Source organism: Podarcis erhardii (assembly GCF_964252035.2).
Source record: "Podarcis erhardii genome assembly, chromosome: 7".
NCBI lineage: Eukaryota > Metazoa > Chordata > Lepidosauria > Squamata > Lacertidae > Podarcis > Podarcis erhardii.
In genome coordinates, this window is record NC_138511.1 from 57,410,716 (window position 1) to 57,694,110 (window position 283,395).

A 283,395-nucleotide genomic window follows, 5' to 3' on the forward strand; every position below is an offset into this window, starting at 1 on the left:
TAGGGGCGCGCGCGCGAGAAACCTTGCTAGCTAGAAAGGGTTTGGCATAGAACCAGATAGATCCATCAAAATCTAAATGTAGATTCGTGTGTTCATAAGGATCCAGAAACAGCAATGCTTTGAGACAAACGGGACCCGTCCCCTAACATGATGTTGTTTTAGTAGCACCTTAAAGACCAACTAAGTCAGTTCTTGGTATGAGCTTTCGTGTGCATGCACACTTCTTCAGATACACACTAAAGCTCATACCAAGAACTGACTTAGTTGGTCTTTAAGGTGCTACTGGAAGGAATTTGTTTTGTTTTGACTATGGCAGACCAACACGGCTACCTATCTGTAAATGATGTTGTTTTGTTAAGTGCTTCTGTTTAGTGTTTCAGCCAATCACGCCCTCTCTTGTGGCGGGGGCTCCATTGCAGTAAACCAACAGAGTCAATTTCCGTTTATTTAAAATCTACCACAGGTGGCACAGACCTGGATTCAATTACCATGCATGGCTTCAAGTCGTGGCGCTGTGGTCTAAACCACTGAGCCTCTTCGGCTTGTCAATCAAAAGGTTGGCAGTTCGAATCCCCACGACGGAGTGAGCTCCCGTTGCTCCTGCCAACCTAGCAGTTTGTAAGCACGCCAGCGCAAGTAGATAAATAGGTACCGCTGCGGTGCTAAGGTAAACAGAACTTCCGTGTGTTCTGGTTTCTGTCATGGTGTCCCATTGCACCAGACGCAGTTTAGTCATGCTTTGCCACATGACCTGGAAAGTTGTCTGTGGACAAACACAGGCTCCTTTGGCCTGAAAGCGAGATGAGTGCTGCAACCCCATAGTCACCTTTGACCGGACTTAACCCTTCATAGGTCCTTTGCCTTTTACCTTTTACATACCAGCACCTAGGGTGGGGATCTCCACCTGAAAGGAGTTTTGGTCTACTGTGTTTCAAGAAATTCCCAACATGTGTGTTTGAAGTGTTGGGTGTTTGAAGTGAGGTGTTTGAAGATGTGAACATGGATCAGAATCACAAAAAATCTTTATTTGCATCAGCCACTAGCCATAGCAATAAAATAAAAAACAGTGTATGGAAGATAGAAGTAAAAACTTAACTATACAAAATACATTCTGGAGGTTTACATCCATAATCAAATAATAGATCTTATTCTATTGGTCCCTGCTAAAAAAAATGCAGTTTTTGCTGTCACCTGGTCATCTTGATGCAATGATTGAGCAACCCGGTATGGGCATTAGTAGAGGGGAAACAACCTCAAACCTTTATAAAGAGTGCAAGCTAGAAGCACATGAGCCACTGACTCAATACTGCCATCTCCACATGGACATAACCATTTTCCCAGCAGAATTTTTTGAAATCAACCCTCAAGTACAGCAGAAGGCAGTATATTTAATCTTGTGTATGTGAAAGCACATCTGTATTTAGGAATTGTTAAATATTGCAAATAGGGTGCCAACGTATCAAAATGACTAGGTGGAAAATAATAATACCATAGACAAGATTTCTTTATTGTGGCCAGATTATTCTGTCACTTGATATCATATAGGCGCTGTCTAATTAAATTATTTGCTTTACTGAAGCCCAGTGTTCATAACTGTTGATAAACCAGAAAAGTAAAGCTTTTGGATGACAATTTTAGTCCAAGCGCTCTCATGACAATCTTGTGATACTAAGGGTAGTAGACCGGTGGGGTTTAAATTTAGCCAAAGCCAATAATTAAATGTCCTACACCAAATCTGTAATTCAGCAGAGGGGGATATTAGCTTCCAAGTGCAATGGAGCATTTGGAACACAGGATGGAACAGAAAAAAATTGCCTTAGGAACTTAGATTGAACAACTTCTGTAGATCTAAGGTGAGTGCCTGTCCAGATCTGAGTCCCATATAATAACTGTGCTGGGATTTAGCTTTAAACACTTCAAGGGCTGACAGTATGTGATTGCAACCTTTTGTATGGAAAAAGCTTTTCAGAATTTTAGCGCTTTGAGATGCTTTCTCCTTTGCATATTTCTGATGTGGATGCAAACGTGAATCTTAAGTCCTAGGACCTTCCAACATTTTTATGAACTGCTCTGAGACTGTCAATTGTACAGAAACAGAAAGCTCTACAGAACCTGGAACTTTCTCTTTGTTACAACAACTTTTGAAATATTGCCAACCTCCCTTGAGAACCTTACAAGGTATGGAGTCACCAAATGCCTTCCATGCATTTTGGGGGCATGCTATTATGTACTGATTTGCAACAGCAGCTGCTGGCAGCATCTCTCGAAGCTTGGAATACTAACATAAATTAATTCAACATGAACATAGAAATACTGAAGTATTATACTGTGTGACGGAACCTGTCGTCTTTGTAATACATCCTTGTTTTCTTTTGGTTTGGTTTTTGGGGTATACTGATATTTCTGAAGTGAACACTTGAATTTTCCTTTTGTCCTCAAATGTTCTTCTATTCTTGCTGAAATTTGAAAGACCAAAGTCTGCCCCCACACTATGCCTTTAAAGCACATTTGAAGCACATTCTTTCCCTTCAAAGAATTCTGGGTACTGTAGTACCCAGAGTTAGAGTTCACAAATTACAATACCCAGAATTCTTTGGGCAGAAGAATGTGCTTTGAGTGTGCTTTAAATGCACAGTGTGTACACAGCCTCTGTGTCTTCCTCCCACATGTCAGCATTCTGTACTCACCGAGCATGCTCAGTCCTCAATGTGCTGTTTTGAGCTCCTCTCCCTTTAGAGATTTATTTATTTAATACATTTCTGGTCCATATTTTCCTCCAAGCTGCTCAGGGTGGCATGCATAGAAAGGTCTCCCCCTGCTTTTTAAAATCTTCACAAGAATCACATGCCCCTGAGGTTCGCTGGCCAAGCCTTTCATGTAGCAAGGCCATGTCCTGTGGAACTCGCTGCCAGTAGACATTCTTATCCTAACTGTCTGCCTCAGAAAAAAGAAGATTGTAAGAAGAGCCTGTTGGATCAGGCCAATGTCCCATCTAGTCCAGCATCTTAGAATCATAGTTGGAAGAGACCCCTAGGATAATCTAGTCCAACCCCCTGCAATGCAGGAATATGCAGCTGCCCCATATGGGGATCGAACCTGCAACCTAGATGTTATCTAACCAACTGAGCAGTGGCCAAACAGATGCTCCAAAAAGAAGCCTATAAGCAGGACTCAAGCACAAGAGATTCCCAGCAACTGGTATTCAGAAGCATTGCTGCCTCCTCCTCCTTCTCCAAGTTGGTAGCACTCCAAGCTGCACCCATTTCCTGTTCCACCTCCTCCCCACCTTCATTCACCATAATCCCTGAGATCAGACAACTTTTGGTGCTTATGATGACTCAGTGCATTTGGTGGGGGAAGTGGAGAATTCACTCTCTACTTCCTGCAGAATCCCCTCATTGGTCCTTGCTTCACACACATTCCAGAGCTGAGCCATGGAGTTATATGCAAAGGCTCCAGGCACTAAAGGCCCAGCAAGAATTCAGCCCCAACTTCCTCATACTTTGGACCCGATTTATAGCAGAATTGTTGGAAATTCTGTGGCAGAGGTGGCCTTCTTTGGTGGGATATGTTTTTGAATATTCATTCCCCAGCTTTGTTTATATAGGGAAGGGATGGGGTAAACACACCCACAAGGCATTGAATGCCATTTCCTACAAATGACTATTAAAAGCCTCACACAAACCACATGCTGCATGGAATTTCCTTCCAATTCTCTGGTCTGATAAAACTATTAGGCAGAGGAATTGAGGTGCTATAGTAGACATGGGTTAGTCTTTGAAGAATTATACTGGGACAGGTTTGACAGGTCTTAACCATTGTCAAATGGCAGTTTATTATGGAGTCAGTGCTGCTCATGTCTGTGTCCATGCCCCATCAAAGAATCATAGAGTTCGAAGGGACCCCAAGAGTCATCAGTGCAACCCCTCCTAATGCAGGAATCATAGCTGGAGAATCCTTGACAGTTGGCCTCACAACCTCTGCTTAAAAACCTCCAGTGAAGGAGAGTCTACCACCTTCCGAGGGAGTCTGTTCTACGGTCAAACAGCTCTTACCATCAGAAAGGTCTTACTAAGGCTTAGTTAGAATCTCCCATAGCTTAAAACCAGCTCAGGACAATGGTCAACACATAAGATCTGAACCAATAAGGAATTTAGGATGAATCCAGCCTTAATCTTCTAAATCTTCTGTGCTATAAAATCCCCATATATCTTCATCAACATATCCTCATATCCCTTCACAAATCCCTCTTAATAATCCACGGCTGTTATTGAGGATTTAAGTAACTCTTTGGAGCAGGGATAGTCAACCCACTGGATGTTTTTGCATTACAACTCCCATCATCCTTGACCAGTGGCCATGCTGGCTGGGAGTAGTGGGATTTGCAGTCCAAATTATCCGGAAGGCACTATGTTGGCAACCTCTGCTTTCGAGATACCAGATAGGTTGGATCCAGACTCACAGCTCAATCCTAACCACATCAAGTTGAATGAATGAATTGAGTTTATTACGGTCATAGACCAGAGAAACATAAAACAACAATAGTTTACAAAGGGAATAATGGTGTCAATTTAAAAAATTGTAAAATTATACATAAAAAGCAACACATATGCACACACACACACACACACACACACACACACATATACACATTTATGCACTGCAATATATGTATAGGCTTAAAAGATAAGGGGGCTTGTCCAGGGGTCAAGTCTTTTACTTTTTTACAGCTAATGCCCTCCGCTTGATCGCAGCCGCGGAAAATTTGGCCACTTTCAGTGTTACTTCTGGGTTTTTATCTCCTAGTAGAATTTTCAGCCGCTGAAGTTCAGATCGAACCTGGAAATTTCTGAACGATGGGGGAGATAAACAGTGACCTAATATCCCCGTAAAGGTCGCAGTGTAGCAACACATGTGAAGCCGTTTCCACCTCTTTCAGACCACATGGGCAAACTCGTTCAACATAGGGTTTGCCCTCGTATCTGCCCTTTAGTAAGGCAGATGGCAGTACATCAAATCTGGTAAGGGTAAACGCCCGCCTGTATTTTGCGATTTGTAGATCCAGCAAATATGGTGTTAGATTAAACCCTTTTCCATAATCTTGGATAGCTGGATATTTATCTATCTTGCTCATATGATCCTGAAGCTCTACATCTCCTATTCGCTGGCTCACCATCCTTTTAGCCTTTTCAAAACCTGAGGCTATAAGTTCTTGTGAGGAAAGCCCCAGGCCCTTCAATTTTTCATAAAGTGACAATCTCCATTTAGACTGGAACGGGTCTAATAGAGTCAATGGAGCCACTCCCACTGGGAAAAATATGAGTTTTAGCCAGAGGTGAATCTTCAAGATCCATATCCTGGCATTAATAGAGAGTTGACCTACCTCCAGCCTAATGGCTGCGTTGGAAACGCAGGTAGGTAACCCTAGTAGGGAGCGGTAAAATTTAGTTTGTACAGATTCCAGGGACTTAAGTTTTTGACAATTAAATATCTGGGTGCCATACATCAGTTGTGGAAGTATTTTTGCGACAAAGACCTGGGAGGCAGCAGGAACATATTGACCTCCTTTTCTGTAGAAGAATCTTATGATAGCTCTAGAAGATCTTTGCGCATTTGCAATGGAATTCTTAATCTGATGGCACCAAGATCCCTTCTCGTCAAAGATTATTCCAAGGTATCTAAAAGATGTTACTTGCTCAATAGGTTGGTTATTAATTTTCCATTTATGTCGGAGTTTTCTCTTGGAGAACACCATAATTTTTGATTTAGTGTAATTTATTATTAGGTCTTCAGCTTCGCAATACTCTGTAAGAGCTCGTAAAAGTTTTCTTAGGCCCACACAAGAGAAGGAAATAAGTGCCGCATCATCTGCGTACAAAAGGACTGGAATTGGTATATTATTTAGGTTTGGGGGGTGAGTACTTGCTTCCTCCATCTTTCCGACTAAGGAGTTTATATAGAAATTAAATAGAATAGGGGCAAGAACACAGCCTTGCTTGACACCATGGAAACTTTGGATTTCCTTTGATAGGTTCCCATAACGGTCGCATCTAACACGGATCCGAGTATTTTCATGTAATCTACGGATAAGAAGCAAAAGACGTCTGTCGATGTTTGTGGCATTTAATTTTTCCCAAAGTCTGTGCCGGGGTATCAAATCGAAAGCTGATTTGAAGTCTATAAAGGCTACATAGAGGGAGCCTCCTTTCTTTGAGGTGTATTTCTCCACTAGATGTTGCAATACCAGTCCTTGGTCTAGAGTTGATCTATGTGCCCTGAAACCAGCCTGGGCTTCCTTAAGGATGTGCTCCCGTTCCAGCCAGTCCGCAAACTTTTCACGTAAGTGAGTTGCATAGAGTTTGCTGATGATGCTTAAGAGACTGATTGGTCTGTAATTGGCTGGATCAAGTTTACAGCCTTTCTTGAATATGGGAACGATGATTGCCAATCCCCAGTCCTCTGGTATTATTGCTGTTTGATCTATGCTGGTGAATAGGCTGGCAAGGACTGGGGCCCACCAGTCAATATTGGCTTTAAGAAGCTCAGGAGAGATATTATCTGCTCCCGGGGCTTTTCTGTGTTTGAGTGCCTGAATAAGCCTCCTGACCTCCGCAACCGACACCGGAGGCCACTCGTCACCTGCCTCACACTGTGTTAGTGGCTGTGTCAAAGGCAGAGCTGAATATGAAGATTGGAAAAATGCCTCCCAAGTCCCTGCAGGTATAGTATACTCCACTTCTGAGGAGGTAGATCGCACTCCATTTGCTACCATTCTCCAGAAGGTGGCCGAGTCTCTCTCTCTGGATGCATCTATTAGGCATTTCCATTCTCTTTTCTGTGCCTGGAGTTTTTTGTTTTTGATCAGGATTTTATAATTTCGTTTATCTTCAAACCAGACCGTGGGGAGTTGGGGTAAGTTGGCAGATCTATAATTCTTGTATTTTTTCAGTAAGTTTAGCTTCATGTCCTGACATTCTTGATCAAACCAGGGTTTGGAGTTTTTATATACTGAGGATTGCCTACTTGAGCTGTTCCTTTTTTCCTTCAGGGAACCACATCAAGTTAGAAATACATCCTATTGATTTTCATGGAGCTTACTTTTATGTAAGTGGGGTTAACATTGCAACCCTACTCATTTGTAGAGTAAACCCATTTAAGTCAAGGCAAATTAAGCTAATGATCTCTAATTTAAATTGATTTCAGTGGGTGTAATCTCAGCATAATTAAGTTGGACTCAAAATCTAGGACCTGATCCTTCATCAGCCATTACAGTAACACAAAGTAAATGAAGCCTAGACCAACGTGGAAGTTGGAGTATAAAAGTTTGTAGGTTCTGTTTTGTCAAGCTAAATTGAAAAATAACAGCATCTCACACAGGTGGCAAGTGACTGGGAAATCATCATCATCATCTTGGGCCAGACTCAGCTAAATAATTGTGTTAGCCTTCTAGAGCAATGGGGCTTTCCCCCTTTCTCCTCTTCCTGCATGCGCTGTGCACCCCTCAATTGGCTCTGGGGGTGGAACCCCCAGGACAGCACAGAGGGCAGGGGAGAGATTGTTCTGTCTAGCAAGGAGAAATATCTGTGCTGATGGAACAACTGCATTATTATGATGTTGGATTCCACCCTATTATTATATTAAGTCCCAGGACAGGTTACAACAATTTCAAATTAAAAACAGTTAAAACAAATGACAGTCATGGGAATTAGATGGGTCCTGAAAACACACATGGAGAAATGCTTTCTAGCATCTAATAAGCAAACTTAAGAGCTCAGGAAGATGCCTTCTGGTGAGTCAGGCCACTGGTCCATCTGGCTGGCCGGAGCTCTCTGGCTTTTGGACAAGGGTCTTTCCCAGCTCTAGCTAGAAATGCCAGGGATTGAACCTGGGACATTCTGCATTCCAATCTTGTGCTTTACCACTGAGTGGCATTCAAGTTCATTCATATTCCTCCCAGCCGGATTTCTTCCCAGAAGGACTAGTACCACTCCCCTGACTGATTCCTCTGTTCTCTGAAAAGCAAACAGATCCAACCCATTCAAGAGGCATTTTGGGGCATTGAGTCATGGCTCTGCTAAACATAATAGATAATGGCCTCAATCCAGATTTCTGAATCTCTATGACTAATGCCCCATGTACTGAATGTGCTGTAATATGTAATGATAGAGTGTTGCGGATTATCCAGAAAAATCCCCAAGAGCGGGAGAGGGCCCTAAATGCGGGAATAAAGCAGGAGTGCTCCTGTTTAGGGGTCCAGCAAACTAACAATGCCTTTCTCCAATACACTATAAGCTATAGGAGATCAAGATGCCTGACACTTCCAGACTCTCACTTCTTTTGAGTGGAATTCATAGCAGAAAATTCAGGTTGCACAACTGCAGCTGATTGGGAGGGAGGGGGGTCCTGGAGGCAGGTTGCATCTGCAGTAAATCGTCGAATCATAGAATTGTACAGTTGGAAGGGACCCAAGTGGCCATTTAGTCCAACTCCCTGCAATCACAGATAAAGTATCCCTTAATGATGGGAGACAAAGGGATGCAGGTGGCGCTGTGGGTTAAACCACAGGGCCTAGGACTTGCCTATCAGAAGGTTGGTGGTTTGAATCTCTGTGATGGGGTGAGCTCCCTTTGCTCGGTCCCTGCTCCTGCCCACCTAGCAGTTCGAAAGCACGTCAAAGTGCAAGTAGATAAATAGGTACCACTATGGTGGAAAGGTAAATGGCGTTTCCGTGCGCTGCTCTGGTTCGCAAGAAGCAGCTTAGTCATGCTGGCCACATGACCCGGAAGCTCCCTTGGCCAGTAAAGTGAGATGAGCACCGCAACCCCAGAGTCGGTCACGACTGGACCTAATGGTCAAGGGTCCCTTTACCTTTTTAATGATGGGAGACAGGACTAAAGGAAGAAGAAAAGGGGGAGAGGAAAGGGGGAGGCGTAACAAGGAAGGTCTAAGTGGGAAAGACTTTCAGAAAGTCTTCTTGTGGCAGTTGTCATAGCTTCCAGTGAACCATACCATTTCTGTGTCATGGTCAGAATCACAATTCAGTAGTACCTCGCTTAAGTATTTGTACTGTTTCAGAAGCTTGCAGTATTCAGACTAAATAAGGTGCAGAACATATACCACTCTTAATTGGCAGGGAGTTTAAAACATTGATTTAAAACAACGTTTAGCAGTAGTGATTTAGACCCTCACAGTTTCATTACTGCCAATTCTACTGCTTCTTACAGCATGTTTCATCCTAGAGTGTTAAAAGATTACTGAAGAGATTGAAAACCTTTCATCCAACACTGTTACAATTTTCTACCTTAAAATGTTAAATGCAGCTGTTGCCTAATATTTAGGAGTTCATTTCCCTTGTTCACTTTCCTCTTACTGACAAAGTATTGCCTCTTCTCCCTGTCCCCATCCATTTCCATGCACTGGTAGCATGTATGTTTGTTTGAATTTCTATCTTAATGTATTTCCAAGGCAGGTAGTTAAACCTGCACTCCTAAACCCACTCACCTGGGAATAAGTCACACTGAATGCAATAATATTTATTTCTGAGGAGACATGGCTTTGTATCCAAACTAGCACTATGTGCTACTTTAAATGTGTCTGTGGGAGGAGGTGGGGGAATGGGGTTAAGTATTTTGTGTTTTGTGTTTTTATCTTGTATTTTTATGCTGTAAACCACCCTGAGATCTTCAGGTGAAGGGTGGTATACAAATTTAATAAATAATAGAAGAAGAAGAAGAAGAAGAAGAAGAAGAAGAAGAAGAAGAAGAAGAAGAAGAAGAAGAAGTGGGAGGACTGGCGAGCAGAGCAAGCAGGGAGACACTGACACCCACCTACCCCATATACAAAGGTAGCTTTACTTATACCAACCATGGATTCTTCTAGCTCAATATTGTCTGCACTGGCTGGCAGCAACTGACCAGGCTTTCCCAGCCCTTCCTAGAGCTCTGGGGATTGGGCCAGGGACCTTTCCGGAGTCATCAAAAATCTGTGTATCTGAAGAAGTGTGCATGCACACGAAAGCTCATACCAAGAACTGACTTAGTTGGTCTTTAAGGTGCTACTGGAAGGAATTTGTTTTGTATCAAAAATCTTGTAATCTTCATATCAGCCATACAAGGGCAGAGCTAAAAGAAATGGTAGACATTAAAAGTGAGAAAGCCTTCATCATGGCCATTTAGTGGAAAAATTATAAATTACAGGGGACAGCAAAAACAGATGAAAAAAAATAAAGGTCAGCCACACAATTCAGAAAACACCAGACCACACATTTTCATTGGAACACGCCACTTCACAGTTCAAAGAAGCGGCAAGGGGGAAGTGAAGCTTAGCTCAGCACTGAGAATCCCAAATAAGAGCCAGACGATAGACTTCTTGGAGGAGAAATTCCTCAAAATGTGGGTAAGCCCACCCTAGCTCCCTGGCTCCTCTCACCGTTGCAGCTGATCAGGGATTAAAACCAAGCAAGGGGATGGGCCTGGATTACTAGTGGAGTTTAAGGCAGCCTTTCTGGTGTCCTCCATGGTGGCTGGGCCTGATGGGGATATGTAGGGGATATGGGGTCTCCAGATTCAGAGGAAGTCTGTGGCTGGGGAACATGGTAAATTCACGACTCCCCTCTAGCCACACCCTTCAAAAAGTCCCTTAAAAATTATTCTTTTGACCGATACATGTGTAATGGTGCCAACGAGTAAAAGTAGTTTTGTTGTACAATATTATGTTTGTAATCTATCTTAAACTCCCATGAAATCTAAGCAGTTGAAAGGGGGTATATAAATAGACTTTGTCTATATGGTGCCCTCCAGATGTTGTTGGACTCCATCTCACATCAGTCCCGGCCAGAACAGCCCAGGGATGATGGGAGTTGTAGTCCAACGGCCTCTCTGGAGGGCCACAGGTTCTCCATTTCTGCCTTGTATGGTTCTTATTCTAGGTGTTTGTTGTTTCTACTTTAATTTCATTTTTAAACTTCACAACGTGAGCTGTTTTATGTCCAAAGATAGGTGCAAGCTTTTCAAACAAACAGAAACACCGATGGGGACGACAATGACTTGAGCTTGTTAAAGTATTATGAATTCTCTATGCCACCCACCACTTTTACTATACATTTTAACATCCTGTTGCACAGTGTGGCTGGCTGAGTCATAACCACACTGGCAAAAACATCAAAAAGGTCAGCTTTCTCTTTCCTGGATTCTGCTAGGTGTGTCACCTGTTCAGCCAGAAACCCTTGACACCTGAGCTTCCTGTAAGCGGGGGCGGCTCAGCCATCGAGACAAACAAGGCAACGGTCACAAGCAACAACGGCTGTGCCTGCCCTGGCTCAAACTCGGTTGGTGGCTTCTACCCAAAGGTTTAGTGCAGGCATAAGCAAACTTCGGCCCTCCAGATGTTTTGGTCTACAATTCCCATCATCCCTGACCACTGGTCCTGTTAGCTTAGGGATCATGGGAGTTGTAGGCCAAAACATCTGGGGGACCAAAGTTTGCCTATGCCTGGTTTAGTGCTCTGATCACTGTGACACAAACAAAGACATTGATCCAACAGTGACATGCCCCCTGCAGCCCAATTATAAGGAAAAGGGATGGGCACAACTTAGTGCGACAAGCAGTTCTGGTCCTCAGATGGAGCAAGCAACCTTGCACTTCTGTGAGACGGCTGAACCAACCTTGTCTATTCTGAGTATGACTTACTGGCTTAGGCACTCTAAACACACTATATCTAAAGCAGTATCATTTTACTTTAAATAGTCATGGCTTCCCCAAAGGATTCTGGGAACTGTAGTTAGTTAAGGGGGGTGAAAGGTGTTAGGAGACCCTTATTCAGGCATGAGCAAACTCGGCCCCCCAGATGTTTTGAGACTACAATTCCCATTATCCCTGACCACTGGTCCTGTTAGCTAGGGATGATGGGAGTTGTAGTCCCAAAACATCTGGAGGGCCGGGTTTGCCTATGCCTGCCCTCATTCCTCTCACAGAGCTACAGTTCTCAGAGCTCCCTAGTAAGAACAGGGGTTGACTGTTGAGCCACACTGAGAATTACAGCTCTGAGTGGGGAAATAGGGGTTTTCCAACAGCTCTTAACAAGCTACAGTCACCAGGATTCCTTGGTGGGAGCCGTGACTGTTTAAAGTAGCACTATACTGCTTTAAATGCATAGTGCAGATGGTGCCACAAATGGATAACACCTATATTTTATTACAAAGGGAGTTCAAAGGGTCAAGCAAGGCATAGGGTGCTTATTACAACCTCTAAGCTTAAAAACTCCCACAGGAGGGCAGGGAAGAGAAAAGAAAAGAAAAGTAAAGTAAAAAGAAATATATTTTTAGCTGATTCCAAGTTAACAACTTCCCCACTGCCCCAGGCACTTTGTTTCGTTTTTTAAATAATTTTCATTAAAGATTTTCTTCATTGCAAAAGCACATGCATTGTCTCTTTCTTCAGGTTGTGTTTTCTACAGATCAGTTACATTTGTTGTGAGACGGTGTTATATGCCGCAGTGCTTTTTCTGGGGGTACGCAGGGGTACGCATACCCCTAAACATTTTGTTTGGCCTCATTGAGGGGCAGTATTTCAATATGAGTAGGAAAATGAGAATACCCCTAAACATTTTTTAGGGGGGAAAAGCACTGATATGCAATATAGGGTTGGAAACAAAAGGGGGGACAGGAGAGAGTGGGTGGGGTGGTAAAGCTTGTGTTCTTCTACTTAGTGTATGCGTGGGTTTTTGGGTCAGCATCACTTGGGTAGGTTCTCTTTCTATTCGCTTGTTATGTTTCCTTGGTGGGGAGACAGGTTGGGGTGGCCTAGAATGTGGTTGATTGTCTTTGGTTGGCTCCAGTAGGTTTTGTTTGTGGGTGGGGGGTTGTTGGGTTAAGTTAGCCATATTGAATTGTATGTTGCTAGTGGGTTCGTGTTGTTGTCTTGTTGGGCTGTGTATGTGAAGAAGAAGAAGAAGAAGAAGAAGAAGAAGAAGAAGAAGAAGAAGAAGAAGAGGAGTAGTTTGGATTTGATATCCCGCTTTATCACTACCCGAAGGAGTCTCAAAGCAGCTAACATTCTCCTTTCCCTTCCTCTCCCACAACAAACACTCTGTGAGGTGAGTGAGGCTGAGAGACTTCAGAGAAGTGTGACTAGCCCAAGGTCACCCAGCAGTTGCATGTGGAGGAGCGGATACGCGAACCTGGTTCACCAGATTACGAGTCCACTGCTCTTAACCACTACACCACGCCATAGTGAAGGCGTCCTCTTCTGTTTGTCCCCTTGTCAGTTTCAGTCTATTGGTTAGCTCTTCTAGTAAGGTTGTTTCCCATACTACTTGATACCAGTGGTCCATATTTACTCCTGACAGGTCCCTCCAGTGTCTGGCTATGATGTTTCTGGCTGCTGAGATTGGGTGGGTTATGAGTTCTTTATAGTGTGAGTGGCCATTGTTATCTTGGAAGATGTTCAGTAGGTTAAGTTCTGGGGTGATTTCTAGTACCTGTTTAGTTATTTTGCTGATTTCTTCTACGATGCTTGTTCTAAGTTCAGAACACATTGCCCAAGACGTCTTGCACATGCAAAGTCTCTGGAATTCTACAGAATCAGGAGAGAGAAAACACCCTTCTGCACTTCCTTCATCTCTCCCTGACTTGCTCATGGGTTGATCATTAGCTCTTTCAATAACAAAAACTATTTAAACCATGGCCAATCCTCTGTTGGCTGCCAGCCCAGACAATTAGAAAAAGCACGGTTTGCTTAAACCAGAAGCATCTGGTGGGCCATTGATGGGAATGGGAAACTGAATTGACTGGATCTCTCATCTGACCCAGCAGGGCTCACCTGAGATACTTAGACCATTCAAATGCCTACCTCAGGCCCTGCGTAAGAGGTTGGCATGATAAGAAGGGGAGCAGAAAAGGGACTGAATTCAAGCATGTCCTCTGCTTGTTCCATATACAGTGGTACCTCGGGTTACAGGCGCTTCAGGTTACAGACTCCGCTAACCCAGAAATAGTACCTTGAGTTAAGAACTTTGCTTCCGTATGAGAACAGAAATCGTGCTCTGGCGGCATGGCGGTAGCAGGAGCCCCCATCAGCTGAAGTGGTGCTTCAGGTTAAGAATGGACCTCCAGAACGAATTAAGTTCTTAACCCGAGGTACCACTGTGTGTGTGTGTGTGTGTGTATGACCACACACAAACACACACACTTATACCCCCAGGCCAGCTGTACTGTCAAGAAGATTCAGGTGGCCACATTGAGTGACTGATTTTGGTTGTCCTCATGAAACAGCAAAAAATGGTTACATTATTTAATTTTTTATTGTTGTTGCTTTACTGTCTGGGAACAAGGAGAGGCACTTGTGGGGTTTTCTGCTTGAGCAGCCTTCGGCGCTGTGTGCCTTGAGGCAAGGGGGTGGGTGAGTGTGTCTTTTAGTGCTCAGCCTCAGGCAGCAAAACGTCTTGGGACAGCCCTGCCCATCCAGCAGTGGAGCAAGCCGATCGGGAGCTTGGGGCAGCGCACATGCCCTGTGCCCAGGGGCAGGGTCAGCCAGTGCAGGACACTCTGCGGGGCCTCTGAGGAGTCTGCCCACCTCCTCCAACTCAGCTGCCCTACAGCTGAGGGGGAGGCGGTGGGCAGACCGTTTGGGGCAGACGCGTGGCTTGGGCATGCTGCAGGTCCTGTGGTGAGTGCCACGCTGCATTTTGTCACCCCGCTCAGTTGTGACACCCAGGGTGACCTGCCCCCACTGCACCCCCTTCCTCCACCCCTGTGCTCATCTGCCCTTCTCTTCCACGAAAAAGCTCCTGAAGTGACTCATGCAGAGATCAAAAACCTAAGAGGTGCATAAAGTCTCTGTGTGGTTAAACACAGCAGAATTTCAATTAAGAATTAATTTACACAAACACTCCAAAGAAGACAGAAAAAAACACCCTAACCTCAGCCTTCTCAGCAATCCTAAACCCGCTAACTACAGTGGGGAAGTCCACTTGAACACTGTGAGAATTGCACCAAGAAGATTCTTGCACTGTGGGGGTTAGACAAGATGACCCTCGTGGCCCCTTCCAACTCTGCATGATTCCATGATTCTAAGTCATCTTGCATGGGATTGTGCAGTGAAAGAGCAAGAGAATGCTATTACATCCGTGTCTTGTCTGTGAGTTCCCCATCGGTTGGTCCCTGTAGACAAGATGATGCTGGACTTAGGGGTGCTTCCGTGTTCTTGCTATTTTGGGATGAGATTCAGTCACATACTGGCAAATCCAGTTTGCGCAGTTAAAGCAGATCGGGAGTTCTTGCTCAACAACCGCCTGCCCAACCCTCAAAATCGAACTCTTTGTGATTAAGAAGAATAATAGGCAAATGGACTGGAAAGTATGGAATATTTACTTGGCGCAAGGTTGTCTGACACTTCCCTGCAAACCAACTGGAATGAATGCTCAAGAGTACCCAAGCCAGCTAATCTCCCCATGGACTAATCAAGATGAATGGGCCACAAACATGGCAGCGACCTAGATGGGCCTTTGGTCTGATGATGCAACAGGGCTCTGAACAGCACCACCCGCTAGTTGTCTGCCTGTCCTTGGAAAATGCCATTTGCTGAGTTTCCTCCTCCTGGCTGATCCCCCATAAGCCCAGTGCTCAGATTATACTGGGCATGAAGTGTCTTGTCGAGAGAAGTTACGTAATTGCCTCCTCAAATGGTAGACGAAAAGTGCCTAGAGAGAAGAATGAGAAGGGAATGGGTTGCATAACGCCCTGATAAACATTTCACCTGAAACAGAAGAAACCACAAACAGGAGAGGTGACGTTGTGGGGCGGGGGCTGGCGGGGACAGCCACTTTTGGCTCCTGCATCTCAGAGGTGTTTGGACCTGCACAGATAATCTGTGTATTTCGTGTTTGGAAGTAGAATGGCACATTTGTGGTAGTCTTAGCAGAATACTAATTCCACAAAGCGAGGGGGGTTGAAAAGTCAAACATACCAATGCTGCTGAAAACCTGATACTATGTGCACTGCATAACCAGAAGTAAACTTTCCTAACTTTCGTGCACAGTTCCTCAACCTTGTGTCCCCACATCTTCTTGGACACTAACCACCAATGGTCAGGGGTGATGGGAGTTGTGGGGACTCAAGGCTGAAGCACATGGGTTTAGTGGCTCCTTAGGGCAGTTGAGATGCCATCTGCCAAATCAAGTAGTAATGCTTTCCCTAGAGTGTACCATATCAGGCTGCAGCTGAAGAACTGCAATGACTGCAGCATCATTTTTATTTGGCACTTTGGGCCACCTCCCACAAGCAGAGGTGTCATGGTCTGGGGTCATGCAGGTGTTGAATCACAGAATCATAGAACTGTAGAGTTGGAAGGGATTTCAAGGGTCATCCAGTCCAACCCCCTGCCTTGCAAGAATATCAACTAAAGCATCCATGGCAGATTCAACCTCTGCTTAAAAACCTCCAATGAAGGAGAGTCCACAACCTCCTGGTTGACACTGACAAGGGACAGGGCCTTTTAAGTGTTGGTTCCCCAGTTGTGGCATGCTCTCCCTAGCAAGATGTGCCCATCTTCATCATTCTTAGCTTTCACAAGAACATAGAAAGCACTTTCACGAGAAATTAGAAAGCCACCTAGGTGTATCTGATGGCTGATGAATATTGTTCCTAGCAACCCTGAGGCCATTCGATGGAATAATGTTTTTAGCTGTAAACAGCTTTTAGAAAGGTCTCATTGTAATTGTTTTTGGAATGTTTTGACATCCTTTAGAATATGTTTTCTTTGTTTTTGAACCATGTGTCTGTTTGCTATCCTGGGTTTCATGTGAAGGAAGAGCAGGCTATAAATTCAATTGATCAATCAATATACCTTCCTTTCCCTGTAGAAACCTCTCATTGAGGATTGTGCCTTGTGGGTCTGAAATCAAAGAGACGCTTCTCTCACTCTCCCTTTTAATTGTCCTAGTTTTTGTGCTTTTAACAGGAACTTGACACACAGAAACATTTCGTAGATGCTGCTTTCTGTGGGGAGTGTGGTTTTTTGTGGCCTTTCTCCAGGCACAGATGCGACGGCTTTTTTTGGATGAAAAACCAACAACATCCAACTTGGAGTTTTGTCCAACAACATCCAACTTGGAGTTTTGTCTAGCTCACAAATTTCCTTTTTCACTAAACTGTCAAAGAATAGCCTTCAGTGGGAAAATCCCACGGAAAAATAATGGCTTGGCTGCACCTCACAACTATGACAGAACATTTGCAGGGGAAACTGGAAATTCTTGGCATAAATTCCTTGGCACACAGTCCAGTTCCTGCCAGCTTCCCATCTTGCTCCCTGCTAGATTGGTGAATCTGCCTGGTTTGTTTTTCTCTCTCTGCTCTTCACATTTCTACACCAGTTTGCATTTTTTTAAAAAAAGTCCTCATGAAAATTCATCAGCATTTTTGTGTGAATTCCTCCTACTATACCTGTTTGCATGCTCTTTTGCCTAATACTGTACACATGTTTCTGCAAAGCACTTCCTTCTAATATAATGGACTTTCTTTTTGTTATTTTCACTATTATGTGTGTTTTTGTGCTTTATCCTAGTACTGTATATGCATTTTTGTACATCAGTTGGCTGGAGAACTGCATTGCAAAATGGAGAGAAGTTTGAAATGTGAGGGATTGGTTCTAAAGCATATTGCTTTAGAAAGTTCAAATTTGGTAGGTTGGCCTTTAATTGCAAACTGGATCAAATTGCTCCCCAATCCCTAAATGCATACATGGAAGAAGCTGGTTTTTCAACTGGCCAAATGCACACACAAACATGCACATTGCCTGCCCTGCTACTGTGACTTTGGTCAAGATCAGCAAGTCAAGATGGGCTGCTTCCATGTGACACTGCCTGCCAGATATACTCCCACCCCCTCCTTGAATGTTCAGCTTTTATTTTAAAAATTAACTTTTCATACTTTTCAATAATGGCGAATTTTGTAGGTGTGGTGAAGAATGCAGAATGAGAAGTATGTAGGCCACATCCTACCCAGTTGCCCACTAAGCTGCACGATGCTCGGTCCATTTCTGGGGTCCCCTGGGCACCAGGAGTGTTTAACCCTCTTTTACCCAAGGGGCACAATGAGGGTTAGCCAACCTCCCAGGGTGGGGCATGGCAGCAACGGGTGTGGCCCAAATGACCAACACTCACTCGTGTGTGTGTGTGTACACTTACTATTCATACAACACATATTGAGAATCCTTACTCTTCACACAATTCAGTGTACCCACCTACCCACACAAACTTAGGTCATCTTCAGAGACTCTTCTCTAAGTTTCACAGCCACCTGGGACAGGGCTTTTTTGGTTGTGGCACCTGCTTTATAGAATGTCCCCACCCCTGCCACCGCCACCGCCACCGCCAAGATGCTCCCCTAGCACTTATCCCATTGTATTTTCAATGCCAGGCAAAAGGCTTTTAATATCCCCAGTTTTTTTTAACTTGAAATTGTGAGTCTTAGGTGAACTGGTTTCATCCTGTGTCATTTAGACTTCTTTCAGTATTCCTGCTTTTATTGGAGATCATTTCAGTTTTACTTTACATGCCACCCCAGAAATGTTTCTTACACTGAAGGGCAAGATATAAATGAATGAACTAAATGAGCAGTACAGTATAAACATTCTAAAGATACCTGCATTCATGCATTGGCCGAGTGGCAATAAACTCTTCTCTTCCCTAGCCCCCTCACCAGAAAACTTTGGGCTACAGGGCCTGAGCTGAAGGTTTTCATGGCATGATGACTTGCTAATTTATTTTTCATTGTTATTTGATTGCATTTATGAACTGCCCTTCCTCCAAAGGGAGACAAAGGTGAGATACAGTAAAAGATGAAATGATAAGATGCATAATTTGAAATAAAACACATGCAAATCACCATAAATGACTCTGAAATAACAAAATAATTGAAACACATACATCACTCACACCTCTTGGGCACTGCTGTTTTGTTGTTTTAATCCAGAGGTCGGGTTAAACTAAAGCATCTTCAACTGATGGTGGAATGTAAAAAGCAAGAGGGATGTCTGTAACTTCAGGAAGAGGCACCAAAATCAGGGTGTCACCACAGAGGAAGCCCTGTGGTGTGTTCCCAAAATATGAATCCCAGTGAGGACCACCAGCAAAGCCTCCACCACTCGCAGCAGATCTTAGGGATGAAGTCAGTCAGTATTGGAGCAGATCAAATCTTCAAACTTGCAAAGTAGCTATTGCATATCAAAAGACATAAACTCACAGCTGCAAGACTGCTTCAAAAGCTGCCAAGCCTAGGGAAAAAATGGCAGCACGAACGCTTGATTTGCTGCTGCTACAGCTCCTCAAAGGGCAAAATAAAATATCATAGGTGGTAATGAGCAGGGCCCTTTATGTGAAGGAGCAGAAAATCAGTCTCTAGTTCCTGTTGCGCTTAACTACTGCCCCTCTGTGGTCATTCCTATATTCTCAGTCGATGTCTCCGAAAAATTTGACACATCACTTGGGAAGACAGGCGAACTAATTAATACCAGTGTACTGGAAGAAACAAAGATCACCAGTGTCGAAGCAATGATTCTTCAACATCAACTTCGTTGGACTGGTCATGTTGTTTGGATGCCTGATTATTGTCTTCCAAAGCAACTTCTCTATTCCGAACTTAAAAATGGAAAGCGTAATGCTGGTGGCCAACAAAAGAGGTTTACAGACTGTCTCAAGGCAAATTTTTAAAAACGTAGTTTAAACAACAAGAATTGGGGAACACTTGCCTGCGAGAGCTCCAATTGGAGAATAGCCTTTACCAAAGGTGCCATGGGCTTTGAAGATGCTCGAACTCAGGATGCAAGGGAGAAACGTGCCAAGAGGAAGGCATGCTTGCCAAATCCACACCGTGATCAACTCTTGCCCGAAAACCAATGCCCCCACTGTGGAAGGACGTGTGGATCCAGAATTGGCCTCCACAGTCACTTACGGACTCATTGTTAAAAGCGTGTTTATGGAAGACAATCTTACTCGGCTACGAGTGATCGCCAAAGAAGAAGAGAAGATTCTCAGTGTTAGGTGCAGGTTCATTGAGAGACAAAAGACCTGTTCAATGAACATCCATCCAGATTTCTTTGCAGGGAGCCTAGATGACACTGGCTACGTATTAAGCATTCATTCTGATTTGTTTGTATGGAGACTGGACAACCCCATATCAAACAATTGTTACTTCACACTGTTCACTGCATCCCCCCCCTTCCTTATTGCAAAAAGTCCAGTTTGAATGGACAAGCAGGCAACACACAAGGCCAATGAATTGAATTTATTGTGGGGATTAAATTGGGGGGGCATGTACACTTCCATGAACTCTTTGGAGAAAAAGGTGGCATTAAAGGATAATAATAATAATAATAATAATAATAATAATAATAATAATAATATGATAATATAAATTATTCATTGGAGATGTTTTCATTTGATAATTAATAATTACCCCCTCCTTGCACATCAGCTTTACTCACCTTGATACTTTTTCAGGTGGGGCTTCCTCTCATTTGTGGTGGCAAATGAAAAGGTCAGCTGCTGTGTTCAAAGGATTTGCCTGCAAGCTGTCAGGGTCTCAGCCTCAGAGTCTGGCTACCAGTTTCAACAGGGCCAGTCTCTGCCAATCAGGACCATAACCAATATATCTCTGTGTGTCTTGCCCACTCACATTCCACTTTGGGCCCTTCCTGCACATTCTCCCAGGACGCAAAGAGCAGCACTTGAAATGTTTTGCACTTATAACTTTTAAACTAAAAAAAAAGTGTGTGGGGGGGGTCAAGTTATATCATCCCATTCCTTGAGCACTGTGGGGTGTGACAAACAGTTAGGACAGCCGACTGATACATCAAACTGATAGTACTTGTTTCTCGTGCCCCCAAAGTCAGCACAACCTACAAAATCCACACCGGAGCAGAGAAGCAAGTGCTTTCAGAATAAGGCCGAACAGCAGTTTATCGGGTTGGCTGCACCTGATCACAGCTTCTGATGCAGAAAGTGGTTGCCTGGATGAGATACTACGAAGCTGGGAAAGGGTCAGAAAAGGGCAACCACAATAATCAAGGGATTGGATAAAGGTTCCCTGTGGAAAAAAGATTACAACATCTGGGACTTCTTAGTTTAGAGAAAAGGCAAGGAGGTGACATGATAGAAAGATATAAAATCATGGTGTTGGAAAATTGCATAGGGATATGTTTTTCTTTCATATAATACTAGAGGTTGGGGGCCTCAATGAAGTTGAATGCTGGAAGATTCAGAAGGGCAGACAAAAGAAAGTACTGCACTTAACGCAGGGCATAGCTGAACTGTGGAACTCACTTCCACAAGATTGACAGCCACCAACTTGAATGGATTTAAAAATGGTCTGGCTGAGATGGCCATGTTCTGCTTCCACTGTCAGAGGCAGCATGCTGGGACTAACAAGTGGGGAAGCTTGCTGGTGCACTTGGGTCCCATTAATGGGCTCCCCATAATGGCACCTCCATTTGGCCACTGTGAGAACAGGATGCTGGACTAGATGTGCCCCCTTTGGCCTGATCCAGGCTCTTCTTGTGTTCCTATAGACACTTCAGTGAATTGGGAGGTGTAAATAAAGGAAGGTCAAAAGATCAAGTAAGAAAAGGAAGTGAAAGGATGGAACATTTCACTAAATGTTCTTTCTAAGTAAAGATGTTTCCCCCTTTTTTGAGGAGGAGGAAATACAAAGGTCAAAGAGTTTTTTCAGCTGCTTCAAGAGGAGCAGACTTTGGTCAGCTTGGTGACCTCCAGACACGTGGACCACAATGGCTGTTCCAGCTGGGGCCAAAAGAAATTGAAATCTAAATGATCTGGTGAAAGCTGCAGGAGAGGGTCGCTACAGGCATCTTGGAACAGGGAAACTATGGTCTGGGTCTTTTTGGAAGCTGTTAGGGCATGTTCTCTACAACTTCCACAGAGCTTGCTCCCAGGAGTGCTCTTTTACCCTCAAAGATCTGGAGTTAGAGTGAAGCAGAACCTACCCCCTGCAGCAAGGGTGTCACGGTCCGGTTCAAGGGCGATCAAAGTCCCGGCTGGGTACATCAGGACCGGGGGCAAGATGGCAGGGTGGGAGCAGGAACAGGAGTCCAGAAGCCAAGAGTCAGGAAGCCAAGAGTCTGAGGGTCAGAAAGCAAGGAGTCAAGAAGTCAAGGGTCTGAGGACCAAGAAGCAAGGGCTCAAGGAGCCAAACACAGCAAGGCAGGGAGCGTGTTGCTGTGGCAAAGAGCTGAAGGGAAATACTGACCTTATATCCCTTCCCGGCTCTTGCCACCAGGTGCTGTGAGTTACCAATCGGCCTCACCTGTGCGGCCGTGCCTTGCCTCTTCAGAAGAAACTTAGGAAGGCCCCAGTCCTGCAAAGTCCTATTGGTCACAGGGCCTGGCTCCTGCACGCACTCCTGACAAAGGGTGGGCAACCTGTGGCCCTCTGGATGTTGCAGGACTGCAGCTTCTCCTGCCCCTGCCAGTAGGGGCTGATGGGCATTATGAGTCCTGCAACATCTGGAGTGCCACAAGCTGAATGTTGGTGGGCTCAGGAGAGACATCAGAAAGTCCTTCTTCACACAGCACCGAGTTAAACTACAGGCTTTAAAGATGGCTTTCAAAGAGGATTCGACAAATTCGTGGAGGAGCAGGCTATCGATGGCTACTAGCCATGATGGCTCTTGCTCTTCCTCCCTCATCATCTGGCAACGCCTGCCTGCAGTCCTTCTGCATTTGGGCAGCTGAATGCCAGCTGGATGAGAGAAACTCTGCTTGGCACCCTGAGAGCCATTATCCAATGAGCACTCTCACCCAATCTGTTTTGACCAGACGAGATGCCCTCCTCTTAAGCCTATGTGTACATCCAGTCATGGAAAGAGCCAAGGGGAGAGAGGGATGCTCAGTGGGGCCTTTGTTCTTCTGTCAGTGGTCACAGCTTGGCAATGAGCCTGGGATGCAGCTGGTGGGCTGCCAAGGCCAGGACCCTGCCCCTCACCCACTAAATCAGTCTTCAGGCCACTGTGTCAGCTGGCTGGGGCTGATGGAAACTGTAGCCCGAAACCTCTGGAGGGCTGGCCAATAAAGAAATGCTCCTGTCCAGCCATCGGCACTCAATACTAAGGTTCTCTTTTATATTAGTTAACAGTAGGCAGAGCTTGTTGTTGTTTAGTCGTTTAGTCGTGTCTGACTCTTCGTGACCACATGGACCAGAACACACCAGGCACTTCTGTCTTCCACTGCCTCCCACAGTATGGTCAGACTCATGTTAGTAGCTTCAAGAACACTGTCCAACCATCTCGTCCTCTGTCGTCCCCTTCTCCTTGTGCCCTCCATCTTTCCCAACATCAGGGTCTTTTCCAGGGAGTCTTCTGTCAGGCAGAGCTACTGACAGCTATTAGCCATGAAATGGAGCCCCTTCTGGACACTGGGCAGCACGAGGGGTGAAAGTTGGCTGCTGCCTTCACACCCTCCTTGGGAGCTTCCCAGAGCCAACCCACTGACCACAGTAAGAAGCGGGATCAGGGCCAGATTGAGGTTTGATGGGGCCCTAAGCTACTGAAGGTAACGGGACCCTTTATATATCCAGCTGTCCTTTGTCAACAACAAATTGTCACTGCTTTTTGGGTTGAGTATATGCTATATGGTAATTTATGGACCTAATAGGTATCTAAATCCATTCACACATAACAAAATACAGTGGTACCTCGGGTTAAGTACTTAATTTGTTCCGGAGGTCCGTTCTTAACCTGAAACTGTTCTTAACCTGAAGCACCACTTTAGCTAATGGGGCCTCCTGCTGCTGCCGGAGCACAATTTCTGTTTTCATCCTGAAGCAAAGTTCTTAACCCGAGGTAATATTTCTGGGTTAGCAGAGTCTGTAACCTGAAGCGTATGTAACCTGAAGCGTATGTAACCTGAAGCGTATGTAACCCGAGGTACCACTGTATTTACTTACATCATAGGAGCCTACACAACATAAAACACTGTTTCTGTATGTAGACTTTATTTTGTTTTTTATCTTATATTTTGGAAATGTACATCCAGGTTTTTCCCCCTTTACATTTTTGGGGGCCCCCAAAAGAGTGGGGCCTTAAGCTATAGCTTGTTTAGCTTATACGTAGGTAAATGCAGCATTGAGTGGGATGCTGGAGGAGATAGGGCCCGTCCTGATCCAGTGGGGTTCGTCTTATGGAAATTAGGAAGCACTTTCCGACAGTTGTTCAAGAGTGGGACGGGCTCCCTCGGACGGTGATGGCCTTTCCTGCACCGGATGTTTTTCAAGCAGCTTCCCAACAGGAGTCAACATGCCCAAGAGCTGGGATAGAGACTGTGCATACTTGAGGAGGAAGCCCGCTTGGAATCAGAGGCTGCACAGAAACCGACTTGCAGCATTTCAGGGGCCCGATCCTCTCTGCTGCCCCCCTTTCCAGCGCCTGCCCGGGTTGGTGGTGGCTCGCTCCCCTCGCGCTTACAAAAGGGGGACGGCGATTCTGAAACCCCTTACCCCCTCTCTAGCCCCCTCCGCCTCTGGGAAACAGAGGACTCAGAGCGCAGCCAGCCAGCCAGGCCCCTTCCTGCGGGAATAAATCCTGCCTTGGATCTTGACAAAGGAAAGCGAGAAAAGGCAACAGGAAGGCACTATGAAAGGCAGTCCAACTGCGCCTGCGCAAGCCTGTGGGTAGCGGAGCAGTACGCGCACCAATCCTCTTTCGAAATCTCTTCCAGGGGAGGGAACGTGTTCCAGGCAGCTTGTCAGGATGGCCGAGCGGTCTAAGGCGCTGCGTTCAGGTCGCAGTCTCCCCTGGAGGCGTGGGTTCGAATCCCACTTCTGACAAAAAGCTCCAATTTTTTTTTCCTTTAAAAAAATCATTTTAATACGATTACTTACATTATTTAACCTCGTTGCCCCTGCAAACAAAGTCTGCCTTAAGTAAATCACAACGGAGATTCAGCAGCGTGGAGCCATGCTTAACTGTTCTCTAAACAGGAGGTGTTATTTGACTCTGAATTACCACCGCCCTGTGTAAACGTCCCCTCGATCTGAATTCTAACGCAGAGACTTTAAAATTCCTGGAACACAGGAAGGGAGCTATTTGTCTTTGACCACTTCCGACTTTTGTGCAGATAGTTGTAGGAGTGCAATGTTATTTTGCGAAGAAATGTGTAGGGGGGCAATATTATTTTGCAAAGAACTCTTGATGCAGAATTCCTGAATCTCTGATTCCTCTTAGCGCGCATCTTTTAAAGCCTCCATCACTCTCCATGTTTTAAAAGGGTGTGGAATTGAAAGTAGTGACCGCCCGCGTCAATCCCAGAGCTCGAGCTGTCTGGTATAGGGAAAGACCCTCCATCAGGAATGCAGATCCGAACTTGTTCAATACTTTAAACACCAATAATAATTTCGATTTACTTCACAGGGTTGTTGTGAGCACTGCCGCAAACAGCGGGTGGAAGCAGAAGTCTGCCCCCTAGTGGAAGGCACCGAGTAATGCTAGCAGAGGCACTGGAAAAGGAAACGCAGCAAGGCTGCTGATGGGATCTGATCATTGATTCACAGAATTGTAGAGTTGGAAGGAACAACGAGGGTCATTTCAACCCTCTGCATTGCAGGAGACTTCTGCCCAACGTGGGACTCGAACCTAGAACACTGAGATTAATAGTCTCATACTCTATCGGCTAAACTAACCCAGCAGAATTGGCAGATCAAGTCAGACAAATATCCATCATCAATCAGCTGGTAGCTGGAAGATGTCACTGCCCTGTCTATACAAAGTCAGCAATTTCGTTTAGATACTTCTTCTTCTTCTTCTTCTTCTTCTTCTTCTTCTTCTTCTTCTTCTATTGCATTTACATGTATATCCTCATCCCACAATTTTTAGTTGCTTTTATTGTCAATTTGTCAATTGCCTTGGGACTTATGAAAATGGTGCCGCATAAATTATTATTAATGTTATTCTAGTTGTTGAAATAAAATAATGTTTAATATCCTCATAACAACCCTATAAGACTGAGAAGCAGTGACTGACCAAGGTCACCCAGTGAGCTCCATGGCTGAGTCAGGATTTGAACCCTGGTCTCTCCAGTCCTAGGCTAACCACTGCACTGTATCGGCACTTATAGTAACTATTTTATCTGCTTTTCATTTGTTTGTTTTATTAATTTCAAATGTATTCTCATATCCTGCCCGATATCAGTTTAATATAGGGCTACGGCTGTAAGTATTTTAATTAATTAATTAATGTATGGCTGGAGTGGTATTTTAATGAATTAATAAAATAATAAAGGGGGGAAACATTGAACACCCTCTTCTCCATCCTTGATCAAATGCGAAGCACCCTCTGTACTTTCAAATTATAATAATAACAACTATAAAATCATCTAGTCACAGATCTCCTCTGCCCCCCAGGGAGGATTTGAAACCATTGTGAGCCTGGTCCAAATCCAGCATTCCAGGAATGGCCAAGCTGGGTATTATCTGCACCCCCAGTTTTATTTATTATTTATGTACTGTATTGTATTTATAGCCCAAGGAGCTCAAGGTGACATAAATGGTTCTTCTCCTCCTCATCATTTAATCTCCACAACAACCCTGTGAGGTAGGTTAGGCAGAGACGGAGCGACTGCCCTGCAAGGTCACCCAGTGAGCTTCATGGTCGAGCTGGGAGATTTGAACCCTGGTCTCTACCAGACCATAGTCAGACACTCTAACCATTACACCACACACTACAGCATTTTCTGGGGGCTTGGACCACACCCTAACTCTGTCACAAAGGGAAAGTATCTGAAGGTCTCTGAAGAAGTGTGCATGCACACAAAAGCTTATACAGTGGTACCTCGGGTTACAGACACTTCAGGTTACAAACTCTGCTAACCCAGAAATAGTACCTCAGGTTAAGAACTTTGCTTCAGGATGAGAACAGAAATCGCACGGCGGCAGCAGGAGGCCCCATTAGCTAAAGTGGTACTTCAGGTTAAGAACACTTTCAGGTTAAGAACGGACCTCCAGAACGAATTAAGTTCTTAACCCGAGGTACCACTGTACCAAGAACAAACTTGGTTGGTCTCTAAGGTGCTACTGGACAATTTTTTAAAATATTTCAACAAAGGGAAAGGCAAGGGTCAACAGGAGCCTTCCCCAACATGGTGCTAAGCTGACTGGGACTGGCTACCCCAAAACTTCTAGAGCAGGCACCCCCAAACTCAGCCCTTCAGGTGTTTTGGGACAACAACTCCCACCATCCCTAGCTAACAGGACCAGTGGTCAGGGATGATGGGACTTGTAGTCCCAAAACATCTAGAGGGCATCAGACTAGTGCAGTCTATCATCAGAAAAAGGCTCTGTTGTACTTTTAAAGGAGTGGGGGTTGCATAGTTTTCTGAGACCTGCCAAACCCGTTTGATCAGAGGCAACCTGGGACAAAGGAAATGTTTATGCATGCCGGACAGAGTGGTGTGTTTCTCAGGCCATTTTCTGCTCTGTTGAAAATTATTTGTCTCCAGCATGAAGCTCCAATGGTTTCGGTGTTCCCTGGGCAGAGCGTACTTTCCAGGCCTGCTTTGAGATTTGAGGGCTGGCACAAGCCAGCTTCCTTATGAGTGGAAGGGATAGACTCTGCTATAAGGGTGACACCACACCCACCATTTATGGGAACCTGTCTCAAAGTAGAAGTAGTAACAATTTTATTTGTAAGCCATAACAAAGAAAAAAAAAGACATCCACAACTTTGGCTCTTAATTTCCTGGGCAGTCAATGCAAATAGAGAAACGTAAGGTCACTTAATTTTCCTTGTCCAACCACAAAAAGCACAGCAGCTCACATGATGGAATAAAATAATCCCTGTGGCTACCCTCTGGCAGATATTGTTACTTGCTGCCATGGGCCAGGAGTCAGCTTCACCAGCCTGAAGGGGGAGAAGGTGGAATGACTCCACCTGCAGCTGATCAGCCTTCAAGGACACAGAGGAGAAGGCACTGATGAGAATCAGTTGGCTTCAGGCTTCTTAAGCAGAGCTTCCAGCAGTAGTCAGATGTGGGAAGCAATCCTTGTAGTTCCTGGTTCTGCCTTGCTCCTTCCTGCTCATCGTGAGCCTTGATCATTGGATTCCCTGACCCCTGAACTATCTGACCACATGGATTGGTGTTTGCCTGACCCTGACTTTGGATGCTGACTCTGCCTCCAGGTAAGTACACCTCAGAGACTCTTCTGGTTGGCTGGTCTTCCACTCCACTGAGCTCTGCATGTAGTTGCTCAGCTATGAGACTAGGACACTCACCACCCCAATCTCCAAGTGCTGAGAAAATCCAGAGGTTCCACTGCTTGACCAGAGTTTGATTTCCTTAGAATAAAGGTTGGTAGAGGCTATGGTATCTTTAGGACATGGGTAGGCAAACAAAGGCCCGGGGGCTGGATCCGGCCCAATCGCCTTCTAAATCTGGCCCACGGACGGTTCAGGAATCAGCATGTTTTTACATGAGTAGAATGTGTCCTTTTATTTATTTTTTAAAAGTATTTTTATTAAACAATTTTAACAGAACAAATTATCAATCAATATAACCAATTACATTCCCCCCTTTTTTTATTTCCCCCCCATCCAGTGGCGTAGCGTGGGGGTTGCAGGGGGGCCGGCCGCACCGGGCGCAACATCTGGGGGTTAGGGTTAGGGGGCGCAAATCCACTGGTTAGGGGGCGCAAATTACTTGCCTTGCCCCGGGTGCTGACAACCCACGCTACGCCACTGCCCCCATCCCTCTCTCTTCCACCCACTAAGGACTTCCCTCAGTTCCCCTCCCTGATTTGTTTGCACATATTATTCTCTGCATGTTGTAAAATTGTACATTTCATTGCCTTATCTGTCATATATTCTACTAATAAATTTGTGGGTGTTTATTCAAAACCTGCCAAGGAGTCCAAATCATTTTGTTGTTGTTTTAGATTAATGTTCCTTTTATTTAAAATGCATCTCTGGGTTATTTGTGGGGCATAGGAATCCATTCATTTCCCCCCCCCCAAAAAATAGTCCCCCCCCAAGGTCTGAGGGATAGTGGACCGGCCCCCTGCTGAAAAAGTTTGCTGACCCTTGCTTTAGGATATATGGTTTTCTTTACACATATACACAACCTGAGCGCAAGATAGTGGGGCTCACAGCATGAACGCCCCAACAGATCTTGCATCTCCATTAGTCTCATCTTTGGATGCAGCACAGAGCAAGCATGTCTCTGTCTCCAGCTGCCAGCCTGCTTCCAGCTCAGCTCACACACAACCTCTGGCTATTGTTCTCTTACCCAACAGCTAGGGGTGGGGGTGGGAAGGCCCATACATTAGCCTGGAAAGCACCAGTACTTGGTTGTAGCTCTTGCAGCCTGGCTTATTCTTTTGGGATGCTGATGAGGACACTGAAGTGGCCAGCTAAGATCATTGCCTTACAAAGGAACTTGACTGGAGGGCTTGAGCAGTAGGATGCAGCCCCCAGGCTGGAAAAGTTTAGCTACACCTGACTCTAGATCAGGGGTCTGCAACCTTTAAGACAAAAAGAGCCACTTGGACCCAGCAGGCGGGAAGGTGACGTCAGGGCAGTGCGTGACTAATGCGCGCACCACCCCCATGCGACGTCACAGCCAGTACAGCGCCCGCCACAGTGGGGAGTGTCAGGGCGCACAATGCGCCTCCTCCCCTCGCTAGTATCCACCCCGGAGCCGTGGCAAAGGTGTAAAAGAGCCACATGCGGCTCCGGAGCCGCGGGTTGCCGACCCCTGCTCTAGACGTTTCCTCAGTAAATCTCACTGAGTTCAGCAGGACGTGCTCTGCAGAAAGTGTGCTTAGGGTTCCATGCTTCCTTGCTCATGTTGCAGGTGGTTCTTCAGAAGCAGGGAAAAGGTCAAAGGTAAGGCACATGCATTTCTATGCTCCTTTCATGCCCTTCCTGCAGGTAGAGAGGGCTGGATTGACAACCAACACAAATACATGAATATTCTACTAAGGTGAACGTCATTATCAAAAAGAATGAAGGAGCAGGCATCCTTGGAAGGCTGGGTAGCTCAGTGGCTAGAACATCTGCCTTGCATGCAGAAGGTCTCAGGTTTGATCCTGGGCAACATCTCCAGGTAAGGCTGGGAATGTCTCTTGCCTGAAACCCTGGACAGCTGCTGCCAGTCAGTGTTGACAATACTAACCTAGATGGACCATCAGTTGGATCCATTACAGTGCAGCTTCCTATGTCAATAATTAACATAATTTGCCATCCAGGAGTAAGGCCCATGCGGTTAAAGGCATTTCCTCCTGAGTAAGGATCTCTGGGGACTCAGCTTCCTCCCTGCCCCCCCCCCCACTTTGCTATGTCAGGAGGAGAAAGGAGGCTTTTGAGGAGTGGCACAAAGTAAAGGTCCTTGGCAGAGAAAGAAAAGACAACCCCTGTGTTGAGTTGGGCCTTCCAACTCTACAATTAGACAATGATGCTGCGATTCACTGGAATTTTTAAAACTGAGGTGGGAAGGCCATCTGCCAGCATGGGAGCCAACTCCTTGGGGCTCACAAAATTCCGCATGAAGGGGCCGGGCACCCACAAATTTTGGTGCCAGGGCCATGCACACTGTATGGGACCCATGGCCCCGGGCACCCACGGTTGCGGGACCAAGTTGGCACTCCTGTCTGCCTGGGATTCTTTAGCTGTGCTTCCTGCGCTGCAGGGGGTTGGACTGGATGACCTTTGGGGATCCCTTCCAGCTATGCAATTCAATGATTCTACGAGTCTATGATAAGACCGACGTCCTGATGCCAAGGAAAGAATCCCCTGCTGAGAAAGCTGCGGTCTCCAAAGCTGCGGCGCAGGGCTTGTTCCAGGAAGGTGGCAACCCGAGGGCGGGAAAGGGTTAATCCGGCTGCCTGGCGGCGGCTGGGCTCGCCCTCCGGGGGCTTGGGCTCTCGGCGGCGGCGGCCCTGCCCTGCCTTGCCTGCCTCCTCCTCCTGCTGCTTGTGCTCGGCGGACGCGCCTTCCAGGCACCGGGACCAGCGTTCCGAGGCAGCCCCAGCAGCAGCAGCAGCCCGGCTCCCCGCTCCGCCGGCCCCTCTCGTGGCCCGATCCCCCTCCGGGGGGCGCCGACCGCAGCCTCAGGATGCCCGAGTTCCCGGCCAAAGTCAGCACCCGGACCAGCACCCCCGCCGGGGCTCAGGGCGGCGGGCTGCTGCGCTCCTCCTCGGTGGACCTCGAATTCCTCCGCTCCCTCTTCGGGGTCCTGATGATCGTGGAAATCGTGAGTCGACCTCCGCCCCAAGCTCTTTCCTTTTCCCATCCCTCCTCCCGGGTCCTGCGGCCGAGAGAGGCGTCTTCCGAGAAGAGGGTGTCTCTGAGCGCGTGCAGAGTGCCGTCCTAGCCTAGCGGCTCCGTAGCGGCCAGGCGCATCAGGCTAGGCTCTCTTTTCCTCGCTTGTTGGCGGGAGCGTTGGGCGGGGGGGGGGGTGTCCAAATCCGGCAGAACTGGCTCCCCACTTCTGAAAGGAGGGAAGTCATCTGATAAAAACCCTTACCGTCGAAAGAGGGCTTCCAGAAGTCCAGTTGAGCTGCCCAACCGCACTATTATGAGGACGGGGTGGGGTGGGACTTTTTCGCTTGTCTGTTTGTCCCCCCTGCAGCATAAGGGGTTGGGGAATTGGCGCTAGCTCAGCGGCAGAGCAGCTGCTTGGCATGCAGAAGGTCTTCAGCAGGTGGTTTTTAAGCAGAGGTTGGATTCCTTGGCTGTGCTGCATTGCTGCTGGTTGGACTAATGATTCTTGGGGGGGGGGTCCCTTCCATGTCCTATGATTGTGATTCCAAGGAGGGCTGGAAAAGACTCCCGGATGAAGCCCCCTCTCCAGGCTGGGGGTTTGTGGGTTGACCCCAGGGCAGAAGAATCGTGGGCAGCGTGGAGGGATGATAGCGAGATGCAGAATGAAGTCGGGCAGAGCAGCGTCAATTGCACCTGTTTGCTTTGCCCTCTTCTGCTTTGCACCAAGCAGCAAAGGGCTTGAAAACGGGGACTAGCACCTTGAGGTGGCCGACCTGTGCAGGGTGGCCCAGGGAGGTAGGACTGGTTCTTGCTCCAATGCAGATAATTTTACCTGCAAAAAATTGGAGGGTGAGTAGGGGTAACGGGCTTCCACATCAATGTTTTGGCGCTTGCTGTGAAAATACTTTGGGCCAGGAAAGGAAAGAGTGCTCCTAAGTACCGGTATGTACAGCATACCTTTTCGCCTGCGTAATTTTGGGCTACAGGTGGGAGAACTGAATTCTGGAGTTATCTCCTGTGTAACAATAACATCCCTGCCAAGTTCCCAGCCAAGAGATGGAGGAGAGCTTTCCGCTCCGCATATACAGTACTAGCGTCATCTCAGACTTTTTTGAATTCTAGGCTTTCCAAATGATTTCATTTTCTGTGCTCCCTTCTTCCAATAATAGCCATTGATTTCACAAGGGACTTTGCAGACACCTGCGCTCAGAGCTGTTGTGCACGCAGGTCTCTTGTTTGTGTGCAAACATTTCCACATTGTGGCTCTAAGCCAGCTCTTACCTTTACAGAGGAACAGAGTAGGACACCCGTGATTCCTGCATTGCAGGGGGTTGGACTAGATGACGCTTGCGGTCCCTTCTAACTCTGCAGTTCTATGATTCCATTGCTTCTGTTTTCTAACTATTTACTGTAAGCCCCTTGGAACAGGGTATCTCCTTCTTTGTAAAGTGCTATGCACATTGGCACTCTGTGTGTGTGCACACTAATAAACCATCTCCAGCCTCTCCTAAAACCACACACAGAAGATTCATTAAAACTAGCACAGACTCTATTGTTTGGGGGGCTGTGGGTGGGTCAAACACTGCTTTGGAATACCAGAGCTGGGTTTGGGGGAGGCGGGACAGGAGAGGCAACTTCTACACATTTTCAGGAGACTTCTGGTTCTGATAGAAGGTGACTGAGGGTTTATTCAATTCCCCCCCAAGTTTGTGGCTGACTGGCTGGCTGGCTGTCCCACAGAGTACCCAAATGGGAATGACTCCAGAAGAGGGACAAACTTTCCCCCAAACTTGTGTCATAAGAGGCAACCCACCCCACACTCTAAAAAAGTACGGTAGGTTTTTCTAACTGGTGTTGTCCTGATGTTTTGGACCAATATTTGCAGCCATAGCAGACGTGTAAAGCAAGAAGTGTTTCTAAGAATGTGCAAAGTACCTTTTCCTTGTTATGGAACTCCTTTCTGGTGGATATTCAACAGGCAACAACACTTTGGAAGACGTATTTTAATTGCAAACTGTCTTCTCAGAAGAATAACCGAATCCTGGCCACCATTTTTCTGGGGACAGCACAATGAGAGTGTGTCTGATTAGGATTCATGGGTGTAGCCAGGATTTTTGTGGGGGGTGGGCAGAACCTTAGTTAGCTATGCTATTTTTATTGATTTAGGGAGGGCTGCTCCCCCTCCCTGCCTCCTTTTGGCTACACCCATGTTAGGAATGTATTGCATATAACTTTTGTTTGTATATTCCTTTGAGGGTGGTTTTTTTTTTTTTAGTATGAAGCAATGTAAGAAATTTCCTAAATGAATAGAATGTCAGAATTGCCATCCTAAGCACCTGGAGGGCACCAGGTTGGGGAAGGCTGCTGGGTAGAATTTGTCTCCCCTTCCCCAGCTTCACAGGGCACAGATATGTGTCAGAAAAGGAGAGGTTCATTGGGGTGGGGGGGGGCAGGTAGGCAGGCAGGAAACCCAGCCAGATGGGCGGGGTATAAATAATAAAATCATCACCCACCCACCCACACAGCACAACACACCTCCAGTGCAGATCATGTAGGGTTTTCTACAGAAATCTATCCATCCATGTCTTGGAAGGTGATGGGGGTGGGGCAAAGCCTCTATTCATCACCCTCCAAAATGGCCTGAGAACAAAGGACTTAGATAGGATGTTTTGGTGTGGTTTGTTTTTGCAAAAGGGAAGCCTTGAAGAATTGTTTCTTCTGCCTCCTGTGGTTAAGGTGGTACTGTACCACCTCTGGACCCCCTAGCCTCATTCTCTTTTGAGAAACAGCATGGCTGCTGGCTAAGATACAAGAAGTTCCTGCTATTTGTGCTCTCTGGGAACAATTGGAAACATTTTTGTCCCAGCTGCAGTGTGTGTGATGTCAGTCTTTGTATTGTTTTTAAATTTACCTTTAATGGTTGGGGGGGGGGTTGTTGTGTTCCTTTAAAACCTATTTTGGTTGTTTTCCTTGCATTATTTTAAATTGCCTTGAAATTTGCAAGAGGAGATTCACAAATTAGTTCTGGGGTGTGTGTGTGTGTGTGTGTGTGTGTGTGTGTAGACCAGTCTTTGCCAGTCTGGCACCCATCCAGATGTTTTGGAGCCCACTCTCCTGACCGGGGCTGATGGGGCCTGTGGCCCCAAAGGGATGGAGAGCACAGGTAGGCAAAGGTGGATGTAGAGAGATTCAGCCTTAATGGGCTCTTTTCACACTTTAGCCACGCAGTCATAGCAAAAGTCAGGGGGATAAAGGGGTTGTTATTTCCTTTCCCCTCAATAAATTAACTATTGTCCACAGCTGGGTTGGAGAGTTGTAAAACATGCCTGTTGAGTTGGATTGCAGGGGGTTCGACTAGATGGCCCTTTGGCTCCCTTCCAACTCTACAATTCTATGAATTTGACTACAGAATAGGAGTATGTTCATTTCTTCCAGGCTGCTAAAAGGTGCGATTATATGTGTGCACCTAAGGTTCACTTGATTTCAGCATAGCGGCATCTACCTCTTGAGTGGAAAAGGGCAGTTGCCTGGTGTAAAGGTCTCTCCAGAAGCAGAGAGAAATAGAATTGTAGTATTGGAAGGGACCCCACGGGTCACCGAATCCTACGCCCTGCAGTGCAGGAATCACAGCGCAATAATCCCTGACAGATGGCCACCCAACCTCTGCTTACAAACCTCCAATGAAGGAGTATCTGCCCCCTTCTGAGGGAGTCAGTTTCCTTGTCAAATGGCTCTTACAGCCAGAAAGGTCTTCCTAATGTTGATTCAGAATCTCCTTTCTTGTAATTATCACAGCCTACAGAAATAACGCCAAGCCAAACCCTGTGGCAGCTAAGGTGAGGCGAAGGGTGGGAGGACAACAGTAGGTGGCGCCAGAGCTAGTAAGTGGTGGTGCCAACTAATTCTGGTTTGGTCTCTGCCTCCTCCCTGTTGAATTTGTTAATGGCAGCACTGAGTCAGAGGAGGAGGAAGCTGACGCCCTGTACCGCCTGCTGGGCTGTTCGTAATCCACCTTGCTCTTCCTCCTCCTGCTGCGCTAACTAGATCTGAGCCATGGTTTGGCTTAGCGTTGTGTCCAAACCCAGGCTGGTGCTTTGGTGTCTCTCTGCATGCAAGCCATGATCTGTGGGGAAGTTTTCTTCTTGGCTTGTTGCTTGTCGTTTGGCTGGGGGAGATGAACCATGAACCAGGGTTGGGATGTAACGCTAAACCATGGTACAACAGCGGGGGTGGAGTGGGGGTAATGAGGCAGCATTATTTTTGCTAAGTCCCCACACTCCTGTGTCTTCACACTTAGTCATCGTTTGTTGTTGTTGTTTAGTCGTTTAGTCATGTCCAACTCTTCGTGACCCCATGGACCAGAGCATGCCAGGCACTCCTGTCTTCCACTGCCTCCCGCAGTTTGGTCAAACTCATGTTGGTAGCTTTGAGAACACTGTCCAACCATCTCATCCTCTGTTGTCCCCTTCTCCTTGTGCCCTCTATCTTCCCCAACATCAGGGTCTTTTCCAGGGAGTCTTCTCTTCTCATGAGGTGGCCAAAGTATTGGAGCCTCAGCTTCACGATCTGTCCTTCCAGTGAGCACTCAAGGCTGATTTCCTTAAGAATGGATAGGTTTGATCTTCTTGTAGTCCATGGGACTCTCAAGAGTCTCCTCCAGCACCATAATTCAAAAAGTCATCATTTAGCTTCATATTATTTGCAAACTGGGTCTCTGGACTTTGCCCAGTTCAGTCACTGGAAATGTGCAATATTTGTACAGTTATGTAATTCCACGCTCTGGACTTCCTGATCCTACTGGGGTGGGAGGTATTTTAGATGGTGATGTGTGTTGTGCCACATTCTTGAAATAAGTGGAGCGTGTGCCCTTCTGCATTTTGCCCCCCTGCCCCCAGCTTGATCTGCTGACTTGGGCCCCAGACCTCTGCCCCCAAGTCCTGCCCTGGTGGCACCACCACAGAAGCTTGGGGACGGACAAAAGAACTTTTGTGGATGATTTTCTGACTTGGCAACCCACCTGCAGTAGCAGCAGCAGAGTCTGAGGTCAGTGCTCTGCAGAAAGCAGCACAGGCTGGGCTAACGAGGAGTTTGAGCAGACAGAGAAGAACAGTTTCTAACAAGAGCTGAAACTGTGGGTGCTGTTTCATAAGGCTCCATGAGTAGCTCGTTAAGGATCTTCTGCCTGTTCGATTCCCCCTCCCATTATTTTACTGAACTTTTAATGTGGAAAAAATGCAAGTTACATCAGGTGTGAACCAAAAGCATCTGCTTTTGGCTTTATGTATTAAAAAGAGTGGATAAAGCTATTGTTACAAAAGTTGGGTGCCACCCCCACTCTCTGCTGAGCAATAGCAAGTTTCCCAGGGTTCCAGGCATTCACCCATGATTAGTAGAAATGATGCAGCAGAGACTGTCATAGCTTTAAGAAATATAGTTTATTTACATCTTCAGCTTACATGGAGAGAATCCAGAACTTAAAGCATGGTCATTTCAAGATGGGCTTGTTGCTCACAGCAGTGCAACCCTGGAGTCAAACCTGGACATCTCCCAGCCAGCCTTCAGCCAGCCTCTTCCTTCTTTTTCCCAGCACACCTTGCTTAAGACACTCTTTTCCTGTCACTTTCCACCCAGTGACCCTGGCAACCTTCTGTCTGCCCAGCAGGAGTGCCAACTCCAGGGCACGTCCAGGGTCGTGGGTGCCATGCAATGTGCATGGCCCTGTAACCAAAATTTGAGTGCCTGGCACCCAGGAGAATTTGGTGGGTGCTCGGGCACCCGGGGTTCCAGGGAGTTGGCACTAATGCTGTCTAGACCCAGAATTCCTCTTTGATGGGGTGTCAACACCTGTTGTCATGTTAAAGCCTCTATCCCAGGTGAAGCTGTGGCTTGGAAAGGAACCTTAGCCTGTATTTTTCCACTGTCCTGCAATCTTCTCTTCAATACTCCAAATAAGCACCCAACTGCCACACCCCAGCCGGCAGCCCAACGATTTTGCATCTGGTCCCAGCTGTTGGGCCTCAGGGTCCTAGTGAAGAATAAGGTAGATCTGGCAAGGTGAAGGTCACGCCGCACCTATTGAGGAGGATACTTCTTCTGACTTCATGCTTCCTCAAAAAAATACCACCCAGGTTGGCCCTTAGAGGCATGTGGGGGGAGGAGTGGGGCTCTGGGGTAAGTTTGCGCCCCTTCAGATGCCCCTTTCATTATCTCCTAGTGGGAGTTTTTCAGAAGTTGTTCTTTCATGTTTACCTTTGCCGCTGCCTCTTCCTCCAAGGAACTCAGGAGAGCGCATGTGGCTGTTTCTCTCATCCCCATTTTATTTTCACAATAATTCTGTGGGGTTAAGGAGAGAGAGAGAAACCAAAGACTGACAAACTATCTCAAGAAGGTGAGCCTTCATAGTTGAGTGGTCTCTCAGATTTCTCTGATCATATTCCACAATATCACGTTGTTTTGTTTTAAGCATGTGCGTGGAATGTGTATGGTAAAAACACAACTCCAGGGGCTGAAGAACACGTCTTTCAGCTTAAGTTTGCTGTGGTTGCACACCACAGAGGCAGGCTCCATTATCCGGCCCTGTCCTTAATTCGTATTGTTACATGCACCCCACTCCCCAAGTAATGGGAGACTTCAGAGGTGCTAGTGCACACCTGTGTCTTCCCAGCTTCAGACAAGACTAGAAAAGACTGGCCTACTCTTCTCCTACCCCCAGAATGACATTGCCTCCAATCAGGTGAGGGAGGAAAGTCTGGCCCCTTCTTCTGGAAGCATCACTAGCCAGTAATTTCTATGACAACACACCTGTCCTGGGCCAACTCTTTAGTCATGTAAAAAGATGCTTAATGGACTTGGCTAGGGCCACTTAACAGACTGGTCTGACTCGTTCCTTCTATGTTTGAGGGTGGAATCCAAACATGACATCCATGCCATCACCCCAGTTCTATCATGCTATATTTCATTGCTAAGTCGCTCTCATTTTCCCTCCTCCTGAGCAGTTTCTGGGCGCTTTAATAGTTGTGTTTTTATAGTTAATAAGGGTGCCTTTTTATGTTGCGCCAAACCAAATGCCTGAAACAGTTGCCTCACTCTGTTCAATGATAGGACCAGCTCTGCATGGCACAGAACAGCAAACAGTGACATGGCAAAGGTGGGAGAAAACAGCTGGGATTCACCCATCTCTGCCCAAAGTGACAGTTGTAAAAATATTCATATCCCAAAGCCCTCCCCAACTGACCAGGCACCCAAGCTATCCTCCTCTCCTCTGCACAATGGAAACGGCTGGTATTAGCTGCCGTGCCCACAATTTGTTTTGTTTTTTGCTTCTTTGGAATGTATCCATGAAGGAAACAAAGGGAGCTGGATTAGTAGGTAGAGAGGAGGGGTGGGGGTGGGGAAGGAGGCAGTGAATGGAAATGTTCTGTGACACTTCCCCAATGTCATTGCATTATTGCCGTCTGGACTAGAGGGCAATGAAAGTGAGACAAAAAACAGGCAAACCAGAACATATATAGTTTCAGGGGCATGCACTAACTGGACATGCAGTACATCTGCCCCCAAACTTTTCCATATGTAAAAACTACTGAAAGCCTATGACCACCCTGATAGTATTATGGGTATGAATCTTCATAGAATCAGAGTTGTGAGAGACTCCTTGGGTAATCTAGCCCAACCCCCTGAGATGCAGGAATCACTGTTCAAGAATTCCTGACAAATGGCCATCCAACTTCTGTTTAAAAACCTCCAGGGAAGGGAGAGTCCACCACCTTCCAAAGGAGTCTGTTCCACTGTCAAATGGCTTTTATTGTCAGAAGGTTCTTCTTAATATTTAGTTAGAATCTTCTTTCTTGTTACTCGAATCCATCAGTTCAGGTCCTCCCCTCAGGAGGGGTGGAAAACAAGCTTGCACCATCTACCCAGGGACAGCCCTTCAGATATTTGAAGATGGCTATCATTTCTCCTCTCAGTCTCCTCTTCTCCAGGCTGAACATTCCCAAGTCCTTAAACTGATCCTCATAAGACTTGATTTCCAGAACCTGTATCATCTTGGTCACCCTCCTCTGCGCACACTGCAGCTTGTCAATAGTCTTCTTAAACCATGGAGTCCACAAATGGACACAGGACTGACCAAGGGTCTGACTAAGACAGAATAGAGTGGTACTATTACATACTTCCCTTGATCTGGACACTAGACTTCTGTTGATGCAGGTTATAATTGCATTATCCTTTACTGCTGCTGCACCATGCTTGTAGATATGATGCACACAACAGAGGATGCCTGAGGGGTCTCAAAGCCCAGCTGCCACTGCCCCGCCTGCAAGGCTGTGAGAGACCAATTACTTTCCTACTTGTTTGCAAACCTGGAGGGCTGAACAGGGCTTCGCCCAGCCAGAGATGGGGGGGGGGGCGGAGTTGATTGTGTTGTTCTTTAATGGCAGACTTACCTACTTTTAACTTTTCAAAACAGAGTGTGAACTAAAGTAGTCATCCTTTGAAATGTACACTTCTCTGAATTTTGAAGTGTAATTTCTCCAGCCATTTAATGTGCACAACGTGCATGTATTGATGACAATATTATAAAAAACACATTTTATTATGGGAAATTGCTTTGCACATATATTAGGATAAATTTGCACTAAGCTGTTGATGAATTTTCATGCGGACTTTCGTCCTGTCCTTTTTTTTTTTACACAAACTGATATGGACATTCAGAGAACTAAACTTCAGATAAAAAGAAGAAGAGAGAAGCTGAGAGAAACCAAAGTTGATTTATTGGCCCACCCCTGTCGTCCTCTCCTCCACACTTCGGTTTGCAGTCAGTCTGATGTGGGTCCTACAGAGTGCCTTGCCAGTGTCAGCCTTTCAATAGCCTTTTGTGCTGGATCGTGCATGGCTGTGCTTGATGCCCCAAGGAATGGGCAATCTGATAACTATCAAGCTGGATTTGAAAATAGCTTTATCCTTTTGCTAAAGTTAATAAAGCAGGACTAACGACGGAAGTCAGCGGCAGCCAGGCTGCTGCAGGCAATTGGCTGCCATGGGAATATCTCCTTTCTCCTCCCTCCTTGAAAGCAGAACCCCCTTCCCCTCACTTGCTATCAATTACATGACAAATTTGTGGCTGGCCACCTCTAGTCAAGCCCAGAGCAGAATTTCAGCTGTGCGTTCGGCCTCCTGTACCAACCGCAACATCATCATCAATATATTTCTTTTCTTAATAGCTATTGTGGAGGCAGGGAAGGAGAAGCCTGAAAGAGAAGGCATTGTCCAGACCAAAGCAACAGGAGAGAGCCAGAGTGTTTATGCCAGAGACAATGTCTCTTTGGCCACATAGCGCCTCTTTCATGGCCACCAGCAATGAAAGACTTTTGTGGAGTCACCGGCGGTAAATCAAGCCCCTGGCCAGCTGCTTTAACTGCATCATTCTCCTCCTCCTCTACCTCCTCCCTGTAAGAGGGATATTAATACTTTGGAGATGATGTGAGGTGTCCTCTTCCTTAACCTGATGCCTCCACTTTCTAAGCTACTTGCCTCCAGCTGGTGAACTTGATGTTCTCTTTGGGGGTGCAGAAACCAACCAGTCCCTGCAAGCTGGGAGTCTGCACAGCCATTTTTGACTTGTTAATCTTATTTATGGCAACGTTTTCAATGTGCATCTTTGCTTCTTGTTTTTTAATTTTCTCTATGGTTGCAAGTGCGTTGTGGGCAGAAAATTGCTTGCTTGTTTACTCTCCAGCAGCCAAGGGGCTGGATGACTTAGCCAAGGCGGCAGCAGGAGCAGACAGGAGCTGTGCCCCACTAGGCCCCAGAGCCAGGAAAGAGACAATGGGCAACAAGCCCCTAGGGAGGTATAACATTGCTTCCAGTGACTGAGCAGAAGCCAAGAGTGTGCCTGTGTAACCATGGACACAGACACCATGAGGCGGTTTGCAGGTGCCTGAAGTATATTGCATTGGCACTTGAGAGAGAATGAAGAGCTTGCGCCAAAGTTGCCAGGTGCCCTTATTCTGCACATCTGTGTCACTAGGAATAAATTCAGTGGAACTGTGTGCCACAGTGAAATGTACCATATTGCAGCAATGCCTGTTTGCCTTGGGAGTGCAGTAGTGTGGCGGGGTTGGAGCTTACCTACCGCCTCTTTCAGACGACATGCACCACAGTTTAAGAAGGGTATTGACAAGCTGAAAGGTGGGCAGAGGACGATGACTAGGATGAGCAAGAGTCTGGAAACCAAGCCTTATTTATGTAGAATGGCTTAGGGAGTTGGGCCTGGAGGAGATGGAGAGGTGAAATGATAGCTCTCTGCAAATATCTAAAGGGCTGTCACATGGAAGATGGAGCAAGTTGTTTTCTGCTGCTCCTGAAGGTAGGAACCGAACTGAGGAATTCAAATGACAAGAAAGGAGATTCTGACTAAAGATCGGACTAAAGAGACACTTTCTGACAGGAAAAGATGTCTGGCAGTGGAATGGACTCCCTCAGAAGCTGGTGGACTTTCACTGGAGGTTTTTAAGCAGAGCTTGGATGGTCACCTGTCATGGAAGCTTTAGCTGTGATTCCTGCATTGCAGGGGGTTGGACTAGATGGCCCTTGGGGTTCCTTCCAGCTCCGATTCTGCAAAATATCCTTCACTAGCAAAAGTTGTCAATGCCCTTTTTTCTGTTGTACAGGTGCTGGGATGCCTGGTGTGGGCCCTCATTGCAGACACATATTACCAACCGTACCCTTCCTACGGGTGGGTGATGTTTGTTGCTATCTTCTTCTGGCTGGTAACGGTCATCCTTTTTGGGATGTACCTCTTCCAACTTCAGGCGAAGCTCTACATGATTCCTTGGCCTATTGTGGTGAGTACCCAATACCCTTCTTCAGCCTGGGGCCCTTCACCCCAAGCCCCCCCCACTGTCCTCCAGATGGTTTGTGCTACAGCTTTCAGCTGTGCCTGCCTGAGGGCTGATGGGAACTGTAGATCAAACCACTACGAGGGCAGTGGGGGTGGCAGGAAGTCTGGCTTTTCCCGTTAAGTTCTGGAAGCCTAGCTGCCTCCCTATTAATCAATTTATTTATTTTTAATGTATGCACTGCTACATCATTAAAAAAATCAAAGCAGTTTGCAACAGTATATAGGTGACTCTCCGTTTATGCAATTTGGCTCATGTGCAAGCGTGTGTACACAAGGCCCCAGGAAATCAATCAATCAAAATGGCAGAAAGCCGTGTAAAGGGCAAAAATGGCTTTGTAAATTGACACAAAAGCTACTTGCCTCCAGCGGGTGAACTCAGCTTAAAACCTGGCTCAGTAGTAGACAGTGCAACTGTCTTAACCAGGGTGTCACATGTTGGCAGCTATGTGCGCCCATCAGCAGTCTGGCTGCCACATGCTGCCCCAGTTGGAGCTTTTGGGTGAGGCCCAGGGCAGCCCCCCATAGAGTGCATCGCAGTAAACCAGCCTCAGGGTTACCAACATATGAACTTTAGGGAGCACATACTTTAGAGAGCAGCCTTTGTGCCTCTCTTCTGCTGTTAATGCCTGATTGTAATTCGTGCAGCTATCGCAGGAAAGAGAAAAGGCATTTGTAAACCTTTTTTGCTCAGGATAGGTTCTGATGTTCACAGGACCAGCTGATCTAGTAGAATTAAATGATAGGTTTATTTCACCTTGTGTTTAAATGTAAGTATTGTTGGTTGTTGTTGTTGTTGTTTAAAAAAAATGCAAAATGGGCCTTAGGGAGGTGATGCAGAATTTGCAGCTTTCTAACAGCAGCAGGTGAAGATTGCCCCTGGCACCAGGGACATCAGCTTAGATGAGTCCTGCAGGAAACAGTTAAGTCTCCATTTCTGCAGCAATTCAGCAAGTCCCTTCTTCTCTTCTGTGGAAGAGCAAAGTGCCACCTCCCCATTCTGCCAGTCCAGAAGGCAGAGACAGGAAAGGAACAGTGCTCTCATTGTTACACTTTCATAACCAGTATGACTAGAATTCCTACAGCCATCTAAGCAGAAACTGTTGCCAAAATTCCAAAACTGAATGGGCGACTCTTGCAGTTGGTCCTGTGCAAATCAGCGAAGTGCGCACTTGTTTTGGCCACAGAACATCCTAGTCTAAGTGACCTTTATCAATCAGGAACAGATCCACGAAAGGGTCCCCTCCACATGAGAATTGCATGTGCTTTTTTCATCTACGATGAAGCCAGACATAAATATTAAGGCTGGTGCAACATGTTGACTGCTTCTAGCTTCACAGTTTGAACAGTACATACCACCAAATTGGAGGCTACTCTTGCTTGTCTGCCAGTGCTTCAAGAGGACTGCTTTGTCTTTTCTAAAATTAATTTTAATTACCGTAGTTAAAGGACCATTATTCACCTTGTTTTTTTAAAAAAAGAAAGTTGGTTTGCTTGCTATTTTAAAAAATACAGAACTGTTCAGGGGAATGTGCATTCGTGAGGTCGCAGGCGCTAGCCATTCAGTACTGATGACATTTGACTTCTGCTGCAAAGTTGCATAACCAGAGGATTTTTTTTTCTAGAGCTTGAAAAAAAATGTATGATTGCTGTACAGGGGAGAGGCTATAGCTCATTGGTGAAACACACACATTGCACGCAGGAGACCCAGGCTCAATTTCCATTTTCACATAAAAGAATCAAGTAGCAGGTGATAGAGAAAAGTCTCTACCTGATCCTGAGGAAAGCTGCTGCCATTCAGAGTAAAAATGAATGGTCTAGATCAGCCATCCCCAAACTTGGCCCTCCAGCTGTTTGGGACTACAATTCCCATCATCACCGACCACTGGTCTTGTTAGCTAGGGATGATGGGAGTTGTAGTCCCAAAAAGAGCTGGAGGGCTGAGTTTGGGGGTGCCTGGTCAAGATGGACCAATGGTCTAGCTCAGGTTTGTAACCAAGCACAGTAAAGCTGCTTCCAACCCATAACTAAAATTATTACATCTGTCTTTACCCAATAAATGTTACATCTGCCTTCTTCACCTAATAAACACTATTATTTGCCTAGTGTTATATATCTGAATCAGAACAATCCTCAGAATCCTTTTCACTAGGATAAGCAAAACTATTGTAATCCAATTCTAGGATTTGTATCCTAGAATTTTCACCAGTGTGCTAGTTTGTTTGCATTCTCCTTGAGCAAAGGATGCTGCAAGTAAAATCTCTTCATTCCTGGAGGAACGCTGATGGCAGTGACATGGCAGCAAACTCATGCACCTGGCTGCTTAGGAGGAAGACTGGGTGTGGGAGAGGCGATTGGAAACACATGCCCATTTTCATCTCCCGGAACAACCTTGTGCGGGGGAGAAAATGGGCATCTTATTGGCTAACACCTGTGAGATCATACAGGCTTCAGTTCCTGTAGCAGCTTTGCAACTTATTTAAAATGTCCGTGCGGAGTTTCTTTTTGTAAGATAAAAGGAAAAAGCACACATTAGAAAGATGCAGTCAGTCCCCACCTGAAGCATGAGGGCGAGAGGCAAGAGCAAGATTCAGCTTGTATGCATAAGGCAGGTCATGGCATCTGGGTCACCTGCAGTTGAACAATCTGCTGTGAGAATTGTCAAGAATGTTAGGAACATAGGGAGATGCTTTTCATTGAGTTGCAGCCCTTCCCCAATGTTCTGTAGGTCTTCGCCTTTAGACCTCATGGAATGTCCTCCAAAACTGTCTTCTTTTTCTTCCAGCTAGTGGTATTCAATGTTGCTGCGTCTGTCTTGTATGCAACAGCTTTCATCACAAGCGCGGCTTCTGTTGAGCCGTACTCCTGGCCGCACTCACCAGACTACAACAGAAGAGCCTCTGCCTCGGTGAGTTAACCCTTTGCACTTGCATCCCCGTTGCACTTGTTGCCGGGGGGCGGGGAGGGGGGAAGAAACGCCGTCATCTGGAATATGCGGTTTGCTGAATTTCGCAATCCAGCGAAGTTGAGTGCACAGAAACGCATATGCTAAGGTAAAGGGTGCCTAAGAGTGCACACGTTGGTGAAAACAACATACAAAATTTCTTTAGGGAAAACTGCTTTGCCAAAAAGATGGAATCGCATAGAAAAATGTGTAACTTACAGAAAAGTTGCACTAAAATGTTGAGTTTTCATGAGGACTTTTTGTTTAAAAGAACACAATGGTGTGAAAATGTGGAGAACTGAATGAGGGGGAAAGTGAGAATCTGAGAGAACCCAAAATTCACAGCTTCACCTATCCCTGCCCATCTGAATATGAAGGGAGCCTCCAGATGACTCTGAGCCCCCCCCCTTTTCCTTTTACCATACCTACATAGTTATATGACCCCAATTGCCCCCACAGTACTCAGCCCCCCCACCCCCTGCAATGCCATCTGTAAATATGTGGTGCTAGCTTGCTAGTACATCATTTTGTGTACTCATCCAGAGCTTGCAGTGCCAGCAATGAGGTAACGTTCAGTAACTGGGAATCCAGCTGAAACTACATAATGTGTTCTGTCCTCCCCCCTGGAGTAACTCAGCTCCTTAGTCCAGTGCCAGCCACCAGCATGACGGGTGATGTGTAATGCTGTGTTAACCAGTTTTGGCTAGGCAAGGGTACGCTGGCACACCACCCTCAATTTCCAGGTTATCACTTTGTACTGTGTTTTTACTGAAATCCACTGCAGGCTGCAGTGGACATATTTATGTTAAATCTATTTAGGACTGAGGTTTTAACAGTTCAGAGGGAGATCCTTCTTTGCATCTCACTTACTCCCTATTTTAGGGACGCGGGTGGCGCTGTGGGTTAAACCACAGGGCCTAGGACTTGCCGATCAGAAGGTCGGCGGTTCGAATCCCCGCGACGGGGTGAGCTCCCGTTGTCCGGTCCCTGCTCCTGCCAACCTAGCAGTTCGAAAGCACGTCAAAGTGCAAGTAGATAAATAGGTACCACTCCGGCGGGAAGGTAAACGGCATTTCCGTGCGCTGCTCTGGTTCGCCAGAAGCGGCTTAGTCATGCTGGCAACATGACCCAGAAGCTGTCTGAGGACAAACGCCGGCTCCCTTGGCCAATAAAGCGAGATGAGCGCCGCAACCCCAGAGTCGGTCACGACTGGACCTAATGGTCAGGGGTCCCTTTACCTTTACTCCCTATTTTAAGAACTCAAGGCCATGGGGTTCTTGAATGTTGTGATGAGTACTGACATACTCTTACGCCTTGGCTGGAAGCTACTTTTTCTTATATTATTAACAGCTACCAGAGTGGATGTTTTGAAAGGCTTCAGTGCTGAAACTCAGCTTCTGCATTTGGCCTTTGTCCATATGATCCAATAAATGCCCAGCAGATTTGTGCACAAGACCAGTTCCCATCTCCCCCTTTAAAATTGATACTCTAGCTGCCAGAAGAGGCAAGCTACTTTTAATTGAGATTTTAAGCAGAAAAGTGGATTGTCTCTACTGCAGGCAGTGGAGATCTTCACAGAAAATGTTGGGTTCATCAGCATTTTCCTACTGAAGCTTTTTTATTCCTCTTCAGCCAAAAAGGCTCCCAGAGGCTTACATAAACTCAGTAGAAACAACCACCACTGCAATCTTTGCCTGCACATTTACAATCTAATCATCATACGATGACTTGGGACCCAGGATGGACCTACAGCTTACTCACCTAAGCTCCTGGGACATTAATGCCCCCGTCTCCTGTCTTTTGCAGTTTTTTGCTTGCCTGGTGATGATTGGCTATGGGGTCAGTGCCTGCCTCAGCATTCGAGCCTGGAGGGGATATGGGAGTAACGCAGCAACCAGCCAAGCAACCATTTCTAATCACGCCTGAAAACTGTGGGCCATCAACACAACTTGACTGGGTGACAGTGGCTACTGGGGCCTTTGGGTGTTTGGTGTCTTCCCTCTGCCCCTTTCCCTTCCAGACCTAGTACTCTGAATGCTATTCCCAGTCCCAGCTTTAGCATGGCCTTTGCCAAGTACGCTGTATGTGTTTTTAACGCCATCTATAGCTGGTTAAAGCATCCCACCCCATACTTTTCACTAATTAGTATCCTCAGACTGGTCAAGGGCCAGCTGAATCAATGGAGCAAAGCCAGCAAGAGACAACCCAAGGGCTGGTGTTCTCTCTCTCTCTCTCTCTCTCTCTCTCTCTCTCTCTCTCTCTCTCTCACACACACACACACACACACACACACACACACACACACAGAGAGAGAGAGAGAGAGACGACTCGTGGCTTGCAGTGAGACAGCACAGGTAACACCCCATTTAGTAATCTCAGCATTTCATGCCACTTTTGACCCAATGCTACTGCAGGGACTGCCCTATACAAACAGAAATCAAGTGGTTGAAATTAAGGGGGAACCTGCCTTTCCGTACCTTGGCTGCATGTGATCTTATTGCTAAAGGCCACTGCATGTGGTGGCCATTCAAAGTTGCAGGGTCATATTAGTGCCGGCGATTTGACACTGCACAAGCCTGGTGCACACAGGTATTTGCCATCACTTGATGACCAGCAGCTGAATGTGTCAACTGACTACACTGAGCAAGCATCAGGTTCAAAGGGTCATCAAAGTGCTCTGAAGTGGGAAGATGGTCCACTGAGCCCCACTGTCATCAAGGGATGGACACACTCCTGTGAAGCAGCCCAGAGGATGCCCATCTCCAGGGACGGCCAAGCCAGCACGTCTCACCAAAAACTAAACCCACTAAAAAAGCAAACCCAGCAGCCTCCCTTTATGCCAGCCACTTTCAGCCATTATGTAAATAATGTATAATTATTAACCCAGTGTGTTCCATAGTAGCAAGGATGCTTCTGGTACAAGACCACAGGTATTTTATTTCTAAAAAAAGGTTTTGTTTTAAATAAAGTAAATAAATCTTTCACCTTTGTCAAATGAGGGCTTTCCAGCACCGAATTTGCTTGAAGAGGCACCTAATTCGTTTCCTTCAGTAGTACAAGTACATGGGGAATGGCTCTGCCTGTCTTTACTTGTTAAACACTTATTTAGTTGCCAGATATAGTCTAGACAATTCAGGAAGGCATGTGGGTGTCCTGTGTTGGACTGCATTATGCAAGCACAGCAGCCTGATAAACTCTTCCATTGTATGGCCAAGCAAAAAAGTTTCCAGTCCTTATGAAGTGGGGGCCAGAAGAAATTCCAAAAGGCAGAGTTGGACTTTGTGACCAAGAGTTCCAAGCACACCAGGTCCAGCTAGCTTTTCACCTTCTATTAGAGACTCTCTTTCTTTCTTCCTTGATGGATTTTCCAGGCAATCTCCCATCCAGAAAACTAGGCCTGGGCTTCCTTAACTTCCACAGCAAGCTCTCAATGCTCTGCAATAGGCACCAGGGCATCACCCTAACTGTTCCATGAGTTTGGAGTTATGATCATGCCCTCTTGCTTCTCCTCCCTCTACCTTACCCTTTAAGACAATGACAAGAGCCATTTCCAATGTCTACTGGAAGCAAAGAAGGAACAGGATGACTGCACCTTTGATAGCTGCGGAGAAAGGGGCATTTCACCATGGACAGCTTTGCTCTCCCCTGCAGCTACACCTACCAACATTCCTTCTGCCTTTGTTTATATGGTTGGGTAGATAGGTTTTATTTAAAAAATGAGAGTGTAGCTGCTACTTAAATCTCTGTCCTCCCTTCCACCCAGAAGCAACAGCATACAGACAAGACTGAGCAGTTATCTGAAAAATGACCAGGGGAACAGTCAAAAGGTGCAGTTACTTTGGAATCTAAACTATATATATACACACACACACACACACACAATCAGGTGTGCAATTTTGCTAAGGGTAATTAAATGTTACATTATTGGCCTTATTTCTGCTCCAGTAAATAGTATCGCATACTTGCTTCTCCCAGTGTCCCAGATTTACATACCCAGAGAGAATAATCATTTACTTGGTCGTTTAATCAAACACAAAACAATATAGTCTTAGTTTGCCAACAGCACACAAATTGATTCTTGGTATGAAGTGAACTTCAACAGGAGGCAGGCAAACTGTGAACACACCATTGAAAGAAATGCCAAAAGAAGCTCTTGATGAAAGGTGTTTCTCCATTGATTGCACATGTTTCCTTCAGAGGAGTCCTCCAAAGATTTATTAGACTATCCAATACTGTAACGACATATTCTAAAATTCCATTCAGTCTGTACCAAAAAAATCAATCCCATGCAGCTCAACGGTTTTGGGTGAGATTAAAAAATGAAAATTCATTTTCTTGTGTCTCTCCTCCAAGCAGTTCTGACAAGTTGGGCACTGAAAGGCAATGTCTTTGAAATGGCAAGAGAGAAACAAGAAACTTTGAATCTGATCCTGCATTCCAGTCCGTGTTACCCATTTGCTGACCAAGACTGGATTTTTAAAAGCAAACTGCACCAAGATAAATACTGTCATTAATATTGTCAACAGGCCTTGCCGTGACTGTTTGAAAATGCACTTCTTGCACATTTCAAATACCAACAATATTCAAAGTATAGGGACAAGATTATTCCTCGTTTACACACATGGGACCTTGCCAAAACAAGTTACAAAAAACATCCTTTACAATGCAGAGTTTGCTTCTGGATCTTGCCAATCAAGTTTCAGATCAGTGTACAGCCTAAACACATTATAGAACACAACCCTGAAAGGGAAAAGTATGTAAAAGAAAACACTGTGAAAGCAAAAGTTTGCTGATGTAAAGATACCACGTTACCCCCTTCTCAATCTCCCAAGATGTAGCTAAGCAAGTACTGTGCTGTACCATATGTCACCCAAAGCTGAAACATGTAAGATGTTTGTGATCAGCCTCATTACGAGAATCACTTACCCCTGCTTGGACAAAAAGGATCTGAAGCCTGAAAGGCTCCAATAGTAAATTTCCAGGGCTCAGCCAGCCATCCTGGCCTTTCTTCCATTATGTGACTTTGGAAGAAGCTTCAGAGTGACAGCAGCACATGGATGGTACATCCAAGTCCTTGAGCACTGAATTACCAACCAAGAGTAAAGGCGGACAACGTATGGAAAGTGGGACCAACTGGAATTTTTGGGTTTTGAATTCCCTGCTCCTGTTGCCTAGTCCTCCACAAGTCAAGATGGCAACAGCAGCTACACCTTTCTCAGCAAGAGTTCCACAGATCCATGTGGAGGTAAGGCAGAAACAGAGATGTTGTTGGGGCAAGCAGAGCAGATCCAACACTACTGGCACATATTACTAGCTGATGTCACTAAGCCAGGATGGAGGAAGGAAACCATCAGCATGAACCACACATGAGGCTTCCCAGGTGTCTAGCAAAGATGCAGACAGACAACGGCTCAGGCAATGTTATCCATGCTATTTTCTTTTTTTAACCTTGGTAAAACACAACACTTATGAAATCCCAAAGCTTGCAGGTATAATCAAGCCACTCGGGACACATTCACTCCACTTTAAAAGAGAGTTTAACTGTCATTGCTTTCCTGAAAGAAGCTTGGTAATTTTATTTTGGGGGTGGGGGGCTGTGATAAAAAAAACACCTGGTAGAGTCAGTCCTAGACTTCTCAGACCATTTCCTGAACTTCGCTGTGAGGGAAGTCATTATAGTTAAAACCAGCTTAACTAATTAATATTGCAGAACCTGGGGAACTTTAGCTCTTTGGTTTTTGTTTTTAAAGAACTGCAGCACCTCACAGAACTGTAATTCCCAAAGTTCCTTGAAAGCCATACAAGTTTGGATTTGGGTTTACAGTCCCCATCCCCCACGAAGACATTGCAGAAAGCTTTGTATGTGTTAGAGCACATACTGCTGGTAGTAATGAAACAGGGTGTGATTTTTTCTTAGGAGAGAGGTTACTTTGGAAATCCCAAGTTTTCTGGTTCCTTTTGCAGCTGAAGTGGGGGCCTTAAAAGAGTAACACCACTAAGTCTGCTGAATGGGAAAGGATACAAATTCACAATTACTAGAGAATTGACAAATAACAGTTTCATGCTATATATATATATATATATATTCACATCAAACACACACATGCTGCTGTCTAAAGTAAAAAATGTGGCATTCAGAACTACGCTAAACATGTTTCCCCCGATTTGTTGTGGTTGTGAACTTCAAAAAAGGTTGTGCTGTTAGAACCATCCCACGTTTGACACTCATTTTCCATCACTGCTGTCCAATGAAGAAGTGCTTGTTTTCCTTCCAAGAAATCAGCAGCCCTCAAACAGACCATGGCACTAACTGACCTCCATGGCATAAAGTCCCCTTTGGCTGGCACAGCAACAAATCCAAGTGCTAAGACAGGGCTGGAGTCACTGTTCATGTGGAAATGCCCAATTCAAATGAGCAGCTAAGACGAAAAATTGGCCTGCCAAGAGGGAATAAGGGTTGCACGCCTCAGCATCACACTAATCTCTTCTGCTGGCTTCTGCATTCAGGGCACCCCAGGTGGAGACAGCTCTCTTTTGGAGGCAAGAGCTAGTGTCGTAGATTGTTTGCGGAAGGCGACATGGAGGACTTGCTCAAGGGTGTCACCACGAATCCGCTGCTTAAGTCCAGGCCTCGGCCTTCTTTTTCCTAGAATGGAAATGCCAAAAATACTTCAGTTTGGTGGCATTTCTAAATGGCAGGCTTTCAGCCAGAAAAGGAAGCATGTTTGTAATGAAACACAGGGCTTTTATTTTCTGCAAGGCTGTGGGCAAGAAATTCCACATGGAATCTGGCACCTGCTGTGGAAACTGAGAATCGTAACTTTCATCATCAATAAGCAATGATTCCCCCCCCCCGAGCTTTTTTGTTGCTGACAGTAGCCATGGGTGAAGCCAGAGGAGACTGGGCAGGGTTTCTACTGATCTGGGCAAGTTCTGATCCTTGGTACAGCTGCCAGACCTCCTTTGACCATTACTCCATGCTACCTAGCCTCTATTGCCATGCCAAGTATCCTTAGTAATCCATGCACTCCAGTTGCCATCTTGCCCTCTGCCACTCTGGCCTTTGCAAACCCTCATGAGAACCAGGGGCACAGATAGCCATATATAAAAATTTACACACCATTTCCATACAAACATACACACATTATGTGTATATGCACACATTTTTCTTAGAGCAATATACACAATGTTCTCCCTTGTTGGGTTTCAGATTCTGTGCATCTGCAGTGAACACCCCCACTACCAAAATAAGTAAGAATTATTTTTGCAGCTGGCCTGGAATGTATTCTTTCCCTTACAATTTCTGCCTTAACCAACCTTTTGAAACTGGCCCCTTTGCTATTTCAAACCCTCCTTATCAAGACTAAATATTAAAAGATCAGTGTTTAAGATTTCACAATAATAACAGTTCTGAATTGTTAAATGCAACTGGTTTTGGGGTTTCACATGCGTTACATCAAACTGACTTGTTTTGGACCACAGGTTTCCAGTATTTTCCCAAAAAAATTTCTGGAGCGAAACTTGTGCAGTGGACACATATTTAACCACTGAGGTTCACTAAAAGCATTTTTAGACACCCCCCCCCAAAAAAAAACCCGTAAAAGAACTCCCATACCAACTTAAGACACCATTTTTGTTAATTTGCATAGCTATCAAGATTCATGTCTTATCAAACTGTCACTGAGCAACTTTTTGGGCACAATACTTTTAGTCTCAGTTTCCCCACTGATAAAAAAAGAACCACCACCCCAAGTTACATTTGAAAACCACTCTGCCCCATCCAGAGTGCTATAGTTTGGCCAAACTGAAAACCAGGGCCAAGCCTCTCTTCCTGAACTGAGGTCCTCTTTCTCACTCCCAGAATGCAGAAGCTGGGAAGGAGCCCCAATTACTTTGCATGCATAAAGCCCCAAAATCAGTTTTTCACTTCCTCAGTTAAAAGGCTCTTAGGAAGCAGAACTGGGAAAGTGATCTCTCTCTGCTCAATATGCCCAAGAGTCACTCCCAATTAAACCAACTTGCCTGGCCATTCAGTGTGCGCTTTCTGAGCTTTGAAGTACTTACAGCTCTGTAATCCAGGAACATTTCTTTAAATGCGAGGAAGTCAGTAAATGTGAGAAGCATGTCAAAAATATCCCCTGCAATTTCATCCTTGTGCTGCCTGTAAGTGAAGGATTTAGATTCATCATTAAAACAGCGAGACATTCTAGATTTTAAAAGGCATTGAGAAAAGATGCATTACAAAAGCTAAAGAGGAAAATGCCTATCAAAAAAAGTTGCATTTTCTCTTTAAATTAGCCACTTGCACAAAGTAATTTGTACTGAAAATAATGGGACTAAGGGGTGCTTCACACACTGTCACCAAGCAAGTACCTGTCTGATCATAATACATATACTGAGAAAGTGAAATGAGGGCTACACCCACCAAGGAAGGCAAATAACCACTACCAACACCACTAATAACAAGCCCATTAATTTATTAAAAATTATGCAATTATCCAAAGAAAATGTGGTTCAAAGTTGTACACATCTTAGATTTTAAGCTTAATCATTATTCTGTCTTGCATCAGGGGGTGCTTCTGTCATCGTCCCCCCCCCCCCTTTGAAAAAGCACAGATAGCAGCCCACAGAAATTTCTGCAGCTTCAAAATCTGAAGCGGGGTGGGAATGCTGTTGCTGCAATCACAGCCACTTCTGCCAACTGTATTCATGTTCAGCTGATTTACAGCTTTTCCTCAGCTGTGTGTGCCCAAGGGTGGTGATCAAGGGAATACTGGGCAAACAGGCTTTAAGCTGTTACTAAACAAAGGGATGGATCTGCTCGCTAAGCAGCAGAATATCCATTTAACATCAGTTTTCATTATGCAGCCCTCAGGAATGATCAACAATATGAAATCTTCAAGAAGGTTTCTATAAATGTCATGGGATTGCATGGGCCTTGATCTGCAAAGGAGGTTGGTATGGTTGTCACTGGCTAAGCATAGAACAGTCTTCTCTTTTCGTGGAAGTGACTTAATAGCCCATTGTTTACATTTGTGCATATCATGAACATTAGGGCCTCAGCGCATGACATATCTGAATGATGTACAGTGGTCTTCTTGCTGTTTTACATGGTATCTAAATGGGAAAAAGGGGGTAAGGTCTGGTGGGCACTCTTATTTCACAGCTGTACTGACATTATAGAGAGCTCCCTGCTCTGAGGACCACATGACTGCATTTCAGAGTAAGGACAGACCCTGGGGCAAGGAGTCTGCAGCAGAGCTTAAAATAGGTGGATTCACATCTGAGAGAAGATGCTCTCAAAATTCAAAGCCCAACCCTACTCAATAAGGAGCCTTAAGAACAAGTTAATGCAATGAAGATGAAAAAGAAATGGAAAGCAAAGGATCCAACTTACTGTAATGACAAGGTGAAGGCAGACATGCTGAAACCAGGAATCCTGTCCAAGAGCTTTTCTTCAATGTATTTTTCAACTAAGCATATCTGAAGTGAGAAGCACTGTATTATTATTTTCCAGCTGAGGATGACAGGGAGCAAATATTGTAGCTTACCATCTCACAAAGAGGTGTTTTGATCTAGACAGATCAGGTGCAGCTTACTAGACCTGTCAATGGCTGGACCACATTTTGGACCCAAATATGAGAGATGTTACAGGTAGCAACAGGATACAACCAGTTAAAATATGTAGAACTGAGTCTCTGCCTTGAGGAAGTAATTTGTTCTGTTCATTATCCTTAAGTTATAAGAACACTATGGGTCCTTACTCTGGGTAGACCCACCAAAATTACTATACGTCTGAAATCAATGAGCACGACTAATGATGGGAGTACCCTGACTAGCACTGGATATAACCTCCAAATTTCAGAACCCAACTAGAGACTTGCAAGCTACCATAAGGATCTTTCAGAAACCACATGTGCCTCAGCAGTAATCAGTGTTGCCAGCTTTTAAACCAGCTCTTGCAGCTGCCCTTAACAACCCTTTAATCTGCAACAATTATGAAAACTTTCACAAGAAGCTAAGCTGTTACAAAAGATGCCATGTTGGGACAGCAACCAGCCTGGGCCCCTCCCCTCCAGTCACTGAGCAAACTTTGTAGCAGGAAAACCTTCCTGGCACAGTGAACAACGTGATGGTACAGCCCAGAGAAGCACACTGGATGGCCAGCAGCACCCTTAAGCAACTTAGTGCCCTCCAGATGTTTTGGACTACAACTCACATCCATGCTGCCCAGGGCTTTTGGGAGTTATAGTTTAAAACAAACAAACAAACAGACAGTGAAGGGGCACCAGGTTGATGAAGGCTAGCCTTCAGCACCTGCACTGAGGTCTCAGGTCCCTCTGAGGGTGTGAGAGAAGCCTCAACATCCTGAAGCAGGGCTGCTCTCTCTTTCTTATGGTCCACAGATCACACTTGCTGCTGAAACACACAGAATCCAATTTCTTTCACAGGGTGGCAAATGTTCAAAAGACAAAGCCCACCATCATATGCAAGAGATAACGATCAAAACAGGACATATGCACTCACATATTCATTAAAAATAGGAGTGTAGATGAGCTTATTTTCCTCCGTATCATCAAACTCTTGGTAGTATTTGTCCATGAAGTTCCTTTGTATAAGCTGGAAGTCATCATCTGAAATCACAACACAGTTACATTCAGTCGAAAGACAGTGACTACATTCATTGGTGTGCTGTCCTCAGCTTGGGTCCAGTACATGGTGAACCTCATAGCTGCAACGACAGCACAGCTGCAGCTGACGGAGGCCCAATCCATGCAGTAGCTTCTCTATCTTGTTAGCTCGCTAAGCCTCTGGCAGGATGGAGAGTTTCTCTCACTGACACAAATAAGGCAGAGCCTGATTAAAAGACTTTTGGCAAGTTTCACCCAGGGAACAGAGCTGGATAGCGAACATATGAGGCAACATCAGTTCCCTGGAGAAGTCAGCATACACACAGTTCCAATCCTTCATCCAGAACCAATTAATCAGGCATAAATTTTGCCGCTGTAATTGCAACACGGCTGTCAAGCACTTCTCCATGAAAGGGATTGTTTGGTTGTTTCAAGCCACCTACTGGGCAGTACCTCAGGCACCACCGATTTATTGAGTGTTTCATTGAAAGGCAAGTATCTATCAACAAGTGTGGACCCACAATAAAACACTGTGGTGCATCCCCAGCCCTCAACAGGAGCTCTCATCATGGGGTCCAGCTGTTTAGAAGCAGGAACCTTGTTCAGAACTTGACGCAGTAGGTGGAGGCAAGAAAGGAAAAGCAGGCAGAATAAGAAGAAAAAATACATGAGAACTCTGCTTCCATGTCCTAGGTAAAGAATACAAGTTCCACCTTCAGCCAGGCACAAATGCCAACCACTGAACACTTTCCCACGTGCCGACACTGCACAAAGAGGAGAGTGGTGGGTATTTATTTATTAGTTCGCTATCTCTTCCTTTGGCACCTCAGAAGCCCTCAAAGCGACTTGCAAAATACATAAACAACAATATCATCTAGACCGACTTCCCCTCAACCTAGTGCTTTTTAGATAGTTCGTATCTCAGGTTGGGGAAGGTCTGGTCTAGACCATGATGTATTTGTATAAAAACCAGTGCCGACAAAATCCATCCCAGACACAGAACTGAAAATAATATCAAAACAATTCCTCTAAAATATTCCAGTGTATTCACAAATAACAATAAGAAGAGATGTCCCTTTTGAGCAGTGGTACCTTAAGAAAAACATACCCATTATTATATCTTCTAAATAGCCAACAACAGCATCAAACTCAGCATCCGACGGTGAAGAGCTAAAATGAGAGACAGCCAAGTTGCATTCAGGTTACTATGGAAGGTGAAATACACATAAACATAACAATCCAGGACACACAGAATAATGCTTAGTGCCTTTATGGCACACATGAGCATACAAAATACTTCCAGCACACATATTACTCAGTAATGTTTTCATCAGTCCTGTAAAGTGGAGGTACACTATCACCCCCCTGTTGCAGAGAATAACTTCAAACTAAGAGAAAGAACCATTTGCCTATGGCTATCTTAAGTGCATTTGCTGTCAAAGTGAGATTTCATACCAGAGACTTCCTGGCTTATAGCTTTAAGTCTCTAAGCTGCTGCAGTAATGGCTTTGTTCTACCTGAACTGAGTCGTCCTCCCCAGATTCCGCTACATTCAGAGAGAAGCTGTTGTTTATTCAAACACAAGTTACTCAAAGAATTATTTTATGGTGACATTCTTCTGCATTGCAGACAAGATTTAACCAAGGACAGTCACCCTGATGAGAAGCAGTTCCTTGCCTTGCCTCAGTCAAGTCTGATTTCAGACTCGGACTGGGTTCAACCTGTACCTTAGCCATGAAGAAACTAGGCAAGGTTTTGGATAAGGTATCATCCTTCAGTTTCTTCTCCCTCATCACTAAGTAGGAATAAGAGTGATGTGCCTAACAGCTGATGTTCTAATGCAGGGGTGGCCAACTCCCAAGAGACTGTGATCTACTCACGGAATTAAAAAATGGCAGTGATCGCAATTGTTGAACTTTTTTTATGGAGGAAAGCCCCGTTTTGGGGGAATTCAAAGCTAAGCTGTTGGCCATTTTTAGGGAGAAAGGGAAACAGCCACTCACCAACAGATCGCTGAGGAGACAAACAGCCTCACTGAGTAAACTCCGTCTTCCATTCTGCAGATCATGCAACAATGGAGGGTGGGGCTGGATTCTATTTTACCAACGCTAAGCAAAGGGACCCAGGAATTGACCGCGATCTACCAAAACCTCCTGGGGATCTACCAGTAGATCGCGATCAACCTGTTGGACATCCCTGTCCTAATGGAAGCAAGGAAGAGGCTGTTCCTAACCCAAGCCTGGTGGAGGAGACACTGTTACTACTTGCTGCCATCTAGCCACATACAGAAGGGATAACAGCAATCCCTCCAGATCAGAATATAGTTGTTTTTGCAATTCAAAAGCAGAATCGCTTTGGCTTGACTCAGGCATTATATTAAAAGTCAGGGTCCATAAAAGAGCTGGGGTTATCCACTGAACTTAACTGACAGGAAATTTGTAACAGACAAATAAATTACTTCTATATACAGCACTTAACTAAATCATCACACAATGCTTCATTAACTTGTGGAATTTACCACTTCAAGATGTGGTGATGGCCACTAGCTTAGATGACTTTTAAAAAGGAGGATGGAAATCAATTCCTGGGGTGAGCAACCTATGGCCCTACAGATTTGGCCAGGAAGGATGGAAGCTATAGTGTAAAAATATTTGGAAGGCATTGATCTATCATTGATCCATTACTGATCTATATCCATGAGAAAGAAAAATCTTTATGAGTCAGTCTTGATTGTAGTTTAAAAATTAACGCTGAAACCAACTATTAATAAAGTTAGAAAATAGCATTATCACCGAGCAATGTTCCCACCTTAAAAAGTACCAGAAATATTGCATCATAAGCTTTTGTGGACTAGAGAGCCTATTCTATCACCTAGGCTCAAGTCCACAAAAGCAAAGGCCATAAAAAAATCTATCTTCTCCTAACTGTTAAAACTTCCTATTGGCTTTAACATTTCAAATGAAGTTCTGTGGATTTGTTTTTTAAAAGGAAGTGCAGAAACAGAAATATACTTACATGGACACACCAAAGTTTTCTTCTTCTAAAGTTTCCATCGTGGCTTTGTCACCTGTTTTATAATGTAAACCTTTAAATACTTTAATCCTCAGGGTGTAATACTTGGCTGTCAGTCATCCTTTCTTCAATGTCAGGTCTCAAGCCCATCTGAAAATATTACACTACCCCCACATCTAGAAATAACCATTGATTATGACTTGCTTTCTATTTCCTGGAAAACAGTGGGCAACAAATGAACTATACATACAAGTAAGCAGCAGAATAGGTTTGCCTGAAACAAAAGCAACTTATCCCATTGCACTGGCGATTTGGTGGATCTGAAGGTATGGAATCCCAAGAGTTTGGATTTGGAAAGGGGCAGCAGAAATCCACAGAATTTATAGACTCACAAATACATTGTGGGTGCTGCTTATCACAACTAGGGTTTGCCAGACGTACAAGAAGTCTTGCATGTTTGCAATTACCAAGGGCCTCTGTTATATGGTCCAGGAGCTTTTGGTTTCTCTTGAATGTGAGGGGGGAAAGTTCTAGATCAGTCCACTCTCTGCTGTACTAGCTTTCCTGTTGCAGGGAGTTTTTTTGTTAATGAGAATTATTTTAAAAAATGTAATCCTCCAGCAGCAGTTGGGACAGTTCATTTTACTACCACCTAATTAGGGGATGACAGAGGACGAGAGGGTTGGACAGTGTTCTCGAAGCTACCAGCATAAGTTTGACCAAACTGTGGGAGGCAGTGGAAGACAGGAGTGCCTGGCGTGCTCTGGTCCATGGGGTCACGAAGAGTCGGACACGACTAAACGACTAAACAACAACAATTCTGCTGCATGCCCAGACCAAGCCGTAATCACCAGTACCCGGGAGACAGCTGGGTTCAAATCCCCCTCACTTGGCCATGAAGCTCACTGTGACCTTGGAGGCCACTTTCTCACTTCTGCCCAACCTACTTCACAAGGTTGTTGTGGAGCATAAAAGAGAACTACTTACATGCCACATTGAGCTTACTGGAGAAAAAAGTCGGATATAAATACAATCAATCAAAGAACCTGCTTCTGGGGTTCTGGTTTGCCATTGCGTGGGGCGGGGAGGACTGGGGCGCTACTGGACCCAAGGGCGGCCTGACCTGGCAGAGCTGTTCCAAGTTCCTAGCCAGGAGATAGAGCCTCCACATACTGACTCAGTCTACCTCTGAAGGCCAGGAGCTTACTGGGGGCGAGCCAGGACCCCCGGCCTACCTAGCAGGGCTCCTCTCAGGGCCACAGGGGACCCAGGAGTCCTAGTCAAGGCCACCCCCTTCCGCCTTGGCTCCTACCTGTCGTCCTCCAGGCAGTGCCAGCTCGTCACTCCGCAGACCGACGAGCGGGACGAAGGCTTCGGCCTCCCCCATAGAGTTCGCTGCAAACGCCGCCGTCGCTTCTTTCTTTATTCTTATTCCTCCTCCTCCTGCTGCTGCCTAGGAAACGGCCTCTTCCGGTAACGCACACCTATCTGACCAATCATTGGGAGGCTGAATGAACTGAGCCAGTCACAGGAAGCCAGGCGGGACTTCTCTTCCGACCAATAGGAAACGTAAAAGGAGAGAGCCAATCAGAGGAAGCGAGGGGGGGGTTCTCTGCCTTCCAGCCTCACCGACCACGTGGCGGTGCCCAGTTTGGCTGAGCCGAGCAAAGTAGCAGCAGCAGCAGCAGCAACTAAGATCCTTCCTGGAACTTGCTAAAGGGGACCCACTTAGTCCAGCATAATTTTTGCAGTGGCCGACCCACGCCTGTGGGGAGTCTCCAAGCAGGTTTTGAGCATATTAACCCTCTCACCCTCTTGTGGTTTCCTGCAGCTGGGATTCAGAAGGCATTGCTGCCTCTGACAGCGGCGGCAGAGCGTGCCATAGCCATTGTGCATAGTAGCCCCCTCCTCCGTTAATTTATTCAATCTTCTTTTAAAGGTATCGAGGTTGGTGGCCATCTTGCCTCCTGCTAAAGTTTCAGTGTTTAACTACGCGCCGAGTTTAAAAGTCGCCGATCTCGGTCCCTGTATCTGAAGTGTGTCTTCACACAGGCGGGCCTGTCTACCGGAGCAGGCTAAAGACTCCGCTTGCCCAGCATCCTGCTGTCAGTGGCCAAACCAGTGGATTCTTCTTTTGTTTATTGCAATTACATCCCAACTTTTTATCCCATGACATTTAATTCCCAACAACCCAGTGCGGTAGGTTAGACTGAGAGGCAGTGGCCACCCAGTGAGCTTCGTGGTTGACCAAACATGGGCAATGGTGTTGTATAATGAAGAATCCCTTCAGAAAGCAGTTTTCACATTGTGGGTGTATGTGTATACTATTTATCTTGCTTGAGATTATAATCTGTTGGGAGGGGGTCATCCTGACTAGATTCTTGTTTGCTTTCATGCTCTCCAGTGAAATGGGATGACACACGTCTCTTACATTGAAGGGCTTTCCTGCCTGTTTGCAAAACATTCACACCCACCCACCCATCTGTCAGGAGCCACATGCCAAGCTAGGACAGAAGCATAATAAACACGTCAGCTGACATTGTTGACTTAGTAGTTACAGACTGAGGACCCACAATAATATGCTTGTTACACAAGCATAACACAAAATCATGTGATTTTTATGGTAGGGTCAGCGAGGAAGGCTTGCTTTTAACACTTAACCATTAGATTGCTGTTGATCTCTGGTTGATTTGCTAATATGACAGCATCCTGACTTTAGTGCTTACTTGAATTGCAAGATAAAACTTTGCCACTCCCCTCCATTCCCCTGTGCAAAGGTATCCTTAAGAACAGGTGGAAATATCTCAAAATGACCCACCCTCAGCCCAGCAGCCCCCTACACACCCATTGTTCAAGGGGCACTGCCCAACTCTTCTTGGCACTAAGACCATAGCCAGGGCAAGTGGCAAGGAGCTGTATTGGTGCCCCCTGTCCCTTGTGTCCTTGGTAAGGGGCTGTATCAGTGCTTCTGAAGCCAGTGAGACAATGGACAAGAAACTCAAAGTTTGCTTTTTGTCTAATAATGTGACTGGGGAGGGGGTCCCACAGGGCTGCTGTGATGGCCCACACCAGCACCTGAATTACTCCACCAAGGCACCCAGAGGAGCCTCTGCACCTTGCCTCCTCTGCACCCAGAGGAGTGGAGCAGCAGCCCAGCTCTTAGCCAGAGTGGAGAGCTCTGAATTTGGTGCATAACCCCCCCGCCCCCTGCTACCTTTGACTACAGCCAACCTAATAAACCCCTGGGTGGGAGGTACAGCTTGTCTGGTACAGCAGGGAATTGTCACCCACCTATGGAACTGCCTATACATTGCACAGCATCTTTGTTTGGCAAGAAGAGTGAAAGGCAGCAACACATCCTCAAACACAAAGCAGTAGTATACTTTGCAGGCTTACGGTCCCAAGCCCCAGTAAGCCAGCAGAAGATGCACGACCATAAGATGTGATGAATGATCCACAGTGCTGGGGAAAGAGGCAACTAGAAGATTCATACACCTTCCTTGCCCTTTCAGGTGAGACCAGATCCTAAAGCCCTGAACTTTGTACAACCATCTTATCTCCTCTTCCAAGGATGACTATGAGGGTATCTCTGCAGGAACCACATTGGAGGCAGTGATTCTGAAAGGGCACCATTTTGCATCCTGCTAATGTGAGAAGAGGGAGAACAGAGGGCTTGGGCAGGGGTTAAGGAGAGTGGTCTTGAATCAGGGACATCAGTCCAAACAAAGCCTGTCAGGCCGGTAGCCCAATGAAGGGTTATCATGGGCAACAGCCCCCCCCCCAATACACCTGGAGGTACTTTCCTGGATTAATATTGAGATGAGAATGCTGGATCTGGATGCCGAGTGGCACTTGCCAAGACATGGAGGATACTTGGGTAAGGTATATAAGGAGCTGCCTTATGCCAGGCTAAACCATTGGTCCCTCTAACTCAGTATTGTCTACACTGAGTGGCGGCGGCTCCCTAGGTTTCAGACAGGTGACATATACCTTGAGATGTCAGGGATTGAGCCTGGAACCCTCTGAATGCAAAGCAGATGCTGTACTGCTAAGCTGTGGCTCTCCCCTAGGTGAAACCCTTTGCCTCTCAAAGGTTTCTACCAATCAAATTTACAAGATGCCATAGAAAGTCTTCAACAAGTTGATGCAAGAGCAAGTCCACTCTGCTGATGCATGCGCACCCAGTGTTCTTGAATTCCTACAGGTTAGACCAGGGCCTGGCCCCCAATGGACTCAAGCAGCAGGCACCATTCTGGGTAGTGTTATTGCAACACATGGAAGCTCCTTGCAGGCCAAACACTAAAAGGTTGCATGTTTCCTCCAAGAGGCTCTGCTCATCTTTCGCCTGGGTTCCAGAGCTGAACTTATCCTTGTTTTCAAGGCTGTTGTGGCCTCACCCTTCAAACCACTGCACTCCATCTACTGCCGAGAGCTCAGCAACAAAAGTGGGGAAACTCAGGGTCCTCTTGGTCTGGAAGGAACTCTCTATCTGCCACCTGGGCAATATGGTCCTATGACCCAACCCTGACTTCTTGCCTAAGGTGAACTCAATCTTCCACAGGGCTCAGGAAATTACGCTTCCTCACCTCATGGTCATGGTCCATCAGGAAAATACAGATCAGAACTTGGCATTTCCTGTCATAGCTTTTAAAACTCCTTGCAGGTTCAATAGTATATTGATACCTAATGAGAAGGGTTTCAGTTCAGGAAGGTGAAAGACCAAAACCCATCTGAGAAGACAGAACCACTTGCAAGGACCCCAGTCTATTAGCTGAAAGTTCAACTGAAGGTTCCTTTCTAAAGAAACACATTTAGGGGTACAAATTACTAATTGAAAACTGGGCAAGGCCATGGATAAGGCTATGTGGACTTGTCTGCCACTGAGTTGTCAGCTTTCAGTGACTACTGAAGAGCTACTGTTCACCCAGGTTTTGGGGTATCTGTGTTGCTACACTTTGTAAATAGGTGTTAGTAAACCGTCTATGTGCTCTCAGTTGACGTTACTGTTTTATTGTTTGTTTGAGCAAAGAATTGTAGAGCTGGAAGGGACCATGAGGATCATCTAGTCCGACCATGTGCAATGCAGGAATGGGGCCCGAACCCACAGCCCTGAGAAGAGTCTCAAGCTTGACCAACTGAGCTATCCCAGTTTATGGTTTTATTCATTGGTATTGTACCCAGCTTTGGAACTCCTTTATAAAGAAAAGCGGGTAGCAAATTTTAATAAAATAAATAATTGTTGCAACTGCTTTTTGTTTTTAATGAATCAAGAAAAGCTGGATTCAGCACTCTATAAATTAAGACGGGAAACTGAAGCCCCATCCTGAACCACTGGAAATGTGATTCAACAATGTCTAGACATCTTAAGAATTCAACAGACATTATTCACATACCCTTTCAAAGGTACCTTGCAACCATAACTAGAAACTTACTTTCTTTTAAGGCTGAGATTCTCACACAGCTGATTTCAGTGATTTTTCTGCACTTGCACAGAGGAACAATATGCACATTGCCCCATGAGCTTTTGGATATTGGTTTGTGCAACCCTAGTTTCACTGTGTGTTCCTCCTTCCCACATTTTGCCAAGTGGATAGGCATGAGCTTGGCAGACTAAGTTTGTTAGAGCCTATGTAAATGAAATGGTAGTTTAGTCAACCTAGGCTGACTTGCTATTCAAACAACATGTATTTCTTTCAAAACAATATTAACAGAGTTTCTCCACATTTTCTTTCCAGATCTTGAGTTCTATAGCTCAATACTTTCAAAACGTACAGAACTTGCAAGAACAAATACTGAATTTAAAAAGAGAGAGAGAGAGAAATCAATGGTACCTTTTAAAATACCCAGAATAACAAGCTATCTCCAGTCTGGCACTGTAGTTATAAGAATCCCTCCTGAAAAATCACTTCTTTTTTGACAACAATGTAGGTACTGAAATTGAAGGAACTAGAAACACTATGAATGAAAATGCAGTTTTCTGCAGTTTAAAAAAAAGGTGGTGGTAGTGGAAGAATCAATGTTCTTTGGAATCACAGAGTTATAAAAAAAAATTTGGATTCTTCTAGAATCTCAACACCTCCTTTACAAATCAGTTTCTTCATGTAGAATTCAAGTCTGAACATTTTCAGGTCAACAGTCCAAAATACAGAGGGTCTCTGACCAGCAGGAAGCTACATTGACCAAGAAATATTGGTGTTGTTTTTAAATATGTGACGGCTGCTGAAATAAAGGCTTTAGAAGACAGATATGCCCCCATTAGAGGAGATTATGAGCCTTATGTTTCCAGTGCAAAACTGTTGACATGTGATGGGCAAGTGGAAGGAGCAGCGGAAGAAAGGAAATGGGAAGAGTGGACAGGGGACAAACTTAAGAGGCAGACTCTCCAGCCACCTTGGTCGGAGACAAACCAACAGGTAGCTCAAGTCTCACCGCCAACTTTCATTTCTGCTAAAAGAACATTCCACAGCTCTGAGGCAGCAGGGCGACTTAACAGGTTTCCGTCTACTGTTCAGCGTGAAAGTGGGCCACAGTTGGGGCTCTCAGCTCGTGTGTGGCTCGGTCAGAGCTGCCTTTCTCCCTTCTAGCACTGAATGGAATGGATCAGAGGGAAGTTCACGAGATACAGTTCCCCACGTGTCATGAAATGTGAGCGATCTGTCGGACCCGAGTCTGTATTTCTTGTCGACACAAAGGGCAGGTCTCTAGTTGCAAGGCACACTCCATGCACAAGTCACTAAAAGAAGGACAACGATATAACATGGGTTACTAGGGCAACTTCTGTCCAGGCAATAGTATGCAAACATTTAAGTTACACAGAACTCTTCATCAGGAACAACAGAAATGTCTTTGCGCTTTTTAAAAAACAAACAAACAAACAAACAAACAAACAAACAAACAATTCATTTTTGTTGTGGGAATGGAGATGTATCCAAATAGCTTTTAATCCAGGTAGACCCACCAGATGTCAAAGAGAACAACTACTACCAGACTTTTAGAAGACATCTGAAAGCAACCCTGTTTAGGGAAGCTTTTAATGTTTGATGTATTATAGTATTTTAATATTTTTTGGGAAGCCGCCCAGAGCATGGATGCAACTTATGTCATGTAGTTCTCCACGGGAACACTGAATGGGCAGGTGGGTGTGTCACAACTCGCATGATTTGCCAATGCTAATTTTGTTGTGGACAGTTAATTGTACAGAGACAATGCACATATTCTAAGCAGTAAAATCCATCATCTTTGTTGCCTCAAGACTTATAGGGTTTATGTACACATGAAGCAGTGGGGGAATAAGGTGGGTAGTAGAATCTTGAGGGAGAAGCGTGGACAGTACCACGTCATACTGCAGGTATAGCAGCAGTAACAACAACAAAATCCCTGCAAGTAGAAACCTAGTACAGCAGGAAACAGGCTGATCTGGAACATCTCCTCCTTGCTGTGCTTGTTGTTCTTTGCAGGCTTCCCCTCTTGATGATGAAGAAAAAACAAAAGTGACATTCCTCACCTGCAGCCTGAACTGGCAGAATCCCTTCTACCACCTCATCCTACTACATATGCAGACCAGGTCTAACCTGGATTGCAAAGCTTTACACAATAGAAAATCATCATCAACAACAACAACAACAATAATAATGTTATAAATAATTAATAATAGTATTTTTAATTCACCTTTTAGAATATATAACCTGTATAGTCTTTTAAATGTGTTTGTGAGAGGGGGCGTTTATTGGTTTTTGTTTTATTGTATATTTTGTCTTCTCATTTTAAATTTTTATGTTGTGAACCGCCCTGTATACCTTGGATGAAGGGCAGTATAAAAATTTAATAAATAAATAAATAATCCCTCCAAGACCAATTACAGCTTATCATACTAGGGCATGTAAGACAGGGGAAGCTACAAAACCATGATAAAAGGAATAATTATCCACCATACCTGTGACCACATGGCCTGAGTTCTGTGTCTGCTATTTCATCGCAGCAAAGAGTGCAGCAATTCTCTCGAATGCTCACTTGTTTTAGCAAGGCCAGTCGTCTATGTCTGAAGAGGAAAAATCAGCAGGAGAAAAATACTATTTATATATTCAGTTCAAAGAAACAATTTCAAGGGATCCTGCTCATATCAAATGTATTTGACTAGGAACATGATCACCTTACATGACAATGAATCTCAGTTTAATATCTGTGAATTAGTATGTGCAGCAATGGAAACAACAACAAATTCAATTAACAATTCATTCAATTCTGTTAAGTAAGGCCACTGCAGAATTAATGCTCTGCATATCCACTAGTTTATCAAACAAGCACACAGATTTGATACTAAGCATGAAATTGGGCATCTGGAAGATCTAAACTTCTCATTTAAAGCTACCACCACTGGAAGAAGTTGTTACTCCTTATAGTTGGAAAGCTCCCCCTCCCAACTAGCCTTTCTCTCATTCCCCTGATAAACCAATCAACAAAACTTCAGATGTTATTCAAAAACCTGAATCACAGAAACTGGATAAATTGCACAGAACTAATCTAATCTATGAAAGTTGGCTTTTGTTTACATGATTCATTCTCATGGAATAATCTGCATCTAAGTTTGCCCTGGATACAACTCTCAGAATGACAGGTATCCAGCATTTCCCACATTACATTTTCAAGCTGCATTTTCTACAATCAACACACAAAACAGTCCCGAGGTTAAGTGGTTCTTCCATTGTGAAAGGCTGCAGTGTGTGAAACTACAGGCTTTTGATAAAACTTCACAATATATCTTTTATTTATCATATCCAGATGGGTCAAAACCTACAAAGAACAAGACTGTAATCTCGGCTTTCAGTTCCATGCACTGACAAGTAGACAATATTACCTTGGTAAAATGATTTTCTCTTCTGCTGTCAAGAAGGCATAGTCATTAAAGGTGCTAAATTTAGCTGATGGTGGATATTTGAAAGGTTTTGCTCCAAAGTTGAACTCACACTGTTGATAAGACATGAAACTAGCTGCAGGGAAGAAGCCAGACCTGCAAAGTTAAGGGAGAATATTATTAGAGCACCACCATGCAAACACACAGTGCCACTTTGTATTAGACTGAGAAATACCCATGACTTGTAGAATCATCCAGGTGTGCAGAACGGATTGGTCCAAGGTCACCCATTGAGCTTCATGGCCAAGTGGGGATTTGAAGCCTTGTCTCCAAGGTCCTAGTCCAACACACTAACCACTACACCATGCTGTCTTTACTACAAGTCATGGCTTGTTTTCTAGTTAGGGATAGGAAGGGCTGGCTAGCCCAAGTAGATAGGTTGCAGACTAAAGAACACCCCCTTTCCCAGGTTTGCTTGGATCCTTAACATGCCGCTTCAAACAGGCCCCTTGCATATCTGTTCCCTGCCTGCCTCCAATACCCAGCCTGAATTCCACTCTTTGCTCACTCAGATTTCCACTTCTTGGTCCGCTGAGTAATTTGCCTCTCAAACCTCTTTACATAACGACTCTGCTTATGAGCACACTGCTCACTCTGTCCCTACTCTTTCAACTATCCAGCTTCTGGGATTTACTCTAGTCTCCAGCATGGTCAATCCACCACTGCAGATTTGTCAACACATTCCTCCTGAGCAATTAGAATGTTTGTGGGCATTCTCCAAGGTTATAGCAGTTCAACAATGCTTGGGGGAAGGGAAGAGGTATAGTTTCAAACAGTCTATTATCAAATCATATCAATTCAGGGAAGCAATGTTCATCTTGTAATACACAGGACTGTGCTCCCCCTGAAGCAACAGGGTTAGACAGCTTGGGGAGGTTGCTTGAGATCCACAAGTTTGCTCCTGTGGCACCGAGTGGCTTTTATCAGCTTAGGCTGGTGGGCCTGCTGTACCTGGACAGAGATAGCAAAGCATCTATGAGCCATGTTCTGGCAATCTACAATTTAAGACTACTGTAACCCATTCCATGTAGCGCTGCCTTTGAAGACTTTTTGGAAACAATGCTGGAGCCAGAGTAGTGTAGTGGTAAGAGTACTAGACTAGGATGTGATTGACGAGTTTTCATATTCTATTTAGCCATGAAGCCCACTGGGCGACCTTGAGTCAGTCACTCTGTCTCAGCCTAACCTACCTCACAGTTGTTGTGATGATAAAATGGAGAGTGGGAGGTGTGTGTAAGCCACTACAAGCTCCTTAGAGGAAAGGTGGGATATAAAAGCAATAAGTAAATGCTAAGTTCTATTGACAGCAAGATTACTAACTGAAACTGGCATTACAATCGTATTATACAGGTGTTGCACAAGTTGAACTGGCATCCAGTCGTTGAGTCAACATGTTGGCTTTGACCTTTAAAGCTGTTTATGGCTTAATACCATGGTATATGAAGAGCCACCTGTCTCTGTATCTAATCTACCGTATTTTTCGCACCATAGGACGCACTTTTTCCCCTTCAAAAATGAAGGGGGAATGTGTGTGCGTCCTATGGAGCGAAGACAGCATAGCCCCGCGACCCTCTGCCGGCTGGAGAGGTGACGCGCGGCTATGGCAGGAGCCTCTATAGCCACGCGCCACCTCTCCAGCCGGGAGAGCGCACACGGGGCTAAAGAAGCCCCCCACGACCCTCTCCCGGCTGGAGAGGTGACATGCGGCTATGGCAGGAGCCTCTATAGCCGCGCGCCTTTGCGCTGCTCCCCGACCTGCTCTTTGGGGCTGCTGGTGGGCTTCCCCCCGCCAGCCCCAAAGAGCAGGTCGAAAGGAACCTGAAGCCTGGAGAGTGAGAGGGGTCGGTGCGCACTGACCCCTCTTGCTCTCCAGGCTTCCAAGGTAGCCGCCTGAAGGCGTCTGAACGCACCTTAAATGGCACCTTGTTTTAGAGGGGGAAAACAAGAGGGGGGAAATTCTCCCCCTCTCTGCACAGCACCTCCTGCCACTTCGCTGAAGGGGCGCTGGGCAGAGAGGGAGAGAATTTTTTTTTCTTGTTCTCCCCCCTCTAAAACAAGGTGCGTCCTATTGTCCAGTGCCTCCTATGGTGCGAAAAATACGGTATATGTTTTGTTGAGGGCCTTCCCCAGGTACCCCATATCTTAGGTGAGGCAGGTGCCTCCCAGAGAGAAAGTCTTCTCAATGGTGGTACCTCAGTTATGGAATGCTCTCTACAAAGAGGTCCATCTGGAACCCTATTCTGTTGTTCTTATGGTATCTGGCAAGTGTGGTTTTATGTTCCCCTGGCCTTTTTGACTTAATTTTATTGTTATCTGGGTCTTAAAAGCTTGCTATTAATTTTTCACTGCTTTCACAAGGGCCACATACTTACACAGCAGAAGAAAAGACTTGCTTCTCAGCAGGAAGCTGGTTCCCATTTAAATAAAAGATCATTTTCTTGTCTTGTAGGTCCAGCAAAAATCCTATTGTATCACCTGAAGTCATATATAAGAAAAAACACAGGGTTGTTGGAGATCTGTTTAACAACCCACCCCACAATAGTGACTTGGTATATGCAGTGGGTGGGGAACAACCTCTGCATGTGAGTAAACTTATACCAGTCCCTTTTCATATAATTGTAGAGTTAGAAGGTACACCAAGGGTCATCTAGTGCAACTGCCTGCAATGCAGGAATCACAGCTAAAGAATCCCTGACAGAGGGCCATCCAACCTCTGTTTAAATGCCTCCTCTCCTCCTTTATGTTGTCTTTAATCCTAAAACCTTGCAGAAAGTATTCAAAGGCCTGATGAGGATATAGCACTGATTTCTGCACACTGTGGTTTGCAAACTGAAAACCAACTTTGGGAATGGAGGTTTCTCCCTGACATGAATCCCATGTCACTTCCCTCAGTAGCTTTAACTATGGTTTACAGTTTACAATAACAATGGTTAAAAAAACCAAGTTCAATCTTAACCAGGGCTGGTAAACTGTCTTCAAACCATGGTTAAGAAGAGAACTCTGGTTAGCACCAAGTAGGGTTATAACACCTGTAACTCTAAACCATGAGTAGGCAAACTAAGGCCCAGGGGCCAGATCCGGCCCAACTGCCTTCTAAATCCGGCCTGTGGACGGTCTGGGAATCAGCTTGTTTTTACATGAGCAGTATGTGTGCTTTTATTTAAAATGCATCTCTGGGATATTTGTGGGGCATAAGAATTTGTTCATTTTTTCTCCAAAATATAATCTGGCCCCCCACAAGGTCTGAGGGACAGTGGACTGGCCCCCTGCTGAAAAAGTTTGCTGACCCCTGCTCTAAACTATGATTAAAGCTGTAGAGGGGAGAATTCACACAAGAGGGAAAAGAAGCAGACATTAGTATTTGAACTTTTCGTAAGTTTTAAACTATTGTTGCAACTTGTTACTGGGTTTAAAAAAATCTTTTTGTAAACTACTTTGAGTTTTTGTTTTGTAAACATTTTATGAAAGAAAAAATAAATATGTTCTGGAGGCTGACTCCTGATTTACAAACGCATTACATTTTGCAGGGAGCCAGCGTTACGCCTGCTCAGAATCATCTTCAGCATTTTCTCAAATTTAAGTAATTAGGAAGCTAGGTAAGAGTTTGTAACTGGAAGGAGGAAGGAAACTTTGTGCTCCTTTTCCCCCAAATGCAGGATGAATTGATGCTACATAGATTCCACATAATGCAGAGAAGATCAAGATGAACAGAAGCACATTAAAACATTGACCGCAGGAACTGGATGCACATCAGAAACAAAAGTAAACATGTTGTAAATATGCTCTGAAAAATGCAGTTGTGCCTTGAGTTTGCAGTGCAGGCACCAACATGTACATATCATGCTGCTCCTCTGCAGTCTTCACCCCAGATAGCATGTTGATCTCAATACTGGATGTGTAATTTGCATGACTGGCAGTGAGAGTAGCAATAAGAATGTCTGTGTGGGGTCTGTGGGGACATTTGAAGGGAGAGGGGACATTTGGTTTTTCCAGGAAAGGCTTCCTGTGCTTCTAGTTTACTGCTAAAGCACTGAGCTAAAAGCACAGGAAGCTGATGTACGGATATGTCCCGAAAGAATCACCTGGGAAAGAGACCCCTTGGATCCCTGAGCCATCTGTTCCATTGTCCAAAAATTCAATTTCAGTCATGATCCTTTCCTGGCTACACTTGTTTCTCCTTCAGTGGCATGGAAGGATCCCAACTTAGAACTAGTTCAGCGGAGTCCAACAACAAAAGCCTTTTCCTAGATTGCACCACTTCAGGTTATAGGTGGAGAACTGGACAGTTGAATGCTCCCCCCATACAAAACCATTCCTGCATGTAGTGAGGACTGAAAAAAGTGTGCAGCCTAGCTTTACCAATCTGACAGGAGACCTCATGCCTGGGAGGCCCAAATGTGACCCTCTTCCATGACACTCGGGACTCTGCAGGCCACACACATGTGCCAGCCATACCTTCTTTTCCCTAGGCCATGGCCCTCACTGGCTTTGTTCCATGCTCTCCTAGTGTTTCTGCCTAGCTGGAATGTGTCCTTGAACTCTGGTGAACCTTGGACTCTGGCCTGCCCGGATGGATGACAGAGAGAAGTGTGTGTGTAGAAGCTAGCCTACTGCACAAAGGTAGGCTCTGTCCACTTTTGCTTCTGGTCCCACCCACCAATGGCATGTGGCCCTCAGAAGGCTGCTGCGAAGGGATGAAAATGACTCTTCACTTACAGTGACCTATAATGGTAGGAGACAAAGTAGAAGGGATTCTAGGCTACTAAATTGGCAGATTTGCTCCCCTCTGGGGAGTGCTAGAACAATTTCCCAGCAAATGAAGACGACAACAGCAACAACTGCAACAAGATGGGTGGAGTACCTTCCTTCCAGCACGGGTGGGAATGTGGTTTACTTCTGGCATTATACCAGATCAGCTGCCGGCAGCCATCGTATGCACAGGAGTACTCATCGTCCCCGATACCGTAACCTTCCTTCAGGGAAGATAAAATACAGCATTTATTTTTCTTGAGACATGACAATACTTGTGGGAATCTTGTTTTTAAAGCTTCTCAACCATTTTGCATAGCTATGGGCACATGGGGGGTATCAATATGTTTTTTCTTAACAAGGGTGAGATCTGAATGCAGGTTGGAATATGTGGTCCACTGTTGGATTACACTGGGCACATTTATGCCCTCTTGCAAGTACAGACTCAGGGCTTCTCTCACCCAGAGTTGCTTCCTGCTGTGTGATCATACACTGGGTGAATTCCAGAAGGGGAAAGATCCATAGGCTATGGCTTCCTTGTTGTGTATAACTCTCTGACACTTTCTGAAATTGCAAAATCACCTTTAAAACCTAGTCAAAAGCTAAATTTGGTGCAAATGCAATGCTACAACTGAATTTATGCTGGATTTGTGCAGGAGAGAAGAGGAGGGAGCATGCAAACAGGTGGGATATTCTGGCTCTCCTGCTTAAGATTAAGAAAATCCCATCCACACCAGTCATTGCACCAAACACCAGTGCACATTTTGGCATCAAGGTGCTGTGCAATAACTGATAACTAAAATACAGTTAAATGTACAGTTGTACTGCTGGGGAAGGTGAAGAAAGGCTCTCATCTACCTTCTTCTCCAGCAATGCCAACTCTCCCCACCATATCAAGGTATTTGCACCTAACCCTATACAACATTTTTACTTCAATGAAACACTTTCCCTGTAATTGTATACTGCAACTTTTGCCAACCTGTGCTGATTGGGGCTGATGGGAGCTGCAGCCCAAAACATCTGGAGGGCCCATTTAAACCAAAAGTTGCGAGAAAAATCAGAATCTTCACATGGCTTCTGCAAAGATGTCAGTGTTGGAACCAAGTTAACATTTCCAAGCAGGTTAGTTCCACAAGTTTAGTGCCCCAGTGAAGGCCTTCTATCTGGTTCCCATCTGCCTCTCTTCCAAAGGTGAAAGGGACCCAGAAAAGAGACTCCAAGGCTGATCCAACTTAATGAGTAGGTTCCTATGGCAGAAAGTGGCACTTACATGATTGAGGAATTTGCTGTCTTTGGTAGCCCATCCTATCTGCATCACCCCAGAAGTAATGGCTGTGACTTCATAGTACCAAACTCCAGAATCCACACAGAAAGTACATCGAACGCTTTCAAAAGACGACGCATCACATCGGGCCTAATGAACAAACCAAAAGAAAAATAAATAAATGCTTGCCTTCCAAAAGACAACAGCTACCTGGCCCTAGCAGGAGGAATTTAAATCCTTGTAAGTTCTCAGCTCCATTTTGAGGCAGCAGGCTCATATTTCAGAAGAAACCGATTCTACATTTAATACAGAATAGGTAACTCACCTGCAGGGGTGAAGATGTGAGACTAAGTGCCCTGCAGGTGTGGTCTGAAAAAGCCTTGCTTTTGTTTTGTTGTTTTGTTCTGCAAACACAGACAGCTGAAAATTTATGTCTGGAGTCTGCTACAAAGTCAGGTGGAGCCTTGAGTGTGCTATGCACATGACTCTCTGGGAATTCAATGCTGCCTTGCAGGAGGGGCTCCTGCTTTCCCTCCCTTATGCTTTGTTTGCATATTTGCAAATAATGCAAACCAGTAATTATTTCTCAAATTGACAGCAAGTGATACAGGGTTGTGATATGTATATTCCAGATCCTGAATGCAGGCTTTGTAGTCCATTTTAATAAGTTCACCAGGATCACCAATAGCTACATTCTGAAACAGGATTTGTAAGTCTTACTGTATCCCCTTTGATCTCACAACCTTATTAATCATTGATTAAAACCTCTTGCTAAACTTCCTCTCTTTCTGCTATTTCAGCTAGGTTTATTAAAAAAAAAACACATATAAAAATGGCTTGGTTTGACTTACGGCCTATATTATTATCTCAAAGAGAGTGAAGCCTCTAGTGTCCTCTTTTCCAAAGGGAAATGAAACCCAAATAGTGCTATTCTGAAACTTCTTACTGTTTGGGGAAGTGTAGAAGACATAAAAATATGATGGAATTAAGCACCAAAACTTACCTCCAACCCACGTGGTGAAATCTTAAGGTATTCACTGACATCGTTACTATTCAGCATGGCATTTATGTTGGTCAAGTCAACTTTCTCGTATGTAAACTGCCTGCCTTCTTTCAAAACTGCAAAAATACATATTTAGAAGTTGTAACTGTAGTAGAAGTCCCAATATTGCAAAACATGGACCTGGCAATCAAATGTATCTGCTCACCTGATGCGACTCTTAGTGTTAGTTAACCAATTTGATCAAATGGTCTGGAATTTGACCGAGAAGGAAGCCCCCAATCAGGGAACACATTAGATACGTTACCAGTTAGAATAAAGTTAAATTTATACAAATAATAAATTAAATTGTCACTATATTTCATTCATTAAATGGAATTTTTGCTACACTTGTCAAAGATGGGATATTGAAATTCTCAGAACACTGAGGAGGAGTGATGGGCAGGAACTGGGAACTGTGGAAAATTATGTACCTCTTCTTCATTAAAGGGACTATCCGACAGACCACCCTCTAGTACAGGCATGTGAAAGTTTGGGTGCAAGGCCCAAATAAGGCTAGATCCAATTTGGCCTGAAAGGCAGTTTTCCTCGAACCATGCCCACCCTTTTCACATCTGATGTCGCTTATGATGTCAGCTGGGGAGCAGGTTGATATGCAGCTGCAAATGAACAATTGGGAGCCTCAAAGGGTGCTCCTGACTCTTCCCTGACAAGCGAGCCTTGCTATCTGCGCTGATCAATGGTGACAGCAAGCACTGGTGAAATTCCACATTGGGAACACTGTACTGTAGCCAATCCCTGCCCAAACTGGGGCTTGCTGCAAACACCAGTGAGCTGCTCAACACTTACAGCAAGCCCTGCTTACACACTACTTCAAAGAGCCTTTTTGCAAAGGCTCTGAAACAGCTCCTGCATTTTCCAAGCCTCTTCCTATTCCCCTTTTAAGCCCCTGCAATTGGGGGCTTAGAGAAAGAGACTTGTAAAAGGCCCTGCCCACCTGTCAAATTTGGCCTGCAAGTCAGATCCTGATTAGGGGCTGGCCTATGGAGTCAAAAATGATTTCCCACCCCTGATTTAGACCTTTAAAAGGTTATAACCAGGCCTTTAGATTGAACGCAGGAACTTACTGAAAGTCAGTGTAGCTCTTTCATGAGCACAAGTATTCAAATGTTACCTGTGACTTACTCCCACTAACAAGTGGGCTGCTGCATCAAAGCCAAATGAGTCCAAATTTTAAGGACTTTCCCCCCTTAAAGACATTCCTATTTTTAGACTTTGAACAGCAACCAAGCTTTTGCCAGAGACTAGATTCTAGACTCAAGGGAACTTGCAACCCAAAGAGAACACAATGGTGGCAGAAGCAGAAGCCTATAATCACCATGGATTTCTTTCATATATTACCCACAGCAATGTGGTTACTGCTGTCTTGTGGATGCTTCCATATCACTCCTGGTGGCCTCTGCAACTTCCACCCACGAGCTTAAGGTGAGTTGCATAACAGCACATTCAGGTCAACTTGTGAAGTGGGCCACAGTCTCCCACTACTTTTCTATAGGGATGGCTAAATTAAACTGATATAAAAAGTGTCTGGGCACAAGATTTTCACCAGTGCACTTCCTGCTGGAAGGAGGACAATGCAAGGCAGATGTTTGCTTGGAGCCATAAACTCTCCACAGCAAGTCACGACAAGTTACACCCATAATAATTGTACACCTCACTTAGCTCCCTCTGTGAAAATTGCTCTGACAGACTTGTCTGACCTCAAGGCTAAAATGTACAAAACTGCTACACTGTGAAGTGCAGGCAGAATCAGTTCTCTGAGTGTTCAAAGGTCCCCTAAAGGGTTAGGCAGCTACCCCAAGACATTTCCCAAATTTCCTCCACCTTTGAGTTATCCTGCCTCTGGGTTAAGTGACCCGAATTCAGTAGCAGTACATGCACATAACACTGCTGGTTTTATCAAGGAAGTTTTCACTTTCGGATTCTGAAAGCTACATTACACCATAGCAGTCAAAGTTTGCTTAAATACCAAATAAAACATTGCATTTTTGAATGCAGAGCATGTCACCAGCAACGCCCCCATCTCGCAGATAAATTCTTACTTACATAGATTGTCTAAACTCCACTGGGCACAGAATCCAACTTGGCGTTTTAAGTAGTCTGGATTATCTGTCCATTTCTCTAACAAGACTAGCTGGTCACTGATGCATGTTTCAGAAACTGTCATTTTATTTTCACCTAAAATGGTAACACAAAGTGATGATTGTCAAAAAACCTTCACCGGAAACAAAGCTTGTTCATGCTTAAACATATCATTTTCTAAGTATCCAAAAGCAGTATTAGTTTCTCTTCTCTCTTTCTCAAAGAGGAACCAGGCAACATTTAAGCAGTCAGTGGAACTTACGTCACTGGCCATGTGATGATTAGCTAAGCAAAGCACCTTTCCAAGCATCCAAGAGGGCCTTTGCAGACACCATTTCTCTTCCCTGCCCTCCTGACACCACACCCTTACTATCTGGCAGGGGTGGGTAACTTTTTCAGCCCAAGTAGGCAACATCCTACACACACTCACACCCCTCTCCATTCTCCACCCAGGCTTTATCAGAATTCAAAGATGCATCCCAGGCAAGCAAAAGCACTCAAGGAGGGTGGAAAGCAGGGCTGGAGAAAAGGGGTGTGGTCTGGGGAGAGGCCCGAGGGCTACATAGAGAGGCTTGGAGAACTGTATTTGGCCACCAGGCCTGAGGCTCCCCACCCCTACTTTATAGCGCTAAAGGGCTCTGTTTGAAGGCTAAACATGTTTTGATCTCCCTCTGCCCTTTGGTTGGGCATCACTTGGGCCTGTTCATCCATTAAAAACAAGGCAACTCTTGTCAGGATATTGGGACTGTAGGCAGCACCATGCACAGATATGCAAAACCACAGGCACAACTAAACAGTCCTGCCACACCACACAGTCATTTGGTGTTCTCTTTAGAGGAAGCTGCAACAGCAGACATGATGCCCAGCTGCTTCCAGGCAACTAAGAATACCCTCCAAATCTCAGGTGGAGCCTGAGAGCAGAGGAGGGAGAGCAGTTGTCAGGCTCTGAAGGTTCACAATAAAGAACTCCATAGCACTTGGAGCAAGCCTAAGCCATATTGTCAGTGCCACATGCATGCTTATGAACAAAGTGTGTGTATGGGGGGGGGGGGAGTCCAACACACAGACTACTAGGAACCATCTTGTGTTTTCCCCATAGATTTTGAGCTAACTCACTTACTTGTTTGTGCAAACTTTTCCAGGGCTATTAGTGCAAAAAGCATTACGGTTGGGTGGGACTGGAACTCCTAAGATAAACAAGAGAATTAAAGGATACAGTATTCCCTTAAACTGACCTCCGAAGACAACAAACTTTAGCCGATTTGTCAAATACAGGGAAAAACATTGCACTTTCAAGACAAAAGCATTCATGTCTTGTCATAAGAGGAACGGTCTAATTACAGGGCTTTTTTTAGAGACCCAAGCACCAAGACAAAGTCCTACGCAGAAGGAAGAAGGAAGCTGTTCTGGATTATGGAAATATCCATGGCTCAGCTCAGAGGATCGGAAAACAAGCCACTGACTCCCACAAACCGCCTCCTTCAATTTCAGGCTTCCTCTAACTGTAGTTTGCTGTAATGTTCAATTCTGGCAACTGTGGCTTGGAGGCTACTGCTGATCATGGACTGCTTGATTCAGGAATCTGAACAAACTATAACTAGAGGCCAAAGCACAGCAAGAAATGAGTGTGAGAGACTTGAGGAGAGTGGAGCTGATGCTGATGTATTGCTGATCTTCCAAACCATGGCTTGGAGGACTGTGGCATCTGAACCCGGGCCACAGAGGGGATGAAATTTCTAAGCAATTTCTTCTCACCTATTAAGTCTGGCAGGGGAGGCCATGTTCTACCTCCTATCATTTCTGTCAACACATTATAAAAAGCTTTCTTTTAACCTTTCAAAGCTTTCCAGACAAATCTGAGGCCTCCATTGTACTAAAGAACAATGTAATGATTTTACAATGTTGGTTTTAATTTAAGACTTTTTATACATTGCTTTTTTTCTTGAAAAACAGAAATAAGTTGCCTGTAAGTTTATAAATGCTCCTAAAGGGGCAAATCCACACCACCACCTACAGATGGTGGGATGGGAACATTACTCTTCACTGCTTGCCCAGAGGAAAAATTGTGCAGGTGAGCACATGACTCTTCGCCACATGAACAACTTCTGAAGCTGACTTGTGCCTTCTGATATGGGGGGCTTCTGCATTCAAGGCATGTGCTCTACCTCTCAGCAATGCCCCCTCCCCATTTCTATGCATCCCCTCAACACACACTCACTACTGAAAAAGGAGGATGGTGGCAGCAGCAGCAGCAATGATGAAGGCTTGACCCCATGTTGGGAGCTGTTTCCTCCCAAAACTTAACAGGATGAAATGCAAGGCCCTGATCCCTCTGATGTTCACACACACAAGACATAGCATTTAAAGAGGAACAACATTAGAGGAGAATTAAATTGTGATACTCACCAAGCTCTGCAGCAAGTATTCCAAGATCCCTTGGCTGAGTAAACCTACACTTGCAGGGCCTGCAAGAACACTAAAAATGAAACACGTGCATCGAAGCTGCTGCATTACGTTTTTTAAAAGTCAATTCCAAAGAGCTTAATGTACAACTCTGCCCTCCCTGATATCTTGTGCTCTATAGGCATAAGGCATTGTGCAAGAAAGAAAGAAATCAAGTATATTTAGTTTAGCTTTAAAAAAAAATTAAGCAGGAAAAGCCAATGTTTTTTTAAATACAGTAATATTGCATCTTAAGCACATGTAACTTGTGCAATTTTAACCAAAGGTGGCAAAGCCTACTCAGTGTGCTGGCTCCAGAAGGCAAGGGATGATTGTACAGGGGCAGTTCCAAGGGTTTGGATAAGCATACAATCATACTGTGCTTAAAAAGATCTCAGAAAGCTAGACTCCACAGATAAGTTCACAAGATGGCATGAGGGTAATATCCATCCCCTTGTTTTTAGTATTAACCTCCAGCAGTCAGCTGTATATTGGATGCAGGCAGGAGCCCACAAATTTTTGCTAGGTGTGACAGCCAAGTATTGTTCCTACTGGACACTTCCCAGACCCAGCTACACAAAGTATGTACACCCCTCTTGTATTTACTGCCCCTAGTTAAGGGGCATTCAAATGGAGGAGCAGAAGGTGTATTGCAACCTCCCTCCCACTGTAACCGATAACAGTAAGTGTGCATTCTATCAAAACAACACAGCCTGAAACTACTTTCAAAGAGGAACCCTTTGCTTTCTGGTGTTGCCAGCATTATTATTTTTTTAAAGATGTTGCCTACTGTAGAGGAATACATTGGAGACACCCTGCTGGGCATCATTGATGATCTGGAGACCACAGCTGTGGGTGCCTGGGTGCAGCTGAACAAAACATTTTAAAGACTCGTTGATTTCAATTAGGGAGTTAATGTTCTAAGCACTGCCCCAGGATATTGAGGGCGTACTCTTGATAATGATGGGAGTTACATGCAACGTATTTACACCAGATCACCTGTGGCCTGAGCAGAGAGACTGGAGGGGAGAATCTAGAGCAAAACAAAGCAGGGTGCCTGTTAATAACCCCCACAGTTACATAAAAACATTAAAAATCCTTCTTACCTGCAAGTTTTTCTGCCAAACAGCCTAGTACTGCTGTTGTGTTCCGGTGTTTGGCAGGATGACAGGCATCCTGGCAAGCAACAGCTCCACTTAAACTTAATATTTCCGTTAACTTCTGCAATGCATCCTAAACAAGACAAGTTAAAATGCTACTGAATAGTAGAACACTGAGAGACACAGTCCCTTCTCTTTATATCAGCTCCAGACAGAACCAGAGGATACTCCAGTTATCTCCACGGTACTTTGTAACCACTGGGGAACAAAACATGCGCTCTCTATTTTTGCATGTGCAAAACCTCTTGTTTAACAGCTTCTGTTAGAAAAACAGCAACTCGCATCCACAAAACTGCAAGGACTATCAAGACACTAAATTAGTAGTCACGGGTTTTTAAGAAGTTAGGAAATACTTCTTCCTTCTTAAAAAGTAATTCACTGTAAAACAATATATAGCTGCAATCCTAAAATCTCTCACTCTGGAGTTGTGCCACTGAAGCCTGTGGGATAAATCCAGCATAAGCTATTTAAGAACCTTGGCCAAAGCAAAGCACACCAGCCATTCTGCAAAGTGTTGTTTCCCTTCAACTCTTTCTTTAGTCATATGATGAGAGGAGACTCAATGAATCATATTTTTGGAAGGAGAGAGGGCCCAAGAGAAATCTTAAAAGTGCCTGGGTTTGGCAGTGTTTTTGGTCTTGTGGTACACTTATACAAAGTTGACTAAGCAATGCGCACTAGGGGGGGGAAAGAATTCTTACTGACTTCTCTAGTCATGTGATAGATATCCTAATGCATTTCATAGTTCATACAGAAAGATTTATGGGCACGAAGACTATATATTCAGTATCTTTACAAACTGGTGGAGCATACATGAATTCTGAAGGCATCAACAGCCTAATTCTCAGTTTGGACAAGCAATTAGCAGATTCAGATAACAGAGAGTTTATACAACTCTATGCATGTGTCTCTGTGTGCGCTCACCAGGACAAGCTTTCCATCCAATGACTTTCTGTTGTGTTTTGAAACTTTTGTTCAGGAAATTGTTGATGTGAAAACGACACATTGTAATATTGTTTCTTAAGATGTGCATTGTTAAAATTTTGGTCAGAATCAGTTCGACAGTAGGGGATGCTACATGCTGTTGTAATAAGGTTACCAAGTCTGCATGCATTTATTTTACTTACTTTCGTTGGCAATGGACACTCATCCAAAAGCAAAGTTATAACAGCTGGTCCCAAGGGATCTTCTAATGGAATAACTCTAATTAAGGATTGGACAACTTCCAGCCAGCCTTCATCTGTCAATCACAAAACAGAGGCAACTGTCTTAGACTGGTAACAATAGATGGAGACAATAATCATACACGAATCACAAGTATGATTTCAATAGTATTTTAACAATTCATCTGAACAACACATCACAGTTAACAAGCAGCTGCTAATCTAGACTGCAATAGCAGGACAAACTCAGCTCTTGGAGATAGGGCAAATATTCATAGCTCCAGGGATTAATGTTAGGACAAGTTCACACATGCATATTTCTTACTCAACTGCAATACCTAGTGATGACTCATAAGTACAATAAATAGTAATAGTAGTAGTAATATTAATAATAATACCACCACCAACACTGAGCATTAACACTTCTCAGTGAAGGCAAGTCACAAATTCAGCTGCATTTTGTAACATGATGCTTATGCACAATCAATGCCATGAGTTTCTACAGCATAGATATAAGGTGAGATTTTGCTCCCTCTCTGAAGTTCCTTTACTATGTCCCACTAAGTTAATGGGAGCCACTAATGACTGAACCAGATCCATTTCTGCATAACCTCCATCCCTTGGTATGAACAGTGATTTGTAACAGAATGTAGGAACTGGCTTCTATAGGTAATGATTAGTGAATTGGGAAGGATTCCCTGAATACTACGAGGTCTAATACATTATCTCTTGGAAAGCCAGCTCCAGAGTTATATTATAAGAGGCAAAAGATCAGAAACACACCACCCTTCCTTCTCAAACTATGGTTTAAGTTTAAGAAAGGCACACAGGAGATAGAGTGCAACAAAGGTAACACACTGCCTTTCCAAACTGGTTCCCAGCAGTCTCCTTCTCCAACAGCAGGACACAGAGAGGAATTTGTGAATAGGCTGTTATATTTCCTATCATTTATGTATAAAGAAGATAATCTATAACTTGCTAATGAAACAGGAAAATCTGAACTCTCACGTTTCTGTTCTTGAAGAACATTTTATTTGGTCAGTTAGTGACATTGTCTTACCCTGCCTCATTTTCTTCAAGTACCTCACCAAGGAAGAAGGGAAAAGTCAAAGTGACTGAGGCCTAAAGGTTGCATTGCAGAGCAAGGCATTATCAGAGCCACAATTGACATTACTCTCTAGATGCTTTTTTCATTTTCCACATGTACAGCACCAATTTAGAAGAATTACATGTAATAAAGTCCAAAGGACTTTGGACACTGAATTTAAAGGAGGGGAAATGTATCTCGAGTCCTTTTTAGCGATAAAGGGGTATAATTTTTTTATGAGGAAATAAAGGATGATAAACTGTTTGTGTCATGGAAATCCACTGCATCAGACATGAAATTGATCTGCCTCTAGCTGTTCCAAAAGCTACTCTCAAGTCTTCAGTTACATCTTTAGGAATTGTGCTCCTTAAAACCACAGCTGCATGAGCAGGTGTGGTATTTTAAGCAGCTCCAGAACCAAGGAATTCAGACATCTACAGTTGCTCCAGGCAAAAATGCTTAAAAGGTATAGTGGTCCGGAGCCAACTTCGCCCACCTGGTATGCTGAAAGGGGATGACAGGAACTTTAGCCCAAAATATCTGGAGGGCACTAGGTTGGTAAAAACTGGTCTAGAGATATCAACACACATTTGGGGACATTCTTCCCATATCCTGCAAGGTTCCTCAGTATTTAATTAACATTTTCCTTTTAATTTGGAAGCAAACTATTCCCCTAGTTACTCCAAGGCCTGTTTACTAGCTCAATGTAAAACCAAAATAAGCCTGTTAGCTTGAGCCTCGTGGCAGCTGGCAGGCTGATTTCGCAACAGCATACCTCATAAATTTAGCCAGATTAGACAGGTACACATATTAAGCTAATTACAAATTTACCAAGCTCATTGTCAAGTAGCAGTATTATTTAGGTAATCACTGTAAAATTGCCTCAACCCTTGGAAATAAACATGCAGTGCGACTCTTAAGCTTCTTTACAGAGCTAAACGGTTTCTTAGTAGATTGCAACTGGAGTGCCACAGTAGAGCAGGGAGGTACCTGTTTCAGCCATTTCATGCAAAGTCATCATTGAATAAGGAGGTTCCTGATCACTGGAAGAAAACACAAGACAAAAAGGTTACGTTAATCATTATCAAAGTTGGCACACTCATACCAGCTTACAATGAAGAGCAATGCAGAAGATCCATGAGTGTATAACAGCCAGCTAAGTTCCATGGTTCCTATCCAATGTTAATTTTATTCAGAGTAGAACCAATGAAATGACTGGACATGACTAACAGGTCCATGAAATTCAATAAGTCTATTCTGAGTAGAATCTGGTTGGATATAGTCTCATATCTATAATGAAGAAGAATAACTATCATATTTGTTTACTGAATAGGTTTTTATGCCACCCTTCCTCTAAGGAACTCAGAGGGGCATACATGGCCACCTGTTTATCTTCTTAACAACCTTGTGAGGCAGGTTAGGCTGAGAGCCAGTGATTGTCATGGTAACCCTGAGCCAAACTGTGGCTGATAAGGACTTTGAACCTTCTCTCTTCACTACTTCCCCATACTGGTGTAGCAGAAATGTTTCCTAGGCCACAGTCACATCATCAAGTGCAGAACCAGGGATCTACATGTACAGATGTGCCTGAAGGATATTTATCAGCCCTACAACAAACTGGAAGTAGAACTTTATCCAATGTGGGGAACACAATGGCTTTCTGGTGGTGCAGTCATCTAGAGTGAACGTGAAAACAAAGACCCTGACTTGGCATACAAAAACTCTTATTGCACGCAACAGGGCTTCTCTAGACAACTGCCATAATCAGCACCATACCCCAGGATTCAATGGCCAGAAACCTTCATTTGTATCATTAATTTAAGAGACTGTTGGAAGCCTTCCAGCAAAAGGCACTCCTTTGCCTATTAGAAGAAACAAGAAAGCTGATATGGAGGTTTGCCATTAAAACTAGAACCTGGCAGGCAAACATCTACTGGAACGAACAACATTCTTGGTCATGTGGTGGAAAATATAGAGGCCAAATGGACCTCCCAAGATGGGGAATTCCATTATCCATAGAAAAAGCCACATCCCAGCCAGCTGCATCTCAGCCACCCTTGGAAGAAGAAAAACAACCTCCCCAGCAAATCTAATGGAGCAGGCAGGTTGGTAAGGAAAGTGACTGAGCCCAAACCATTTAGGGATTTAAGCACACTGATTTCTGCCTGAAATAAACTGGCAACCAGTGCAATCAGCTGTTGTGAAAATTTGATGAGCATCCGCTCACACTCTCATTGCCTCAGAGGATACTGCAATAAGCCAAATTCTTAGGATAATGAGACAGTGTCAACACATTAATGTAGAATCTTTTCATTATTGCCACAGTTCCTAAAAGTATACCAAGTGCTTTTATGAAAGTATAAAAACACAGAGGTCCACACCCAAGGTCTAAAATATAAAAGGCAAGACCATTAAAGGTACAAGAGGGAAGAGGGGCAGAGCCCTCCATTCAGAACAGAAGACAGAGCACCTCTGGCTCAAGGCCAGCTGCTACACACCAAGTGTTAACGGAACGCAACATGAAAGGGAATGGAAGTTGTGGAGTGCTGAATGGCAGAGGGCATGGAAGGAAGCAACAGAACGCTTGCGATCCAATCTTGGGGGGTTGGGCTGGGGACGAGAATCACAAAACTATTTTCCACTTATAATGTGACCATTTGTGATTGACAATATGTTCTATCACAGGACTGAATTCCCACTGGCTAAGAATTCTACCGAGTGCTTTCCCTAGTAACTTGTTAGTAGACATGTCCCTTCCAGTGCCCAGGTGAGGGAGTAGAAACAGAGTTTGAGACTTAGCCTAGAGAGACCTGGGTTCAAAATCCTGCCCAGCCATTGAGCACACTGGGTAGCCTTGGGCCAGTTGATAACCCCTGGATGCTACTTTGAGCCCCTTAAAGGAAAAATAGGATCCAAGCAGGATGAATTTTTACTATTGCTAGAAAATTCCCCCAAACAGCCTACTCTTTTTGTAGAAAACTGTCTGTTAGTTTATTCAGGTCAGCAACCCCCTCCCAAGTTAAAGCAATACAATGTTTATAGCCAATAATGCTTGAACAAGATAGTCCTGAAAGCAACTGAACCCATCCCACTGCCCCACACTGTTGTATTCTGCGCAAGTGGGAGAGTCATTCATTTTGTTCTCAGCACAAGGCAGGTGAAAACAGACATCATTAACTTGAAAAAAGTGGCATAGGAGAAGCATTGTACTGCTGAGGTTCAATCCAAGTAAACTATAATGCTTGAGAAGAGAGGTGGAAATGCATTCCATTGTGCCCAGAAGCTTCTGTTTATTACATTTATACCCAGTCTTTCCCTCCACCACAAAACGCAAGGCTGTTCACAAAGGATTCCCAGGCAGTCTTGAAGTCAAACCCTAATCAGACCCAGACCCTCTTTGCTTCAACAAAGTGGGGGCATCACGTGCCTTCAGACTGTGGCCTAGGACAAACAGAAGCTCCAGTCTGTGCCAGAAAGGGCCTCAGACGCTTGGAGCTGGCAGGTAGCAAAGAATGAAGTGATTATTTAAGGAGTTATGAAAGAGCATTTTTGACAGCAGCTCAGATAATAAAGCAGGAAGGAAACTGTCAACACCCTTGTTGATGTTTAAGATACTACAAAGATAACTCAAACTGACAACGAATAATGCCAATTTTAATCAGGAAAGGAAGCATTAAGGACAATTTTGTTGGTGCTGTTGCTATGATATGTAGCAGTAGCTCCTCTGCCATTGGAAGGGTGTGATCATGTCTCTCTCCCTCCTCACATAAACTTTGCTTGCCTGGCATATTCCTTCCTTTGCCTGTCTGTAGCCCCCTGTCCCCAACCACTCCCAATGTGCTCATGGTTCAACAGGGTTTTTCAGATCCAATTCAAACATCACAAGCTGTGCCACCAGAGAACGCACCCAGGCATCACTTCTTTGAAAGTGGCTTTATTGCTTTACCCTACTCAAGAATCTTTAACCATTATGTAAACATTTGTAAGAATTGGCACAACACATATATCACCGGAGCAGCCCTGCTGGACCAGAGCAAGCCCAAATTCCTGTTACCCAAAGTGCTCAGCCAGATGCTTATGGAAAGTCCACAAGCAGGATAAGGGAATCAGTCATTTCTGGCTATTATTCCAAGCAATGGGCTTTATTTGATTCTGAAAGTATCATCCTGACTGGTAGCCCCTGGGAGCCTTATTATCTATTAATATTATTATTATTAACAATAATTAAATTTCTATACTGCTCTTCATGTCTATTCCTCCTTTAACTCCTTTCAATCTGGAGTTTTAGAAGGGGCAGACCAACAGACCACTCCAATACATGCTTCTGCAGAAGCAAGTCAACTCAAAGACAGGGGACAAGCACAAGTTGCTGCCCCCCACCTATCCACGAAGACATCTTCAACTGCTGAGTTAGGAAAGGGGTCAGAGGAAAGCTTCCCTAAATAACTGCCTCCTTAGCATGCGCTGCCGAATCTTACAATGCACTGCAAACACACAAAGGGAATTTGGTTGAAGGAAGTCAAACTGGCTAACAAATCCCAACAGCACTTACTAGCACTATCAGAGTGTCCCCTTCCGTCCCAAAGGAAACCTTTCTTCTGCCATCAAAGGTGGCAGAACTACCTCTGGCCTCCAAAGACCTTAGGCAGCATCTTGTATATTGCTTTTGTGTCTGTTGAAACTGTAGAAGTCTCAACATGACACAAAGACAGTTTGCCATTTGGCTCTCCTCCCACGACTGGTGTAGGCATATTGCAGTGGCTGCCACTCAACGGAATCAGGCAGTGTAAGGTTACAGGGCCGAGTAGGATTTCACTGAAACAAACTTTGGACGTCAAAATGAACTGCTGGAGGGGTATTCAAAAAGCGCAAGTGTTGCGAGGAGAAGCCAAGACGAATCTACTATCTTATTCATAGATTGTTCCTGAAACATCTGTAGACATTTCCAATTCCAAAATAAAGTTGTCCACTTTTATGCCACTGGAGGGGGACATTAGAGCAGTCTCCACAGATTGCAGCACAGCAATTTACAAGAGAAGGAAGGTACATCCATGGTAATATTTCTCTTCAGGAAGTACTTACTTGTCTACCAACGTCCGAATTACTGCTAGCGTGTCAAGTACTAATCCATCCACGTTATGTTTTTTCCTTCTTGGTTCATGTGGCCCCCGTCCCCGCCGGGGGGGCCTCACTGGGTCCCTCGGGTGGCTCCTGGAGTCCGATACAGGCACTCTGCTGTTCTCTGTCTGGCGACTTCTGGATTCTGCATTGTCTTCTACCCCACTGTCTTCCCGACAAACACAGGAGTTGCCCATGCTGCTAGCCCCCAAGGTTTGCAGCAAACAGGGAATGTGCTGTTCAAGGGTCAGCCGTAAACCTTGGAGAAGGCTCCTGCTCGCATAGAACACAACCAAAGCAACGACAATCATCTAGACAGTTTTAAAAGCAATGTTTTGGGGATCCTGAATTGCAGCTTTTGCATCATATGAGTCTGTAACAACTGGAATGGGCAGGGAATGGCTGGGTAAGTGTCTGACATCATCACTGAAGATACACATTGGTCATCCAAAAGGAGGCCTGGAGGGTAAGAAAAAATACAAGCCCATCAACTTGGATTGAAATTGTAAAATAATGTGACTAGCAAACAAGTTCCTTTGCAAGCAGGCAAACAATCCTAATTTCCCCTTTGGCATACCTTTGTGCCCTGCACCAGAAAGGGAACCTGTACCCTCCAGATGCTGGTGGACTCCCAACTCTCATCAGTCCCAGCCCAGTTCCCCAACCCTGCCTTAAACCAAACAGCTGATGCTACAAAGAGGGAAAACTTGCTTCTTATCCTCAAATCTGCTAAGGCGCCCAGTACTGCAATTCTGTCCCGTTCAGATACCCAGGGCTACAAAAATGCTAATCAACCGCAATTCCCTCCAATTTATCCCCACCCTGAAGCATTCTGACATGCTGTTCTCAAAGTAAACTGAAGCGGGAGAGGGAAATGCACGTATACACAGTTCCTGGGGGAGGCTCAAACTGCATCCAGATCCCCGCCATCCTAAAACAAATGATCAATGCAAGGTTTCTTGAGGCAGCCAGTAGTAAAGTCCTTCCCACTCCTTTGTGTGAGTCCAAAGCCAGCTGCAAGGGAGTTGGGTCACTGGGAAATGCAGGTAGAGTGTGCAGCCAGTATAGAGCTTGAAAAATATTTCTGTTTCTCCAGGAGCCAGCCTCAAGTTGAAAAAAAAGATCAGTTTACTAAGTGGTGGGCATTTAAAATAAAAATAAAAATCAAGGAGCCAGACACCTATGGATTTCAGCCTAGCCCTCCATATACCATGTTGCCTCTTCTACTATGCTTTATTTGAAAATAAGTGTATTCTGATATTCCAGCCAGCTTACCAAGAATAAAAATGTTATCTAACTATCAAAAAGCAGGGTAAAGAACCCCACACAATTCAAGTTGCCCAGTCAGTTTCCATTAGCATTATACCCTGAAACAAATGGCAACTTGTCAACTGATGGAGGAAATGGTACATAAAGGTCTATGAAGAATTATCTTGCTCTGAAGAGAGTGGAAACGACACCCACAGCCTAGTAAGCTGCCCAGGTCCAGCTGCCAGTGGTGGCCCCTCCCTCCTCTAACTGTCACCCAGGAAATCTTTGCAGAACCACCCACTCTGCAGCAGAGCAGAAAAGAAGTTACCATCACAGCTTCTTCTAAACAAACAGTTGTCTTTTGCATTGGTTGTTGTTGTTGTTTTAAAAAAATCAGTTCTTATTATTGTAATAATGTTTATATAAACTGCTTTGTGATGTCTGTCTGAAAACCAGCATAGAAATACCTTAAATAAGACCAGGACAGTGGAGGGAGGAGAGTGATGGGGATGGTGGAGGGCTCAGAACTTGCCTCCCAAAAGCAGGCCAGATGCTGGCACTGGCACTAAGTTGGCTGCCATATTTGGGTAACCATAAAGCTCTTCTGAGCACGGGGTGGCGAAAGGAGAAAGGAGGAAGAGATGTAACTTCATGACACATGGCCCTCCACAGTGAATGACTGGAATGCATCAACTGGCTTAATTTTAAAAAATGCAAGATGCTTGTAAATCTTTAAAAAACAACAACAGGGAAGAGTGATACTGAGAGCTGAACTTTCCATAAAGGTTGGTCCTTCCTTCCTTTAGACCAATTCACACCACTATATTGAGAGTGGCATAGCTGTAACTATCAAAATAACCTGCTTTTGTGAAACCACCACTTATAAAGGCTTAGTCATAATATGAAAACTACAATTTAATGGAACAAGGTACAATTTACCTGGATGATTATCAACCCAAAATCCTACCTGAACCAGCCCGAGTAAGGTGTAGGAAGTACTAATCTATGTGAAAACTCACATTTAGCCCAGTGATGACTAAAACCCAAGCTTTCCACAGGAAACTGTCTTATTCCAAGTCAGACCATTGGTCCATATAGCTCAGTATTGCTTACATTAACTGGCAGCAGCTCTTCACAATTTCTGATAAGATCTCGCCCAGCGATACCTGGAGATGCTGGGAAGTGAACCTGAGATCTTTTGCATGCCACAGCCCTGTTGACAATACACACGTGACAGCAGGTTCAACGCCTGTCTTGTTGTTTTGTCCACCTGTAAAGTTATTCTAATATCAAATTATTAAGGAATTACTGTGAGTGATTTGGACCTGGCAAATAAAATCTAAGACTCTTAGAATAACTTGTTTCTAAACGAGAATGAGAACTAATTTTTCACTTGTTGATTACAGTTAGAATTTCTACCACACTCTATTGGGAGAAAATAAGTGCTCTACTGATTAAATATAGAAAGTAAGTGATGTTATTCGTCATTATTAGTCATATTGATCCATCATACATGAGATATACCATTCTCGTGTATGACTGATATATATATATAATCACACAGCCTGAAAGTCAGTATATTTAGATCATCCAGCACATCAGTGAGTAAGGCAGAAGAAGGGGAGGAACTCAGTTTCACAGATTCCTAGAGGCTGAAGCATCAAGTCAATCATCTTGAAACGTCATAACTTACAACAACCCATGAAATGACTGTGCACCTAGGATTAAGGTACATTGATGCAAACCTATTTAAGTTGTTCCTCTGCCTTATTTTTTCCTAAACTGATACAGGCTATATAACAGCACGCATAATTTGGTTTCAAAGCACAATGTCCAAGTTTCTCTTAAAATCATGAGGAGCCAACCCATGGTGTAAAACCAGTGAATTAGCACAGTACTTGGGATGGAGACTCTCAACTAACAAGGGGGAGCTTATTACTCTCCTCAGTTTGCCAGTTTCCTGAAAAAGAAGTTCTACACATGCTGCAAAGACAAAGATAAGCTGCAAATGCGAAGTTAAGTAGCCCTTACAGAAAGTAAAACTGCTCTGTTGGGCACTCAATACATAAACAAGTTATCTGTGCACCAGCCATCTTACAGCTCACAGTAAACAGTCTATGTAACCCTCAGCTGCCACCCCACCTTTAATGCACTTTAGATATATACAGGTATAACAGCTAATTTCATTGAAGTCTGTATTTTTCCTATATTTTTCACTTAAGTATTTAAGTGAAAAATTTGGATCCCTTCCAGTCGGGATTCAGGCCTCATCATGGGACTGAAACTGCCTTGGTCGCACTGGTTGATGATCTCCGGCGGGCCAGGGACAAAGGTGAGAGCTGTTTCCTGGTTCTGCTGGATCTCTCAGCGGCGTTTGATACCATCGACCATAACATCCTCCTGGACCGTCTTGAGGGGCTGGGAGCTGGGGGCACTGTCATACAGTGGTTCCGCTCCTTCCTCCTGGGCCGTGTTCAGAAAGTGGTGGTGGGGAATGAGTGTTCAGACCCCTGGGCTCTCACTTGTGGGGTGCCTCAGGGTTCTGTCCTCTCCCCCATGCTTTTCAACATCTACATGCAGCCGCTGGGAGAGATCATCAGGGGGTTTGGGCTGGGTGTTCATCAGTATGCGGATGATACCCAGCTCTACCTCTCTTTCAAATCAGAACCAGTGAAGGCGGTGACAGTCCTGTGTGAGTGTCTGGAGGCGGTTGGAGGATGGATGGCGGCTAACAGATTGAGATTGAATCCTGACAAGACAGAAGTACTGTTTCTGGGGGACAGGAGGCGGGCAGGTGTGGAGGACTCCCTGGTCCTGAATGGGGTACCTGTGCCCCTGAAGGACCAGGTGTGCAGCCTGGGAGTCATTTTGGACTCACAGCTGTCCATGGAGGCACAAGTTAAATCCGTGTCCAGGGCAGCTGTGTACCAGCTCCATCTGGTACGCAGGCTGAGACCCTATCTGCCTGTGGACTGCCTCGCCAGAGTGGTGCATGCTCTGGTTATCTCCCGCTTGGACTACTGCAATGCACTCTACGTGGGGCTACCTTTGAAGGTGACCCGGAAACTACAACTAATCCAGAACGCAGCAGCCAGACTGGTGACAGGGAGCGGCCGCCGAGACCATATAACACCGGTCTTGAAAGACCTACATTGGCTCCCAGTACGTTTCCGAGCACAATTCAAAGTGTTGGTGCTGACCTTTAAAGCCCTAAACGGCCTCGGTCCAGTATACCTGAAGGAGCGTCTCCACCCCCATCGTTCTACCCGGACACTGAGGTAAAGCACCGAGGGCCTTCTGGCGGTTCCCTCACTGCGAGAAGTCAAGTTACAGGGAACCAGGCAGAGGGCCTTCTCGGTAGTGGCGCCCTCCCTGTGGAATGCCCTCCCACCAGATGTCAAAGAGAACAACAACTACCAGACTTTTAGAAGACATCTGAAGGCAGCCCTGTTTAGGGATGCTTTTAATGTTTGATGTATCATAGTATTTTAATATTCTTTTGGAAGCCGCCCAGAGTGGCTGGGGAGGCCCAGCCAGATGGGCGGGGTATAAATAATAATAATAATAAAAAAAAGTACATCAACCTATAAAAAACACTGCCAGCCAATTTCTAGCTTCTCGTTTGTTTAAGCTTTGTCTCACATATGCCACATACCCCTCTACCCCTAACAGAGACAGAACATTTCTGGCAATGTGGAAGCAATGAGTCAGTCCCTTGTGAAAAGACATGGGGAGCAGGGGGAGAAACTGAAGTGTATGCGACACCTTTCCTTATCAGCTCTCAACTTACTCTACTTCTGTAAGAGAACAAAATGCATAGCATGAAGTTCAACTACCTTGTCTGATCACCACAAGGATTTCTGTTTGCATAACATGACTTCCCCGCCTCCTCCCCCTCATGTGCTCTGTGCCTTTGCCAAATCTGCTCAGGAGTGTTAGGGGAAACCCTAGAACAGACTTAGGTGACACATAGTGGAAGGAGGGAGGCATAATGTTCTGTTGCGCAAGCAGAAATCCTTGCACTGATGGGACAAGGTAGTTAAACACCGTCCATCCAATGCATTTTGTTCATGTAGCGCTATGATGGATACAACCCAATATGTATCACTTACCACATAAAATTGTGCTGTTCTATATATTTATGAAATTTTGAAATATAGCAGCCTTAATTTTGCTCAAACAAATAATTTCCAAACCATCATCCAATAAAATTCACAGCCCTACAAAGTTGCAGTAACTTGCTGTATGCACAAACCAGTGTGTTAGTGGCCAAGAAATGCATTGGGAACCAAGGGTATCATTCATAGGTCTGGAAAGCATTGCACAATACAACTTAGAAAAACAACAACTTCCAAGCAAGGGTTTTTGGCCCTACTATCAGCAGGCCTTGCGTGGTCTGCCTGTCAGACAGTTCAGGAACTCCCTTCAAATAGCCAGCATGCTTTTGGTCACCTCTGCTTATCAGAGGAACACACACATTGGGAAGTGCTAATACAGTACTGATGAAAACTAGACTTGGCTACTGCTAGTTCTGTGAATCAAGGAAGCAGCACGAGGACTCCCAAATACCAGCCTCTTTCAGCTGCTCTCTGTTAACTACTACGGTACATGTATTTTTAGCAACATGTTTGCCAACTGATTGCATCAGACACAAATTCTTCCAGCAAGAGTTCTATTTTTGTGGGCTCCAGGCACAACACTAGAAATAAATACCTTTTGACACCTGATACTCTCCTTTTCTTAGCACGTACACACAACACACACACACAGAGAATGCCTACTATGAGCCAGCGTAACAAAATAAAGACTTAAAAGAACACTTGATTTTTCTACACAATACTTAATTTCTCAGAAACTCTAGGAATGAACTGCCACCCTTTGTGAAAAAAGCTGGTCTCCTCCCCCTATATTCCAATTCGTAATATTAAAAAGTGCATAAATCTAGCTTCTGCAAACACAGGGGTATACCACTTGCAACAGAATATGAAGCATGCAAATTTGGTTCCTTAATTTACTGAACAATTCTAACTGTAGAATGCACATTTCCCCTTCTGCACTGCCTGAAACAAAAAGCTGAACAGGCTTGCTCCACAGGCACTATTTCTATGGGAAGGTCTCCAATAAAAAGACATCCACGCTCGTAATTTTAACATGTTATCCAATGTAACGTACGACATCTATATGATCATCCCACCAAATTTTCCTGGTCCAAACAACTCAGCAGAAGAACTTGGCTGGAAATGGTTTTGAGCGCAGGCGCCTCTAGAGTAAGGAGGGAAGGAATCAATGATTCACAGCCTCAAGTGTTTCCTTACACTCAACCATAATCACCTCATTGTGGAAAAACCCTGCCCACTCTGAATTCTTGCCAAGAAGCCAAAGTTGAATACACGGATGACTTCAACCTTTCAGTTTCCAGTCTTAACTCAGTAATAGCTGGATTTTTCCCTCACCCATCGTAAATACATAAAACCCATAGCTCTAAGAGAATCAACTCACAAAAAGTTAACACAGAGATACTGTTTGCATTTCAAAGAGAGAGAAAATGTGGCTTGACTGTTTCTGCAAAGAAAACAAGAATGCCCATGTGCAAACTGGATTTTGGGTCTGGTTAAACCTCCCTATCATACTATGCCAGAAATTTCTTCGCATTCTGTTATTAAACTTCCCTGAATCAGAAAGAGCTTGGCAATTTTCTGAAGTGTAAAAATTACTGTTTAAAAACCAAACAGTAATATACAATTATAAGAACCTTATTTTTGGTTTTCTACGTGTAAATTTGCAATTGGCACCTGAGAAGTTTCTGTTTTGGAGACTCAATGGTCCCCATGTACAAGCTTCCCCAGACCCTCCATTTAAAACAAAAATTAGCCCTACTAACAAAACACCGACTATTCATTTGCTTTATGACCAAGAACGGTGCAGTCTAAATCTTATATTATATTTGGGGTTACTCTCTTCAAATCCTACTTCCTAGAAATGGGGCACATATGGTAAGCAAACATTGCAAATCATTTTTCATGTATGATTGACATCAGTTTTATCCACAATCCAAACTTAGGGTTTGCTGACGTGTAGGTCATAACTGCAGAGGTGTTTCTTAAATGGAGAAATATTTCTGCAGTGCTTGGCTTGGAAGTGGGAAGTACAAGTACAGCAAACACAATGCAAAGAAAGCTTGGCTATTTCTTCAACTTTGTTTTCTAAATGAAGTCAAATAAGCAAGAGAATTACAATCTCTAGTCTAGGGCATTAGAAAATTTTCTTATGCAAATCATTCCACATTACCAGGCACACATTAACATGAAACTGAGCTAAAAGGTTTAGAAGATTATAATTTCATTAAATCTCCTATGGAAGCCAATTCTCAAGTTTGGGTCACAATCATATGCCATACTTTTAAGAAAAGGTGGGGAAATTAATTAATTGATTGATTTAATTTCTTACCTAGTCTTCACCATAAGGTCTCAGGGAGAGTTAAAACAATATACTGGTAATATACAATTATAAAAATGGATAAAATTGCTATAATTATAAAACTAGTAAAACCATTTTTTAAAAAACAGGGCAGAATGATATAACTTCAACAAAAGAGGTGGGTCCCACAAAGCAGAATTAAAACTTCGGTTTAAGAGGTGAATCTTCACCTGTACAATAAATATTCCAGACACATTTCTGCAGGGAGGAAACTCCATAATTTAGGGCCTGCCACAGAGAGAGCCCTCTTCTGGACCTGCATTTCTGACCAGTGGAAGTATTCAAATAGTCTTCAAGGGATTCCACACACAGAGCACAATGCAATAGTCCAGTCTGAACAGTATCAGGGTGTAGAGTACACTGGTCGTCTCTCTCCAAAAGGGGCCATAGCTGGAAAAAAGGAACTTCAGGTCACCAAGGCTACCTAAACCTCCAGGGGCAGTAGTGGATCTAGGAGCACCGCCAAGCTATGAACCGGCTACTTCCAGGGGAGTGCAGCCGCATCCAGAACAGGTAATCTCCAACCTCCTAGACTCAGTAATTCAGAACACACAACATCTTTGTCGTCTCAGGATTCACCTTCAATTTACTGGTCCACATCTAGCCTCCAAGCACTGGTCTGTTATGGGTCATCACACACTTCTATGTATCTGAATGGTGCTGGAAAGTTGACTAGAAGGAAGTGATGCATTGGTGAAAAATAAGTTACCTCACTTATCCTCAATGTCGGCAGCTAATACAAAGGGGTAGAGCACACAATCTCCTGCACTGCACCAACTGCTAGGAGCTGAAACAGACCAGGAAAGAGAGTTCAGGTGATAGCCTCCTCAATGTAAGGGAGAGGTTCTAGCCAAGTGACTGACTCACTCGGGCAAAGGCTAGACTCACAAGGTACAGGCAACAGCCAAGGAGGCCAAGCTTCACCACTACAGCTTTGTTCAATGCTAATCCTGGTTGGGGCAGGAAGATGGATTTCCTACCCTTCCCCCTATTCATTTAATGTGTAGTAGCTCCACAGGCTACAAAACCAACTACAAAGTGTGAGCGTCATGGGTTATGAATCTATTTGCATACTGAACTGATCAATTGTGCCCACGCCAATGGACCACCCAGTCCCTATGGCAAAAATGCTTCTGTCTGAGCAATTGTTAAGTTCTTATTTATTCAAGTGATGGCAGGGGAAGCCCTAACGCTTCTGCCCCACAGTACTGTACAAAAATTATTGGTCAAATAACCAAACCAAACTGTGTGTTGGATTTAGTCAGACAAACTAGCAGGCATGACTAAAAAGTTGTTCCTGTGACTCAAGAGCATACAGACTGGAAACCTTATTTATACAAATATTGCTCATTTGGGCCTATATCCTGGACTCTCCCCACTGTACTACCAACCCCACCCCACTTTATTCATAACCATCAGCAGAGAGCATCCCTCAGACTAATTAACAAAGATGATGTTTTCCCATGATATATCACTATAGGTGAAAAGTGTGTTTGGAGCAAGGATGTGAATAGTTGAAGAATCCATGAGGAAGGATGCAGTGTCTCTCTGCATACTCTGTTCACACATCACACTTGAATGAGGGGGTTCCTGCCTACAAGGAACAGGACACCCAACGTGAGGGGCAGAAGGCAGGCTCTAGACAAACTAAGAACAAATCTCACTCAACTATTTTGTTTGGCGTAAGACAAACCACCATCCCAATTCAGATGACTTGCCAAGCCAAAACATGGCTTAGCTCACAGTAGCACTAGAGGCAGAGTACCCTGGGAACCCATGCATTGATGTGAAGCCATGGTTTAGCATGAAGCTTAACATCATGCGCAGAGTGAGGCACTATTCAAAACTCTGAGCAGCATGTGTTCCGTCTCATAAAATGTGGGAGCAGAACACAGTTCTGCCCCTACCATCTAGGCAGCCAGCCACTAATCTCCCTCAGAAATAGCCTTACTCATCTAAAGTATGAATTTCTAAACTCTTGATGATAGAAGTACATTTTTTTTACTGAGTTTAAAATGAAGAAACACACTTCGTCAAACTTCAAAAGGTTTAGAGCGTGCAAGAGTAAGAATTACACTACCTGTAGCCCAGCATATTCCTGCAAGAATTGTGCCTCTGGGCTTGCTTTTTGTCAGGCGGAAAACCCAGGGCACTGACTGGTGGAGGGATGCAACAGGCAACCTCTTCCTGCAATCCTTGGAGGTAGATAATTCTGTAGCATCAGAAATGGCTGAATGATCCAAACAAAGACAAGGCAGAATTACCCACCTCCATAGAAGATGGAAAAAAGAAAGCCAGAGGCCTCCCTTCAATGGATCATGCAGACTGCCTTCTGTGGGCGGGCACTCTGGGCTCTCAAAAAGGTTTCTATAATTATGAAAGAACACATACAATTTGGGAATTACTAATCTTAAAAGCAAGAGGAAATCAGCTGCTAGTCTCCCCTAGAAACTGCCTGGCTCATCACACAGCAGAACACTCACTCCAACCTGAAGTGCCTGTCGTCCTCCCTCATCCCTATTTTAGCAGACAACCTCCACATAGCTTACCAGTACCATCTTATCTCCACAGGAAGATTCTTGTCCTCAGGCTTTCTCATATGCCATTCCTCATTTCATTTCAAGTTTGCCCGAGTCCCCAGGAATCTCTTACTCATCGCCAGTACATTCCCAGGTCTCCAACCTACTATTTTAAACTCTAAGGAAATCTCATTTTCTAGACAAGACGTATTCAAGATTATATAGCAGGGATAGGGAACCTGTGGCCCTCCATATTATGGTGGCTGCCAACACCCATCAGCTCTAGCCAGCAAGGCAAATGGTTGGAGGACCACATACTCTCCCATCCTTGTTACACACTATGTTACCAATCCATGTATTCATTCATTCAAATTTAAAGTCACCATTCAACATGATTACAAACAAAACCCTCTATTTTAAAGCACTTCCAAAAGAATGCAACAAATTTAAAACCATAATTAAAACTTTTAAAATACAGCTCAGCAAGTGAACAAACAAACAAATCAATATTAGCAAAGAGGGTTAAGGGCTAGTAAAAGTCAAGCTATTTCCCTCTCCGTACTCAACACACTATTATGTTTGGCAACAGAAAAGTGGCCGGAGTAGTTATTCCTTGAGGAGCAACAATCAGCCTCACTCATTTAGCTGCACCTATCACTAGGACAGAGGAGTGGTGAAAGTGAGCTTAGTATTGTTTCATACTGGAGGAAGAAACTGAGAAGAAAATTGTAATCACCACAGATTTAAGCTTGGCCCAGCTCACCGACCATAATAAAGAGCAGGTCCATGTGGAATGTTGTTTATCTTCTTCCTACCAGCATGCAGAGGAACTATACCATGATCCCTGGTTTAGTATTACATAAAAAAAAGTTATCACTGTGATTTACTTTGCTCCAACAAAACATACCAAGCAAGCCAAGAACAAACCTTGGCTACAGATGGCGATTTGCTGTGAGTGAAACAAACCATGCAGCCTGGGTTCATGGTTTGCTTCTTCCACATGCATGAAAGGAGAAGTAAGCAGGTGTGCTGAACTAGCAAAGGGTAAGCCACAGCTACATCGTGCTGGAAGACATTGCTTCATACCCTCCCATGGCAGATACTACACATTCAAAGATTCTGGTTTCTTAAACCTCAGGCACAAAAAGGACACAGACCATTATCATTGCCTAAATAAGCAGCACCAATGTCCATTGCTACATCATTACAATGCTGCTACTTTAATGCTTTAGAGCATTCAAACCACTTCACATAATTTTTTCTTAGCAAAGCAAAGTAGGCAGTCCTTCACAAGGAGGAAACTGGGCAGCTCACAATCCTATACCACAGCAACCCAGAGGCAAGAAATGCTAGTATTAACACGGCTACTATGAAGCAGAACCCAGGTAAATGTGCTAGGATAAAGAGTATGAATGTGTATGCACTAGAAAGCCATATTTAACAGAAGGGAGTCTATTTGTAAGAAGAGATATTTTACCCTGTGTGTTATACCCTGCCCCCCAAAGACCAAATTTCAATGCATTCTTTGAAAGGGGACTCGCCCTCCCTCAAAACATTTATCTGGGTGCTGTTAAATAACAGCTGTGTCAATGCCAGCATTTCTAACCTTCTGGGCTGCTATCCTGGAGGTCTCTGAGCTGTCAAATGCTACCTGCCTACTGAGAGAAATGCATGCAAAGTGCCCTGAAGAGCTGCACTTAAAACAGTAGCTTTCGTCACTGTTATTAATGACATAATCATGATTACCGTTATCATCGCAAACGACACCTTAGAGGGTAGCACTGTGCTGCAGCAACACTATTTGTTAGTCTTTAAAGGTACCACAAGGCTCTTTTCTTTCTGCAACGGTCCAACACCACTACCCTTCAGAAAGCTGTTATGCTAATGTAAGCAATAACAACAATACTGTGTATTAACTGCATGCATGTGGGTTATCATGGAAGTCAGATGTGGCTCAACTTTCTTGGACTGAGGGACACATTCACCCTCGGCCAACCCTCTGAGGGCTGCATGGCAGTGGTGGGTGTGGCCACCCCACACTCTTAAGTGTGTGCACTCTTCACACACACAGCCACACCTCAGGTAATCCATACCAAACAACTGTCCATTTCTACACCCATCAATCTGACATCTAAGGAAAACTCTGAGGATTTGCAGGCAAACCAGGCTGAACCCACTTTAGTGCTGCATCTACTTTAGTTCCAGTTTTCTTTTTGCTGTCACCACCCAAATTAGTAAAATCTTGTGGGGATGGAAGGGAGAGAAAAAACTGCTGAGTGTGGTGGTGGTGGGGAGAGTAGATCAGGCCCCCAATCTGAGGGCTAGCCACCCATAATGCAAGCCATGTATTAGATACCAAAATGATGTAAGACCATGCATATATATGATATGTATACACACACTTGTGTCACTATCACCTGTGTATATATGTATATGCATACGTACATATGTGTGGATCAGTTATGCACATTTGTTATCATAGAGAGAGAGAGATTAAATAGATCACACACACACAAAGGCATTGTACACATGCAGGCTCCTTCCCACCCTCAGCCCCACTGCCAGGACTTTCATCATTGTCACAATTAATGAATTAAAGCTTGGGGCGGGTTACAGCTTTAAGACACTATTAAAAAAAATTTTTAAAGAGAAATTATCATCCCCCTGTGCGCTGGGCTTCTCCCCACTGGCCCATCCACCCGCAGGGCCCTTTCTTCGCTCCTACTTCAAGATCAGGATCAGGCCCTGCCCTCCCCCCGCCCCTCCACTTCCTCCCCCGGCCCCCTCCCCTCCTTCTCCTTCCCCGCCAGGCGCCCCTCCTCTCAACTCACCTCAGCCGCTCCACGCTGGCTGCCGCCTTCCATTCAGCCCGTCAAGGCCAGAGAAGAAGCGCCGTGCTGGCGGCGGGCAGTGGCGGGGCGGCCTCTTTGTGCCACCGCGCGCCTATTTCTCCTCAGCCAGCGGCGGGAAGGAAACGCGGCGGCGGCGGCGGAGCAAGAGGCCTCCGCGGACCCTCCCCGTTCCATGAGCGAGCGCGCCGCGGCTCCGCCCACCTCCCCGCCAGGCCGCCGCCGCTCCTCGCTCCGTATCCCCAAGGCAACTAGCCACGCCCCCTCCTCTTCGTCGCTTTCCACTCACGCGGCCCATTCTCAAATTGCTAGAAGCGAAGCTCCGCCCACGCCGCTCGGAAGGGAGGCTGGCCAATCCTAAACGCCCGCCTGTCCCTTCCCACCCCTATTATTTTTTTAACCAATCCAGTCGCAGACGCCGCTTTCAGGACTCGCTGGTTTGTTTGCGACGGAAGCCTCGGTTGGCTGGATCGATGGGTGAGGAAAAGGAACGCGGCGTCCGATTGGGTGACTCGGAGGCGGAAGAGGCGGGGAGACCGTGGGGGTAAAGGGGGCGGGGCTGTCATTGGTGCGGCCGGGACTCCGTCCACAAAGGTGGGCTCGGGAGGAAGAGGAAGGAAGGCCCCGCTGGAGGGGTCCATGGCGGAGAGGTGGGTGTCGCGGGCCGCCCTCCGGCTCTAGGAGGCCGTTGAGACTGGGGGGAGTGCGGGGATGGTAACTGGAATAGCGAAATTATTTATTAATAATGAATGATAATTAAAATAAGTTATTAACAAGATATTCTATCCTAGTAGTAGTAATAGTAGTAGTGCTGTTATTTATTTATTGCCCGCCACTCACCCTTAGGCCACAAGGCGGGTTACAGCGTTAAAACACAATTTAAAAGCAACTTATGGATGGACCCTCGTCCTTACAGTTTTCTTAAAATCGAATGTCTGGACCCACACAATGAGGATGAATATTATTGATATAATACCGAGGAAATGCTGTTGATAGCAATGCCATTGTTTATTAAAGCTACGACTGTACTTTAAAAATTTATTTAAAGCAATATATAAAATTTCTTTAAAAATAAGTTTTCTCAAGGTGGCCTCTAGTTAATGGGATATGCATTTAAGAAGCAACATCTGCAGTTATTTTCAACTTAAAAACAGGATTTAACTTTAAAGCCTTTTGCACTCCTGTAAAAAGTCATATTACTATTTCAGATGGGGAGTAGTTTAAAATCCAGCTTCTAATTTCAGTTAAAAGCAGATTGATATAAAAAGGTTTTTAAAGCTTGCAAGCAAGGAGTGTTACATATATAAGGCACCTTGTTTGTTTAAGAGGGAACGGTTGTGACATCTGTACCTTCCTCAGGTTGTGAACAGTAAGGGGGCAAGTAATTGCACTCATTGCAGTCTTTGTTTTTCTAACTGGAGGAACCTTTTTAAGTGTGAAGGAATTTGAGTGAAATAATTCACATTGATGAGAGGTATTTTAGCTAAGGGATCTGTAAGGAGCCAGTAGGCCAGCCTTTTCTCAGGTGCAAGCACTGGTTGACTTAAATCATGATTGGAGTCACCTGCTTGCTCAGAGCAGCTGCATCCTGACATTAAAAACTGCATGCTGGCTCAGCTTCTTCCTTTCATTACAAAGCTGTTTTATCCTGTGTGCAACACCTGCAAATCCATTGCTGAAACTCCAAGGTCTATGTAAGATAAAATAAATTCTGCACTGAAAAATAAATGATGTAAGCAGTGCTGTTTTGTTCAATATATGTGTAATTTAGCTCAGCTTCCATTTTCGCATAGTGGAGAATAAAATTCTATTGCTACTCATGGAAGTGAGAGGTGAAGGCCACTTTTTTAAAAGGGGGATTAGACAATTCAGTAGAAAACATGAGGTTTGTCAATAATGACAAGTCATGACTATACAGTGGTGCCTCGCAAGATGAAATTAATCCGTTCCGCGATTCTCTTCGTCTAGGGGTTTTTTCGTCTTGTGAAGCAAGCCCATTGATGGATTAGCGGATTAGCGCTATTAGCGGTCCAGCGGCTTTTAGCGATCAGCTGAGAGGCGGCTTATCAGCGGAACAGCTGATAAGCGGCTTAGCGGCTTAGGAAAGGGGGGGGGGAAGCGGGGAAAAACCCGCGGGAACTCGCAAGGTTTTTTCACCTTGCGAAGCAACCCCATAGAGAAATTCGTTTAGCGAAGCGCCTCCAAAACGGAAAACCCTTTTGTCTAGCGGGTTTTCCGTCTTGCGAGGCGTTCGTCTTGTGGGGCACCACTGTATACTGCTGCCAAGATTTGTGATGGGTGTGTCTCTCAACGGTTACTGGGGAGCAACAGCAGGAGATAGCATTTGTTCCAATATCCTGCTTATTGACTTTCCAGAGGCATCGTCGTGTTGGCCATTGTGGACGATGGGATGCTGGACTAGATATGACTTTAGTCTTATATTGCAAGGCTTTTTAATGCAATTCATATAATATGCATTAAAAAAAAACATGCCATGGAGATGGCTACTATGCAGACCCTGTAAGAGACTAAATGATATCTGTTTTTGACAAACATGTCGTCCTGTTTTGTTGCTGTGTACAGCAAATGGTGGAATTTTACAGGTGATAGCCCTGACTTTTCTGTTAAGAAGGAACTCCTGTTTCTGATTAATGGGGAAAGTGGGAGACTGAATTTAACATTTCAGTCCATAGAACAGAGAGGGAATGTATCAGGTCCTCTACAAAACTTTCCCCAGGTCACAATCTCTTTTCCATATCTATTAAAGGCAGCAGATGTCTGGAAACTTAGCAGCATTGTGGGGTCACTTCTTCCACAACCCATTTGTGGGAAATGCTCCACATGTCAAGTCCAAGTAGGAGACAGTACCACTTTAGTGCTTGCTATAGGGCATAAACTGCCTCCTTCCTGCAATTCATTGTGCTTTGCCTCTGGTCTTCTGAGGTAGGGGGAATTAGCGGTGGTACAGCATAGTAGATGTAGGCAGGGATATTGTAGGCATGCTTCTGACTCTAATTTATTTCTCACTGAGATGGTCTACACACAGTGTATTTAGACTGCACCATTGCAGGGTGGGAATTTGCCTTACTGAATACTTCTGTGTGAAATGCACCTCCCTCTAGAAAACTGTGTGTCAAGGAGATCTAGCCTAGCCTTCTACCTGAAAACTGGTTTCCTATATGCGTGGATTGGGTTAAGAATTATTTGCATGGCAGTGCACTGCATGGCCAGTTCTATGCCAGAGAGTTCAGTGTGTCTCTATATGTAGGGAATAGACACTGTCCTGCTCCTAACTCTCTTCTCTGCACAGGCTGCTCCACAATGGATGGAGGAGAAGGTAGTGCCGACCTCGTGATTAACAAAAGGTTTGTGTCTGAAGCGGAGATAGAAGAACGGCGCAAGCGAAGGCAGGAAGAATGGGAGAAGATTCGGAAACCTGAAGACCCTGAAGGTATTTGACTGTTGATTGGGGAATTGCTGAAGAGAGAGGTAGTAGGAGAGCTCAGACTACCGTTACAATACCAATCAATCCCTCAAAGCCTGCTCTACCTGAAACTCCTCCACATGAGAGATTGTTGGAAGTTATCCATATTCACTTTTTCCTATCTAGCCACAGGTAGCTTATCTGTTGCTGTAGGATATTTTACCTCTAGTGAAATGGGGCCCGAACATCCTTGGCTTCTGGGAAACAGACCTTTTTCAACAGCCTGTAGTACAGTGGTACCTTGGTTCTCAAACGCCTTGGTACTCAAACAACTTGGAACCCAAACACTGCAAACCTGGAAGTAAGTGTTCTGGTTTGCAAACCTTTTTCGGAAGCCAAACGTGCTCTGTTTTGAGTGTTACGCTTCTGATTTGAGTGCCACACTTCCGCTTTGAGTGTTACGCTGAGGTCTGCCTGTTTTTGCTATTTTGCGTTTTTGGGACTTTTTTGTTTTGTTTTTGGGACTGTGTGAAACCCAGTTCAACTACTAATTGATTGATTGTGTGACTGTAGTACAGTGGTACCTCGAAACACGAAAAACGCGCAAGACGAAAGAGTTTTCCGGTTTTTGAGGTGCTTCGCAAGACGAATTTCCCTATGGGCTTGCTTCGCAAGACGAAACGTCTTGCGAGTTCTTGCGAGTTTGTTTCCTTTTTCTTAAAGCCGCTAAGCCGTTAATAGCCGCTAAGCCGCTAATAGCCGTGCTTCGCAAGACGAAAAAACCGCAAGACGAAGAGACTCGCGGAACGGATTAATTTCGTCTTGCGAGGCACCACTGTACATTGTTTATTACTTTCATTATATGGATCAATGGTCTTGTTAGATAGTAAAATTCATGTTAAATTGCTGTTTTAGGGGTTGTTTTTAAAAGTCTGGAATGGATTAATCCATTTTGCATTACTTTCTATGGGAAAGTGTGCCTTGGTTTTTGAATGGACTTCTGGAACGGATTAAGTTTGAGAAGCAAGGTACCCCTGTAGAGGGGTACCTTGGGTTAAGAACTTAATTCATTCTGGAGGTTCATTCTTAACCTGAGGTACAACTTTAGCTAAAGTGGCCTGCCACGCCGCCACCACACTTTTCTGTTCTCATCCTGAAGCAAAATTGTTAACACGAGGTACTATTTCTGGGTTAGCGGAGTCTGTCACCTGAAGCTTGTACAAAAACAAATTGCAAGAGCTTCTAAGGACTTAGTGGGACAGAGTAGGATCAAACGGAGACTAAAGACTGTTTAGGCATGATTCAAACACTCAGTTGTTACTTTTTAGCACAGTAATGATGAGGAATGTGTTGCAATTTTTGAAGCATTTAATGTTATGTAAATATTAAAGGAACAGCTCTGTGAAGCAGGTCAGCACTATTTTATTAATGCAGTGGGGGTGGTGGAATGGGACATTGAAACTGGTTAAGAGGCATTTGCCTGAAGCAGGGATAGGGAGCCATAGGTTGCCTTTCCATCTGGCCTGACCCCTTCTCCAAGTTCCTCCCCTCCTCCTTTGGCTGAAGAGATCTGTTGCATTCCTGATTGGCAGGAGCATCAGAGCAATGGGGAGTGGTGGAAGTAGCACGGCTGCCCTCTCTTCTCCACCAATCAGATGGGTAGTATCAGGGAGGGGTGGTTGGGTTTACTTTCCCACTCCCTCATTCCAATGGCAATCTTGGACACTGCAATTTAATTTGAGGAAAAGTGTTGTAGCAATATGAGGTGGACCTTCACTGAGATTGCAGGGAAGGAAGGGGGAGTGGTGTTAGGTGGTGGTGGGTTTAGGTGGTGGTGGGTCCCACCTCCAGTGTATGCCCCTTCCTGGCTGCTTTTTGTTTAAGCTTCCATAGCCTAAAGCCACCAAGTGAGTTCATAGCAGATGTGAGATTTGAATCCAGGGTTCTTGCTCTGCTGTTCAGCTTCACAGTCACGTTACTGCAGCAGCTTGCTGGGGTGTTAGGGAGCAATGTTTTGGAGGTTCTGTGGTTAGAGCATCTATTTCACAAGCAGAAGGTCCCTGGTTCAACTTCTAGAGGCATTTCCACATAGGACTCACAACAGCCCCTTCTTGAAATCCTGGAGAGCAACAGCCAGTCAGTGTTGACAATATTGAGCTGATGGGCCAATGGTCTGATAGCTTCCTAGGCTTCTGTGCTAATAAGGAGGCAAAATCAGTTGGATATGCTGAGAGGGGCAGCCTTGCACAAAGCAATCTCTTGAAAACAGCAGAGCATAAGGGATGGAGAAGTGGCTGCATTTTGCTCCCCCTGTGATTCAGGAAAAGTTCATCAGGGCAAGTTCTTGTTGAGTATTTGTTCTTGGGGCAACATTTTGATTTGGAGAAGATACATTATTGTTACTCCCATTTGGGTTAAGCTTTTGTATTTATATTGTTGGCCTTGCTATGCATGAGTTGTTTAATCTGCATGCATATTTATACGATGTTTTTCTTACCCTTATTTGTATGATTACAGAAAATTTGTTATATCTTGTAATTGTTTGTGAGTTACTTTGCTGTATTTTATTGTATAAATTTTTCTGAAGTTGGAGCCACCTTGAGCATGGCTTACCATGAGAGTCAAACAAATAAACTGTTGATGAAACTATCAGCAAAGTCTGATAAACCTGGCTTGTAAAGAGCCACTTGCCTATTGCCTATAGTCAGAATCCCTTTCAGGTGACAAACAAATGGATCTTCACAGAAGTTGCTTCTCATTTCCTTTTAGTCCAAAAGCGGCTAGCAGGTAGCATCAAGGCTAGTAGACCTGGAATGTCTCTGAGATTATTGGCAAGGCTGTCAGAGACTGTACTGGGAGCAGGTTTTATTTCATAGTGGCCACCTGTACAACTTAGAATCATAGAATCATAGAGTTGGAAGAGACCACAAGGGCCATCGAGTCCAACCCCCTGCCAAGCAGGAAACACCATCAGAGCACTCCTGACATATGGTTGTCAAGCCTCTGCTTAAAGACCTCCAAAGAAGGAGATTCCACCACACTCCTTGGCAGCAAATTCCACTGTCGAACAGCTCTTACTGTCAGGAAGTTCTTCCTAAGGTTTAGGTGGAATCTTCTTTCTTGTAGTTTGGAGCCATTGCTCCGTGTCCGCTTCTCTGGAGCAGCAGAAAACAACCTTTCTCCCTCCTCTATGTGACATCCTTTTATATATTTTAACATGGCTATAACTTCTTTCTTCTCCATCTCCCAGAATGCCCCGAGGAGGTGTACGACCCCCGCTCGCTCTACGAAAGGCTCCAGGAGCAGAAGGACAAGAAGCAGCAGGAGTTTGAGGAGCAGTTCAAGTTCAGTAAGTTCCAGTAAGCATCTTTGTGAATCCTGACACAGGGGAGCCGCACTGAACGGCTTCAGTACTTTTTGTGAAAATCCTGTCCTGAGCAAAGCAGGCCCCTATATCTCTGAGCTCCTTGAAGAATTCTGAGAACATGACAATTTCTGGGGGACAAGGAGAAGGAACAGAAGCCTGTCTGCCAAAGTACTGGCAGAAGAGAGGATGTCCTGGTTCCCATAACATAGCTGAGCCATTGCTAGCATGGCTGCCTATCTCTGCACTTGTCTCTAGAGGCTAGAAGAGATCATGTGTTCCCAGCTCCAGAGTTTGGGGCAGAAAGACCTCCTGTTAAAGCACTGCAGTGCCATGTGGATCAGAATAGGAACATGCTGCAGAGGAAGGGCAAGATGGTGCTGGCTTTGCAGCTAAATGGCTTATTCAAGTCTGTTCTCCTGTCGCCTCCTCTTTCAGAAAACATGGTCAGAGGCCTAGACGAAGAGGAGACCAAGTTCCTCGATGAGGTTTCTCGGCAGCAAGCGCTAATAGAGAAGCAGCGGCGAGAAGAGGATCTCAAAGAGCTGAATGAGTACAGAATATCCTTTGCATTGAAGCACTTCCTATTGTAAAGTTGGAAGTAAGAAGGGGCAGGTGGCTTGTTTAGCACTCGGGTGCGGTTTGGGGTGTCGTGGCGATCTGAAGAGCTGGAGCTTAATTTCCACAGCCCATTTCATTTTTTTTACTAGAGCTGTATTCTCACTTTGCTATGGATGAATTTGAGAACAGAGCTTGTGGGTTTGTTATTCAGGATGTGTTAAACTTCAATAATTTGATCTGGCTGTGAATGAAAACAAGAGGACTCTTGGAGATGTGGCAGCAGGTTGGTGACTAGCACCACGGCCCCCACAACATTTGTTTTGGTGGTCTGCCATTATTTGGGGTCACCTGACCCCTCCACATCCCTTTTGTGAGTTTATTCACAGATCAGAAAGGAATCTTTTTGTGTTTGGCATCCAGGGAATGGGTAAGCATTGCTGGTGACCAGATTTGTAGACTTTTGGAACAGAATTTTTCATCTGGGCTTGAAGCTCTTGTGGCTCTGGTAGCTGGGCCGATTCTTCTAAGTGTGGATATCAGGGGTGGGCAGCCTCCAGGTGCTAGGGACTACAACTCCCATCATCCCTTGCCACTGGCTCTGCTGGCTTGGGCTGATATCCTGGGAGGCTCTAGGCCTTGCTGATCTGTGTGTTACCCTGTCCATAGTACTTTTCCCAGGCTCTGCTCCAGAGCCATCCCTCACACCACCCCTTTCTTCCATATCTTTCCCAGCACTCCCCTCCACATTTGAACCCATCAGTTTCTTCACTGAGCTTCTCTGGTCTTGACCTGGGAACCATCTCAGAAACTCAAATGTTGACTGCACTGCCTTACGCGGAGTGAAGCCAGTGACCCACCTAGCTCGGTATTCCCCACACTGGCAGACAGGGGCTTTCCAAGGCCTCAGCTGCAGGTCCTTCCCCAGCCCCACCTGGAAATGCTGGAAATTGAACCTTTCATATTGTGTGCTGCTAAGCATGAACTACCAGTTTGTAACTTTTACTGAGTTCTTTAATGGGTAAAGTTGGTCAGAGTGACTCATTCTGTGCTTGAATGGTGTGAATTTCACCCCAAGCCCTGTTGGAATAGGGTGGGGTTTGTGTGAGTGTTAATGCTCACCCACCCACCCACCTAATATTTCAAGAGGCATGTTTGGTATTTGAGGCTCTCCACCAGATGGTGACAGAGAGCTTCCTTTAGCAGTACTGTTGAGCATCTCAAAAAAACAACAAAGCCAGTAATATACATATTTTTAAAAATATAGATAGCATTAGCTTGTTTGGAGGGAGATTGTTATCTGCACTTTAAAAAAGCATACATTTTAAATGGAAAGTTGTATCCAACAAAGTTCTACTCAAAGTAAACATTGAAACTGGGAAGTGCAAGTTCTTAAAGTCCATTAACTTCAGTGGGTCTACTCTGAGTAGGACTCGGATTGGATGCATTGGCTGTCACATCTAGCGTGGCCCTATGTAAATGCGGGGAAGGTGCTTCAGGAATGTGACGGGGTGGTTAGATTTTTATCTGGGCAACTGAATGATGCCAATTACTATAAAATCCACTGGTGCTTAATGCATTTGATAACTGATTTTATTTGAGTAAATAATTACTCAAATAATTCAAATGATTAATTCACTGGTGTTCCTGATGGAAAGGTTTAGACTCCTGATGGAAAACAAATCCACAAAGATTGGTTTCCTTCTCCTCCTGTGCAGGTTTTAATAAGTGTACACACACTGCCTCTTCTAAGGTATTGGGGTTACTGGTACCCCTGCAGCCTGGCAGGACTGGGACTACAGGAGTCAATGTAAGGGCGAGTTTGGCTGCTCTGGATTTCCTGCACACCCGTCAGTCCTCAGATTCCACTTGATCCTTAACCTTTGAGTCCACAGCACTTTGTCAAAGGTGGGGGTCAGTGCTGACCTGAAGAAGGAAGCAGACAAGAAACTGCCAGCGAAATCAGCAGAAAACAAGAGCAAGTTCTCACAGGCAAAGCTGTTGGCTGGAGCTGTGAAACATCGGAGGTAAGTTCCCAGATGAATGAAGGGCCCTTGTTGATGGAAAGTAAACAAGCTAACCTTTTGAGGCTTAAAATTGACCATCGCAATGTGGGGTGTGAAGTGGGGTAGATTCTGGAGTTTAAAATCTCCCAGGCAGAAATATACCAGGCTTTCCCATCTGAATAGGAGATGTAAAGCCCATTGTTATTTTTTAAATTTACTGTATTTACTCGAATCTAATGCTCACCTTTTTTTGCCAATTTACATTGTGAAAATCAAGGTGTGCATAAGATTCTATGGCACATTTACATTTGCCAGCAAATGGTTTCAGGGTTTTGAAAATTGTGGTGTGCTTTAGATTCAGTGGCGCATTAGATTCAGTGGCGCAGGATAGAACATTCTTTATGTACGCTACAACAGCAGCAAGAATACTCATCGCAAAGTATTGGAAGACAGAAGATTTACCCACCGTTGAAGAATGGCAGATGAAAGTTAAAGACTATATGGGACTGGCAGAAATGACTGGCAGAATCCGAGACCAGGGAAAAGAGATGGCGGAAGAAGATTGGAAGAAATTTAAGGATTATCTTAAGAAATATTGTAAAATCATTGAATGGTAGAACGATGTTGATTTAGAAATTAAGGGGTTTTCAGCTGTAATGATTAGGTATTAAGAAAAGAAAGATTAAAAATTAAATAGAAATTAGGGGAAGGATTTGCTGAATTGAATTAATTAGAGAGTGGAATACAGGAAGGGGAGGTATGAGGAGGTCGGGAAAGTAAGTTTTATGAATATAAGGGATTGAAATTATACTTGTTATTGTATGTGTTTTGTATGTTTTGTATGTATTCTTTCTTTTTTCTTTTTTCCTCTTTTCTTGTTTTTTCTATTTTAGATAACTCTTTGAAAACTTTTATATTTGAAAAATGTATATATAATGATTTTATTGCATTAGCCATGCGGCCATAGCATAATATACATAGAAATAACAACATAAAATGGGGGTGGGGAGATAAAAGTGTATGTCGTCCTGGGCGAATACTTTGAGGGGAAAAAAATAGATTCAGTGGCGCATTAGACTCGAGTAAATATGATATTAGTGTTTTTTTGCCATCGCAACTCAGTGACCTACAGAACAACTTGCAGTGCCCCCCCCCCCGTGGTTCCAGTCCTCTTTTTTGACTTTGCATTGTTTCCTTTCAGTTCAGAAGGTGCCAACAGCGTGAAAAGACTGAAACTCGATCCGGATCCTGACCATGACAAAACTCCAGGTAGGTGTGTTTGCATGGTGGGTTACGCTACGCCTCGTATCGCCTGCTGTGCATTGGTCATGTTGCCTTCATGAACAGCTGATCAGTCAATTGGGGGGGGGGAGTGAAGGAAGGGATGCACATTGTTGCAGAATATTGGGCAAAACCCATGAGGCGGCTTTCCTGGGGAAAAGTGATATTGCAGTGAACCTAAGACGAGCCTGCTGGATCAGGCCAGTGGCCCATCCCGTTCAGCATCCCATTCTCACAGCGGCCAGCCAGATGCTTGTAAGCATTAGCACCTCTGACTGTGGAGTGCATATCACTTGTCTTCTCAAAGCAATGGTGATGTCATGAGCTGATAATTCAGTGACCTCTGTCCTAGAGCAATGGTCTTAAGCTGACAGGTTCAGGCTCGCAAGTGGATTGTGTCTGGACACCTCATGGGTAGCAGATGTATATGTATGTAAATGAAAGCTCAGCCCCATGTTGTGAGGGCTTGGGTTAAAGGGCATATATCTTCATGGGGCTATGACAAATTCAGAAGGCTCTCAGTGGCAACTGGTCATGATGGCTGGGAATCATCTCCAGTATCTGGGACACTCACTTCCCTCTGAACCTCAGTTGTGGGGGAATACAAGCAAGATAATGAAACTGCACCACTGTCCCGCTTGCTGGCTTCCCATCCACAGCTGGGTAGTAGCTATGGGAACAGGATGTTGGATTAACAGGGACTTTGGTCTGACCAGCAGGGCTCTTCTGTTCTGATGGGGGTCCTTGGTCTGTAATGTTTGAAGGTAACTGAAGGAAAGTAATGAAGCAGATCTGTAGCTGAAAGGCCAGCAGCATCAGCTTTGCTCACCGAGGCTGTATTCACATGGCCGTTTATTCTGCTTCCCTGTTAGTTTCATTGTGAAAGTGAGTGCCATAATTTAACTATACACTGTGAATAAGTGCTTTTTAAAATCTGTCCTGAAAACCTTTCCTCTGGCCACACTTTCCATGCCATGCATAACTTTATAAACTTCTATCATGCCGCCTCTTACTCACCTTTCCTCTAAACTAAGAAGTTCCAAAAGCCCTTCCCCATAGTGGAATCTCTACATCCCTGTGGTCGTTTTGGTTGCCCTTTTCTGAACCTTTTGAGGTGAGGAGACCAATACCATACACAGTATTCCAGATGTGGTCGCTCCATAGATTTGTATTGGCAGCTTTATTTTCCAATCTTCCTCTCCCAACCCCCCTCCACGGCTCTCTTCCAGAAAAGCCGCCCTGTGCTCCTCTGAGCAGTGGCTCCATGAGCGGCTCTGCCCTCCACTGTCCCTCGGCTGCCGTCTGCATTGGGATCCTGCCGGGCCTCGGGGCCTACTCTGGGAGCAGCGACTCAGAGTCCAGCTCGGACAGCGAAGGGACCATCAACTCCACCGGGAAGATCGTCTCCTCCGTGTTTCGGGGAAGCAACTTCTTTGATGCTCCGCTGTAGGTGTCTCCCCAGCCCCTTAGAAGCATGGGTAGGGATGCTCGTCATTTCTCTGTTTCCATCCCAACCATCCCCTAGTCTTGCAACTTCTGTTCTCCTGTCTCTTATTTTCCAGAGAATACCAAAATAATGTACTGAATCAGTCTTTGTGCGTGTCTCTCTTCATATCCCCTGTCCTTCTCTCCGCTCTAAGACTTGTGTTCAGTTTGGGAAGGGAGTACAGATTGGGGGAGACACACATCTTCAATATCCAGAAAATCCAGAAAAGCATCCATTGTACCAACAGCAACAAAAGACTTGAGGCTTCTGAGGTTTACAGATGAGGACAGGAAATTCCTTGTATTTTTAAAAAGATTCCATGAATGAAAAGGTTGTTTGCTGGGGGTGTGTTCCAAGTTGGTTTTACAAAGAAGCATTTTTAGGGTGTAGCTGTCTGGCAGGTGCTGACATATGGGTTGGTTGGTTGGCTGGCTCTCTCTCTTTAGTTTTTAAGTATTGGTTTTGTTGTGGGGAGAGTGCAAAATCGAGCAGATGGTAATGTGGATTGTCATGACACTGTAACGACGTTTTAGTGTTGCATCTGATTAAAGAACTCCTCAATGCATTATTATTTTTACCTTGGAGCTTGCCATCTCTATTCACTTCTTATGCCTTACTTAGCTGTTTTCTCTTCAGTGCAGGCTCCTGGCCAGGTGTATCTCAGGTGCCCAAATTCCTTGTCAAGCAGTATGTGTGTGGGCATCTTCAGGGCAGCCTTTGCCAACCTAGTGCCTGCCATATGCTTTCAACCACAGCTCACATCAGTGTTGGGAGCTGTAAGCCAGGGCACCAGGTTGGCAAAAGCACTTGAGCAAACTTGGAAGCTTGACTGTACTCAATTTCTGCAAATTGCATGTATTTTATGGGATACTGCAGGGTGTCAGCAACTTGAACCTAAGCCATCATTCAAGGAAATGATGGAGAATAGAATTAAAAGCTGCTACCTGCCAATGCTGTGTGCTTGGGCTTAGAAGCATGACTCTATCACACTTTATTTTCCCCACTACTTTTTCCTCACTGTTGCTATGAGCAGTTAAGAAAGTGAAGATTCTTCCTAAACACAGGATTATATAATATGGGAAGCTTGTGCTGTGGCAAATTTGAGATTCGGATATTGTGGATTTTTGTTATATACCACTTAAAATGACAGAGAGCAGAATGGTGTAGAGCCAGAGAGAAAGTGGAGGAGGAGGAAGCAAGCAGCAAAGCCCAGGAATGGTGTGAGATGAAGCAGAAGTTGCTTCCAGGAAGCAGGGAGGTTTGAAAAAATTAAGTGTGTGTATGTATATGCCTGTGTGTGCTAGGCACATACTGGCCACACTTGCCACTAGCATACACACACAAGGACTGGCCAAGAGGTTATTGGTCCTCGAGTTTGCCATCCCTGTTCTAGGCCACCGGCTACAGGTTCCTATTGCTGTCTCACCTGTCAAACCTGAGTTGCAGAGCTCCAAACCGACCACACCAGGGTTTCATGAAGCTGCAAAGAGTCCATGGTTGTTTATTAACCTGAGTATAACAAATATAACATGTACACAGTATAAAAATGAACATTGAGCATGAGAAGTATGACACATCCATGAACTGTCCACATTTCTTTGGGCAATGGGATATCAAGAACTTCACGGCTTGGAAAGTTCTGGGCGTAAAAATTTTCCTCTCATTCCACAAAAAAAAAAAAAAATCATACAAAGTACATTCAAATACTTAAAAGTTGATTCTCAGGGCTGGGAAGGGAAAATGTCCTGCATTGACAACAGTTTCCTTGGCCCAGGAATCTCAGGCCTGGTGGCTTCCCATGTTGCACTTTTGGGGTGGTCAGGGCTCTTTGTTGCGTCTCTTAAATTAAATCATCTTAAATCAAAAAGTACAAATTGTTTGAAACCACATAAGACATGCAACCGTCTGCCATTGACACGTTTGGGGCACATGCAGGCAAAGAACAGTTTGTAGGCCGGGCCCTAGGCAGGTTCTGAGTTGATGGGCGGCAAGTTCTGGTGCTTGAAATACTGTACCACTTGTTGCGGCAGCTCCGCCAGGACAGCTTTGGCCAGGGTTTCCTTCGGTGCCTGAAAGAAGAAAGCCAGTGCAGTTCAAGCTTCTCCACCATGAAATAAAATAAATACTGTATTTTTCGCTCCACAAGGCACACCGGACAATAAGGCACGCCTAGCTTTTTTTTTGGGGGGGGGGAATCAAGAAAAAAATCTTAACCCCCCCCCCCAAAGAGCAAAGAAGCCAAGACAGTGAGCGGGATCCATCCCGCTCGCTGTCTTGGCTTCCTCTTTAGCCGCGCGCAACCTCTCCAGCCGAGAGAGGCTGTGTGCGGCTTCATATTTAGCCGCGGGACTGGGGCGGGGGAAGCCCAAGCTTCTCCAGCCCCCAGAACAGATCCGGGAGCAGCGGCAAGGTTGTGAAGCCTTTGGAGCGCAGCGCAAGTTCTCGCTGCGCTCCAAAGGCTTCAGGGATAGCCGCCTGAAGCTTTTGGAGCGCAGCGGGAACTCGCACTGCACTCCAAAGGCTTCGGGTTCTTTTCGCTGAAGCCAGCAGAGTCTTGCTCCCTCTGTGTTTTGGAGGCTTTGTGTTGCTATCGCTGAAGCCAAGAAGCCTGCATTCGCTCCATAGGACGCACACACATTTCCCCTTAATTTTTTGAGGGGGAAAAGTGCGTCCTATAGAGCAAAAAATACGGTAAGTAGATACAGTTTCAGGCTTTTCACTGAAGCCACTTCACACATTCAGCCACTGCCGCGATATCAAAGCAACGTATAACTATGCCTGTTTTCTGTATCCTGAAGGCATCCACCACGGAGTCATGGTCAGTGGAGTTGGTAGGGTTAGGCCAGCCTTCCAGATGTTTTGGACCACAATTCCCATCAACCCTGGCCGATATGGGAGTTGCAGTCCAAAACGTTGGTCTGACTGAGCAGAAAGCAGCTTCATATATCCGTTTAGTGACACTAAGACAAGCAGTATGTCTCAGTGGTGATTTAAGAACAGAAGACGAGCTTTTCTGGACTGAAACAAACGTTAACCTAAGCCAGCATCCCAAAAAGTCCACAGCTTATGGTGAAGGGCGGGTAACAAATAAATAAAAAGAATAGCACTTAGGGCTGGCAAAGCCGTTGACACTCACACTACGGAATTCCCGGAAGGGCACAAACTGGACGATGTCACGCACAGCCTCCTCTCCTGTGTAAGATCGGACCACGCGGCTGTCTCCATCCAGGAACTCCATGGCTGCGAAGTCCGCGTTCCCCACTCCCACGATGATGATGGACATGGGCAGCTTGGAGGCTTGCACAACGGCATGCCGCGTCTCGTCCATGTCACTGATGACGCCGTCGGTGATGATCAAGAGGATGAAGTATTGCTGAAGAAGCAGGGCAAAAAATTGAAAAGTCAGACAAGTTCCAGGGCATGGGGGCATGGGGACATGGGTGGAGCGTGGGCAGTTTGAGATGATGAGCCAGGGGATGGGACAGTCCTGCTCAGCTGCAAGGAGGGAGGGGCACCTGGCCTGACACTGGAACATTGGTGTCAGTAAGGCCAAAAGAAATGTGTGTTGTGGTGATTCAGTGGGTTGGCGGGGGAAGATGGAGATGGCTCACATCCAAAGGGCACCCTGCTCCCTCCCCAAACCAGGAGAAACTAGATTGGGGAATGTGACCGGCTCTAGTTTCGGCTTCCTCATGGAATATCTATTCTCTTCTGGCATGTTAACTATTAAAATTTTCTGATGATTAGTGCCAAAGGACAGACACAACTGACACCTGATTAGCACTCCTTGGTCCTTGGTGAAACCTGCAGGATGGTCCCTTGTCCTCAGACAAGGTGCAGGACAACACTGCCTTAGGAAATATTTTAATACAGGAGGGCGTCTCAACCGAATAGTGCAGGAGAAGGAGAAGTTTGTGCTAAGCCCCCATCGGAGTTCTCAACATTTTCCTAAAAGAGGGCCTATCTACATTAAAAAATAATATCAATGGAAACTTTTTCTGGGGTGTGAGGGTTTGCAGGGCGATTTTCATCAGGACCACAGCAGGGGATGGAAGGGGTAGACGTTTGAGGTTACTGGACTACAATTTCCATCATCCTGACCATTGTCCACACTGGCTGGGGATGATGGGGGTTAGAATCCAACACAATCCAGCACCAGATTGGCTACCCCTACCAAATGTTCCTGGTATATGAGGACAGTTGGGGTACATCTCTTCCCGTGAATTTCCAACCAACACACTGGAGTTATAAAATTAATCCTCCTGTTCTGCAGCTCAAACTGTGGAACCAAAATAGCAACACAAACATTCTCTCCGAAGAACACATTTATTTCTGCAAGTCTTTAATGGCGGGTGATCCAATCCATGAGCTTTCAGAGCAGAGTGAGCTAGCAGTGCATTGGACGTCATCCAGGGGCTCAATTCTGCAGTAGCATTATCATGTACTTGCAGGTTCTAATGCAGTGGTTCCCAAAGTGGGCAGTACCAGTCGGTAGAGCATGAGACACTTAATCTCAGGGTTGTGAGTTCAAGCCCCATGTTGGGCAAAAGATTCCTGCATTGCAGGGGATTGGACTAGATGACTCTCCTGGTCCCTTCCAATTGTATGATCCAGGGTAAAAAGGTAAAGGTATGCTCTATGACCCCCTGGGGGCAGTGGGATTACCTAAAGGGGTGCTAGGAGACAGTGGGGGTGGCAAGGGGCACTAGAGGTGTAAATGACTCTCAGCCTTCAAAAAGCTGGTATCAATCAAGTTCATCAGTTAATTAATTGAAATAGTTTTAACTGGATTTTAAATAAAGGTGCAATTGATTGTTACTGTTTTAAGTTTTATTGTGTTATTTTCTTCTGTAGTGGGTCCTGCAAGCCGCTAAGTGCTTTCTATAGGGTAGGAGGCACTGGGGACGGGTTAATGGAACCAAGAATGTGGTGGCCTGAAAAGTTTGGGAACGACTGATCTAATAGTTCTCCTCCTTGCAGCCTCTGCCCTCGTGCAGATCCAGCAGGGCCCCCACCAAACACACTTTATCCAAAGACAAATGGCAAAGGTGCCTGAACTCACAGTCGCAGACTGTTGCTGGGTGGCCTGGGATGCAAACCGAGCCACGTGGTTGATGATGGGGGAGAAGTTAGTTGGTCCATAGAAGCGTATGTGAGGCAGGCAGGTGGAGTAGGCTTGGACGATGCCTTCTACACCTTTAGAGCAAAGTAAGAGAATGGGTGGTCAGTGCTGCAGGCCCCCAAATGCACACAAATCCAGGTGTGAGCCCCAACTCCTGTCCCAAAGTTTTGATTTTGCAACCTTTGTGTTCCTGAAATAGCCTTGCAGCACAATCCCATCATGCATGTGTCTACTCAGAAGAAAGTCCAGTTGGAACTCATCCCCAGGTAAGTGCATAAAGCATCCTGGCCTAAAACTCACCCAAATGACGAAGACTTCTCTAATTGGGGGGTAGCCCTAAATATAGGTAATTAATTAATGACTTGAGACAGTCTCATCCTCATTGTTGGGTGGCGGTGGGAAATAATCTTATAAAAGAAACAACCTTTTCAAGCTTCTTGTCAAGCTGTTTGCAGGGGGCCTCCTGCTCGGCTCCATTCGGAAGTGTGTGGGGTTTTCTGTCTCTGCATCCCAGCTATTTATTCCTCGCCCTGTTAACTCAGGTGACCCTTTAACCTATCCCTCAAGCAACATGTACGAACACCTACTAACGCTCCCAGGCTGCTTCATGTCTCTGTGAGAGGTGGAGGCTGCTTTGGTTGCATTTCCCAGAGAATTCACAGACGACTCCCAACAAGTGCTGCTAACTAGAACCAAACCTCTATGCTCAGAGGCAGCATAAGTTCAGATGCAGCATCTGGCTAGTTGGTATCAGAAGCAGGAAGCTTCACACTAATCCAAAAAGGCAATTGGAACTAGAGAGGAAGGAATCTGTCGATTTCCCTTTCTCATTTTTCCAGTTTGCAGTGATTTGTTCCCAGTGAAAATGTGTCAATATTTAACATGGATTTCTCCTAATATATACATTTTTTTTTTACTAATATACACACATTTTGCAAGCAACTTTCCCTACCATAATGCATTCTGTATGTAATTTTCACTAATATATGCATTTTGGTACACATTATTTGGTTGGTCACTGGCCTCACAGAATTTTTAGGGGAATGCATTTTGATCGATAGTTATGTTTGGATATGCATTTTGTTTCGGGAAGTGCAAATTGGGTGGCTTCTTACTGAAATGCAAACAGAATCAAATCTCTTCCACCTCCCTAGCCTAGTTGGAACACCTAAGGCAGCTTCCCCTGGTATCCTCCAGAAGTTGTTGGACTACAACTCCCATCAGCCCCAGCCAGCCAGGGCCTTATATCATTAAAAGATTTGAACTGGGGCTCTTCTTTAAGCATTTTGTACACCCCACATATAGTGCTATTTTAGTCTGGATACTTCTGTGGTGGAAGCTACTTAGAGGAAGTTTTTGTGTCTTTTCAGAAGGTGTGCCGCCACCCCCCCCAAAAAAAGCCCCTCTCAGCTTTGCACCCCCTGCATTTAAGACAGAATGTGTATATTGCTCTACATGCAGAAAATTCCTCAGCAGTGTAGAGAAATAAAATATAAAACATAGTACAGATTTTAAAACAGCATTAAAATTTAAAAGCCAATGAATTAAAGACAGCAGAAATAAAATGAACTGTGCACTTACCGAGGCAAAAGGGGTTTGTAGGATTGAAGTTAATGGCAAACTCGTGCGAAACCTGGAAGACGAAGGTTGAAAAAGAAGCAGTGGGGATTAATTTTACTCTTCTTTCCACCCAAACATATTGCAAAATGTAGCTGATACCCAAGTTTCAGGATGTGTTTCCTCCAAGATTCACCTGAGCATTAAAATTAGAATCATAGAATCATAGAATCATAGAGTTGGAAGAGACCACAAGGGCCATCGAGTCCAACCCCCTGCCAAGCAGGAAACACCATCAGAGCACTCCTGACATATGGTTGTCAAGCCTCTGCTTAAAGACCTCCAAAGAAGGAGACTCCACCACACTCCTTGGCAGCAAATTCCAAAGCTCCCTCTAGAGGGAAACAGTCTCCACTTGTATCAATCCTTTCAAGCACTGTTCAAAAAGTAAAGTTAGTTTCAATTTTCAGTTACTTTTCCTCCCTTTTAAACGCAGAAGAGGACAATGGAAACAATAGATTTCTCTTATTTAACTGTCAACATGTTTTATTCACAGTCAATGAACTCTCCCAAAACGTCAATCTACTGGCAGCCCGTTTCCAGGTTCAGAGCAGTGGTAATTTAATTTTTATTTAATTTTTATCACTCTCTCCTGCAGGCTTACACGATCCAAAATTTCCCCCCTCTTCTCCTGCTTCCAAGGGGGGTTTAATGATTTTAATCGATGGAAGTTTAATCCTTTACATAAGGCTTTCCAAGACCTTAGCTTGCAGCTTCTTTGCTTCAATCTATTTACAAAAGGGGAAGGCGGACTTCCTGTTTGAAACCTTCCCGTTTCGGTACCAAATTAAGACTTTTGTAGATCCAATTTTCCGTTCTACTCACGGGTAGTTGTTTAAAGTCAAATTCTCCACAGGAAAAAGTCAGCGCTCTCCGGCAAAAGCAATGCGGCTTCACTCCGTGAAAAAAGCAGTCAATTCGAAGCACCACGCCACTCACCCCATGTCGCTCCGGATCCCCGAAACCGGGGAGGCGCAAAAGGTGCCAACTGAATCCCACGTTCACAGGCTTCTCCCGCCTGTGATTTTAGTGGGTCTCCGCCTTCGCCGTGGGGGTCAGACCCTGATTTCCATGGAGCAAATTCCTCCCGATCGGAGGAACTCCGCCATTGCCGGAGGCGCCAACCCGGAAGTCTAGGACTGAGCCCCTTTTTTTGCCATATAGCATAGTAGGAAAAAGTTTCAGGAATGTGTAAACAACAACCCAAAAAGTGTTCTTTTTGCTTCCCCCTCACCTTGCAAGTCCCAGTCAACAGCATAGAGATCCCGTTTCAGACTAGCAAGAGGGCTGGGGATAGGTCCTCAGGTGACACAATACAAAGCCTCATGATTTCCATAGACGGCACTTTCTTTTCCCAGACTTGCAAGCTCAGGACCCTTTCTCCCCACGAGCAAACAATGAATAATTTGACATAGTCTTCCCACCACCACCAAAAGTTTGCACATGGGAGGGACTTTGACAGATGGCTGCAGCCACAACCTCCTGGGTGCCCCCCCCCGAGTGCTTTGGAATTTGAATTTGTTCCCTCTCACAGCCCCTACAGAGACGACTTCTTGAGGTCCCCTTCGCAAAGGCCTTTGCATTTCAAGATGTTCTCTGACATTTCCAACATGGTTTTTTTTTATGTGTTGAATATCTTATTCATATCAGTCCTTTGAAAGCATCCTGAGGCACCATGGCAACAAGAGCATCGGGAGAACAAAGCATGATTTCTATGTCTCTTATCTTTAATAGTCATCTCTGCTTCATGCTCTGGTCCTCACTGTAACAATAGCCATGTTTGTAATTTGTTATCTGCAGTCCATGGAAAATGCAGATAGCCATCCACGAGGTTATAGATATGGTGGAAATTAAGAGCAGGCATTCTCAAAAGCAGCCAACATGTATCTATTTTTTTGGTATGTTCTTTTCACTAATACATGTATTTCTATGCACACTTCACATCAGCCTATGTATTTCTGCACACGTTACTTGGCTAAGAGAACTGCAATGCAAAATTTTGAGAAATGTGAACTCTGCAATGTAGCTGTGTTTCAGTTTGTGTATTGTGAGGTAGGTTTACACACTTCTCCCCCATCCCTGGCCAGATCCCCCGCAAAGTCACAAGCGTTGTTATATGTGAGAGATTTCCGAAGCTAAAATAAACCTAAACCTCCTGAATGGTGGTCCGGTTTCCTGCATGGAAAAGGTATTGAGTCATCCTGTTCTTTGGCTGGAAACTAAATCAGGCTTATGGGCTATTTAGATAAAATAGATCTGCCTCTCTGAAAAGTAAACAGGTGTTGTTGTTTTTTGTTTGGTGGGTGGGAAAAACCTAGAAAAGTGTATCAATCACTGGACTGACCTGAAACATGAGGAACAAATGGAAGTTATGTGTCCTATTGATAGGTTCTGAGCATAAATTTTAGGCCTAGTTTCACAGAGCTACTGCGCTTGCCAGATCTAATATGCAGGGTTGGGAGTTTTAACTGCAATATCCAAATAGATGACAATTAGGCCTGTCAATTAATGTTTCCAGTGGCTCCATTCAGGCCACATCACAGAGCACAGATCTGGGACCCCACAGCCTGGGGTGCTTATATTTTGCTGTAAGCGGCACAGAGTGGCTGGGGCAACCCACTCAATGGGTGACGTATTGTTTTTGTTGTTGTTACATTTAGTCAGTCCTTAGAACACTGAATACAGTGATACCTCGGGTTACATACACTTCAGGTTACATACGCTTCAGGTTACACACTCTGCTAACCCAGAAATAGTGCTTCAGGTTAAGAACTTTGCTTCAGGATAAGAACAGAAATTGGGCTCCGGCGGCACGGCAGCAGCAGGAGGCCCCATTAGCTAAAGTGGTGCTTCAGGTTAAGAACAGTTTCAGGTTAAGAAGGGACCTCCGGAATGAATTAAGTACTTAACCTGAGGTACCACTGTAATGCAAAAACCAAAGCAAGTGTCTGCAAAGGTGTTTTGGCTTTTACCAAAGACATAGTCTAGTTATATGCTACTATGAATTTAGATATTTAAGGATGGAGTTTTTTGTACTGAAAGAAATTTTATGTCTGCTAGACTGTTTACTTCTTATTTTACTTCATTAATTGGGTTCCAACAGATCACTTTCCATTTTTCTAAATCATTAGACAACAGATCCCACATGTGATGTGGTGCAAGACAAAGGAAGCTGCCCACTCATGTTTTCATCACAGCGGTGGACCTTTTGAGTGTTCAGAGACCTGGCGTTTTTATTTTCAGTCTCTCCAGTTAAATGGCTGGCAAATGTTTATTAAAGCTTTCAGTGATTATTCAGACATAATACTGAAGCTTGCAGTCCTAGAAAGTAGAGACTCACCCAACACTCTGCTGAGGGGTGAAAAAGCAACCACCCCAAAATGCAAACCTTTGGACTGCCATTTTAACTTACTTCATCTAAAAAAAATTCATCTCAGAAGCAAAGTTGCACGTCACCCATCCTAATTCCTCCCACTAAAATGTCAGCATTTGATTCCTCCTCCTGCTCTCAGGAACAACAAATTGGTCACCTTCAGAACCGAAAGATGTTTACTGCATTCATTGTAATGGGGGAAATGACAGACAAATGTAATGTTTAAAGGTGAAGAAGGGGGATGACTCACTCTCAAGCAGCACATTGAGTGCCTGATCCTGCACTTAATGTCACTGGCACCTTGATACAGAGTGTGCACCACTGTATTAATAGCAAGAATAATGTGCACAGTGGGAGAGTTACTGGAGTATTTAATCATTAAGGTAGCACTTGAGACCAAGTGAATAGGCTCCAAGAGTCAGCAACCATGCCTGGGCACCAACAGGGCATGCAGGATTCACACCAACTGTGGAGGTGCAGCATAGATGCCTCTATGGGCAGGGCAGATTCCCGTTTATCAATATTGCGGGTAAATATATTAGATTCCACACAACAAATATCCATATACACAAACCTCTAATAGCACTGTCATAACATTTATTTAGCCATGTATTTATTTCATTAATCTATTTTTACTTTCCAGCAATAACATGCCCGCAAAGCATCTTATAAAGCAAAGCGTGCTATTGCTGCTCTTACAGTCTTTAACATTTTGTAGTCTGGCTTTCAGAGAAAAGATTTTGGTTCCTAACCCACATTTTATGGCACAGGTTTCCTTTTTGGCTGGTCTTGGATTACATTCTCTGTCTTTGGAGTTGTTGTGTGGACAACCGGGACACTCATGCCCTTCTTATTAGGGTTGGCAGTGACTCCTAATGTTTGACAGCCATTGCAGTCATTCCCAACCACATGAGTGACACCCAGTTGTGCCATCTGCTAGCAGAATGGTCTTTCATTCATGTAATGGGATTCTTCTTCCCCATCCCCTGGGAACACCCTCAAATATGTTTCAAAAGGTTGGGGGGGTCCATCAGGTGCAAGTGGGGAAGGTGTCAGGAGCTACAGGGGAGAGATGAGAAAGAGGGAAATCTTGCAGAAACTCTGGATATCAGCCATCCAAGCTTGGAGGGCTGAGGCAGAATTGTAGTTTTAGATCTGCTCCACTTCCCAGTGGGGAGGAGTTGCGGTGGACCGCATGGCCACCCACTCCCCACCAGGGCCAGGGGACATTGTCCCCCGTTGCCTGGGGGATCCCGGCCATGTCAGAACCCGGCCAGCCAATCCGCTGGGGGGCGTGGCTGGGGCAGTTTAAACCGAGGAGCGAGCCAGAGGACTTCCTCTTTGGCTCGCTTCCTCAATCACCCGCCCTCCGTCCCTATTTGCAGGTTAGGCACTGGCCTTGCTATGGACTGTGGTTGGTCACCTTCGTTGTCCGAGGGGCCTGGTAGGAATTTTTCCATTTGGCAAATTGGCACTGGCCACTTGGTTTTCACCTACCTCGTAGCAATTGTCACAACTTTGTTAGGGTTGCGGTTAGGCATTGTTTGACCTTGTGTGGGGGAGGGGAGGTGTGGCCATCACCTGCCCCCCCATTCTTAAGGGTATTCCATTAAAGGAATCCGGGGGTGTTGATTTTGTCCGAAGCCCGGCTGGGGACTAGGGCCTTGACATGACCCCAACGGGAACACCAGGGGGAGCTTGAGTTGGTTCGCATCGACAGGGCTCCCCCTACCCCGCGGGGGCTTACCCTTTCTGGACTTCCTGCATAGCGGACAGGAGTCAGATACAGTCAGGTCCAATCAATGCCTAAGCCAATACTGCTCACATTCTGTAATTCAATGAAGTTGTGGCCAAAATTTGCCCAATAACATAAACCTAATATCTGTGTCCTGGTGTGAGTTATTTCCTAACGAGGGGGTGGCTGCGGAGTCTCGACACGCAAGGGATGGATTCTCTAGCCTAGCCTAAACCTCTGAACAAGCAGACACACCTTCCTCTCTCCTTATCTTTTCACTCTTTTCACTCCTGCCTTAGAATCCCCATTTCAGACTCTGTTCCCCAGGATGCTCTGAATGCTTGCCAAGGGGCCAGCTGTTTGACTGAGGCTCCATTCCTACGCTTATGTGGGAGTCTGCCTCACTGAACTCAATGGGATGTACTTCTAAATATAGAACTGCACTGTTTGAATCAAGAAGGAAACCCTGAAAGCTTTGTTCCACCTAATGATATACACACACACTGTAAGCATGGAAACGTCTACAACAACAGGAGCAGGTTTACCTTCCAGTCTGGGGGGAGCTGGGCACCAAATCCCAAAGCAGGAAACATTTTATCTCTGCAAAATAATCAGAAGAAGGGGGGGAGGGGGAAGCAAGGGAGAAAGTAAGTATGGACTTAGGCAAGGCTGCAGATCTCCAGCACGGTTCTGTAACCCATATAAATGATATTGGTTCAACAAGATATGCAGAAAACTACTTAGGAGAGATTCCTGCTCCCTGAGTACTCACCCTGATTTATTCACACAAAGCTTATGCAGAGGTGAGACTGTATTCAGTCTTTTATTGAGCATTCCTTCCAATTTGTTTGCTGGGAAGTTATACAACAAGGAGCACTCATCCCTTCTGCAGTGGTTATATGCCTTTCCGTTAATCAGGAGTGGAGGGGAACTTCCTGCTTATGGGCCAAATTAGGCCTACCAGGCCACCCCATTTGGCCAAGCCACACACACCTGCCCAGGTGTAGGGCAGGTAGAAACCTGGCTCAGTCAAAGGGGGAGGTTGCAGGCACTGCTGATCAGCCTGCAAAGCCCTATGCAAAGAGTTCCAGAAGGTGATGTGTTTGCAAAGCCTCACAACCAGCTTTGCAAGACACGTGTGGTCAAACTTCACTGCCAGATCAATGTGTTTCTCTAGCATCATGAGGACTACAAACTTTAGAGAATTACACAAACCACATGGAAGGGACACATGCAGGCATTAATCCTCTTCCCTTTTAAACAATTTTAAATTGTTAGCTCCTTTGGGAGCCAAACATGCCTAATAAGTGGAATATAAATACATAAGCCAAGAAACACATTGTTTTGGAAAGGGCACTTTGCCCCACACTGGCAATCTGTCCCTGACTTGAGACAATCTGCAGAATTCCAGGGGGAATTTAAGAAGAGCCAGGATGATTCAAAGCAAGCTCCCTGTCCCGTCTTCCATATCCTGTCACCATCCAGATGCTTTGGGCTGCTGAGAGCCATAATCTAAAACATCTGGAACGCCTCAAGGTGGGGCAAGGTTGATCTAATCCAACATCCCATTTCCCAAATGGCCAGCCAGGGGAATCTGGAAGATCACAAGCAAGGCATGAAGGTGGCACAGTAAGACAGGGCTGTAAAAAGCTGCCTTTTGTCGAGTTAGTTATATTGGTTTGTCTAGCTCACTAATGTCTGCACTTACTGCCAGTGGCTCTTTGGGGTTTCAGGCAGAGTCTTGCATAGCCCTATGTGGAGTTGCTGTTGGTATTCGTGTGTGTGTGTGTGTGTGTGTGTGTGTGTGCGTGTGCATAGTTTTCAAAAAAAATTATACATATAAAACATGGCAATTTCAAACATTAAAATACAGAGTTCTTTCAAACTCTTAGACCTCTTTAAGATTAAATTTACTGCATCTTTTACCCTTATCTAGCTATTATATAACCATAATTATCATTAAATCAATTCCACATTACAAGTGTCTTTACATCCCTGCCAAAGATTTTAACTGTTTACAGTGGTCTTTTAAGTAAATTATGAATTTATTCCAGTCTTTAGAAAATACTTGATCTTCCTGGCTTTGGATCTTTCCAATCAGTTCCGCCATTTCCTCATATTCCATCAGTTTCATCTGCCATTCTTCTTTTGTTGCTATTTCTTCTTCCTTCCGTCTCTGGGCTAGTAGCATTCTCGCTGCCATTATTGCATACTTAAAAAGTCTTTTACCTGCCATTGGAATTTGAACCAGGGACCCCTTGCATGCAAAACAGTTGCTCTACCACTGACTGGTGGCCCTTGTGTTGATAGACCTCTGCTGTTTTCCAGATAGAGCCTCATGAGGGAAGCGGCACTTACGTGTCATAATCTTGTATTATCTGCCCCACTGCCCAAATAGCTGAGAGGTATTCATTTGTTCCCATGGGGTTGATGTAGTGCAAAGACGTGGGGTCCCGAGGATTCCCGTTGGAGGCTGTGAAATCAATCCCGACCTGCAAGGAAAGATCAGCACCACCTTTACTATAGCAATGCCACAGGGGCTGGACAAGGCTGTTCTTCTCCATGGGTTCCAAAAAACAGACCAGGAAAGTGGTTTCCCTGGGGGCAAGAGTTATTTATCCCCCCTTTTCTACAAGAGGGAAACTGGGGCTCTCCCAATGTTTCTGGACTCCAACCCCCAGAATCCCTGACCACTGTCCACGCTGACTGGGGCTCAGTGGCATAGCGTGGGGGTGCAGGGGGGGCCGGCCACACCGGGCGCAACATCTGGGGGTTAGGGTTAGGGTGCACAAATCCACGGGTTAGGGGGCGCAAATCCATGGATTAGGGGGCGCAAATCCATGGATTAGGGGGCGCAAATTATTTGCCTTGCCCCGGGTGCTGACAACCCACGCTACGCCACTGCTGGGGCTGATGGGAGTTGGAATCCAACAACATCTGGAGGGCCACTGGTTCACCACACCTGGAAAGCCTAAGTTGTTGCTTGGCTCCACCTCAACAGAGTGGCCATCTCTTCCTCAAAGGGCTTTTGGGTCCATCCACAACTAAGTGGTCAAGGCAAAAAGTGGACTTTTTCAATACTATTTCTTAGTATTGGTTCTTCATCGCACAGGTCCCCCAATACCTTCTGGAATGCCTCTCCTGATATGAAGCTTCTGAGACCCCAAGATCCTCATAATTTAGAGTTACATCTGAACAAGGCCACCTTCTCCCCATCCATCCTCTCCTCTGCCTCCCTCAGCTTCCTCTGTTGTCTCCACTGTGCTGCATTTTAAATTGTAAGATCATTGGGGCACAGAGCTCTCTGCTACTACTTTGCAAAGCACTGTGTGCATTGGTGGCACTATCTGAATAACAACCAGTCGCTGGCCATGGCATCCAATGGAAGGCAATCAGTTACTCAGTGGATCCTGACGGTGCCATTCCACAACTCAAGACCTGCTAGACGAGCATCAGGAGAAATCCAGAAGTCCGTCCAGCTAGTCAAGCTCTGAACAGATGATTCCAGCCCTCTGTGATGGTTTATTTGGTTCCAAATGAACCATTTCCTCCTTTGTGCCAGCAAACCTTTATGCAATAGTTCAGCTGTGTGCGTAACATGCTTGTACTCCTTCCCGTTCCTATGGCAACGCCTCCTCCCTTCCTCTTTAGGTCTCTTTAGACCAAAACAACAAATATGGGGGGAAAGAATATAGCCTGCATTTGTGTGTTTGTGTCCATAGACACAACATTCTTGGACACTGTACTCGAAAAAATAAGTTTGAAGCAGCAGGGGGCGGGGATACGTGTTCAATACATTGGATGAAACAACAGTGGAATTTAAAGGCCCTGCACTCTTCCTGAAGTAAAGATTCCACAAACCCACCTGCGCAGAATGAATGAAAAATCTCTCATTGCATATACACCAGCCAATATCTAAGGTGAAGAAACACAGAACATTTAACCCAGAGGTCTCAAGAACGTTGATACAGGTTAGAACAGGGGGAAAGCATGGGAAATTCTGCTAGATAATAAACCAAAGCTAGGATCTGCTTCTTGGATTAAAGCGAGCAGCAATTCAAGTTACAAGAAAGGAGATGCCAACGAAACATCAGGAAGGACTTTCTGAGAGTAAGAGCTGTTCAACAGTGGAATGGACTCCCTTGGGAGGTGGTGGACTCTCCTTTCGTTACAGAGGTTGGGTGGCCATTTGATCTAGTTGATATTCCTGCAGTGGAGGGGTTGGACTAGATTACCCTCTGGGTCCCTTCCAACTCTACAATTCTCTGATTCTGTCATTTGGCATGCCCAAAGCTACATCTGCCAAATCTTCAAGTGTGCCAATAGAGACATTTGCACAAACTTGCAGCTTATACATGCATTTTGCTAAAAGGCTAATGTAGGATGAGGTGGCCTTTGAGGTACTGGGGTGGTCTTGAGCAGCATAAGGTTTTATAGAACAAAACCAACACTTGGAACTGAGCCCAGGTGCTAATTGGTACAATACCCCAGGGGCATCCTGGGCGGAAAAGATGGAGCTGTTCTACAGCCATTGCCAGCAGAGCATGAGTTTTAAAAAATCCAACTCACAAATGGGCAGGGACCCTCACTTCATTTTTTCTGAGTCTGCTAGAAACGTATTTTTATTCCAGCAAACAGCTTTCAAATTCAGCTTTCTAGGCTTGCTCTAAAGGTTTTACTGGTTTTAGCTGTGTTTTTATCTATGACTACATTATGGTTGTGGGGTTTTTTGGTTGATCTTAGCTGTGCTTTATTGACAATTTTAGAGTGTACGCTGTTTAGAGAGTTATGTGTAAGTTGTTTATTTTTAATTATTTCTTTTAGAAAGATTTATAAACAAGATTTATAAGAAAAAGAGAGGAAGAGACCAGTAGCACAATACGCCCCCAATCCATTTGAGTAATTTCAACTCCTCCAGCAAAATAATAATAATAATCTGTGAATACGGGTGGTGAATTTGGCTCAGCCCTAGTTTTGGCCCAATTACCAGAAGCTTTCTGGCTATGGGCTTGACCAGGAGGTTGCTCTGTGCGATCCACATTGAAAGGCAGCTCCTAGACATTTTGATGACCTTCCTGGGAGATTGTGGCCAACATTAATGAATATCTGTGTGCAGATGCATGTATTTAAACTGAGATTTCAGATAGCCTGCCTATGGAGGCAATATGTCTTGGGTCAGACCTGTCTGACTGAGGCATCAGTCTTCATTTGATTAAGAAATGAGGTTAGTAAGCAAGCCTGCAAAATGAGCCCAGGCAGAAAGTGGCCCTAAATGAACTTGGATTCATGGGGAAATTGATGATTAATTAAATTAAATCTTTGAATCTCTTCCCATGAAGACATCTTGAAGCAATCAACCTTTTTTTTAAAAAAAGAATCAGCAGTAACAACTTCAGATCCAATACAGATTTTAACTGAGGCAAAAACTGATGACGTGTGCTGCAAAATTCACCCGGCATTGGGGTTTTTTGGCCAAATGAAATGTGTTCATTGCTTTGCAATGTTGCTTTCCTTCTGCCCCATTGAGCTGGATTGATGTCATTCGTTCTGCTGTACCTCATGCCTCGTTTGCGATTGCAGCCAGGGGCTGATACAGGCAGCTTGCTCTCAGATCCACAGTGATTACATTGGAGTCGGAGACTCCTCAAGGCTACCCTGATCTCCCGGGATCTTTTTAGGTCTGTCATTTGATTAAGTCCAAGTGAGGAGAGGATGCAGAATGGCACGTTCCCAAACGAATTCACTTCACCTCATGCTTATTATAGTGCTTTGTGCACAAAGAGGCAAAGATCCTTACCGTAAACATTAGCTGGCAGCCCCCAAGGATATAGTCCAGGAAGGTGTAATCTCTGGTGATCTGAAAAGGGAATTCAAATGGTTAGGAAGGGGGGGGGGAGGAAGGGAGGCAATATAAGTGCATTTTCAGAAATCCCTAAACATTTGTAAGCAGAAAGAAAAACTTATTATAAGGCACTTTTGACCGTTTTTCTCTATGGAACTAAGGTCCTGTTGACCATCAAAATTTCAGAAGCAATATGATGGCTGGTAGTAAGTATCAAAGAGAAACTGCCCATGTGTGCACTGCAAAAACTAGCTCCATTGCGTTCAAAGTTCTATCTGTGGCGAGTCCAATTAGAAATGCAAAAGATTGCTGAACACTGCAGCCATCACGAATACTGAGCATGTATGCATACATACACCACACCTCCTGCATCAGGACTGTCCTGGCAAGAATGTTTGCTGCTTCTATGATAACATTTGCATAGAATACCTGAAGCAGCACACAGTGTGAAGCAAAGATGCATCTACCAGAAGCCACGGCCAATAGCAACCTACAGAAGAGGGTGCCAAGGGGATGTCCACTTGTTGCTGTAAAACTACACCTCCCATCAGCCCCAGCGAGCATGGCAAATAGTTAAGGACGAAGAGAGTTGTAGTCCTACAATGCCTAGAGGGCACCATGTTGGCTATTCCTGCCGGATGGAAGGGGAGGGGGTCATATTAGAGCATCTGCTTTGCATATAGAAGGTCACAGGTTCAGTCTCTAAGCCGGGCTAAGAATGTCCCACTTCCTGAAACCCTGGAGAGCTGTTGGCAGTCAGTGTAGACAATGCTGAACTAGAAGCACCAACTGCCTGGTTCCCTTTTTTGTAGCATCTCCAGAACCTCACAGGAATCTCAATGTCTTCCCTCCTCCCCGTCCTCTCTCATCCCTTCTACTCCCCTTCAAGCTCAGCGTTGATAGCTTCCCTTTCCTGAGGTCACAACATTATGCAAATCCAGTAACGGTTGTTTTTAAAGTTAGGATGAACTAACCATAACTGCAACTTTAATGATTATACAATAATACATTTCTTCTAGGGAAAAGCACCGGGGGGGGGGGGGAGAGAGCGAGCTTAATCTTCCCCCTGCCTTGCTTACAAATCTGTGGGAGAAAAGAACCACCACCATTCCAATTCACTGCCTCTTAAGAAAATAATGCCACCGGCTTTTCCTTCCAAGAAGCAGCTGCAAGAGTTTTCATACATGTTTTTTGAGCAGCAACACATTTCACAACAGCCTCACCCTACCCAGCGCCCTCCAGATGTTTGGAATTGCTTCCAGATTACCTGTTGAATGAGCCTTCCCCTGATTTGCTTGAGGGATGCTGGACAGCGCTGTATCAAAGCGCTATCCAATGTTTTCCAGCATATTTCCCATCCCTCCCGGTCACATGCCTTATTGGGGAAAAACTGAACTTCTTGAGAAAGTGGGTTTGTTGCACATGGCCTCCCAGTCTGTTACAACTGCAAGACCCGGATTTGCTGGTATGTGATAGAATCCTACCCCCACAAAAGCAACAGTCTGGGGGTGCCCATAGGATACCTCTCCCTTCAGTCTCAGTGGAGGGCAATGGGAGTTGTAGTCCAAAACATCTGGAGGGCACCATGGTTGATGACAGATGCTTTGTGTGAAGTACTCACTTTGCAGGATTTCACAATGATGATTCCTGAGTTCTTGTAGCTCCTTTTCTTCTTCTGTTTTTTGGGGTTAATGCATTCAAATTCTACCTATTTAAAAATGAAATGGAAGGAAGATAGGTCACAATAAACACAAGAGATCCTGAATCATAGAATTATAGAACTGTAGAGTTGGAAGGGACCACAAGGGTCCCTGCCATGCAGAAATCCTGCACACAGCTGGTTCTCATTCTCTCAATGCCAGCAAAATGCCACAATCAGCCACAATTTGTTAGGTTGGGGAACTGCACCACTCAACACAGAAAAGTGCACCTTTGGAAGGTTAGCTGCATCTGGGTCTGCTTGCCAGTTTGGAAACTGCAAACTACATTGGAAGACAGGACGCTGCCCGAGACCGACCACTGATCCACCTAGTTCAGCATTGTCTACCTTGAATGGCAGCAACTCTCCAGGATTTAGGGCAAGGAAGTCTCTCCTAGTAGATTCTGCATTAAAATGCTCCCTTAATCAAATTTCTCAACCATCATTAGCTATGGATGCAACCAGACGATGGAGCTGAGAAAGCCATTCCCTTCTGGTCTTTAGAGCCTGGTGTTTTGAATGAAAGAGCTGCCTGGGTTACTGACAGCAGGTAATTCCATTTAGAAGCACTCAGCACTTGACAGAAACAAAAGCGGAAATGGCAGATGAACACAGCAGTATTCCAAGTCCTTTTTTATGTGTGTGTGTGTTTTTTGGGGGGTGAAGGATGTTGATTACTCATTAAGTAAACAAACGCGTGTTCCCATTTTATTTTTAAGCTTTTATGTAGAAGCACCCCAGCTGTCTCTCTGAAAGAACCTTTTCTTTCCACCTGGAGCATGTCGATAAAAATGCACACATTCGTAGGAGGCAAAAAGGAAGGTCTGAAGTCAATATGTAACGATTGTGAACAATTGTGAACCTGACCTACTGGGACTTTATCAATTCACAGATCAACCTCTACTGCTCACTTTGCTCTGGGTAACACCAATGACATAACCTTTAGACCACTAAATACCGTATTTTTCGCTCTATAAGACACACTTTTCCCCTCCTAAAAAGTAAGGGGAAATGTGTGTGTGTCTTTTGGAGCGAATGCAGGCTCCATGGCTTCAGCGAAAGCAACGCGAAGCCTGCGGAGCGCAGCGGGAGTGTTCCCGCTGCATTCTGGAGGCTTCGTGTTGCTTTCGCTGGAGCCAAAAGAGCAAGAGGGGTCGGTGCGCACCAATCCCTCTTGCTCTCCTGGCTTCGCTGGAGAGGCGCTGCACAGCTTTCCCTCTCTACGCAGCGCCCCTTCAGCGAAGCGGAAGGAGAAATGGAAGGGGCTCCGTTTCTTCTGCCACTTCACTAAAGGGGCGCTGCGCAGAGAGAGAGAGAATATTTTTTTTCTTGTTCTTCCCCTCTAAAACTAGGTGCGTCTTATGGTCCAATGCGTCTCATAGAGCAAAAAATACGGTAGTCTGATCTACCTGAAACGGAAGAGATTTCTCTATCATCCTTCAATATAAAAGGTCTCTGAACATAATAGGGGGAAACTGGCACTTTATTGGCCTTTTATGGACTTCCTCTGAGATCTGAAAAGTTGCTTTATGCCAGGACAGACAACTGGTCCATCTAACTCAGTACTGTCTACACTGTCTGGCAGCAACTCTCCAGGGCTTAAGGGCTTTCTCAGACCCTGCCTGAACCTGCCAGCGATTGAACAAGGCACTTTTCCCATGTAAAACGTGCTCTGAGCTATGAGAATGTTCACAAACATTTGAATAAATCCCACAAGGTTGATAAACAGGTCAGATGAGGTTTTTTTTTAAAAAAAACTGTAATATAATTACTTGCCATTACAAACATTTGGCCAGGTATCAACTAAGCAAACCTTACGCATTTAATAACATTTCAGAGACCGATACAATTTTTTTTTTTAAAAAAAAACCTTTTAAAATATCACAATCTGATGCAGAAGAAAGCTGCCATCCCTATGATAATCAGCAGAATTTCCATCGATCATGCGGTGCCTGAGTGAGAATTTTTGCTGTTCTAAATGCAGCATATTTATCAGTGTCTCTGACAGGAAGAGCAACTTATCTCGGAAAATCCGTCTTCAAAAGTAGCAGTGGGTAGGTTTTTAAAAAAATGAAATCTGCATGCACTTCACATTCATGTATCAAGTGAATAAGACCTTCAAGGGTCTGAGAATTACAAAATCCAGCTTGACTTCTAGGGATACCCTTTAATCTGGCTCTCCCATTCTGCAAAGGGTAAAATATTTGGGCCTTAGAAAAAAAAAACTGTTCTTAGTTTAACATCCATCCAATCCCTTATATAACTGGGTGTGCCATAGGTAGGAGAAATTATAATAGTAGAGCCCGGCATCCTGTTCTCACAGTGGCCAACCAGATGGCCTGATGGGGAGCCCCCGAGCAGGCCCTGGGCACCCCACTTGTGATTCCTAGTGACTACTATTCAGGTGCATACTGGCATAGCCATTGATAGCCTGCTCCTCCATTAATCCTCTTTTAAAACAATCCACATGGATGCCCAACACTAAATTCCATTAGTCAAATGACTGTGTGGAAAAAAAGTACTTTCTCTGACTGTCAACGTAAACGCTTGCTAATGAGCGAGAGGTTGGAGAGAACTGAAAATAACAAACCAAGAGAATGCAACATTAGGAAGAACTAAACATTAGGAAGAACTTCCTGACAGTAAGAGCTGTTCGACAGTGGAATTTGCTACCAAGGAGTGTGGTGGAGTCTCCTTCTTTGGAGGTCTTTAAGCAGAGGCTTGACAACTATATGTCAGGAGTGCTCTGATGGTGTTTCCTACTTGGCAGGGGGTTGGACTCAATGGCCCTTGTGGTCTCTTCCAACTCTATGATTCTATGATTCTAAGTGAAGGAACGAAGATGGCACATTGATCTAGACATGGAATCATAGAACCAGAAGGGACCCGAAGGGTCATCTAGTCCAACCCCCCTGGCAATGCAGCAGTGTAGGGGAACGTGAGTTATGGAGGCAGCAACAGGTTTTATTTTGTTTTTAATGATCCAGTTGGATTTTTGCTATGCATCCACACAGATAGCAGTACAACAAAAAAGGGGGGGAGTGGCCTTATACTGAGTCAAACCATTGCATCTAGCTCAGTACCGGCTACATGTGACGGGCAGCAGTGGCTCTCCAGAGTTTCAGGCACCTGCCTGGAGATGGAGTCTTTTGCATGTGAAGGCTGTGAATCCTGGAAGACCTGCTTCTTGCCTTGCAGGCCTTTATCCACCTGGCCTAGGAGGGGAGGGCTGTGATTGACTCCATCTGCAAAAGCTGAAGATGTTGAACAGACTACCGCACGGGGGTGTTGTTGTTGGAGGGAGGGGGGGTGCTGTTAGTGATATTTTTGGCTATTTGGTTGTGCACTTTTTGATGTGTTTTACTTACTGTTTATGGCTACTTTTGTTCCATTTGTAATGATGTACATTTGTTCATGCTGTAAACCGCATTGTGCATGGTTTGAACCATGGAAAAGTGCCATACAAGTAAATTGTGTGCGCATGTATGCTCCATCGCTGCGCTATGGCCCTTCCCGAAACCTTGCTGCAGGCCTGCACAACTACCACCCTGCCTCTGAGCAGGGAGAGAGCAAGGTCACCTCCATCAGCCTGGCTGGGAGGAGGTACACAAAGGAAGGCCTTGGATGATGAAGGCAGCATCCAGGTTGGTTTATATGGGGAGAGGCGGTCCTTCTAGGAGAGGACTCTCTGCTGACACATCAGAAAACCACTACCAGACGAGCCATTACTGTGCTAGGTGGACCAATGGCTCAGCATAAAGAGACTTCTTCTATTGTCCTTATTATTATTATTACTACTATTACAACACATATATCCCGCCATGTTTCTTACATCACAGAACCCAACATGTAATTCTCAGGTGGTCTCCCATGCAGGGACTGACAAGCCCCAAATCTGCTTAGCAAGGTGAATTTAAGAATCCGCCTTGTAATTTCTGTCTAGCTCAGTCTTGTCTACACTGAGTGAAGAAGAAGAAGAAGAGTTTGGATTTGATATCCTGCTTTATCACTACCCGAAGGAGTCTCAAAGCGGCTAACATTCTCCGTTCTCTTCCTCCCCCACAACAAACACTCTGTGAGGTGAGTGGGGCTGAGAGACTTCAGAGAAGTGTGACTAGCCCAAGGTCACCCAGCAGCTGCATGTGGAGGAGTGGAGACACGAACCCGGTGCCCCAGATTACGAGACTACCACTCTTAACCACTGCACCACACTGGTAACAGTTCTGCAAGGTTTCAGGCAGGGAATCTCTCCCAGCCCTACCTGCAGCTACAATGGCTTCAGGCCAGAGCGTTTTCCTATTCTTCACATCCAAAGTGGTTCTCTAGAGCTTACCGAAAAGGCATCTTGGGCTTCGCACATCTTGGCAACGGAAGTCTGGAACTCCCCGATGAAATCGTGGCCTCCATCGTTGTCGTAATCATGACATATGATCTGGTGGGAGAAAAGGGAGAAGCAGAGCAGTGAGTGGGGTTTTTTGTTTTCTTTAAAGAAGCAAACAGGTGTCTTCATGTTGCCTATTGCTGGGCTGCCCATTAAAGAAGCCTGAAATTGAGCTGCACATTTTTTGTGACAAAGAAACTCATCTTTCTCGGAAATGGGATCGTTTATTTTTTTCCAAGAATTAGAACTAGGTGTCAGAAATAATGAGATGCTGTCTAGAAATAGTAATTACAGAGGAACAGATCCAATTAATGGATAAAGATGAAGGTTATGGTAACAAATATTGCTATTTCCAGAAACTTCCAAGAAATTCCCATTTGAAGACCTTAAAAGAAAAAGAAAACGATTTTTAAAATGTTGTAAATTACTCTGTGGAGGAGTGGAGTCCATGATTTCATAATCACCAGAACATGCTGTGCATACCCAACTTCACAATGTCTGGAAACAAAGGAAGGTTTTCAAACAGAAAGACCTAACATTTTCTGCTAGTTTACAAGCCTGGAAGCAGCCATTCTATGACTGGTACCTTCGGCACTATCTCAAAATTCCAAAATGCCCTCCTGCACCCCAAACTGTTGGCAACCACTGAAACAGAGGGAGACTTGGGCCCTTGGTACCTTTATCTGCCTTTCGACGTCTCCGTCACACAGAGATATTAAAGGCACAGTGAACGGCTTCCACACAGGATCCAGCGTGTATTTAATCACCTGCAATTTGGAGACGGGAGAAGCACAGGGGGAGATCATTTCACAATCAAGGCCAACACACCAAGGGCCAAGCTAGACACCAGGGCCGGCCCTACTATTGGGCAGAGCAAGGCAACGGCCTCAAGGTGATAGATGCCAGTGGGAAGCAGCAGCAGTTCCTGGGCCTTCCTCCCAAGTCCTGGGACCCTTGCTTTGTCCTATTGCCTCTCATCAGGTGGAGGAGACTACCACCCCACCAGCATGGGTTATTCAAAATGTGTACCAGAAATTGGTTCACTTACAAATGCATTTATTCTACCTTCCCCTATTCCTACCCCTGCAATGACTGCAACATGCTCCCCCCATTCAATCTGCAAAGCCTAAATGATTTACAAATATAATTGCCTTTTTGATGTAAAAAAAGGTAGCCTTGTCTCTGAACTCACATCTGTAAGAGAGGATCGGCTTTGCATTGAAGAGTGAGGCAGGATTGGCCTCTTGTCAAGAGCAAGGCATTGCCAGTTAGAGCATGGATTAAGTGTTAATGTTAAAATGACTGTAAACGCTTCCCTGCAAAGGAGTGGAAAGGATCAAAGAGAAACTGCGATGTAAGACTGAGACTTCCTTGTGCAGAACTGTCAGACACTGGAGCACTGTGTGGGAGTCTCAAAGGATGCACACTTACAACCCAACATGGGAGAAAAATCACACAATGTGTCAGTCAACAATAACACAAATCAACTGGGAAGGATAGGGCTCTCCCACACAACACTGTCCCTCCCTGCACCACCACTGGTGCAAAGTGGACTTCTGAACCGCACACCGTCCAACACTTCTAATGCTGGTCCTGGCTTGTGTCAAGAAACTGTGCTTTAAGGCGACCTGATTCCCTCCCTCCTCCACCCCTATTTCAGATGTAGCAAAAACCTGCAGAAAGTGAAAGCTTCCCATCTCTTCCTTGTGGACCCTCCAGAGAAGGGGAGGGGGAGCAGGGAATATGTGAGCCCAAGGCTAGTTTATGGTCACTTATGTAATGCTAAATGGTGCATTATATCCAAAATGAGCCATTTTCTGCCTTCATGCCAAGAGCTCTTTAATATTTCAAGGATCATATAAGAAGGAAAATCAACATTAAGGAACTCATAAATCAGTGACACTGGTTTCTGCGTAATGTATTTAGGATTGGCACAGAAGAAGAAAACAAATGTATTGATAATTGTCTCCTTGGAGAGTGTCTGTCTCTTTTCTGGCCTGCAAAAGAGGAAGGCACAGTGGTTTGTAAAAGCTCGGGCTTGGGTAGAATCAAAGAACTGTAAAGTTGGAAGGGACCCGAGGATCATCTAGTCCAACCCCTACAATGCAGGAATCTTTTGCCCAGTGTGGGACTCTAACCCACACCCCTGAGATTAAGAGTCTCAATGTTTACCAACTGAGCTATATTTTTTAAGAAACTGCTTTCTGCCTGCTCTGTCCAACACAGGAACTGTGTCTGCTTTGGGTCTTTTTCTTTTTGTCACTACCAACATCAGTGAGATCTTGGAGGGAGAAAAATTTGCTTAGGGGTGGGCAAACCAGGTTTTTGCTGCATTCAAAAACTAATATCTGAATGGGCCTGTCAATGAGCACCCAAGACATTTACTTTGAAAATTGAGGACAGAGGTTTTTTTCATTGCTCCCAAAGGCACTTGAAAGCAAGATGTGTCCTGGAAAGTCTCAGGAGGGATTCAGCCAGGAATGTTAATACTAATGACAATAGCAGTTCAGCTGTAAGGTCTGAAGCCCATGGATTCTGTCCTGCTAGGCCATGCTAGGCAAAGACCTCTAGTTCTCACCAAAAAACTCCCAAAACATTTATGATTTATGCCTTTTCCAGCAGCTCCCAAAACTTGAGAGGCACTCCAGGAACTGATTGCTGATGTTTTAGTGATGTAGTGTTTTTTTTAAACAGTCAAGATAACTACCTGGACACAGTTACCAAAAGCCAGTGCAAAGAGTCCCCATTCTCTGGAGGAGGATGGCTGGATTCCCCCATGTCCCCTTAGAAGGATTTGGAAAATGGGTTTCTACATTATTCATTTAGATGTAATTGTTGCAGTATGAAGAGTGCTGCATAATTCTTCTTGGGCCATATTGCTTTTTTGCCTTTGCAATGCAACTCATTCTGCATTGGGGACGGGAACCTCAAGCTAGGGGCCAAATGCGGCAATCCAAACCTCCCTATCTGGCCCTCAGAAGTCACCCCAGCCACATCCCCCACCAGCCCTGCTCTGTACCCCACATTTTGCTCGGCTGGAAGGTGCCCTTGAACTAGATGCTAGTTCATTATCAAGGGCTGAAGTGTGTTTGTGTGCAGAAACTAGGCTACAGTACAACATTTACATTCAATGTTCCACTTATTTTTGGTCTCTCCCCCCACCCACCTCTGGCACATGGCCCTCAGAATGTTGCCCAGAAGAGAATGTGGCCCTCTGGTTGATAATGGTTCCCCAGTTCTGCCTTGAAACTGCTTTTAAAATTCACAAAAGCCAGTTGTTATCCCTTGCAACACAGACACACCCACTCAAGGTTTTCGAGGTGTTTGGGGGACACCTCAGCTTCACTTTGTTCAAAAACATCACCCAAAATATCTGGTCCTTGGCAGCATGGGACACGGACAGAGTGCGATCTTGCTGCAAAACACTGATATTTGCATCTCTCAAAGGGGGAGTTCATTGATGCTAACAGATGATCCTGCTTACCTCTGTCCTATGGACTAGCATCCATTTCCCATCATCTCCTGGTTTATAAAACTCTAAAAATGGGTCTGATTTTCCAAACAAGTCCTGCAAGGGGGATGAAAGAGGAAAAAATAATGACAGGTTATACAATTACCCCAGCTCAGCTGCCTCAAATCAGCACCAGGTAACATAGCATTAGGAGGAGAGATGAAGTCTTTCCCCTTAGGCTATAAATCAGAGGCACCCAATGTGTCTTGCAGGGTCCTCCCAGTGCTACAATTTGAATGAATAAGAAATGAAGGCCTGTAAATCTTAAAACATCTAAGCACAGGGTAAACAGTAGCATCCACAGATGGTCTGATTTCCCCAAAGCAACAAATATTATTGGCTCAAAACGGTCTCTTGGTGCTCACACCGGAATGCAAATCCTCAACAACTTTGGTAGGGTTGCCAGGGACTGTAGCGGTTGGACTTGCACTCTCTACCTCCTCACTGTAGTGGGTTTTGTCAGTGGGCTCCCCAACTGGGGTGTGGACACACCCCAGCAGATGCCCAACCAGGCCAACTCTTGGAACCAGTCCTGTATTTAAAGGGCTCCCCAACAGCCATGGCCCAAACTAAATGATACTAGAGAGAACGTGACTAATCTCTTAGAGTTTAAGCTGCTGAAAAGCAGCAACGGAGGCTGCTGTCAGGAACAGAAGAGCAGCAGGCAAGAGGGTCTATTAAACCCTTTTCCTTTGCTACTATTGTCTGTGGGAAACTGCAATGCCATCCCAGGCAGCCTTCAGTTGGACATGTGTTCTTGAACCGATGAGCATTCACAAGATAATTCCTAGGGAACTAGAGGGTGGGGGAATACATGAAGAGGAGAGGCATCTCAGAGGAAGAAAATATGCAATGCAGATCAAAAAAAGCACCAGGCAGTACGCTTATGGAAGGAGCCATCGACCTTGACTCGCACCACCCTGAAAACAAACTGTCTCTCCTCAGAGTTCTAGGGCTCTCTCTCTTTCAACAGGCCTTTCAGAGCTTTGCCTCTTCAAGGGCTGCTTGTTTTCAGTCCGTTTACATACTTTATTTATAGATGCACAGGGGTTTCTCAGAAGTCCATGCAGGGTGTGAATCTCTATTGGTACAGGGACCGATTATTTCGTTTATGCATTAATTCAAAGTCTTTTTTATATCATCCTTCACTCACAATCTGAGGGAGGCTTACAAAAATAAAACCCTAAAAAGCAAATACCTTTTTTTTTAAAAAAAATGTACAATAAAAGCTATGAAATCATACCGGCAACATAAAACAGTCAGCAGGATTAAAGTTGCATCAGTAAAGCTCAGGAAAATAAAAGGCTGTTTCTGGCAACTGAAAGTAGAACTGGGTAGGAACCAGAGGCTAATCAACTAAAGGAGGATTTGTGCCCTCCAAGAGAAAGGAAAAGGCTATTTCACTCTTTGCTTCCATTTCCTTTGGCAAGTTTCTAGACCTCATGGTATGCAGGCAGGGTAGACAGTTAGAAGGTAAATGAACAGGTCTGGGTAAGGGGAGAATGTGTGTGCCTTATTAAAATTGCTGGCTCCTACACTCCTTTCCCCTACCTCTGTTGCATCCCAAGCACAGTTGCCAGCTGTTCAGCATTGGCTGAAAAGCCCTTTCGTGTCTGTGTGTGGTCTCTGCTGCACAACACTGGAAGACCAGGCTCCTGCCTTGCATTCAACACTGTGCAGTGCAATGTCAAAACAAGCATTTGTAGCATCACCTACAACATGGCTACATGTTGCATCTATATTTGGGTGGGGGGAGAAGCAGGACCCCAAACACGCACCTTTTTATCCAGCTTCCTGCCTGCCATGCTAAGAGTGATCACACGGTTGTCTGACAGCTCTTGAGCTGCTATCTGGAAGACAAGAGAAAATTCCAGTCATTCTTCACACATTATATGTTTGAGCCCCCAAAGATGAAGAAAAACATAGCTTGTGGAAAAACACAGCTACAGGGAAGGGAGAGGGATGGGATGGCAGAACTCCATTTGCTCTGCTGAAATACCAGCACACTTTGGCTCTTCTGTTCCTTATAATTCCCCCCATTCCAGCTGCTCATCATAGGATCTTTGTAACCAAGAAATCATGCCTGAGTTTTTTTCTTTCCTCCTCCCTCCCAATCCCTTTTCTTTTCGTGTCATATGTTTTAGGTTCTAAATCTGAGGATAGGGACTGTCTTATCACTGGAATTTGCAAGCTGCTCTGAGTGTCTCTTTTTTCTGGCTGAAGAGCATGGTGGAAATGCTTTAATTAAATAATCATTCCATCTACTCCCAATGTTCAGGTGTGAGTGCTGCTGCCGCCTATGTAGCAAAAACAACAACAGCCATACAGAGCAGAGAGGTATCTGACAGGATTGAGGGAACCAAAGCTAAAACCTATTTTATTTGAAAGGGGGGAAAAACACTTTTGGGGGGGTTGGGAATCCAAAAACAGTCTAAGGTGGAGTGAGTTTGCTCAGTGTCCACAGGATGCTGGCAGACTGCTGCAGAAAAACCCTGGAAAACTGGATGGCAGGAGAAATGGAACAGAACAAACTGGTGCCCTGCAGACACTTTGGATTAGAATTCCCATCAGCCCTAACCATTGGCCATGTTGGCAAAGGCTGATGCCAACTATTGTCCAAAACATCTGGAGGGTAGATTCTGAAAAAAGAGAGAAAGAAAATAGCACTTGCACATTTTGCTTCCTTAGGGTCTACAAATGTTAGAAATGCACTTTTAAAAAAGAAAGAAAGAAAACTGGGGACCTGGTGATTATCCAAGGAGGGGCAACTGCTCCCCCCCTTGCAGCTGCTCATGTCAGTGGGGGTGTCTCTCCTCTGGTCCCCCCACTCAGATCTTGCTTAGGGGGGGAATGACATTGACCACAACTGGAAATAGCTCTTCCCTTTGGGCTGCTGTTTACTCTCCAGCATGATCTGAATAAAAAGCAGTGAGTCAGACTGAGCCTTTGTTGGTGGAGAGAGCACAAGACGAGTTGGTTAATTGCGCCTCTTCTTTCCTCATTAGTGTCATGTGGATGCAGGCCCCGAAGTGAAAAAGCAAAGCTGCAAGGGGCCGGAGTATATGATAGGACTAAGTCTACAGACTCCTTGAATCTTAACTTGGTCTTCTACTGATGCATGCAGAGCAAGGTGACCAAGATGATCAAGGACCTCAAGGTCCCCTTTGAGGAACGGCTGAGAGAGATGGGGATGTTAAGCCTGGAGAAGAGAAGACTGAGCAGTGATGTGATGGTCAACTTTAAATATCTAAAGAGCTGTCCCATGGAAGATGGAGCAAGATTGTTTTCTGGCACTCCAGAGGGTAGGACCCCAACAAATGGATTCAAATGGCAAGAAAGGGGATTTCGATTAAACATTAGGAACGTCCTTCCATCAGTAAGAGCTGTTTGACAATGGAACAGACTCCCTCAGAAGGTGGAGGACTCTCCTTCATTGGAGGTCTTTAAATGGGGATTGGATGACCATCTGTCAAGGATTCTGTAGTTGCAATTCTATGTTTCTATGCGGTCCAGCTTTTACCCCTATCTCTTGGGAAAGCGCACTGTGTGTGTGTGCTTTCTGCATCTTTGGCAGGCTGGTCCAGGAGAGCCAGCAGAGAAGCGACCGCAGCACTTGCTCAAAAATCCAAATGTACGTAGCTTTGAAGTTGAGCAACAGGGTTGCCCAACTGCCTTGCTGTCAATGGCATGGGACTGGCTTTCCAGAGTCACCAGATTCCCGGGACTGTGATCTAGTGTTGAGCATCCTGGTTTGAACTGCCTGCAGTTCCATCCTCCAGCCAGAAGCTCTGCTAATCAGAGCAATAGGGTGCCCATGTGCAACGAGTGGGGATCCCTGTCTCAGAGCCTGGTGCTGAGAGATGTCTGTCACTGGCCTCCCTGCGGCTGCTCTGCTTTGGGGTTTATTTTGCATGAACAGGTGCTGAAAGGAACATAGGAGTGAGAGGCGGTTCCAGGCACTGTGGGTGGAAGAGAAGATGATGCCAAGGCTGCTTTTTCTTTTTCTTTTTTGCAAATGTTATCATACTCTTTCTCTCTCTCTCTCTCCTCCTGAGCACAATGGCTGGATGTCAGTGCTTGCAGCCAGAACAGAGGTTGAGTCCAGCATTTTAATTTTTCCACACAGGAGCCTTATTCTCAACTGAATAAGGTCTGTGGGCCCAGCAACACGGATTTCATCAAACCAGGTGCCCTCCACATGTTCTGGATTATAGCTTCCATCACTGGCATTTCTGGTCCAGGAATTCAGTAGATTTAGCCTAGGCTAGAGCACAGAATTCTGGGAACACAGGTCCAACCGCAAAGTGAAAAAATGTGAGATAATAGAAGACTTGTAGAGTTGGAAGGGACCCCAAGGGACATGGAGTCCAATCCCCTGCAGTGCAGGAAAAGCACCTTGGAAAAGCACATGGAGTCAAGAGAGGAAAGTGGGAAAGAGTGTCACTTTCCTCTTCCAGGTTTATGGAAGTGGCAAAAATGGGGAGAGCAATAGCTGCGGCTCTGTGTTCCGGACACACAAAATTCACAGGTTTCTATGTGAACACACACACACACGTTCTCCATCCAGGCAGGCAAGAAGCATCATCCCCAGATCAAGCACACAGTCCAGCTGGGCAAAAGCTGGACGTGCCACAGGGTTCTGTCTTGGGCCCGGTCTTATTCAACATCTTTATCAACGACTTGGATGATGGACTCAAGGGCATCCTGATCAAGTTTGCAGATGACACCAAACTGGGAGGGGTGGCTAACACCCCAGAGGACAGGATCACATTTCAAAACGACCTTGACAGATTAGAGAACTGGGCCAAAACAAACGATGAATTTTAACAGGGAGAAATGTAAAGTATTGCACTTGGGCAAAAAAAATGAGAGGCACAAATACAAGATGGGTGACACCTGGCTTGAGAGCAGTACATGTGAAAAGGATCTAGGAGTCTTGGTTGACCACAAACTTGACATGAGCCAACAGTGTGACGCGGCAGCTAAAAAAGCCAATGCAATTCTGGGCTGCATCAATAGGAGTATAGCATCTAGATCAAGGGAAGTAATAGTGCCACTGTATTCTGCTCTGGTCAGACCTCACCTGGAGTACTGTGTCCAGTTCTGGGCACCACAGTTCAAGAAGGACACTGACAAACTGGAACGTGTCCAGAGGAGGGCAACCAAAATGGTCAAAGGCCTGGAAACGATGCCTTATGAGGAACGGCTAAGGGAGCTGGGCATGTTTAGCCTGAAGAAGAGGAGGTTAAGGGGTGATATGATAGCCATGTTCAAATATATAAAAGGATGTCACATAGAGGAGGGAGAAAGGTTGTTTTCTGCTGCTCCAGAGAAGCGGACACAGAGCAATGGATCCAAACTACAAGAAAGAAGATTCCACCTAAACATTAGGAAGAACTTCCTGACAGTAAGAGCTGTTCGACAGTGGAATTTGCTGCCAAGGAGTGTGGTAGAGTCTCCTTCTTTGGAGGTCTTTAAGCAGAGGCTTGACAACCATATGTCAGGAGTGCTCTGATGGTGTTTCCTGCTTGGCAGGGGGTTGGACTCGATGGCCCTTGTGGTCTCTTCCAACTCTATGATTCTATGAAAAGCACTCAGGAAGAGGGCAGGGCAGGGCTGGGGAGAAGGGGCAGTGCCTGAGGAAGAGCCTCCGTTAAGGCCAGGAGGGCCCACATTCAGGCCTCAGGCTCCCCTTCTCCCCTGGCACAGAGAAAGAAAGACTATGTTTCTCATTCTGTGGGAGGAAGACAGCTCCCTCTGAGCAGAGGCAAGCGGCTGCCAGCACAGAAAGCGCATCCTGCACTGGAGGAGGAGGGGGCTGCCTTGCCAGTCTCATCCGGCTGGCCTCGGCGACGCTTGCTTCATGCACAACTCGAGCCACCTACATGTGCTGGCAGTCGGTCAGCCTCACTGCCTCGTTCCAGCATGGAGCGTCTCCAGGGAGTTTGCCATTTCGCTGCCCTCGAACGGTTAAACCTCCCCCCCCCCACTCCACCTTTTCTCCTGGCACAGCAGCACCAAACCACCAGCCCAATGGGACCCAGCTGCATCCTCCTGCCTTCTGTGTAGGTCTCAGCTGTATCCCTGCTTTTTTTAAAAAAAAAAAAAAGCCCCTCACATTTCCTGTAAAATCTAGTCTGCCTGGTACAGATATTGGGTCTGTGTCTAGTTAGTATGCCCCTTGGAGGCCTGTCCTTTTAATTCCTCGCAAAGCACCATTTACAACAATTTTATTTATTCGTTCATTGCATTTATATCCCACCTTTCCCCCAAAAGAGCTCAAAGTGGTGTGGATAGTTTTCTTCCTCCCTGTTTTATTCTCACAACAGCCCTGTGAGCAGCCAGTTTTGAACACGGAGTGTTCAAGGTACACCATTCCCCTCTCTAAATCCACTGTCAGTTTCCTTGCATACATTTCCTGCTTGATTGTTGAGTGCATGGGGAGGGCAAGCACAGATGAAGATGCCTTCAGCAGATCCCATGGCATTAAAATCAAGCACACCTGATCAGCAGAGGGAGATGAAAGCCCACCATGGTGCAGCCAAATCAGGGGAGACTGCAATTTGCATCATAAAGCAGCTGCTGTCACCAGCCCATCAAACTGAAGAGGCTCACCCTCTTTCTCCATGGCAGTTTTGAGTGCTAGGAACAGCCTTCTCCAACTTGATGCCCTCCAGATATTGTTGGACTACATTTCTTAACATTGCTGTCCACTGGCTGAGGCTGAAGGGAGTTGCAGTCCATCAACATCTGCAGGGCCACAGGCTCCTGACTCATGGGCCAGGATAGCTGGTAGACATTTTATCAATGGGCGTCAATGTCTCACAACTAGGAAGTCCTTAGAGATCTCTCTCCAGGGTGCTGGGCTGGAGGGTGCCTCCACACGGAAGCCTGCTGCCAATACCTTTTCCTTCTCACTCCACTTTAATCAGAATCTGGGCTGGTGTGGCATCTTTTAGATATTTCTGAGTTTCATGTACAGATATCCAATGTACCTCATCCACACCAGTGGGAACTGAATGGCCAAATGCTCCTAAGAACATAAGATGAGCCTGCTGGATCAGGCCAGTGGCCCATTTAGTCCAGCATCTCCTCCTATAACTATTTTGCCACGCTATGTAAATATATATATATTTGTTCCTATGGTGGGGGGGGGGGACCACCCACATCAATGAGTATGCTTAAAGCAGCCTGTAACACAGGAAATAGCGATATTTTTATTTTTTCTCCATTTTAATGATGGTCCATCTGGCTGTTTTAATTTGAAGGAGCTGGACGACGCCTGTTTTCCTATCTCTGTTGGACAGACAATATTAATGGGGCCTTAATTATGTGGATTCCTGCTCACAATTTTTGCCATGCAGGGATTTAGCAGCCAAACTCAGGGCCAGCCTTACCATTGGGCTGAGTGCGACAGCTGCCTCAGGTGGCACATCCTGAGTGGCAGTGAGGGCTTGGAAGGCAGAGTTTGTGTGGACCGCATGCACCCTCTTGAACTAGCCTGCTGTCCTCACTTGGACGCTGTCCCATCACCAGTGCTGAAAGAAGAGTCAAATGCTAGCCCAGTTAGCTTTTGTGTGTGGAATGTGTTTGTGTGTGTGATCTTGCCCTTTGCCTCAAGCAACGAAGTGTGCTGGGCCAATCCTATCCAAGCTCTTCCTTTCGTAGTGTGGCTTCTCCTGCACTAGAAAAATGTATGCACAATTGCATACATCAAAGCTCAGGAAGCACAACAACTGAGCTTCCTGCTCTTTCCATTTCAAGATGAAAATATTCTCTGGTGGGTGCCTTCTTGGTCAACATGCATGAAATCATAGAACCGTGGAATTGGAAGGGACCCCAAGGGCCATCTAGACTGATCCCCTGCAATGCAGGAATCACAGCTAGAGAATCCTCAGTGACAGGGCATCTGTTTTGCATGCAGAAGGGCCCAAGTTGACCCCTTTGCATCCCCCCAGGTAAGGTTAGGAGAAGCATCTGTCTGCAACCCCAGAGAACCAGTGCCAGTCACTGCGAACAGTACCATGAACAGACCACCAATGGTCTGATTTGGTAGAAGGCACCTTCTTATGTTCTCCCATATATTCATGGGCAATTTGTGCGATTGTTCTTGTTTAGCTCCAGCTTGGACTGGTTGCAAGGAAGGAGGCAGGTATCCAGGGACTGGCTGTGGGCAGACTGAGGTTGTTTAGGGCAATTCCCCATGTGACCTCATAGACCAGCCTCCTCTGCCCACGCATCTCAGCAAGCTGGTGACAATACACCAAGATTACTGCAGTGAAGGCAATTCAAGCAACGCCATTGTTTGCTTTAGATTCCACTTTGCTCAGCAGGAACAAGGTTCCTGGGATAAGAAACATGCACAGAATTTGTGGGTTTCCATTGTAGAGGGAGCCACTTTTCAGGTTACATTTAAAATGTAAGTTGGAAAAAACCCTTCAAAAACATCTGGCTCTTTGCCATTTCTCTCTCCTGTTTCCAATATGGAATCATACAATAAGTCCACAACTTATGCACATTTAACTTCTGCACATTCAGCTTTCCGCATGTGGCAAAACATTTTTTAAAAAATTAAAAGGCGCAGAAAGTGGGTGGAAAGGGAAAAATGGTTCCAGGAAAAATGACTTTGGCAATTCCACTTGCCATTGAACCAAATGGGTTTTGACTATACTCAGTTTTGGCTTCAGACGCACTCCTTGGAATGCAACCACACACACACCAATATGTAGTGGGTTTACAGTGGTTGAAGGCATTGAAAGCATAGCTGGAAGCAGCAACAGTGAACCCGAGGCTGCAACGTAAGGACCAGTGAGCTAATATGCACAGCATGGCTCATGGTGCATTTGATATATCATGATAATGTATAGGCATCAAGAGTGCAGCAAACAGTTCATTCCAATTGATAATTATAGATGAGAAGGATTGGAGGGAGGTGTGCGCGCGCTTTTAATGCAAGCCAGTATCACTTCCTTTCATTTGCAAAACTAGCCAGACATGTCTACAATGGGAAAGGCACTGCTCTGTGTGCACAAGTGTGCAAGAGAGGAAAAACTGTTGCTAAGAAACCTGTTGCTAAGTAGTAAGCCCTGTTCCTCTTACCACTAACACTACTCATCCCCATAAACCAAACCTTTTATTCTGATTTATCTTGCATGTCGCTTATGGGTTTGCAGACTGCGCACAAATTTGCAGAAGAAATAAAGGAGTGCATGACATATGCATTTTTATGCAAATAGTTTCATATGGACATAAGTCTGAACATTTTTTAAAAACCTGGATGCCACCCAGTCCAAGTGAAGCTTTGTTTCCAGGGTGAGAGGTTTAAGCACGCACTGAAATTTCTGCTTAAGCTTTGCTATGGAAATGAATGAATCACGACTTGGAAGTTTGGCTGCTCTGGTCCCTTTGGTTGTTGTTTTTGCTCTTCTAATAAAAAATAGGGTAAAACAGAAGGAAGGAAGAGGAATTTGTTTTAAATGAGAGGCTGGTTAACTTTCTCTCTCTCTTGAAAAGTATAAAGAGCTGAAGAAAGAATCTGGAAGAGTGGCTCCATTTGCCACTTCTTTCAGTTCTATGTTCTTTTCAGAGGTCAGATCAATTCTACTGGAGCAACCTTTTACTCCAGTTCCTTAGAAAAGTGCACTATGAGGAGATAGATTAAAACTGCAGAGCTTTGACAAACTAAAAAATAAAGTACGAGATTGGCTTCATTATTATCAAATAAGGGAGGTTTATAACTTGGACAAGAAAATTGGTTTTCAGGTGGAAAAATCAAAATTGGAAACAATTTAAAGAAAGATAGAACGTGTTAAAGAAAGATAGAACGTTTTTTATGTATGCAACAACAGCAGCAAGAATACTCATTGCAAAGTACTGGAAGACACAAGATTTGCCCACCTTGGAAGAATGGCAGATACAAGTAATAGACTATATGGAATTGGCGGAAATGACTGGCAGAATCCGAGACCTGGGAGAAGAAGCGGTGGAAGAGGACTGGAAGAAGTTTAAGAATTATCTGCAGAAACATTGTAAAGTGTATGAATGCTAAAATGATGTTGGATATGAAATAATATGGCATCAGTGGTACAGTGTTAAAAAATATGCAAAAAATGTAATAGAAAAAGGGTGAAAAAATAAGGTTATATTATGTCAAAGTAAATAATATGTTAAAGGTGTTCAATTATAAGAGGAAAGATGGAGACATAATAGAAGTGATTATAATAATTAGAAATGAGTTTTGAAGAAGGGTAAGGATTTGCTGTATCTGATTGGACAAAGAGGAACACAAAAAGGGAGGCGTGAGGAGGTCAAGAAAGAAGGTTCTGTAAAAATGAGTCTGAAAACTGGATTTTTTGTTTTTATTCGGTGTACTGTTTTTGGTGTATGTCTTTTTTTTTGTATTTGGAAAAACAAATAAATATTTATTTATTTTTTTAAAAAAAGAGATGACTGGCAGAATCCAGGACCAAGGAGAAGAGTTGGTGGAAGAAGATTGGAAAAAATTTAAAGTTAACTTCAAAAATATTGTAAAATTAAGGATTGTTAGAAAGATGTTGGAAAAAGAAAATTATGTGGTTTTGGCAGAAAGGACATAAAGGATTAAGTAAAAATTGGTGAAAGAGAGAATGTAAAATTATAGTATATTAAGACAAATTATTAAGATAAAAACAAGGTTGGAAGGATTTGCTGAAACAATAATTTGAATTAGAATACAAAAAAGGGAGGTGTGAGGAGGTCAAGGAAATAAGTAAAGGAAAGAAAGCTATGTAAAGGTTCGATTTGTTCTTTCTTTTTTTAAACTGATTGTATTTTTTCTGTCTTTTTTATTTTTATTTTTTATTTTTTATTTTTTTATTTTTTGTAACCTTTAAAATTTGAATAAATATTATTTTTTTAAAAAGTGCACTATGTGTGTGTGTGTGTGTTCTTGGGGCGGGGAGTGTGTAGATCTTGGGGAGTGAAGTGACCAGCCGGGGTGGCTCCCACAGCAGTCATTAAAAAACCAAGAGCTTAAAACAAACTGGGATTTAAGTTCAGAATCCAAGTCCCTGCCCTCTTTATACCCCTGCTTTCATGTGCCCCATACCATTATCATTCCTTTTCCAGCTGGCTTTCCGTTCCCCAGGAGGAGTGCTCTTGTCATCTTCTTGCTTGAGACAATCTAAGGGAGAAGAACAGAAAACAAAGGGAGGCCTGTAGCAATGATCCGACAGAGTACAATCCTGGATGTAGTCATTATTATTTATGGTGGCAATGTTAAGTTGTTGCAAGCTTTGAGGGATTTAATTTTGACAGATACTAATTTTGACAAATTACTAAAGAAACTATTGTTTGTTGCCCAAAATTAATGTTTTTGATGATGCCAACTTGCCAAAAGAATCGGCCTCATTTATTATCTTGGCATTTGGAACATTAACTGCAAACTCATTGGAAAACAGCCCAAAACCTTACACTGGGCGCTTGGTACCACTCATTCTGGAATCTAGCCAAAATGGAGAAAAGAATGCATAATTTGAGATTCTGACAGGGACCAGAAGCTCCAGATACGTTTTATATGATTTGGCATTCCTTTTTACATATACAACAGAACCATCATTTTCAAGGCAACCCTTGTCACAGGCCTGGACAGATCTGGAATAATGCTGATAATCAGATAACGCTAATATTCTCTACTTGGACCCATGTGTGACACTACTCATTCTACGTGCCTATTTTATAGTTTGTTTTTCCTATTTTAATTTCCATCTGTTGTTATAACTGTTCTCTCCATTTTATACATATTATAAAATGAAATAAAAAATATTCACCCCAAAACAAACTAAAACCAAAAACCCAATACTGGACAGAGTTAAGATCCCTGTTCAAACATGCACTTGCACAACGTGCTGAATGGTGACATTTCATATTTGCTCACATCCTGCCTTGGACCTGCGGAAAACACTCAGCACTGCTGAGGAGAGAAAGAGACGGAAGCACAACAGGAGAGGGCATTTGCAGAGAGCGGCTCAGCAGGCGGACCTGACTTGTGTTCCTGATCTCAGCATGCATGCACCTCATGCCTAAAACCAAGGGATTTATCTCCTTGGTTTTCAAGTTGACGTGGCCAGCGAGGTTGCTAGGGGGTGACAAAGAGAAGGAGTCTTTCCATTCAATCTAACCGCAGGGTTCATCAGGTGCATTGCAACAGTCTAGCCAAACTAAGCTAGCAGAAGCCTGACGTAAAAGTGAAATTAAAGAGAGAGAGAGAGAGAATGGCATTCTCAGACGCTATTCAGGCAGCTCCTTCCCAAGGCTATTCATGGGCTGCTCGTGCCTTTGGATAAAAAGCTGGGCCCAGGAGAAGACTTTGAGGACATTCCAGCAGGCTTCCTGCTAAGTACTGAGCGGCTGAGTGGGGCTCACAGAAAGCCAGCTGGGATCTGCACTCAAAGTGGGGCCTGTTGTGAGTGCCGGTCTCCCTTTGCATCACTAGCTTTAACTGGAGCAGCTGATGGAAAGAATCTTCATCTAGAGGAGAGAAAGAAGAAGAAGAAAAGAAAGAGGATCCAAGAGATGACTGAGAGCAAGAAACCACAGTCACCCCAAAATGGCTTCTCTATGGTTCTTGGGACATTTGTTCCTGAAATGCAATTCTTCCCATGGTTATGCAAGGCTGACAAATTCGTCACACTTTCTGTGGGGCAGATTTTCCCCCACCATCCTAATTCTTAGTTCTTTAGTCTAACCACCTAGTTTCAATGCTGCCCTGATGTTTTGCTGTAATGTTAAGTGTAAATTGCTTTGTGAAGTTGCCTATATCTGAAAGGCAACCTCATAACTGTTTGGGGAATTGTTTGGAAGATGCCTACAGAGGCTTTTTGGGGAGGGGGGGGTCACCTAGCGGTTCAGATATTGACACGGTAAACAACGACTGGCACTGCTCTACAGAGCACGTAATTTAGGCAACGAGATGTTCTAATGGTCACCAGCTTAGGTGAGTTTTTTTTAAAGCATTAGATAAATCAGTGCACAGATGATTGGTCTATTAAATGGAGAATAGGCTTGATAGTGAAACAGAACATTCACATACAATGGTAGTAAACTAGAATAGATGGGAATAAGCAACAGTGGAGCGCTATTACCTTTAATGTCTTGATGCGGGCTTTCCATCAAGGGGAAAGCAGACAGAGCTATGATCTAATTCAGGAGGGTCCTGCTTAAGCTCCTGTTCGCTGTCCTGCCTTCTAATCTCTTTCACTGCCTGAAGAACTAGCAACAATTTGCCAATGACCGGCAATACTTTGGAAGCAGAAACTTAGGGACTCTACTAAGCAGGTAGTAACACTCACTGTTCCCAGGGTGCAGGAAAATTCTCCCAAGAAGTCATGTTCGTACAGCTGCATGCTTGACTTGTCTTGGTCAAACAAGGCAAATTTCAGCTTCTGAACCTCCTCAAAGCGATAATCTATGACAAACTTCTTGGAGAAGGCTGGATTGAGGTTGTTCACAGCTGTTTCTGTCCTGTCGATCTACAAATAAAGAATTAGGTTGAACAAGTGAGCCGATCAACGAGTTTAGATCAACGAGCCAATCAACTTTTAGACAGTAGTACAGTTTTTTGTTGAAAAATAACGGTGAAGTCAGGTGGAACATTTTTAGGGTGTTGGGGGCAATCTGAAAGTGCTCTTGCTATGTTCAGTCCAGACATATATATTTCCTCTCCATGGTTGAGTTCTGAACACAAAGGCAATTCTGCAAGGCTGCAGCAGAAGCAGCCTATGAACAGCACTGACAGGCAAGAGCCTGAGATGTTGCCACCCTCTACTCTCCAGGGCAGTTTTGCACTAAAAAAATGAAAAGAAAATCATTCCAAAAATGGTTTGAGAAAGGTCATAATATTGATGGTGGTATCCATCTATTTGCAGCCAATCTGCTATATCCAATGTTAGCCATAGTCACAAGGAGACCAAATGAAATTAATGGCCATGACCAACATAGGTCCATTTCTCTGGGTATGACTAACATCAGATGCAATCCCATATCAATTTCACATGTGTTTATCCATAATACTGCTACATTCTGTTTTCAACCCATTCTGCCATTAAAAAAATAAAAATATGGCACACATATTTAAATATGCATTTTAATACAAAATAATATTTAGTACATATTTTACTCAATATGTTTATGCATCTCTAAACATATTTAATCAGAAAATGTGTATTTTAATGCATATGGTACATTTTTAAGCCCATGTTCTGTAACATAAATTTCAAAGAATTGAAACATCCAAAATATTATTATGCTCTCTGATTTGACCAAGAAGTGTGCAACACATCAGTTCACTTAAAAAGGCAGTGCCCGATATTTAAAATGCAAAATCCAGAGGATTTCCATGGGTAAATTCATGTTGCACAGGGAAGACCTCTCCCCCTACCAACCCACAAAATATCAACCAGTCTCGAAGGGAAAAATGAAAGGTGCACTCCATACAGTTACGGAGCAACTTCTGTGAAGAGGAACTACATGGATTTACACCAGTGTAGGCAACAGAACACTGCCTGAAGTCTGGGACTCCTTATTCGGGGGCCACTCAGTTGTTGTGGCCTATCGACCTAGAACATCGAGGACAAGCAAGACTCGGAGCACAGCAGTGCTGACCTGCTTATGCAGCAGCCCAAACATTATGAGATCTACAGAAAAAGGGCGGTATAAAAATTTAATATACAATAATAGTGACTGCTGTGCACTTCCATGTTTTGGGGGGTCCTATTGTTTCACTGCATCGTGCTGCAGTTTTGTAGGTTTTGGGGGCCAGCGTAAAGAGCCCACAATTACAAAATTCAGCTCAGAATTCATCAAGATAATCCACTACAGGAGTGGAAGAATCTCAGGCCCTTGAGACTGCTTAGGCCACACACACCTGAGCCACAGCCTTCCCTGGCCTTGCTTTGTGGCCTCTGCTGGTGATTTTACGTGGCTGGATGTGTCCTTGATCTACGATAATAACTCTCACTTGCCTTGATGAAATTGAGATTGTGGAGAGAGAGAGCGCGCATCTACTTCTAGCATACCCTCCACTGGTCTGTGGCCCCCAGAAAGTTGCCCGTGAGGAGAATGTGGCCCTCAAGCTGAAAAAGGCTCCCCGGTTTTGGGGGTGGGTGTGCCAGCACTGCTTTGGGTGCCAATATACGTGCTTCAACACAAATCAGTTCTTTTTGCTTCAGTAAAGAGACTGAATTCTTCCTCTCTCTCTCTCTCTCTCTCTCTCTCTCTCTCTCTCTCTCTCTCTCTCTCTTTTTTGCATGCTCACTTTTAAATTGAACCGATGCAAGAGAAGGAGCAAAGACTCCTTCACACCTCCCACATCTTGCCATGTTGAAATGGCAACATATTTTGCAGGGATCAATAGCAGGGCCTCTTTTCCTCCTTCTTAGGGACTGGTACCAATGTAACTTACTCCATCTGCCTCGCTGGCAGCCATTCAAACTCGCAAGGCTTATGAGGGGTGAAGGAAGCGGCAGTGAAGTTTTCACTTTCACATAATTGGCTGTGCTCTTTAATGAAATCTGCATTCCTAGAAAAAGCCCAAGTGAGGAGAATGGCAGGTTTTTGGCTCTCTTGGCTGTGCTTCCTGTGCCAATGCAGGCCTTCAAGGCATAATGCACGACAGAGCCGATGCGGAAGGAGGGAAGGGAAAATCGGAACCTGAGTTTAGACAGCTGCAAGAAGCCTGGGGCAGATAATCGGAGGACTCTGCAAGTGCACATAAAATGGTACCCTTCATGGGAGTTGGGAGCCTCAGACATGCAGGCTGAATATGGCCCTGCAGAGCTCTCTGTGTGGCCCTCAGGACACTCTCTAGGGCACATGCCACTTCCTGGTCCTGTTCCAGATCACCAACAGCACTAGTCAAAATTGGTGTAGAATGCCAGGCCTACAGGACTGAATGTGGCCCTGTAGGGCACACTATCTGGCCCCCAGAACTCTCCCAGGCCACGCCCCCTCAAAAAAGGCCACATCTGTGGGTGTGACAGAAAAAACAGTAGCCAAACTGAAGCAGAAAGTGAACGCCCTGCCCACACCCCAAGAGAAGAGCCTCTTCACCGAATTCCCCCTCCCCTTTCTATTCTCCCTTTATCTCACAAAGAATACAAACAGTCTCCTGAACTATGACTGTAGTACGAAGATATATTCACTCCCATAAGCAACATGGGAAGCTTGGAAGCAGTACACCTGCTTTAGGGCCAAAAGGGGGGGTCCCAGGTTCAATCTTCAGCATCTCCAGGGGCCAGGGACTGGCTGGACACTGAGGAGTTAGGGACTGGGTGGGGGGAGAGGTGGGATTGGAGACTGACTTGGAAGAAGGAATCAGTGAACTGGGGGAGCCTGTGACAACCAGGAGATGAGAGTGAGAGGCAAGAGAAGCTGCAGGATTGGAGAGTGAAGAACAGGTGAGGCAGGAGGGAGAGGCAGGTCAGGCTGATGTAGAGTCACGGGCTTCCACACCTCCTCCTCCTCGTGTCCCCACCTATCTTGCTCCACTGTCTCCCTGGACCAGGAGGACTGAAGTGGGAGGAGGAAACAGGTTACACGCAGGTGTAGTTTTCACCTGCCTGTGCACAGCTCTCCGTTGGGTTCACTGCTTCATTGGGTTCACACATGGGAGCAGCTGAGAAACACAGGACTGATGGGCATGCCTTTTCTGAACTTGTAAGTGTACTTTTGACAACAAAGAGTTAATTATTCACTCTCAACTTTCCTTGCTTGACAGGGCCATGACACAAGGGAGGGCTGGGGGAGACCCCAATACTGAGCTAGATGGACCCAATGGCCTGACCCAATATCAGGAAACTTCTTACATTCCTCTTACGGTTTTTGGTCTGTCCCCACCTCCCTGGCCCATCCCCAACAGTAAGTCCAAATTCAGAGGCTACAGAGCATGGGGCTGTTGCTGAGCTCTCCCTTCCCACTGCTGAACATTCCTCTACTTCTGCAAACTTTGGTGTTTTCCTCGAACCGGCTGATACTTTCCTCTTGTACCTGGGTGGGGATGTCTATGACACTCAGTACCTGCACACTGGAAATAGGGGAAATGATGAGAATCTCCGAATTATAAGCCCATTTATTTATTTATTCCTCACCTTTCCCCCAGGGAGCGCAAGGTGGCCTACATAGTTCTCCTCTGCTCCATTTAATCCTCATAACAACTCTGTGAGGTAGGTTAGGCTGAGAGTGAATGAATGGCTCAAGGTCACCTGGGAGCTCCATGGCCCAGTGGGGATTTGAACCCTGGTCTCCCAGGTCCAAGTCTAACACTCTAACCACTATACCACCACTGGGGGAGGTTTTGCTCCTAAGTCACAGTGCTTTTAGGTCCAAGAGCACAGCTCTCAACGAGGAACACACCTTCCCACCACCTTTCTAATTACAACTGGAGCCTGGATTCCATGCCTTGTTGTTGAATTACATGGGAAAGGAGGAGGGGGAAAGACAGAGAAAAAGCTCTGAGGGAAAAAATGACGCAGAAAGGCCCTGTTTCCACACAGCTCCAATTATCCCAAGATAAAGCTCTTTAAAATCACTCAAAATTGCAGGAGTGATTGTATCAAGCATTAAAAGCCACCTGAAGAGAGACAAGTTGTCTTGGGAGAATTCACTGCCAAGTGGCGCACAGCGTGTCCTGCAATGTTTCTCAGATTAAAGGCGCTGCCTTTGGAGCCGAAACCCAGGGCCCGCACGTGCACAGGGCCCGGCTCCAGCCCTGACACGCTTTTCTTGGCCACAGGCCCTGGAAAACGCTGACACTTCTGAGGCTCACTCGACCTCAAATGGAGCATTTATGTGCTAATGCCTCCTTAACTCTGAAAGGGGCTTCTGTTAGGGATTATGGAAATCAGGCGGGCGTGAGGTGCCTGCTGTCCTGGCAACACATTCCCGCAAAATTATACTCCTGAGAGAGAAAGTGCAAGCCCTTAAATGCATACCTCGCCTCCCAGAAGAAGAACTCCCCTCCTCTACAATTTGCCTTCTGTACCTATCGGTTTGCCTCCAGCAACAAACAATGTTGGGACTGTCAGAACAGAAACTCGGAAAGGGGTTTGGGGCAAGGAGGCTGCCCTTTCACCAGACCGCCACAGTCACCTCAGGCGCCCTTCCTCACCTAGAAACCTCCTCACAGGAGTCCCAATTGTAGGCCTTCCTCGCTAAGGAGGTCAGTTGGCCCTATATTTACCAAGCCTTAGAAGGAATAAAACTAGCAGGGCCATCTTTAGCAAATGTGGTGCCGGGGTGCAAATATCTGCCCAGTGCCCCTAAATTACCACAGATAGTGTTGGGGTGGCCGTAGCTGCGCACTGCCAGCCATGGGGGGGGGGTGCAACTCTCCCCCATGCGTCTGCGAGACAGCGATCCCCGCAGAGGCTTGGGAGTGAAGTTGCGCCCCTCCCAAGCCTCCTCAGGAGGAGAGCGATCCCCATAGAGGCTTAGGATGGAAGCTGTGCCCCGCCAACCATATGGCTGGCGGGCGTGCAGCTTCCCTCCCAAGCTTCCCAAGCCTCTGCGGGGATCTCTCTCCTCCCAAGGAGGCTTGGGAGGGAAGCTGCATGCTCGCCAGCCTTAAGGTTGGTGGGGTGCAGCTGGAGGGCATGCAGGGAAAGGGGAGGCTACCGTCAAAGCCACGCAGCTCCCCCACTTGCTGGGACACCCCTGAGAGGCCAGCGCCCTGGCATGACGCACCACTAAGCCCTATGGAAAAGATGGCTCTGAAAACCAGCATGGTTTCGTGGAAGTTTGCTTCTCCTACGAAAGGGTCTTCCATTTACCTCGTCTATTTGTCAGGGTACCTGAGAATTCCTTGAGTGTTTCGGTGGGTGTGAGGTTCTGAGCAGACTCCATTGTTGTCAGGTTGCAGAGGACGCAGTGCATGGTTTTACTATGGAACTCACTCTCACAGCAGGTAGTGAGGACGCCAACCCAGATGGCTTAAAAAGAGGATTAGACCAATTCATGGAGGAGAGGGCTATCGATGGCTACTAGCCACGATGGCTGGGCTTTGTGCCTCCGCAGTTGGAGGCAGCAATGATTCTGAATACCAGTTGCTGGAAACCACAGGAGGGGAGAGTTGCTCTTACACTCAAATCCAACTTGCTGGTTTCCCATTGGAGCATTTGATTTTGCCCTTGTGAGAACAGAATGAACCCCCTTTGGCCTAATCCAGCAGGCTCTTCTTATGTTCTTATGTCTATTTTTCTTTCCAGTAAACATTTCTCTCCTATTTGAAAGTTCTCAGACACAGTTCCTTTTCTCATCAATCAATGCGCAATGTTCGATGAAAACACAGCGGAACATTTTGGCATGCCATTAGTAAAATCTCTGCCTGATTTTTGATGGGCTTTAAATTTCATTCCGCTTCCCCCCGGTAACAGCTTTGTTCTGCTTCAACCATTGTTTTTATCCATATTGTTGTTTTTAATATTGTATATATTTTATATTACTAGTTGGGCAGAAAGGTGTTAATCACTGCTGCTGCAACTACAACAACTAATAAGAATAATAAAAAATTGTTTCTACATAAAAAAATTTGTAGATTAAACTAACTTGTTCGCACACAATAAACTCTGATGGTGAGAACTAATATTAGCATTTGCCAACCTGTTCCGGACTGCAAGTGACTCCCCAGTTATGTGTGTGGTTTAAGTTCCAGTGCCCCACAAGCAAAAGTGAAAATCACATAAATGCCCTCTCTACCATACTCTCTCTTCAAAATACTCCTCTCCAAAAATCAAAAATACTGTACCAAAAAAATACACAACTAGTATTGAAGCTCTGGGGCTGACAGGAGGCTGCAGGACGGGCAGAAAAAGTGTTGGCTGTGCTACCCCACATACCAGCTGTTAGCCAGGGAGGCTGAGCAGCCTAAACAAAGCCCCGCTGCACCTCCAGTCTCCTCTCTGCCCTCACCAAAGTCCTCTTTGGGTTCCGGGGAGGGTTTCCTCACAAGCCACAAGGACTCTCCAGCATTCTCCCTCCATTTCTGGGTATGAATTCAATAACTTACTTATTTCCCGGCGCTGCACATATACACGGTCGCACACGTGTCGATCGCACACAAGTGGGGATGCTTTTATTTATTTATCAACTAGGCCCAGGGCCTTTTCAGTACTGGCCCCAACTTGATGGAAAGCTCTGCCGCAAGAGACTAGGGCCCTGCGGGACTTGACATCTTTCCACAGGGCCTGCAAGACAGAGTTGTTCCGCCTTTGGTTTGGACTCAGTCTGACCCTTATGTTTCCCTCCCCTTATGGTTTTGATCTATGGGCTACTTTTAAAATGAGGAGGCATTTTAAATTGCATTTTAACCTGTATTTTAAACTGGTTTTTTTTTTCCTATTATGGTTTTACTGTAATTTTATTGGCGTTAGCCGCCCTGAGCCTGGTTCTGGCCAGGGCGGGCGGGATATAAATAAAATTTATTATTATTATTATTACCACTTTTTACCTGCCTTTTCATGGAGGATAAGGCTATCCACAACTTCTAGTCACAATGGCTATGTTCTACCTCCCTGGTTGGAGACAGTATGCCTCTGAATACCAGCTGCTAGGAATCGCAGGAGGGGAGGTGCTCTTAAACTCAAATCCTGCTTGCTGGCTTCCCATAATGGGCATTTGGTTGGCCACTGTGGGAACAGGATGCTAGGCCAGATGAGCCATTGGTCTGATTCAGCAGGTTTTTTATGTTGTTGTTGCTGCTCTCCTCCCTCACCTTTCATCATCAGGGTTAAATTGTCACAACAATTTAAAATACAACAATAAAAACATTACAAAGCAAACTACAGTGGTACTGAAGGGACAGGATACCCAAATCCTGTCTGAAATCACCCCAGGCTTCAATAATCACCCCAGGCCTCAAAACTATCCAAAATTCCTTTTGTCTTCTAAAAATCCAAAACAGCCTCTGCATCCCTATGAACCAGCTGATGAGGACCCAGATTGGACCCAGACGCCCAGATATCGCTCCACCATTGTTGGAAGAGACCCAAGATGCCCAACGCCCACCAGACGCCCCGACGCCCGTGAGATGACCACCCTGCCTTCCTGCATCACCCCTGGACGCTTTGCACGGCTCAAGAAACCAGCATGGATTGAAAGAGGACCTTTTCTCATTTTCTTTCCTTTCCTTTTGCATAACTGAACTTTATAGAAGGTTGCAGGGCCCCTGGATAGCCTTACAACACCCCTGTAGAGAAGGGTATTTGTGTGGGACGTTTAATCAGGGAAATGATGCCCCAGCCCGCTTCCACTTGGCAGAGCTCCACCCAGGGCCTCCAGAACTTAACTAAAGCCCCCCTTGAACCACAGCACCGACTTGGTAATAACCCTGTGCACGAATGGCACAGATAAGGCTAGGTTCACCGAATTACTGGCTGGCTTTGTGTCAATAAATCAAAGAGCGCCAGTGACAATCTGACATGTACGTTCCCAGCCCAAACCGTTACACCTGAGGAACTCTTTCTGGCTTGGTGTGGCCTTCAGAAGGGGAAGGTAGTGTCTCTGCTCACAGACGTGTGTCAGGCAGGCTTATGGAAGGCAAGCTTCTCATATCCACCCACAGGGATGGTATGGAGTGTGCTTCCCAGCCTACCTAATTCCTACCATGTGGATTCCTGAGCAGGTAGCCACTGCACCCCATCGAAGGAGATGCTCGGCTGACCTAGCAACAGTTGCAGGCAGCTCCCAGCTCCCAAACTTAGGGCAAGCATCAGTGGCCTCAAGAAAGGACAGTGGTCCATTTGGGACAGGCCTGGCGGCTGTCCAAAAACAAACAGGGGGGAATGAAGGGACAGGATACCCAAATCCTGTCTGAAATCACCCCAGGCTTCAATAATCACCCCAGGCCTCAAAACGATCCAAAATTCCTTTTGTCTTCTAAAAATCCAAAACAGCTTTTCTCTGCTTGTCTCTGCTTATTCTCACAAGATGCTGTGCATAGGCAAAATGTTACTTTTAAAGGCTAATGAATAGGCTCTGTCATTGCCAAGAATACTCAGGCCTGAGAAACGAATCTTATCTCATTCCAGTTGCAACACATCTGAACAAGCTGAATGCAAGGCTTCTCACCCCCCCCCCCTTTCCTGGGAAGAGTCCAATAGTCCCAATACAGCTTTCTGTTCATGCTCAGAGGAACTCATGGGCAGGACTCTTCAAGAAGGAGGAGAAAAGGGGGAGGGAACTGGAAAGGGGTATATATGCTTGTGCACATGACTGTGAACCCGTGCATGCTTTTTGTGAACTATCACACTTGCTCCTTCTACCAGTTCATGGATGGTAGAAATAAAGCTTTTTCTCCGAAACTATTCCTTGAGTGTCTGTTGACTCCCACTTCCCTTTCCCAGGCGCAATATTTTTCTCACCCAAGGGCAAAGCCTCATAAGGCTACAGTACCTCAGGTTACATACGCTTCAGGTTACAGACGCTTCAGGTTACAGACTCCGCTAACCCAGAAATAGTGCTTCAGGTTAAGAACTTTGCTTCAGGATGAGAACAGAAATCATGCGGCTGTGGCGCAGCAGCAGTGGGAGGCCCCATTAGCTTAAGTGGTGCTTCAGGTTAAGAACAGTTTCAGGTTAAGAACGGACCTCCGGAACAAATTAAGTTTGTAACCAGAGGTACCAGTAACTCCTAAAATCTCTCTCAACTGGGAGGGCTTTGTTTTTGTTCTTATTTTTATTCTGTATTCTGCGTTTTTTTTTAGATTGTAATTTTATGTTGTCAGCTGCCCTGAGATCTATGGATGGAGGGCGGTATAGAAATGTAATAAATAAAAGAATAAATGAACATACAAGTTTCAAACGGCCAGGGTCTTAAAAGGTGCAACTTCAGCAAAGCTGTATCATGAAGGTGAAGGGAAGGGATTCCACGATTCTGGGGCTGCCACAGAGTAGGCACTCTCCTGCACAACCCTAAGCTTCATAATATGGCTATCATGACTAGTATCCATTGATAGACTTCTTTACCATAGATTTTTTTGAATCTCCTTTTTGAGGTATCTAAATTACTGTCCGCCATCACTCCTCATGTTTCGTTTAGGCACACCACCATTCCACCCTGCCAATGCGCATAGCTGCCAGAGTCAAACAGGAAAAGGATATGAACAAAACCTGTGAACATTTGAAAGCTAGAAATAGGTACGAAACGTGTGTGTTGGGGGAGAGTCAAAAATGGTGAGCGGGGTGGGAGAGGGAAAAAGGGAAAGAAGCTCTGCTGAAATGTATTTTTAAAAATGGGAGAAATGTTTGGAAATGCACATCAACAATATGGTAATTTTGCTAAAAATACAAGGGGAGGTTGGAAGGGAAATGGAACAGCGAGTTACTGTGGACCAGCTGTCGGGGGTGTAGGGGGGAGAGAGAGCAGAAAAGGAATATTATCTTCTCAAAACAGCTTCCTACACGATCTTTTGGGAGGATGGCAATCAAATAATCAGCTACGTATTAGTAGTAATTACATAGCACAACCTTGAAACTCTGAAATTGATTGTAGATTGTGGTTTCTCTCTGCACTGAATGATATGTTTCACTGTGGCACTGTATGCTGCAGCTTCACATTTTATTTTTTGTTTCATTTGTAAATTTATTTTATATTTTAGTTGCATTTATACCTACGTTTCTGCTAAATCACGACAGGCAGCTGTACTACTAACCCCATTTAACTGCAGGCTGTACAAATAAGTCTATTTGACTGTATGGCTGGGAATGATTCACCCATCTAAGATGTGATTTCTTGGCTTTGGTCTGATTCAAACCCAGGATCCGAGCTCATTTTCCATGCGACTCCCCTACCCCCCTGCCCGGCTGAGATTTAAGGGAAACTGCAGATTTCAGCAGATCTTTTTAATCTTTTTGAAAAATGTCTAGTTAATTTGTACACACCAACACTGATTAACTAGAGGGAATTCATTGAACATCCTTTGCATAGCTACAGAGTTAATTGCTTCTTGTTCCAGCTTTTAGTCATTACCCACAAAAAGGCTGGCACTGCAGATCCAAATACGGCACAAAGTGCTCCAAGGAAGGTCAAGGAACAATGTTTGTTATATTCAGGGCCATGCATCTTGAGTAAATAAAAATGGTGGCTGACCACCATGGATGGAAGTGGCTGCTCAGACCATAACACTGGTCCTGAAAGATCTACATTGGTTCTCAGTATGTTTCCAAGCACAATACAAAGTGTTGGTGCTGACCTTTAAAGCCCTAAATGGCCTCAGCCCAGTCTACCTGAAGGAGTGTCTCCAACTCCATCGTTCAGCCCAGACACTAAGCTCCAGCGCTGAGGGCCTTCTGGCGATTCCCTCCCTGTGAAAAGTGAGGTTACAGGGAACCAGGCAGAGGGCCTTCTTGGTAGTGGCACCCACCCTGTGGAACACCCTCCCATCAGAGGTCAAGGCAATAAACAACTATCTGACTTTTTGAAGACATCCAAAGGCAGCCCTGTTGAGGGAAGTTTTTAATGTTTGATGTTTCATTATATAAAAAGAAAAGAAAAGGTAGCAAGTTGCAAAAACAAACCCACAACCCATTTTTATCCACACACATTTGTGTGTCCTGCCCCATAAAAAGCTGCTTTACACACATCTGCAAAAAAAGTAATAAGAAATTATTGCCTAACAACATTTTTACTGCATTCTTTATAGATTCATAGAACCATCCATGGTATGGAATGCAAAGGAATGTGGAAAAGAGAGAGAGTGAAAAGTTGTGATATTTTCCTTGCAGATCACAAACAAGTGGGATCTGCAACAGAGTTTTGCAATATATTCCCATCTCCTAACAGAAGTGTTTCTGCTCAAAGCACCTCAGAAACTCCATTCCACACCCCATCTTAGTTTTCTATTTTTGTTTTCCAGCTGACACCCAGCTTTCCACTGCTACCAAGCACAGTTATCCCTATGAGGGCTTTGTAGCAGGTAGATGTTTTTTTGTACTTTCAGAAACCTTGGGGGTCCCCACTCAGAAAGCTGTTACCTCCTTCTTGCTCCCTAGTGGGCCAGATTCTGCCCCCAAACCACTATTATCTGACCGATGAAAGGGGACTTTTCAAGCGACACTTAAAAATGCAGCCTCAATTTTGATTTCTTGGTGCCAGCAAGCCTTTCCTACTGGAGACTTTTACATTCAGGAGGGGTCAGTGTCTGTTCTTTGTTTCACATCTTTCTGGAGGCTGCCCAGGTTCTGGTGGGAAGGCTGAAAATATGCCCTCTCCCCCTTTTCCACACCCGCTGCCAGCTCAGACAATCCTCTGACCTCCCTTCAGAATCAGAGCAGCAAGCAACAGCCTGTGTGTCTCACAGACTGCCCATTGAAGACTCCTCTCTCTCACATTCCGCACCACATGTTTTTCTGAAGCAATAGTCCAAAAATAACCCAGGCGAAATAAAAACCACACATCTGAAAAGTTGGCATTACAGAGAGAGAGGGAGGGAGAGAAAGAAACACATACACTTCAGTTCTGATGAAAACCCTGAACAGAGAAGGAGCTCAGAGCAACAGGACAGTGAAAAATGGCACTTCATAATACAAAAAGGAGGAAAGGGAATCTTTTTCATTCAGGAACAAACTTCCTATTACACCAACCTTCACCAGCCTGGTCCCCTCCAGACGTTTTGAACTACAACTCCCGTCAGTCCCAGCCCTGAAACTGCCTATGTTACTAAGCATGGTTTGCCATCCCTGTTTCCTTAGCTCCAAAATCAGTTGCCCCAACCCTTCTCTTACTCCCATCTGCCTTCCTCCCTGCCCTGCAGTCTGAGCCTCGCAATACTGTTCATTGGAAGAACATAATAACATAGGAAGCTGCTTTATACCAAGTCAAATCACTGCGCCAGCCAGCTCAGTATGTCTACAGTGACTAGCAGGAATGGCTCTCCAGGGTCTTTTTCCAGCCCACCTGGAGATGTTGCAGACTGAACCTGGAACCTTCTGCACCTAAAGTCTTCACCATGAAATTGTACCAAGCTGTCCCCTGCAGCTGAAAATAAACATGGAACCACAAATATACTGTATTTGGCTCCCCCTTCAACTCCAGACAATCCGCTTGGTTGCATCAAGCATGAACATAGCAAACTGACATCAGTTAACGAGTTACAGTACTATCTGCTCCTTCACCAAACAGGCACTGTATTTTCTGGTTCTTGGTAAATTCACTATCTCCCCCTTTTACCTTCTCAAAATTTGCTCAGACTAGGTCGGCAGAGTTGCCATTCTTCAGAGTTCACCGCTTCAACATGCTGCGTAAAACACCATATATGCAAAGCACACAACACCCCTCCCCGACCCACCCACCCATCCCAAAATAAAATCCTGGGAACTGTAGTTTAGCCTTTCACAGAGCTACAATTCCCAGCACCCTTAGCAAACTACAGTTCCCATTATTCTTGGGGGGGGGCATGTACTTTAGATATATGATGTGTACACAGCCAAAATAAGTTATGTTCCCTTCCATAGGGGTTGATCAATCTGGTTTTGCATGCATGTAAATGCATACACACGAACATCACAGTGGATTTGCTTTTGTCTTACCACACTGTTTCATCCAAAGGGCAGATACCATTTTGGCAGAAGGAGTGATTGCAGAGTAAATGACTCCAGTGCAGACTACAAGGGGAAAGAGCAGAACCTTCTGGCAGCTTCTGACCATGTAAACAAAGCTGTGTAAACAAGCTTCCAATTCCTTCCTTGAGCAGTTCTACAACACAGTTGTTTTCCTGTGTCCATCTGCCTCTCATCACAACAGAGTTGTTACCCTTCCACCTCCCCCCGTATCATCCAAAGCAACGACGCCGTCCGCTTTGAGAAACCAGGGCTGATTCTTCCTTATGGGCAAAAAATGTTATTCACAAAATAAACCCAAGAGCATGCAAATCCCAGCTGCTGGGCAGTACGATGTGTCTTCTCTCTGAATATATTAGCACAGAAGAGAGGACCCATCTTTTAAGTCAGTGTGTGTGTGTGTGTGTGTGTGTGTGTCCGTACTCCATTTCTCACAGCATGCGGTTTTCTTGTCAAAGAAAGCCAACAGTAGTATCTGTTTGGAGAGTGAACAACTGCTATAGAAAACCTTGCTTAACAGTGGGGCAGTTGGGTAGTTTTAGACTCTGGACTTAATGGGTTGTATCCAAGAAATACTCAGAGCAGGCTGATTAGAATGATTATTTCCCATGGGTCTGCTCTGAGGAGGACTGACACTGGTTAGATCCTAGTGGTTGTCCAGGGATGGAGATGGAGGCAGCAGGGTTCATGCGCAGGCTTGTTGGCCAGTCTGCCCGCAGCCTCCTCCTTTTGGAGGAGCTTGTGGGAAGTTGGCACAAGTCAAGAAGAGGGTGGCGGACAACCTACTGCCGGTAAGCGGAACAGACAACAAGGAATCCCTGCAGAGTGATTGCTGACCGTTGCTCCTTGGGTTAACTGCTTGCTCTTTGGACTTCCTGATAAAGCTATAACAACGTTTTAAGAAGTCTATGAAAGGGAACAATTTGCCAGCAGATTTAATCAAAACAGGCATCTGCAAAGAGGAGATAACAGAAATGTATGACCAAAGCAAGCAGGAGGCCATTGAGGTTTCTGCCCAGAGAATAACTGATTCCTGGGCCACAGATTCACAGACTTTCATAGAATCATAGAACTGTGGAGTTGGAAGGGACCCAAAGAGTCATCTAGACCAACCCCCTGCAATGCAGGAATCACGGCTAGAGAATCCCTAGCCATCCAACCTCTGCTTAAAAACCTCCAATGAAGGAGAGTCCACCACCTTCCACCACACCCAGGACTGCAAGAATCTACTATTTCCAGGGTGAGGGAATCACACAAAAAAGCCAATGGGTCAGCTTACAAATATTGTATTATAACTCGTAACGCTGCTTGAATGGTGGAGAGATTCAACAGTGCTGCACTCCCTCTGTTTCTTCCCCAAGAAAGGGTGTCCTTCAGGGCATCCTAGGCAGCCTCAGAGCAATACCCAGACCTCAAGCCAGATTGTGATGGATAGAGAGAATCCACATCCTCACAAATGGGCAGTTCAGAGAGTGGCGATATAACATATTATCGAGTGAAATGGGAAGTCACAGAAAAATAAGAATTGTAATATATCGTGTTCCGAAGATGTATTATATGAAAACCTAAATTATTATTATTATTATTATTATTATTATTATTATTATTATTATTTAAATAGAGAATCCGTATCCTCCAAGCATGCCTGTAGCTGACCAGCCCTCACCCTTTTGAATGTCTTACCCGGTATTAGGTTTGTAAATGCTTGTATGTGTGTCAAATCTGGTTCTCTATCTAAATGAACTTTAATATTCTTATCATTGCCAGGAGCATATTGCTTCTTGGCCCTTCTCCTCTCCAGCCTCCTTTTCTGCCGCTGATTCTGGACTTCTCTGCCACAGACTCTTCCTGCTAACTAAACCTACTTGCCTCCTCAGCTTCTGACACCACCTCCTCCCAGTCTGCTCCCTCTTCTCTCTCCAACCACTCGGTGTCATCCCACCACCAATCCCCTGGCTCTGAGCCTTTTTCCCTTGGGGGTTCCACAGCCGGTGCCTCCCATCACTCTTCTGCATCCAACCAGTCCATGACAAAATTCTTGTTAACTGATCATCTGTCTCAGCCTCTCCAACACAGAATCCATTATACCACTCTGCCACAACCACCATTTTGTGTTATGCCATGCTCCTGTGGCAGCCATTTTGTAACTCGCACCCACTGGCCATTCCTGACACAGGGCAACATTTTGGGCCTTACCTCTGTCCACTTGCCATTGATTTCCATAAATAAGACACAGAAGGGGTCAGATTTAGAGGTGACATCTCTGTCCAGAAGATTTTGGCCACACACAGACAGTTCGACTTTGCAAACGCAGTACTGGGGCCCCACAGGCACGGAAGGGCTGGAGCTGGATGTGTACGCCATCAGCTCAGGCAGCAACAATTCCCGACAATCTGCAAGGGTAGAAAGGTTTATTAGTACAAGAGGAGGGATGACATTCATAAATTCCCCATAAAAAAGGCATTTGCTACAAGGAGAGGAGCCTTGCTGGTGCTTTGACCACCCATGTAACATAGTGGCCAAACACGTGAGCTAAGTTCAGAGTTCAAATGTCATATTAATCCTGTGTACCCACTCCCTTGCAGATTCCCTCTTCTCAGCTTCAGCTGCCTTCCCCATTGCTTTTAGTTTTAACTTTGTTGTGTTTATGGTTAAGACTGCAACTTGTAACAACTTTATTCTTCCATCAAACTAACAGAGGTGTAGTTTTGGGTCTTTGCTTTATTTTCCTTACTACTGAAAGCTCGAATTAATATCGCTTATGCTTGGCATTTTCATTGTGTCCCCAATTTGGGTCATTGTGAAAATGATACTGAAGTTTTGTTTTTTCTATAATTTCAGAAATTCAACATGAAGTATAATAAAATACAAAATAAAATAAGGTGATGTGTCAAGATGCACATTGATGGAACTCATTTCCAAGTGGGGACCATAAGCCCCTTCAAACAAACATTTAAGACAGGTTTGCTCCAAATTGGTTTCCCTTGGCAAGTATATTTCACTGCTGTTCATTGATCTAGCGATGAGTTATTTCATTCAGTACAATGATACAGTGCCAAGTTGGATGTTGCTATTTATTGCTAATACGTTTTGCTGCTATTTCACTGCTTTTTCTATTGCTCTTAATTCACACATTGCTCTTAATTCCCTATTTCATTGCTTCTCTATTATTTTGAATATTTTTATTGGCTTGCACTATTGCGATTTTTCTGTCTGCGTGATGGAATCTATATGACAGATGCAGAGTCTTCCAGGGGCCATGTGCCACTGGCAGGTGAGGTGAGAGAGAAACAGTGGCTGTTGCCAGAGTCAAAAGTGGCCAGAACAATGGGTGTGACTCTCACAATGACACAGGACGACAAATGTGGCCCTCTAAGCATCTATATCAGGTTCTCAGACCCTTCCCCAAGGCACCCCATCACTGGCTCCACACCTTCCTTGAGTGCTTTGTTCTAACTGGAACATGCCACTGAACTATGATAATGCCTCTAGTACACACACACACACACACACACACACACACACCAGGCTACGTGACCCTTTGGGTTCCTTCCAACTATACAATTCTATAATGCAGTGGAGATAAATGTGTGTAGATACAATTGGCTTTTGCAATGCAGCCAGCTGTACAAAGGTTATGTCCCATCCTTGGCTCCTTCTTGTGCCCAGAAGGTTCCTAATCCCTGGACTGAACAGACTTTCCCGGCCTGGCTGTGCAGCTATCTGGAGAGACAAGTGACCAACCCCAACTGGCACGCTGCTTTCAACATCTCCATCTCTGAAACAAGGGCCACCCAGGTGAACATCCTTGGAACTGCCACTCCCTCCAGCTCAAAACCTTCAGCATCCTCTGCCCAGTTCGGTGGCCCGCATCTGCTTCCCTATGGGAGAGCATTAAAACCTGATTCACAGCCCTCTCTTTTTTAATTCACAAAAGGCATGACTGCCCACGGATGACGGCTCTGCTGTCTCTTCCTGTGGGCAGCTGCTGACAGCTGTGCTCTTCATCCTGTTCAGGGTCAGCCATCTCTCCAAGCTCCCCCGGCCCCAGGCCCTTTCAGCTGCATTTCAATTTCTCTGCCAACAGAGATGTCACATCTTCTTGACAGTTTCAAGTCCTGGGCAGAAGGTGGCAGGCCAGCCATGTCCGTAAGAGAGGCAGAACAACATCAGCCAGGTTAGGAGGGAGGGCTCAATCTGCAGAAAGACGGCTTGCTCTACAGCCACTGCTCCTGAATACAGAGGCATAGCAGCTGGCTGGGAAGAGCTCTGCACATGCTCAGGGGGCCCCTCTACTCCAAGTTGCTTGAAGATGCAGAGAGAATAAATGACACCAGCTACAGAAACAGAATCTCTCTAAGGAGGTTTCCCCCCAAAAGCCATGCTGGTTGGAGCAGATGGAAGCTGTAGTCCAAAACATCTGGAGGGCACCAGGTATTAGGGTGTGTTAATAATAATAATAATAATAATAATAATAATAATAATAATATATTTATACGCCACCCATCTGGCTGTGTTTCCCCAGCCACTCTGGGCAGCTTCCACAGAGACCAAAAATACACTAAAATGTCACACATTAAAAACTTCCCTGAACAGGGCTGCCTTAAGATGTCTGAATGTCAGGTAGTTGTTTATCGCTTTGACATCCAGTGGGAGGGCATTCCACAGGGCGGGTGCCACTACCGAGAAGGCCCTCTGCCTGGTTCCCTGTAACTTGGCTTCTCACAGTGAGGGAACCACCAGAAGGCCCTCGAAGCTGGACCTCAGTATCTGGGCAGAACGATGGGGGTGGAGACGCTCCTTCAGATATACATGCATACATTCCTATGCAGTTCCTATTTCCCGCAGTCTCCATTTTGCCCTGATTTTAAACTTTGAGGTGAAAAGTTGGGAGGGAAAATAATAATAATAATAATAATAATAATAATAATAATAATAATAATAATTCCCTGCCCATCTGGCTAGGTTTCCCCAGCCACTCTGGGCAGCTTACAGCATATCTAAAAACATAATAAAAACATCAAGCATTAAAAACCTCCAGATACAGGGCTACCTCCAGATGTCTTCTAAAAGTTGTGTAATTCTTAATCCCCTTGACACCTGAAGGGAGGGTGTGTGGAACACCCTCCCTTCAAGTGTCAAGGAAATAAACATCTGACTTTTAGAAGACATCTGAAGTTTAGGAAAGTTTTTAATGACTGAGGTTTTACTGTATTTTTAATATTTTGTTGGAAGCCACCCAGAGTGGTTGAGAAAACCTAGCCAGATGGGCGGGGTATAAATATTATTATTATTATTATTATTATTATTATTATTATTATTACTAGGAATTAAGAGTGTGTGGGTGCACAAGCACGTATCAGGTGGTAGATGCATCCTGACTTTACTGAACATGCATCAAGGCCCGTGTACACAGATGAAAACTCTCGCTGCACACAAACATGTACCCCCTCCCAAATAAACTTTCTCTTTGAGTTGCAGCTGCAAATACAATCAGCTGCACCAACCAACCCAAGCATTTCACTAAATATTCTTTATTATTATTGGGGAAGGGGGAAATAGTGATTCATTTGCTAACATGCCCTGCTTTGGAAGCCAGTGCAAAACAGGGGCTTTTAGAGCAAATTACTTTTCAGGTAGCTTTGTTACTCCATTCGCTGCAGCAAAAACAACTAGAGTCTTTTGAATTTCTCTGAAGGACAGGCGGGAGAAATCTTGCAGCCCCTCGTGTGTCATGCTCAGGCAGTAATTGTAGTTGTTTAAATAAGGGTCAGGCTGTTAAAAAAAATCTTTGTTGGCTTAGTTATAGATTAAGGGGTAGTCAATTACACTGAAATGAAACTGCGTGTTAAGAAAAACAATAGTTCTGAAAGACAAAAAAAGACATACAGTGGTACCGCGGGTTAAGAACTTAATTCGTTCTGGAGGTCCATTCTTAACCTGAAACTGTTCTTAACCTGAGGTACCACTTTAGCTAATGCGGCCTCCCACTGCTGCTGCACCACCAGAGCACAATTTCTGTTCTTATCCTGAAGCAAAGTTCTTAACCTGAGGTACTATTTCTGGGTTAGCGGAGTCTGTAACCTGAAGCGTCTGTAACCCGAGGTAGCACTGTACTTCGTTTTTGTAGGAAAGCATCCATACCTCATGTTCATCCCCGTCATGAAACCGAACCACAATTTCAAAAGGGTTTTGGGCAAAGTAGGAGGAGTAGGAGAAAATCTATCATTCAAATGTTGCCCGAGCCACAGATTCCTTTCCAGGAGGTCTAAGAACAGTCATCTTTATTCCCAAGTTTAACATGGAGTTAATACTATCCTGCCTTGCAGAACTGTCATAAAGATTAATAGCACAATCATATGCATGTTTGCTCTGAAGTGTGTCTTACTGCACAGAGTGGAGCTTATGCTTCAGTAAGTATTTAGGACTGTAGTTTAAGATCATGTGTGTTAAGTACTTTGAAACTGACTACATAAATACTAATATACATGAGACAGGTACTATCTCTGTTGTCTTTTCAGCACCTATTCAATACCTTCCTTTTTCAATAAACCTTTTGAAGGGAGATTTTTTTATCCTCACTTATATCTGTATTGGATTTGAAATTGTTTTTATATCTGAAATTGTTATAATTGTTTTTATATATGATTTTTAATATCTGAAATTGTTTTATATTTTTTTGTTAAACTCCTTTGAGATGTTTCACAGGAAGCGATTCATATTATATAAAAATAATAAAACACTAGAAATTAAATGGTGACAATGACACTAATTTAAAAAACACCATTATCTAGTCACCCAGTGATGCATTATCCTTTATTATTTTATAAACGTGCATACAGCTTTTTCAATAAATATCCTTCCTAAGCCAAATATACAGCATACAGTAAAATGCAATTAAAAGACTGCAAAAAATATCAAAACTATATTGTAAAATGTTACTAGAAATCCAAAAGGAACAACCCCAATCTCACCTATAATAAACAAAACCATCTGGAAACTGGGGAGTTCTACAACTCTGATCCAATTACAGTGGTACCTCCAGTTATGAACTTAATCCGTTCCGGAGGTCCATTTGTAACCCGAAACCGCTCATAACATGAGGTACGCTTTCGCTAATGGCGCCTCCCATTGCTGCCACCATGCGACTTCCACTCACATCCCAGGGCAAAGTTTGCAACAAGGGGCATCTACTTCCAGGTTAGCTGAGCTCCTAACTCACAGCGTTTGCAAGGAGGACAGTATGTAACACGAGGTTCCACTGTAGTTGCTAAAGGCAGTGTTAAAGAAGTAGGTCTTTAAGACCTGTTCAAAATCCACAAGTGATGGGGCTAGTCTGATGTCCTCTGGAATCAAATTTCACAACTCTGGGGCCACAGCTCACAAGGCCCTGTATAGACAGCAGTCACAATAGAAGAGCCTGACAATAGAAGAGCCTTGAACAGGTCAATGGCCCACCTGGTTCAGCATCATGTTCTCACACTGGCCAACCAGATCCCTGTGGGTTACCTGTGCCAAGGTTCACATTTGTAAGTATTTATATTTCCTGTTACATGACGGTTTCCAGTTACGTTTACAATTCCATTTTAACTTTGGGTGTTTATATTTTAATGTTTTAGTGGGATTGCTCTGATGGCGGATGTTTTATTTTAATGCCTGTGCTTTGGTAGGCCGATTCTTCATCTTAGCTGCTTGCATGAATTGGGTGTTTCCACATTAGTATAACTACAGCTCTGTTAGAGTAATGGACATCATTTTAATGATGCTATGGTTTCTATACTAGTAAACAAGCATTAAGCAGGAAACCACCCAGGAGGCTCAGAGCTATGCAGAACAATTAGGCTAAATGTGAGTGCCCAAGGAGGAGAGAGGAAGAGGTTGGAGGGAGGGGAATGGAAATCTATCACAACATAGGCCTCAGGCCCTATTATACCAATACCCAAGGCTTAATATCTTGAGCCTTAAGCTGTGAACATGCTATACCTTTAAAGCACATTCTTTCCCTCAAAGAATTCTGGGCACTGTAGTTTGTGAAGGGTTGCTGTGAATTGTAACTCTGTGAGGAGTAAACTATAGCAAACTTACTTTTAAAAGACATCTGAAGGCAGCCTTGTTTAGGCTAATGTTTGATGCTGTATTGTGTTTTTACTACTTGGTTGGAAGCTGCCCAGAGTGGCTGGGGAAACCCGGCTAGAGGGCGGGGTATAAATAAATAATAATAATAATAATAATAATAATAATAATAATAATAATTATACCTATAATTCTTTGAGGGAAAGAAGGTACTTCAAATGTGCTTTAAAGGTGTATACAGTGGTACCTCAGGTTAATAACTTAATTTGTTCTGGAGGTCTGTTCTTAACCTGAAACTGTACTTAACCTGAGGTACCACTTTAGCTAATGGGGCCTCCCGCTGCCACTGCACAATTTCTGGTTAGCGGAGTCTGTAACCTGAAGTGTCTGTAACCTGAGGTACCACTGTATATAAGCAGACATTATGGTTATTTCAGGTTAACTAATGTTTATTTGTTGCACTGCATACATGTTTTGAATTGTTATAATGCAAAATCAGTGGGGTGTGCATGTGGAGAATGCACTTCAAGATCTAGGGCATAGGCAGTCTTAGAGTCCAGCCTCACATTTTTCCATGCTGCAAGGTGTTTTGGTTTGTAAAGAGTGTGACTTGGAGCAAACAAAAACTAGCTATATAGGGAAGTCTACAGGAAGGGGGAAAGTCCTGAGGTCACAGACTTCAGGGTTATTAACCATCCACTTCCCTCCAATTTAGATAAACCTTCAGAACTCTGCTTTTACAGGCCTGTTAAAAAACCTTTAAAAAAGAGAGAAAAAATAAGTCCAGACTAGAATGAAGTGTTTCCACCATCCATTATTATTATTTTTAAATACACTTTTCAAGCAACCAAAGCCTTAAAATAAGCAGGCTTGTTCTATTTATATCATTTTCCCACACCAAAACCAAATTCACAATGGTTGTGTTGGCACCGGCCTTAGCTCTGAAGGGATAGACTAGGAGGGAAGAAAATGCAAGTTAGGTTCAAAGGCCCATCCACTGGGGAAGAAAGAAGCTGAAGTAAATTAAACCTGTGTAAAGTTACGCCAGATCCAAACTCCGCTCAGGAGTGGGGCTACTGCTGGCTGAGATGGCCTAAACCTGGCAGAGGGAAAACAACAACAATAATAATAATTTATTATTTATACCCTGCCCATCTGGCTGTTTCCCCAGCCACTCTGGGCAGCTTTCAACAGAATATTAAAATACAGTAATCTATTAAACATTAAAAGCATCCCTAAACAGGTCTGCCTTCAGATGTTTTCTAAAAGTCTGGTAGTTGTTTTTCTCTTTGACATCTGGTGGGAGGGCGTTCCACAGGGCGGGTGCCACTACCGAGAAGGCCCTCTGCCTGGTTCCCTGTAACTTGGCTTCTCGCAGCGAGGGAACCGCCAGAAGGCCCTTGGCACTGGACCTCAGTGTCCGGGCAGAACGATGGGGGTGGAGGCGCTCCTTCAGGTATACTGAACCAAGGCAGTTTAGGGTTTTAAAGATCAGCACCAACAAGCCTTTAAAATAGTGTTTAAGTTAGAATCATAGCACTGTAGAGTTGGCAGGAACCCCAACCCAGCTGCTGTGCAGGAATCACAGCTAAATAATGCCATTGGCACACCTGCACATTCTGAGCGTTTCTGTAAAAACAGATACTGACATCTTGGCATTTTAAAATCAAGCAGAGCACACAAGCTAGGATAAACCTTCAGGCCCTATGCTCTTGCATCAGGCATTGGACCTGCAAGATGTACACCTGAAACACTACCCCACCCCTTGTTCTTGGAAGCCTTATAAGAAGCTGCTGCAGGAAAGGGACTGTGAGCAACATCATGGGAGGGGTGTTCCTAGGACCACGGTCAAACCGTGAAGCTCCCTTGTTATTTTTGCTACAGGATGCTGCATGTTATTTATGTAATCTTGTTATATTTACAGCACTGAGATCTGTTTTTTTGTGTACTATTAGATTTGCTATTAATTTGCAAATCTTATTATGAAACAGTTACTATGTTCTTGTCCTGCTATTTTTGTGAAACTGTTGCTATGTTATTTTGCGGTGTTATTATGAAATTGCTTTCGTTTGCAATGTACTCCTTTTGTTTTAAGCTGCTTGGAGCACAATTTCTTTTCTGGAAAAGCGCCGTACAAATAAAATGAATGAATGGCTCAACCTGTATGTACCTGCAGGATCAAGTACAGACTGCAGACATTTAGACACTGGCTGCAGAGGAGGCACATCCATAGGCAGTTCACCCTTACACCAGGAGGGTGATAAGGTAGGCATGTGTCACTCCACAACAGCCCCATGAGTACTAGTGCAGGAAACTAGCAATGCAGCCTGAACTATAATGCTGATTGCTCCCAAGCTAGGAGGCCAGTTCCAAATATGGCTGAAACAGAATGTCCACTGGCCTGGCCCAAAGTCATTTTTTCCAGTATGCAGGACGCAGATTCCTAGATCCCTTTCTCTTTCTTCATCTACACTGTTCCATGCTATTCTTGTTACATTTCCACTGGAATTCTGCACATTTCAGCAAGGTCTCCAGTGCCCCCAGACCCGTGGGTTTTGCACCAATACCCACACTCGCTCCTGCATCCATCTGCATTGGGTTTGCTCAGGGGTGCTCAAGGGGCACCCAGATTTCCAGGAACAAGCCACAAGAAGCTTCTGCGCTGCTCCTTCATCATCTTTTTTTAACAACAAGGCAGAGTGTTTTCCCCATTCACAGCTTGACGGGTTCTCCAACTCGCACCTGGTTTTAATGACAGACTTGCAGCTTGCTGGTTTGCCCCTTGCCATTAGTCATGCACATGGCCCCAACCACCCTGCTGCTCTGATGGGAGAAAGATGAGCTCATTGTGTTACTTTATTTAATGTCCTTTCTCTGTAGGCACAATGAGCCAAACTCCGAGTTGCACAAGGCCACTAAGGCTTTAAGCCTTGCAGCATTCTCCAGGGCCAGGCATGGCAAGCCAAGAAGTTTCAAAAGCAGTTTGGGCTCTGTTGTTTGTGGACGGGGGGGCAGAGAGAGAAAGAGAGGTCAGCTTTCAATGTTTGATGTTTTATTGTGGTTTTAATATTCTGTTGGGAGCCGCCCAGACTGGCTGGGGCAACCCAGTCAGAGGGGTGACATATATATAAGAAAATAAGAATGATAATAATAAGCCTCCCTGGGCCATACTAGTGTGAGACCATCGTGCACAAGGAACAAAAACAGCCCCCTCCACAGGCAGCCCAGTGCTGCTATTTTTTTTTTACTTCATTTGTGTTATTTTTGAGCACTATGGAGAAATGCAACCAACCCCATCTGGAGTATATTCTGTGCAGCAACTGATTCAGTGACGCTTCACATGAAGGCCAGCTGTGGAAGTCTTGCTGGGTGCCTGCAAGTCCTCCAGGCGCACTTAAAAATAGCTCTCTGGATGTACGTAGGGAAAACAGGAAGTGCAAAGTCAGACCATCTTCTCCATCAAACCCAGCAGTGCCTTCACCAGAAATAGGTGGGCCACATTTGTCCCTTGGGAAGTTTCTGGGGGCCACATGCTAGAGATGGGAAGGGCCAGAAGCAAAAACGCAGGGAGCAAAGTATAAATATTTTACCTTTGCACAGTAGGCTAATTTCAACACACATACACCCCTCTATCCTAGTGGGATTAGTCTGTCAAACCAGGACCTGGAAGAGGCCAGGGTTCAAATCCCCACGCAGGCATTAAGCTCATTGGGTGACCTTGGGCCAGTCACTGTCTCTCAGCCTAACCTATTTTACAGGGTTGTTGTGAGGATAAAATGAGAGAGCAGAGGAACCATGTACGTCACCTTGGTCTCCTTGGAGGACAAAAAGGTGGCATATATGGTAAATGCAATAAATAAATAACAGCATGTTCAGAGTCTGAGGACACAATACAGCCAATAAAAACCTTCAAAGATGGTACAGAACAGGGTTGGTGAGAGGGTCATGAGCTGGGTGGAGGCAAGGCAGGGGGTGTGGGTCAGGGTGGGTCTTCAGGACTGGATAGAAAAGGCCAGGAAAGCCACACACAGCCCCCCAGGCCTAAGGTTTCACACCTCAGATCCACACACTGCCTGGCAGAGGCTCTCCAGAGTCTCAATGTGCTGATCTATTCCTGCCATTCCCAAAGGGGGCAGTATCACACATGGCAGGGGGGATTACCTAAAGAGTGCTAAGAGGAAGGGAGGCACTGAAAGTGGTGCATTAAGACTGCTGCTAACTGGATTCAAGCCAGAAATTTGGAGACTGGCATCACTTCTTCAAGCCCAAACATCGCATGAAGAATTTACTTGAACAGTGTGGTGTATTTACTAAACATGGCATCTAAGGTTCTTGCTAAATGACTAGCAGACTTTGAAAAACTAGCATCACTGGATCAAGTTTATCAGTTTTGTTGGACTGATTGAATGAAATAATTTTAATTGGATTTTGAATAAATATTGTGAAATTAATTTTTGCTTCTTTTGAATTTTATTGTGCCATTATCTTCCTTAGTGGGTGGTGCAAACCGCTAGTGTGAATAATGTTTTTTATAGGGTGGGGTGGAAGGGTGATGAGTTTGTGGAATCAAGAAGGCAGGGGTGTGAAAAAGTTTAGGAAGCACATTTCTATCCTGCCAATTTATAGTGGGACTTTCTGCATACAAACACCTGCTCTCTTATTGGACTACCATCCCTCCTTATGAGTTACTTGTAGAATCAGGGAAGAATAGACCTTGCCTGGGATATCAGCTCCACCCAAGGCATGATGGATAACAGCAACAACTGGGAAAAGATAGACATAACATTTTACAAGGACAGGAAGAAACACCACAGACAGAATAACTGCCACACACAGGAAGAACAAGGATGTAGTCCGAGTGCTTCACTTGTAGTTCTATAAATCATTTAATGTGTCAACACAAATAGAAGTTATTAATATTGCAGTTGTTGTATAAGGGATTATTATTTTGACCGGAATGTAATTGAAATTAATAAGATTTTGGAATGCAGAAATAAAGAAAACCATCAAATCTAGCAAGCGGGTGGCCACGTAAATTATAAAATTCGGTATTTGAATGATTGGTATTAGCAATTGTATTATAATTTGGTATTGTTATAATGAGGCTATTATTGGATTGTAATTGAAAATTAATAAAAATTATTGTAAAAAGTAAGGACCTTGCCAATTTTGGTACTCTTCTTTTTCCAAGCTGACATTCAGTAACAACAATTCGCTATTAAATTTTTTTAATGAAAAGTCTTCTGTATTTTATTGATTTTTTTTTTTTGTATGCCGTGTTGGCTAATGAAAACATTTTTGTAAGTAGTTTCTCCTAATAAAATGTTAGTTTCACCAATAAATTAATTCTTCTGTACACTTTCCCCTTAACATATGCATTTGGGTTGTAGAAGTGCATTGCAAATTTAGATAAGCACAAATTGGAAAGGATGACAGTGTTCTCATAGAATTGTAGGAAACCAGCAAGCAGGATTCAAACACAAGAGCACTCTACCACAGAATCAGAATAGCAGAATCACAAAACCGTAGAGTTGGAAGGGACTATGAGGATCATTTAGTCCTAACCCCTACAGTGCAGGAATCTTTCACCCATTGTGGGGCTCAAACCCACGACTAAGATTAAGAGTCTCACCCGCTACTGACTGAGCTATCCCAGCTTACATAGCTTTCCAAAACAACCCCGGCTTTATTGTTTTGGAAAACACACATTTGCTAAATTCATCTTTAAATGGATACTAAATTTAATTTCTCCCTCATCCATAGTTCAGGCCAACAATATTCCCCCTACCCAGCAGCACCTGCCAGGTGGGGGGCCAACACCAAACATGTCCCATTTTTAAGGGCCTACAATCCTAACACAAAGGTGGCTTATTCGTGGACTGCAGCTCTTATCAGCCTCAATGAGTATGGCCAATGGTCAGGGATGATGGGAGTTGTAGTCCAAAAACACATAGATGGATGCATGTTCCCCACTCTAGGTTTACAGCACAACTACGTACAGAACCCTGCGAGGGACAAAAAGGACTGAAGTTGTCAGGTGGCAAAGCATCCTGCTACCCTTCATAGATTTTGGCTACAAAACTCCCACCAGCCTCAGCTTTGCCCGCTTGAAATGATGGGAGTTGCAGTCTAAAAGATCGGGAGGCACCTGGATAGGGAAGGTCTACTCTAGAGGAACCAATGGTTAGACTCCATGAGAAGAAGCTTCATATACATGAGAGGGGTTAAGTTCCTACCAGTGGAGATTCTCTAGCAAGAATGAATTGATATCGGTCACTGACCAGAGTGGATTCTCTAGTACAGTGGTACCTTGGTTTACAACCATAATCCGTTCCAGAGGTTCGGTTGTAAACCAAAACAGGTTGTAACCAAAGACACGCTTTCGCCAATGGGGCCTCCCCCCAAAATGGGTTGTAATAAAGAAAATAAGGGTTGTACAGTGGTACCTCGGGTTAAGTACTTAATTCGTTCCGGAGGTCCGTTCTTAACCTGAAACTGTTCTTAACCTGAAGCACCACTTTAGCTAATGGGGCCTCCTGCTGCTGCTGTGCCGCCAGAGCACGATTTCTGTTTTCATCCTGAAGCAAAGTTCTTAACCCGAGGTACTATTTCTGGGTTAGCGGAGTCTGTAACCTGAAGCGTCTGTAACCCGAGGTACCACTGTAATCCAAAAAAAGGGACGTGGTTGTAATCCAAAACGGTTGTAATTCAAAGCGGCTGCAAACCAAGGTACCACTGTATCTTCCGGCAAAGATTTGTCATGTACAATGACATCAAGGAGGACTTTAGCCAGGGCCGTCTTACCCATAGGCACTAGGGGTGCAGGACACCCAGGCGTTGGGCTCTCAGGGGCACCAGGCCAAGAGTCTGGGGCCCAAGAGTTGAGTCCGGGGAAGAGCCCACCCATCAGTCAGAGCACCACAGTGGCCTCTTCTGCTGTGGACGGCTCTGCGCCTTGAGTTTGGGGGCGACCAAGCCAGCGAGACGCTGAGGTGGCCGGCTCTGCCCTCCTGCACGCCTGGGACTGGGCAACCGCACATACTTAAGACAGCCCTGGCTTTAGCAATGCTGTTTCAAAGGGAAGGTGCACAGTTCTCCAAAGCAGTTTTCGAAAGCAACTTAAATACCAAGCATTTTCCACACCATCATCACCAGTGATAAAAACAAAGATGCACCAACAAAAAATAACATCAAATTGCACAGCGGACTCACAGAAAAAGTTCCACAGTGTCCGCTTTGTAGAAAGACAAACCTGTAGACTTAACCAGGGATTTGAACTGAGTCCTTGGTGTCTGCCTCTGGATGGAAGATATGAGGTGGGATATTTTTTAAAAAAAGAAGCCTGAGCTAGCGGGGGTGGGGGGTGGGCAGATCTGGAGACAGAGCAGAGAATCAAAGGGACTCCCAAGTACTCACCTTCAATCTCAATAGACTTCTGCAAGCTAAAGATGGAACACATCGTGATCTTGCATGCGTCTGCAAGCGTGGGGATTCTTTCGGTCAGTTTACGCCGACAAAACGGAAAGAGAATTGGTGGAATGCAAGAGACACCAGGCCTGGCTAACACAAAGCTAAGGAGCCTGGCAGAAAGATAAGAGGAAGGAGACTCGCAGGACAATTCAAAAGGTGCAATTAAAAGAAAAGTGAGTCTCACTGAGTGGAAACGCTGAGTTGCAGAGCTCTAGTAGATAATCACCACTTGCGGGCGGGCAACACAGAGTTTCCAACTGTACTAATAACACACCGTAGGGTTAAAGACAGATTTTTTTTTTTGAGGGGGGGGATATCCAGAAGTCATGTGCTCAGCTGGATCCAGCAGCAATGCAGGGAGGGGGTGCTGAGATATACCTGCAACTACAGTACAATTGCATCTTATGCTCATTTAGCCTGTGTGATCTCAAACTTACATGGTTGAAGGTCGGCCGGTTGAAAATGCACCACTTAAACATAGAAAGACAGAGAGTTTAAAGGCTCTTTTTGTGCCAGATCTTTTTAAGGTTTTTCAGTGCCGAGATTTTAAGCTCCCTGCCTTGCTTGGGGGGGGTAGGGGAACGAGGCCCACTCAGCATTTGGGTCCTGGGAGTACAGGAGAGTTCTTTCTCTCTCCCTTACCTGCTAGCCGCGAGGCTGTTGGATAGACACAATTTCCACGTAGACGGAGAACCCTTGGAACAGAACCCCAACATGAGATGCAACCGTAGTGCACTTGGGGCCAGTTCGCATGACCACCGGCAGGGTCAAATGGAAAGCGTTCCTTGGGCTGCACCACTTCAAGCTGCTGGAGAAGGGCTTGGAAGCAGGATTCCTGCAGGTCAGCGGAAACAAACTTTCCCCAGCCCAAGGAGCTGCATTCCTACCTGGGCAATTTTCAGAAGGCCATGGGCAAGTAGGGGACAGAGCTAGAAGGAAAGGTGGGCAGAGCAACAAATGTTCCTTTTACCTCTACACACATGCCTGTCTTTATCCACCACCCATACAAGCAAGAGGCATGGTCAGAGTTCCAGGACACTTTCCAGCAGGATTTGAAATTCATCAAGCTCTAAATAGAGAGACCCTGGAGAGCCACATTGGGTTTTCCCTGCTGTAGGTGACCAATAGCTTCACCAACTTTGATAGACAATACCTTAAATACATGGATGCACAGGAGAGTACTTGCCCTTTGAAGTCAGTAAGAGCATCACCTTTGGGAAAGAAATTGTGCTTCTAATCAGAGATGCCTTGGGCACTGTCGCACAGTTAGGACTGTGCTATATTCAACTGCCTGGGTTAATATACAAACCTCTGTCAAAGTTTGTATCTTAGTGCCGTAAAGAAAAAAACCCACATGCACACAAAATAAAAAAGGACAAATGAGGACAGAGATTTGTATAAAATTTGCATAAGCTGATTCATATATGTGTAGAACCAAATTTAGAAACAATTGCTATAATTACAGGGCATCTCAGTATCGTATGGGAGGCTGCAACCAGGTGACCTGTGGGTCTGCTTACTTGGTGCTGGTGAAAACTTCAAGGCTCCCACCTACCTTCCCATGGTTTTTTTATCTTTAAATCAGACTAAGACACTCATCTGACAATATATTTTAGAATAGCATGTCCTGCTCACCCAGCTTGAACAAGGAGTGCAAGAAAAGGCACTGACAATCCTCCAAATTAAAAATGAGGGGGTGTTCTCAACTATGTTTTACTCAGAGTAGACCTGATGAATTTATTATGGCTAAGTTAGGTCCATTAAAGTCTACACAGTGCAGAGATAAAACTATGGCACTTGCTCCCAAAGGAGGCAGCGATGGCCACCAACCTAGACAACTTCAAAACAGGATTAGACAAATTCACAGAGGAGAAGGCCGTCAATGACTACAGTGGTATCTCAGAAATAGTACAGTGGTAACCCAGAAATAGTACCTCGGGTTAAGAACTTTGCTTCGTGCTCCAGCGGCACAGTGGCAGCAGCAGGCCCTATTAGCTAAAGTGGTGCTTCAGGTTAAGAACAGTTTCAGGTTAAGAACGGACCTCCAGAACGAATTAAGTACTTAACCCGAGGTACCACTGTACTAACTAGACAGAGGCAGGAGTGCTTCTGATTAATAGTTGCTGGAAGCCGCAAGAGGGGAGTCCTCTTGTGGACAAACCCTGCTTGCTGGTTTCCCAGAAGTATCTGGGTGGCCCCTGTGAGAAATGGACTCGATGGGCCACTGACCTGATCCAGCAGGCTCTTCTTGTGTTAATTTCAAGAGGTCTGGAGAGAGAATTTGACAAATGGGGAGCTACCACTGAAAAGGCCTCACTCTCACATCACACACCCACCCATACCCATACCCATACCTCCGTTGGATGGGGCACATGAGGAACGGCCATAGATGAAGGTTATGAAGCACGTATCCATCTATACCTCCTTCCAGGGTATAAAACACATAAGCCTAAGGCACACCCTGTAGGAAATGACAGCTTCCTGTTATGTCTGAACTCATCCAGAACCTCTGACCATTTCCCATCTCCCGCATGCCATGCTTACAAGCACTTTTGCAAATTCTCTTGCTCAATTTAATATACCACAAGGGAGACAGGTGCTTTCTGCAGTGAGAAGCAACAGCTAGTAAGAGTTTTCCTGGCTCCACTGCCAGCTCACACAAGCCAGCCGCATGTGGACTGCCCTGTTGCTAATTCCTATCTGTGTGCTGGAGAGTTTATTCACAGTTGGGAATAAGGAACTTTCTCATCTAAGAAAAGTGAATCTCTTCTCAGCAGAGAGAGGTGCATTGAGCACACTTACTCGCCTCCAAAGGGATGCTTCCTTTAGCAAAGGTCAGGCAGAGATGATTCGCTAAGGCAAAGATGAGATGCTACATGCAGAGTGGTAACTATTTATAGAGGGGTAGCAAGCACAGTCTTGTGGTGGCAAAAAAGCCCGGTAGATTTGTTCTGGCATGGGCCTGAGGAAGTGGCCTCTAGCCCAGAAAAGGTTATGCCACAATAAATCTCTTGATCTTTAAAGGCTGAAAAGACACTTGGTTGTTTTTTATGAAGATCAAAGGGTTGCCGCCTACTCCCCATCATTGTGTCAAAAGTTTGTGCTTCCCACCCCCAATTCCAAACGGCAACCGGTGATGTGGAGTAAAGGAGCTGCAATGACATCACAGCATGCATTCAAACTGGCTGGACATTTCCACAAGGCAGGGGAGGTAGGAAGGAAGGGACGCAGGGCTGATTGCTTTAGTATCAGGAGCTGCAGAGGATCAGGTTCAGAATGAATCTCTCCCCCAGGTATAAATGAAGATGGTTAAATTAAATGGGGATGGAGGAGAACTAGGCGTTTTGGCTACAGGCGCATGGGACAGCAGTCGAGAGAGGCCAAAGCACTACAAGTCAAGCCACAAGTGCCAAAGACACTTGGAGAGAGATGGTGTACAAGTACACCAATGCTAGATAATATGGCGAACTGGAGTGCTTTGTCTCAAGAGGATGGCATTGATACAGGGAGCATAGTGGAATACTGGTGGAATGGAGAAAGCCAGTGGGACACTGTGATCTCTATAGGAAGGACCTCACACCTCTGATTCCCACAATTAATGCCACTTGCCGATCTCACTGGCAGCTGCAGGTAACCTCCAGAGGTCATTGATCAAGCTGCAGGTGAGAAGAGCTGAAAGTGCCACTTCAAGTTTTACTAGAGGGCACAGAATCAGAATCATGGAGCATCTGCCTCAGTTGTTGACCATGACCCAACCACCAGTCAAGTGGTGAAGAGCTGACGGGTCACACTTAGTTATTGAGCAAAAGATACCTGTGAAGCTCCCTAGTTCTTGGAAGATGGAGCCTTTGCTATCACTGCTTTTGAGAACCCCTGGCAGATGGCCACGCAAGCCCTGCTTAAAAGCCTCAAATGAAGGAGACTCCACCACCTTCCGAGGCAGTCCAGTCCACAAAAAGCTCTTAGCCTCAGAAAGTTCTTCCTAACCTTTAGTTGTTCTCTCCTATCTTGTCATTGGAGGCCACTGGTTCAGGTCCTCCCCAGCAGAAAACAAGCTTGCTTCACATGGTCCGTACAAAAGGGTCTGAGAACAGGAAAAAGAGAGCCCAGCTCATGAAAGCCAGACCAAAGTGAAGAGCTTCGGGTTGTTTCTTAAAGGGATCCATTAAAAAAAGCATCTCCCTCGATTTTCACCCCATCGTCAGCAGGTGATTGGAGCGCGGATGGGAATCTCGTTCTACGGGGATGCTTCTTGGACCGCTCCTTTCCACCTTGCCATTATGCAAGGCAGCAAGCCAAACAAAGCTAATGAGTAAAGCTAATTAAGAACAGCCTCAATCTAAAGCAAGGAGGGAACCCAGCAAAGGCCTTAGGAAGGCCACTTCACAAAACTGCAACAAGGCGCTGCCATAGGGCGGATGCCCAGAGTGAATTTGATGCTCGTTTGGTCAAGGTGAAAAGTGCTGGTGCCAAGGGCTGGCATGCTCAGGCATCTGTCAATGGCCCCACACGCCAGCAGAGGGACCCATTGACCTAAGCCCCCTGGACCAGCTTCTCCTCCTCCTCCCCTTCGAGACTGCAACCTGCTCCCTCTGGCCCAGAGGGGAAGAGCAAGAAAACAGCAGCAGGAGTGTCAAGAAAGAGGGGCAGGCTCACCGTCTGCTTCTTCCTTGGCTCTGCCTAGCAAGCAACAGCTGGCACCAATGGCGGTGGAAGGAATCCTTTGAGGGCACCCTGCCAAAGATCCCCTGGAGCCAGCATTGAAGTCAAAAGAGCTCCAGGTCTACTATAGAGCCAGGACTGGGGTCAGGACTTGCATAAGGGAAAGGGACCTCTAGCCCTCCGCATGTTGCTGGAGGACTACAACTCCCATCATCCCTGAGTCCACTGGCCATGCTTGTGGGGCTAATGGGAGTTGGGAACCCAATAGCATTTGATGAGCACCAGCTCCCCACCCCAATGGGCTAGAACACCGCAGGAGGGCCAGGGAAACCTGGCTCCAAATTTATACTCTGCCATGATGCTCACTAGGTGATTTTGGTCTCAGCCTAACCAACCACCCAGGGATGTTGGGAGGGGAAAGAATGAAGTGGGAGGGGCCAGGCTGCCACAAGCTGCTTGGAGGAAAGATGGGGACACCATTCATATGTGCAAATACATGAAAAATAAATAAAAATAAATATTTTACCTGTGTCATATATTTAGTCATTCTGCATCTTGTTTGTTGGCTTGATGCCAAAACATTGATAAGATACAATGGATATACCAAAGTTACACACTGAAAAGGAAGATCAAGCAGCCAGACCTCCTGGAAGAGGGGTCAACCTTCGATGTTCCTGTCCACAAGGCAGTTTGTGGCAGATGGGACCAGAGAAAGTGGGGAAAGGACACTGACCAGCCAGAGCAGGCTCCAGTCTCTTATTGATGTACGCATTACAGAGACTGTATGTGTATACACAAACACACACACACACACAACACACAAACCCTGGACCCAGCAAGTCTAAGAGATTGCCTCCATCGTTATGTCAGCTCATGACAGTGGAGATTAAGAGACCGCTCCTGGTCATGATTGTAACTGGTGCTTCAAACCCAGGGCCTCAAGGGGATACAGGAGGGCATTACCTGGAAACTCATTGAAGCACAAGTTCTAGAAGGATGTTTACTTGGGCCACTCCCTGTGAACATACAGTGCATGGAGAGGACAAGAGAACCACCTCCCCCAGCCTCTATGAGCCCTACCTCCGAGATCTTCGCATTCAGTGAGACAGGTGAAAGGGGGAATCTACACATACAGGCTCTGCGCGATTCCAGAGGCCCCATTCTTTTGGAGATCCAGTGCACAAGAGGGTCCTGTCACAAGCAACATGCAGATGATGGGGACAGCCCATGCGAGGCTTTGAGGCAGGAGAGTCAGATGGCAGAGTCTTGCAGCAGCAGAATGAATGTTACCACTGCAGACTGGGAAATACAGTTCTCCGATGCTTAAAACAAAACAAAAAATCAGCCATGATTCCCTGAAAGTAAAATAGGAGGGGGGGGGATCCATCCCAGACCTTTGTTGCACTATTTTCTATTTGCAAGGAGTTGGAGGGTTTGTTTGTTTTTTAGCAGACTAGGGAGGAGGTCTTTGTTTTGGACCTGTGGCACAGGGGTGATATTCACAGAGGGGTGTTCACTGATAGTGCTTTAAAAATGTGACCCCCCCCCCCGCTCATCTGCATTCTGAGGTGGTGCAGTCCAGTCTCAAGTGGTGCGGTCAGGACTCTGCCGGCTTATTCCAAAGCATGCCTAGAACAAGGACAGGGTTCTTCCAGAAACAAAGCAAACTTTGACCACAATTCATACTGACTTTTGGTGGGCATGGAAAAAGCAAGCTGGGTTTAAGCAAGGCAATATGGAGTTTTGCAGCAAACGTGTTATCTGCAATGAGCCAATGGGGTGGACCGCAAAATGAAGAGGATGCATGACGATTTATCAAACTTATTGCTATTCCCATCCCAGGAACCTCAAGAAAGATGCCAATGCATTTTAAAATGTATTAAAATATTAACATACAACTAAAATAAATCCTGCTCAGAGCTTAAATGCACAGCCAGGCCTGTCAAACAGCTCAGATTAGTGGGGGGGGGGCAGGAAAAAAGTGTCCTGGCATGGCTCATCTACTCTGATAAAAAGTCTTCTTGAACCTTAAATAATCATTTTAAAATGACTACTAAAGCGCTGCTAATGCTACCAGCCACCCTGGAAGTGAGTTTCAGTTTGCTTACACTTTTCAATGAATGAAAGAGACCAAAGTTCTCTAAACAAAGAGTAAATTATCCAAGGCCACATTTACACCATACATTTAAAGAACCACGATGCCACTTGAAACCATCAAAGACTTTCCCCCAAAGAATTCTGAGAGATGTAGTTTGTTAACGGTGCTGAGAGTTGTCAGGAGATCCCTATTCCCCTCCCACAGCTGCAATTCCCAATGTTCCCTGGAAGAGGAATGGGCAGTTAAACCACTCTGGGCCTGTCCCTTCGCCAGCACTCTCCTGGCTGGAGTCAGATTCGGCTGCCAGTCTTGCTTGGCTTCTGTGCCTGGAACTGAGAAGGCGCCATCTTGTCTTTCCAGAAAATGGGATAATCCTAAATAATGGATCAACTACAGGAAGGGCTGTAGCTCAATGGCAGAGCCTCAGCCTTGCATGCAGAAGGTCCTGGCAGGTAGTGTTGGGAGAGATTCCTGCCAGAGACCCTGAAGAGTCACTGCCAATACTGACTTGGACGATCAATGGTCTAGCACAGAAGGCAGTATCCGATGCGCCATCTCCTTCCCCAGAATTGGTATCCAGATCTCTATGGTGCCATTTTATCCCTCCAACAATGTTTTTTTCTGCAAGGCGCTTTTGATCCTTACTTGAAAAAACCCCCCTAGGAATGGAAGTATAACCCATTATGTCTGACTAGCGATACATGATTGGCCGTGCTGAATGACACCCCCCTCCAACATGGCACCACTGTTCTCACGCAGCTCACAACACTGTTTGGCAGTGGCAATCAGCTGTACCTTTGTGTATCCTCTAATACTCAATAGGCATCAATGAATGAAACATACACAAGCACGCCCACTTCGCTCTCCAGTGGCAGCAGGCAACCTTTATAATTACAGCCGTGAGTGCAAAATCCAATCCAGCTCACAAACAAATCCAATTCCAACATTAAGAACATAGCCTATGGCTTGAGGAGAGGGGGCAGTGCTGCATCACACAAGGCGGCCAAAGAAAGGGGAGGGGAAACCATCCTGTGTTTTCAACATGGGTCTCCCCTATAATGATTGAGAGTCACCTGGGTGCCTGGCAACATGCCTCAGGCACATCCAGGAACCTCAGCCAAATCTACACCATCCATGCATGTCCCTGGGAGCGCAAGCAAAGCTTCTTACTGGCATCACACAGTGATGGAAGAAGCCTTTCCTGCTAGATTTCTGCTTGCAGGGCCATGTTTAACAGCCTGCCAGTAAAAAAAGAAGGCAGCAAACATGTGCCCAGCCCAGTCAGGCCCCAGGAGAGAGAGCTTCTGTCCAACTGAGTTGTCTTGCAGCACTTGGGCATAAGAGGTTGGTATGCAGATCTGAGGTGAGGCCTTTCTCTCTGTTCAACAGATCCATTTGCTAGAAAGGTGTTACGCCTTCCTGACCCACATTATTGCCAAATAAGCTGAAGACTATTTCCTGCTGGGAAATGATTGTTTGTTTACACACAGCAGGCTGTGTTCCGCTTAGTTTGAGAGCTTTTGCTATTAGCTCTGCTCCCAGCTCAAACTCCACCCCCTCAGCCACCAAGCACAGACAGACCCACCAAGCTGTATGGTCTGAGCCTTAGAGGCTCTAGCAACCTTTATCAGACATCATTTAATAAGGATTCATCTTTTGCGCCTTGGCAAACATCTGAGGTTCAGTGACAGGGCACCTGCTTGGCATGCAAAGGTCCCAGAGTCAATCCTCAGGGTCTCTAGTTAAAAAGATCAGAGGGCGGGAGAGGCTCTCCTCTTTGACCAGCGCTCAAAAGCTTCTGCCAGGTTGGAAGGATAAGCAGTCTGACAACTTCTGACATTTGGAAGAAGTCTGCTTACTGCTGTAAAAAGACAACAACAACAACCTCACCCACAAGAATTGAGGGCAACCAGCCAAAAACAGCTTTTAAAAGTGGAGAGCTTACTCATTCTCGAAAGACAGAGAGCACAGTGGAGGAACCGGGAACTACCAGTTGCTCCAAGGCCTTTTGCACTGCGTTCTGAATGCATTCCTAATGCAACCACAGAAGCCCAGAAGTTCCAGAGGAGCGAGCTGTAGTTCTGGGTTGGTTTGGAGCCTGTCATACCCCTACCAGATCTCTCAGGGGCCAAGAGAATCTTGAGCATATAACAACTTTTATAGCCTCCCAAAAACATGGTAGCAACAGAATGTCAGATCTGCCCAAACATTGTCTCAATAAACACAAGAGACATAACTGGCTGTGTTCTTAGATATCAAATTTCAACAGAAGTAACTCATAAAGTTCAACAAACAAACAAAGCAGAAGACCCAGCGGATCAGATCATTTTCTAATCAGTTCATGCACAAGGTCCATCCATGTAATGGTGTCTATTCCACCTGTCTGTTCATAAAGTCCAAACAATCCACATGAAAGTTTGTTACAGTTCCACAAAATCCTTTCACAGAGTCTACTGATTGGGTTACAGGTGTTGGCAATCACAGATACAGAACATCTTTCTTAAAGTGACCCATATGGCACAGCAAAAATAAAACAAATTCAATCCTTGTTCAGATGATATGCATATATACATTAATACAAACTCATACATTAATGTAAACAATTTTTGGATCTAAAGTTAATAGCAACCCACAGATGCACAATTAAGTACTCAAAATAATCTACTTGGCTCACAGAGGTGAAACAAACTTAGTCCATGCTCAGGTGTTCTACATGTAAACATTAGCACAAATTCACAAAAAACAACTATAATCAATTTCAGTATTCAGACCTGAGGGATGTAAAGAATTGGATAAGAAAATAAACCTAGTTTCTTTCTGCATAAGGATTTTTTTAGCTCATTCTACAGGACTTGAATACATCCAAATTACAATAAATGTCAAGTCCTCATTGGAATGAGACACTTCAATAAAATGTTGTACTAAAAGAGCATCTATTACATTGTTCCTGATCCTAGATCGGTGTTCTGATATTCTTACTTTGATAGGTCTGAAAGTATGACCTACATACAACAATCCACAGGGACATCTAATCACGTAAATTACATGTGGCAAATGCCTGCAAAACGAACTTAAAACCTTCTTTGTTGTTAAACTCTTTTACCTGCAGAGCATTTTTGCAGGAGGTACAGTGCCCACATTTAAAGTAACCACGTGGATGACTAGACAACGTACATTACATGGGTGTTGATTTTAAATCCGTATGCACCAATATATCTTTTAGTGTCTTGGTGTGTCGTTTGGCAGAAAGGGATGTTCTTAAGAATATGCCAATGACGTCTGATAATTTTCTCAATTTCGAAAGTCATATGGTTATATTCTTGGGAAGCGCAAATACGTGAAGATCTAGTGTTAACATGCGAACCAGATGTCAGAAGGTTCAACCTCTCTCTTAATTGTGTTTTTTGAATGTCAGTTGTTATTACAGAGTTTGGATAACCTCGTTGTTATAAGGATGCAGAAAGCAGAATGTGTCTTGTGGGTCTGATGAATGGGAAACGTTGTCTCCAGCACACCTGAGCACCAGCGCTCAAGCTGGAAGCTGCCCCTCTGACCTAGAACTGTTAGAAAGAGCTGGCCTTTCAGAAGCTCCAAGTGCTGTCATCGTGAGTTCAATGCCTGCTCATTAAAAGGACCTCTAAGGCTCAATTGATCACCTTTGTTCTTCCTTCAAAGAAAGATATGGGAAGCTGCCTTACACCAAGTCAGACCACGAGTCCATGTATCTCAGAACTGCCTGCACTGTCTGGGAGGGGCTCTCCAGGGTTTCATGCAGGGGACATTCCCAGCCCTACGTGAAGATGCTGCTGGTGGGGGCTGAATCTGGTACTTTCTGCATGCAAAGCATGCACTTCCACCTGGAATTGGGCTGGGGGAGGGGGCTCAGTGGCTCCTTGAGTGATGCCTCCCTTCTCCGCCTGAGCCTGCCTCCAAGGGCAAACAGAGGCCAAGGAGCCTGCCTCCAAGGGCAAACAGAGGCCAAGGGAACATGCCCAGTTCAAGACACAAGCAGAAGAACTACCCACTTAATGGAGTGAAGTATTTAAATCTCACTGGTAGATGTGCTCTCATTTCACAATGGGCCTGGATGGGCAAAAGTCTCTAACCCTTAGACCTTTTTGCCTTGCCCCAAGACCAGAGCTTGGATCAGCTGACCTCTGAACCCTTTCCAGCCTTCCTTTGACAGTGAATGAGTGCAAGGAACATCAGCCACACCACATCAGCTCAACATTATCCCAAGCCACAGTTTGGGCTAACCATGGTTAACACCACAAACAATGGGTTGAGCTTCCAGACCTGCAGCTTTAGAGTAATCTTTCGTCTTATGGCGCTGCTCAGTGCTCCGCTGCAGGGTTCCCTTGAAATGAAATAAGGGCAGTAACGACAGTTTCCCCATCCAGACATCATGCCAAACCAATGTTTCCTTAACCTTATCTATGTAAGTGTAATGTCTGAACTGGGTACTGCAAGCCACAGAAGCTGGTAGAGATCAAGTGCATTCTGACAGGGAGGATGGAATCTGATTTGAATGGAGGCATGAAAAAGAAAAAGGAACAGGCAGCTCAACTGTAAGCAATGAACTTTCTCTATACAGCTACATTTTCAGAGATCCAGCCACTTATCTTGGGGAAGTGCCAATATATTGTTCAGATAACTGCTGCAGAGAGCGAGTCACCATCTATTCAATAGCAGGAGAGAGAGAGGGAGAGAGAGAGTGAAACAAGTAGGACACAGTAATTACAGCAATTTTCCAGAACCAAATGCAAAATTGGGATGGATTAATGGGGTTACGAGATCTCATTTAGACCCTGATTCGATAGCGCAAGTGCCACTGAGTTGCACCAGGGCATAACCTGCTGCAAACAAAGCCAGCCTCCATTTCCTTGCTATGGCCTTTGCGAAGGTTGAAAGGAGATTCCCACAAACACACCCACACCCAGAACAGGTTAAGATGGGAACTTGAGTTTATACAGGCAAAACATCAATGCAGTATAGGGCAGAGCTTAACAAGAAGAACAAAGCAGGGGGAGTTCTCACAGAGGAGAACAGTGTGTGTGGACTTCCCAGAATCAAGCCAACTACCAAGGAAGACTGGGACCACAACCTCTGCAACAGCATGTCCCAACCTCTGATAGCTATGGTTCACCTTCATGTTTCCAAAAGTGTAAGTCACAGGTCCTCTGAGAAGCCATCAGGGAAGGTGGTAGAGCATCTGTTCTGCAGGCAGAAGGCTCAATCCCTGGCTACCACTCTGGCTTCAAACTCTGAAACCAGTGCAGACAAGTGCAATGAACTGCCTTGGTATGTGACGGCTCTGTATGCTCAGAGGAGTCCCATGCTATTGTGCTTCTGTTGGGACTGCTGATTTGGCTAGGCCTCTTCATTTAAAGGAGACAAGCCCCATGCAGGAGTTCATGCAGCGACACACACAGAAAAAACCTCTTCCGAGATGCAGCAAAACTACCAGGGCAATGACTCATGCAGAGATGCAGTGGCGATCCTCATTTATGGATGAACTCTTTGGAGTTCACTGGAGTTTCACCTACTGTACCAAAGCACATGGGCAGCTCTTCCAAGGCACACAGGTTGGACATTATTGGCTGAGAACAGCCTTCTCAAGTCTGGTGCCCTCTGGGTGTTTGCGACTAAAACTCCCGTCAGCCCAGGCCAGCACGGTCATAGGGTAATGAGGATATGGGACTGTTCTTAAGTGTTTTTGGGTGCTCTTAATGGTTTGAGATTTCTTTTCGTTGCTTTAAATATTTCAAGTTGTTTTCATTTTATATTTAATTCCATCTTTTTGCCACCCTGGGCTCCTTTAGTAGTTAGGGTGGGACAAACATTCCACGTACATTTGGAAAGGTCCCTAAGCATTATCTAGCCCAACTCCCTGCAAGGCAGGAATCACAACTAAAGCATCCCTGACAGAGGGGCATCCTAACCTCTGTTGAAAAACCTGCAATGGAGAAGAGTCCACCACCTTTGGAGGGAGTCTGCTCCACTGTCAAACAGCTCTTACTGCCAGAAAGTTCTTCCTAATAATTCAGTTAACTAATTAATTAAAACGGAACACCATTTATCTTTATACACTATGATATTTCCCCCCCTCCTCTCATGTAGACCTCCTCTCCCTGCTTTTGTTTATTTGTGGTACTGTTTCTACACTCCCCTGCCACCCCAATCTTTCCCCCCTTTTAAAGGAATATAATACGCTCTTCATAAGAACCTACAAAAAGAGACTTGCTGGGTCAGGACACAGGAGTCCCTTCTCACCCAGCATCTGTTCTCACTGTGGCCCACCAGACACCTGTGCAAAGCTCCCCGATTGGGACATTTTGGGATGTACAGAGTTGCTATATTTGCTATCGTACCCATTGAAAAATAATAATAATAGACCTTCAATAATAAACCTCCAGCGAAGGAAAAGATGAAGTAGTGCTCTAAGGAGCTGAATTAGAACAATTTCACACAAGCAAGTAACAACTGCAGCCATTGGGAGGTTGAAATGTGTGATTTAACACTAGTTTCCATTTATATTTCGGCTGCAGTTACTCAATGAAGCAGTGAACACTGAATTGTATATTCCTTATTTTAAAAGAGCTATCTTGCCTTATGTAAGCCACTTTATATAATTTTTTTAACCCCACAATGCAAAGTCTCTCTAAAGTTAGTTCTCAAACCCCCAATACTACAAAACCAAAGAGCAATGGGTAACAGCAGATATAGTTCTAAATATTGACAACCACCTGCTGGCACAGGTGTAGGGAGTATCTTTTTTTTTTTAAGGGGGGAATCACAAGTGGCACTGGTGACTATATCCCATAGACAGGACACCATACCAATAAAAGCCCACTGAAAACCAAGTGGAAGAGGGGCCCCAGGCCAGCTGCCGTTGTTCTTGTGGTGAGAGGGCCTAGGGAAGTGGAGGAAAAGTGCATTTTAGGGTTGCCCAACAACCTTTTTGGGTTAGGCCAGAGGTGGGGAACCTGCGGTCCTTTGGGTGCCGTTGGACTACAATTCCCATAATCTCTGACCACTGGTGCTGCTGGTTACAGGAACTGATGGGAGTTGTAGTTGAAAACATGCAGAGAAAACTAGATGGGGGCAGACTGATTTGAAGCTTTGCCCCTCTCCACCCTGTTGGAGACCTGTTAACAGGTGTGAATGAGCAAACTGTGCACAGGTGCTTCAGGGTGCCACAACATCAGGTCGTAAAGTGGGAAGGGGCAAACCTGTGGCCTTCCATGCACTGTTGGAACCAAATCCTATCATCCCTAACAACAGGCCATCCTGTGTGGGGATGATGGGAGTCCAGCAACAACACCTGAAGCCATAGTCTTGGGTTAGACTGAGCTTCAACCCTGGAAAGAAAGAAAATACCGTATTTTTTGCCCCATAGGACGCACTTTTCCCCCTCCAAAAATGAAGGGGAAATGTGTGTGCGTCTTATGGGGCGAATGCAGGCTTTCGCTGAAGCCTGGAGAGCGAGAGGGGTTTTTTTTTTCTTTATTTCCCCCCCAAAAAACTAGGTGCACCCTATGGGCCAGTGCGCCCTATGGGGCGAAAAATACGGTACTAGGGGCTGGTGGTCCCCACATCCGGGACATTGCGGGGTGCTCCTGCATTCTGGCAGCAACACTGAAACTGTTTGAGAGTAGGCAATTGCTTCTGGGAGTTTTTAATTGCTTTTTACAAGTCTGTTTTTAACTGCTGTAATTAATTAGTACTGTAACTAAGTGGCATACAAATTATTGAAATATTTTTCTTTGAAGTATTTATTGCATTTCTATCCTGCCTTTCGTTTCCCCAAGACTGCCTTCCACAGTCTGCCAAGAGAGCACCCCCTTCCCTGCAAAAATAAACCCACCAACCAGATGTGCTTGAGAAGGGGAGGGGGGTCACCCAAAATCCCACTTTAAAAATGGCAGATGCCAGCTCCTCGGTCTGCTTGCTTCTCTTTAACCTGGAAGCCCATTCCCCCTGACCCCAGCGATGTGTGGGCTGGCTGTGTAGGCACTCTGCACTCACACAGAAATACCCATTTTGGGATTCCTGTCTCCTTGTCTCCAAAGTGTCTCTGCTCCAGGGTTCTGCTTCGTTGTCTCCAACGTTTGTCTCCCATTTTTCAGCCATTCTCATCAGCACCCCCCAAGGCAGAAGCACGCAGAATTGCAGGCTCACCCCGAACCAAAACAGGCGGCTCTCGAGTCTCGGCGCACACGCAACCCGTTCTTCAGAAAATAAACGAGCCCAATAAGCTGTGTTTTAAAACACTGGCCTTGGAAACACGAGACCAACAGGTGGGGGCAAACTTGTGTTCGCCGAACACGTGTGTCAGCTAGGTATGGAATGGGGAGGGGGCTCCACGAGCGCCCGTTCTGTGGCAAACTCGCGTCTGATACGGCGGCACGTGTGAACAGAACTCCCAGAAGCAAAAAGAGGCAGCCTGCAAGCTGGAACGCGCGCGCGCAAAATCCAAGCCTTGGGAAGGGATCGCGGCGCAATGGCACAGGGAGGGGGTCCCCAGTCCCACACGCACCCCTCGTCCCTCGCCTCGTACTCACCGCTCGGGCGCTCCTCACCGCGGGCAGGGCGAGCCCAAGCGGCCGTTTGCCTCGGCGCAGGGAGCCGAGCGCGCTTCAGCGGAGTCTCCCGACGGAGAGCAGCGCCGCTGCCCGGCAGATCGCTCCCTCGCCCGCTGCCTGTCGTCTTCTCCGAGCGCCAACCACCAGCAGCAACAGCGGAATCGGCGGCTCCTCCCAGCTGGGCTCCCGCCTCGCCCAGCCTCGCCTGGGCGGAGGAGCCCTCGGAAAGAGCCGTCGGCGAGCACCAACAGCGGGAGGAGGTGGAGGCGCGTCCCTGTGCATGCGCTGCGCTCCGGTCAGCCCCGAGTGCGTCGACGGCGCCCACCCGGAAAGCAGGCGGGCGGGCGGGCGAGCAAGGGGCGGGCGGGCGGGCGGGAGCTCGGCCCCTCCCGGGGGGCGGAGGCGCCCAAATCTCCGGAATCTCGGGCCGCCCGTCCCGCCTCCCTCCGCCGCTCGGGATACTCAACTTCTGCGCCGATCGAGGCCCCAGGCAGGCAGCCCCTCGGGGCGGCGCAAGGAAAGCTCGTAGTCACCAGCCGGAGCCCGACTGGAACGGGACTCGGAAGGAAAGTCCGGCGGGGGGAGGCTTCCTTCCTAGCGGAGCGGGACGTCTCCTCTGATGGCGCAACAGACGTGGACTTTTCCCGAGTACCGAAGGCCGCGTAGCTTCGGCGCAGAGCCCCCTGCTTTGCTTAACTATGCGGTTAAGCAGCGGAACTCCCTCCCACAGGAGGCGGCGATGGCCGCCAACTTAGAGGGCTAAACAAATTAGTGGAGGAGGGGGCTGTCGAGGAATGCGTCTAAAAACCAATAGCTGGGAAACACAGGAAGGGAGAGTTGCTCTTGCCCTCAGGACCTCTTTCCCTGGTTTCTCCCTCGTCCTGGTCTTTTTCCACAATAGCACACTGACTCCCTTTAAGATTCGTTGGAAAACTCTGATCCTAAACTTCTGCTGTCTTGCGGGATATCTTTGGGAGAAGAAAATTCTAAGGAGTAAACGCTACACAAATCCAGAGTGGAGTCCCTAACATGGTTGGATGGCAGCTTCCGGCAACTCCTGTAGCCAAGCTGATGGCAAACGCATTGCTCTGACTTCTTTTGGACTACGTCATAGAGTCCCGGAGTGGGGTCTTGTCATCTGGGCAGCCCAGGACCTCCATGCAAACTGCCCAGGCTTGTGCCCCAGGGAGGTCACTTCAGTGCTGTTAACGCAGCGGTTTAACTTCACTCCCCACCCTGAGGCACACTCCATTGTCTCTCAAGATAGATGCAAACAACAGCAGCAAGCGAGTCCCACCAAAAATGTCTACCATCAAACCTCAGTTGTCAAACATAATCCGTTCCGGAAGACAGTTTGACTTCCAAAACATTCAACAACCAAGACATGGCTTCCGATTAGTTGCAAGAGTTTCTTGCCCTCAAGCAGAAGCAGCATCAGACGTTCAGGGTCTGAAAAACGGTTCAAAAACCAGAGCATTTACTTCCAGGTTTTCGGCATCCAGGAGCCGAAACTTTCGAAAATGGAGCTGTTTGAGAACCAAGGTTTGACTATTTGTTCAGCAAATGCATTAGCTCAGTTCTTTGTAAACTTTCCAGAGGGTGATGCATTTCCTCCTTTTATCTTTCCACCAAACCTATTCAAAGCAACAGACTTATCTGGAAATTCTTGCAGGGAATTATGGCACAAAATTCTAGTGCTGATTACCACTTTCTTTGGCACGAAACATTTGAACAGAAGCAGCACCATCCTAGCCACAAATGCAAACAAGGGTTTGTAATGTAATTTCCCAGCTCCCAGCTCAACAAAGAGAGAGAGATGATACTTCCACCTGCCATGTCCTTGGTGTCTGCCTGTCTACCTCAAGTAGCCGCATCTTCTAACAGTGCTCCAACTCTTTGTATTGCAAAGTTCAGTTCCAGCATTTACCTAAGCAAACCAGAAACAAAACAGAGGCTAAAAGGCCAGAACCTACAATGCTCTTTGCCTGTCTGTAGGCAATGTCCAAGCATCCAGCCTGTGTTTGATCTTTGTGTAGGAAAAGGGCAAAAGTGGAGACTAAGAATAGCAACTGGTACAGAATTGTAGCTCAGTAGCCAGTAGAAAGGGAAAAGGAAAGAAGGCACAGGATACATCTGACACCTATTGGCTGTTGGCATTTCGCAACAGGGATTCAATCGCATTGCTGGGAATTTAGGGTTTTCTCACACATCCCAAGCTGCATCTATAGGAAACCTGCATGTCAAAGGTTTTAGAGCAGGGTGGGAAAGCTGTGGCTTTTCAGACACTGGCGGACCACAGCTCCTGCTACCATCCTTGACCACTGGGGCAGGTGGGTTGGAGTCCAACAACATCTAGAGAGCCACAGGTTAGCCACCCCTGTTTTAGAGCATCTGAGGTTCAGGTGTAGTTACGTAACCTGCTGTGGGTGGGCTCACATCAGATAAGGCACTATAGACAAAACCTGATAGGCTGGAAAGGAACTAAAACCCACCGGAATCAGGGGCGGTGTGTCCCGTTTTGCCATTTGAGGCGAAACAGGAAGTGCTGCCTTATCTTTTTTTTAAAAGATATGTATTTTGATTTTATATAATAAAACAGATATTGCAATCAAACAAAACAACAAAGAAATACAATAAAAAACAACATAATCCAACAGAGATAAAAAACACAATGTGACAGAAAAAATAAGAAAGAACAGAGAATAAAGAAAAATTAGTTTTTGAATTCTTATCTTTATAACCCTCTTTCCTGACTTCCTCACGTCTCCCTTTCCTGCATTCCCCTTTACACAATCAAATTTAGCAGCTCCTTACCCTCTTTCAAATCTTAATCAATATTATACCTTCCAACCTATTATGTCTTCTATTTTCCCTTTCTTTTTAAATACATTCTTGCATGTTCTTTATAACTTAATCCCTTATATCATTTTATTTAATTTCGACATGATATTACTCGGCCTTTACACCCTTTTCTTTTGAAACATTCTTGCATTTTTCCTTTTACCATGTCACTAATGCCATGTTATCTTTATATCCAACATCATTTTAACATTCAAACATTTTACAATGTTTTTGTAAGTATTCTTTGAACTTCTTCCATTCCTCTTCCACCGACTCTTCTCCCAGGTCTCAGATTCTGCCAGTCATTTCTGCCAATTCCATATAGTCCATCACTTGCATCCTCCATTCTCCAGGGTGGGCAAATCTTGTGTCTTCCAGTACTTCGCGATGAGTATTCTTGCTGCGGTTGTTGCATACATAAAGAATGTTCTATCTTTCTTTGGCACCAATTGGCCGACAATGCCCAAAAGGAAGGCCTCTGGTTTCTTAGGAAAGGTAAGCTTAAATACCTTTTTTAGTTCATTATAGATCATTTCCCAGAAGGCCTTAACCCTTGGGCATGTCCACCAAAGGTGAAAGAATGTTCCCTCAGTTTCTTTACATTTCCAACATTTGTTATCAGGCAGGTGATAGATTTTTGCAAGCTTGACTGGGGTCATGTACCACCTATAGATCATTTTCATAATATTTTCTCTTAAGGCATTACATGCCGTAAACTTCATATCAGTGGTCCACAACTTTTCCCAGTCAGCAAACATAATGTTATGACCAATGTCCTGTGCCCATTTAATCATAGCTGATTTAACTGTTTCATCCTGAGTGTTCCATTTTAGCAGCAAGTTGTACATTCTCGAAAGTATCTTAGTTTTAGGTTCTAACAATTCTGTTTCTAATTTCGATTTTTCCACCTGGAAGCCTATTTTTTTATCCAAGTTAAAGGCCTCTCTAATTTGATAATAGTGTAACCAATCTCACACTTTTAGTTTCTCAAAACTCTGCAATCTCAATGTGTCTCGATCTTGTTCTAGTATCTCCCAATATTTCGGCCATTTGGCCTCCATATTGAGTTTTTTCAAAGCCTTAGCCTCCATAGGTGATAACCACCTTGGGGTCTTGTTTTCCAATAGGTCTTTATATCTTGTCCAGACATTAAACACAGCTTTCCTGACAATATGGTTTTTGAATGCTCGATTAGCTTTTACCTTGTCGTACCACAAATATGCATGCCACCCAAAAGCATTATTGAACCCTTCCAGGTCCAAGATGTCAAGTGTTCTCAAGAAGTAGCCAATCTTTCAACCAGCAGAATGCTGCTGATTCATAGTACAACTTCATGTCTGGCAGGGCAAACCCTCCTCTTTCTTTAGCATCAGTCAATATTTTAAATTTTATTCTGGGCTTTTTGCCCTGCCAGACAAATTTAGAGATATCTCTTTGCCACCTCTTGAAACAATCCATCTTGTCCACAATCTGTAAAGTTTAGGAAGTGCTGCCTTATCGTTGCCCCCACCTGCCCTCCCACCTCCACTGCCTGAGAAGAAGTGACACCAGCATCAGCGCTGATTTTGAGTGAGACTGCATCAAGTTCTGAGGTTTTCTTCTGTAGACCACACCTACCTTTAAACTGGAAAAACTCTGGGATTTCCATAAGGACACAGTGCCCTCTAGTGGGAATATCTAGTTAATCAGTCAAGAAACTGAAGGAATCTGTAGATTTCTACTCACCATCAACCCCGCTTGCAAGATCTTTAAAACAGGAAGGTGTTTTAAGATTTTACTGTATCCAAGCCAAGCGGTTGAAGAACCACAGTAATGAATGGTCATGGTTGTGATATGTGAAAACTAAGGATGGGCATATCTGTCCATTCTGGTTTCTCTCAGTTTTCCAATATTAAATTTGGTTCTCCACATTTCTAAAGCCATTTGCATTTTTTTATAAAAAAAGTCTTCATGAAAATTCATCAACAGTTTCTCCCTAACATACATGTTCATACACAATTTTGCCTAATATAAACAATTTTGCAAAGCAAAAATGCATTGTCACCAATATATGCATTTTCATGCACACTTTACCCCAATCATATTCATTTCCGTACAACTTGCTTGGCTGGAGAACTGCATTGCAAAATGCAGAGAATTGAATTTCTTCCCTATTCGTCCTGAAAACTAAGAAGGCGTGGAATTCTACACACGTGCAGGAAAAGGTAAAAGGTGATACTAGGTACAGAATCCAGCTTCCTGGCGATCTCTGCTTTTATTTTCATTTTTTAAATGCCCTGCAAGTTTCTATTCCTTTTGTTTGTGACAGCAGTCATCAAACTGGGTTCATCCTGGTGAAGTCTCCAAAGTCAGAAGGTTGGTTGAAGGTGCAGCCGCCCCACCCCCCGTGCACAGCTTTCTTCCATGCAAGCAAAATAAAAACCAGTAAAATAAATAAGGCAAAAACAAACAAGAGTCCACAATACACGTTGCAGGATCCACTTTTTCTTAATCAGTATTCACCTTGATGGAAGACTGCCAAACAAGCATAGCCCAGACTCAGCGTTGCCACAGATGAACATTGGGATTTCTTGCAAGATGCTCCCAAGGCCAAGGCAAAGATCCTGCTTCTCCAAGTGAGAGTTCTACTCTTTTGTAATCTGTTGCTTACATTTGGCAAACCCTCACCATGACCAACTCCCGCCCAGAAACCTACGTCCCCCCTGTGGAAGGGCATGTGGATCCTGACTTGGCCTCCACAGTCACTTACGGACTCACTGTTAATACCGTGCTCATGGAAGACAATTTTACTCGGCTACGAGTGGTCGCCAAAGAAGCAGAAGAAGCAGAAGCTGCTCATTTCTGGCCACGAGGATGAAGTATAATCATGCAGCTTCTGTTTCTCTTTAGAAGTTGCAGTACCTATGTGCTAGCCCAGAATCCTGCTCAGTTTCCTTCTTTTCCTTGGCCAGCAGCAAAACCATGCCTGGCAGGAGCCAGATTCCCTTCCTGTTGGTTCATCAAAAGAAGGCAAAATGCAGCCGCGGCTCTTCCTTCCTCAGCTTCTGTTCAACATTGCTCGGTATCTGATTGTGCCACAGACTAGAAAAGACAAAGAGAGAGAAAGTATGGAACTCCCTGCCCATTGACAGGAGGCAGGCACCTTTGCTGGAATGCTGTTGGCACCTGATAAAAGCTTTTTTGTTTCAGCAAGCTGCCCTACCAACATGTAATTTTAGCATTTCCACTTATTTTTTTTAAATGTAGTTGGTTTTTTAATGTTTGTTTTTATTTGTATTTTAAACAAATATTTTAGTGTTGTAAACTGCTTAGAGGTCTTTCCCTAACACGTAGATAAATTCTGCTAAATAAAAATGTTACTTAATAAAAAGTTGGACACTTCTCCAATTTCCGGCAGCTTTCCAGTGAGATAAATCATTGCCAGCTGCCCTGACACCTTAGGGTGAAGGTGGATAATAAATCAAAACAATACTAGCACTAGTAATAATCCTGTTTGGACTAAAGGTGGGTCTCCAGGTCCAACTATGAGCTTTAAGTAGTTAATCCAGGGAGCCTACTAGTCTTGCTCACCATAAATAAACACGGCACCTCTTAGTGGTTAGGAAACTGATGTAACTTTCACAGAGGACTCACCGTATTATCTGAATTCCTCGACACTGTGCAAGTGCCTTTGTGAGCCTTCTGGCCCCACAAGCAGTGATGTAGTTGTTGTCCAGACTGTTTAAAAGAAGCCAAAGAAAAGCAAATATATAACTAGGCTAAGTATTATGCGAAACTGATCGCTGCCTCTCCTGAACAGAACAAAAAAGTCAGAAATTATTTAGTGCCACTTAAGGGCAGGGATGGGGAACCCCTCTGGGCCCAATGCCTGTATCCCTTCGTAGCCAGATTTGGGGAACCTTTGGCTCTCCAGACATTGTTAGACTCTGTCAGCATTCCCAGTGGTCAGGGATGGTGGGAGCTGGAATCCAACAACATCCTGAGTGCCACAGGTTCACCATCCTTACTCTTGGCCAATTCCTGGGATGGCCGAGACCAAAGTGGGCGTGGTCAAAGTGGGTGTGCCACCGACTCAGAACCCCACACATATATACACACACACACACTCACTCTCTCCATCTCCAGCAATTTGGCTTGGAAAAAAACATTCAAGCCATTGTCCTATACAAAGTATATACCTCAAGGCACATCCCCATCTTTCAGGACCAAAAGGGTGCTCTTTCTCTTTCCTCCTCCTCCATAGGAAGAGGCCTGTAGCTGGATCAGGCCAAAGGTCCATCTGGTCCAGCACTCGAGCCAACCAGGTGCCCATTCTCAGAGCTTTATGAATCTGACAATGTTGGATTTTTGAGTGTTAACTATGAACCCTGGTAATACCCAATACCTTTTGAGTGTTAACTATGAACCCTGGTAATACCCCAAAATCCAACATGTTAGATTTGTAAGTATTGATCACTCAGTTGGGGGGGGGGTACAAAATGGGGGGTTTGCAGTACAAAATGGCACAAAATGAGTACAAAACTTTGATACCAGTTTGGAGAGGATCCCAAATTTGGGGGTTGATGGTTAATAAAGCTCATTCTCAGTTTACCAGGAAAACAGCAGGTCACTCTCATAGGGCGGAGTGAGGCAGCTGCACCAGGAAGTAGATTTGGGGTGCCATGAAAAGGCAGCCAAGTGTGAGTTGTTTCATTTATTATTGTTGTATTTTACTGCCAGGGAAGAGGACAAGGGTTTTTTTTGGGGGGTGCCTAAGGTACCAAAGTATCTGGAATGCGCTTAGGGACTAAGTGCTTTGACAGGTGGAGGAATGGGCACCATTTATTTCCTTATTTAGCAATATTTATATACTGCTCAACCGAAAGAATCTCTAAGTGATTTCAAGAAAATATTTGATTTTTTTTAAATAAAAAACAGTAAAAAATATTTTAAACAGCAGACAATAAAAATGATCAGAATGTAGATAAAATCCATGAATTTTAAAAACAAATGCACATAATAAAAGTACACATCTGGATAGACCTGCACATACAAAAACATTTCCAGCAGATGTCAAAAACTATCCAACAAACTATCAAGGGGCAGGGAGTTCCTGAGGTTATTTACTGTCATGCTAAAAGATTTCTTGCACGTGCTGTTCTGCCTCTGGCAGGTGAGAGCAGAGCAACTGAGTTAAAGAAAAAACTTTCAAGAGAAAGAAAAAAGAATACTGCTGCTCTCCTGGAGAACACTGCCACACCCAATATTTTCTTCCTGCCCCCTGGGAAAATCTCTCCTCCTAAGCTTTCATCCCACTATCAACATCCCCCCCACAAAAGAAAGAAAGCTCAGCTAGGCTCTAATTGGTTTTTGGTGAAGGACTCTGGGTTGATGTTTTCTTGTACTCACTCCAGTACTTTCAACTTTGCCATCCGAGGGAGAACCTTGGCCAGCTCCAAAGCACTTTCATCACCAAGTTTGTTCCAGGACAGGCTAAAGATGAGGAAAATGATTAATGGCTGAAAACCCAACTAGGCATGAATTCAATAGGTGTTTGAGTCAGTGGGGACCTGAAGATCAAGCACATTGAAGATGCAGCAGCAGCACATGAGCACACTGCAAGAGAAATAAAGTAAACACAGGCTCTCCGTGAGTTCACTGAATCACAGAGTTGCCTGCTGCTTCTCTGCATGATTGACTGCTCTGATCTTTGCCTTATTTTAGTCAGCTCCTGCTAGAAGTGGGTCATTCTGCCATGTGTCTGAATTGGGTGTGGCCAGATCATTCTACCACTCCCAAAGCACAGGAGAATAATCTACCCACAGAGGTAGCTGCCTGTTTGTCTCTGCATGAGCCACTGCTCTGCCCGTGCCTCATATCAATTTCTGATGCATTTTTAAATTGAAACATGTAATTTTAATCATTTGGTTGAATATTTACTTCTCTAGACAAGGCCTGAATCAAGCGCATTTGTTTAATACGTTCTCTGATTGTATTGGCAAGACTGTGTCAAACAAATGTTTTCTTTGTGATATTCCTGGTGAATATCAATTAGGCAATTAGGGGGCACAAAGAGAAGCAGTGAATGAAGTCCTCCGGAGGTGGATCTGTTTGGGTTTAATTCAGGCATGGCCTGGGGTTCTTCACGCCTGATCTAGATGCTACTGAACATGGAAAGGAGCATCCATGTCAGCAATGGGCAGATTAGTTCTGGGCCACGAGCCATAGCCACAAGTCTGTTTATCTTTCTATATACAAAAAAAGGCAAGGCTGTTGTCACACTGCAGTTTGCATGGTTGTAGATAGGTGGGCACAACAATTCCAGTATAACGACACTGTGGCAGATGGCCCACGTGGGCTGAGATGGGAGGGGGGAGACGCTAAATATCTTTTTAATGTGGTTGCAGGGAGATTTAACAAAGGGGGAGACACTTCAGAAAACCATTATCTGAAGCACCTCCCCCCTCTTTTAAAAAGGGGGTGGTTGTGGCAAGCTGCAAGGGATGAAGAGGAGCTTGGGACAACCTGGGAGGGGATAGGCAAACAGGGTGAGGTGCAAAGGGAGGAGGGCTTGGCCAGGTGTGGGGGAAAGAGGGCTGGCAAAGGGATTGGAGGGCAGGTGTGGCTTGTAAGTGGAGGAAGCAAGGGCAGCAGCCCCTAGTACTCACATAATCTCTTCCAGAAGGGGGCACTGGCTGACACCAAGGGCGAGACTCTTAGAAGTGCAGTCGATGAGGCCGCAGACCTTCAGTCTAGAAAGAACACATTGCATAATGGAAACCAGTTCTCACACTAATTTTAGAGTTGTGGCTTTCCCAGGTGAAATGCTCAAAAGAGCAGATTTGTGAGAGGGGGAAACTTCTCTTAGGGTTCACCCTTCCTTATTATTTTAAAACAGATTAGCCTTGCTCCTCAGTTCACACTGAACACAACTTTGTATTCATAAACAGGGCAGCTTCTTTCAAACGCAGGTGGACCAAAGTTTGGCTGTAGCACGAAAGTTAACTGGGGGGGGGGGGACCAGACATTTGAGGGGAGTCAAACTGAAAAGTACTTTTGATGGTGCCCTCTCATAACTTTTGTGATCCACCTGCCTCTCAGAAATCTATGCGGCTGGATACGACCCCCAAGCATTGTTTATTGCCAGCCTGAAAACTATAAATGCCGAGGCAAAAACAGCACATTAAACTTTGACGGTGCTACTAATTTTTATTTTGAGTCTCTAAAATGATGTCCAACTCTCTTCCTTTTGTTGTAATGCCAGAGTTTGTGGGGAGACACCCAATCTACATTTTGATTTGGCTTGGTGGACTATGAGTGTTCTGATTGGTTTTTATATTTTATTTTTTGTATACTCGGCAAGAAAAGTCAATAAAGATTTAGAAAGAAAGAAAAAACAGGACATATTAAAGATGGATTTGAAACCTGGATAGAAAACGGGGCACTCTTGTTCAATCCCTGGCCTCTGGTTTAATCCCTGGCAGTATCTCCAGTTAAAAGGCTTGGGTGAGGGGCTTCTTAGAATATATACTACTCGGCTAGATGGATAAATGGCCTAACCTGATATAAAGTCAGCTTCCTTCACTATGGTGCTATTTATTTATCTGTTGCTTTTCAGCCAAAGACCCACAAAACTATAGTGTACAAAAAGCTTACACACACACACAAACACAATGCAGATGGCTTAGTTAGATTTAAACCAAATGAAAACAGGTGTGGACCTACTCAATCTTCCTGAGTTGTGAGGAGGGCTGTGGCAGGTGTTCTGCAAGTGCCATGGCACCCTTGTGCCCAATGCTATTTTCGGACAAACTGCAAGGTAAAAAACAGGAAAGGTGATCAGATTGAACTATTTTATTATTTTTATTTTAAAATCATGCTGTTTGTTTTAAGAACATAATACTTGGAAGATAACATTCACAATTGCTTTTTGACTGGCAGATGACTTCCAAAATATGTCACATGGGAGACAAAGAAAGCTTGTTTTCTGCTGCTCTGGAGGGCAGGATCCGAACCAATGGATTCAAACAACAAAGAAGGAGATCCCAACCAAAAATTAGGAAATGTTTTGTGACAGTAAGAGCTGTTTGACAGTGGAATGAATGGACTCCCTTGGAAGGGACATCTTTGGAAGTTTTAAAAACAGATGTTGGACAGCCGTCTGTCACGGATCCTTTAGCTAGGAGTCCTGCATTGCAGGAGGCTTGGACTAGATGACTCTTGGGAATCCCTTCCAATTCTACAGTTCTATGATTCTATGTCAAGAGCCCATGTGTGACTGGTTTTTCCTTCCTGTTTTAATTTCCTTCCCTACAAGCTGCACTCACCTGATTTCCTCTATTTGCGGACAATGGAAGAGGACTCTGGCCAAACAAACCACTCCCTCTGAGTCAAAGCCACAGGATGCCAGGCTGAGGAAAGAAGAGGATGGTTAAGTGGGGAGGTCCCTTGCCTAGCGTTTGTGCGAAAAGGGTGAACACATGTTGATTTGTACAGCTCAACTATTTGTGTACACAGGCTCACAGGTTGTACATTTGCTGAATGATGAGTGTGGTGAACAGACCAAATGAGGGAAGGCAGGAAAAAACTCGCCTAACTCTGACACAGGTGAAAACTGGACCCATCTGTCCATCCTGAACCAGGATACTTACTGAAGGACCTTCAGGCAGTGCAAGTTGGGCAGAACCTGAGCCAGTTTTTCCAGCGTCTCGTTTCCAATATTGTTCCCAGATAGTCTGAAAGGAAGTGCAATGTGAAACATTATTGAGAAATTTAAAAAAAAATAAAAATTAGTTGTATAATGTATATGAAACAGAGAGAACAATGATAACAATGAACAATGATATTAAAATTAAAAGTTGAAAAACTGAAACTGAACTATAAAATAGCCACGTAGCATGAGTAACCTGTTGCACATGGGTTTTAAAAAACCCCAAGTCCAATTAAAGAATATCAGCATTATCAGATTATCAAATTGAGGATTATCAGATTATCAGACCGAGGAAACATTTTGATAGTGCAGTTTCTGGTCCTGCAAGCTCTTCTGCGCACCATCGCTGGGGTTCAGGCACTCCGGTCCAGAGGAAGACAGCACACATGAGCTGGGGATGGGTGGGAGGAGGAGGAGGGAGCCCACTGAGGGCTCCTTGCCCAAATCTATCCCACAAACCTGGAGGTGGCACCAGCTGCATTCGTAGGAGAAAGGAACACGCCATTTCACAGAATATTCATGGGTGTGGGCGTGGATTCTTCAACAGCCAGCCCCCCATATGAACAGCCTGGGGAAACGCTTTTCTGAGGAACCTGGTTATTTTGAAAGGGAATTGATGAAATCCCCAGGAGAAGGTCTGTGCTTACTTGAGCATTTCCAGGTTCTCGCTGTTCTTCAGAGCCTCCACGAAACACTGTCCACCGGCAGAGCCAATGCTGTTGCTAGACAGACTGAAAGAGGAACAACAACAGAGGAAGCCGCTTCATATCACAGAACTGTAGCTAATCTGTGATAGCTGGATTTGGTGGGGTGGGCAGAGGACCAGGAATTCCTCCTCCGCCCAGACTACAATCTGTAGTCCCTCACTGGGTTGATACAGACACAAGAAACTCACTCGATTTGCTTCACGCTCTGCATTTCTGGAATGGCCATAGCGATTTCTTTTATGCCAGCATCATCAATCTTGTTGTGGCTCAAACTTTGAAAGAAACCCGACAACTCGTAAGATTAAAGAAAACATCCCCCACGTTCATGACATTATGTTCTGGCTCATGTATGTTGAGCTTCAGAGAACATTTCACTGTTTCAAAACCCAATTAAATCTATTTAGTTTAACTAGTGCAATAAAATTGAGTAACTTGATCTAGCGATACCTGCTTTTCGACATCGGATAGTTACTTACGCCTCCAGTGCCCCACTGCCCCCCCCTTGCCTCTTAGCAGCTGCCTAGGTAATCCCAGTGCCCCTCTGCCACCCACTGCTTTGGAAAAAAGAGAGAAAATTAATTAAGACATGTTCTCCTTTCATTATTAATTCTGACAATGAAGCTGGACGTTGGGAGGGGATGTGTTAAAGTGGCAGACATGAGCGGAAAACATGAACTTACTCAATCTTTTCCATGTGAATGGCATTCTTCAAAACTTGTGCAAGGTGTGAACAGGACTCACCACCAAGACGGTTTTTATTCAAACTGGAAAACAGTCATGAAATATGAAACATGAATCAATTATTCTGAATGGTCCCAAAAGGTGAAAGCTTCTCAGAACACTTGTTTTATGCTGGGTAACAGTGGCCTTCACAGCGGGAATGGACGGGTGCACATCAATGTCCTATCCACATCAATTTCTTCTGTGTTCATTCCTTAGCCCAACCCCATGCCTTCCAAAATTATTATTTTTTAATCTAAATAAATTCTAAAGCACCCTAAGAATGAGGCCGGTAAACAGAAGCCCATTTCACAGGGGAAGAAAACTTTTGAAAAATTGGACGATGGATTCTGGCCCAGCACTCGCTCCAACTTCAGGTAAGGCGCTACCCGATTTCTTGGCCTGGGCAAATTAAAGTTCTCTTGCATATTGCCAGCCACTGAAACTGGCAGGTCTGAACAAAATAAATATCTTTTGTTGTTGCATCAAACCTCTACCCATAGACATACTTACATAAGTCTTTTCAGGAGAGGCATTGCTGAGAGTCTGGAGGTCAGATTGAGGATATCTGCATCACTGAGATTCAGAGAGCCAAGGCTAAGAGATAAATAAGAATATCATTGTCAGAACATTAGAACAGCCCCCTGAATCAGCCCAATGGCCCGTCTAGTCCAGCATCTGGTTCTCCCAGTGGCCAGCCAGGTGCCTCTGCAAGGCCCACAAGCAGGACAGAAGAGCAATAGAACTCTGCCCACCTAAAGTTCCCAGCAACTGATATTGCATAATGCATCCGACTGTGGAGGTGGAACATAGCCTTTGTGGCCAGCCCCTGTTGATACAAATGCTGCAAATTATTTATTTGTATGCCACCTTTTCATACTTAAACCATGCTCAAAAAAACTTACATAATTACAAAAACTTAACAAAATTCAAGAAGTTACAAACAAGAAATGAAAACATCTCAATAAGCATACAATAAAAGAACCTCCACATAATGCCTAATAAAAATGCAAAAGCATAATACCAAGAGCAGCAAAAACCGAGCACATCCACAGTTAAATCTTGACTGCAATATAAACTCCTAAACAAAACCCCAGCCCAAGAGTCTCTAGGCATCCTGAAGAGCAGGTCCTGCAAGGACCCACATCTAAGGTGGCTTCTGGACCCTCTGGCAGCCGCTCTTGTAGCTACAGTCAGTCAGATCCTTGGATCCTCAATGCCAAGAAAAATCCAATGGCAGCAGAAAAGGAGTACTGGCTCTTTAACTGGCCAGGTGCAGCACTCAGAGGGCAGAGCTTCCATTTTGACTACCCAGCCCAGGCTATAAAGTTGCTCCAAAGCACTGCTGTGAGATTTTCTGCCTCACCTGCTGGACCACTGTCCGTGGTCCTGAATCTACACCCTGGTCTTTGTTCAAGGTCCAGAACTTGCCTTCTATTCCAGTTTATGCCTGGACCTTTTACTCCATGAACATTAAGAATATAATCAAAACAAAATAAAAGAAATTTTTTTTTCTTTTATTTTGTTTTGACTATGGCAGACCAACATGGCTACCTACCTGTATTAAGAATATAAGACGAGCCTGCTGGATCAAGCCAATGGCCCACATATTCCACAGTGGCAGAACAGGTGCCTTTGGGAAACCGGGAAGCAGGATTTGAGCACGAGAGCACTCTCCTTTCCCGTGGTTCCCAGCAACTGATCTTCAGAAGCATTACTGCCTCCAACCATGCAGGCAGAGTACAGCCATCATGGTTAGTAGCCATGGACAGCCCTCTCCTCCCTGAATTTGTCTAATCCTCTTTTAAAGTCATCAAGGTTGGTGGCCATCCTGTAGGAGTGAGTTCTGTAATTTAACTCTCTACTGTGTGAAGAAGGACTTCCTTTTATCTGGCCTGATTCTTCCAATATTCAACTTCATTGGATGTCCATGTGTTCCAGGTGTTATAAGAGAGGGAGAAAAACTTTTATCTATCCACGTGGCTTTATGCCACACTGTATCTCATATGCAAGTAGGATACCCCAATGAAGTGGAGAATGAAGGATACAGTCCCACCTGGGCAGCCTTCTGAGAGCCATGTGCAACTGGTGGGCTGAGCTAAAGGCAAAAGTAGGCAAAGCCATTTTACCTTGGTAGAACAGGCTAGTTTCTACACACGCCCCTCTCTATCCTTCAACCAGAGTTCAAGACCCCACTCCAGCTATGCAAAACTACTGAAGGAGGCTGGGTCTGGGGAGAGCTCCAGATCCCCAGAGAATACAGGATCACATTACACATCCCTTCTAGTCCTAACCTAAGGCCAACTGAAAGGCCACTTACTTTACGCTCTTCAGGTGAAGTTTTCCCTCCAGAGCGTTCATCAGAACATCCATGCCAAGTTCACTTTTGGAAAAGCTAGAAAGGAGCAGAGTTACATATTCAGTTTGCAGCTAACTGTGCAGGAGGGAGAGGAAATGGCAACCCAAAGTAATGCAATAAGAGCCTGGGGCCCAGATACCAGTCTTCCAGTGGGTCAAGGGCTTCTGTAGAGGCCATTCTCCAAGCCCCTTTAGAAGCAGGGGCAGGTTAATGTAGACACCAAGGGGAAGGCCTTTTCTATGATGGTGTCCTGACTTTGGCCTGGCCTCTTTAAGGAGATGCATCTGACACTGACATTGCCATCTTTTTGGTATCAGGTTAAGATTTCAGTGGTTGCCCAGGTGTTATCAAAACTGATTTTGTACCTTCATTTTATGGGTGTGGGTGTGTGAGCCGGCTTGTTGACCCCTCTGCCACCGTCTTTCCAGAGACGGTGTTCAGAAGGCCTGTGATTTATTTTACCCAGGGGTAAAAAGAGATGCCCATCACAGTCACTCACATACTGGACATCAAACTTACTCAATGTCTTCAATCATGTGGCACTGATGCAATGCTTCAGCCAGGTGCTCCATTCCGGGGGGAAGGAAACTGCAACAGGTTAACCTGGAAATTCAAAACCATTACAGGTTTAGGGTAGTCAGCAGCTTTCTGTCCACTGAATGTAACCTGGCCCAGTCATTTGCAACCACAGGGTGGCAAATGAGACATATATGTAAGATGTCACCATGTGGCTATAAAACATCAAGAGGCCATGGCATAAACAAACATAAACACTCAATCTTAATGCAAAGTACAGGCGGTGACCATTTTGTGCACGTCCAACTGACGTGCGGCCGCCAATGCATGGGTCGCTTTCGACCTGGAAGAGGGCGGAACAGGGGTGGGGCAGGGTGGGCTTATGCATGCTCTGTTGGCATGTGCAGGTGCGAGGAATGCAACCCCTGCACAAATTGGAGAGCTGTGTTTTGGTTCACATTATGGTTCAAAAAGTACAATTTTGACTGGTTTACATTAAAATACAAACTGAACAGATTTCTCTCCCCCACGCTTGTGAGTCGTAAGTTCCAAGCCCCCTCCTATATACTATTAGCAACTCATTCATTCTCTGAGTCTGGATTAAACCAGTTTTATATTGGGAATATTGGGAATATTGGGAAACGTAGTTTGATGAGGGTGCTGATAAATCTGCTAAACTTTAAGATATGCTGCAAAGGTTAGCATGTGCATAGTAAATTACACCCACTGTTTTGGACTTGTGTCATTCCTCTCCCTTAGAGACACTGAACCATTTTTCATAAATAGGTTTCTGTTTACATATATTATTTAGTGCCTACAGGATAGTTTTAAAGTCATAATAATACAGAACTCCACCTGTTTTAAATTGCCAAGCTGGAGAGACTTTGCAAAAATTTACACTACTGGTATTTAACTCTAAAAACCTGTATTCAAGCGTTTCTCGATCACAGAAGAGAGTTGTGTATAAGAAGCCCAGCGTGGAAAATGAAACCATTTCACAATAAAGAGGGGATGCGTGTGACGCTAGAGAGGTTCAAATCCTGGAAGGTGCCACTCAGAGACACACAACAGATACACAATCCAGAGCACACAGCGATTCACACCTACCCAAGTTTCTTCAGTGATGGAAAATGTGGCAGTGTGTCAGAGATGGTTTCTGCTTCAGCATCAGTGAACTGTACCTGAGACCAGCTGGAATGACAAAAGGACAGGTGTGATACATTCACAAGTAGTTGCTGGGGAAAGCAGAAAGCTATATATCAATAAGGCAGCCTTGTTACATAAAGGCATGTGTCATTGGGGGCCTACGTAGAACAATATTTTTAAAGTGGGAAGCCATACAACATCAAAATGGTCTCATTTTGTCACCCCTTTAAAGCTCTCCTGTGAGGGGTTAAGTGCTAAGGCAAGGCAATGCCTCACACCCTCCCATGCCATCCATCCCTAGAGAGACCCCATGGAGACTTCCAGTGTCTGGTGATTTCAAGTCTGGCTGCAGCCAGCAGCACAGCAAGCAGCTCTCTGTGATCAAAACAAAAAGCAAACAAACCCCTCCACACACTCACTTTAACGCCCAGAGTTGTCTACATTTCTCAATGAGCTTGGGTAGAAAGCAGACTCCTTTGGCTTCCAGTTCACACTGATGCAACCTGCAGGCCTCACACACACATAACACACAAAGAGAACACAGAAGGGCAGCTTAAGCAGAAGTTGCCTATGCATGGACAAAGGGCGTGGAAACCGGGAGGATCCCTGATTTTCAAATTAAGCTGAAAATTGATTTCCACCACCGCCACCCTCATGTAGGGTTTCTTTGTAGTCCTTTGGCCACTTTAGTGCATTGGAATGAATGAAAGTTTAACTATGTCATGAGCGCTGGGATCATGGTATAGTACAATAGACAACCATCACACCAGCCAAAGAACAATGACTTCCTCACCGGCTGACCACGGACTCCACTTTCTCCTCTTGACGAGGAAATTCCTGTTCCACTACGAAGAGCGCCTGGTCTCTCCTTAGCCTAGCCAAAAATGGAAGGAAAAAATCAGGAAAGCTGAAACAAGTTTGCCCTGCCTTGTAGAGGCTGCCCAACAGAAACTGAAGAACAAAGTGCTATTCATGCTTTACTTGTGGGTATGGCAGAAGAAAGTGGAAACGTGTGGAGAAAGTGGAATGGGGCCCTTCACCCCACCTCCAACGTTGGATACGTTGCCCCTCCCCCTGATATATTTGCATTGTGTGGGCTTGAATGCAAGGAATCATAAAAATGTATAGTTGGAAGGGGCTCCAAGGGCCATCTAGTCCAACCCCCTGCAATCCAGGAATCACTGGCAAAGACAGAGGTAAGGCAATAGGTATGACCCAGCTCCATCTTCTCCAGGGAGATCTTTTCAACACACTTTGTGGCCTTTTGATCTGGATTCATTTCCCATAGGACAGCCAGGCATCTCCAGAGGTTTTGAAGTATAGAGCCCAGCCAGCACAACCACAGAGGAGCGTATGCCACAGTGGCTGCATCTAGCAAAGTAACAGGGAGCCTGAGAACCCTCCAGATGTTGTTGGACTCTCGTCAGCCCCAGCCGACAAGTTTCCCACCTCAGCCTAACCTGTTTTGGACCACAGCACCCATCAGCCTTAGTCAACATGGTCAGTGCTCAGGGATGCTGGGTGTTAAGAGTCCAGCCAGATCTGGGGAGCCACATGTTCCCCATCCCTGATCCAGACTTTGCTCTGAGATCCATGGCCAGCTCTGTTGAAATACAGAAACATGTTCTTAGGGCGAAAATTATCTCCCTTTAAGGTTTTCACAGGATTTGTTCACCATCTTTTTCTGCCAACCATGTATTTTATTCCTCAAAGAACAACTCAAGGAGGCAGGCACACAGAGGAACTAATTACGTGATGGCTGTGATGTTTCCCTGGACTTCTGCAGCCAACTTCAGAAGGATAATGATGCTTTCATCTTTCACCCAAGGCTCTTCAATGCTGCAATGCAAAGGACACACATATGTTGCTTTGTTAGAAGATTGGCCCATGTGAGCCCTCATCTGGTTTTGTTTGCCTGTTTTCTGTTTAAATACAGTGCAAAGTTCTATGTACACTTACTCGGAACTGAATCCTGCTGAGTTTGGTGGGGCTTATTCCCAAGCAGGGATGCCAGAGGGTTTTGTTTTATATGCATTTAGAAGCAAAACCAACTAGGTTTGCACTACCCAAACTAATAAATGAACCAAAACCAGCTTTCCTTCCATTTTCTTAATTTTGCAATATAGTTCTTGGCCCTAAAAATGTACAACAATGCATATATAATGGCATAATTAGGTAAAATGCATATAAAAGTGTGTGTTTTGTGGGAAATACTCATACAAAAATAATATGAACGTTGAAGGCTGGAAAGAGATTGACCTGACCATTCTTATTCCCAGGCAAGTACTGGGAAGTTTAGTCTCAGATGTGACAATAGATGTGGAGAAAGGCAAAAGCAACCTGGTTTTGGTGGGTGCTTCATCCCCACCCATAATGTGGAATTTGGCCCCCAGCTAAGATTTGAGTTAGGTCCCCAAGACAATTGCCCAGACAAACACAAGATGCAGCGACACCCACCAGCTTGGTGGCTTTAAAAGTGCACTAGAGAAATCCATGGAAGGAAAAAAGCTACCAATGGCTACCAATTACTACAGCTACATTCCGTCTTCCCTGTCAAAGGCAGTAGTGGTTATAAATACCAGGTGGGCAGAATGCTGTTGCGCTCAGGCTTCCCCTCATGGACTTCCCATGGGCATCTGGTTGGTCACTGTGAGAACAAGATGCTGGACCAGATGGGCCCTTGGCCTGATCCAGCAGGTTCTTCTGGTGTCCTTACAGTTGCACGGGAGCAAATCCCACTGAATGGGAATTCTTTTAAGAATACATGCAGAGGAATGGACTGTGTCTGCTGATCTGCCGAGGGGAACCTGTGTTTGCTGAATTATAGGATGTAGCAGGACATTTTTATGACCCACATTTGCAAGAGCAACAGAAATTCCAAATACAACATCTTAGAACATGTTTTCAAGAGGTTACTAGGGAGACAAGGGGCTGCAGTGGCTGTGCACCCCATGTAACTGTTAGATACACCCTAAGCAAAAGAATAGAAGCAGAGTGGAATCTCTGACAGCTTGAATTCAACTGGATGACAGAAGAGAAATGCTTACCCTATTCTTAGCATGCCCTCCGATTTCCTTAAGGCTCTGAGTAGATCTTCTGCACTGCTGAGCATCATGCCATTATTAGCTGACCTAAGAACAAAGAAAGCAAATCTTTTGAGGGCGTCTTATTATTACTCTGTTCTTAAAGGAACCAGAGTAGTGTTTCACGTCAATCAGAATGGGACTAGTGTTTATGACAGAAGTAGCAAAACTCACGTGAAGTTGCTCAGAGCAAGGCACTTGCCCAGAGAAGAGGATAGCACCGCCAGATGTTTTGCTTGGAAACAGCACTGCTTCATGCTGGAAGAAAGGAGGAATCAAGTCAAGTGAGCTGCTTTGGGGTAGGTCAAGAACTACAGTGATCTCTAAAGGCAGTCCATCTGCAGAGATCCTCTAGATGACTTGGAAGGAGGGTCAAAGCTCACTAACAGAGTATCTGCTTTGCGTACAGAAGGTCCTAGGCATCGGAAGGGGAGAAATCCAATTCACAGTTAAAAGCAAATTGATCCTGCCATGTTTGAAAATTTGCACTCGGCCTAATTTTGCTATGTACTTCTCCAATCAAACAATGTTTGCAAAAATGCATAGGGGGTGCATAAAAATGAATATATTGGTGGAAATATACAGATATGCACTTTATCAGGAGAAATTGCTTTGAGAAGTTGCATACAAAAAGGTGATTACAGTGGTACCTCTAGTAAGAAACCTAATTCGTTCCGGAGGTCCGTTCTTAACCTGAAACTGTTCTTAACTAGAGGCGTGCTTTCGCTAATGGGGCCTCTTGCTGCTGCTGCGCTGCCAGCACACGATTTCCGTTCTCATCCTGGGGCAAAGTTCTCAACTCGAGGTAACTCTTCCAGGTTAGCGGAGTTTGTAACCTGAAGCGTTTATAACCTGAGGCGTTTGTAACTTGAAGTACCTCTGTATTAGGAAAAAATTGCCCATAAATGCTGAAGAATTTTCATGATTTAAAATAATAATAATAATTTGCAGATTGCTTCATAAATTTGAAGAACTGAATTTAAGATTGGAAAAATGAGAAACAGAGAGAACCAAAATAGGCAGGTCCTCCCACCCTTAGTTCCAGGTTCTATATCTAGCATTAGCTAGCCCTTTCCCTTCTATGGTAGATTCTTTACTTCATAGCACAGTGCACCTGACAGGTGAGGGCAGCATTTATAAATAAAAATAAAATTGGATTCATGCTCTGTTATTATGTGTGTAAGAGTTAGCATGGTCTGCCTTCAGAGAAGCCTCCCCCACCCTTGTTTTTGCTGGTTTGTCTGTCAGTCATGTTTCTTTTCTGAGCACGACTGCTGCTAGTAAGGCAGAAAGCTGAGAGAAGCAACTCACAGAGGGTGGCAACAGGCAACCTCATCTGAGTTAACCTCCACTGTGTGTCTGCATCAGAAGTGACTGGGTTATCAAAACACATCTGATGCAAGGATACAGTCAATTACTCAACCAAAGCAGAACTTCATTGGTAGGAAGGAAGGCAAAACAAGCAAACCACGCAGAGAAGCAGCATGCTCCCTCTTCCATGGATGCTTTGGGCTTACGGGAGTTCATTAACTTACTTTTCACTGCAGGCTAGCAGTTCAGTCATGCCTCTGGCCCCTGACCGCCACTGACATGTGGCCCCTGAAAAGCTCTCCATAGAATATAGACTTTGGGCTGGAAAAGATTCTCCACACCCCTGCTGTAAAGACTGTCCTGCTCCATTTCGCAAGGGGAGTAGAATAATGTTCAAATAATTACCTCAGGATCTTTTGAGGTTTATCTTCTCTCACTAGGGTGATCAGCAGTGTTGCCTCAGAGCACAAACTGCAAAGAGAAAGACACACATTTTTAGAAAAACAAAAACAGGTGGGAGGCAGCTTTAAACGTTGTTCCACCAGGGTTTACTCTCTGGTATTTCAACATCCTTTTGAAACAATCTTACTCCCCTCTCTATTATTCCAACACTTCCCTTTCTGCAATACCTCTGAGTAGCTTTCCACACCAGTCTTTCTTGAGTCTTTCCTCCCATCAGATGTCAAAGAAATAAACAACTATCTGATGTTTAGAAGACATCTGAAGGCAGCCCTGTTTAGGGAAGTTTTTTTATTACTGATGTTTTAATCTCTGACACTATTTACTGTAACCATGTTCATGCAGAACAGCAGAGGCATTTGCAACATAAATGTGCACTGGGACAACTATCGATAGCAAAGCTGACTGAATAAAATAGTACCTTAGACTGCATATCAGAAAACACATTTGAAGCCAACCCATTGCTTTTGATTAGAGAAAGGTGTGAGGCCACAGTCACACAATACATTTAAAACACTATGGCACCACTTTAAACAGTCATGGCTTCTTCCCCCAAAAGAATTCTGGGAACTGTAGTCTGTTATGAGTGCTGAGAGCTATCAGGAGGCCCCCATATTCCCATCACAGAACTACAATTCCCAGGGTTCCCTGAGAAGAGGGACTGGCCGTTAAACCACACTGGGAATTGTAGCTCTGTGAAGGGAATGGGGGTCTCCTAGCAAATCCCAGCACCCTTCACAAACTACATCTCCCTTAATTCGTTGAGGTGAGCCATGATTGCTTTAGGCGGTATCACAATGCTTTAAATGCATGGTATGAATGTGGCCTTTGAAGGGAGGAGCTTATGGTGGGAGTCCCAGCCCTCAAAGTGCCCAGTCTCTTCATTCCACACATGCACGGCAGTCAATCAAGCCACTCCCTCTATCTCCCACCCATTTCTTTATGCTTTCTGCTATGCTCCCATTAGGTGCAATTGTAAACTTTGCCTCCATATCTGAAAGTTCAGCCCTTTCTGAATCCACATTAAAAACCGTTTCGTATTAAGTTATCCCCCAACCATATATATGAGGTCCAGTGCCAAAGGCCTTCTGGCAGTTCCCTCACTGCGAGAAGCAAAGCTACAGGGAACCAGGCAGAGGGCCTTCTTGGTAGTGGCGCCCGCCCTGTGGAACGCCCTCCCATCAGATGTCAAAGAGATAAACAACTACCTGACATTTAGAAGACATCTGAAGGCAGCTCTGTTCAGGGAAGTTTTTAATGTGTGTCATTTTAATGTATTTTTAATCTTTGTTGGAAGCTGCCCAGAGTGGCTGGGGAAACCCAGCCAGATGGGTGGGGTAAAAATAAGAAATTATTTATATATACACACATACACACACACACACACACACACACACACACACACACACTCCAACTCCAGTTTAGTTCCAAGGGACAAGCTGTATGTGTAGGGCTTGGGGAAGAGAAATTACAAGCAATTATACCTCACGTGAACTTCAGCCACATTTTGGCACGTGGCAAAGACATGAGCGAGATGGAGAATGCCATCTTGTGAGACCCCGTTGTGGTTGATTCTATGCAGAAGGGGGAAGAGGAAAATGTTTCAGATTATTTTTCAGTGTGGTCTACAACAGTGTGTGCAGTTTTTTCCATTCCATTCCTAAGACTGGTCAGATACCTGCTCAACAGCCTGGACCTCCCACCCAAGGCAAAAGCTGCTTTGTCCATTGTCCACTGTAAAGCAGATCAAGAGGGATACCAGAAGGAAAGGGGGACAAGGTAGCAGAATGTAAACGGTCTTTCCATAACTGGGATTTCTGGGATTATATCCACCATCCTAACCCCTGATCAGGCAATGGTCCCGTGACTCCTGGGTGCCAGTCATTAACCTAATGGCATTCAGGTACTCAATCTTGACAGGAAGATGGAGGGTCTTTAATATACTTAGACCCCCTTCCTCACTGACACACAAATGCTGCTTATTTTCACCTTGCAAACAGTCAGTAAGTGTTCCAGGCTCTTGAACACACTGATTCCTCCTTAGGTTGTTTTGGGGGTTCCCTCGGGTTAGGGCTCCCCCTTAAATATTTCATATGCTTCTGAGAACCTTGTTATTCCTTCAAGCCTGCAGACACCTCCCCCTAAATGGCACAGCCATTTGGGCTGCATATGGAACTGCACTCACATCCTGAACATTGGAATGATGTTCCACCAGGGATAGGATACCAGAAAATTGGGGTGTGGCTGAAACATAGGAGGCAACTACATGTTACAGTGCAACCCTTTACCTCACAGGCTGGATGTTCCTTAGAGATACAAACCTATGGAAAACAAGTGCAAAGCTTTCCAAGTACTGTGCTCTCTCTTGAAGGTGTTTCCCAAGATTTATTGTTAGCTCAAAGTTTGTTCCAGATGATGGAAAGCACTTTATGGGATGATTTGAGAATGTCAGTAGCTGTTCTTGTGTATGTGCAAGTTAAAGAGCCAGAAGTGGGCTTAGGGCACCTCCCACCCCCAATCCCATAGCTATCCCTCTTGCACCCACTTACTTACTTCATCAGGCAGGGAATGTGGGTCCTGGGCAAATGTTCTAAGAGGCAACTTAGTCCTTCATTGCCAATATGGTTTCCAGAAAGACTGAAAAGGAAATAAGCAGACAGAGCTCTCCTGGATTTGTATACAGAAGCCACCACAACAGTCCATTATACATTTCTATGGTGAGTCAAAGTTAGTGTCCCAGCAATGCCCGAATAATAGAATCATTGAATTGTAGAGTTGGAAGGGACCCTAAGGGTTAACTAGTCCAACCTCTTGCAATACAGGAATCGCAGCTAAATAATTCCTGACAGATGGCCACCCAACCTTGGTTCAAAAGCCTCCAGCAAAGGTGTGGCATGATCCTGGCTCATCATGGTTGATGCATTCATAGTCGCAATGGAGATGACACTTACTCCAGTTCTGCAAGACGGTCACACTTCTCAAAGATGGGGCACAGCTCTACGATCTCGCACTTGCCAATGCCACAATCAGTTAGTCTGTTAGAGGGCAGACAAGTAAGAAAGTTAGAGGTTAGTCTTTTAAAAATTAATAATAATAATAATAATAATAATAATGATGAAAGATGTGATGGAAATGTAAAAGGAAAACAATAAAGGCTGGTGAAGTTTATCCCATCCCTCAAGAGCATGAGCATTTCTAAATTTATTTAGGTGGACTGAGAACAACATGCTCAAAGCCAATGATCCAAGAGGATTTCCAAAGGGCCAGGAGGGAAAACCCAGCATGTTTGAAAGAAGCAAAATTGTCATGAAATAAGGATTATCGGTTTGCACATACCTGCAGCATATTTCTTGGCTTTCTTTACTTTTCATAAAATGCAGAAAAGCATTTTCACTTGATCTATAAACACACAAGGAAATACCTTGACTAGGAACTGAGGCAGCCTTCAACCAGACGTTATTGCACTACAACCCACAGCCTCCCAGATGACTGGCTATTGTGGCTGAGGCTGACTGGATTAAAGTTAAGGATATTCCAGATCCCTGCCTCCCCCATCTCTGATTTCCACCCACTTCACTAAACAAGGAGGATGCACATCCAATTGCCCATCCCAAAGAAAGCACAGGAGAACATCTGCCGTTTTGTGTATTCTAGTCAACTCCACTGAATTTCTGCAGCTGTTGGGTGCAATGAAAAGGAAAACTGTAGAAATAAAGGGATGGAATTAAGAACATAATAACTTAAGAAGAGTCCTGCTGGAGGAGGCCAATGGCCTGTCTAGTTTAGCATCTTGTTCTCACAGTGGCCAATGAGATGTGTATGGGAAGCCTGGACCTGAGCACGACAGCAGTGCTCTCCTCTCTAGTATTCAGAGGCAGGATGCTGCCAACGCTGGAGGCAGAACATAGCCATTGTGGCTGGTAGCCATGGATGGTTTCACTGATCTAAGGATTAATATTATGGAGCTTCTTCACCTAGAATTGCAGCAGGAGTGAAGGCTCTGTTCTTTTGACTCTTGGGGATCAAGTTGGAAGGGGAGAGGAGGTCAGAGGTTCTCCATGTCCTGATATTCCTGGAGTCTTGACCCTCTTACCTGACTTCCACTCTGCAGATTCTCTTACACTGGTTAACTGAGTTGGCCAGCAAGCAAACACAATGTGGTGAAAACTTGCTCTCTGTGATGCTGTAGGAGAGAGGTGGGAAGAAGCAGAAATGTCCAAATGCTGAGTTGAAAATCAGTCTGTGGATCCCAACTGTCAATAGATCAACTGTGCATATGGAGCCATTGCAAACATGGCAGTTAATCAGCAAGGTCAGTAATTCATTATTTCTATTACTATTTGTTACATTTATTTATTACTTACTACAAATAGGTCTCAAAGTGACTTATAATTCTGAAAGCATGCATGATACCAAATTCAAATTAAAAACATATTTTCTTCTTGGTGTGTTTAGTGAGTGTGTCAAGAAGACACACCAAGGTGGCATCTCAACATCTTCAAGAAGCTTTTTGCAAATGTTGGCTGAGTTGCAGTGATTCTCTCTCAAAGAACTGAACACTCACTGAACGAGACAGTGTACCAAAAAAGGGGGTCAACATGTTAGGGTTGACCACAGAAAATTCCATGTAAAAATGGTTTGAGTGAATCAGCCCATACTTAAGTGTTTCCCAGTATTGAGAATATAATGTAGCAAACCTGGGCAATCTTGACCAATGTGGTGTCCTCCAAGTGGACTACAATTGGACCACAATTCCCATCACTCCCAACCAAGTAGGGATGGGTGAATCTGTCAACTTCAGTTTCCCTCAGTTTCTCATTGCCCCAATTCTCCCCCACCCCTCATTCCAAGGCACAGGTCCTCATGATATTTACCTAACATCCTTCCCCTAACCCACCATCTTAAAAGATAGAAGGGCCGGCCCTATCATTTGACAAAGTGCAGTGGCCTCCTCAGAAGCAAGCTGCATTTGCATGTCATGAAAGAGCAATGAATTGTGAATCTTCTCATGTATTTTTATTATTACCAATTTTATTTTTATTGCCAGGGAATAGGAAAGATGTTTGTGGGTTTATTTGCCTCTGGCAGCCTTGGACTGTGAGAGGGGGAAACAGAAATAATCATATTTGGGTCATCCCTGGGGATCTGGCACGTGAAGCTTCCTTGGGCTGAGTGAGACTGCTGGGCCACCTAGCCCAACAATGTCCACTCTGACTGGTAGCAGTTCTCCAGCAGAGGCTCCCAGACTCACCTTAAGAGCTCCACACTGTTGAAGTAGGGCAGGAATTTCAGAAGTCGTTCAACACTTTGATCATTCAGCGAGTTGCCAGACAAGCTACACAGCCAGTGTGCAAAATTCAAAACATTATTATTACCAAAACATTTATATCCACCTTTCCTTTGCATAACGCATTGTGGAATACATGGTTTTCCCCTTCTCCATTTGATCCTCACAACAACCATGTGATGTAGGCCAGGCTGAGAGACTACAACTGACCAAATGTCACTCAGTCAGCTACATGGGCTGAGTAGAGACTCGAGCCCTGGTCTCCCAGGTCCTATGCCAACACTCTAACCACTATGCCACATGTTCTACAAACTTGTTGGAAGAAGGAAGTCTACTATGAACAAGTATGATGGGGGAAAGCCATGCCCAATAGCTTCATAAAAAGGGCTAGGTGGGCCTTCCTAGGGAGGGAATTCAAAACTTTGGGTGCAGCCTTTGTGAAGGCCCTGCCTCATGTCCCTCCCAAATGAGCCTTAGAATTGACAGAGCTGCGAGAAGGACCTCTCCAGAAAATCTGAGGACTTAGGCAGGCTCATTCTATATTCACTTGCATTATTTTTTCCTACCAAAGAGCAGCCTATTCCCAAACTGCATTATGGGAGGATTATGCATTAAAACACTGGATACCAATAGGAATTTAGTTTTGCGTTCTTATTGTATTAATCTGGCTACATAAACTGAGCAGGTCTATAGGCTTTAAATGAATAAGATTGGTTCATTCACACAATGCCTACTTGACCTTGATCACTTACTTGATCTTGGTCAGTCCAGAACATGTACTTAGACGTTTAAACAATCGGTCAACATCCTTTAGGTCCATCATACTTTCCTTGAGACTGAAACACAGAGCCTGATTAGCACTTCGAATATTTAAATCATAGTTTAGCACAGCTTTAGTTCTATTTGATGGGTCTATTGGAGAAAGAGATGAGTTAAACTGAGGGATTGTGCATGTCCTTTATTCAGGAACCTATAACATCAGTAAAATGTAATTATATTTTGTGGGGGAGAATGTTGAAACAAATTAATAATTATTGTTGTTATTAGTAGTAGTACCAAAATGTTGAAGCAATATAAAATACTTATAATAAAGTAAAAATTAAAAAAAATGCTGAAACAATATCATTTTCACTAAGATCCAGGCTAACTTCTGAAGTCCAAGCATCATTTTTTATTTTTGTTAAAAACACAAAAAGGTATTTTCTGTAAGTCTGTGCAGGATTCCAACAATGGAAGAAAAGGAATATTGTTTGCTTGCTTTATTTAGATGCTACTGCATCTAAATTGTTATTTAGATGCTACTGCATCTAAATGATATTACAGTAATTGCAGTGTTGTGTTGTTGTTTTTAAATGCTACTGTGATTATTGTGAGGCACTTTGAGCTCAGCATTTGTTCTTGAAAAAAGCAAAACACAAATATCAATATTTTTCAAAGTATAAAAGAACATTTGGGAGATCCTGTTACGGCCGCTAGCTGGCTATTCCTTTGTCAGGTTCCTGGCAAGTAGTCCAGTGGGAACCAATGAGAACCAGTGGTTATGAGATGGTCTTCTTGTAGCTGGGACTACCCCTGTGTTTCCAAATGAGATATCCAATAGAGCTTGGGGGAGGTGACACCTTTACTGCTAATGTGCACCATGTTAACAGTTTTGCAATAGAGAAGGAAGAAGGGGAGGCAGCTGGCTAAATGCTGATTGCTGCAGAAGGGACCTCTGGGGATCTGATCTGCTGCCTTGCAAGGATGCTCATTTGCACCCTTGAGCCCCTCCATCCAATGCTCAGGTTGTGTATATATGTAAATAAAGCCCTATATCCTAAAAATACTTCATTCCAAGGAAACAGAAGCCAGGATAAGCACTCGGATCCCCTGGAGTATCTCACCTCTCAGAGATGGCATGCAATAGAAGTAATCCATCAAGCAGACACTACATTTCTGCTTTACTCCTAACACAGGGGCAGGGAGAGAGACAGAGAGACACACAAACACACAGAGAGAGAAGCACCTTACCAAAAGCAGCGGTCATAGATTGAGTTAGGTACCGAATCCAGCAGCTCCCTTTGATGCTCACTAGTCACACGGAGCATTTGGGGACTGAAAAGAAAATCTACCAAGTTAGTCAACTTGAAGGGACATTTGGATTATGATTCCAATATTCTCCTCATTTGGATTTCTACCCTGGGGAAGACTGGAAATCTGAGCACCCTTGTCTTTTTTTTCTGGAGTGAAAAACCAGTGCATTATGAATCCTCCATTCTTCTCCATCGCTCCATTTTCAGTCACTGGTTTTTGTAGAATATCATCTACCCACAGAAAGTTCTTCCTAACGTTGATTAGGAATCTCATTCCTTGTAGTTTGAATTCATTTGGTGGGGTCCTACTCTCTGGGGGAGCAGAAAACAAGCTTGCTCTATCTTCCATGTGACAGCCCTTTAGATATTTGAAAAATAGCTCCCATATCACCAGGCTACACACCAGGCCTAAGGCTTGGTTTCTAGACCCTTTATCATCTTGGTCATCCTCCTCTGCCCATGTTCCAGCTTGTCAATATCCTTCTTAAATTGTGGTGCCCAAAACTGAATGCAGGACTCCAAGTGGGGTCTGGCCAAAGCAAAATAGAGCAGTACTATCACTTCCCTTGATCAGGACACTATGTTTTCATTGATGCAGCCTAGAATATAATGAGCTTTTTTTTGCTGCTACATCACACTGTCGACTCACGTTAAGTTCGTAGTCTGCTTAGTCCCTTGGATCATTTTTACACGTATAGCTGCCATGTGCCCCCCAATCCTATATTTGTATACCTGATTATTCCTGCCTAAGTGGAGAACCTTTCATTTGTCCCAACTGAAATTCATTTTGTTAGTTTTGCCCTAGTTCTCCAATCTGTTAAGGTCATCTTGAATCCTGATTCCATCTTCTATGGTGTTAGCTACCCTTCCCAGTTTGGTGTCACCTGCAAATGTGATTAGCAGCCCCTCTATTCCTTCCTTCATCCAAGTCATTTATAAAGATGGTGGACAGCGCTAGGCCGTGGACAGAATCCTGCGGCATCACACTGGTCAATGGTCTTCCACCCCAAAGTATACCAACAGGAAATACCTTTACCTTATTCTTTCCCCAAATGTTAAGTGAACTTTCTGGGTGCTTCCCAAACTGTAACGAGAAAGAGATTAGAATATCAATTTGGAATTCATGAATTTGATTGAATCTGTTTTAACTACATGCGTTAGAATACCTTGGTAAATTAGATATACAGTTGTTGTTGTTTTTAATAAGTTACCTTTTCCCCAATATCTTTGCAAACAATATTTCCCTAGGAACCCCTGTATTGTAGTCTTCTTTTTTAAAGATGGCTTCAAATTTACTGTTTTCTACCACAGATATAGTCATTTTTCATTTTAGTCAACAATTAGGTACATTCGATAGTGCCTTTTCCTAAAATGATATATAAATGTTTTAATGTTACGGGAGATATTTTATAAGCTGTTGGGAAGATATGAAGGAAAAATGGGTACCAAGGGGAGGGGTTCTACAATTGTTGTGGTTGTTCTTGCTTACGGTTCTTGCTTGTTCTGCTTATCTGCATTTGTATTTTTTACTACAAATTTAATAAAAATATTCTTCTTCTTTTTTAAAAGAAAAAAAAAGAAGGGTCAAATAAGCAAAACTGTGACCAAATGCAGGAATGTTATTATTTTTCAGACTGCTCTGGCAGGAGAAACAGCTGCTGGACCTACCATAGCTCCATGGACGTCATATGTTCCAAGTCAGCGAAGCATTGCACCAAGTGAAAGGCCCCGTCCATAGACATGTTGTTATGATCCAGCCTAGAAAGCATGAAGGAGACCCAAGTCTGCAGCAGAAGAAAACTGCTATATAGAAAGTGCTCAGATCAGAGGTTGGTAGTACTGCGACCCCAAATGTTGTTACAAGGCCCCTGGTCCAGGGTAGCTGAGTTCTCCACAACGGCACTCCTGTTAGTGGCTGGAGATTCACTCGGTGGTGGCATGTTCCCATTAAGACCAGCAGGGATGATGGGAGTTGTCGTCCAAAAACATCTGGGGACCCATTAAGGTTGAGAAAGGTTGTTCTAAGGGATGCATTTCCAAAATGAGCTACGGTTTCTCGTTTTCTTGGGTATGTTAAATCGGGGTGCTGTTGGTTTTGTTACATAAGCTGTAGCTTGGATAAAGGCAGGGATTTATTTGATAAGCTCTTGCTTTCCCCAATAGGGCTGTTGTGAGTATAAATGCAACATGTAAGCCACCTTGAGCTTCATGGAGAAAAAGGTGAGATATAAATGCAAGAAACTAACTAACTAACTTCGCCCCAGCTACAACCGCAAACAAAATCCCCCTATGCCTGCAATTCACAACAAGTGATGTCCAATTAATCGTACTCAGTGCTCTAGAACTATTCAGAGTGTGGCAAACCTGGGATATCACCCAATGGTAGGAGAGTTCCCATTGCCATCCTTATGAAAATCCTACATGTACCCCTGGAGTCCTGATTCTCACTGAGGTGGCAATAATTTGGGCTATCCCACTTCAGCCTGGACGTTTGGGTTTCACATGCCTGAAAGGTCCTCCATACCAAATAAATTATACCCCACAGGGAAAAAAGTAGCAGTTCAGAGAGAAGGCTCACAGCCTTGCCTTCTCCCCTTGAAATGCTTCATTTCTATGTGCAGGGAATTCTATGGGCACACACTGCCTCCACCAACCATTATGTCAGTAACAATACAGTAATATAATACACTCCATCAAATATAAAATGTCAAAGAAAACAGACAGGCTCAGCAGATGAGACAGAATCATGAGATAGTAACATTATGTACTCAGAACAAAAGCCTACCAGGACTTTTAAAAAAGTCTTCACCATCTGCTGAAAAATAGCAAGAATGAGGGCCAGCTGAGCTTCCTGAGGACTCCCCCACAAAAGCTCTCCCCATCTGTGGGACGCTCTCCCCAGGAATACACCCTTGGCACCAGCTGGACTATAATTTCAGCACCAGGTAATAATGGCTTTATTATCCCAGAGATATGGGCAGCGTTGATTGAATGGTTACAGCTACTCAATCTAGACTGAACGTCCTTTTACAAGTGTTATTGTACTGAAGTTGTGTGTTGTTTAATAAGTTGTTACTATTTAGTATTTTTATTGTCTTATAAACATTGGAAACTGATATCAGACTTCTTTTAGTATAAAGCAATATATGAATCTAATAAATCAGATCAAGGAGTTCCACAGTTTGGGGGCAGCCACCAAAAAGGCCCTTCTCCTCTTGCATCAATTCGTCTCCTGTCAGTCAATTAAATACAGAGAACCTGGACTTTCACTTACATTAAAGAACGTAAAGCATTCAGATGAGGAAGGAGCTCAGCCACCTTCAAGACACCTGCGTCGCACAGAGAATTACTGGACAAGCTACAATTGAAAGGAAGGCAAAATTACTTTTCCACTTTGTATTTATACATTATCATATAGCTTTTCTGGCAGAATGAATTATATTAGGTACAATTTATTTTCATTTCCATTCTTCCTCATGGAAGACGGAATGATACACAGGAAGGGGAACATCAACGAACCCAAAATGTAGGGGTGCCTGTACACCCTTTTCAGACATTCATGACATTTACATGGAATTGTTTGTGTTGGCGTGTGAATGTCAACGTTCACCAAAGCCTGGTTATTCAGTGCTAGGCATAAGTATGAAAATAAAAAAGGAACTTACTCTAACTCAGTTACACCAGTGCACCTCCTCAAGGCCAAGCACAAGTTCTTCAGATCTCCATCCTGAAAATTATTGTCCGTCAAGCTGCAAGAGAAGGCAAATCATTCTCCAGGTGCTCTAAAACCAGGTGTGTTTTCACCAGGGACACAGAAAGCTGCTCTAGACTCAGAGTCAGAGTGTTTGGTCCTCCAGCTTAGTATTGTTGACACTGACCAGCAGCTGCTCTCCAGGATTTAAGGTAGGGGACATTCCCTGCCTAACTTGGTTTCCCTCCACAGGTTGTTAGAGATCAGCTCCCACCACACCTTAACTACTGGCCCTGCTTAGGGATGTGGGTGAAAAATGACTCCATTTAAAGCCAAACCTATCAAATTTACACTTTCCAAATCTCTACAAAGACCAAAACACAGCCTTCTTTCCAAATTCACAATTATCCACATTTTGCAATGCAGCTCTCCAACCAACCAGTGTTTACAAAAATGCACGTATTAGGAGGAAAGGGTGCATAGAAGCAAATAAGTTTGTGGAAAGCAACATACAAAATGCATTATATTAAGAGAAACTGCTTGGAAAAATGTGTGCATAAGTCAAAACCATACACAAAAATATCCTCATTGGGAGAATTTCACACTAAATGCTGAATAATTTTCAAAGTTGGCTCTAGGCCTGGGGACAGAATCCCACAGATGTTCTGATGTATTAAGATAGGCTGTAAACAACAATTATTTGGAGAGGTAAAGTGGCACTGAAATTATTTAAATAAAAGAAATAAAGAAAAGAAACATGTGGACTTTAATATTGATTTTTTAAAAATTGTACGTTAATGCAGAAATGAAAGACCTATGAGTGAACACATGCAATATGGACAGGGACCCAGAAATAAACTGATCTCTCCATCCCTACTGACAGACCAGCAGGCAGAGATGGGCAGTCTCAGGTGTTCTGTGCCTGAATGACCAAGGAGTTGGATCACAGCCAAGAGTTTATAAGGCCAGGTAAAACCACCATGGCCCTTTGCACCACCTGGCCTCTACTGAACCGAGAACTGCAAAACCACCTTCTGGCCATCCTCAGTGGTGGTGCTGAAGTCAGGAAAAGCTACAATGCTGAGGCAGAGGAAAAATGCTTCTGGATCCCTCTGCCAATGTCCCTGATATAAGACCCCCAGAGCCTGCCTTGCAACCATGTTAATATGCAGTGAGCCATTATACGACTAAGAAATAAACTGTAAGCAAAAGTAACTGAGGTCACCGTACCATATTTTCCTCGCTGCTGCCGCCAAGAGATGTCCACCTGTGCTTGATAGGTCAGTGTTAAATGAGGAACTTCTGCAGCAAGGACAAAATGGGAAAGGATTACTAAAGGGGGATAGGGAAGGGGAAGGAAGGAAATATACAGGTTTGTGATGGGTCATAACTGTTTAGCAGTAGCAATATGAACACACACAACTGACCAAGTTTGTAAGTGTAGCTAAGCCAAACCTTGGTTTATTGCAAATGAGCGAGCAAGAGAAGAGATCAATGAGGCTTTGCCCTTCCTCCAGACCTTTTCCTGCTTTGCTGTGTGCAAAGCCTTGGCTTGGCTTACTGGACTACCTGAACTTGGGCTTGTGATCCTTCTCACTCCAGAAAGCTACAAGCAAGGTTTATGATGACGTACCTGGGCTGAGCACCGCCAGCAATGTCTTTGCCAACAAGGGTCAAGATTGCAGCTTGGTGATGAACACTAAAGATAGGAGAGAGATTTCCATAATGCCACACCTGGTTTAATTGTCCACAAACCCAAAATCTGCTTGCTGAACAGGAGGCTGAAGAGACTGTAAAACCAGGGCTGTTGTTTCTTTTCCTAGCCCTGGGCAAAGTTTGGATCGGGGTGGGATGTCTGCATGGAATATAGTTTGGGATCATGCCTGCTGCTGCCCCTGTTCCCTTCAACATGGACAAGTCCCATGCTTTTATGGTGACATATGATTCTAGGATTAATTAAGGTTGCAGTCCTAACATCACTCATCTGGAAGTTTAACTCCACCAAATTCCATGGGAGTTACTTCTGAGGAGACATGGTAATGACTGCACTGTAATTTATCAAATAACTAAAATGGATAAGATCAATCAGGATTGCTTTAAACTGAATGACAGCCCTAATTTCAACCATGTGGAAATACCCCGTGATCATTCAGAATGAGCAGAGGGTATAGCCAGTGGATGTTGGTGGAGGGCGAGGGACCAAACATAAACTCTGCCCCCCCCCCATCCCCTGTGTTTTCTTGGCTTCATTAAAGGCACTGCAGCCTCCTTAAGCAAACCAAGCATCCCTGGTCTTGTCGAGACTGTTAGGAAAGTCCCCATCTTCCTAAAGATCTCTCCACCCCCGCAGTCAACTAGCCAGTAGGAGAGCCAGTGTTCAAGGTTAAAGGCAACTATCTGTTTAAGGAGAAGGGCACTTTCCTTCCAGGCAAAAGTACATTCAGTGTGTGGGCCTGAGCTTTAAATGGACAGACCCAGGCTGGCAGAATTTTACATATCATGTAGTGGAAAAGAGAGAAATGAAGAGAGCTGTTACACCCTGCCTCCTAAAAGTTGCTTCTACATGCCATGGAATATCACAATGACTTGGTGCGGGGAAGAGGGAGAGAGATTGTGTTGTCAGTAAGAGATGAGCACCTTTTCTTGATTGAATGTATGCTTACCTGGCGTTAAGCTTCACTATATTTGGACAAAGACTCATTGACTCCAGGAGATAGAAGATGCTGTTCAGAGACAGCTGGTTGTTGTTTAAACTGCAGGAAATAAAACCACCCCCCAAAAACCCCAAACACATTAGCTTCAGGAAAGTCCTGCAGCAATGAATACCACATTACTGGAGGTTTTAATAACATAAAGGTAGAATATGCTATATGTTCTTAGATTAAATCTCTTGAATTTCTACTTTAAAATAATTGCATGCAGCAGAGCTGCTGCTGCTGCTGCCTTTTTAAAGGACCTCTGCTGGTGACCCTGGAAAGTTTCTCTCAATTGGAGTGGAAGACAAACCAATGGTTTGAGGCAATACAATGCAGCTTCATCTGCTCCAGGGAGTCTCCATAGCTTAGAGGCAGAGCACATGCTTTGAATGCAGAAGGTCTCAGTTGTGATGAGTCCTGTGAAGACATCTTAGCAGGGCTGGTAAGAGGGGGAGCAGGATTGGGATAAGAATGTGGAACTGGAGGAATTGGATTCCAGGGAGGGGCCTAGTAAGCTGGGAGGGGACAGAGGAGGCACTGAGTGGACTGTCAAAGGAATCCTCTCTCTCTCTCTCTCTCTCTCTCTCTCGTATATAATTTTTATTAAATTTTCTGTTTTACAATTGAAAATACTCATTTTTACATCCTTAAGATACCAAGGACTTCCCTTCCTCTCTTTCCATGGTTCATTTTACATATAATAAATCCCTGCATATTATACAAAAACTATACCATTCAGTATTCCATTATTGCATCCATCAAAACTTATTGACACTGTTGAATTTATCTTAATGCTGCCAGAATTTTCAAATGTACACAATTATATCCCATATATTCAATAAACATTTTCCAATCTTCTCTAAACGCATGTTCTTCTTGTTCTCTTATTCTATATGTTAAGTCTGCAAGCTGCGCACATTCTGTCAACTTATGTTGCCATTCTTCTTTGGTTGGGACCTCACTCGTTTTCCATTTCTGGGCTAACAAAACATGGGCCACAGTAATAGCATGCATAAGTAACCTTTTTTGACACCTGGGAATTTCAGTCTGAATTATCCCCAACAGAAAGGACTCTGGGTTTTTTTGGGAAAGTAATTTTAAACATTTTTTTCAATTCATTATAGATCATTTCCCGATACTCTTTCACCCTTTTACAAGTCCACCACATATGAAAGAACGTTCCCTCCACCTCTTTGCGTCTCCAGCACTTCTCTGATCAGATATGAGGAATCCTCTCTCTCTCTTGGGGGGGGGGGTAGACCAGACAATGGGCCAGTCATGTCACTTCTCTCACCAAGGACACAGAGATGGCATTCTTAGTGCAAGCTGACACAACAGACCCAGCCTACTTGAAGGGTTAGTGGCAAACAATCTGACCTGCTTTAAGGCAGTTTGCTACATTCAATATTTTTCATAGGACACACACTTTTTATGCCGAAGGCAGCCTTTCCCAACCTGGTGCAATCAAACTCTCAGGAAACACTTACTTCAGAGGGCCAGAAATGCACATTCTGGGCACCATCTTCATCAGCTTCCTGCATCCTTCATCACCGAGTCGGTTACCTGACAAACTGACATTTGTTTTCCACAGTTTAATAACATGGTTGATCCAAAGGTCTCACTCAGTTAGCAGGCAGTTGGGAGGAAGAGGGAACTTACTCAATTTCAGAAAGGTGGGAACACCTCTGGAGAACCTCAGCCAGCTCCTGTACCCACTGGGAATCGAACTGGCAATCCTGCAATCTGTATATATGGATATAAGACATCCATTAAGATGGGTATGGGTTACCTTTGGCCCTCCAGACATTCCTGAATTCCCAACACACATTGGCTGATGGGAGTTGTAGGGACTGCACCTGAAGACCACTTCTCCCCATATGAAATGAATGAGACCTTGCAGTCATCATCTGAAGCCTTTCTTCGTGTGCCTCCTCCATGAGAGGTCCAGAGGGCAGCAACATGAAAATGAGCCTTTTCTGTGGTGGCTTCCCAATTGTTGGAACGCTCTCCCCAGGCCCCTTCGTTACATATCTGTAGGCGCCAGACAAAAACATTCCTCTTCTCCCAAGCCTTCAGCTAATTAAGCAATCTATGGCTTTTTATACTGGGGTGGAGGGTTGTTGTTTTCATTTGCTATTATGTCATGTATCGTTGTGTTTCGTATTGCAAACTGCCCTGTGATCTTCAGATGAAGGGCAATATAGAAATTTAATAAATAAAAATAACAATAATTCAGCAACATCTGGAGGGCCACAGGCTCCCTTCTTCTATTTTGCAATGTATATCAGTTGCTCCTCACAAACTTAAATTTATTTATTTACTTACTTACTTACCGTAATATTAAAGTACTAGGCTTAGGCACATCTTCCTCTTCTTTTATTCCCTCTTTTTTCAACCTGAAATCGAGAACACATTTATAAATTTGTTTTCCTGGTCTTTCATGCACCAGAATGTCAAAACAACAATGGTGGTGATTGATAAAAGGTGGACTTGAATTAGGTGAGCTGCACTGCTGGAAACTCCCCCCCCCACACACACACCAGTGGTGTCAATTGGTTACTCACACACCCCCAACCCCAACACAAAGCAAATACCATTTTCAGAGGAACTATTTTTCTTGCGGACCACAGCAGAGGAAGGAAGGGTTAAATCAGGCTTCCTCAACCTCAGCCCTTAATATGTTTTTTGGCCTACAACTTCCATGATCCCTAGCTAGCAGGACCAGTGGTCAGGGATGATAGGAATTGTAGTCTCAAAACATCTGGAGGGCCGAGGTTGAGGAAGCCTGATTTAAATTCAAAGCATGTCTCTTTTTATGTTCTTCAGTTTCCCTGTGCCCCACATCTGCTCTGATCCCCATTAGTTGCCCCCCTCCCCCCGTGATACAATTTGCATTGCAGAAAAACCAGAACTTTATTCAAAGGCATATTTAATGTCGTTTGGACCTTTCTGGGTCGTTTGCAACTTCTTTCACCCAGGTTTCAGTACTTTCTCTTCTTCCTTCTTCTGAGACTCCTGCCACTGACCTTGTTCCAGTCTCCAGAGCAACCCACACAGTAGTTCTTGTCTCCTCTTCATTTGTGCCTTTGCAATGTTCATCCCAGTCAAACTTTCCCTAAAACCAATTCCACTGCATGATTCAGAATGTTCTGGGAACACCTGAAAAGCCACTTCTCTCACCTTTGACTTTTACTGGGTTGCCCGGTGAAGAAGACTGTCAAAACATCCTTCCTGTAAACAAATAGTGAATAAATGGAAAATTGAAACTCTCTCAAATAAAATAGATGAAAGCAGTAACGTTATTATAGTGTTGGAGGAGAAAATCAATTCAAAGCCAAACTATCAAATTCAGAATTTCTGGAAAAAAATATGCAATCCGAAATTGAGCCATCGTTCGAAATTTGCACTTATCTGAATTTTGTGATGCAGTTCTGAGGCCAAACAATATTCACAAAAATGCATGTGTTATGGGAAAGTGTGAATAAAATGGAAAATATGACTGAAAACAACATACAGCAATATATTAAGAGAAATAGCTTGCAAAAATGTGCACATTAGTCAAGACTGCACAAGAAAACGTCCTTGTTAAGGTAACTTCACAATAAAACGCTGATGAATTTTCATGAGGACTTTAAAAAAACAACCAACTGCTCCAAAACGTGGAGAGCTGAATTTAAAGCTGAAAAAATGAGAAGCCAGAAGAACTGAAATGGACAGATCCTTCCATCCCTAGTTAATATTGGGTTGACCACAATGCCAAAATGTGCAGTTTCTCTGCCAGTGACTCAAGCTCTCCTACAGCATCGTTCCCCAATAGAACACAGCTCTGGACTGTGCAAGTTCTGACTGCAATCTTTGCTTTCATCATCTCCCTCCCCCTCTCCCTCCCCTGAAAATATAGCCCCTGTGCCAAATCACTTGTCATTCTGGAGGAGCTTCTAACTCTCAGGAGTAGCAGTGGGTGATTCTGTCAATTTCAGTTCCTCACCGTTTCTCATTTTTACTGCTGTAACTGACTGCAAAGACCTCATGAAAAGTCATCAGTGTTTTAGTGGGAGTTTCTCCTAATATGACCATTTTTACAAAGCACATTTCCCCTAATATTTATATTTTCCATCTGCTTTAGAATGCATATAAATTAGTTCTCACAAACCCACCTTTTCCAGTAATATATACATTTTGTGCACATTTTGCCATCTACATTTTTGTACAGATTTAGTTGGCTGCAGAACTGCTTTGGAAAATTTGGAGAAATGTGAATTTTGAAGAATGGCTATGTTTCAATCCTCATAATGTTTTGAAAAGTGCAAAACAGAATGCTATTCTAGGCTGCATCAACAGAAGTATAGTGTCCACATCAAGGGAAGTAATAGCACCATTCTATTCTGCCTAGTCAGACCACACTTGGAATACTGTGTCCAATTCTGAGCACCACAATATAAGAAGGATGTTGAAAGCTGGAACATGTGCAGAGGAGGGCAACCAAGATGATCCAGTGTGTCCCCAGATGTTGTTGGACTACAACTCCCATCATCCCCGAGCTCTGGACTTGCTAGCTAGGGGTGATGGGAATTGTAGTCCAACAACATCTGGGGAACCACAGGTTGAGAACCGCTGCCTTATGAGGAGCGCTTGAAGGAGTTGGGTATGTTTAGCCTGAAAAAAAGGAGACTGAGAGGAGATACGATAGCCATCTTCAGATATCTGAAGGGCTGTCACATAGAGGAGGGAGCATGCTTGTTTTCTCCTGCTCCGGAGGGTAGAACTAGAACCAATAGCTTCAAGTTGCAAGAAAGGAGATTCCGATTAAACATTCGGAAAAAACTCTTTGACAGTAAGAGCTGTTCAGCAGTGGTGTACTCTCCTTCCTTCGAGTTTTTTAAACAGAGGTTGGATGACCATCTGTCATGGATGCTTTAGAGATTCCTGCATTGCAGGGGGTTGGACTAGATGACCCTTGGGGTCCCTTCCAACTCTTAAGATTTTATGATTCTGTGAAATGCAAACTGAATCAGTCTTCCACCACTCCTACTGAGGAGCAGCTTTGGGCAGCATGTGGAAGGAGGCGAGAGCAGGAAAAAATGGAAAGTAATAGATGGCTTATACCCCCCCATGCTTTCATGAGGTGGAAACCAGTTAGCATTTAAAATGCTACATGTTGGAAGTTACAAGTTGGTTCATGTGTTAGGTAGGAATGGAATCAAAATTTCACTATGTTCCTCTTTCCCGCAACCCACTATACTGCTCCAGGAGAATACCCTAATCAATGGTGTCCAAAATTGCTGAGAGACTAAGGGAAAACAGGAGGGTCACACTCTCCCTTCTCTCTCTCTCTCTCTCTCTCCCAATAAAGTCCATCAACCAAGTCAGCTAAGGTTCTTGGGGGTCAAAACTGGGCCTGAAGCCAGACTGAAACGGGCCAAGATTATTCACTTCTTAGCCATAGGTTCTACAGATTACAGCAGAGTATTAACAGATTATCTTCAATGTTGAAGAAGTGAAAAGGAGCAACTGAAAAGGTGGAAATGAGAAAAATCTCTTCTGTAGCGCTTGGCAGCCAGTACCTGATATGGAGCTTGGTCACATTTGGACAAATGGCAGCAGCTCTGGAAAAAGCGAGGACGGTGCTCACCGAAAGCTCGTTGTAGCTTAAGCTGTTTGAGAGAAAACAAAATGTTGTTGTTGCTATGTCTCAGCAAGGTCTTTTATGCAGGCATACAGGTTTCCTACTCTTCCTTCCCTTCCTCCATCCCCGCCACAGAGATTAAAACCCAGATGGTCTGCAATGGGTGTGATGATTTTTCACATCCACTAAGCCTCTTACAGCATCAGTCTTTTAGACTGGCAGCTCCTGTGCTCTGGAACTCCCTGCCTATTAACTTATGGCAGGTGTCTTCACTGTACTGGTTGGGATGCCCAGCCAGACATGTAATTTTATGAGGTCTACTTGTTTTCTAGTTCTGTTGATCTAATCTGTTATCAGTATTACTATTACTTGAAACTTCCTTTTTAGAATCATTTTTCCCCTTTCCTTTTTTATTATATACTTACTCAAGCTTTTTGAGCTTATCCACAGTGGAAAATATTTCTGTAGTTTTGATCATTTCCTGCCTCTTCAGTCTGTTGTCCTGCAAGCTAAAATGCAGCAACTGGTTAATATGCCTCCCAAATGTTCATCTGATTAATAAAACAGGCCACCAGGCCACCTTTCTTCTTGACAAAACAGGTGAAATTACTTTATGTCTTCCAGCTGATGGCAGTTTGGAAAAGCTCGTATCAGATCTTCAAGTCCTGGGGTTGAAATATTTCCACCGGCTAACCTGAAAAACCAAATGTGACATCACTATAGTAATGTCAACAAACAGTTTGAGAGATACCTAACAGAGCGCCTCCCCCAGTATCAACCCCCTCAGGCCCCATTATTGGAAGGGGAGGTCCTGTCATTGGTGGTCCCACCCAGGTACTGCCCAGTTGGCACTGAGCCATGACAAGGCCTTTTCAGTGGTGGTTCCCCATTTGTGGAGCACTTTCGCTAGTGAGGTGCATCAATCTCCTTCACTTTGACTTTCATGAGAAATTTAGAAAGATTCCTGTTTGATGGCTGATAGGAATTGGCTGTGGCAACCAAGAAATTAACAACTGTGAGGGTGCATGAGTCCATTTAAATTTACTTACTTACTTACTTATTTACAGTACTTACTGCATTTGTATTTCACCTCCCCCCCAGCCAAGGAACTTAAGGTGGCCTACACGGTTCTCCCATCCCTCCTCAATTTAATTCCCACAACAACTTTGTGAGGTAGGTCCCGCTAAGAGCCTGTTACTGGCTTGCAAGGTCACGTAGCAGGGATGCCAACTCCTGGGGGCTGAACCCTTTCCCCCCCCTTATTTGTTTGAAGGTGGCAGCCTCCCCCCCATGTTAAACATGTCATGTCAAATCAGAGGAGTCAGGAATGTGGCAACAGTGTGGTTTCAATGACTAGTGTCTCCTTCTCTTCCTACCATAGAGGGGAAGGGGGGGAGCAGCCCCCAGTCGGTGGCAATATTACCCCCCAACTCCCTCACAAATGGGCGTCTGTCACCCAGTGAGCTTCAGCTGGGATTTGAACCCAGGTCTCCTAGGGCCTAGTCTGAAAACTTCATCATCCCTGGCTGTTCAAAATATTTTTATATGGTTTTTTAAATAGTTAAAGAAAAAAGTGCTGTTTTCATTGTGCTGCTTAAACATTTTCAAGTTCACTACCCTGGGCTCCTCCAAGAGTAATAATAATAATAATAATAATAATAATAATAATAGCTCTTCTGTGGGGAAGGAGCATAGGAAAAAATCAGAAATAGCCACCCCCTCTCATTTACAATTAGCTAATATGAAGGTTCCTTGAGGAGCAACCATTGTTAGAGTCTATGCTGGCTTATGCAGGCTGGGGCTCTTTAAAATAGAGAGGCTCCTCCCACCAAAGGCGGAGCTGGCAACTGAAAGGAAGCTGTCACTCCTATATAAAGCTCAATCTAGAGCTGGCTGTTGCTGAAATAACACATGTTGGATGAGCCAATCTAAAGCTTACGGAGGGCCACTGAAGTTTCACTTCTACATTGCAGACGCTAGTGCTCAAAATGTAGGTGGTTTGAATTAAAAACTGCACTAAAAGATTCAAAACAGGGCATGTGACATTGGGGCAATGCTTACTGGAAAGTTGTCAGGCATTTGATCTTCGGCAGGGTCTTGGACAGGACAGCGGCAAACTCATTCCCACATCTCCTGCTCCTAAAGCTAAGAATAAAAGCAAAAAGCAACTGTGGTTAGTAAAACAGCAACCAGTCTTCCCTTCCAGCCTAGCTGGATAAGGAGCTCAGCACCTGATTCTTGCAGCAGGCGGCTAGCATCTTTCCCCATGGTTGCTCCATATTAATGACTCGCTTCAAATGACTTAACGAGTTGTATCCATAAGAACGTAAGAAGAGCCTGTTGGATCAGCCCAATGGCTCACCTTGTCCAGCATCCTGTTCAATCAGTGGCTGACCAGATGCACCAATGGGAAACCTGCTAGCTGGACATGAGTGCAAGAACACTTCGTCCTAAATTGTTTTTAACATTGCGTTTTTACACTGTTAAAATGTAACTCACTCTGGGAGCTCGTGTTGGTGGGTGGGGAAGAAATCTTTGCTGTCTATTTTGTTTCTTCAGGCTGTAAACCACCATGTGTATAGTAATAGAGAAAGACAGTATACAAAGTAAAAGGGGGGAGGAGGAGGAGGAGGAGGAGGAGGAGGAGGAGGAGGAGGAGGAGGAGGACGACGACGACGACAACTACTACTACTAGTGTGCACCTATTCATCTGTGCAAGGATGGAGAATCTGTTGGCCTCCAGATGCTGGACTTCAACTCCCAACAGCCCCAGCCAATGTGGCTGATGGTCAGGGATGCTGGGAACTGCCGTCCAGCAATATTTGGAGGGCCCTGATCCCTCACCCTCTTTTGAGCCTGACGTGTCAAGGTGGCCTGTGCTTCTTACCTCAGGCTCTTTATATTTTCACAGCTGCCAAAGACATCCAGATAGTCCACTTCCATGGGGCATCCCACAAAGTCCAGGCATACCAAGTGAGGGTGGATGCTGCTGATGACAAAAGCCAGGGCAGCCATGTCCAGCGGCATCAGCCGGAAGTTTCTGAACTGATACCTGAAGTTTAGCTGCTTCCCGACATGCCGGGCCAGTTCCTGGTCTTGTGTCTCGTGCACACAGTGGCACAGCTCTGCTATCCTAGGCCCTGTGAGAGAAGCATCCCCCAGTTTCTTCAGCATCTGCACAATGATGGCTTGACGTTCCTGGACCTGGGCATCGCACTGCCCGGCTAAAGAGCTGAGGAACTTCTGGCACCCACGAGACGAGAGGCCAGACAGGAAGACGTGGCAGTTCTCTGTGAAGGGCACCCTTGTTTCCCTCTTCATCATCCACTTAGACCTCAGGAAGAAGTTCTGCTTCAGGAAGTTGCCATCAACTGCTTTGCTTGTCAGCAGGAAGAGGGCCGCAAAGAACTCTTGCAGGCTGAAGTGGACAAAAGTGTAGCCAGCCTGTGTGTGTCCATTGCTGGTCTTTACTTCAAAGGACACCAGGAGCCCATATAGGCAAGCAAAATCCTTCACGTCTTCTGGGACCTCATCAGCATAAAACAACATCTTATTTCCTTCCAGGCCCTTGAAGGCCAACTCAGAGAGGCCTGCGAGAGCCGCTTTGTGTTGACTTAAGTCAACTTCTTCGCTCAAAGCCCTTAGCTTCTGATCCTTTCCTATGAAGGTGAGGAGCATCTTGATGTAGAACTGGGTCATGGTTTGAGGGAGCTGGACTCTTCCTGCATCGTGGAGGAGCAGATACTCCAGGCAAATGCAGACAATGTTACACAAGGCGGGGATATAACACATGCTCAGGAGTTTGCAATTGCTTTTCAGGTGAGCGATGGCTTTCTCCTTGAGGGAAGGCTGGTGGAAAAAATAGCCAACGTATTCCTCCACCTTTTCACGGTCAAAGCCCCAGATTTCTGCCAGGAGGGTGTCCGTTTTCAATAAAGCATCTGGGACTATCTTTGGACGGGTCGTGACCAGCACGGTCGAGCCTGGCAAGAATTTCCCAAGGCAAAGACTTGCAAAAAGGTCTGATATGGAGAGAGGGTTGAGAGGATCTGGAAAGATAGCGTGAGGAGGACCTGGGAGCTGGACGCTCTCCACAAACTCGTCCAGCCCATCAAATATAACCAGTGTGCGCTGGGCGTCTTCTAGGATGTGTTCAAACACAGCATCAGGACAATCTTCTGGCCTGAGGAAGAAGTCGAAGAGAAGTTCTTGGAGAGAAAGTTTTCTGCTGATCAGGTTTAGCTGTCGGAACTCAAAGAAGAATATCAGTTGGAATTGTGGGAGGCCTCCCTCTGCCCACTGCTGGCAGATCTGGTGCATGAGCCTTGTCTTCCCCATCCCTGGTTTTCCCAGAAGAAGGACAACCTTGGTGGTCCCCATGTGGACACTTTCAAAAAGCTCAGACAGTCTCAGGGTGGTGTTCCTGTGCTCCTCTGTATCATGCAGAGCTATCTCCCCCCTTTCCCTCATCCGGCCACCTTTGCTCTGACGAATCACCAGGTTGACGAAGGTTTGGCTGAAAGGCGACGCCTGAGCTTTGAGTTCAGTTGCTTCTGCTGATCTGCTCGTTCCGTATCTCTGAAGCATCGAGGTGGTGATGAGCTGTCGATATCTTTCAGCAGAATCTGATAAAACATGGAGGAGGGGGGAAAGGAGCAAATATAGATCCACACTATATGAAAACTAATTTTGTTCCTATGGCTTCTGCCAAATAATGGTGGGAATTAGAGCAAAACCCACAAAGAGTTAAGGGTGGGCTGAGCAGCCAATTCCATCTTGTTTAAGCCTTGCTGGCATTCTGTCAGAGTTCTGTTCTACCCCATTCTGCCTGAGAGTAAACATTTTGTGCATACTTCTTTCATAAAATGCACACTTCTTAATGCTTTCTGTCCCCCACCCCCCATTTTAAAGTATGTATGTGGAGGGTTGGTTGGTTGGGGTTGGGGTTTTTGTGTAAGTCAATTTGGGTTGCCCTAGCAAGAAAAAGTGACTTATAAATTTATTAAATAATGATGATGATGATGATAAATAACAACTTGCCTAGCCGCTGCTGTTTGGACTGTTTGCCGTTGTTGTTGTTGCTGGCAGGGCTGCTCCATGGACGGCGTCTTTCAAGTCCTGTAGGGCAACAAAGGCAACAGTGACATTACGGCGGCATCACCTCTTTGGAGCCCGAGACCAGCTCCCTTTCGCAGGAATTGGGCTTCAGCGAGAGACTTTCTCTCTGGCTCATGCCCCCGATCACAATTTTAGCAAAACAAATTGACATCATCATTGTGCAAAGGGACAGCACATGTATCCACAGCACACATTTAAAGCACATACACCCTCCCACAAAGAATCCTGGGAACTCTACTTTGTAAGAGTGTTGGGAATTATAGTGCTATAAATAAACTATAGTTCCCAGGATTCTTGGGGGTAGGGTGTGTATGCAGCCTTAGAAGCCAGATTGATTTGTAACTAAGTAATCATTGGGCATCCACACACACAATTTATTTATATTCTGCATTTTTCGTAGACCATAACTCAATGTGTCTTACAGATAAAATAGAAACAGCTAAAAACATAGAAAAGACAATAATTTAAAAGCAATTAAACACACACACAAAAGATCTATTAAGAATACAGATAATTACAATAAAAACATCAGAGCACCAGTCCTTTCCTTAAAAACTGTCAGTTCCCAAAAGCCTTTTGGAACAGGGAACTCTTTACCTGCTGGCCAAAGGACACAAAGGGAAGCCAGTCTAACTTCTCTAGGAAGGGAGTTTCAAAGTCTTGGATCAGCCCCTGAGAAGGCCCCTGTTTTCCCAAATTAATTACTGTCTCTGTCTCATTCCCTAATCTGTAGCAGGGGAGGAACCCTCAGTTGAGGGTTCCCCCCTCCATCAATGAAATGAAATAAAATAAAATAAAATACACTGGGGTGCACTGTGTGGTTGTTTCTTGACCAGGAACAGTTGCTTTTCTCAAGGAACACAAAAACAAAAGGGTCCTTAGCAGGAGTCCAACACTGCCAGAGGAATGAAGTGGGCCTGGAGCCTCAATGGAAATTGAGTCAAAGCATTCTGCTCCTAGGTTGACTTGGGCCCTTCCCAAGACAGCTCTCCTAGCTCAAACCACCAATTGCATTTCACCAAGAGCAATCTTACTTGTTGATGTCGACGGGAAGCAGGCTGAAGGTCCTTTCAAATCCTCTCGTCCTTGACCTGGAACCATCAATTTAAATCAGCGCAAGAGGAAGTATTTCATAACAAAGTGCATTCTGTATATTTGTGCACATGTGTCTGTATGCATTAGTACCAGATTTATGTAGAGGCTGGCCCATTAGGGCAAAGGAAACGCTGCCCAACCAACCTCAGTCCTGCCCAATTATCTGCCCATCACTGGCTCTGACGCCACCTATGGTTGGGCTCCATGCCTTCCGCCCTGCCAGGACCAATGAACACCAGACACCACTGGAGTCACCATACCAGCCCAACACCTGATGATGGATTGCTTATATAAAGGGTAGTCATTCCTTGTCTGGCACATCTGGACTCTACCATGAGCCCAATGACCAGCATGAATTCTCTTTCAGTTGCAATTAAAAACAGCATATAGAAGTATAAGCATTTTGAGAGCTGATCGAAGGGACATGGGAGGTCTTCCAGCCAACTCTCTGCTCAGTGTAGGGCATGAACCAGAAGGCATTTTCACTACTGTAGTACTTTTCAAGATCTGGGAACCCTGTGGTTTTTTTAACTGAAAAAAGCACCTTGAGCAAGATCTACTATTTTTGGTGCAGGTCCCAGAGACAATGATTTGGAGCGCTTCAATATCTTGTGGCAGTTTTACTTATCGTATTTTTCGCTCCACAAGACGCACCTGACCATAAGACGCACCCAGTTTTTAGAGGAGGAAAACAAGGAAAAAAAATATTCTGAATGAAACAGTGGGTGTATGATTTTTAAGGTTCATGCTGTGGCCACAGCCATGTGATCTGATGGTGAATTTGGGGTGACCCAATGCAAAAATCCTGAGGATCCATGTGGATCCGTGCTTTGTAACCACATTTTTGCACCATTGCAGCCCCAGGAAACAGTGGATGCGTGTGTTTTTTTGGTGCAGGTTGTAGCCATGGACATTCTATGTGATCTGATGGTGAATTTTGGGTGACCCAATGTAAAAATTCTGAGGATCCATGGGCTTTTACCTCCCCCTTCCCAGGCAGCCTCCACTAGTGTCCCTTATCTCTCTCCCGATCCCACCGATCAGCTGCTACCTTTCAACACTCCCTTCCCTCTTGTTTGCCTTAGTGTCTTTTCCTTAGCTAGAGCAGTTTTTTGCTCCTTCTTTTCTTCTAATTTCTCTCCTTATTGCTTTAGTCTTCCTTTACAAGTTTGCTGTCTTTACCTCCCCTCTCCCAGCCAGCCTCCTTTATCTCTAGGGTTCCTTATCTCTCTCCCTGATCGGCAAACGATCAGTGGCTTTGTTTCAACAACAACAAAAAGCATGAGCTGCTTTTTGCCCCTGGGCAATTCAGCTCCAGGGACCACGCATTCGCTCCATAAGATGCACATACATTTCCCATACTTTTTAGGAAGAAAAAAGTGAGTCTTATGGAGCGAAAAATACAGTAACCTGTGTTTTCCATGAATTTGCATTGGATGTAACAGAACTTGCACCCCACTGACTTGAAACTGAAGCTCCTTGTGTCTTCCATGTCCCTAAATGCTTTGTTTTCCAGCATACAGGGGCTAAAAAGCTCCCCTTCGACACTGACTGGGTGGCAACAGGAAGCTGGAGACATAAACCTTGATGCAAAAAAAGTAATGGGGATTTGACTCTCCATGATCCCAGACCACTACCCCACTGCCCCAGACTTCTTCTCAGCTGCTTTAAATTTCAACTAAAAGCTGGGAGGAGAAACTCTGCACATCTCCTGCATCACATCTCATGGGGGGGGGGGTTTACTGGATTTAAAAACATGTGGAAAAGAAAGGAATGAATGGGAATTCAGACACATAGGTTCTGAACAAAAATTCATTTGTTTTTCATTCGTTTTTGTGGGGATAAAAAAAAATGACTGATTTGTTGGGTCTAATGCCCAGGGATAAAGCTTGAAAAGCTTGGCCTGAAGGCACATGAGGCCACCAGGAATTGAACCCGGGGCTTTCTGTAATACAAAGCATGCAAAGCATCACTGAGACACAACCCCTCCTCTGACCTTCTCCTGACACACTCATGAAGACTATTTCCAGATGCATGGGGAGGTTGCATTCCATGCAGACACTCTGTACGAAGGCTTTGAAGACGGGAGCATCAACATCTGCAGCCTTCAGAAACATGTCCAGGACCAGTGAGACCTTCTCATGGGAACTGGCTGTCCCCTCAATCTCATTCAAGGCCACCCCTGGGAGAAGTTGCCTGGCTTTTCTCAGGACCCACTCTGGATGGTGACTGAGGAAGTGCACCAGCTGCGGCCAAGCATTCCTGATGGCCTTCTGGACGTCTGCATCATCCATCCAGAATGGAGGCTGGAAGAAAAAGAGAAGAAAGATGAAATGGTTGCAAATGGCTGAAGCAAATATTAGTACATAAGCCCTGCCAGGATTTTAAGGCCCAAAATGAAAGGCTTGTTCACACATTACACTGAACACAAGCTATCTCTGCACAGAAATGAGTTGAGTGAAAGATTTGTGTGAAAACCACTTCTTGATTTGCACAGATCAACTAGTCTGAGTGTACACAGACTGTTCACTCACTGAATGTCAGAGAGCAGGCTGGGCATATAGTTTTAGACTTGCTGAAGTCACCTTTCTCTGTTTTTGGTCAATGACTCAGCCATTCCTTATTATCTTTTAATAATCTTTTAATGGCTCCTCTGTCAGATGATCTGCTGGAGAGAGAAGGCTGAGTCCAGCTATTTAAAGTCTAACTTTCAGTTTAACCCTCCAAGCACTGATTAATTCTAACTTTTATTAGACCCAGAAATTTATGAGGATCAGGGGCCCCACAAACTCATAACACCATAAATGTCAATCCCACCCTTCCTTCAAATGCACCCCAAGGCAATAAACAAAAGTATTTGCTTTAACAAATAAGAATAAAATTGAAAGAACCTCTAGTTTATTAAAAAAAAAACCTCTTGTGGAAATATATCACTTGTTAACACTGTGAATGTAGGTTTGAATAACTGTAATTAAATAATTGGATTTATGCTCATCTAAGGCAGCTAACAATTCATGCAAATATGTATATCAGAAAACTGATCTGACAGTAAGAGCTGTTTGGCCATGGAATGAACTCCCTCAGAGGGTGGTGGACTCTCCCTCACTGGAGGTTTTGAAGCAGAGGTTGGGTGGCCATCTGTCAGGGATTCTTCAGCTGTGATTCCTCCATTGCAGAGGGTTGGGCTAGATGGCCCCTGAGAACCCCTTCCAACTCTACAATTCTATGGTTCTATGAAGGGAATTTCAAAAATGCCCTTGTGGCCCCTTTTACACTTTCTTCCATTCCCTGTGATTCTCTTAACTACCACCCCTAAGAATATCGCAGCAAGCTTGTCAGTGTTTGAAAAAGAAAAGGTTCTGACCTCCTTTTTACTCCTTTGCCTAGTCCTCAGACCTTAGCTGGCACAAAAAAGTCTTTGAGAAAGAGTATTCTTGCAGAGTATTGCTGCTTTTATTCTTAAAAAGTCTTCTTCTCCAAGCATGACCAACAGCTTTTACACACACCAAATGCAACCAGTTTTCTACCATGCAACCAACCCATACCAAACACTAACATTGACCACTCTATATACAGTCATACCTTGGAATAAATACGCTTTGGGTTGAGTGCGTTCAAGTTGCGCTCTGCGGCAACCCGGAAGTAATGGAGTGCGTTACTTCTGGGTTTCGCCGCTCGCGCATGCGCAGATGCTCAAAAAGACGTCATGCGCATGCGTGGAAGCGGCAAAACGCAACCCATGCACACACAGACGCGCCATCGCGTCTTACGTTGCATTCTGGATGCGAATGGGGCTCCAGAACAGATCCTGTTCGCATCCCGAGGTACCATTGTATACAGGTACAATTTGGTGAAAGGTTGCATGAGTCATTGTAGGCCGCTGACTCATGTTGACGTAGTTCTTTTAGCATTAAAGAAACAGTGGCCAATTTTTAGTTGGCCCCTCCTACCGTCGTCATTCTGCAAAAGCGACTCTGTTGGAGTGGTCCTGCTTATTCCGGGCTCAGGGGGAATGTTACATCGTGGGCTTCATATTATCTGTGTCAGAGAGTGATGTTTGCCATTTGCAGAGAGATGTTTTGCCAGCTGAAACCTCCTGGGGATGAAAAGGAAGAGAGTCAATTCCAAAAGACAAGAGGGAGATGGTTTGATACTTACGGGGTGCAGCCTGTATATCTATTGCTCATTACAGGGGGTGGGTAGGAATTGATTGCCAACATTAGATGACTGGCTGGTTAAAGTATTTGCTTGCATGTCCTCCCAAAAGTGGAGGATATACACATAGAATTGGGGAAAATGTTTAAAATATCTTTTAATGGGAAACCGGAAGCTTTCCTTTTGGGAATCACAGGCTCAGATATTCCTAAAAATGCTAAAGAGATCTTCTTACACGATACGGTCACAGCAAGAGTTCTCATTGCGGTAAATTGGAAAAGCGATAAAGTCCCGTTAAGATTAGAATGGATTCAAAAGATGGCTGAATACACGGAATTAGATAGCATGTCAGAAAAGATTTTTTTTAAAAAAAAACAACAACAACAGGTATTTATCTCAAAATGGGAAATTTTAAAAATATACAGTGGTGCCCCGCAAGACGAATGCCTCGCAAGACGGAAAACCCGCTAGACGAAAGGGTTTTCCGTTTTGGAGGCGCTTCGCAAAACGAATTTCCCTATGGGCTTGCTTCGCAAGACGAAAATGTCTTGCGAGTTCCTGCGGGGTTTTTTCCCTTTCCCCCCCCCTTTTCCTAAGCCGCTTATCAACTGATCCGCTGATAAGCCGCTTAACAGCTGATCGCTAAAAGCCGCTAAACCGCTAATAGTGCTAATCCGCTAAGCTGTCAATGGGCTTGCTTCGCAAGACGAAAAAACCGCTATACGAAGAGCCTCACGGAACGGATTAATTTTGTCTTGCGAGGCACCACTGTACATGAAAAATAATAATAGTAGTTTAAGGTCATACGCAGTGATCAAATAATTTCAGTAGCAGTGTTTAAAATGTGGTAAAACCAATGAACGGATTAAGGGATATTGAAATTGAACAAAACTCATTATGTAATGGCAGCGAACAATTAATACAGTCTGTAATAAGGAATAGATGGGAAGTATGGGGCATAGAAAAAGACCACTTTTATTTTATGTATTTTATGTTTTGAAGGTTATTAAAAGGTAAAGGGACCCCTGACCATTATGTCCAGTCGTGGCCGACTCTGGGGTTGCGGCGCTCATCTCGCTTTATTGGCCGAGGGAGCCGGCGTACAGCCACCATGACTAAGCCGCTTCTGGTGAACCAGAGCAGCGCCTTCTCACCAGAGCGGTACCTATTTATCTACTTGCATTTTGACGTGCTTTCGAACTGCTAGGTTGGCAGGAGCAGGGACCAAGCAACGGGAGCTCACCCCGTCATGGGGATTCGAACCACCAACCTTCTGATCGGCAAGTCCTAGGCTCTGTGGTTTAACCCACAGCGCCACCCGGGTCCCTGCTTTTGAAGCTTATTAGTTGATGTATTAATTCTCTTTTTTTCTTTGGTGGTGATGGAATTTATTTTCTTTTTCTGTATGGTATGTTAATGTGAACGGTAACAATAATAATAATAATAATAATAATAATAATAATAATAATAAAACCTCTGCCTTAGTCTATAAAAAAAAAGTATTTGCATGTGTGGGTAAACTGACCAATAGGATTTGAGTAAGAGATGATAGGCGGGATTATGATCAAACTGTTTAAAAATGGATCTTTTTTGTTGTGCACTAAGTGCAACACAATGCATGAAAACATAAATCCACATGCCTTGTTGGGACTACTCTTGGTCGCCACCCTCCACTCCAAAGTTTTGGGGATACTACCCAGCGCTTTTTTTCTCCGGGGACACAGTGGTATGCATACCCCTAAACATTTTGTGAATCTTTGTACTTTTGTCTATTTACTGTATTTATTTTTCCCGATTTGATATTCGTGAGTCAAAATGAGAGTATCCCTAAACAGTTCTTTTAGGGGGGGAAAAGCGCTGATATTACCTATTATTTAGTTTAATGTATAATGCATTCACCTCTGTAAATGATATAGTTCAGGGTGGTGCAATCTGCAGCCCACAGACCACATGTGGCCCATAAGGTCTTTTTTGGCAGCCCTCAGCAGCATTCAAGAAAAAACATCATAAACCCTTAAACAATTATTTTTTTACATCATGCGTTGTTAACAAAAGTGCATTCATCTGTGCATTAAATTTGTTGAATAATTAAATATATTAAATCTATTAATTGTTTATTTAATTATACATACCTAATTAAATATATTAATTGAGCATTTTAAATAATATTAAATATATAGTGAGCACTTTAATTTGCGATATGGAAATTTTATTCAGTGTGTGGCATGTGGGTTCTGCGTTGAAGTACTCTTGCAGCCCACTCAGTATGAAAAGTTGGACTGCCTTGTTATAGTGGTTGTCGCTGAACATGCATCATAAACATTTTAAAACATATTTGGCAAGAAAAACAGCCTACAAGAGGGGAGACCCACCCAAACCACCCAATGAGGAAATTATACTATATTATATCATATATATATATATATATATATATATATATATATATATATTCATGTTCATTGTCCAGCAGCACCTTAGAGACCAACTAAGTTTGTTCTTGGCATAAGCTTTCGTGTGCATGCACACTGAAGGTATCTGAAGAAGTGTGCATGCACATGAAAGCTTATACCAAGAACAAACTGAGTTGGTCTCTAAGGTGCTACTGGACAATTTTTTTATATATTTTGACTGCGTCAGACCAACATGGCTACCTACCTGAATCTAGACCCAATGAGGACTGAGCGTGGTCAGTGGCTACACAATACTGAGTGTCTCTTGTGGCTGGGTAGGCAGAAAACCGGGGGCGGGTGGGGGGAGGCAGTTGAATGGAATATCCCAGAAGAAAACGTGGCTGGCTGAGATCCTGAACAGGAGCACTGAACACTACAACATGCCAGTGCTGCAGTTATGTAAAACCAGTTGAGCAGGGAAGCGATCAAAAGACTACAGTGGTACCTCGGGTTAAGAACTTAATTCGTTCTGGAGGTCCATTCTTAACCTGAAACTGTTCTTAACCTGAGGTACCACTTTAGCTAATGGGGCCTCCCGCTGCCACCGTACTGCCGCCAAGCGATTTCTGTTCTCATCCTGAAGCAAAGTTCTTAACCCGAGGTACTATTTCTGGGTTAGTGGAGTCTGTAACCTGAAGCGTCTGTAACCTGAAGCGTCTGTAACCTGAGGTACCACTGTACTACAAAGGTCCAACTGGCAAAATTTCGCTCATGTTCCTGCTGAGACATATAGTGGAAGATTTCTGCTTTGTCATGTAGGACATAAAACCTTGTTAAACAAAGACAGCCAAAGAAACAAAGAACTGGGTACCTACCAGAAATCTGCAGACATTAAAGAGCAAAAGCACGGAAACGAGAGGAAACGAGAGAAGGAGAGCTGATTCTTGCCTCTTTCATCTTTTTCTGTTTGAAGCTTCTGAAACATGGCAATGAAATGTTCCCCATGCCTGCCTGTGCCAAGGGACTGGCACTAAGTGAAAGTAAAAGTGCCCGGAATTCCCCAAACTCTACGGCACAAAGTTAGCAACTTTATCGGACTGAAATGGGTAACTGATGGGAGATTAAATAAAACTTTGTCCTGCTGCATTGCACCACAGCTAACTTGGCAATTTTAGGTAATTTCTAACCAGGGGAGCAATTTTTTTCAGCCAGGCAGTGTGTTAACTCCTTCCCCCACACAGGAACACAAACGCCACATCCGATCTCATTACAGAAAGTTGTGCAAAGACCAACTGCCACCAACTGCAGGGAGACTAAAGCAATCGGGCAAAATGAGCTCACGAAGAAGCAGGCAATGCAAGGGTCAGTGCCAGCGATGCCCCAGGAACCTCTGAAGCCACCACCATCTTTGCCCAGGGGCATCATTTCGCCTTAAAATCCCACAACACAGAGCAATGGCCTCAGCTTTAAATGTGCTGAAAAGTTCAACACCTGTGTTACAGATCCAGCTACAATTCAAACCCTCTCCCTCCTGGGAGGGAGATTCCGGTTCCCCATCAAGGAAACAAACATCTTTAGATTGCCAGCTCGCAAGATCAGATTAATGCAACTGATCGACTAACACAGAAGCTTCTTCAACTGCAGTTCAAGACTGATCCTTCCACCCTCCATTTTATCTCTTTGCTGAACAATATTCAAACATGTGCCCTTTTCGGCCCCTGCGAAAAATGTTCCTGTTTAGACAAGCCTACCCAGATTCTTAGAAAGCTGAGGTAATTTCAATCTAGTTTAGCATTTTTAATGTTTGTATGTTTTAGAGTAGGGTTGTAAATTTTCCCTGGTTTTATTGCTCCAGCTTTTATAAACTTGAGGGTATTTTTTTTAACAAAAAAGTGGTGTGTAACATTCATGAAACAAACAAACACATACCCTTCAGTACGTTCAAGGAGAGACCAGCTCCTGTCACCTTGAGTCCCATCTGACTGAAAACAATGCAAATGTCCTTTCTCCTTCCTGTTTTCCTATCACTGTTAACCCATATTTTGAAACTGGGCATGTTCCAGTATTGAAACCCCATACATTTCAAATGTAAGGATGGCCCAATCTGTCAATTTTGGTTTCTCTCAGTTTCTCATTTTTCCAATGGATTCAGCTCTTCCCATTTCTATATCAGTTTTTGATTTATTTTTAAAGTCCTCATGAAAACTCATCAGTGAATTTCTACTAATGTACAAGTTTTTGCATGCAAGCTTGCCTAATTTGCACATTTTTGCAAAGCAGTTTTGTCTAATGTAATATAATGCATTCAGCATCTTATTTTCCTTAACATATATTGCATTTCTATGCACATCCCGGAACATGCATTTTAAAAGTGTGGCTGTGCTTCAAGTTGTGTATTGTTCTGGAAAGTGTGGACTTGGTGGGATCGCCTTTAAATGTGAACTAAATTGAATTTCACCCATCCCCATTCCTATGCATACTACTCTCATTTTGATAGTATAGTAAGAAATATCCCATACTCGCAAATCTGAGGAATAATAAAATACTAAAGCCGGCTCTTCCTGAGACAGGTAGTTTTGTTCAACTCTTAATTAACGAAAACTGTCACTTTCATACTTATGCGTTCATAGGGCCTTTGCAATTGGTAAATTTATTTATGTTATTTAAGATAATTATTAACTCAATAGTCAAACAGATTCTTTATGTTGCATTACATTTCTATTTATCCCTTTGCTGCTTTTCAGCTAAACCCTCAAAGCAATACAGAAAGGTTGGAAATCCCCCAAACAGCCCCCCCCAAAAAAAATACAAAACAAAGCAATCTTGGAGGCTAGACTCTATAACTGGACTTTGTTTCCTACCTTTCAGGGAGACAGCCATATCACTGGTAAAGAAATCTGTGTCTTGCATCTGTACACTAGACAGTCACAGAGAAGTCTAAGGTTTCTATGCACCTTCTTATCACACCATGTCCATATCTTCCTCTCCTCCATCCAGGCAGGCTGGAGGCATCAGAAGAGTTCTGGGAGACATTCCAGCCAAAGGAAAGCATTGGAGGAGGGCGCGCCAAAGAGCATGTGACAGGTGTGACCTTAGTGAGAATCTTGAGACCAGGTAGAGAGGTCTGGAGGGCCACCTCCCTCTCCGGGTTAAACCAGTTCGGACACACCCTTCACTCCGTTTGCCTACAAGATCATGATGTTGGGCAGGCCCAGCACTGATTTCAGCATTTTGAAAACAGTCTTATGACTTGCCCCGAAAATAGTTATACATGTGAAGGCAGCCCTGTTTAGGGAAGTTTTTAATGTTTGATGTTTTATCATGTTTTTAATATTCTGTTGGGAGTTGCCTAGAGTGTCTGGAGAAACCCAGCCAGATGGGCGGGGTATAAATAATAAATTATTATTGATGATGATGATGATGATGATTACTATTATTAAGGACAGCAGAGAACTCTGATGGTTACATTCCAAGGCATGTGCAAAGTGCTATAACAGCAGGGAGTCCCCGTGAGAGCGATACAGCAGGTGCAGTAACCAAGGCACTGAGGCGTCAGTTTTACTGAGGATGTCTGCCTTTGTTTGGAGACTATGTCACCTCAGACAGTGGTGGGTGTCTGTCACTTCCTGTCTAGTGTTCATACCAAAAGGAAAAAAATCCCTTCACCTAGAAAATAAAGAGAACTAGCTCGCTGTAGAGGATGACAGCCTATCATTGAATAGAATCATCTAGTCCAGCCCCCTGAAATGCAGGAATCTCCATTAAAGTATCCATGGCAGATGGCCATCCAACCTCTGCTTAAAAACCTCGAGGGAAGGGAAGTCCACAACCTACTGAGGGAGCCCGTTCCACTGTCGAACAGCTCTTAGCTTTTGGAGCATGCACAGTGGTTAAAAGCTCCTCTTCCCTGCTTCTTGGGCGGCCCTAAGACTGGAGAGCGAGAGACCTTGCAGGCAGCAGAAAAAGTAAGGGGTCTTTGTGCGCCCCCGCCATGTCTCCCGACCACCCCATCGCTGCTCTCCTCAGTCCTTCTGACTGAGTAATACCCTTCTGAGTAATACCCCTCCCCACCTTCTCACTATATAGAAGGGTCTGGTGACTTCTGTTTCAGTGTATGTGAAGAAGTGTGCATGCACACGAAAGCTCATACCTAGAACTAACTTAGTTGGTCTTTAAGGTGCTACTGGAAGGAATTTTCTGTTTTGACTATGGCAGACCAACACGGCTACCTATCTGTAACTCCTCAGTCCCTGGCAGCACAGCTGTGCTTCCATCACCATCAGCCCTAGCAGGATACTTGGAAACACCTGGATGTTTGGGAAAGGCGATTTCAATAGCGTGTGCAGACCCCGTGCACGCTTCCCTCAGTACAAGACTTGCATAGCTAGGATTAGAGGTTTCAAGATTTCAAGGCACGCAACCACCTTTTGCTCTTTCTACAAATTAAAATCCTCATGCGTCGGTAGGACTTCCCAGTAAGTGGCCTTTGCACCGCTGCATTTCTCGCATTAAACTCCTCAGACAGGACTTTTCAGGTTTGAGCCCGCGCGCCTCCTTTCCTTTGCCATTTTCCAATACACTCAGAAGAAAAGGCAAAGCCGCCAGGGAGCCCTGCGAGTGGAAATCAGACAAAAGCGCCATCTCGTGGCCAGAGAAATCCCACCACTGCAGGAAAAACCAGAAACTCAGTCCGCTTATTTCGCTCTCTCTGAAGCTCCTACATACCTTCGGCAGTAGGAAGACAGTCATTCTCCTTCGGAGCGGCCAGCAACCCACTTTCTCTCCCTAGTTTACTCCATGTCTCGGCGCGGCAAGTGCAACGCAGCTGCCAAGCGGCCAGCCCCAGCTGCATGTCAGCCTGGCAGCAAGAGCAGCATTGAATCCGAAAGTGAAACTTGACTGGGGCTACTGTTGAAAGGCCTAGCCAGAAATAGGCAAGGCATTGCTAGGAAATCATGTGTTTGTAAGGCAGACCAGGCTGCCTGCAGCTCAGCATCTCTGAATGATTTAAGGCAAGCCCAGCCAATGCGCACCAACTTTGCCCAGCTGGATCAGTGCAGGCTTATCCAGGCAAGCATCAGCACACCTTCCTGAGGTTGGGCATATACAATTTTTTAAAAAAAAAAAAAAAGAAAAGAGACAGGTTAAAGGAAACATGCAAAGGGTGAGTATTAACATGACAGGCTTAAGACAGCACGGTAACTCTACTTACTGATAATCTTAACACTTTCTTTCTGCTTCAAATTTTCTTTTTAAGATTTGTAGATGAAGAGAGAAAATAACTAAAAAGTTCCATAACCAAGAGTTACATTGAGGCAGAAGGCAGACACCATCCTTTATACTTCTGTAAGCAATGAGCGCCTTCCATATTTTCTTGAATGGCTCCATTATCTTTTGCCCCCTGGTTACCCCTTAGTATTTGTGTTGATTTCTCTAAAAGATCACATTGCCAAATCTTTTGGTACCTCTGGTCGATATTTATGTTCTGAAGCAACTTCCACTTCTGAGCTGCACCCATTCATGCAATCAGAAGGAAATGACTCAACAGTGTGAAGACTTAGATCTTTAGGAATGATATTAAAAATTCTATCTAGAAACGTATTAAATAATACTAGTTTGGGTTTCTCAAATTGTAGGGGGATCTAGAAGTATTCCCTGGAACAGGACCTTTTTAAGACCAAGGACTGAGGTATTTTTGATTTGTGGAGGAGAAATGTGAAAAAGGAAACCTGATGATTGTTAAGTATTGAAGTTCTCACCCTGGCCACCAGGAGTATTATGTAGTTTTCACTCAGGTCCACGTCAGTTATTTTAGGCGGTAAACCCTGGGTTGTTGTTGCTACAATGTTGACAGCCGGCTGCCTATAAAAGCAGGCTGGCTGAGCTGTTTGCTGTTCAGTTCTGTCCAGCTTACAAATAAAGAGCTGCTTTGGAGAAATTACTGTGTCGTCTGCTATGTCTACCCACTATTTAACAATGATCTTTCTTTTCTGAAGCAGGATACAGTGGTACCTCGGGTTAAGTACTTAATTCGTTCCGGAGGTCTGTTCTTAACCTGAAACTGTTCTTAACCTGAAGCACCACTTTAGCTAATGGAGCCTCCTGCTGCTGCCGCGCTGCTGGAGCACGATTTCTGTTCTCATCCTGAAGCAAAGTTCTTAACCTGAAGCACTATTTCTGTGTTAGCTGAGTGTGTAACCTGAAGCATATGTAACCTGAAGCGTATGTATCCTGAGGTACCACTGTATATTGGTAGTGGAAGTCAGAACTACACAGGGTAGCAGGGTGCTTTTGTTTTGTTTTTGCAGTTAGCTTTCTCCTCTTGTATCTTCAACCAGTTCCCATAAAAAACTCCAAAGCTCTCCAAAACTGTATTGACCCTGCCCTCATAGAATCACAGAACTGTAGAGTTTCAAGGGACCCAAAAGTTCACCTAGTCAAACCCCCTGAAAACCAGGACTTTACTAACAGCCCTTTAGGCCTTTGGAAGTACCTAAATTTCCCTAGTCAGTACCAGGGATTACAGAAGGTTTTAAGTATACAAGTAGGTTTAGACAATAACAGGCACAGCAATGCAGTAAAACAGAAAGCCAGGTTTATTTTTAGGAAACAAAAGAAGCACATGGCATTCGAATGAAAAAAGAAAGAAAATTTTCCAGAATTTGGTGGAAAGGTGTCCTTTCTCTGACCCAGAGTGGTCTGAGAGAGCAAGACACTCAGCTGCATAGTGAGAAGATTCTTGAGGCCATTTCCTAAAGCTTGTTGTCATTGTGGCAGTTAAGTAATGCACATAAACTGACTCCCAAATGGGGTTTGGGGGCATCATGAAAATGGAAGCCAGCAAGCCAGGCTCATGCTTTCCCCCTGTGGCAGCTGTTTTCCTGGTTGGAGAAAGCTGATCAAAGCCATCACACATCCACTATAGACGGGCTCAACGCTGTAGGGAGGCTGTCAATCCCTTTTTGAGGCACTGTGCTCCAGCTGTGGCGACTCAGCTTCTTGTCACACTAAGAGCCAGGGATTCCCAGAGCTTTTCCAAGAGAGTTTATCCTGCAGGAGACAGTCAAGGAGAAAACTCGGCAAACAGAGCCTCAGTCCTGGCAGGAAAGCCATCTGGGATCGCAGGGAAGGAGATGGAAATAAATGGATCACCAGCTCTCTTGGGCATCCAGATTGCTCATACACCTGGATCACCTTTGTTTTTCTTTCTCCTCTTCCTTCTACAAAGTAGTCTTCAGAAACTCTGCAAGCAAATGGTGTGGGAAGCCAAAGTCCATCTGGAGAATTAAGTGTCCCTAGGTGGGGGGGAAAAGTGCAGGATGAAGTGGGCAAACTGAATTGCAATGGAAAATGCACAGGGTGGTAGGACACACCTTTGCCTGCAGACAGGACAACAACTGATAGAACAACAGACACATCCAGCCCAGTTTTCAGGCAGGGAATGCTGTGGACATCAAAAGTGTCAAACTCAGTTTAGTGCAAAGAAACATTTCTAAGCCAGTTGGCCAGGGCCGGCCACCCCATGAGGCAAGGTGAGGCAGCCGCCTCAGGGGGGCATGCTTTGGATGGCTGGGAGGGGCAGCAGATCCAGTCTCCAAGGAGTGTGTTGCTTATCACCTGCTGTGCTTATCAGCCTCCTGCTCTTTCCTGTGCTGTGGGCCTGGTGGCATGTGCGCAAATAACCGTGGGTGTGGGGCAGCTGGGCACATGGCAATGGGTGTGCAGCGGAGGAGGCAGGGGCAGCAATTTTTGTTCTGCCTCTAATGGCAAAACATCCAGGGCCAGCCCTACAGTTGACACATGCAGCCCGGGACATATCATAACAAGAACAACAACAAATCATTTATACCCCACCCATCTCTGAGCGACTCCCAACAGAATATTAAACACACAAGAAAACATCAAACATTAAAAACTTCCCTAAACAGGGCTGTCTTCAGATGTCTTCTAAAAGTCAGATAGCTGCTTATTTCCTTCACATCTGAAGGGAGGGTGTTCCACAAGGCAGGTGCCACTACCGAGAAGGCCCTCTGCCTGGTTCCCTGTAACCCCATTTCTCGCAGTGAGGGAACCGCCAGAAGGCCCTCGGAGCTGGACCTCAGTGTCCAGGCTGAATGATGGAGGTGGAAACGCTCCTTCAGGTATAATGGGCCAAGACACTTTTGACACACTTCAACTATGAATTTGGTACAGCCAGTGTGCTTAGTTCTGTACCCCGCTGTACTATTGGCTCAGGAATCTGTCTTCTATATAAAATCAACCCTTTTATGGGTGCCCTGGATTTTCCACTGCTATGGAAGGGCCAAGCACAAAATATTTTTGCTGTTTGGTCACTGACATAGTGCTGGATGATATATAAGCCCCAATACATCAAGCTGTACTTGCCTTTTTGGTTACTATCTCAGGATCAATGATGTCGAAATGGTTGAGTCCTTTGCTGCTCAACAGGGAACTTATGTTCCTCTCAAATCCTGTGAAACCAAATTGAACCAGATTTGTCTGATGTCACAGTAATAACCGTGGTTTGCAGCAATGGGTAAGTAGTGGTGGTGGTTTTGGGCGGGGAAGTTTTCTGGGACTGATGCTAACATTTATTACATTGCACCTGCCTCCCATGAAGCTTGTGCAACATAATGAGGCAAAAAGTCATGCTCTGCTGAGATGTATATAATTTAGGCCCCACCCTGTCTTTTTATTGTAATTTGTTATAAAATAAATTAATTTTAAGATTGTATTTTTAAATTGCTGCCCTAGGATCTCATGGTGAAAGGTGGGCAAGAAATGGAATTACCACCACCACCATTCGGTTTTACAGTAGCGGAGTCCCTCTTGGGGAAGGCTATAGCTCAGAGGTAGAGCCTCTGCTTGGCATGCAGAAGGCTCCGGGTTCAGTCCCTGGCATCTCCTGGTAGGGCTGGGAAAGACTCTGTTCCTGAAACTGTGGAGAGCTGCTGCAAGTCGTTGTGGACAGTTCTGAGCTAGAAGGGCCAGTTGATCTGACACTGTATAAGGAAGCTTCATCTGTTTTTGGGGTCATAACTGAGTGGAAGGCAGGGATCTACTATGAAACTAAGTAAACTTAATCTTCGGGGGGGGGGCCAGAAGTGACTTTAGACCACATTGCTATATGGACGAGATGGTTGGACCGTGTTCTCGAAGCTACCAGCATGAGTTTGACCAAACTGCGGGAGGCAGTGGAAGACAGAAGTGCCTGGCATGCTCTGGTCCATGGGGTCACGAAGAGTCGGACATGACTAAACGACTAAACAACAAATAAAAAAAATGGTCTAGAAGACACAATTTGAGTCACATGACTCAAATGGATTATTTTTGTTGTTGTATATATTTCAACAATCCCAAAGTTTGAGAGTCAGTAGCACAGATGTTGAAGAGGTTGTGGTAAACAACCCTACCAAAGAAGAGAACAATAGTTTCCTAGACCTCACTGCTGGTAACAACTCAAGCTTCAGGGACCCACAAATGTAGGTCTGTCACTGGGGGAAGGGCACATACCAGTACTTTGTCTGCACAAGGTTCTAGATTCAGTCCCTGACATCACCAGATAGGCCATGAGAAGAGCCTGCCCCTCTTTCCCAGGGAAAACCTGCTCTTTAGTGTTAAATCAGAGCAAACATCCATCCGGAGAAAACCCAAATTACCATTTGCTTTGATTGAGCACTAAAGAGCAGTTTCCCCCAGGGGAAAGCAACAAGACAAGAGGAAGTGTGGAGAAGCCATCTGTGTTCACGCAGGAGATCTCAGAAACCCAGCAACAGGGGTATGTTGTTGTCTCAAAGGCCTGCAACTTGGGTTTTTTTAAAAAAGAGCCCTGGGAAGTCATTTCTGAGCCAAGCTCCACTCAAGTGAATTCCCTCACCAACACACTTGTTTTGCTTTCCTGCCACTCAGGACTCAGAGCTGCTACACTGACACGTAGAAAATCAACTCACTTGATACCACTTCTGGGATCCCGGCAACTGAGACGATTTTCTCCAAAATGTGCTTTAGAGTTTCATCATTCTGAAATTAAAACGTTGCAAGCAAAGTCATTAATTGCAGAAGTCTTTATTGTTATTACTAGTTCATTATTTCTACCCCTGCCGTTGATGTATGTGGCATTTTACAACATGCTTCCTGAGGCTGAAGGAAGCTGTACCCCAAAATATTTTGGGTACAGATTGGGGAAGGGCGGATCAACAATTGATTGTAGATAGATAGTGGACAGTGCAACCCTATGCTTTTTAAAATATAGGTATAAGCATATCCTTAATGAAGTTTTCTGTTAATTATACAAACAAAACATAATACAGTAACTGAAACAAAATATGATTTGTGCTTCTGCAAAAGGCTTTGCTCTATGGGGGATGCAAAAACCTCCCAATGCTTCAATCCCTGGACAAATTTGGTTGTTAAAGCAGAAGACTGTTTTATGGTGCCAAGCTGGGCTTATCTTGAGTGAACCCCTGTCCAATTTTCCCAGCAGCAGAAGGCAGAAGAATTGTGACACTTGGCATGTGCTTTGCTTTGAAATGCTAAAACCCTTCCCATATATTCTTTCAGCAATTCTCACAACAACCCTGCCAGGTTGGATACTCTTTTGGTATTTATCTTAGTACTGATGCTACTGCAACATATTTGGTTGATAGATTCACTGGTACATCCAGAGAATATTTGACAGAAATTCGTGGAGCAAAAATTAGCTTTGTGGGAGGGAGGAGATTAGTTTCAGCTCAACACTTTTAAGCACAGAAGCATGAATGCTGGATACTCACCACAGCTATATCTGTGGCACGTTTAAGCTTTTTGATCTCTATCCTGTACGGAAATAAGAAGCCAAGTGTGTAAGCAAGTGTGAGCAGGCACCTTTCCCAGCCCTTTTTGCATACCCAGGAACTCTAGTGGCAAAGCCACACCCATTCATTTAAAGCACATGACTTTCCCAAAGAATCCAGAGAACTACAGTAGCCCTGGACCCACAGTTCCCAGTACCCTTAACAAACCACAGTTCACAGGATTTGGGGGGGGGGGGGGGCGTCGCATGTTTTAAATATGCATTGGGTATACTTTAAATGCATGGTGTGGATCTCCCTTAGATGCTTCCAGGTGGCTTGTTTATTCAACTTTCTTTTTTGTGAGGAGGTTATGCATCCTTGCGCCAAGCAATTGTTATTCCAGGCTTCCCAGGGCATTTCCCTGGCACTTCTCTCATCACAAAAAGTCTGCTTTTGGGGGTGCCAAAACCAACTTTAATTGTGGCACCTGAGGTTGCCAGTATGTGATTGAATCCCACCTCAAAACAGTGACCACCTGGAAGCCCCCATCCTCTCTCTGCACAATGGAAGCGCAATACGTACATGGCCTCGGAGTGATGCAGGTATAGGTTTTTTTGCATATACGAAGCTTGGACTGTGACGGTGACTTCCTGCAGGGAGGGAAAGGCAGAACGGAAAGGTTTGTGAGTGCATTTAAAAAAACATAGAATGCATTAGAAATCATGACTTTATTAGTTACTTTGGTTCCATTAAAGAAATTGCTTTATAAGAGGACAGAGAAATGATGGTAAATTTATTAATAGCTGCTCTTATGTTTATTAATAAGAACTGTGTGTGGGACAGGAAATAAATCACGTCTCTTGATGAATGGATGATTACAGATTTACAGGAGATATTTAAAAACTGACCTATTAAGTTAGAACACGTCAGACAATCCAACAGCTCATTTATTGAAGAATTTAGGGTTTTTAATTACATGCTGAAGTAATAAAAGTTGAAAGCAGCTGAGAAATCAATGAGAATTCACAGGGACACCTTTCCCACTGTCCCTCTCCCAGGTGAGATGTTCTCTTTATGGCAGAGCTCCTGAGCTGACTGATCCAGCAGTGCTCTCTTCCTGATTCTCTGAGCCCACCTGCATCCTAACAGAATTGTAAGGCCATAGCTCCATGCAAGAGCATCTGCTTTGCACCCAGAAAGTCCCGGGTTCAATTTACAGCACCTCCAAGTAAGACTGAAGGAGATTTTTCCAGAAACCCCAAAGAGCCCCAGCTAACCAGTGTGGACAATACTGAGCTGGATAGACCAAGGCTTTGGCTCTGGATAAGGCAGCTTCCTATGTTCCATGATGCCTGCTTTGTTCCACATCACATGCGCTTGCAAATGGTGGCTGATTTGTGACCAGTGGGCCTTTGGCTCCTGTCTCCAAAATGCAAACTGCAAATTCACTTACCTTTTCGAAATACAAAGCTACAGAAGGGGGACCTTCGCCTTGAAGAGGAACACTGAGTTCCACAGCCACAGATGACTTCACAATGGTTCCTTCGGGCTGGAGGATAATCTGAGGAGGGTCAAGGCTCCACACCTTAGCCAGGGAGTCGTTGTAGGAGGCACCCCGAAAAATCTGGGGGGCATAAAGACAGACATAGTGTGGCTGCTGATGCCAAGCAACAGAGCTTGATTTGAAGAAGAAGAAGAAGAATCAGACTTGAAAATAGTTCAGGCAATATCCAGGCAATACCATGTGCTACCTACTCGTCAAATGATAGGTTGGGATTTGGTCAAAAGTTACCTTTTGCACAATCTCCTGTTGAGTTTTCAGCTCTTCAATTTCAAACATTTCCTTTAAAAAAAGACGCAAAAGATGAAGAAGTAAAATGTACTTGTATTTCCTAGCATCACAGAACTGTAGCGTTGGGAAGGGTGCAAAGGGCAATCTAGTTCAAGCCCTGCAATGTGGGAATCACAGCAGTTCTGATGTACTAAGTTCTACTTCTATGCATGGAATCACCATCATCACCACCTCTCCCAGGGTAGGTTACAGCAATGTATAAATATACAAGATTAAAATCAGTGAAAACAATATGCAATCACAAATTGGATGGGTGTACACACACACACGCATATGGAAAACTCAAGTGAAGAGGTGAATCTTCCATCATATAACAAAAACAATGAATGTATCCAATGCACATCCCTAAAAGGGGAAATTCACAGCTCATATGTCTCAAGCACAAGAAGAAATTGTATGTTGTCTTACACACGTGGAATATATAGAAGGTTGGGTGGGAAAAGCAATGAGTTGAATGAACTTTTGTTTGTTTCCTTTGCCCTCCTTAAAAGGGAGCCCCTTTTGAGCACTTTTAAGTATCTTGATTTGAGCCGGCAAAAGGGACTAAATCAGCAACTTGGGTGATTAGAGGCTGCAACTCACCCCAAGCACCACCACCTGACCAAGAGGGGAACTACAGGGTGGTCATCCACACTAGCAAGAGAGACCCTGATATAGGCCACAGTGGGTGAGGTGAGGTGCTGTGCCCTGAATCCCAACCCCCGCCCCCCTATAAGAAGCTCACAGGCCCAACCAACTGGGCGAAACTGGTGCTTCTGGCTAGCAGCAGATGACCACGCCTTGCCATCCAAACCCCACAAGTGAAGCCAAGTCAAATGGCCACCTGCAAAAATTACCTTTAACTTTTCCCCTGTGAGTGTTAACTCCAGGCGCTTATCTAGAAAAGCTGCCAAGGCCACAGAATTGAGGACTTGGTCTGAATACCAGAAATAGACCATTTTGGAATCAGTCAGCAGAGACGGTGTGAAGGCAGAGTCATGGAAGATGCCTGAATGGTTCTGGTACACGACGAGGCCCTTTCAAGAGAAGAAAATGTGAGTAGGCTTTATGAACTGAAAACCAACTGCAGATGTTCCTTGTGTACCTCTGAGGATAGGGGGCTGCTTCTTGCAGAGTGGCAGGGCTCCTCCAGACTGGAGGTTCTCTGCAACATTTCACTGACACAACAGTAGTGCATTAGCAGTGGATTCATTCTGGACCCTGCACACATCATTTTGCTGTATTCGGTCTTCTGCGATACTTCCCCAGTGTAACAGCATCGTTGACATCTGGAGGGGTGACTCCAGTGCTATAGAGCAACAAAAACGGGACACACAAACACAACCCACAACATTTGCAGTACGAAAAGTTTTGTGATTTCAGCAGAAAGTGATGGGACAAGCACTGAATTGGTATTCCCCAAAAAAACATTTGTAAGTGCGAAAGGGTTATTGAAATGTGGGAGTCACACATAAACACCTCAATGTCTAGAGGGACCGACAATCTCCTTGTAGGAAAATGCATCCAACACATTTGCTTGTGTTTAAAATTTTTTAAACAAGGCACTTCAATACCAAGCAAGAACAAAAATATAAAGAAAAACAGCAGAAGTAAACGCAAACTGAAATTAAGCATACACAAAGTACAAACCCTCCCTTTCATCACAGCCTGTGGGCAATCTCGGCAACAACTGTTCCCTCTTCACCTGGTATTTAATTTAGAAAAATCACATAGCATGATCGCTAATCACCTCATTAACATCCCATGTAGTTAGAGGCCCCAGGGATGATGCCTCATGCAAGTGATGAAGTAGCAGACAATAGTCCGGAAAAGCTTGCGTCATAATAAGTATGTTTGTTTTAAAGAAACTTTGCTGTTGTTGTCATATTGGTTGGTGACAGGACCAGCCCAATATATTTTGGCACCTGAGGCAAACCACAAAATGGTCTTCCCCCTGGCCAGGGAAGAAGGGGTAAGTTGAGTTGAGTATCAACACCAGGAACAAGAGGGAAAGAAATATCTAGATCAGGATCTGCTGCCCCTATGGACCCTGCCACCCGAGGCAGTTGACTCACCTGGTCCCATGGGTGGGCCAGCCCTGGTTGGTAGAAACACCAAGACTTCTGCTGAATGGGACATTGTGCACAGAAGGGCACTGGGAGAATGATGAGTTCAGAATCGTAGGATGGAATCATCCACCTTCCTCAGGAATTGCATAGAACTCCTGTATTTTTGTGACTGACAAGAAAGCTATAGGCATATTAGACCACTGGTGGGTATCACAGTCCTAGAGGACAAATGTGGCCCTCTAGGCTTCTCTGTCTGGCCTGGTGGGGAGGTCTCTGCTAAGCCACACCCTCACTGGCTCTCCTCCAGGACTTCTGCAGCACCAGGATGTGCCTTTCCGCTGCAATCCTCCCTCTTGCTTGCCTCGATGGAGGGCAGAGAAGTGTATGTGTAGAAACTTCTGATATACAGTGGTACCTCGGGTTAAGTACTTAATTCGTTCCAGAGGTCTGTTCTTAACCTGAAACTGTTCTTAACCTGAAGCACCACTTTAGCTAATGGGGCCTCCTGCTGCTGCTGCGCCACCGCTGCACGATTTGCGTTCTCATCCTAAAGCAAAGTTCTTAATCCGAGGTACTATTTCTGGGTTAGTGGAGTCTGTAACCTGAAGTGTATGTAACCTGAAGCGTTTGTAACCTGAGGTACCACTGTACATTGCTTCACCTACTTTTATGGGAACTGTCATTTTATCCCTCAGAACTACGCTTCCCAGCACTCTTAACTACTCTTCTCGGGGTTCTTGAGGGAAGCCATTGTGTGGAGGTGACCTGGCTCTCACCTGCAGCAACTATAAAGAGGCAGGGTTTGTGTCATCAACAATTGCCCTTTTCTTCACACACGGAAGTTTATTTTGTGGGAATTGTCTTACCTTGTGGTACGATTCTATGTAATTTGCTTTGATTGCCGGAGATGCGGTCACAGAAATATCTACTCCGATATCCCCATCTTTAAGGAAGTTGGCTACCAGAAAATTAAAGAGTGTGCTTTTAGAACATGTTGAGGAGCCTACTAAGTTAGAGCCATGGCCCTTCTAGTCCAGCGTCCTGTTCTCACAGTGGCCAACCAGATGCCTGTTGGAAACCCGCAAGCAGGTCCCAAGCACAAGAGCCCTCTCCACTCCTCCTGTGGTTTCCAGCAACTGAAATTTGAAAGCTGTGGAGGCAGAGCACAGCCATCTTAACTAGAAGCCATTGATAGCCTCTTCCTCCATGAATTTGTCTAATCCTCTTTTAAAGTCATCCACGTTGGTTGCCATCACTGCCTCCTGAAGGAGCAAATTCCACAGTTTAACTATGCTGAGCTGCATGAAGAAGTCTTCCTTTTATCTGTCCTGAATCAGCTTCATTTGATGCCCCCAAATTCCAGGGTTATGAGATAGGGAGAAAAACTTTTCCCTAGCCACTTTTCCCATGTCATACATAATTTCATAAACTTCTGTCATGTTGCCTCTTCTCTAAATTAAAAAGTCCCAAATGCTGCAACATTCCTTCCTAGGGAAGTTGCTCCATCCCCTGGTCATTTTGACCTAAACGTCATGCTTTTGGCCATGTTTTGGAGCCAGGGGGTTGTTTTTGGTGAGGGCATTTCCTCGTGTTCAAGCAAAGCATGACCCAAATGCATCTTATCCCCTGCAGGATACTCCCACAAGTTTTTTGGAATACAATACTCCATTCCTCACATGGCCAGTGGGCCTTAAAATTAGGACTCCAGGGAGATTCGGCAGGCAGCAGGATCTGTCCCTGCCAACCCTGCTACTTTACTTTTTTCTAGTTTCTAGCTAAGGACATTTGAAATCCAGTTGGGTGCAGATGCAAAGTGTGGGGACTGAAGTGTAGCCCTGAAAACTATAGCAGCAGACTATATAGACCATGTGAGACTGTTATATAAATGGAGGAGTAAGAGCTTTTAATAAGAATTTTTAGAAATGGAACAGCAACAAAAGTGGTCGGAGATTTACCTGACGTCTCATGCACATAATCTGCCAGTAGCTGAGAAATATAGTTAATTTCTTTACACACCTATAAAAGAGGAAAAGAGATGTTCAAACACATGTTTCGGGAAAGGCTGTAGCTCATTATTGGAGCAACAAGCAGATGATCCCAGGTACAGTCTCTGGCATCTCTTGCTAGGGCTGGGAGAGACCCCTATCTGAAATCCTGGAGAGCTGCTGCCAGTCAGTGTAAGTAGTACTAAGCTAGATACTAAACTAGATGGTCTAGCTCAGTATAAGGCAGTTTCCTAGATGACTGACAGATGGATGTGTGAAGCAGCACCATTGAATAGTATTGTGTGAGTTGGGACAGAGGAAGAATTAAATTCAGTTCACATCTAAACACAAATTTATGAATTCACGCTTTCCAAAACAACATGCAAAATGAAACACAAACAGCCTCCAAAATTCACACTTCTCAAGACTTTGCAATGCAGTTCTCCAATCAGTGTGTACAAAAAATGCAATGCTAGGGCAAAATGCATATTTTTGTGAAAATCACCTGGAAATACGTCCCTAGTTTAAAAGGAGATTGAGGCAGAGATTGCAGTCTGCAAGGAAACAGCACTTTTGTTGTTGTTTCCCAAGGACTTGAAAGCTAAATCCTGAGTCACTTTTTAAAAGGAAAGCCAGATAAATGATTGTTTCATTAAGATCATGTAAATTAGGTCTTTCCATATCTTCATTTGCCAAAGTGCAGCCTGATTAATCAATTGCCCAGCATGCATGACATTTAACTGACATCAGCCCTGTGTCAATTACCTTTCCATGTCTCTTACCTGGTTTTTGAGAACGAGCTTCAAGGTAAATGAGATGAAGTTTGTAAAAAGCTGTTTTAGCCATCCTGGGCTGCATGGAGAAAGACTGGATGTGAGCTCAAGAAGTTCATTATTACAACACATTTGCATTTGGATTTTTTTGTCCTACACTATCTAATGGGCTATAAGTGAGCTACAACATAAAGAGAAAATCTAAACATAAAATCCAAATGCAAAGCTGATCAAAATGCTATCAATAGCACCTTTCATCTTAAAGCTTCCAAAGTCTAATTCACCCTGGAGATTGGAAGTCAGGGCAAGCAAGTAAGCCTTGCAGAGCACTGCCTGCTCTACCATTAGGCAAAGTGAGGCGCCTGCCTCAGATAACAGAAGCTGTGGGGCTGGGGTGGCAGACTCTTGACTGTTCCTCATAAGCCATACCATTCCGCTGCCCATCAGTCACAACCTGGCCTGCCCCACTTAACTAGCCTGCTGCCTCAGGTGTGGTAGTGTATGCAGGCCCATCAGTAGTGTTGAGGTCAGATTCAGCTGTCAGTCTAGTGGACTTCTGGGTGTGGGATTGGGAGGGGCTGCCATCTTGTACTTTGCTCTGGGCAGAAAAATGTATTGGGCTGTCCTTCTTAATAAGGTTTATCTTAAAAGATGCTCAAGGCCAGACGAGGTACTGCTAAACACAAAGAAATTAGAATGTCTCTCTGTTTTTGTTTTCAAGCAGCAGATGTGGAACCCTCACTTCTGAGGCAGAATTTCAGTCAGGACCAGCCTGTAAGTGTGAAACCTCCCCTTCCCATGCAACAGGATCATGAAGAAAATGCCCTTCTTGTGGGATGTGGCATCACTGTAGCAGTCAAATACAACATTTCCTGTTTGCCCAGAGTGGACACACAGGGGGATGTTACTCCAGCCAGGAGGACTTCCTGTCACACCTGTCTGGAGCACACACACACACCCCCCGCGTGTGACCAGGTAGATGGTCATGACCCTGTAAAAGGGCCAGTCACGCAGCCACCTTCCTCTTTTGCTGCTCTCTTCTGATGCTGATGCTATTTTGCTCTGTGCTGGCTCTCAGCCAGCAGCGCATGGGTTCATTCCCATATGGGATGAACTCAAACTCTCTTCTGTAACTTCAAGTTAAAGTCTACCTTCAGGGAACCTACTGTGAACTGAATGTAAGTAAACTTCTTATCATTATTTTTAAGAAAAGAGTGTTGGGTCTTTATTCTTTAAAAGCGGAACACAGGGGATTTACCAGGAATAAACCCAATCTGGACAAGCCAGACTGGATTGCTTAAGTAAAGAGATTCCAGTGAATCCACCAACTAGCTTCCTGAAATCTACTGAGGAATGTACTCTGCTACTGACTCACTAGCGTGAGTGAGAAAGGATAATATTTAATCAATATATCCTCTCCTACTGTCCACAACATCCCCACGCCTCTGCACAGGTTATTAATTGAAACTAACTGCCAATGGTGTGCTTAACCTTATGGGAAGTTTGGCTTTTAGGCTTCTGATTTCATGGATCAGCAAAATGGGAGGTTGATAGTGGCAAAGCAGCTACATAAGACTACACAAGGTAAGACTGTAGCTTAGTGACAGAGCACACCAGAAGGTCCCAGATTCAATCCCCAGGGTAGGGCTGGGAGAGAACTCTGCTTGGAACCCTTGAGAGCTGCTGGTCAATGTGGACAGCACTGAGCTTGATGGACCAATGTTCTGGCTCAGTATAAGACAGTTTCTTATGTTTCTAGCCTGATGAATATGGGAGTCCTTCAAGTGAAAGTCAGGCACTACTAAACCCTGGTGTGGATTTCAAATAATGAAGCATACTCTTTGTCTCCTTGTAGATGCAGGGTCAGCTTGTGGAAAGTCAGGTAACAGTCTGAGGTGTCCACTATCACACGCCCGTCATCCGACACTGTCCAAGAGAGAAGCAAATGCCTCAAGTTATTAGGAACCAGGAGTCAGTTGGGTACTCCCTTCCAATAGTTTTCCCCAGTTTTCCAGGAAGGGGGTAATAAACCAGAGATAATAAACCAGACTTTACATCACAGGAGAAACTGGCTTTCCTTAACCCCTCCCCCCTGAATCTCATCTCAAGGAGACACCCACCCGCTGCCTCTTGCGTATATTAAGCCCTTGTTCTAACCAGTCTCAATAGCCAAGGATATTCCGCAACTACTTACACAATTTAACGTTTATCTGCAGATCAATGGATGACTCAATTTCGAAGTCAATAGAATGGATGAGCTTCACCCTGTGACAATATTTTTAACAATGATAATCACCAAACAACAACATCTGTTGCAGAGGTGCTCTCAGATAGAATGTCAGTGTGATATTTTGGGAACATGTGGGACACAGGTAGAATTAACCAGGAAGGATGGCATTTTTGGAACAGAGCACATGCACTGCTGCACACATTAGGCTCTGTGCCAGCCAATGTTGTGCTGTTCGGATGTGATGCAGTCGGGGGTTGTGTAGTAAATGCAAAGCTGATGTTTCCATTTTCACACCCTCATCACCTCCCCTCACAACAGGACCAAACTGTCAGGTGCGGACTTTTCTGGAAATACTCACAGCCAGCCACCCACGTAGCCATAGCTGAGGGTTCCTTGGAAGGAAGCAGAAACATTCTGAATTCCGATGTTGATGGCGTCGTCCTCCTTGAGGTCAACTGTGGTGTTTTCTATCGTCAGTTCTCCAATATGGATGCTGCAAAAGGGAAGCAAAGAATGGCTGGCTTAGTACAATTGAAGCAGGCTGGGCTCTTTCACTGGAAGAGGCACATAGACACCCCCAGGTCCCCTTGGGATCAGATGCACTCACTGACCACATCCAAGCCCTCCCATTGCTAGTGTAATCCTGCATGGTAGCTTTAGCTGTGGGTCACGCACAACACATCATATATGGAAGTGACACAGTCATGGTCTAAAGTCCTGCACATCTTATCATAGCCTTTGGCACCAGCCTTCCCTGAGCTTCCAGATGTTTTCGACTGCAGCTCCCATCAGCCCCAGCTAGCAAAGAAGCACTTCTGCTTCCGAGTATCACATTCCTCCAAGTGTTTGCCTCCTGCATTTGGTGAGCTTCCTCTTCCCTAGAGACAACCCCCCCCCCATGTCACTCTTCCAGGACAGGCTGCTCTGCTCAATCCAGAAATTAATAATCAAATAAGTCAAAATGTGGATAGGTGGGGCTGAAGCTATTACACCTTCTCTTCCAGCAAAGCACCCAGCTCACACTTGGCACATTTCTTTTCTCTCTCCCTTTTTTTTAAAAAAAACCATATGTGTTGCATTGAATTTCAGTAAACATATATTAAGGGCAAACAAAATGTGGAGTACCATCATTCAACCACATAACAGACATATTTTCAGTATGCGGTAGTAAAATAAAGAGACAAAATCTCTCCATATGAGTACAGTAGTTGTGTTGCAGGTGGTTTAATTGGGAATGCAGATTTATTGGCATAGGAAATGAACAAAAACCAGGTAGCACCAAAAGGTTATTTTGTTTTGTTTTGTGGTAGCTTGATCTCTTACCATTATGCCATGCTGTGTTAAACATTCTGTTAAAGCTACCTCCCAAATCATAGCAAGCCAATTTGTAAAGGCAGACCTGAACAGTTTTCCATCTCGCAGCAATTCCCATCCTTCAGCAGCTAGTAAAATGCTACCAGGTATTTGTGCATGAAGGAGATTGGGGACCCACTTCTTTCTCTTTTTTTACTATCCATTTCTATGAGGTGCTGCTGCTGTTGTGATCCAAAGCATGGGCTCAAACCTAGTAGCTGAAGACCAATGAGGAGCAGATGGGATAGGCCTCTGCTTGAGGAACTGGAGGGCTTCTGCCAGTTGGAATATACAGCAACGTTATATGGCAAATAATCTGACCTGGGATATGGTGCAGCAACTTTTTAAGAGCCCTATTTTAAGGCAAGGTGAAGGCTGGCAAAGAAATTGGACCTAGTTCATATTTAAAGGCAAATCTACCAAATGTGCACTTTCTGAAACAAGATGCAAACCAAAAACAGACCCATCCTTCAGAATTTGCAGTTTTACGAATTTTGCAATACAGTTCTCCAAACAAATAGTGAGAGCAAAAATGCAAACACAAACACACACAATTAGCAAATGTTAGTGAAAATAACGTACAAAAAATGCATTTTAATATAAAAGTGCATGATAAAATGCTTAAGAGCTGATTTCTGATTTTAACATTTTAAATGGTGTTCATGGTATTATTTTACATATACAGTGGTACCTCGGGTTACATACGCTTCCGGTTACATATGCTTCAGGTTACAGACTCCACTAACCGAGAAATATTACCTTGGGTTAAGAACTTTGCTTCAGGATGAAAACAGAAATCGTGCTCTGGCGGCACAGCAGCAGCGGGAGGCCCCATTAGCTAAAGTGGTGCTCCAGGTTAAGAACAGTTTCAGGTTAAGAACAGACCTCCAGAACGAATTAAGTACTTAACCTGAGGTACCACTGTAATTGTTATAAATAGCTCTGTCCCCACCCCCAAAATAGTGGTATTCTGTCTTGGTCACACCACACCTGGAGTACTGCGTCCACGTCTGGGCACCACAATTTAAGAAGGATATTAGAAGCTGGAACATGTGCAGAGGAGGTGACCAAGATGATCATGGGTCTGGAAACTTAGCCTCATGAGGAATGGTTGAGGGAGCTGGGCATGTTTAGCCTGGGAAAGAGGAGACTCAGAGGAGATATGATAGCCATCTTCAAATATCTTAAGAGCTGTCACATGGAAGATGGAACAAGCTTGTTTTCTCCTGTTCTGGAAGGCAGGACACAAACCAATGGATTCAAGTCACAAGAAAAGTGATACTGACTAAACATCAGGAAGAACTTTTTGACAGTAAGAGCTGTTTGACAGTGGAACAGACTCCGATGAGAGGTGGTAGACTCTCCTTCCTTGGATTTTTCTAAGCAGAGGCTGGATAGTATGTATTGTATGATCTAGTTAAGATCACTGCATTGCAGGGGGTTGGACTAGATGACCCCAGGGTCCCTTCCAAATCTACAATTCTATGATTCTATTATTTAAATCATTTCTATAAATAAATTATATTTGGAAAAAAATATTTGTAAAATATATATGCTAGGCAAAAGTGTGTATAAAATGTTTGTTTTAAGAGAATCACACTAAAAAGTTGACAAATAATCATAAGGACTTTTTTTGTTTAATGGCATACATATGCAGCTATGTGGAGAACCGAACTTGAGACTAGGAAAATGAGAAACTCAGCAAAACAGAGCTAAACAGGTTTGCGATGGGAGAGATATAAATAAGGGAGCTTAAGTAGAGCCACACTTACTTTTTCAATCCATAGGCAATCTTCCCAAGAAACCGGACAGACTTCTCCCCCTTGATGTCTGGGTAGTCTGCATGCTGGAAGGCTGTCTGTATGACATGAGCAGTTTTCTCATTGACTGCCAAGAGAGAATGTGATCACAGCTGTGAGGGACAAGGGTGCTATCAGCAGAACTGAATTCACCCCACAATTCAGCACCAGCATGCCAACACGGTGCCTCCAGAGATGGCTGGGGCCAGTGAGAGTCATTGGTCAAAACATCTGGATGGCACCAGATTGGGGACAGCAAGAGCAAAGGTAACTGATATTATAAACACACATGGGGAGAGAGTGAGAGAGTTCTGACGACTTACGCACTAGTACAGCTGGCTTCGTCATTCGGAAGACAACACCCACGTCGCTGTAAGATGATGGCTCAGCACTGCAAGCCAATGAGTTGCTGAGCAGACTCACTAACATAATCAGGATCCTTGCCATCCTTTTCTGATACTTGCCAAAGGCAGAATGCCCTCGAGCTGCAAATCCCAGGAGCAACCGCCTTCCACTGTCCCCACCAGAAAGGTAGCTGCCTCCCTTGTACTCCCCATGGCTCTCTACTCCTCCTCAGGCAGGACATGACCCACTTCCTTGCTTAAGGCCAGCCTCTTTGTTTTCCTCACGTTCTTGCAGCCCACTTAACCCCTGCAGAACCATGACTTTGCCTGTCAAGAGACATCTGGAGCTGAATATGAATTAACTAAAATCTGTGCACATCCAACACACACTGAGAGTGTGTGACTTCCCCCAAAGAATCCTGGCAAGGTAGTTTGTTAAGGGTGCTAGGAATGACAGCTCTGTAGGAGGGAACTACAGCTCCCAGGATTCTTGGTACTTAAAAGGTGCGATATGGATCTTCTCCAAGTCTCTACAGCAGGCTCCAGATGTTTTGGATGTCAACTCCCCTCCGCCCAACATGCTGGCTGCTGCTGCTGATGGGAGTTATAGTCCCAAACATCTGGAGGGCATCATGTTGGGGAAGCCAAACACTCTGTTCTCTCAGTGGCCAACCAGATCTCTCAATGGGAAGCCCCTAAAACAGGCACAAAGGTTGTCAATTTCCTTCTTAAATTGTGGTTCGTGTAACATCCGTTTGTGCATGTTATGCTATGGTTTATTTATTTACTGCTTTCTGGTCCAAAGGCCCACAAGGTCATGGACAACATATTAAAACAAAAGTAAAATACACAAAAGTTCAATGTATAGAATAAATGAATCAAAATAACAAACAATGACAAAATCAGCAGATACCCAGCAATCATATTTCATGAGCTGCAACTATGCTTTCATCATGAACACAGCTCTCCAAAAATTCACATCCCAATTCAACGTCAGGTGAATTGACTTTCCCACTCAGACAGTTTTTCCAGGTCATGTGGCCAGCATGACTAAGCCGCTTCTGGTGCAGCTGAACACCAAAACCAAAGCAGCGCACAGAAACACCATTTACCTTCCCGCCGGAGTGGTACCTATTTATCTACTTGCACTTTTTTTGGTGGAACAGGACCTTTTCTGTGGCAGCACCCCAGTTGTGGGATTCCCTTGACTACAACACTAATGTTTATAATACTAACAGGCTTCCCTCAAAGGGTGAAGGCTCACCTGTTTCTCAAGTGTTGGAGGCAAAACCTAGTTCAGTTTCACCCTTCTTTACACCCTTATACAGATTGTTATTATTTTCTTACTATTTTTAATTGCATTTTATGTATTTTGTTGGTGGTGTTTTATTGTTGTATGCAAACTGTTTTGGGGTCACTTCTGATGGAAAGCAGCACACTAAATAAATGACACACCATGTGGATTGTCTAGCATTTCTTTCTTGGAAAAAATCCAATTGGGAACTTCCAGGAATTTCAGCAACGTGATTTGAAAAAAGCACTTTCAGTTCCAGCAGAAAAAGGCCTGCACAAGAATAGCCTTATCTCTCTTCCTGCCATCAGTGGCTTCTTGACTGCTAAATTGACTGAGAGTTTCAGATTGTCCCTGCTTGGTGTTTATAAATCTGCCACTATCTTCCTGCAAAGCCTTTCCATTGTCCGTGGAGTCCAGGGTGTACGAGCTCTCCATGCAGATCCAGCTCCAATTGTTGCTGTGTTCTGCTAAGATATCCTGAGCCAAAAGAGGTGAATGACTCCTGGCAACCTTTTACTGGAGAAACTGGCTCCCTCAGGCTTAGCAAAGGGTGGAGGAAAAGATGCCCAGAGCCTGGACTGAAATGGTAATATAACCTGGCCCTGAATGAAATTGAAGTACAGTACAGTGAAACCTCAGGTTACGTACAGTCCTCCTTACCAATGCTTCGGGTTACGAGCTCCGCTAACCCGGAAGTACATGCTCCTGGTTGCGAACTTTGCCCCAGGATGCAAGCGGAAGTCGCACGATGGCAGCAGGAGACCCCATTAGCGAAAGAGTACCTCATGTTAAGAACGGTTTTGGGTTAAGAACGGACCTCTGGAATGAATTAAGTTCATAACCCGAGGTACCACTGTATTTAACTGAATGATATCTCACTGTAGATATGCAGAACAAAATAAAAAAATTAAAAAAATTCCTTCCAGTAGCACCTTAAAGACCAACTAAGTTAGTTCTTGGTATGAGCTTTCGTGTGCATGCACACTTCTTCAGATACACTGAAACAGAAGTCACCAGACCCTTCTATATAGTGAGAAGGTGGGGAGGGGTATTACTCAGAAGGGTGGTGGGATTGGGTGATTGGCAGATAGCTGTGATGAGCCTGTTGATGACTCTTAACGACTGCAATAGGTCTTACAGGAAAAAGCAAGGGGTGAGAAGGTGAAAAATGGCTTTGTCATGTATAATGAGATAAGAATCCAATGTCTTTGTTCAGACCAGGTCTCTCCATGGTTTTAAGTTTGGTAATAAGTTGCAATTCAGCAGCTTCTCTTTCCAGTCTATTTCTGAAATTCCAGTCTATTTCTGAAAGAGAAGCTGCTGAATTGCAACTTATTACCAAACTTAAAACCATGGAGAGACCTGGTCTGAACAAAGACATTGGATTCTTATCTCATTATACATGACAAAGCCATTTTTCACCTTCTCACCCCTTGCTTTTTCCTGTAAGACCTATTGCAGTCGTTAAGAGTCGTCAACAGGCTCATCACAGCTATCTGCCAATCACCCAATCCCACCACCCTTCTGAGTAATACCCCTCCCCACCTTCTCACTATATAGAAGGGTCTGGTGACTTCTGTTTCAGTGTATCTGAAGAAGTGTGCATGCACACGAAAGCTCATACCAAGAACTAACTTAGTTGGTCTTTAAGGTGCTACTGGAAGGAATTTTTTTAATTTTTTTATTTTGTTTTGACTATGGCAGACCAACACGGCTACCTATCTGTAACTGTAGATATGCAGGTCTTTCCTGGGACAGAGTTTGGGGACTGATGCACTAATCCATACTAACAAGCTAACCCTTGGGTCCAAGTCAAAGAAAAGTTAGGGCTCATCCACACTTGTTCTGCTTGTTCTGTGCTTTCTAGCTTTTTCATTTGCCCCGTCGCTTCCCCTCGGGAAACCTGAAATTTACCGCTGAACAAAGTCCATCGAGTTTTTGCAGATTGACATTTATTCTGATTCAGCGGTAAACAGTAAGTTTGCCTGGGGAAAGCGACAGGACAGAAGAGAAACCTCTCTGACCTATGCCGAGAAAGCATGGGACAAGGGCAATGAAACACGGACCAAATGGAAGTGTGGATGAGCCATCAGAGACACAACTAAAGGCACCTCGGACTCAATATTGACTTTTTGCAGTTAGAAAAGTTACAGGAACGTCACCAAAAAGTGTGTAATGAGTGAATGATTACTGAGAAGTCTCATAATCCCATCCCAATGCAAATTGGCATAAATTTGGGATGAGCACTCATTGCTGGACAAACTCTTTGCAAACAAATCTAAATGAATGCTCCATAAAGAGGAGGTTTAATCTAAACACCACATAAGCTTTGGGCAATGAAATCAGGATGAGTGCTCAGTAAACAGACCATATAGAGGAAGCCAAAGGCTGTTTTCCTATGCTCATTTCTTTGGTTATGATAGATTTCTAAGTAACCATGCATAGGATTTTGCTACAGGTTCTGTAGAAGATGGTTGTAAGATGGTCACAGCAAGTGACTTCTCCCATTGATGTATCTTCACCTTGAGTAACTTTAGCTGGAATCCAGCCACTGGCTATAAAGTTTGCAGCTTTAAAAATAGCAATAATGCTTTCCAGCATTATCCTTTTTGTTCTGCTTCTGGAAGCAGACATCCTGAGTTGAAAGAGTGAATGGCCTCAGATACCCTTTCCAAGGGTTACTGCCGGACATTCACATCACTAAAGTGGGGACCTGATCTTTCACTGAATTTGGAGGTTTGAAGAACAGGGTTTACACATGGTTCTTATAATCCCAGGGCAGTTTATTTTATTCAATGCAGCAAATTCTGTTATGGATTACATTTATGTCACACACACACACACACACACACACACACACTATGTATATGTATAGTTACAGAAGAAAGGGCTGGAGGGTAAGATTTCTCTATTGTACACCCACATAGCCAAACATTTGGAGGTCCACTGATTTCAGTGGGTGACAAGCTACCCAACAATTGTGTGGGGTGAGTAACCACACCACCGGTTTTTTAATATAAATTAATATACTAGGTGCATCGGGAGGGTGACTGATTTTCATCAGGCCTACAAGGAGATCCTTCAGCCTGCCTTCTACAGCTGTGCGCATTAGTACAGTGGCAAATTCTTAAGTGCAAGGTCCCTTCATGATCGTCACAACCGCACCCCCTTCTAAGTTTATGAAACCTACTAATATTACTGTATGATCTTATAATTAAACATACTAATAACTGGGGATGCATTGCAACAATCAGTGCAGTTCCCCATGTGTTCCCTTTCAGGCAACACATAATAGTTTGCTGTGTACATACATGGGTAAATGATCTGGAGTGCGCCAATATCTCCTTTCAGAGTGACTTAAGTTGTGCTTTCCTTTTGCACACCGTTCTCTTGAAATGAAAGCCTCTTGTGTTTCTAGCATTATCAAAAGCTTAGCTTTGGAGCATAGAGCAAATCCTCCTCGGTGTTTTCCCCACACAACTTCTCCAGAGTGAACCAAGGAGCCCAACATCAGCAGCTGACTCTTTGATTGGCTTTAATCTGCATGAAGGGTAAGAAAGCATCTCAGTGCCTTCATGCTAGCTGGGTGGCACTAGGACCCTGGTGCAAAAACAGTAGCAGGTTTTCAACTCCCTGTGACCCCAGACCACTATGCCTCTGCCCCTGCAACAATGATCCTTAGGAGAGGGGGAAATATCCCATTGGCTTAAATATCTCCTTTCAAAACCGTTGGGATTTCATATAGGGATAAGGGTGATGCTTTGTTTGCTTTCTGATGCAAGTTCACCTAATTTGCACTTCCAAAAAACCTTACACAAACCAAAGCACAGCTATCATTCAGAATCTGCTTTTCTCCAAATTTTGCAATGCAGCTGTATAACCAAAACATGCATTCAAATAATACATATAGTAGGGGAAAGTTTAGATAAAGGTGCCTAAATTATTGAAAATGCCATACAAAGGTGCATCATCTCAGAGAAAACTCCTCGCAAGAATGTTTATACTGGGAATGGTGACAAATATTAATGAGTATTGACTTTAGATGGCTTGTGCCCTTTGGTACAAGTTGTAACAGGTACAACTTGTTCCACTATGTCAGGATGACTAGACACGGGTCACACAGACCTCCTTGTAGGTCCCCAACTGGGAGTTATCAATCCCTGGGTTTGTTTTTCTGCTCAGAGGCCAGCCATGCAGTTCCCCTCAATGACAATAAAAGCTTCTCCCTGTCCATTAATCTAAATCACTGGAAGTTAGGCCAATAAGTTATTGTTGCTGAGCATCTGTTTCCTGAGATAGATTTTTTATTTATTTCCAGGTACTGCAGAATAAGCTCTATTGTATTTTGCAGTGGTACAAGAGGGAACACACAAATCAGGGCCAGCCCTGAGACACTTTGCCACACCAAATGACCCCAAAAGGTACAGGCCAGGATCCCCGACCACATCTCAAAGGGTGCTGAGAAAGCCTTCCTCATGCATGTCACAATCCACTGCACTGTTGAAGGGATTTGAGGTACATACCCTCATTATGGCATTGCTTTATACAGCATATCCCAATGCCAGCTTCCTTGGGTTCCTACTTCAGTGAGCCCAGCGATGCCATACAACTACCCTGAATCTCAGAAGCCAGAACAGCAAGAGGGATTGCTATGCAGTGAAAGCAGCAATCCCTCTTGCTGTTCTGGCTTCTGTGATAGCTGCACAGCCTGCATTTGCTCCATAAGACGCACACACATTTCCCCTTACTTTTTAGGAGGGAAAAAGTGAGTCTTATAGAGCAAAAAATACGGTATTTATTTCTGCCTCTCACTCCTATTTAGACTTCACCCTTCTACCATGAGCTCAGGGTAGTTTGCTTGTGGAGTGTTGTTTCCCACACTTTTATGCTCCCCACAATCCTGTGAGGTAGACTTCTCTCTCTCTCTCTCTCTCTCTCTCTCTCTCTCTCTCTCTCTCACACACACACACACACACACACAGAGAGAGAGAGAGAGAGAGAGAGAGACTTTCTATTACATAGAAGAAAAATCAAAATCAAAGTAGCAGCAAGAAATGAAACATCTTGGGCTGGGATCCAGAAGACTGGTGGGAATGTAAGGAAGGGAAGAGACCCATGGCAGAGGTGGTGCAGGAGACCAGAGTGCCTGGGAGTAGGAAAATAGACTTCTTACCTTTCTCAATTGTGGTATAAGAGGTGTCCATCTGCCCTTCCACCACCCCTCACCTCTGTTCATCAAATCTTTATGGAAAGTAAATTGTTTCCATTATTAGTCCTTCTAGTAATCAATGTAGTAGCAAGAAATTACACATCCTGGGCTGGGATCCAGAAGGCCAGTGCTCATAGAAGCAAGGGAAGCAAGCACCCCTGGGGGGCGATGCAGGAAGCCACTGGGCCTAAAAGTAAGTGAAGAAGCCTCCTGAGTAGGTGTGCAGAAGGCCATCCGGCTGGAAGCAAGAGAAGCAAGTCCCCTTGAGTGGGAATGTGGAAGCCGCATTGTTATCTGTCCAAGATTTGGAGAGCCATGCCAGCAGGCCCAAAGGATGGCACATAAAATAAAGTCCTTTTATCCGAAGAAGGAAAGTGCCCTCTCTCTTCATGTGGCCTCCATCTGCCTTTCAGCCACCATCCATGAACCCTTTTCTGAAAGTAAATTCAGCCTGCAAAATGCCCCTGTCAAGCCCTCCCAGGGAGGTTCAATGTGCAACCTGATGAAGAGCTCGGAAGAACTCGAAAACGTGCTCACTGCTTGATGACTTTCTGGTTGGCCCCAACAGAGGAACTGCCCTATTTTTGGCATTTTTTTCTCATAAGCCAACACTTTTGCCCAGGTCCCCTAATCAGCTCCACGTGGGGGGCTTTGGGACAAGAGTAATTCCCTATTATCCACACTATGTAATATCCTAACTGCTCACGGGGTAGGACCACAGCTCAGCGGTAGAGTATCCAACTTTGCATGCAGAGGGTCTTGAGTTCAAGCCCTGGTGTCTCCTGCTAAGACTGGCTAAGAAGCCTGCCTGAACCCCTGGAGAGCCAGTCAGTGTGGACAATACTGAGCTAAGTGGCCCAGGGTCTGAGGCTGCATAAGGGAGCTTCCTTCATCCACAAAGCTCCTTTGGCAAAGCTGGTTGGAGAGGTCTCAACAAGGAGGTAAGTTTCAAACACCGGAACCAATTCCTTCAGAGGATGCTGGCAGCAGGAAGATCAAGGGTCTAACATATTCTATGCTTAAGACCAGGGGTCAGCAAACTTTTTCAGCAGGGGGCCAGTCCACTGTCCCTCAGACCTTGTGGGGGGCCGGACTATATTTTGAAAATAAAAATGAACGAATTCTTATGCCCCACAAATAACCCAGAGATGCATTTTAAATAAAAGCACACATTCTACTCATGTAAAAACACGCTGATTCTCAGACCGTCCATGGGCTGGTTTTAGGTGATTGGGATGCATGGGGGCACTTAACCCTTTCTCTACCTGCTTGCTCCCACCAACACCATGGCTTTTCAGTTGCTATGTGTTCCCTCTCACATTTTATTTCCCCATGGCTTTACTTTAAAATAGGTTTTTTGGGGGGCAGGGTACCATTACATACATTTTTGGGTCCCTGGAAGGCCAAGCATGGTACAGTGATTAGATTTCTGGCACTGGGACAGGGAGACCTAGGAAATGCCAGTCCCTGCCCTGCCCTTAAAGCTTATTATTACCCCACTCAGCAGTTTCACGTAGATGTTGAACAACATGGGGGAGGGGGATTAAACTCTGCACACTGCAGGCTTCACACGGCTGAGCAATGCACCCACCCCTGAGAACAATCATCCAAGTAGGACTGGAACCCCCTGCAGTGCTGTGCCACCCATCCCCAACTTGGACAGCCACTCCAGCAGAAGAGCATGGTCAATGGTATTGGAAGCTGCAGTGAAGTTCAAGAATTAATAAGGACATGCTTCCACTTTCTTTCTTCCAACAGAGCTCATCATAACAGTGCAACCAAAGCAGTTTCAGTGCCTAAACCCAGATGGAAAGGGATCCAGGAAATCAAGTTTTATCCAAGAGCCTGAATCTGGCCATGAGCACCCGCTCAAAGACCTTGCCCAAAAAGGGGAGGTAAAATGGTGAAACTTATCACAACCCTAAATTACTTGAAGGCAAGGACAGCAGCAGCTCAGCAAGGCTGCTTTCAGGTCTTTACTCAATCTGCCACCTTGTCGTCAGTCAATCACGAGTTTGAGAAGTCTTCAGAATAA

General features: G+C 44.7%; 7 protein-coding genes across 10 annotated transcripts; 2 read left to right on the forward strand and 5 right to left on the reverse strand.

Moving 5' to 3' along the window:
• Positions 1–30,944: 30,944 nt before the first annotated feature.
• PLLP (plasmolipin) lies at positions 30,945–47,345 on the forward strand. Its single transcript, XM_081872489.1, has 4 exons — positions 30,945–31,244; positions 41,923–42,096; positions 44,935–45,057; positions 46,900–47,345. Exons 1-4 carry the CDS (start codon positions 31,107–31,109, stop codon positions 47,017–47,019), a joined length of 555 nt encoding a protein of 184 aa, XP_081728615.1. The 5' UTR covers positions 30,945–31,106; the 3' UTR covers positions 47,020–47,345.
• Positions 47,346–49,099: 1,754 nt separating this feature from the next.
• Positions 49,100–60,208, reverse strand: ARL2BP (ARF like GTPase 2 binding protein). 2 transcript variants are annotated; one of them, XM_081872490.1, is made up of 7 exons: positions 60,049–60,208; positions 58,740–58,791; positions 56,833–56,894; positions 55,621–55,727; positions 54,491–54,576; positions 53,158–53,254; positions 49,100–51,739 (listed from the first exon to the last, which is right to left on the reverse strand). In XM_081872490.1, the coding sequence occupies exons 2-7, from the start codon at positions 58,775–58,777 to the stop codon at positions 51,641–51,643; spliced, it is 489 nt and encodes a 162-aa protein (XP_081728616.1). In that variant the 5' UTR covers positions 58,778–58,791; positions 60,049–60,208; the 3' UTR covers positions 49,100–51,640. The 2 variants fall into 2 exon arrangements, with proteins under 2 accessions (XP_081728616.1, XP_081728617.1); XM_081872491.1 differs by having other exon boundaries at positions 58,740–58,886.
• Positions 60,209–63,972: 3,764 nt separating this feature from the next.
• On the reverse strand, positions 63,973–101,298 carry RSPRY1 (ring finger and SPRY domain containing 1). 2 transcript variants are annotated; one of them, XM_081872450.1, is made up of 16 exons: positions 100,851–101,298; positions 96,210–96,287; positions 87,737–88,231; positions 83,645–83,697; positions 81,532–81,644; positions 80,351–80,477; positions 79,209–79,267; positions 77,923–77,989; positions 76,767–76,898; positions 74,664–74,779; positions 73,667–73,810; positions 72,509–72,620; positions 70,020–70,122; positions 67,591–67,743; positions 66,670–66,774; positions 63,973–65,469 (listed from the first exon to the last, which is right to left on the reverse strand). In XM_081872450.1, exons 3-16 carry the CDS (start codon positions 88,081–88,083, stop codon positions 65,373–65,375), a joined length of 1,728 nt encoding a protein of 575 aa, XP_081728576.1. In that variant the 5' UTR covers positions 88,084–88,231; positions 96,210–96,287; positions 100,851–101,298; the 3' UTR covers positions 63,973–65,372. The 2 variants fall into 2 exon arrangements, with proteins under 2 accessions (XP_081728576.1, XP_081728575.1); XM_081872449.1 differs by lacking the exon at positions 96,210–96,287.
• Positions 101,299–101,411: 113 nt separating this feature from the next.
• On the forward strand, positions 101,412–113,571 carry PSME3IP1 (proteasome activator subunit 3 interacting protein 1). Its single transcript, XM_081872495.1, has 7 exons — positions 101,412–101,518; positions 104,179–104,319; positions 107,543–107,641; positions 108,095–108,245; positions 110,110–110,241; positions 111,422–111,489; positions 112,731–113,571. The coding sequence occupies exons 2-7, from the start codon at positions 104,190–104,192 to the stop codon at positions 112,949–112,951; spliced, it is 801 nt and encodes a 266-aa protein (XP_081728621.1). The 5' UTR covers positions 101,412–101,518; positions 104,179–104,189; the 3' UTR covers positions 112,952–113,571.
• A 901-nt stretch (positions 113,572–114,472) lies between these two features.
• On the reverse strand, positions 114,473–198,054 carry CPNE2 (copine 2). Its single transcript, XM_081872452.1, has 16 exons — positions 197,720–198,054; positions 169,049–169,245; positions 153,596–153,775; positions 151,354–151,428; positions 142,046–142,117; positions 140,241–140,324; positions 137,434–137,523; positions 136,709–136,807; positions 132,298–132,384; positions 130,632–130,691; positions 127,193–127,326; positions 125,380–125,434; positions 119,691–119,742; positions 118,050–118,183; positions 116,124–116,360; positions 114,473–115,056 (listed from the first exon to the last, which is right to left on the reverse strand). The coding sequence occupies exons 2-16, from the start codon at positions 169,214–169,216 to the stop codon at positions 114,949–114,951; spliced, it is 1,635 nt and encodes a 544-aa protein (XP_081728578.1). The 5' UTR covers positions 169,217–169,245; positions 197,720–198,054; the 3' UTR covers positions 114,473–114,948.
• A 4,762-nt stretch (positions 198,055–202,816) lies between these two features.
• Positions 202,817–256,573, reverse strand: NLRC5 (NLR family CARD domain containing 5). 2 transcript variants are annotated; one of them, XM_081872413.1, is made up of 49 exons: positions 256,427–256,573; positions 249,107–249,252; positions 247,153–247,462; positions 245,096–245,152; positions 243,984–244,061; positions 241,831–243,568; positions 241,005–241,088; positions 239,554–239,637; positions 239,369–239,452; positions 238,882–238,971; positions 236,498–236,548; positions 235,651–235,713; positions 234,977–235,060; positions 234,805–234,888; positions 233,285–233,374; positions 232,255–232,320; positions 231,852–231,923; positions 230,596–230,679; positions 230,205–230,288; positions 228,599–228,688; positions 227,967–228,014; positions 226,869–226,952; positions 225,611–225,694; positions 224,823–224,906; positions 223,665–223,754; positions 222,908–222,970; positions 222,523–222,606; positions 222,125–222,208; positions 221,056–221,145; positions 219,518–219,583; positions 217,976–218,059; positions 217,766–217,849; positions 216,471–216,557; positions 215,512–215,592; positions 215,138–215,221; positions 214,680–214,763; positions 213,576–213,659; positions 213,018–213,092; positions 211,211–211,294; positions 210,658–210,741; positions 210,166–210,249; positions 209,918–210,001; positions 209,212–209,295; positions 208,888–208,971; positions 208,286–208,372; positions 207,229–207,312; positions 205,970–206,053; positions 204,215–204,298; positions 202,817–203,662 (listed from the first exon to the last, which is right to left on the reverse strand). In XM_081872413.1, exons 2-49 carry the CDS (start codon positions 249,113–249,115, stop codon positions 203,581–203,583), a joined length of 5,667 nt encoding a protein of 1,888 aa, XP_081728539.1. In that variant the 5' UTR covers positions 249,116–249,252; positions 256,427–256,573; the 3' UTR covers positions 202,817–203,580. The 2 variants fall into 2 exon arrangements, with proteins under 2 accessions (XP_081728539.1, XP_081728540.1); XM_081872414.1 differs by lacking the exon at positions 256,427–256,573 and adding an exon at positions 252,577–252,900.
• Positions 256,574–258,786: 2,213 nt separating this feature from the next.
• On the reverse strand, positions 258,787–275,080 carry CETP (cholesteryl ester transfer protein). The gene is made up of 16 exons (XM_081872459.1): positions 274,837–275,080; positions 274,487–274,601; positions 271,720–271,854; positions 271,326–271,396; positions 270,970–271,057; positions 269,141–269,210; positions 268,329–268,389; positions 267,240–267,331; positions 265,162–265,341; positions 264,266–264,316; positions 263,927–264,097; positions 263,056–263,123; positions 262,474–262,516; positions 261,652–261,721; positions 260,087–260,172; positions 258,787–258,996 (listed from the first exon to the last, which is right to left on the reverse strand). Exons 1-16 carry the CDS (start codon positions 274,958–274,960, stop codon positions 258,922–258,924), a joined length of 1,500 nt encoding a protein of 499 aa, XP_081728585.1. The 5' UTR covers positions 274,961–275,080; the 3' UTR covers positions 258,787–258,921.
• Between the last annotated feature and the right edge of the window lie 8,315 nt (positions 275,081–283,395).

Excerpts from the sequence above, each read along its gene's own strand:
- PLLP (XM_081872489.1), top strand. The coding sequence starts at position 31,107 with ATGCCCGAGTTCCCGGCCAAAGTCAGCACCCGGACCAGCACCCCCGCC. Across the intron at positions 31,245-41,922 it reads TCCTGATGATCGTGGAAATC|GTGCTGGGATGCCTGGTGTG; the intron begins GTGAGTCGACCT and ends TCTGTTGTACAG. Across the intron at positions 45,058-46,899 it reads ACAGAAGAGCCTCTGCCTCG|TTTTTTGCTTGCCTGGTGAT; the intron begins GTGAGTTAACCC and ends TGTCTTTTGCAG.
- ARL2BP (XM_081872490.1), bottom strand. The coding sequence starts at position 58,777 with ATGGAAACTTTAGAAGAAGAAAACTTTGGTGTGTCCAT. Across the intron at positions 55,728-56,832 it reads TTTAGAAGATATAATAATGG|ATGATGACTTCCAGCTTATA; the intron begins GTATGTTTTTCT and ends TTGTGATTTCAG. Across the intron at positions 54,577-55,620 it reads CTCCTATTTTTAATGAATAT|ATATGCTTAGTTGAAAAATA; the intron begins GTGAGTGCATAT and ends TTCTCACTTCAG.
- RSPRY1 (XM_081872449.1), bottom strand. The coding sequence starts at position 88,083 with ATGATTGTCGTTGCTTTGGTTGTGTTCTATGCGAGCAGGAGCCTTCTC. Across the intron at positions 81,645-83,644 it reads GCATGAAATGGCTGAAACAG|ATGAAGGCTGGCTGGAAGTT; the intron begins GTACCTCCCTGC and ends TGTGATTGACAG. Across the intron at positions 80,478-81,531 it reads AGTGTCCATTGCCAACGAAA|GATGCATTGCAGAAGTTAAC; the intron begins GTAAGTAAAATA and ends TGTCTTGTTTAG.
- PSME3IP1 (XM_081872495.1), top strand. The coding sequence starts at position 104,190 with ATGGATGGAGGAGAAGGTAGTGCCGACCTCGTGATTAACAAAAGGTTT. Across the intron at positions 104,320-107,542 it reads GAAACCTGAAGACCCTGAAG|AATGCCCCGAGGAGGTGTAC; the intron begins GTATTTGACTGT and ends TCCATCTCCCAG. Across the intron at positions 108,246-110,109 it reads GCATTGAAGCACTTCCTATT|CACTTTGTCAAAGGTGGGGG; the intron begins GTAAAGTTGGAA and ends TTGAGTCCACAG.
- CPNE2 (XM_081872452.1), bottom strand. The coding sequence starts at position 169,216 with ATGGCGTACACATCCAGCTCCAGCCCTTCCGTGCCTGTGGGGCCCCAG. Across the intron at positions 153,776-169,048 it reads TCAATGGCAAGTGGACAGAG|ATCGACAGGACAGAAACAGC; the intron begins GTAAGGCCCAAA and ends CTTTATTTGTAG. Across the intron at positions 140,325-142,045 it reads GCAGGAAGCTGGATAAAAAG|GACTTGTTTGGAAAATCAGA; the intron begins GTGCGTGTTTGG and ends TCCCCCTTGCAG.
- NLRC5 (XM_081872413.1), bottom strand. Across the intron at positions 241,089-241,830 it reads GAAAATATAAAGAGCCTGAG|CTTTAGGAGCAGGAGATGTG; the intron begins GTAAGAAGCACA and ends TTTTATTCTTAG. Across the intron at positions 236,549-238,881 it reads GTGACCAAGCTCCATATCAG|GAAGGATGTTTTGACAGTCT; the intron begins GTACTGGCTGCC and ends ATTTGTTTACAG.
- CETP (XM_081872459.1), bottom strand. The coding sequence starts at position 274,960 with ATGGCAAGGATCCTGATTATGTTAGTGAGTCTGCTCAGCAACTCATTG. Across the intron at positions 271,855-274,486 it reads ATTGCCTATGGATTGAAAAA|CATCCATATTGGAGAACTGA; the intron begins GTAAGTGTGGCT and ends TCCCTTTTGCAG. Across the intron at positions 267,332-268,328 it reads TTATGTGCATGAGACGTCAG|CCAACTTCCTTAAAGATGGG; the intron begins GTAAATCTCCGA and ends ATTTTCTGGTAG.